The sequence below is a fragment of the Argiope bruennichi genome, chromosome 4, assembly GCF_947563725.1.
Source record: "Argiope bruennichi chromosome 4, qqArgBrue1.1, whole genome shotgun sequence".
NCBI lineage: Eukaryota > Metazoa > Arthropoda > Arachnida > Araneae > Araneidae > Argiope > Argiope bruennichi.
In genome coordinates, this window is record NC_079154.1 from 37375513 (window position 1) to 37663870 (window position 288358).

Below are 288358 nucleotides of genomic sequence, written 5' to 3' on the forward strand. Positions count from 1 at the left end.
CTTACTGAATTAATAAATGATATGTGAATATTTACTCAGTGTTTGCAATATAATAAATGAGTATTTACTGAGTGTTTGCATAATAATAAATGGATATTTATCGAGGGCTTACACAATAATAAATGAGAATTTATTGAGTGTTTACACAATAATAAATGAGAATTTGTTCAATATTTATGCAATAATAAATGAGAATTTGTTCAATATTTTTGCAATAATAAATGAGAATTTGTTCAATATTTATGCAATAATAAATGAGAATTTGTTCAATATTTTTGCAATAATAAATGAGAATTTGTTCAATATTTATGCAATAATAAATGAGAATTTGTTCAATATTTTTGCAATAATAAATGAGAATTTGTTCAATATTTATGCAATAATAAATGAGAATTTGTTCCATATTTTTGCAATAATAAATGAGAATTTGTTCAATATTTATGCAATAATAAATGAGTATTTTTTTAGTGTTTGCACAATAATAAATGAGTATTTTTTTAGTGTTTGCACAATAATAAATGAGTATTTATTGATGGCTTACACAATAATAAATGAGAATTTATTAGGTGTTTACACAATAATAAATGATAATTTGTTTATATTTATGCAATAATAAATGATAATTTTCTGAGTGTTTACACAATAATAAATGTGTATTTACTGAGCGTTTAATTTTTACATAATAAAAATGTTTACACAATTAACTCATCATACGCATTTTTAAAGTGCATGTTAAAAAAAATTTGGAAGTATTTTCTTAAGAAATCATATGATTAAATTGATGAAATTTTTAGATTTTTCTTTCAAATTCCCTGCTGAATTAATAGAAACGTTTTACAAAAATGTGTTTTAAATTTGGAAATTTCTGAAAAAATGTGAATATGTTTAAAACGTTTCTAGAAAGCTTATCTTAAAATAAAATATGGATCATCAGCTGAAGAACTTTATATATTTTCAACTTCAACATTGAAAGAAAAGAACAGTCCATTAGTTATCGATTCTGAAGAGGTCAATGGCTCTGAAACTACTTTCATCGTTTGAACATCTGTTTTCGAATAAGCGTGCACGTATAAAAATAAGTAATGAAACTACTTAGTTTAATAGCTTAAAGACGGACAATTTGCTTTTTCGATTCTATATACATTTCTTAAGAAAAAAAAACAATTGAATTATGAATGTTATATGATATTTTTTGAAAATGAAGATTATATGATTTTACTATTATAATGATGAGAGTATTGGTTTAAAATTTGTTCAATGAATGATTTTTTTTTTGATAAATTGAAAGAGAGCAAGACATTTCCGCTTTTCTACAACCTTGTACCCAATTAAAATTTGATAATGCGTACAACGTTTTAAATTTGATAGTGTTTTAAAAATAAAATCTTTTAACATTTCCGCGTTTCTACTACATTGTATACATTTGTCTATTTTTTTTCCTATTAGTTATTACATACTTGACTTGATAAAATCCAGTTTTGAAAAAATATAGAAAACAGACTTTTTTCATGTTGAAGTAAGTTTTATTAAGAGAAATTTTTCTCTTAGATAATTTTAAGGCATTTAAAAATATATATAAAATACGTGAAGGTAGATGTGGCTACATAAAATTTTTTTATGGAGGCAATTAATATTTGGAATTAAAAATAACAAATATGATGTTAAAAATCAAACTTTAAATGCTGAATTTTTCCATCCTATTAAACATTAAACTTATTTTATCATTTATATTTATTTTAAAATGATCCAATTATTTGTCATTTATTTTAACAAGCTTCTAATTTTTCCTGAAAAAATGCATATCCTTATTTTCAAAATATTAAATGGAATATTAATTTAGGTATCATTTATTAAGAAATAAAATAAATCTTTTTAGATATTTTATTTACTGATAAATATATTCCAGCCGGTCTTTGCCATGTGTGTAAGAACATTTGTTTGCCGGTTTTTTTTCTGGAGAATGCATTGATTGTAACAGGAAATAAGATATCCATTTATTCGTGAAGACGCTCTAGTAATACATATATTTTCTTTTAGATAAGCCGGATGTTCTTGGAATTCTCCAAAATTATCTTTAAATTCTATGTTTCTGTTTTACCATCATAATAGAATTCCTGTTTTGTATACCAGTTCACAGATAAAGTGAGAGGTACTCCATTTTCGAATAAATTAAGGACAGAATAAATTATTAAAAAAATGTCTCCACAACATTTTTCTTAGGACACAAGGTGTTGATATCGTACCTATTCGTTGATTTTCTGATCTTATGTTATAGTCAGAAAAATGACAAAAATATTTTAAGCAAATTTTGAGCTCTTCTAACAAAACGCCACTGATAATGTTTTAATCTTGAAAAGTGCGTATTTAAATTATGTTAAAAGATTTACTGTTAATCAAAAATATCGGTAACGTGCTTATGAAAAATATATTTAAAAAAATTACAGCTTCGTGCATAAATTCAGTAACTAAGACAATGAGAAATTTTGTTGTTAGATATATTAACAAGATAATTTAAATATGGAATCACCGAATAGTTATATTTAAAAATAAATTAATAGCATACAACTGACTTTTAAGGGAACTAACATCCGAAATTATTGAGGAAAAAAAGTTTAATTATCAATTGATATTTAATTAATTAAAAAAAAACTAATAAAAGTGCAAAAAATTGTTTTTTAATCAACTTCTATTATCCAAGAAATAACTCTTTATTAAATATTTCAACTCATAACCTAATGGTTAATTGCAAAGAGCATTTTGAACGGTGAAAGTTTAAAAGGTGGAAAGTGGCTGCTTGATTGATGATTGGTTTGATATGCATTTAACATTATCGGCTATAGGCATTATCATTTTAAAATTCAAAAAGTAAACATTCCCAGATTTTAATGAATTATCAATAATCATATAGTCAACCAGCATGAAGACAATTTATAATATTAGAAATATTTTGAAAAAAGGGAGTCAGTAAGAAATTAAAAAAAATATTTACAAGTAGCATGATTTTTTTTTATTATTATTATGAACAATTTTTTACTTTAAAACTTGTAAAAAAGATTAAGGGAACTGAAAAAAACTAATCTTGCTTTCTTTTAATTCGGATCATTTTTTCGAACAGAGATAAGTAGCGTCTAATTGCTAACAGAGAGTAGTCTCATTAACAGAACTGCATCTTAAATGAGCCTATTTTGCTGTGTAGGCGCAGCTTTTATGATAATCAATGTATTGCAAAAATATCTTTAAAGTTTAAAAAAACCCGACTATTTTTTTTTTCTAATCTATTTTTAAAATCTATTTTTCTTTGTTTTGCATATGACTGAAGATGGCAAAAATATCATTAAAATCTTCTGTAGTTCAAAAAAATTATTTTTTTAAATATAAGTCAATGTATCGTTTTAATTAAATAAGTAGGGATTACGACCCTTGAACCACTAGCAGTTTTATATATATTATTGAAAGAGCTTAAATAAGTATGAGATTTTTATGCAAGGTTGACATATACAAGGAAAATATGTATAAATATTTTTTTTTTATTTTTACAACTTCACTATTAAGAAAGAAAAGACTGATCCATAAAACAATATAAAATATTTCTTCTAGAATTAGGCATCAATAGACCTTTTACTTTTAGAGATTCATACATAATTTCTCATACGATTTTTAACTTCAAATATTTATCAATTTTTGGAACAAAATTTGAAACTAAAAATAAATTAAGAGGTTTTATTTTAAGTAATAAAAATTTCTTTACTTTTTTTGCTCATTATAAATATCAATCAGCTTAAAAAAAACACTTGTATTTTAATATTGATTTAATAATTTTGTTCTTTTAATGCAATTTTAATAATCTGATTGTTGTGGGCATTTGTGTTTGCATATTTTTTTTTCAAAAAAAATTATATTATGCCAAGAAAACATCTTTCTATTTTGCGATTTTCTAATGAAAATCTCCATAACTGGAACAGCAATTTTTTCGCACCAATTATATTTGGGTAAAATAATTGTATGATTGCAATATTTATTATTATTTATAACATTATTTCATGGGGGTTTTTTTAAGAAAAAAATGATCGACAGGGACATGAGGAAATTTACGACAGGTATTTTTTTAATATAAGGGAAGCTCGGAATTGTTTTATGAATGCTATATAAATTGATTCATTTATATGTATTTAATTATATCAAATTAAAATTTTCTGGTTTAAATTAGAATTTGAAAGATTGAAAGTATTATTATTGTTAAAATAATTATATATTTGTCATTAACTATGTGCAATAAAAAATTATTTCAATTTGTTTAACTACCAAATTTTAAAATAAATTGGATATATGATTATAAATATTTTAATCAACGAAAAAATGCTTTTAAAACTGATCTTTTCAGTTCCGTAGATTTTTTGGTCAAAAGCTGAAAACAGGTAATTCTTTGGATTTTTCCAAATAGTCTTCACATCTCTTGTAAGCTATGACTCATGCGAGACAGAGGAACTTGAGATTCATAGTTATTCCATTCATTCCTCTTTGTACTATCAATTTTAGTAACATTAAAATAACTTTTCACTTACATTTGATTTAATTTTTTTGAGATGTATATTGTTTTCGACTTTTAGTGAAAACAATTGTATTTAACATTTTTAAAACTTTCAAAGAATTTATGATAAATTCAAATAAATTATTTTTGAAGTATTGCATTTTATTTTCTGTTCGAAATACTATCAGAATTTATATACTTATTAGGAATTAGAGATAGCATGCCATTCCTCATTCTTAAATACATTTTTAAATCCCAATCATTGACAGTTTTTCTTTGAAGGAAAATAGTCGATTTCTGAGAAGAAGGCTTAATATATATATATATATTATATATAATATATATATATATATATATATATATATATATATATATATATATATAGAAGGCTTAATATATATATATATAAATATTAAATTTTTCATTTCATTTGGTTTTTTCCCTCATTCGAAAATATATAAATGCTTTCCGAAGGAAAAAGTAAGTCTAACTTTCCTAAGAATTATAAAGAATATAAATATTCTGAACTTGACATATAAAGTGGATTTATTTATTTATTAATAAAATACAAAAAATGAAAATATGCATTAAAAACAAATTACTTAAATATAAATAAATGAATAAAATAAAGTTTAAAATAACAGAGATGAAACCGAATCAAAAGTTGTAAAATTAAATTTGGCACCTTTCCAAAAGTTTTATTTCACAAAAGCAAAAAATGAATGGAAATAATCAACATATGGCGTTGTCAGGTTAATGAATGCTTCAGTAGTTGCAGAGAGTTCCTTAGAAGAATGATGCCTAAGAACAATAAAAAATTCTCAAGATCATGAAAGAACAAAATAGCGTGAAAGCAAGATCATTTGCTGGAAGTCATCACTTTTCCTTTCTTGTAATAGAAAACAAACGTGGAATAACTAATGAGAAACATGACTCGAAGTCATATATTTTTTGAATAATTTTTGTTGACTTCATGTTTGATGCATTTTTCTGAAATAAATTTAAATACATATTGTAATACATGCTCTGAATTCGAATTTTACAGAAGAAATGGGTATTTTTAGAATATTGTCTTGCAACATGCGCCGATATTGCTTATATAAAATAGCCTATATTTTTTATAATATTATATTTAAAAAAAATGCTGAAATAATTAAAAATAGCTCCTTTACTTTTACATTATTTTTCAAGAGGTACATTTCCAAGAAAGCTATTAAGAATAATTTTTTTTCCAATACTAATATTCTCCTAGTAATAAAACTATCAATGACTGTTATATTTTCAAAAGTGCATTATGAAAACATTTTTCTTGAAATACAGAAAAAAAGATGAAGTCTATAAAAGTTGTTGCAGCTGTGAAATATTTATTAAAAAGTTTTAGCCAAATTGAAAAATATCTAATTTTCTTGAAGTGGGATTAAAGTTTCAAAAACATAGATTTTAAATTCTTTCAAAAAATAAACATAATGGGAATTTTTTTTCAAGTGCTGAAAAGTTTAGACAGTTAATTAACATTTAAAAATTATATATATTCATGGAAATTTCGATATTCCTGATTAGTAGTAAAATTATAATTTTTTCGAAGAGTAATATTAATAATTCTATTTGTTTATAACCCAGATTTTATAAAGAGATTTCTAACAACCACACATATAAACATTATTTCAATATTAAAGTGTATTTACTAGATCCGTCTTCTTTTTTATTTCTTATTTTATGAAATTGAATCAATTTCCGAGATTAAAATAAATTAAATAAAGTAAAATTTTAAAATAATTTTATTAAAAATTATTAAATGTTATTAATAATATTTTTATAACAAATTATTAATAAAATTTTCATTAAAAATTACAAAAGTCAACTTGTATGTGAGATGTTTGTGAGGTCTTTGGTCACGACTCTTCATATTCTAGTCTTGCTAATTCACTTGCTATTAAAGTCTGACAGGTCTTTCTGTTCTGTGCTTAACTCATAAAAGTAAGTAACTGAAAAATTGCTATCTATTTTATCGTAATTAACCGGAAATTCTTGAGAACTTAAAAAATGTGCTACTAAAATAAATAGGTAGAGTCGTCGAAGACAACCATAATTTATTTTAATAAACAATTTTGTTCAATGCTAATTATTTTAGGCCTTATAATTTATTATTTTAGTAAAAATTCTTTTTCTTTTTCAAAAATATTTTATTAAAATATTCCTTCTTTAAGAGCACTTTTAAACAAAGAAATTATTTGAATTAAAATAATGTTGAAGTGTATGTTAGGGATAATAAATTATTTTTTTGAAAATGGGAATGGTTTTAATACTTAATATTACCTTTACTTTTTTAAATTTTATTATTTTTGAAAAATATTATAGCTATAATATTATTTTTCATACAAAATATTTGTTCAGGAACAATTTCAAATATCTAAGACATAATCACTTCTGTCAAACTTAAAATGAATATCATTTTTCAAACGTCATTCCAATAAGATATGAAATATCGTCCAGAAAAATCGAACTTTTACACATGTTATATTTTTTATTTGTCTGAACGTTAAAAATTTATTTCGTAATTGCATTTAAATTTACTATGATTATACCAATAAATTACTCAAAAGAATTTTAATGAGCCAAACAAATTCCTAAAATTATTGACTCACAAAATATTCTTGCAGTAGTAAATAAAATATCTTATTATTTTAATTTAAAAAGAACAAACTTTTTTCATATGGTTAAGGCATGTAGTAAGATAAGGATAAATATATATAATTTATTAGAATATAAAATTGGAAATTACAGTTTGTTGAACAAAAAATATTATGGGATCTAGTATGTGTATGTACTTTATATGAGGCTTATAATTGTAGCAACTAAAAGCTAAGAGTTTTTTTTTTTTTTTTTTTTAATGTACGTTGATGCTTCGTTATAAAGCATAAATAGTTTTAAATTATATGTTTTATATTTTGAATTAGTTTTTATATTGCATTAATATAATTATAAAAAAACCTTTTTAATCTGATCAATTGTAAAATTTCAGATAAGGTTCTTTTAATTCAATACGTTCTTAATTTTAATGCATTTAGAGCATTAAAATTAATTTTAATGCATTTAGAGCATTTAATTGTAATAAATTTCTGCAAAATAATTTATGCTTTTTTTTAACATATTAATCCCTTAATTACATTTTTGGTAACCAAACCTCAGTTACAAATTATTATCAATGATTTGTTTTTTTTATGAAATTAATTAACTTATTTTAAACGAGAGTTTTTGTTTCATTCATATTTATTTTGTTCATTTCTAAATAATTGTTTTAAATTTAATTTTCTATTTCTTTTCAAAAAAAAATAAGAATACGTATCTTCTTTTTTATATATATATTTTTATATTTTATACTTCTTTTTATATTTTTTTCTTTTATATATATTTTTTAGTCAAAACAACACAAAAAATCATTATCAACCAAGTGCGCTATCTTACTTGCAAACTATGATTAAAGCAAAAAAAAAAAAAAAAAAAAATCTTTAAATTTAATTACAAAATTTGTTTAAATATTTACTTTTAAAAAATATTAAAAAGCAAAAAAGTGCATTTTATTAGTATTTAAGTATATAAAAAATAATATTTCGCATTAATGACAGTTATTTTAATAAAGGATTTTTAAAGAAGTTTTCAAAAATTAATTGTCTGTAATTAATTGAGATATTTATATTCTGAATAACATACATTATTATATATCAAAAATGTTTTTTTTTTCAATTTGTTATGTTTACTATAAATTTATTCTTAATCTTATCTTATATATATAAAGCTTGCTTTTCTAATAAAGGGCTTAACTGTTGCTTAAGTAATTAATTTTGCATAATGGGTCTTAAAATGTATAATTTTATTAATCTTAAATATATTTGCAAGATAATTATTGATAATAAGGAAAATTTATTTTTATATTTGTACAGAATAATATTTTTATGTTTGCACAGAATAATTAATCAATAATCTATATGCTCTCATATAAAAGTTCCTAAAAATAAGCAGATACTTAAAAATTTCTGCAACTATTTTCCTTCCAGAATAACTTCATATATATTAAATACTCTTCTAATTTTATTAAAATAATAATGAAAAGTTTAATAACAATTTATTAAAACACATTAATTTATTAAATAATTTTTAATTAAACATTTAATAGATTAATTTTGAGCTTGCGAGCTAATTTTATGAAATAATCATTTTTTAAGCGGACTGTGATGTTAATCATACATTTAAAACCCCATAAAACAACAAGTCTTGGATAGATCTTGCAAATTTGAACCATGTCTGGATAACGAGAGCAATATGTGAGTCTTCATGTAGCGCTTTAATCACCAATTTCACTACGAAAGCAAGAACTTGACATATAACAGAAGAATTAGTAGAGCAGAACTAACTATCATTCACGACATACTTTCAATAAAATGGCGTTGAACTTCTAACCTATATTTCCGATGACGAGTCTATTCCATCTTGGCACATCATATTATTCATTTTATCATCTTTGATTTATATTTTTTGATGCCGTGTGAACTAAATACTCGACACTATGAAATATTTTTATTAAAATATGTTTTATTGAATATAATATATTTTTTAATTAATCAGTAAATTAGAAAATATAAGTCATTCTAAATATTGTAAATAATTTATTGAAAATTATTAAATGAATTTAAATACATATAACTTTCGATTGATTCTTATGTACTTAAATTATTTGCTTTTATTAATGTATCTGCGGAATAACATTAACACTTGATATGCATTCATTGTTTGCATAATATACCATCTTTAACAATTTTATTTAGCAATGAACTTTTTATTACTTTTTTAAAATATTGCAAACAATTTCTTAAAATTGATATAATGGCTTTGAAAAGGAATCTGCATGTGCTTAACTTCTTTTTAAATTGATATTTATGTAGTCAATTTAATTTTATTTAATAGTTTTTTTTTAATATAATATCATTTCTTATTGTTCTCTCGTTCATTCTTTGTTTAATACATAGTCCCCAAAAGAGTTTCACTAAAAATGTCGTAGTTTATGGTTGAATTATCTCTCTGAAAAATTACTGAATTTTATCATGGATAGAATATTAATTTATTTTTTATTATTCCTCTGAATAAAGAAAGCTTGAAGCAATTTTGATAAAATTTTCAAATGAATGGATTTCAAAAGACATATCTATTTATTTTTTCTTCTCAAAACAAATATTTATGAACTAAAATTATTATGAATTATTTTTTCCTACATGGTTACTTTGTTATGAATAAAAGTAACCTGTACTTGAAAATATTTAATCTATTTAAATATCTATCGAGAAAATATTATGATATAGAGCTTATAAACTTTATATTTATTGAAAATGAATGATTATATTTATTTTCCAAATCATTAAGAATTTAATTTTTGCTGTAATATTTTGCAGAAGAAATTATTTGATATGCAACATTTTAATAATAAAAGAGGTTACAAAATACTTTCTTTTCTGTTTTGAAAACTCTGGTGTCAAAACTTAGTAATAGAACCAAATCAAATTTAATATGCAGGTCGTAAACGGTACGGGAGAATGAATTTCGCAAGATAAAGAAATAAAATTTGTCAATACTATATTTCATCCTCAAAAATAAGATAAGCAAACTGAACGCGTAATCCGAATGTTGATTAACAGGAGAATACTTTTTAGAAGTTGTATACTGCATATCCTTCTTCTCTGCACGTTTACTTTTATGATTAGAGCATTGATGAATTTTTGCATAATTCATTTTCCTTATGTTTGAAATAATTATTGATTTTATTTTTTCATTCTAACAGAGAGCGAACTTCCCTATAACAGGTCTTTGTTATATATTCTTTTGTTTCGATTCATATTATTGTGTTTGCCAATTTTTTTAGGTGTTCTTTTTGTTTTCAAAAGCCATTCTCTTACATTTTCCACAATCAATATATATAGATTAGTTTTTTTAATTTTAAGTCCGTTTATTAGTTTTAACTAAAAAAAGGACTTTGAACAGGCAAATTATTTAACAGTCATCCCGTATTTATTATTCATATAAGCTTCATTTTTAGGTCCTTTATTGTGAAATTAATATTTTTAATAAGGATAACTTAGGAATATATTATAACCTTTAATAATGCCTTGCTTTACATTGAGAATTTTTGTATTATTGTCAATGCAATTATCTTTCCCTTAAAGAGATCGCATATATAGAGATATGCGGATACTAAATTCAATGCCTTAGTGGTAAGGCATTGAATTTAGTTTCACTGTCTTCTAATTATGTAATGGATAATTATATTCTCGTGTTCTGTTGCTGAATACAGTATGCAATAAATTTCTGTGGCGAACGAAAGGGGAAAAAATGTGTATTACAGCGAGGCCACAAGACCTTCAATTGTGTTAAAAAATACCTGACTAAAAATTATATAAATTTTTGTTTTCTGAATAAAAAAAAACAACATCCGATTTTAAAGGAAATTTTCATCGCAAGTGTATTAAAAATTTCATTAAATTTATAATAAAAATACATAATTTTGTTTGTTTGCTTAAGGTTACCATATACAAACACTACAACGAAGTTGTTAAAACTATCTGTCCGCTCTAATTATTAATCTACTTTACTTCATGTATATTTCTATACATATTCATACTATCTATTGATGCCTAAAATTATTTAGAGACTTATATCAATGCTTAGAGAATTTGAATTTAAATAATTCTGTATAAATTCTGTATCGGTATGAATTCCACTTTATGAATCTATATGTATCAGTATGAATTATGTATTGGTAATCAGTCTTTTAGAATTAATATTATCATGTGAGAACATGATGTTGTCTTGGTAGGGTGTTGAAGCTCTAAATCGCGTAAGCAATGAATATTGAAGCTCGAAATCGCCTAAGTAATAAATAAACCATAAATGGCAATTTTCATCATCATCTTTTAATCGCATATATTTTTTTACCTGCTTTTACCAGAAGTGCATTATTATTATGTATGCTTATTTGGAAGTAGATGCGTTTTTAAAAGGTTGACCTGCTTTTGTCAGTATTGCTATATTATTACGCATGCTTCTTTGACAGCAGATGCATTTTTAAAAGTTTAACGGGGAGCTATGATATCATAGCTGTTATTTCATCTAAAATCGGTCAAGTTCCAAAGCTTTGTTTGCCAGCTATAAAAATGGAAAATGAAAGTTTTAAAAAAATTATATATATATATATATATATATATATATATATATATATATATATATATATATATATATATATATATATATATATATATAATATACCAATAGAGAAGTCTCGCGATTGTTTCAAACCGGTTTAAACTGGTTAACTTTAACTTTACTTTAAGACAAATAATGACTTAAAAAATTATAATCTTATCACATCATAACTTGAAATTTGAGATCGTAGATGATTACATTTTACTTTTTTTGTTTATAATTGATTTCTTTCTGAGGAATTTTTCTTTATTTAGAATTCTTTATGGGGAATCAGTTTGATATATTAGTATCAGTCTTTTAGAATTCGTGACTTCTTTAGACTTGTATTCAAAATTTTAAGCCATGATATTTAAAGAAATGATGTATTTGCGTTCAAATGATGGAAGAGAGAAGAATTAAGAATGAAAAGTCAAAAGTCAACTTGAAAAGTACACATACACTTCTCCGATTTAATGAATCGAAATCTGTCAGAACGGACAGATAGTAATTGCTGCTTCGATCTGATGTTAGAATAATTTGGTATTTCGCATTCTCCTAATTTCAAAATTTGTTGACTTTTATAAATTCTAAAAAGTTCCTTTAATTGCATAAAGTAAGAACAGCGTTTTTATCGAATAAAATCTTTTTATTTTTAAAATGAATAGCACACTTTTTTTTTCTAGCCAATTAAGAATTATATTTGGATATCAGGAGAGCAAAATTTGGACGATTTGCCATTTTATGTATATTTAAGATATTTGATGGCAAACAGGCTAGAGTAAATCTCATTTCAGAAATTCCCAACCATTTGCCAATTTATTTAATCATATCTCTATCAATCATATCAACAAAGCTCTTCCAGAAAGATGTATCTCCGAAATATCGTTTCAGCCAATCGTTGAAGTATTTATTTTTATGCAGAATCACTTTGCTGCTAGCTATGTTTTTCACCTGTTGTAATACATTCGTATAAAAACGTATTTCAAAGAATATCTATTTTTAGAACATATTTCTCTGTAGCAGATAGAAAAATTCTGTTGTCTGTTGAATACACAATGAGATACAAATCACTTCACAGGGAAAAATATTTCTGTGCATCATTGTGTGCCTTTCTGGAGGAATAAGACTGCGGTTATTGCTCTGAATACGGTTATTTTAATGATATTAATAGACTTCGATGATAAGTGAAATGTTATTTAGATATTAAGTAGTAAGTTTTTTGAACAAAATATTTTCTCACTTTATCAAATTCTTCTCGAAGACGAGTCGTCAATTCTACTCTACATTTACTACAGTTTCGGAGTTCTAAGCTATTTGACCCAGAGATATCAAACGATTTGCATACATATTTTGAAGTGTGAGAATATAATCCCCGTAAATAATTTTTTAAAAGTTTTAATTATGGTTTTAATAAATTATAAGTTATTCAAAATGTTGAGTTTTCGCCATAATTTCGGAGGATAGCGCAGCAGAAAACTAATTTTTACATCATCTTAAAATTCAAAAAATAATAATAATAATAATAATAAATTTTCAATAATACCATTTCTTCGCTATATATATATATATATATATATATATATATATATATTCTATTTTAATTCATTTTGAAAAGAATATTTAAGCATATTTTACAACAATAAAACTTATTGCTGAAGAAAAATTCAAATAAATTTTAGTATTAATCTTCCATTCTGGAATTTTCTCATTGCCTATGATCAATACATTAATTTATATTCTATATTCAGTAGTATTCAGTATAAGAAAAATTTTAATGCATTTAAAAAAAACCTCGATTTTATTCATAATGAAGATTGAATTTCAAAATCAAGCAGTTGTAAAAATTATTTAAAAGTATGTATCTTTTTAAACACTGATCCCTTGTGGTAAAATTAGAAGATGATATAGACAATTAGAGAAATGTATATCATTGTGGAAAGAATGGAAAACTTTTAAAATAGTATGAATTATAAGTCTATCATTAATTTGAAATTTAATAATATGTTGGTGGTGAATTAAGATGTTCAGAATATTAAATTAAAATTTTTGCTAACCATTATTCCTGGCGATTCAAATGGTGAACAAAGACAGTTAGTAATTTAGTAATCTAACCTTTTATGCGATTGATTACCTTGCTTTTAAACTTTATATTAGGGATGATGCCTGCGCATTTAATGGCGGTGTTTCTTTTTTACAACTAATTTTCAAAACTTAAAAGTAATGCATCATGTTAGTTTCCAAATCGTCTGGTATGCAGACTTGAAGGTGGGATATCAAGAAGCTTGAAAGATTTGATGCCGTTTACACAGTAGGCATGTGGTTTTTTTTTCAAATACCTTGGAATATGTAAATTGTGCAATTTTTTCAGGATGATCTCATCAGAAATCATATTCCAAAATGCAAATTCAGAGCAGGTAAGCAGAGCATCGGTCAGCTCTGTTTTTATGACAAGGAAACGAATATTTTTGGTCTGCAAAAATATTAATATTCAATGCACTTTTATGAGTTTTTGATGAGTAAGCTTCCAACTTTAGTTGTTATAACGTTTCTGATATTGTAAAATTTATTAGATGATCTAAAATTATAATAATCTTACAATTTTGATTTGAATCTTATATTTTATTTTAAATTAGAACATTATCAATAGATTTTCATTCTCGGTAACCAAATTCGAAAGAGTGCAACAGTTATTGAAGTAAGAACTAATGATTCAATGTGTTCGAGAGAGCTATTTGAATAATACCTTATATATAATTAGAATGAGAGTAATTCGTTTACAAAACCTGGAAGTAGATGATTCTTTTTTTCTTTTTTTTATGGGTGATGACTACTGTGCATATTTTCAGTGTTTTTTGCAAGACTTTTATAAGAAGGAATTATTTCCAAAAGAAGTTAATAATTGTTGAGGACTAATATAGTTACATGCTTATAAATTCCCATTTAAATAGCTATTTTTTATCCATTTACTAGCAGTGGTTAAAATAGAAACATCAAATTTATACATTTAAAAATAAAACAACTTTATTATTTATTTGGATATTTCATTTATATTTTAAATGCAATTTTGCTTTATCAATTATTATTCAAGCATGAAGTATATGACGCAGAGAGATTAAAATAAACTTTATTTTTAATTTTATATTATGGGCAACTTAAAATTCATTTAAGGTAAAAAAAAAAAAAAATGAACTTTTTCTAAAAATATACAGGCACAATTAGAACTGTTTTTTCTCCCAACAAATACCACAAATTTTGTAACTTTGAATTCGATTGCAGTTTCGTAGAATTCTGGATTTACTATAAAATAATAAATATTTTGAAGCGAGTTTACAAGGAATTATCGTTTATGTACGTAAATCTGATGCAATCTAAAATTTTCATTTGTTATCTTTTCCACTTCAATATAGCATTATCATTTGATTGCAGAATAGTGGATAAAATATCTATATTAAGTCTCTATTAAAAAGGCAGTTCCTTTCCAACAAAACAATTGTCTATCTCAAAACTTCGATATTGATCTGACAGTTCAATTCCAAAACCTAAATAAAAATATTCCGTAGAAATTTTGAAACGCTAACTGGATTATTGCCAACTGGAAGTTCTATACGTATATCTGATAAATATAACTTCATATATTAAATTCAAATTATAAACTTCTGAAATATTTCCTTTTTTATAATTTTCACTACCATTCGTGTATTGCATTTCTGCATCTCATGTAACTCTACAACACTCTACAACATATTAAAGATAGTTATTATTTTCATACAGTCTAACCGAAAACTTTATTATCAATTAAACTTAATTATTAACTAAACTTAATTAACAATCTAAACGAATTTAAAAACAATTAAATTAATTATTTCTTTAATTTTCGATAATTATATAAAGAACTAAGAATTGGAAATAAGGAATGATATAGTAGAAAAAAATACCAAAACTTTATCAACTTCTATTGAAGTTCAATATTTAAATTTATTCAGGATTTGGAAATGTATTTCTTACCACATTATATTCGTACTTTAAATGAAATCCTAAAGAATCAAGGAGCTATATTGAGGAGATAGGAGATAAGGAATGTTAATTAAATTTTCTCGAGAAACTCATTGAGAGTATTGAAGGGTTCTTTGCCCCTTATATTAAATGATCATTTTGGGAGAATCTGACAACAATGAAGAAAAACTGCGTTATCCATTTCAAAAAAGCTTAGTTTTATTAATTTTTTTCATAATGCCATTGATATACGTAGATTATTTCTAAAATGAAATATAATACCTTATTTTCTTCATATATATGATTATGATAAATTTTCTAAATATTATTGTATTATAGAAATATTATAAAATAAGAATGCATTTTTTTTTTTTTGGATTCAGATGTGCGATCACGGTGATTTGATTTCTAATTATTTCTAATGCATCAAAATATTATTAATCTAAAATAAACATTTCAATATAATATTAACACTTCTTTTACTACGTCTATTTCTTCCTTTAAACTTTTTCTCAAGGTAATTTTGAATTAAGATTAAATTCGGTGTATCAAAAAAAGGTTTACTCTTTTCGCAATTAATAAAGGGAATGAAATGTAATACATACTGCATAATTAATTTTAATTAAAACAATTCCTTTTAATTTATTATAATAGTAGCTGCCTTTGGCGACCAGGTGGTTAGCCGAGATAAATGGTTGCTAAAAGATTTAATTAAATATTTTGTATAACTTGTACTTAATAATTCTTGAGAAAGATGCTTTTAAGATTCAAATTTTTATAGTTATATGATTCTTACTTATAAGATTTGTGCCTTTCTGTACATTCTACTAGGTATTTCCTTTATTTTTTGTTAGCTCCTCTAAAATTAAAAAAAAGAATGCAATTTAACAATGTAAACTAATTTCTAATCTAAAACAATGTAAAATTAGGCACATTTTTCTTTATGTTAATAATATTTTAAATATAAACATGTGTTTTACAGATTTTTCTGTTATTCCAGTAAATGCATTTCTTTATTTGCTTTGCCAATAATTATTTGTTAAAAAAACAGTTCATTAATTCTGAATTTCGAATTGTAAAGCAAAAACGAAAAACTATCCGCAAGTTTAATTATTTATCAACAACTTCTGTATTTTTCCATAAATCTAAATTTTTCATATTATCATTCATGAAATATTTTATATTCATTCATTCGTTTCATCACGTGAGCGAAAATATGCTCAAATGATTTTTAAAAAGATTTTTATATGTAGAAGAAGCATTTATACAGAAAAAGCATAGGAAAAATTGAAAAAGAATAACTTTTATGAATTTTAGGTTGGTTTAAAATGGTTTCAGCTGAAAAACGTCAAATTTGCATTTACTTTTTAATTCAAATTGAAATTTCAACAAATAGCTCAAACATTTACATTCACATCTGTCAAAATATATGTTTGCCAACATCGGTAGCTCAAGGTCAAACGGTCTGGCCTCCACACACAAATGCATATTCATTCATCCTTATTGTAAATAAAAAATGTTAAGAAATGATTTGTGCTGCATTTTCATTTTATTTTTTCTTCATGTTTAAGCCTTTCTTATATGATACAAAATTAGGTGAGTAAAGGAGACATATTTGATGATCACTAAAATTTAAAGTTTAGAAAACTTCGAATTTACATTCGCACAAAAGATATGAACACTGAAATTAATACTATTTACAAAGCTTCAAAATAAGTACAAGAGTTACATTTAAAAATCACTAAAATTTATAGTATTGAAATAACTTCACACTATTGAAAAACAAGCCAAAAGCCCAGTGCATTTTCAGAGCGTCTCTTCAGAACTATTAAAATTTATTAATTTAGTTTTCCAAAATTTTAATTTTGAATTGAAATTTTTAAATCGAATGCTTGATTTTTATATTATAATAATAAAATGTATAGATAGATTAATTTTCTAGACCAAATAAGATATCTATTCATTTTTTATTGAGTTTTACATCTACACTGTCTGGTAATATTTTTTGATTGTAACTTATACATCTTATACTTCTGAATAATATGTCTGATTATTCAGAAGTTTTAAAAAAAAATGTATTTTTGATAATGAATCATTTGACATTTTAAAATTTTCACTATGTTAAGTCGGTTTATATAGAAGATATATAAACCGAAAGTTATATATCTTATATATAACTATCGGTTTTTTCGAAAGTTATATATAAATCGAAAGTTCTCATAAACATTTTCTCGATTTTATCTTTCAGAATATTAAAAGTATGTATTTATGAAATCACGCATTCTATAGAATTTTCTAATGTCATAAATTTCTTCTCTACATAGACATCTTTAAAAATGAATAAAATTCATAGGTCTTCAAGATTACTTCATTGTGTAGCTCTATAGAAACCTTTTGGAATAAAATGGAAAATCTGTGTGAGTATTTCAGAGAATATCATTTATAAAGATCATAAAATTCAAAATACGTTTTATTTATTTATTTTATTTTATATTTCTTTTACAATATTTTGGTTTGTATATTGAATGAGTGCCTTTTGATGTCAAATTTGTGTGCAGTAGTCAAAAGTCCATTAAGGAATTCAACTTTTTATTTTATTTCTTCGTATTTATGTGAAATTTATTTGCTGACATAAAATACAATGTGAGTTACGATGCCTTATTTGAAGATATGCCTTTAAAAATAAATAATCAATATTTTATTCAATTAGATATATGGTTTATGAAAATTATAGATATTCATTAGATCAAATGTGTCAATTTCTTCAACGATGTTAATAGTAACATATTTAAATATGATAAAGTATCTAAATTATGTAAGGTGAAATTTCGCATTGTACTGATTGTAAATGAAAGAGCCATTGTGTTTGCGAAATTCTGAAACAAATAACTTACACATGGATTAATTTTTCTTTGATTCAGAAACTCAAATTGAAACAAAATTAAAAAAGAAAACTATGTACCATTGGTTAAAAATATGATCTTATACTATTAAATATTTTAAATAAAAAATAAATTTTCGATAAAATGAACAAGATAACATATATCTTGCTAGCAAATAAAAAGTTGACTTTCTCCTTTATCACATTATGCCTGGGTATTATAGTTTTATGACACTAAGTGTTTTTTTTTTTATTTATTATGGCTAGTATATTTTTTGAATCTTACCAAACATCTTTTATACGGTTTACACTATTTGTTTTGGTAGGTGATGCAAATGGTAACAGGTAAAACCAATTAAATATTCGTAATTTGAATTCTAACAGTTTTATAGAAAAAGGATAATGTTGAGCATTTCAAACTAATTAATGAAAGATCTTTGACATTGCATTCATCAAGAAAATTTTCCATTCTAATGCATTTTATGATATAGTTAATTCATTGTAACCTAATTACGAAATAAAGAAATAATATTCTTCTTCCAAATTGATTTACCTCGGAAATCCAACCTGCAAACATATTTCAATTTACTTCATCTATTTTTTGGTATTATTTAGATATGTTTTCATAAACTTTCACGCAGCTATTGGCAGTAATTTATATGAATACTGTAAATTAATACAGGCATTTTAATATACATTACTCTATAATCAGAAGAAATACTGAATTCAGTACAAAATTTGAAATACTTTCGATTATTTTATTTAAAAATAAAATTTGAAAAAAGGAAAAGTCAGTAACATGTTTTTAAAAGCACATGCTAATTCTGCCTATAAATTTAAAAATTAAATATCTTTATCCTTGAGTGAAATTTGATTTCACATTTTGATCATCTATACTTATAATAAAGCTCAATGTGTGTGTGTGTGTGTGTGTGTTGGCGCTCTACAGGTCAGGTCATTTGACATACAGCTATCAAATTTGGTACATGTATACCTTAGAGGTCGGGAATGTGCACCTGGGGTCCCTTTTTTTGAAATTTTAATTAGAATTTTAATTATTAGTTAAAAACTAACTTTCCCGCCAAAAAAATCTTCCATTTTCCCCACCGCCAACTTTTCCGCCAAAAAAATCTTCCATTTTCCTCACCGCCAACTTTCAGTTATTTTTTTCTCCCAACAGAATTGAGGCTAGGGTTAACATTTTTCGGCGGATTATTTCAAACGATTCTGGTTATTTTCTTAATGTTTTATGCATTTAAAATTAAACATTGTTAATTAATCCATGTTTCACATTCATTCTGAAGTACTTTTGAATTAAAATAACACAGAATAAAGGAAATTAAAAATGTATAATCTGCATAGCGTTACCCCAACTGACGTAGAAAAATTCACGCACTTGCGTTAACGTAACTGGCGAAGAAAATTCACGCATGCGCATTGTTTTCTGACTGTTGACATGGCAACCAATGGATGATTTAAATTATTTTTAGGTTAGTTGCATGCTTTTTTAAGTAAATTGTATTTATGTTAGTTATATATTTTTTGTATATGCTTATAGTTTTAAGTGCATCGTTTTTTAAGTAGTTTTTTTTAACCTATTTTCAATGATTTAAATTATTTTTAGGTTAATTGGATGCTTTTGTAATTAAATTGTATTTATGTCAGTTATATATTTTTTTGTATATGCTTATAGTTTTAAGTACATCGTTTTTTAAGTAGTTTTTTAAACCTGTTTTCGACCGATTATTTTAAACGATTCATTTTATTTTTTTAGTGTTTGATGCATTTAAAATTAAACATTGTTAATGAATCGATCTGTTCATGATGAATCTGAGAAATTTTTGTTGACAAATTCTTGAGATATTACATAAATTAAGAAAGATATTCTTTAGTGCCCATAAAGTCTAAACGCTCAGTGACTCTATTATCAGTAATCATAGTATTAAAAAAATGCTTTGTTTCAGTAAAAAATATTATTATATTAATTGCAGATTAATCATTTACACTTTAATTTAAAGCATAATTTCTACGAGGGGTAACAGAAAATTAGAGAGATACATATCAGGCTATGACTGAAGGCCCTTATAACATTATGAGTGAATTATATGACTATCAAAATTTGAAGTTTCAAAATATTTTGCCGAAGAATCTATTAAAGTTGGAATTGCGTAAAATATTTAATGGTACGACCGGAGTTTAACCTCCTGCTTGGAGCAATTTTTAAAAATCGCCAACAACGACCTTGCGAAATGTTCAAAAGCAAAGGAGCAGATGTTCAATTATAGGGCATAATAAAGATTGCCAGCTTTGGAGCGTTATCGCAACTTGGCGAAGAAGGGGGTTAAACTCCGGTTCAACCTATTTAATTATTAAAATTTAAACGAACATTAAGATTGGCGAACCGGCTGGTCGCCAAAGGCGGCTAGTGTTAAATAAAAATGAATAATAATGCAACATTTTGAATACTTTGTAACATTAAATTTTACATCAACAATGCGTGCTGCTAAGGAATGTTCTGAATGTTTTTTTTTCATGCTTCTTTCGATTTGATCAAATGTCATTGATGTAATGCTTCCAAATTTGTCAGATTTTTAATGGTTTACCATGCTTTATTGTCATGAGTTTTAAAATTATTGTTTTAAATCGCTGAAACTATTCTTTACAAGATATATTCAATTGGGTACGAGCATCAACAATTTTCAGGAGCAACCGATGTGTATTTTCTACAGTTTTCTTCACAATAAAATAATGTAACATAACTTCCTAAAAATAGAAGAAATTTTTTAAAATTAAAACTTGCCATGTTTTTAATCTTTCAAAAATTTAAATATTCGTCAGAGATCACACACTAATTTTTAAATGTCCTTTCAAAAATGTCAAGATATATTTTCAAATAAAAATTGCAAGGTATATTTACAGGTAAAATATATTACTAATGCTCTCTGTTGAAACTGAACAGAGTAATATTCATACACCCAGTCAAAGATAATATATTAAAAATGTCCTAATTTTTGCAAAAAAAAAAAAAAAAAATCAGGTTGATATCTCTATTAAATTATAATCTGAAAAGTGATTAAATGGCGCATGAATATTTCAAACAACACACTCAAAGTTTAATTTTAAATGTAGAATTTATTTCGTGGACTTTATTATCACTGTTAGTCACCTTGTTTGTTATCTGAAGACAGTATGTAAATGAAAATTAAAAATTGCTTCCACCTATTATATGAAAATACACAGAAACCCACAAAACTATTCAATATCTTATACTTCAAGTTTTCTCTTTGGGAAGAACATAGTACTTGTGAAGAAATAGCTTGTCTGTTGTACTAGCATTTTCCCTATGACTCATTGTCATAGCATTCTCCCTATGACAATGTCAACAAATTTCACAATGAGTTACACTACTGACTGCTAAAACGAGAAATATTGCTACATAAAATATTTTAAGGTGAATTGGAGACTGTCTAGACTTTGCATTCGTAATCGCACTGACAGTTTCCTTACCCCTCGTCTGAGAAAAATTTTGAAGGTCAAAAATAAGGTGAAGGCAATTAAAATAAAATCATTTAAGTATAAATAATTTAAATAAAAAATATGTTTAATAAATAGGAAAATCGGCGCTTATGAAATTGCATGTAAATCCTTTTCAAAAGACTCTCGAGTCGGATTAGTTCTGTTACTTTTCATACGTCTAATTAAAAATCTCTTTATTTTAATGAAATGTAATTTAATATGTTATAATGCGTAGAATACTTCCATGAGGTTTCTTGAAGAAATTAATTGGTAAAATGCTATTTTTTATAGATTAACATGCTATGTATAAATAATAATATGCATAATAGAAAAATCGTTTGACTAGAACTATTGAATTTCGATCGAAAATTATTCGTTTTTCAGCTTTTTGATTATCAAAATTTATTCTTGTTACAACTAGCTGAAAAAAAAAAATATTTTTTTCAAATTTTCATTAGATTTCCGAGGGAAAGGTTTATCAAATTTTTCATGTTTCTTCTCAATATCTTCGGAGCACATTATTCTGATAATAACATCTGTATACAGCAATATTTTTTTTTAAGTTAAATTTTACATGACGTTATTTTTTGTGATAGTTTCAATAGTTTTAATAAATATTGAAAAATATTTTAATTATCTATTACAATATTATATTTTATTATTTTATCAACTGACATTTTACACAACCGTTTATTAAAGACATCCAGAGACATTTTTGTGTATAAGCTGTCCTGCCTAAAATTTCAAATACGTTTTTAAAACAATTTGGAGACATACATTTCAAAACTAAAACTTTACCATGCTGTTTTATTCTTCTCTCCATCTTTTACTTCATTCTTAATTAATTTTAAATTGCAATCGCAGGTGTTTGCATAATCAGAGATATCAGTGTGAAATGCAATCATGCAGTTGTAGTCAGAAAATTGAAAAGGCAATCATCTGCTGTCAAATGTATGATTCTTATAAATTATTATTGTTAGAAAACGGGCGGAATTTTATTAAAGTAATTTTTTAATAAAATTAATTTCTCTTTTTCACTTACTGCTAAGATGTACAGAAATAGAATAAATTTCAGTGTGCTGAAATAAAAAAAAGAAATTAATTGGAAAATGTAACTTTTAAATGGAATGCTAAAATTATTCGTCAAAATTTCAGTTATTTTTGTTTTTTGTTTTTATGAAATAACTTCTAAATATGATCTTTATTTTTGGTTTTAGAGAGTTTATGATTTATTTTTCTGTATAGTTACTTCATTTTAATGAGAAAAATTTGAAAATCATTGAAATATGTTATTTTTTTAAATCTACATTTTTCATCTTAATTTTCATAACAATCATCCTAAAATTCAATTTTTTACTAGGTATTATTTCTAGGTATTTAGAAATAATGCCTGGGTATTTACGAATCTTTTAAACATTTGTTAAAATACTATAACGTTTCCTTCTTTTCGTAGCAGCCAGATTAAAGCTGAAGAGTAATTTTTTGTAGAGAATATTAAGCTGTGTAAGAGAAAAACTACAATCATTATGAATTGCATTATAATTGAAATATTTAAATTAGTTCAAAGAAATGGGCGTTATAACTTAGATAAATGAATGTCTGCAGAAATGCATTAAAATTCCTTTATCTTGTTTTTTTCAGATTTCTATGGCTTTAAAATGCATTTATTACATAAGAGGGAAAGTCAGTTTCACAAATCTAGTAAAAAAATTTTTAAAAATTAATCAAATATTTTGGAAAATATAATTTGCAAAATTTACAATGTTCTCATATTTACATTTTATATTGCTTGTAATATTATTAGAATTATGTATACTATTTATAATACACTTATCTTATATTTGTATTTGAATATTAATTTATGATATACTTATAATTTATAATATATTATGTAATTTACTTATACTTGAAAAATATTATTTTTAACACATTTTTCAATAATAAAAAAAACAAATAAAATTTTACAAAATTATGGACGATTTGATTAAGATTGATTCTAAAAATAATTTCCAAAAAGATTTAGCGGACAGTAATAAAATTGAAAAAGTAAAATGGTAAGTATTTCTCATGCAGATTGACTGCGCTTTTTATAAAATAAATTAACGGTCGGAACTTTTCAATTTCTTGTTATTCTTATTTCATTTTAATATTGGAAAAATACAGAGATGGGGAAGAAAGAAAAATCCGCATACATTTTTGATATGAGATAAATTGAAAGACCTTCAAAGCAACAGCATGATATTAAATTTCAGCAAAACTTATTTTTTTAAAAGGTGATTTTTTTTTTCATTTGATCCATTGTGTATTAATGGAATAAAAATATTTTGAAGGCAGAATACTGCATTATAAACTGCTAATCTTTTTTTTTTTGAATCTACCAAAAATTAAAAATCAAACTGATCTTTTGAAAAGAATATTATCGGACCAAAATATAATTTCGAAAACAAAATTAATGATATAGTCTGTGAGAAACGTCCGACAGCATTATTAACTAAGAGGAATTTCATAATTTATTTTATTCAAAATTTGATTTTAATATTAAGTAGTTACATATCGATATTTATTAGTCGATCTCATACAATCGGTAAATTCTGATTAATTCAACTTCATTTTGTCAATTATGTGTTTTATATACATGTTTAAATTATGATAAAAATAGATTTAAAATTATTTAAAGAAGGAATTATCCTTTCTTCAGCGTAGCGATATTCCTATGGTGGTCGAGAATATGTGCTCCAAGCGTATGTGTCTAAAAATTGCTGAATAAATAATCAAATTGTATCTTCCTTTACAAATATAAAACTATTAGGGGATCAAGTTATACGCACTCCAATGACGGGACGTACTTTAAGAGGAAGGGATTGGATTGATCCAGTATGTTCAGTTCACTCATTGCATTCTAGTTCAATTCAGCCTAATTATACATTCAACATCATTATACTGCCTATTCGATTTTCTACTGGAATTTTTAGGCGAATATGATCTGGATTCCAACATTCGTTACCACATTTCATTTTCAAAACGACATTCATTCAAATATATCCGGATTCGTAGATAGATATGGGATAATATGTCCTTACTAGTGAAGCAATAATCAGTACTGAAGATACTTGTTTCCTAAAAGTATATACTCAGCAGATAAAATCGCTGCAGAACCATAAGTCAAAGCCATGATGGCTGTTTCTATATTAGTGTGGTATATGATGATTGCACATTGATGTGGAAATAGATGATTGCACATTGATGTGGAAATAGATGATTGCACATTTGCGTTGAACTACAGCCGTGATTAATCAACATTTGACCTAAATTATTGCTCAATAAATAGTGGGAAAGGAAATTTAAGCCTTCTTAGTTATATAATTTCTGTTTTTGAAATGTTTCGCGAAATTGTTCTCTGCCATTTTTTTTTTTTTAATTCTTATGTAACTCAATGAAGAAAAAAAAGTTATTACTCTCATTTTAAACCATGTTTCTACCTATATTTAATTTGGAAGGAATAAAATAATACATGGTTATTAAAAGCTTATTTATAAATCATTAAAAAAATTAATTTATGGAAAATTACTTTAAATAAATAAATGACTTTTTTTTTATCAATGCTTAGTATTTTTATCCATGTTTAATTTGGAAATAATAAAACGAGAAAATAATAATTATTAATAAGATAATAATAATAATAAAGATAATAATAATTATTAATAAGATAATAATAATAATAAAGATAATAATAATAATAAAGATAATAATAATTATTAATACGATAATAATAATTATTAATAAGATAATAATAATAAAGATAATAATAATAAAGATAATAATAATTATTAATAAGATAAAAATAATAAAGATAATAAAAATTGTTAAAATTTCATGTCTATATCCTTTGAAATATGTGTATAGTTCCAGTTGGGAAATTACTTTAAATAAAGAAATGGTTATCTTGTGCATTATTTTAGAAAAAAACCTAATTGTTGTCGAAGCAGCGAAATGTATACTTTTATAAACTGATTTTATTAGTCCCATTTAGTGAAATATTTTTGACATATTATTATCATTTCAAATAAAAATAATTTCAGTGTCCTGTATTCAAAACTGATAGAGACATGAAATTTTAAACTTCATTAATTAAATCAAACAATTTTGCAGCTGTGAGGAAATTCAATTTATACAATTGCCATTTTTCTTTGTTATATTCATTAAAAAGGTGGACAATTCGAAAATAGTGACGTTCAATGCTTCATAACTCGATCCAATTTCTGATCATAAATTTTCTCCTGAAAATTTAAATAGCTATGAATCCGTATTTATTTTCACTATTGCAGGCCATTTTTGACTTAAGAAATATATAAATTTTTGAATGCTATATTTCGTCATGAAAATAAATGAAATATAGCTCTTCTTGTGTGTGTGTGTCTCTCTCTCTTTCATATATATATATATATATATATATATATATATCAGGTTACTGAACAATAATATATATCTTATTTTTTTAGTGTCCTTAAAGTTTTGCCTTTTCTAGTTTTCTAGTAAACAAAAATTATAACGATTAAACAGAACGCATAAAACGATGGGACTACAAAAATCTAAGGAATGATTAGGTTTCTGAAATTTTTAGTTTCATAGAGACAGGAATACCTATTGTGCTACTAGTATGACACTTCTTATAATAGTACAGGAAAGCTGTCACAACATTTCATAACAGGAAAGATTTATATATGCGGCCGTACATCATTTTAAACTTTTTTATTCATTAGTTTAACTGCAACTGTCTTCTAATAAGAAAAAAGTATTTGACATCTATTGTTATTCATTTTGTTATTGTTATTTGCATTTTATTGTTATTCATTTTGTATATTTCTCAAGGTTCCAAGTTTTTATTTTGTTTTTAATTGCTGAGTGTCGGTTTTTTTAAAGTTTATTAATATTTTCTTGCTTTTGAAAATTACTCTTATTTAATAGAACAAACATGCATCTATTAATATTCATTGAGAAATGGAAATATTAAAAAGTCTGAGACTGGTTACAATGAAATAAAATATACAGAAAATTAGAAAATGATCTTCCATTTTTTTAATTTTTTTTTTTTTTTGATTATTTAAGAATATTTCCATTATTCAGTTACATGACGAAAATATTTTTTAAGAATATTTTTCTACATCTGAAAATATCTTTCTTGATTTTGAAATTGAAGTGAAAGACAAAAACAGTACAACACAATAATTGTAGTTACAACTTTTACAAACAGTGACCTTGAATCTAGTTAATTTATTGAATGTCATATCCACAAAGAAGATTTTACTGTTTGTCTTCCTTTTATTCGAAATCTAAATCACCCACTTACTAAATTGAATTCTTTCACAGGACATATACTAAAGCAATTTAAACGGTCAATTAGTTTTTATATTATCATTTTACATAATCCTGAATTATAACATTGCTTCAAAATTAGTTTTTGCTATTTTAACCCTCTGAGCGTTTTCATTCTACGTCTGAAACCTCTAAAAAGGGTACTAAACTTGACCAGTATTCTCTCTCACAATCGTTTCGGTTTTCCTAAAGAAATGTACAGCAAGCGCGAGCACTTTTTTCTTTCCCCTCTTCTTCTTCACGGGTGGTCTACAAACCCTGGGGTATGCGCAAATTACCGCTCATTCATGTCAGATCTTATAGCTTTCGTTTATGGCTAGAAAAGTCAGATGGTTTCTAGGAATAGTGTATGGGGATCCAGTTTTGTTGCTTTTTAACCCCGATAGTAGATAATATCGCTCTGTAAAAAGTTGTACAGAGCAAATATAAACAGAAGGGTTTTCTCTTAATTTTTGCTAGGTATTTTAAGCACAGAAACTCTCATCGGTCTCACTATATATATATATATATATATATATATATATATATATATATATATATATATATATATATATATATATATATATATATATATATATATATATATATATATATATATATATATATATATATATATATATATATATATATATAAAATAAGTAATTAATGAGGATTCAAATTCCATTCATATTCCTTTATTATTCTTTCAAATAAATCATTGTAATATTTTTTACTGAGTAATCAATATTTGAATAGCATTTGTCTAAAATTAGGACTAATCACAAATAGTTATGTCAATCAGATGTGTATAAATAACAATATAAAACCGATTTATCATTAAAATAGCATTATCTTCTCTTATAATAAAATATGCAAATCAGCAAATTGATTGAGTAGCTTAAAAAATATACAAATCTAGAGCCATATGATTTGCTATTTATGTATTAATGACCCAGGCTCTAAAATATATCACATCAATTTTTTTAAAGTTCAATACTTTTTTTAAACATTTTTTTATTGAAAAATAATGGCATATTCGCTTTTAAATGTTTTAAAATAATGAAAATTTCAATTAAAACCTCATCAAATATATCAGGGTAAATGCAGATTAAATGACCTTATTTAAAATTTATTTTTGAAATTATAGACTGCTCTATTGATTTTAAAATGTTTTAGAAATTTATTAAAATTATCGACTTTTTTTTGCTATTTTTTTCCCACCTTTTTTCACTATTTTGTGTGCATATTCAAAGAAATTGCTATCTTCAAAAATATTCAAAGGAACAAACAAATGATTCTTTTAAAATATTATACAGGAGTATTGCATTCCTCGTAAATTTCGATACATTTATGATGTTCTTTAAAAAAATACAATGGACGTAATAATTTTCTAATTTTCGTACATTCTAAAAAAGAAAACACTATTTATTCATTGCTATTTCTGCTAGTTTTATCAAAAAAAAAATTAAATGACAAAAGTTTCAATTGTGCTTACATATTTTTATAAAATTTACTGTGGAAAAGTAATTGATGATTTAAATATGTAAAATTAAACTTGTAAAGCATATGTTGCATTAACGTATCTTTGCAACATTCCATTTTCTTTCTCTTTCTAATGATCGCTAGGAGTGAAGATAACAATCACCGAAAACATTTTTTTTAACAATAATTCATGACGATGGATTCAATAAAGGAATAAGCGTCTTGCTTTGGTAGGAACCGCAACAATTCCACAATTGAATTAAGAAATTTTATGTCTTAGAACTGTATTTGAAACAAAGTTTGGAAGTTTTAATTGCTTACTAGAAAAGTTTTTACTTTTGTTGATTACCTCCATAGACATTGAAAAAATATCAAACTATATAAGTAAATGGATTTAATGAAGAAATAGTGATATTCGTATTTCAGTGAAATTGGGATGTATAAATTTTACAAATATTTGACAGCATAGTGTGAAAACTCTCGAAAACCAGCGTAAGAGGTAACTGGTTCCTTATTTAGAAGTAATTACCGGTGTAAGCAATTACTTTCATTTATGAAAGTAGCCTTGTATCCAGAATCATTGACATTAGCCTTGAATCGGTTTTGAAATACACAAAAATAAAGTTTTTTTCTTTTCTTTCTTTTTTTTTTAATTAGTAAAAAAAGGTTTAGTAGTTACGCGTAGGACGTAAACACTTCTTATTTTGATTATAACTTAATAAACCGTATTCTAAATTATATTACAACAATTAACATACCTGGAAATCATAAATAACATTTACATCTCCTGTTATTTCCTCTAAATAAATCAATATTATGATGTTTGTTTTGAAATCTGTTTTATGATGATTTATGTCATGAGTGCTATGGTGATTTATTATATGATTATTCAGAGCAATTCAAAATAAATCTGAAGATCGCATTTAGTAAATAAACACATTCAATATTAGAAGGAATATATTAATCGCATACCTTAGTTCATTAAGTATGAAGCTATCTTTTACCATAACTAAATAATCACTCTTTGTATTTCGTTATTGAAAAGAATAATTCACAGATTCTCGAAATTTGATACTTACAAAATATGCCCAGTCTTAGAACATCACGTCATATTATTATCAAAAGTTGATTTTAGTTTTTAATCATATTTTTTGTCGAAAATTAATAATAGTGTTTAAACGATTACATCTACTGACTTAATTTCACAAACTTATCAAATTAAATCTTGATAAAAAAAAGCCTTTATAAAGCAGTTACTTTCTAATTTGTAAGCTATTCCATTGATTTATGGATCCCCCCCCTTTAAATCAGAAAGACCATCTCGCGATTAACCATCCGTGTGGCCCTAAGGCTCGTCTCACACTATACGGATTCAAATGCCACCCGTGTCGCTATGAGTTTGGGCCGCCGTTTTTCTACAGACCGAACATTTTACTCAACTCAACATTTTACTCAACAGAACATTTTACTTACTGTACTTCTTGATAACTTCCAAAAGAACTAACCAAAAATTGAAATCTTTTTCACAGTTGTGTAGGATGTTGGATTTAATACAGGAAAATGCATTTTACTTTATAAAAACTTTATATAATTAAATAACAGCCATTTCAATAAAAAAAAGTTGATATACTTTTTAAATATTTTCAATGTGTTGCTTATTCTTGCGTTGTTTCTATATCCTCACAATAAGGACAATTATGAACAGAATTCAACAGCAAAATCCATTAAAAAAAGTAATAGAATGAAAATATTTTAAAAGAAATACTTCACGTGACAACAAGAATAATAAACGCATTACTAAAATACACAAATTCAGTAATTTTAATTTTTTAAAGAGGAAATACATATATAGAAACCAATACTAAAAAGGAGCCAAGCAAAAGGAACAAAAGTATAAATTCATGGCCGTAGTATAAGCTCATAGAGGAATCATGAAGAGAAATCCATTTCAACCTCAAAACTCAACCTCAAATTCCTGTCGCTTTCTTTTGTCACTTTATAATATATATTATATAAAGAACAGAAAATTTTTAATATATAAATTATTAGAATAATTAAAATATTATGCAGTATAGTTATACCGAATTATAATATTCATTTAACTAGTTTTAAGCATTACAATACATATCTGCTTCAGTAAAATATTTATAAACTTCAAGTATCACAGAACTGATTTTCGTAAAATTTATTATAAAAGTTATTCGCATGTTTCGCAGAAATTCTGTATTCACGTTCCCCAGCGCGCAGAGAAACATGGTTACAAAAAAAAAAAAAAAAAAAAAAAAAAATGTTTGAATCAAATTGTACCCATCCACAACGCTTGATACTTTATAATTTATCAAATATATCTCCAAGCGGTAGAAAAAATTAATAAACTTGATTGAATTGTTGATGAATCATGCAGAAATCAAAAAGAAAGAATTTATTTATTTCAAAATAAAAATACATTAAAAAAAGGCGTTTTTTTCTTCTTTCGAAATTGAAAAATTATATAGAGCAGACGATCATTGATGATATATCTAATGGCCAATGGTTTTATTATGAAATATAAATTGACAGATTTGGTCGAATGACTGGGGCAAGTAGAATACCAAAAGGTTTTGGAAGTAATTCCGCCATAGACGTATCAACTGAATATACTGAGAAGATTATATATATATATATATATATATATATATATATATATATATATATATATATATGATAGGCGATCATTGATGATATATCAATAGTCATTAGCCCTCATATAAAAGGAAAATTAATATATGATTGACAATATTATTTATATAATTGGTTTAAAAAATAAACAATTGTTTCTCAAATTTCAGTTTAATATAGCATACTGGATATGGCTTAATCCCTTTTTTCAACCCTTTAAAACCCTTTATTAACTTTTTTTTAACCTCCCCATTCAATAGCTTAGGTTAAAAAGGCTGAGCATTCACTAGGAATCATTCCAGTCAAAGAATTTGAGAAACGATTTCTTTCTTTATCGTAAATCAACATATAGCAACCTTTCTATAATTAATTGTAATTAATTTATATGTAATCTTATCTTCAAATATTAGATAAACTGACTGATGAGAAATCTGTATGTAAAAGTCATGTATGCATGCATGTACATGATATCCCAAAACGGAAGCATCGAGATAAATTAAATGTATCATGCAATTTTATCAAAATGTAGATTTGTATTAATTTTTTTAAATGTATTCTGACAAAGGATTTATTACACATGAGTGTTTAAATAATTATTTGAAATTACACGCACACATACAATATAGATAAATGAAGTTTGGTGAGTTGGTTTGATATCGTTATTGCGAATGTGTCGAATTTTTGCTCCAGTCTGAAAGGATAGGAAGACGCACCAAATTCATACTTGATTCTATTCAAAATGTGCTAAGAAATATGGATAGCGCTACACTGCATAAGCAGATGAATAGGAAAAAGTAAGAATGCTGATGCTACCATTGATCTTTACCTTGATTGTAAACCTTGGATTGCTTTTAATAATAATAATTGTTTTCCTGTTTGGGCTCAACAACCTTTAAGGTCAATCCTGCATTAGTGTGCAGTTTATGAAGTTTTCTTCCATAAGTAACACAAGCATCAGTAACAAAATCTGGATAAAGTAATGCAAAGTCATTTATTTGATAGGAGAAAATAGCAGGTTGTGATTTCAAGGCATAACTATGAATGCTAAGCTTTTGATTATTCAAAAATAATTTATTATCCATGCACCATTCAGGAATTTATCTGCACCATTTTGTATTAGAACATCCTTAAAAACGTATAGTTAAAACTCATTCTGTACTTAGCACAAGATTCACCAAAAGTTATCTCATTTATCCACTCAGATTTTATTCTATATTGAAGAATGCTCATTAACTTATCTACAAAAAAAAAAAAAAAAAAAAAAAAAAAATACTGCTTCAAAGACTTGTAAAATAAGAACAGAATTTTTGAACTACCTACTTATTTTTTTAGAAGTGTTTTAGAGATATTTCTTAGATAAAATTATAGATATCTTCTTTGATAAACTGTTGAAAAAATATCTTCAGATAGTTTACAATGTTAAGACTTTTACAATGCGATTCGTTTCTTAATATTCCTAACAAAATAAATCAAACCCTGAATTAAATTTATTTTACTATTTGCTTTCATCTACATCAAGGTATATTAAGACTAAATATTAATAATTTTCTGAATAGACATAATTCTTAAAAAAATGTTTTTGTTTCTTTTATGAATTTGAATGAAATTATTCTATTCAGTTCTTTAAAAAAAACTTTGAAAAGGAGTCGCATTATAAAAAATGACACATTATTCCAAATTTTTACAAGATAAGAGAAACAATATAATAATATATTTTATTATATTCTGTGAAATTTAGACTGCTTAAAAACGCAAAATTCATTTGCATCTGTTTACTTCGTGAAAAATAATTGGAGGTATAGATTAGCATAAAAATATAAATTTGAATCATAATAACAGTTGAACTAAGAATGAAAAATATATTTAATATTTTAACTATATATTGATGGCAATTTTTCAAATATATCCCTTTCGAGTTGCTAGTACTTCAATGTGATGTTTAATCACAAGTAAGCATAAAACTGCATTAAGAAAAAAATAACTCAATGGAACTTTGAGGCACGCTTAGATCAAAGAAATCCTATCCCTATCGATATCAAACAAAAACTATTGAGACAAAATGCAATTTAAATTTAAGTTCACATAGAGCCATTATGGGAGACACAATTGGGGAAAAATTCCTGTTCCTCTTTTCTTGGGCGAGCCCTTTCCTTTTTCACCCCTCATTCCTCCATAACGCCGGCACCATCACAATGCCCCATGCCTAAAGGAATCTTCGGGCTCTCAGATCCTGTGACTTCCTTAAATGGCCGTAAAACTTCATTGTGTTGTCTCCCCTCCAATTCATCAAGATGTCGAAACTGGTAGGGGGAAAGAAATACGTTAAAATACGTCGACACCATCTGCGGTGCAGTAACACCCCTACGTGATTTTCAGTGCAAAACGAATCTGCATCGTTCGTTACCCTACGTTAAAATCCGTGCGGTGCACTTTAAAGACATCTATGGGGCTACGTCGAAATACGTGTGGAACCCTTAGAGGGTTTTAAAGGCTGCAGAATTTATATGAACTGCTTCACTTCTTTGATTTAGAAAATATTTAAGCGAAAACAGATATAAATATTGAGCATTAATCAATTTCTCAATAATGTATTAATTCGAAATATATAATTTAAAGTATGATTAAAATTTCAAGAGAGAATGAAATAATGCTTAAAAAATGAGTTTTTCTTTCCTATAATCATTATAATAAATGAAATTTGTAAATATAAACATTTGTTAAATTATATGGAGGCTGTTAATTTAGCCTATTTTAAAATGAAATTCTGCCTTTGACAATAAAAAAATTCTGAAAGTAATATCGTTCATTATGTATATATTCACCGAATAAATGGCAATACGAAAAAGAAATATTAGGATGAAAAAAGAAATTATTATTCTAGAAAGAGGGTTTGAAATTCAAAGATGAGTCATTTCATAGGATTGTTTATAGTGCATAATATAAAGAAATTATTTTGTATATTTCTATTCTTCTCAAAGTCGTTTAAGAGAAAAATCTTGTTTAATCTTATAATACTTCGTCGCATCAAAATACTGAGAGAAAATAAGAGAGTAATTGAGATAGATAATAAGTGATTAAATAAAATGTTATCGTTTATTTTAAATAAAAGAGCGCGCATGCAGTAGTAATAAAGATTTAAATAGAAAAACATATATATTAAATCCTTGATTACTTTATTTTGTGTATTAAATAATTTTAAATACACAGACATTATTATTGCTATTGCCCAACCAGAATTTTAAGAGCTTTTTAAAATATACTTTATCACTTACATAAATAACAGCAATGATTTTTACTATCATATTACACTATCGAGCATTAAGTATTTGGACACCCATGTAAATGATGATATCTGCTATTCTGATCACGCCTTCTGTACTTTTTGTGTAGTAAACAGCATTGGCATTAGTCTAGTCTCATGTAGTATGCCACAAAAATCATAACCGTCTGACATCCAGAAAGGCGTATTGGCCGGATATCATAGAAATGAAAGATCATCAAGGGACATATGTAATGAGTTAAGCATTCCAAGGTCGACTTTTAGCTTTTGGGCTTAAGAAATGGAAAGTGAGTGGTAATTCTCGGAATGTGCTTGAACTCGGCAGGGCCATTAAGCTAAGAAATAGAGACCGATGAGTGATTTCCAATGAAATTTGGGAAAACTGCACCACACTGATGGTACATACACTCCAGGAGTTCCAACACCCATCTGGAATTGTTGTTTCAATAAATACCAACCGCAAGGTAACACACTCTCTTGGTTCCCATGGTTGTGATGCCAACCATAAACCTTTGGTTACAAAATCCAACCACCTTGCTCGATTGAGGAGGTATAAGGCACGTCGAAATTGGACCGTATAATGAGCGGAAACATGTTCTCTGCAGTGATGAATCGAGGTCCTATCTCTTCCAGTCGGATGGCAGAGCCAGGATTTGGAGTATGCATGGAGAACGTCTTTTGCCAGACTACAATGTGCCTACAGTAAAGTTTGACAGATGTAGAATTATGGTCTGGGAATGTTTCTCGTGCAACGAACTAGGAACCTTGATCCCAATTCATGGTACGTTCAGCATCGAATCCTACTCCACTATTCTAAACAACGCTTCCTACGCTGTGGCAATTTTATGGGTTGGACCATTGTTATTTCCAGAATGACAGACCCACTTGCCATGTTGAGAGGTCCATCATGGATTGGTATGATGAGAATGGGATGGACTAACTGGGCTGGCCTGGTCCAAACTTGAATCCTATAGAAAACCTCTGGGACAAGTTGGATCGCCGAATGAAAACATGTAGCAACCGTCCCAAATCGGTGAAAGAATGTCTTTTCCAAGCCGAACGGAAGAAAATACCACTGTCGATCATCGAAACACTTGTGAAAAGCATGCCTCGTAGGGTAATGACTGTAATTGCCTCAAGTGGGGATATTTCTATTGATAATTAATATGAATAAATTGAGTTTATCTCTTTTATCTCAGCTATCCAATTACATATTGGTAGATAGTTCATTTAGAAGACAGTCCTAAAACTAGATATATTGTCACATCTTCGTAGAACCACTTAATATACGAATTTATTTAATTTTCCAATTAGGTAACAAGGGCATTTATTGTTGCTTTTATTCCTATAATAATGTAAGGAGTATTTGATTTATTGAAGCTATTTCAAAGTAATTTTTGCTCTTAATTTTAAAAAAAACTCAGTAATTCACTATTTGAGTCAGTTTTCTCATTGTATGCGAAGATGGTAAATTAATAAAGAAATAAGTCCTAAGCATTAATAAAAGAAAAAGTTACCTGCTTCTCACATAATATCAATACTTTATTCATTGGATCATTTCCTAGATGCAAAAAAATTGCATTTTTAATTGTCTGGTGCTGTTCAAAATACTAGCAGCAAGTTATATATCCATAATATTATGCTAATAAAAAAGGCTCAAAAATGTGAATTAAAATGAAAAAAAATTAAACGGCACAAAAGCAACACCAATAATATGCATCATTCTATTTTCACCTAAATATTAAAAATCATTCCTGGTAACTTTTCCTGTTTATAAAATGCCTTTAAAAAATTATTCTGAAATTTTATAATGATAATAAAATCCATAACTATTGTTAGTTGTTTCTTACAAGCTTCCATTTATATATTAATAATCATTTCTGGTAGCTGAGATTTTTTTTTTTTCATTTTAAGAGTAGCGCTATATTAAAGTTGGGAAAAAAATAATAGATTTAAATTTCAAAAATAAACAGAAAAATCTGATAATACAGCAAATGTACAAATTTATGAAATCCTGTAACTTTTATTACTTAAATAAGTATGTTTATTAATGTTATTAGATTAGAAGTTTTTTTTTTCTAGGTAGAATAAACAAACTTTAAGTTGAAATATCTTTAGAGAATAATTAAAACTATACTAAGTAAAATTAATATTATTGTTGTTTGATAAGCATATTATTTGACATATAAGTATGTTTAGTGATAGGGCTCCTTCTATGTTAAGAGTAACAATACAGATGGCTTGAAAGGAAAAATATTGTTACAAAAATATCTTAAATTTGCCTGGTAGTTATACAGAAAACGAGTCAAAAAGGCCCAATAAAAGATAACAACACTTTATTCTACAAAGAAAAAAACATAAACAAAACATTACTTCCCGTGAATAGCAGCCCCTAATCAGCGAAACATGCATCGTAATTTTAATTTACTCGCAAATTTATCCTACTTGCTGTCTGGGTGTAGATATATTTAATTTAAAGTAGCTGCATATAGAAAGCAATGGAAGATCTCTTACATCTCTAATATTTTAATTGGATTATTCATAAACTGAAAGAAAATTACTGATGACAATAAAAAAGGCACAAACAAAAGATCTTGATTTCTAGAACAGGAAGAAATTTTCAGTCAGAGATTTTAAGAGAAATTAATTTCGCTAGATTTTTACTAAATATACATTTTTTTCTATTTTTAACGAAAATATTAAACGGAGAATAAAAGTATTTGTGTTCGAAATAAAATTGGGAAAATAATCAAAATTCTTCGAATTTTCAATGCTTTAAATTTTGTGTAATTACTTGAAATAATTCTCCCATTCTATATATCAAAACTAGATTTGGTAAAACATTTTCATATTTAATAAAAAAGATAAAGACTTTATAAACTGTAAAGTGAAACTTCAAATTCAAAGAATATTAGTGTATTTTTTAAATAAATTTTAAATTTTGACATTTATATCAAACTATAGATAAAAGGAAAATTCAACTTATAATGAAATTATAAATTATATTTAAATTATTAATACCATTCTTAAATACAATCAAATTTTATAAAATGAAAAAAATTAACCGATTCTCAGTATGTATTCTCCATTAGTGAACATACTATATTTGACTGCTTTAGTAAAACTAATGTTTGGAGCTTACACAGAAGGATACTTTTTTTTTCTTTTACCTTAGTTCTTATTCTGATTTTCAGTCTATCCTTCTTTAACTTACCTTGTTTATTTTGTATATGTATTTTAATAATATATTATAATTTTTAAAAACTGTAAAAATTTAAATTAATAGAAAAATTTGACTTTAAAATTTGATTAAATTTCAATTTTTAGATATCTCTGTCTCAAATTAAAACACTTGTTCAATTATTTCTACGAGTCTGCCTGTAGTATGAGCACAATATCTCAAATTCGCTATTAGATTAAAGAATACAATTTGATGTTGTCTTTTAATCCCTAAATAGTCTTTGATGTTTGCTATACGGGCAAATACTAACAATTTTTTTCACACCAATTTCTTGCAGATACTTGATTTCCGGCAACGAGTAATACAAATTCTAATTTTATCGTACCCTTATAATCTTTTTATGACGTTGCATCATTCACCAAGACCCAATGATTTAATTGATTATTTGATTTTAAGCAAATAATATGTTGATTTAGAGCAGTTTTAAAGTTAGCAATCTCTGTTAAGTACATTCTGGGCTTCAATATCTGGGTTTTTGGAATTTTTGTTTTCAATTTTTGTATTTTAAATCAATAAGAAGTTATAAATTTTGATTAATCATCAAGTGATTCAATGAAAACTTATTCAGATGCTTTTGATTTTAATGTTTCAGAATTTGAGGATAATGACGGTTACAGTCATTATCTTCCTATATTATTCAAAATGCATCTTATATGTGAGTTTCACGTATACCAAGTTTTCAATACAAATAATTTATATTATGCAAACTAGGAACAACTTGCATATCATATATCAAAATTGTCAAGCGTAAAAAATTATTATTCTTTCGAATAACAGTATTATTGTTATTAATCAAATTCAGTTAACAGTATTATTTTAGTAATCATTTTTAATATAATAATGTTAATCATTTGTGGCATGCAAATTTTTTCATCTAAAATATTCTATACATGTATTAAGTATCTACATTGAAGTTTTTCTGTCCAGCCTGGGTGTTTACAAAAACAATTTTTTATAAGAAATGTCATTAAATAAATAAATATATTTATTAAACCATTAAATTCAATAAGAGATACTTATGCTAATAGGATAAGGACATTAAAATTATAAAAATTTCAAAAAAAAAAAAACTGATATTGTTTATACATATTTTTCAAATTCGTGCGACCATTAAAGGGTTAATTCAAAATCCATATATGTATTATATTTGGACCGTATCCCTTAAAGAGACAAGATTTTAAAAAAAAATTAGTATTCAGTCACTTTCACAAGATTGAAAACAAGCATTTATTATATTTTGCGAATATATGAGATTGTAGAATTGAAAACATTACTGAGGCATTTTTTCAAGAATCATTTTTTTTATTTCAGTTGCTTTGCATTTATTATAAATTTCAGCTCAAATAAATGTCATTCATAATTTTTCAAATACATAAATTAAACATTTATTGATTTCCATATTCAGATCCTAAGAAAGGAAAAAAAAAATCCCAAGGTTCTATCCTTTCCAAAGTTTGAAGTTAACCCTAATGGCAGACATTTTTGGTGTCAATACTATCATATTTCCTATTCAGGTCTTATTGATGCCTTGTATTTCAACAGTAAACTTAAATCAATCATCAAAAACAATTTTTTGGTCATAAAATTCTAGCAGTAGAGTATATTTTTTATAAAACACATTCAATGAATTCTCAGAACTTACAATTAAATCCAATTATCCAATCACTGGAATTTCTGTTTAATGGGTATTTCGATATAAACCACCATGATTTTGTTTAGAAATGAATTGATATTACATTATTAGAAATGAATCTAATCATCTCTAATAATCAGCATTCAGTGTATAAATCAGGACAATTTGAAAAAAATTCTTAAATAAATTATATTATCTGCGTTTTATTTTTCAATTTTATTTAACTGAAATATGTATTAAGATAAAGTAGTTTTTTACCCACGTTTTTTACCTATTGAAAAATGTATTTTTTCAAACAAATTTGACGGTTTTTATGTAAACAATCATACACTCTTTAAAAACAATTTTAGTTATATCTTTTCTGGTGATATATGTATATTGCTGCGGAAAAATTCATCATACAAAATTTCGTAAAATTAATAGGTTCGATATAATGAGTATATGGTAAAATAGTCCAACAGAACTCAATATAAAAAAAAAGATGTTTATTCATCATGAAGACACATACAACAAACACACAGCTGAGCAACTGTACACAAGAGCACAGCTGTACACAAGAGCAACAGCATACTAGTAGTTCTTTTGTAGTAAACAACCAAAACTGCGCACAAAACGGCCAGATAGAGCATAACAGAAGGATAGACACCAAGATAGAAGATAGACGCCCCTCCAAACGTCTTCTGTTCTAGCTTTAACTGTACTCAATTGCTGACTCACTACTGAACGAGGGGATACTGAGCACATGACTCAACACTTGCGTTTCGTTCAACTTGTCCGATTGATTCTGCACAAACTTGGTATGCCACCTTTCTTATAGCTTAGGTGACAGGGTGGAGAATATTCTAGAAGAATCGCTATAGTTCGCCTCCTATTGGTGCTATCTACAACACGACTGAAGATTCTAGAATTATTCATTTATCACCAAATGGTCGCCAAGTTTGACACCAAGTTCTGGCGTCATTGGTCCGTCATTCATTTAGCATTCGCCAAAAATGCCAGTAAAATGTCTTTCTTAAGATGGAACTAACTGCTTTGAGATGCAACATTACATATTAGTAACAAGATCATAGAGCAGTAACATTGCCTATGCTGCATTGAATATATTCAAATTAGTTTAAGGAAGAAAATGATAAAATAATATAAAAGCACTATGAAGTTTGTATTATTTTGTTCGCTGAAGAGGAACAGCTTTTCAGTATAAATTTTATTTTCTTTAAATGGAAGGGCTGAAAATTACTGAATATTCAAATAAAGTATCGTCGATAAAATTAAAATGATAATTATATTTTGAATGAAATATATTTTATAGACTACTACAATATTTGCAACGAATGATACAACATGCTTGATGAGAAATTATTTAAAAGCGTTCAACAAGATAAACAGTTAAACATCATGCTACCATATTTCAAGCTTAGATACTCCTAGAATACTAGAAAATCAATTAACTGAGAATTTTTTGAAAATTTTAATAAGAATCTCAGATTAATATTTTGAATTTCTGAATATCTTCGGAACATATGATTTCTGAAAACTTATTGTTACCAATTTAATTAAAAAAATAAGCTTTTCATTACTGTTCGCTTCATTGCAATACAGTTTTAGTCTAAATAAGTAAATGCCCATTGATATTTAGCAATAATAATTTTCAATGTTTTAGTCATCTGACTTGTACTTAGATATATTCCGAGAGTATTAAGCATTAGGTTGTCCCATGATTTTTTTTTAATGTTTTCAGCACCAATTATATTAGAATTCACGGTTATATATTTGACTTCCATAGCACTGGTTTCAGTCATCCCACTGGTCAATAGAACTGGTTTCATTGGTGACATGGTCTTTTAAATATTCTTTTCATTTTCAATCTCTTTTTATTTTATTTTACTCCAAAGTCAACATTTACAGCATGGTATGTTTCATTTCTTTAAAAAAAAGGGGGGAAATAAAAAAGACGAAAGTGACATATCTACTACTAAGACTTACACATTTCGTTTAAGATATTTAAAGTTGACAATTTTGTCTTGAAAAATTAAGGTTGCAAATTCCATCTAGGAATGACAGATACATATCTTATCAATATTATGCTTAACTGATATTCGTGATAAATAGCGCGAATAGCAGTATCAAAGAACCTTTTGTTGCACAACTATTCAATTATCACCTGATCAGTACGTGATATGCTAGTCGATGTAATATTTGGATTCAAAAGCCTAAAGATGGCCTTATGAACCAAGATCTGAAGTGCTATTTGCTACTGCAACGATATGAAAAGGTGTTTCTCAAAGATACCTGTGACAGAAATTGAGATATGTACAATGTATGTTTGATTAGGACAGGAAACGTATAATATATTATGGGATGCATCCTCAAGACGAAAATATCAGTACTACCGAATACCGCTATCAGCCTGAAAAATTGAAACAACCCAAAACTAGTGAAAGGTAGAGGCATTATTTTTGAGAACAATAGTGCAAAGCCGCATGTTGATTTGGATATATGCGACAATCAGTTATACTTTGATAAGGACTCATAGCCGTATACTCCGAAAACCCCAGAGTTTACTTTAATCGGCAATTAGTTATTAAAAATTATCGAATCATTCCCATATGTAAGTGAAATAATAAAAAAAAAAAAACTTGCAGAAATATTTTGTAAATAATCCTTAACAATCTAAAAAAAAAAAAAAAAAAAAAAAAAGAGAGAGAGAGAGAATAATGAGACTTTCTGAGGGATGGAAGAAGGTGGTAGAGCAGAATAGTTCATGTGCAAAGCCAAATCAATCTTCAACAACAAATAATGAGTGTTCATTTTGAATCAAATTTACAAAATAAAGAAACTAATGAGACACCTTAATATTATGTCTGTGTGCAAGTTATCGTTGCTAAATAATTAAGACCAAATTTTAATTATGAAATAAAAATAGAGGAATCTTAGTCCAGTGGTTTAGTCTAAAATTTCGAATTTCCTTAATTTTTTTTTATTATTTTAAGACATCACTAATTGATCAGTCTACAGTGTTTCATTTTTTATTGTCGTTTGAATTTCAATAATTAAATTATTTATTGTTTTAGATTTCTTGCTAGTAAAATGAAATGACACTTAATATATTTTTAAATACTTACCAATAATGTGTTAATACACATTATTGATAGATTTACAATAATTGAATAAAGAAATATTTTAAAAATATAATAATTAATGTAAGTAAAACGTCGATAATTATTTTTTTCTAAATGGCGAATTTACATATTTATTAAATACAAACTCCGAGATTTTAAATTTACACTAAATGTAATGAATATAATATTCTCTTTGAAACATCTATCACAATCCTACAACAGCTACTTCGTATGTTTGAGTTCGTATTCAAGTTACAAATTGCATGATACTTCTTTCTTGTTCATTCTAAGCAATTGCATATGTTAAATGTTTTTAAACTTTCGGTTTAAATTGGTTTTTAAAATATTTGGGGTTTTCTAATTAAAAGAGAAATTTAATGCAGAATCCCAAAATAGCCCACTTATATATATTTATGAGAAACTGAATATTTATATATCCTTTATGGTGAGTTTTTTTATTGTTATTTAAAACTTCCGATTTTATACTTAATTTAATTACTTCGAGAATATTTGTATAAATGTAAATTAAATTCAAATGCTGCTTATTCTATTATAGGATATGTTTAATTAAAATTAGTTCTAGAGTTGCACGAGTATCACATGTTGTATGAATGTTTTCAAAAGATCATCAGTTCAAGATGCAATATAAATGATAATTCGTGATGTATCGTAAATATTCAAAAGCGTCATTCTTCTTTGCACAGACAGGAAATATTTTATAATTAATACATGCATTATATTTGTAAATTCAAACGAATTTAAATACTGATTCAAACAAGTATTGGCGAAGTACTTGTAATGAGTATTTTTATAGTAATTTATTTCTACAACAAACATCCAGCAATGCTTGTAACAAAAATAAAATTTAAAAAATCCGTACCACACACAATAATGCTATATTTCATTATTTTTATTTATTAAAGTTATCCTTAATAGAGATAATTCATCATGAAATAGGCATTATAAAGGGAAATAATAAATTAATATCACGAAACCAAAAACAAGGTTTTCAGAAAAAAATATCTATGATATTTGGATATGAAATTAATTGAAGCATTCTGTTCTTTCATTGAAAGTATTTTGACAATTTTAAATTTTAGAATATATGACGAAAACCATTTAATTCTTGATATAACAATTAAGGCGAACATATGAACGAATATCTGCTCAATATTAGTCTTATTTTTTACATTTTGAAATTTTCAATGTAAACAGGTTTTTCTCAGCTCTCACTTCAGAATTTTCAAATATTATTTTAATAAAATACAGAATAAAGAATAATTGACTAGGAAACTTTTCAGACTTTTTACGTGAAAGAAATAGACTAATTAAATTTAATGTTTTGAGAGTAAAAAAAGTATAATAAAAATTCAAATAATTATTCTTAATCATTATAAAATAGATGGAAAAAAAATGTACAACGAAGTAAAAAATTCATTTTGCTCCATATTTTCCCAAATTTTGAATGAATCGTAGAAATATTAAAATAAAAAGAGTCTGAAAATATTTTAATATATTTTTTGAGGACTTTTTAAATATCTTTTTAAGATTTTTATGATGTTGAAATTAAAGATTACTAAATCACTTGTCGCCCGTATTGTTGATTTCAATAAATTAACTGAAATCAAATTTATATTTTCTTTGGTGGCCTTTTGATGGAAAATATTTAGCGAAACATGATTAAAAAGTATTTCCATTTAAATGTTATTTCCATTTTAAGGCTTGTTAAATTGATATTAAACACATATTAGCTTTTTAAAAAATGTTGAAAATTTTATATATAAAAACTTGATTAAGATGTCCTTATAGGAATCATGAATTTTTTATTTCTAAAATATATGTCTTAAGACCAATGCTAATTCTTTGTCTTTCATAGTAAATACCATGTAATCATCATTATTCTATTTAATCATCCGTGTTAAGATTTTAAATTTTCTGTAGAAGTGCTTCTATTTCAAATAATAAAAGTATATAATAATAAATATATAGTAATATAATATATAATATTAAATAGAGAAACTTGATGGATGAAGTATTCACAATTTTCCTAGTATACCCAGTCCATCTTCCTTTTCTTATCCTGAATCAACGTTTGGAAATCACTTACTTCTGCTCTTAAATTCTCCCTTGTGACTATTTCTATCCCTAAAGCAATAATTTAAAACCTTCTATGACGTAATTTGAAAAGTTTCATATGTCACATTCTTTTGTGACAAATTGAAGACATTTATTGACAAAACTTGTCACAAGAATAGCAGAACCTCTTGATTCGTATGTTTTACAGTGAACTTTGAAAGTATTTCATCATATGTAATAGGAATAGTGAAAAGTGATTGCTCGAAGCGTTGACTTCTTTTGTTTGGTTAACTCTTGTGAAAGGTTATGAAAAATGTGAAAGGTTAAATTAGTATTCAAATCAAAGATTGAAAAATAAAGAAGCACTATATATTAAAAATCAAACCCCATGTTTCCAAAAATATATATTACAGAAACATAAAAATATGTTTTTATTTTAATATTTTAAATATAACATTAATGTACGTGTTTGAACGAGAAGAAGGAAACATGAACAAAATAATTAAATTTTGAATTTGATCTTAAAAAAATGTGAGTTACCATTAAATGAATATCAAAATAGAAAATAATTTTATTAAGAAATTAATTAATTTTTTTTTCTAATTTTACTTTCAATTTATTTTACATTTTATGCATTCAATTATGATTTCGAAAATGCTAATTCTTTCTCTACGAATTTGATATTCCTTATACAATCCATAATAAAAATAGTATATAGTAAAAGGCATTAGTTTGAAAGTTATTATGTAAAGACTTTTCGCAATATTTCTAAACTAAAATTACTTTTTTGTAATAACAAATTTAATATTTTATTAAATTTACTCTACATTCTTATAAAATTTGATTCGTTTAAAGAAATTAAAGTATGCTTATTAAATATGTTATAGAATTTCTTTACATGTACAGTAATTTATCTGCTCGAATAAGAAACAAAAATTTGAAATTATTACGTATGATTGAAACTATGTTGACATACCAAAATAATAAAATTTGATTAATTGAAAAATGCTAATTCTTCCTTAAACTATAAATGTATAAAAAATGATATTTTTTAGAAAATATTTTTAAATTTCAGGGAAACAAATACAAGCACAAATGTGAGTGCTAGTATATTTTGCCATAGGGATATAGAAAAGAAGAAAAAAAACTCAGAAAATTTAATTAATTTAGCATATAAGATAATAGGAATTAATTTAACTGATTAGTTTTTCTTTTTTAAATTTAATGTATAAATTGTTAGTCATGTTTTTATATTTAAGAGAGACGATGAAATAAAAATTTCAAACATCGAGATTATTTCTTAATTCATTGACATATAATGTGATAAATATTTGAAGAAAATAATTCAAAAAAGATCATTCTCTATTAAAAAGAGATTATATATAATTCAAAGAAAACACACACCACACACACACACACACACACACACACACACACACACACACACACACACACACACACACACACACACATATATATATATATATATATATATATATAATACTATGAAGTTCTTTTTTGGTTTTAGTTTGAATAGGTAATAAATTTTAGATGCGATTTCGAAACTGTTTTGTTTCGTTTTCATTTTAGTACTATATAAAATATTAATATATATTTAAATTTATATATATTTATATATATAAAAGTAACCAATCTAAAGTAAGAAATAGTTTGAAAAAGAAACTAAAATGAAAACGAAACAAAACAGTTTCGAAATCGCAACTAAAATTTATTACCTATTCAAACTAAAACTAAAAAAGAACTTCAAAGTATTTAGAGAGTGCAGCTGCAGCTACTTCTAAAACACAGATGAATTGATACAAACTTATTAAAATCAAGTTAATAGTTAAACCAAAAAATATAAAAAGAGATATAAAAAAGAATCCGGCCTGAAGACTTTTTCAAGGGTCACCTTCAGGCAGGGATTCAAAGAAAGGGTTTTTTTCTGTGAAGGAAATGCAGACATTTGTCTAATAATGATTCCTCGTGACCCGAAAATCCCCTGAAATTAGGCCCAAGAGATATACCCTTTTAACAGAAATGAAAATACAAAACAACAAATTAGAAGAAAATAATCCCTACTAAGTAAAAATACAATAACAAAAATAACAATAAAAACAAAAAATACCATAAAATAGCACTAAAGGAAAAACGAAAAGGCAAGGACATACCATCTGCAGTCAAGGAAATTTTAAGCTATCGATTGTGATTCCCGCTTTTTAAAAACACTTAAGGTAAAAAAACTAACTGTAAATTAGGTAAAAAATTGTAGGCTCCCAGCGCCATCTATTGAGTGATCTAATATGCAAGGAAAGTTCTATTTTGATTTAAGCCAAAGGATTAATCCCAAACTATACCCTGTTTAATTAAAAAAATGACATTACAGTAATTTCTAGGAAATTCATTTTTAATTAATTTTTTTATGAGGTTGTTTGATGCTTCAATATAGGAATTTTTATTATTGCAAACCCTTTTGATCCTGTTAACTTGTGAGAAAATTAGATTTTTGAAAATTTTAGAGTTTAGATTGGAATGGTAGTTACATAGTTTTGTTATTTTAAAGTTAAATTCATCCCTTTTATCGTATATACCATTGTTTTATCATTAGCAATTTCGATTTTTAAATCCAGAAAGGTAGCCTCAAGTTGATTTTTATTTGTTTCTGTTAGAATTAAATTTTTTGGATAGCAATTAGTATCAATATTAGTATTGTAGAAGTTAATCAAAAGTAGGTCATCCACCCGTTTATTAAATTATATTTAATTATTTTTTTCTCATAGTAATGTAGGAAAATATTAGCTAAAGCACTTGAGAAAGCTATTCCCATTGGAATGCCCTTGACTTGTTTATAAAAATTAATACCATTAAAAACGCAATTTTCAGTAATATTAAAATGACATAACCCAAGCCAGTTATTTTTAGTAATAATATTTTCATTTAAATATTCGTCATATATAAAAGTGCAGACCTTCATTAATTTTTGACGAGGTAGATTAGTGTATAAATTTTCGAAATCAAATGTATTAAGTTTATTAATGTTATTATCTTTAAGAAAATCAAGTACTTCTTTGTTACTAGAAATAATAAAGTTGTCTTCATTTTTTCAACATTAGTTCTATTAAGAAGCTACCACCTAAGTCCAAACTAAAAAAATCAATAAAATTAATTGTTTAAAACGGTTATTCGAAGCACAATTAGACTTGTAAACATGGCTTTAATGAAGATTTGTGAAAAATTGGGATTTTCTTATCAGTGCTTCTCGATTATAGATAAATGATTGTTCAGATTCCATCTTTTAATGTAAAATTGTACAAATTATATCTCTCTTCTTGTTGAAGCTATTTCAAATTCTTTATAAATATGAATGAACCATAAAACCAATGCCGTTCTATCCTAAAATCATTTTTAATCAATCTAGATTAAAATACAAAATATATCAATAGTATACGTCTAAAATTACCAAGTAAAGGCGCTGGGTATTACATTAAAGTTCGTAGAAATGCTCTATTTTAAGATCAAACATAAAACCTTCTTCTTCGTCTTTTTTTCTGTAAATGAAATATGTCAGTGAAAAGAGCTTATTATATTCTTATATACGATTTTAAGTGTTCCTTCTTATTGATTATAGACTAGTTGACAAAAAAAAAATCTTTTGAGCTTAGATCTTCGATACCTAAGAAATTATTATTTTTTTTTTGTACTTTTAAAGGTATTTCTGTGTCTCTTCTGTGATATTTCTGTCTATATGTCGTGATTTTAAACAAGAACATAAATGCCTTGAATTTTCTGTTTATTATTTTTACAATTGAGTACCACTGCATAGCACATTAAGCTATCCTAAGTTCATCTTATTTCTGTGTTTAATTTTAAGAATTTTATTAAGAAACTTATTTTAAGAAAAAAAATCAATCAAGAATTTAATTTAATTTACCCAAATTTCTCTCTTAATTACAAACCTAATGTTAAAACACAGAAATTTATTAAAAATTCTTCTGTTAGTATTTTACGTATTTTTTAAAGAAATATTAAGTCATTTTGATTTTAAAATAAATTTATAATTCTATGATTAATCATTCTAAATATTTTTGTGATTCTTTATATTTGAAAATATTTATGTTCCTGAAACGTAATTAGCATTTATATTCTTGTAATTATAATTTATAATTTTGATTAAAATTCTAATACAAGTTTACAATCTTTTAAAACTGTTTTTGACTTTACAATTGTTAAATTATCTTTCTTGTTAGGTGGTAAATTAAAACTCTAAATCCATTTGAACAGTAAAACGTATTGCCTGAAGTTTTTTAATGAACTTTATGGATTTTAATTTTTTCTTAATGGATTTGAATGACTAACTTTTTTCGCTTGAAATAGTTTAAAAACCCCATTTTATATTTTAATCAATAATAAATCAGCTTGCTAGAGTATTAGTTCATAAATTCTAGTATAATTTATTTTCAACTAAATCTGGAATTTGAAATTTATTTTCCATTTCAAGAAGAATGAAAAGTTCTAGTCAATAAATTTTATTTAGTCCCTTATAATATCTGTCAAGTGCACCCTCTAATCTCCAAAAGGAAATCATTTAATTGGAAAGTGAAATAAATGCCTCTCTTAGAATTTGAAATAGAAATCTTCGAAGGGTTTCAAAATTAAGTAGTTAGCCTTCCAATTACATTTTAAACATTTCTGACAGTATATGAAAGCTTAAAAAAAGTGAATAAAAGATTTACGATTTTTATAACTCATATATTTCTCCACTTTTTTAAAATTTGGATTCTTATATTCAAGTTTAAAAATGGAACTTACATCGAATAAAACTGTCACTTTGGTTTTCACAGATAAACTCATGATATTAATCGAAATTTCAGTCAAATAATTAGATTTAAAAAATGAAGCTTATAATATAATGGAACCTAGTAAATTACGCTTAATTAAATTTCCAGTGCTTCATCCACAAATGATATTTTATCATATGATATCTGAATCGAAATCTAAAATATTATGTTATTTCTCACGAAGAAAATAATCTCTACATAAAATCATGAAAATGATTCAAGATGTATATAAGGATACTCCAAATTTATATTAGTGTCATGATTTTCTTGGTTGTTTTCCAAGCTGTCAAAATAACACTTTTCTTGAAAATTCGAATTATATATAAGCGATAATGGAAATTGCTGAGAATTCCAATAATGCCGAATTGAGCATTAATCAAGTCGTTTGAAACCATCATATATTTCATAACACTCATTTATAAACTCATAAAATGGAATAAAGGATCTTTTGAATTGTGAAGAAAATGTTACATTATTGCCTCATTTAATAAAAGGCCATAAAATTTTGATCATTCCTTGTTGGAAATAATCGGAAAACAATCATCAGGAAAATGTTAGAAGCATTTTGAAATCAAATACTCTTCAGCGTAAGACCATTTTCCAATATCGGAAATATATCAAATATATGCTTTGCAAGACTATTAAGGGTTAAGTTCATTTTGGAATTGTAATTTCGTTACTAGGAAAAATTTAACAATGTTATAAAAGAAGGCTAAATCACCATGCATTCTACCTGATAACGATATTAGCACAAGTAAGTAATACTTATAAAATAATCTTGGAACATCTTAGTAAATAGTTATGATCCCATTGCTTTTCATGCTTTATCACCAAGCAACGTTGATTGTTTAGATGAAGGAAGAATATTTCAAAGAATATAATATCTTTTAACAGTGAAGTAATAAATTGTTTTGCCAATGGTAATAAGAAGGTTTATAAACTAATTAATAAAAGGCACAATATTATTTTTTATTTCTACTGAAAATCATTTCCTATTTTCACGAAAAATTGAAATTGTTTAGTTTCAAAATATTTTACTTTCAATATCATTTATTTTCCAGATAAACAAAAAAAGAAAGTTTTTTTTAAAATTATTATTCCGTACTTGTTACACGGACTTGTTCCGTTCGTGTTGATTTTTTTGTGTCTTTATTAAAGTGACTGTCTTTAACTCTTTTAAAAGAAGAAATAGATTATGAGGTAATGACATAGGAAAGAAATGTTCCGTGATTTAATTTCAATTTTATGATCTGAAATAGAAAAACATATTTCGTAACAAATCCAAGGAAAAGTTCAAAACCTCTTCACTAGAATGTATTTCATCAAGATAGGCAAACATAGTATCACTAAATTTGAAATTTTAATTATTTTTAAAAAATGGTAAACAGCTTATGCCTGGAACAATTTAGAGCAACTCCAAATGTTCGTATTGTTCACCAATAATCTTCTAAGAGAAAGATGACTCATTTTGAAGGAATGTTTAATGTATTTTGGAATACAAAAAATTTTATTTGCGATCGTATAACAATAATTTTTATTAAATTAAAATATCAATTGCCTGCTTATTATTATAAATATTTTTTTTTACCCTTGAGAATATCATTTGTATATTTTGAAATAAATAACTTTGATTTAGAAACAAATAACAGCGATTGCATAAGCTGTAATATCTCCTGACTGCAATTTTTTAGTGAAATTGACTGAAATGCATTAATGAAAAGAAATATGTGAAAAAGAAAAAATAAAATCTGTGTTGAAAGATTTAATTTAGAGGGATTCAGATTCCTTTTATATATTTGTCAACTTCATGAAATCTCGAAGCACTTGCGAAAGAACAATTTAAAAAAAAAAATATCAGTATGGGTTTCTTTATTTAAATTTTTCCAACTAATATTAAATATCTGTGAGTAGAATAATTGAAACAAATATAAACCAACACAAAGTTGCACATTTTTAACATACATTTTACATTTAAGAGTTAAATAAAAGTATTTATTTCCATTTTAGAAATTAATAAAACAGAGTATAATGATTTCCAGACAAAAAATTTCTAGTAATTATGAATATTATTTTTTTTGATAAATTTTAATATGTGGTAGTACAAAAGACTTGTGAAATGTATTAGAAAGAAAAAAAGCAAGAATGAATATTTTTCTTTTCCTGTCTGACTTGAGTTATCTTAATAAAACCTTGAAGGGAGAAAGAGGAGTTACGCTTATGATAACGCATCATCATTTGTGAAAAAAAAGCTAATTGATATAGTTATGGAAAGTGATATTACCATCGCTGTATTATTTCTTAACCTAGATAGAAGTTGCTATTTTCATTGCTAATATAGAAGACTATTATTATTGTATTTTTCTATAGCAGTGCTCTTATTGTGTGATGATACTTTTGGGATTTGTAAATTAATTAAGTTTTAAATTGTAGATTTAACACATCTTAAATTATAAATTTTACTTTATATTTATTGAGCTGTCATCATTCTTCAAGTTACTCAGATATGTAGAGTATTTTAATCTTTAGTTTATCAGAAATAAAATGTTTATTTAGCGCTTAGTAAAATATATAAGTACAGCAGAAAAATTAAAAATTTTTTTATATAAAATTATTATTATCTTAATTCTATATAAACATTTTATAATTACCAATAAATTGAAATTAAATATTTAAAAAAAAGAATAACGTATCTAATATTATTTCTGATTAATAATTGATGCTCCAAATCTGATTGTCTATGGCGACTTAATGCTTTAATGCTTTTGGTTATATATTATTTACAATCCTGATTTAATATACGTATTTCAAATCTATATAGAATTGCAAGCATTTATTAATAAATGTTTATTTTTAGTTCCATTTAAATATGATTGCTCATCTCCATAAAACGAGTTTTCAATCTTTATATTCAATGATTCAATAAACTCCTTCACCTGTTCTACCAATATGAAAAGTTAAATAGTGAATGTAAACAAGCATGTGCATTAACAAACAAAAATTAGAATATTCCAGCATATATGGAAAATGTTTTAGAATCAATAGGTGGTTTGGAATATAAAGAGAAGGGAGTATTGATTAGAGTAGAATTTCAGACATCTGGCATCGGACTGTTTTTATATCCGTCAGTGTTCATAAGCTGTAAAATTGGCATGCATTTTAGAAAAGAGATGCTCAATTCAGTTAGAGTGAGTAACTAAATGTCCTCTATTCAACCTCAAATGAAAACTAGAAATATAATAACGCTTTGTACTTGACCTATAATCATAAATCCTTGGCATGAATAAGGGAAGATAATTTGGACCAAGATTCTAATTCCGTTTTCTTTCATAACTCTTTTGGGACAAAATATTCGAGAAATCAAAAGCACATTATTTCTATATCTATTTTGTCGATAATTCAATTCAAAACAATTTACGAAATTTACTCTTCAAAATCAAGATAACTTTGAAACATTTGTTTCATGCGACGAGGCGTTTTATAAAATGTTTAATATTGTCACTTAGATTCTTTAGTGTTGAACTCAATGACACACACTAGAAGTAGAGCTAAATCAATTTATTAACTCAACTCTAAACTGAGAACACAGTAACTGACAGATCTTCTGCTTTTATACTAGCAGGGAAAGTTCCAGAATACTTTTCTGGAGACAGACAGTAAGAACAGTCCAGAACACTTGTCTGGTAAACTAAAGAAAAGTCCAGAATATTTTGGAACATGAAATAAAGGAAAACATAAAATCAAGGAATTAAATATTTATATAGACTTTGAATCGCATTGTCTCTAGCGGGATTCGAACTTACGATTGATTAAGAGACCAGTGCTATGACCATTCAGCCATGGAGAGTCGACTGCCTCTTTTCAATGCGGCATTATATCAAAGTGAGGTACTAAGGATTTGTTTTAATTTCGGTTAGGATATTTTGTAATGATTCAGTTTGTTTGATTCGTTGGAAGAATTTATGGTGAAAGTTTATAAGCCAGTTAACAGCTACGCTACCCGAGCTATTGCTTTTGTATCGTGGTCATGTTACTGGGATGCGAACCACAAGGTGCCAAGTTCTACCCTCATTCATTACGAACCGCCGCATTGGTGACCTCGGACGATGAACCTTCAACCTTCGTACAGCTGTTATGGCGCCATCTACCCTCAACCAAAGTCGTCAGACTCACTTGACGCAGCAACAGCATCAGCAACCACATACACTTAGCGCTACTGAAATGCTCAAATGGGTACAGGCGCATTAGAATCAGCAGCTAATACATCACCACTCACCAGCCATATCGTTTGTCTCACCTCCGATTCACTGGAGGGAGAGTCTGTGGTGAAAGGTTATAAGCCAGTTAACATCTACACTACCCGAGCAATTGCTTTTGTATCGTGGTCATGTTCCTGGACTTCGAACTACAAGGTCCCATGTTCTATTCTCGCTCATCTCAATCCTCCAAAAATTATTCTTGACTACTTTTGATCAAAGAAACCTGAACAAACTACGTGATCAGTAAAAATTTTCGAAAATAAAATATTTTTACAAACACACATACAATAAAAATTATGCAGGGTGAATTCTTTTCTATAGTTTAATAAAGTTAACATAAATTATACTACATCCATTTAGAGCTTTCCCGCTTAAATTATAAGTTTTAATATTTGACGATATATTCTTTAGAAAAATAATGTTCGAAAACGCTCCCTAAAATAAACAGACACTTTTAATTTCATTTGGTTAAAGCATTTTCGTCCCATCTGCCTCCCTCCCCCAAAAGAAACTATATAATCTTCAAAATGTCTTGTTTCTATTACTTCTTAATGACATCAAATGTAATTCTCTCTTATTTTTTTGTAGAAAATAGTGTAAATTATATTTATTGTTTCGTTTTCATTGGAATAAAAATTTAAACATAAATGGACTTAGTAATATTTTGTTCAGCTCAACATCCTTGTTTAATAAATTTTTAATTTTGGGTAAAGTAATTGCAGTCCAGATATGAAATGAAATTTATATTCACTTTTATATTATTTTTTATTATCACTACATTTTACATAATTTTTTTTTTCTTTTATTTATATGTCTTACATTAAAAGTACACACATAAACAGATTTCTATAAATATCTAATGATATATAATAAACTTGCTTTTATATGCCTCGTTTTGTAAATCAAAAATTTTATAAAAATTATATGCCAAAACTTGCAGTGCATCTTTGGTAGGACGAACAAAGCACAAACAAAACGTAAACCTATGAAAATATAATAAATCAAGAAATAAATATTTTGATTTTCTGAAAAAAAAATATTTCCAAATCTAATAACTCAATCAAGAGACACTCAAGAATTCCACTTCTTTGAATGGGAATAATCACTACATCCAAATAATTTGGTTTTTAATTATCTTTAAGGCAGAACAAATGTTTTTCAGTTCTTTAAGATCCGAAATTCTCCGAGAAAATTTATTACAAACGTTATTATTTTAGCGATTTTTTTTAAATGTCTTATTCTCGATTATCATAAAGTAAATTCAATAGTAGTTAATTATTGTTTTTATCATCTTAATTACTGAGTTCTTCATAATTACCTCCTTTCGATAAGATTCATCTTAAAATAGATTATTCATGTTCTAATAGTTAGAAAAAAGTGCAAGCTTTAAGGCAAATAAAGGTAAGCTTTAAGGCAACATTTTATGACTAATTCATATATTTTTTATGTCAATATAATTAATGTAAAATCATTTTTGCAAATAAAATTTAGATTTACGCTGTCTTTATATAAAAAGTTTATGAGTTAACGTATTGCATTTTTTCATTCAAATGTTAAAAGTCAAGATTTTAAAAACATAAGTGTACATTTTAATATAAATTTGAGATTTTTTACTATCAATTTTGAGCAATCGTTATTTAAATATATATCTAAAAAATTTAAATTTGTATTATAGATGGATACATTTTAAATTTTAAGCTTCAGGATTTAAAAAAAATCATATTTTAAAGCTAAAATGAAAACAATATAACAGTTTTATTTAATAAATGAAGGTTCGTTTTAAGCTTCGGTTTTGCACACAGATCCATTTCAAATACATATCTTTAAAAATTTCAATGAAAAATATTTTTGAGGGATTTCTATGCAGAACATATTGCTAGAAAAAATTCGTTTGGTGAGTAAATGATGAGGTCAAACAAGCTCAAGAGCTGTTAACAATGCTTTTATTCGTAAAGAAAACACGTGACACATGCAGCGAAACATACACAAATGCTCCATTTCCATAAATCAACAAAACACACAAAGACAGCAAACTGTTCATTAGATAAAGCACTGCTCTCTAGCTCTCCTTTTGTAACTAAGGAATTCATTCCTCTTTAAGCACCAACATTTAATTGGAATTTACTGACTCTCGTGTATGACTCTCCTTTAAATATCTTTTTATGAGAGAATGTAGAAGTTTCTGGAAGGATTTGGATCTTTATTCCGTGTATGGATATGCTTAACTCTATCGATAAACAAAGGCAGAAAAAGTGCTGCGTACTTTATTCGTTAAAGACGCTCATACCGATAGACTTGGGAGACAAAGATTTTCCGAGATTTCTAAAAGCCCCCCTCATCACTCCTTTATGATACAAGCTGTCATTGTATTCTTTTAGGGAGGTTAAGGTATTTTCCTTTTCTTTTATAGAACAAGTTGGATGTTCCAGTAATCTGAGGTACCTGAAGTTGACTGATTTTAGGAATAAGAGTATTAAATTCTAGCATTTTCGCAAATCCTTATTTTTGACGCAAATATCTCCAAATTAACTGCCAAACGCTACACAAGGTGTACATACACACTTGAAGATTTTTTCAAAATTTTAACTTTACAAATCCAGTTTTTTCAAAGTAGGTCATTAATATATGTTTAAACTCATTTCAGTGAGAAAAAACCAAATTAGACTAATTATTAATTAATTAAATAATATTTAATGAGCTAATTATCCTATTTTTTGAAACATGATATCTTAAATTCTAATTTGCACAGACACACAATTCAAGTTGGAAGTTATACCTAATATTAATATTCATGTTGTCTGTCCCAATCAAGTTATAAAAATATATAGTTTTTTGTTAACAATTTTTAAATCAACAATGAATAGAAAAAGCGAGATTTTTTCTGTAATTTTAGCTTTTAAATAGCTATAAAAATTTATTTCTATATATTTAACTTTGATTGAGGCACAAAACATCCGCTATTTCATACAGATTATTTTGATATATAAATAATTGTATTTGGTTCATTTCTTGCTGAGTTATGATTGTTTGAATGAAGCAACATAGTGGAAAAATATCATTTTTCATAAAATGAGTTTTAAAAACACCGTAACTAGAGTTTTTAATGAAAGTACCTCAAGAAAAATTATTATAACTCGAGAAATATTTTGAATATTGTCAATATCTTGGTATCGTTTGAAAGCTAAAGGATCAGACAACATTATTAAGCAATTAAAAAATATTCGATATTTTGAACGATTTTCGAAGTTTCAAGTGTGTACATACACCTTTGTAAATGACCTAGCATCCAATCAGCTTCATTTGAAATATCTGTAAAATACCCTTCCATACACTGGGACTTATTGCGAAAAAAAAGTAATGTTAGAGATTCGTAACATTTGAATTAAAAAAACAACGTTTGGATTATCATCCTTAAAAAAAACGAAAGTTGGAGATAATATTCAACTATAAATTCAACTATTTTTCATTTGAATTCTAAATATGACTATTACTTTACATAATGAAAATTTTATACTATTTTAGTTTTGAATACTCATCATAAATTTATAGCAAAATATCTCTTCAATATGCGCTTGGATCGTATGAAAACAAAATAAAATCCTTCCTTCACAAATGAATTGTAATCAATCTAAAGAGAATATAAGGCAAAAAAACTTTCATTTCTTTACATTTCTCTTGTGCCCAGAAAATTTTTGTTTTTAAGACATATAATTGTATGCTAATGCATTACATAAGTATATTTATTCAGATATTTTGCCTGATCATTCTTTTATCTGTATATTTTCTTTATATTACTTATGTATATTAAATGTAAGAAAAATAAGGTTATATTATCTATAAGCGACGAAAGTGGAATTTTTGTTTAAATAGTGAGTAAAATAGGAGAAAGGTAAAATAGGAAGAGAAGAAATAATAATGCCGAAGATAAAAGACATTTTAAAATGCAATGAATATCAGTTTTTAAAATTACTCTCATTTCAGACCATGGCCTTTCTTTTAATGCTTAATGGAAAGTATCAATTATGGATAAAATGTTCACACAAATTTAAATTTAATGAATTTTAATTGAGAGCTTCTCCTAAAGGAAAATAAAAATCTGTATGTCTAAAAATATAAGAAAATTACAATTTATTTTGAGACCTTTTGGAAGTTATGTGTATAATTACGTGTGTTTCGAATTACATGTGCGAGACGTTAATTGTATGTTTCAAAAAATAATTGCAAATATTTTGGAGAATAAATTTTGAGTAATTATTTTATGATTAATCATTGCTTAATGAAACTATGAAAATCGGAACTCCGAGATACTAAGAAGAAAAATTTCGAACTCATTGAAGGAGTTATTATTAATCTATCGACATTTATTCGATTTTCAATAAGTTAACATATGTGCGCGTTTCAGTTATTTGTTTTTTAAAAAAAATTGATTACAAATCTTTTACATTTTTTTTAAATATATATCACTGATAGCATATTTCTTGACAAATCAATTGAAATGAATATTTCGATATTTTGATAAGATACATTTCTTTATAATTGCCTATGATTCATGGGAATGATATTAATTTTTCTCAATTTCCAAATATGAAAAAAAAAGTTGTTTTCTTCCAAATCATTAAAACATTCGCGATCTTTATGCATTGTAAACAAATTAGCTGAAACTGCTCTTTTGCTTTTTAAATAGCGCACGTATTCTTTATCATCTTCTTCTCTTCCCTTGATCTTAAAATATAAATTTTTGAATATTTATATCCGCACGAGTATTTCTTACAAACATGAGAAGAATTCGCAAACAAGTTTTCTTACATTTCTTATGTATCTCATATTTTAAAAATGTTTGAGTGGATTGTGAAGATAGATTTTTAAATCGTTTATTTCGTAGAATTTGGGATTTGGTTCATGAATAAAAGCAGAAACCAAAATTAAGTAAATCTAGCAAAAGATTAATAACCTAAAAATGCATACTTCGAAAATGCAAGACGAAGAAAACAATAAAATTCATTCTAAACTTGTTTTTAAAGTTGAGAAATGTGCCATTTGAAAATGTAGAATTTTAAATATTTTATACCTTTAAACTGTTTCTTAGAATGAAATTTTTCCGATTTCTTCCTTGTTCTAAAAAAATTGCAAGATAGTAAAAAAAAAAAAAAAATCTTTTTGGAAATTTAGTGAAATAGAAACATCATTAAGAATCAATATTAAAATGTTCGACAAAAATGCAACAAATTATATTAGGAAATATACAATTACTATTTTAAGGAATATTGAAATATTTTTACTGTTAAGTAAAAACATAGGTATGTGCAAAATAAAATACATAAAATATGAGTTTATGTAGATGGGAAAAGTAGAGATTAAACTAGAATTTTCCAACAATTTTAGTGTAAAGAAAATCTCAATAAATTTTTTAGTAAATATTAATTTTACAAATATTATTTCCAATTTCAAATATTTTATTTATTTTGATATGATTTATGAAATTCGAGTAATTTTCTTTGCCAAGAACTAGTTCCCTGGAACCGATTAATGTTATACTGAGTACTATCTAAGTGGTAATATATCGTTTAGATGCTATTAGTTTAAGTAAAACGATATCGTATTTATCCTTAGATAGTTTGGATCAAATAATAAGAAAAGCTTTGTTTAGGAATACATTTTCATAAAACAAATGATTGCAGCAAACATTCCTTAGTCTTTGAAGCAAGCCTTCGACAAATGAAACGTGTTCTTCAAATTTATATCGCTTCATAAAATATAAGAAGGAGATGGGTTTGATTTGAAACTAAAATGCAGATATACTTTTTCCATTCTTTTCGGTTGATGAGTTCCTAACCATGATTCATTTACTTTATATCAATAATTTAAATTATAATGCGTTTCTTTATTTAATATGTCCATCGTAAATTGAATATTTTATAGCTATTTTCAATTTTATTTTCTATCTCTTGTTCAATAATCAAATATTTTAAGAAAAATTTAATTTTTAAAATTGTACAGACATTTAGACAAATGGAGGTGCTTTAACTCGGAACAATCAAAATTTTATATAATGTTTTTTTTTTTTTCAAATATTTCTGCAGAAAAAGGAGATGGACTGTAGGGAAACGGTAAAACATCATTCAAAAAATTTTCAATTCATAATTTGCGAATTATTTTTGTTGGAAAGCAATAAAATTTCTTTGCATTTTATTGCATTTATTCAATAAATATTTTGTTTTTGAGATGTCAACTGAGAGATGCATTTCTAACTTCCGAATCACAACAAGGTGACATTTGCTTGATTGAGAAGGCAATATTTGTAAATTCTTATTCTCGTAATCTTTGTAATAACGTTTAATGCAATAGGAACCATTTTATTACTCAAAATTTATGCTTTAAAACTTATTAAACTATATTTTCAAAAACTTCAGTTGTATAAATATTCTGCACACACCTCATAACTTAATCAGCGTCTGAAGGTTGAATTGCAAGTACTTAGCAGTATTTTTGATACCAAATGAATAAAATTCATGAACAGAAAACTTTGAAAGGAATATTTTACTTTTAAAGAAACCTGTGGAATTTGTAATATTTTTAACATTCAAAGTCTTATCCATTCGTCTTTGAAAAATGAAGAAGTTGTAAAGAAAATCAGTTGATAGCAAATTCTTCAATTACATAAAAAATAAAGCAATCACTTTATTAAATGAAGAATGAAAATTAAAAACTTTGTAAATACTTAGTTGCGAAATTTATAGTATGCTACAAACTGAGTTAAAGATCTGTTTTGGCACTTATTGTATTTTCTAATACTTAAATACGGCATCTTGTACCAGATTTGAAGGCGCAAAATACATTCTACTGTCATTTCTTAATCTATTATTATCATATATCAAAGGAATTTTCAAATACTGCTTATGTATTTTACGTTTGCATCGTTTCCCAAATTAAAACGTTGGTACGCATTATTATAAAAAAATTATTTTATTCATTTTTTTATTTCTGCATTTATTGCATTTCTAATATAAATCATTGAAATATGAAATAAAATTAAACTGAAACAAAAAAAAAACCAACTATATATTAAGAGTATCCAGGAACTAATATGTTACATTAAGAAATGAAAGAAAAAAAGTTAATAATTATTAGGAAAAAACTTTTATTGCGTTATGAAATACAGTGCATAAGCTATTTTTCATCATATTTTCTAGCATTGTTGAAGCATTTATCTTAGTAGGACGCGAACTTTGGTACGCCCTTGCCGTAGGAAAATGCCACAATTCTTTTCTCTTTTTGCATTTTATTATAATTCCCGATACAAATTTTATTTTTTTAGAAAGTGGAATTTTCTTTTTTTTTTCATTTAGCATTATTATATATTCAACATATTGAATTTTACATTGAAAGAAAAATTGAAATGTACAGATGTTAAAACTGAATTCATTTCAGAACCAATTATGGCTTAACTGCTAGGACCTTAAAGGCTTAATGGGACAAATTATCAGTCTAAAAATGACTCTTTTGAGCAGTAAATTATGAATGGAAAATAACAAAATTGTTTAAAACAAGTCTCGGGGGAAAGTTCTCATTTGTTAGGTAACGCGAATTCACGGTAAAGACTACTTTTAGTATAAAACTGTCGGTTAGTTAGTTAGCTATATTAACGTCCCTTTTAAAGCAACATTAGGGCTATTTTGGGAATAAAACTGTCGGGATAGTAACTAATCAAATTACTTAATGCTAAATTATCATTTGATGTTAACGTAAAGCTCAAGACATAATTAAATTACATTTGTTGATATGAATATGTTGAACCTGAAAATAATTACTTCAAAAGTCCATCATACTTTTATTTTCATGTATCACATAAAGTAATTAATAATGGATGGCAAAATTTCTTGTTCTGCATTATGAATCTAAATATATAATTGTTTAGAATTTTTCTTTTTCAATTTATAATTTATTCTCACTCGGCAGGCTTCTAAAAACATAGCACAGCAGATTAAATAAAAAATAATAAAATTACACTATTTATTTACACTTGATTCTTGCTATATCTAGAGAAAAAAAAAGAAGAAAACTCAAAATATTTTCTAGTCAGGGCAAAACAACTAATTAAATTTTGTCTTGTCATCTTGCCTCGAATGCTTCATGCTGTTTGTTGTTTTGCACCTTTTACATTTAATACTTAATTTATATAATTGTTTTATCAAAATTATCCACAAAATATTTAAAACACAATGTAAGTCAAAAATACTATAGATACTAATTTAATCATTTGGAAGATAATTCATAATTTGAAAGATATGGTTATTTAAAAGTTACCATAAATTACAGAAAAATATAATTTAGAGTAATAAAAGCGAATTGGAGATTCATAAAGCTTGGAGTTCTTCCAAAGAAATTGTATTTTATTCCCATGAAAACTCGTGATTTGAACTGAGCTTGGCTAAGAAAATGTAGTTCAGTTTCCGCATCATTTAAGATCTATTTTTATCTCGAATCAAGAAACTAGGTAAGAATATTGCAATACTGTGCATGATGGCACAAGAAATATCGGACTTAGGAGGGAGATTTACATTCAGTCATTGATAATAAATGAACAAGGATAGTAAAGAAACAAATAAACTATAGTTGGAGTTATATTAATTTATTATGAGCTAAAGTTTTAAACTCAAAATCCCTTCAGTAATATGCTATTCCTTTCTAATGCGGTTAATAATGTTTAATTAATTAGTGCACAATCTTTTATCTCCTGGAAAAAATATGTTCAAATTTTATCTGGATTGTCATCTAGTCACAATACCATGATGACAATTTGTATTAAATTTTTAATTATCAGTTATTTTAATTTATTTTTAAATAGAAAAATTTATTATTTAATTTTAAATAGAAAAATTGTATTGATCATATCAGAATTTTAAAAAAAAAATTGCAATTCGATATTATGCAAGAAAATATAATTCTAACAATATATGTAAAAATAGAATTTACCTAAAAAATGTAATTTATTAAAAATAGCCAATTGTTAACATCGATATCTTTCCCCGTTACCCTAATGCTTACAAACTTTTATTTTTATTTTATAGAAAACAGACAAAATATTGTGATTTTAATAAAACAGTAAGTAGCGAATTATTTTTAATTTTTGAAATTAGTTGCTATAATTTTATCCACGAACAATCTTGAAAATATTAATAATTTATTTTCATGTAGTTGAAATATTTCAGAGATTTCTAGAAAAAAGTTTACATATTTAGAATGTCCTTTAAATTTGTGTATACTCAAGTTATTAGTAAAAATATATTAATTTCATCGATACTTAAATTTCATTGAATCTATTGAAGTCAGTGTTCATCATACTTTTTTTTAATAGAAAATCAAAATACCTTAAAAGGTATTCAGTTTTTGAAAATGTTTTTAAATCTAGATTATTTCTAATTATCTCTCAATCTATATGGCGAAATTCAAATTCGTATTCATATATTTTGTTTTAATCATTTACTTTAAAATAATTAACGTTACAAAATATTTCCTTATTCTAATTTTTATATAATTATAAGACAACCACAATAACGATTTCACTAAAAATTAGATTAACTGCTTCAGATCATTTAAAAAATATTTTATAAAAATACTCAAAATAATGTGTTTGCGTTTAAACAAAAACTGTTGTAAATATATCAAAATTAAACACTATTTAAGATTTATTTAGAGATTCATTCTTTATCATAATTTTATTTATTTTCTTGATCGAATATTTTCTTAACATTTCAGTGCTGAAAAATTTATTTCAAACATAATCCCCAGAGTTAGTTTTCAGGGTGCAACGATGCCACCAAACAGTCCTATTCTAAGAAAGTCTAATACATGCCAAATCCGTCTGGACCAAATGGTGTAGGTTGATGTGGAGTGGAAAAAGAATAAAAGAGATCGGGCCAGGTGTCCTTCTAGTTTTTTGACCACTATTTAAAATTATGATGTCCGTCAACAACATAGACCTACTGTAAATAAATTAATCATTAATTGTCGTAAATGCTTCAAAGCTATTTATATTTACGTACTACTTCCTGATACTTAATTTTGTGAAAATTAGCGTTACTATTAAAGCATATTTTGTGTTTCATTTTAAGTACTATGATACTGATAACAATATTTGTTTTAATATTTCCTCGCCATTTCATTGCTGAAGAATGATTAATTTTCTTAGTCATTAAATCTAAAAGTATAACACTTTTTACAGGTGGATGGGTGTATTTCATGAGCATTAAATGTTTGCTTCAATTTTAAGGAAAAAGAATAATTTTCTCAAAAATATATGCAAGCTAAATACCAATTTCAATTTTAAATTCACTTCCGAAGTAACGAGTGATTCATGTATTAATACTTTATATTGCATCAACTTGAAAGAAGTAGATATATAATACTATTCCTAGGTTTCAAAAAGCAGTTTAATAAATAAAACCTTAAATATATACGCAGAATTTCAAAGATATTTGATTAAATATTTTACTAAAATGGCAACTCTTTCTTAAAGCATATACACAGGAAGGAGGGAGCGTCTGCAACTCTTTAGCAAATATTTTTCCTGCAGTTTTAAAAGTCTTCAAATATGTTCGAAAATTAAACCACATCAGGATAAACATATGAATTAACCTATATTTGAGACGGTTATATCAGACTCTCCAATAATTCAGCTATATATATTTTTTGCATTGATATTTCACGAAACAGTGAATAATTCTTTTTTTTTTTAAAGTTTCATTTTCAACATACTCTACAAGTCAAAATGCTATAATAAGAACAAAACTATTAAAAATGCACTTTTAATCCCGATTTAAGTGCTTCAATTAAATAAAATGAACAGTATGCTAATAAAGAACGGAAACATAGAATATTTTAATAAATAAACATTTATACTGAGTTACAGTTCATTAGATTCATTTCAAAAACCTGAGACAATATTAAAAAAATAATTGTTAAATTAATATTTTTAATCTAGATATAAGTGCTCTCGTTAAAATAGTTGAGAAATGAATATAATAATAAATAAGTATTTATTTTAATTGATAATTCATGAGTTTTATCACAAAATAATTCAATGAATAGGCAATTTGAAAGAGAGAAAAAATGCCAAAGAAGCTGAAACAAGCATAAATTCCAAAACTCATGAGAGTCTGTTCGCATACAGACTCTCATCCGTAACAAAGATGAGACAGGTTATCATTCAGTAAGAATAAAAAAGAAATAAAAAACTGTAAGGAAAACACTTATGGAAAAACTTATGGAAAGATTCTCGTGTAAAACTTTTGTCACAAAAGAATAAACAAGAATTTAGGTCCTTTATTTTATTTCTTTCAAGAGAATTATTTGGCTTTGCTCCATCCTTTAAACTGGTATCTGATTTTTTTTACAATATTTTTATTTAGTAGAGCAATTAATAAATAACATTACTTTATAAATATACTAAAAACTATATATATTTCATTGATTATTCTATTAAGAATTGATATAAATTACATATTATTATTTTTTAGTCAAATATTGATTGAAATCACATATTATTATTTTTTAAGAATATATATTAATTTTAAAGGTTTTGAAGGAAGATAATAAATGAGATATTAAAATGAAATTAATTGGCCTTTTTTATTAAAAATTAAAAATTTCAAAATAAAAGTGTTTCTTCCATTTTATTTCATCAAAATTAATAAAGACCTCAAGTAAAAGATATATTTGTAATTAATAAATAGATCCTTGTACCGAATATGACAATTTTATTATTTTAAAAATAGTCAAACATTATTTTTTTAAAAATTCATTTGATTGAATATACAATTTTTTTCAAATATCAGTTTTAAAAAGTTTTGCAGATCGATTCATTTTTTTTTTTTACTTAAAATTTCAAAGAAAACGAATTATCATTATACTGAAAAATATAAAAATTGGAAAAGTGTTATTATTTCTAAGAAACTTTATAGATAAAAAAATGGATTAAATCACATTTTTAATATTTTGACTTAGAAGTTCATAATACTTCTGAAATTGAAATCATCTCGCATCGGTGTTATCGGCGTTACTGGATTTCTTTTTTTTTTTTTTTAATTTTCAGATATAGGCATATTAAGCATTTATATATTTATAAGAATCAAAATGACTTTTTAAAACTAATTTTAATTAAAATTACTTTTGAATGAATTTCAAATGACTTTTTTCATATAAAGTTAAAAAATACTAGATGTTTAAATTTCTGAGTATTGTGCTCATAGAAAACCTTAAATTGTGGATAGATGAGATTTCAGAATCTTTATGAAAACAAAAAACAGGGCGAGGAATTATCAGGGATGTTCTCTTCTGTTCAAGACGTTGGAAGGTAAAAATCTGTTCTTCTCGCTGTTTGCTATTCTTCACATACAAAATTTTACAAATTTTTCTACGAGCGAAACTTTCTACTTTGCGATAGAAGGAAATAATTTTTAGCTCCGAAGGACTGGAAAGAGCTTTTAATGATTTTCTGAAAAAAACATAAATTAAAAATTTCTAATTTAAAAAAGTGCAGATACACGTTTAAAATTCCTTTTTATTGTTGTATAATTAAAAATATAAGAAGATTTTATTTTATTTTTAATTTTTTTTTTAATTTCTTATTCAATACTACAAATAGTATGTATACTTAAAACCAATTTTTTCTAAAATTTGCTCAAGTTAGATCCCTTTTTGTGTGGAATCAAAAATTAAACACATAAATATATTTGTAGAGTATTACTTACTGAAATTATCAAAACACTGCATTACCACCATGAATACACAAATGTGCACAATTTTTAAAACTTCAGAACATCCAAAGCTGAGAAAATATATGGTTACAGAACTTCATTAACCAAATATGAAGCTAGTGAAATTGTATTAATATATTTAAAAGAATGCCATCTATAATACTAAAATATTACCTGCTAATCGTAAAAGAATATAAATGTAATATTACTTCTGAAATGTAATAACTTACATACACATAAATGTAATAACTTACATACACATAAATGTAATAACTTGCATACACATAGACATTTCTACTTAAGTATATCGTTATTATACACTATCTTTATTAACAGCTAAGCATACAAGAATATAAATGATGTGCATGAAAACATACTCTGTCGATATTTAATTAAATATATGTTTATCTCTGTGTAGTATAAAATTTCGAAAACATTTTATTGGGAAAGGAAAGAAGGTATTCGAACTTCTAGAGCAAATAATTGTTACGAATTTCTAATATTGCTTCCCTAGATATTTAATTTTCTAATAAATAGTTTTAGTAAAGTAAATAAATAGTTTTAGAAATAGTTTTAAGGGATCTAAATGGCTGTGGGGTCAATAACCTCTGATATTGAAAAATTTAGCTACCATTTGGCGATAAATTTTGCAGCATTAGCGACAGAAATGATGAATTCCGAGTATTGAGTGTCTTGGCGGAAGCTTCAACATTTATTCTAAAATATTCAATGCATTGTCATGGGAGCTGTAAGCGCAATGACGCACATGCGGGAATAGGAGTAGTGTCGAGTGGTGACAGAGTAGCTCAGCGCAGCCTCTCTTTTGAGAATTGATCTCCAGAGAATTCTCTCTGTGCGCTTTTACTGTTGAAGTTGCTTAATAGCAATTTGTTACTTGAGTGGGCCTATTGACTTCAATGGATGTTCTTGCGTTTGTATCGGCTGTGATTTTATCTTGTGTAAAATAAAAAGTAGTTAACCTTTTCTTAGAATATTTAATTTTCTTATCAATGAACCATCAGAAGGATTGTGATTTTTTCGCAACAGTATCGGAGCAAGATCATATTTATGATTTGACACATTCGTCTTGTCTATGTCTGATTTGATTTTGTTTGATTTTGTCTATGTATAATTATTTTTAAATCATGTGTCCAACAGAAAAACTTCCCGTCAATTAAAATTTTTTTCAAAAAAATATAAAATGTTTTGAAAGTATATGTTAATAAGATAAGATAATGATAATAAGGTTAAGATATGTGATAAAGTATATGATATCCTAAATTTAATCTTCACTTTTGCTTCATCTGATTATATTTTTTTATCATATCCAAATTGAAAAGTCACATATTTTTGTTTGCTTGCGATTATTTAACCCTTAAAAGGGCCAATTTTTCTAGTCATATTATGTTAAAATATTTTTAGGCTTGAAATTAGAAGAAGAAAAGGGATTCATTTAGCTTATTAGATAAATTTAATTTGATTAATTAATTAATTTGGTTAATTAATAATTAAGTAACAAATCAAGACACATCATTTTGTCTGAGATAAAGAACTGAAGCAACTAAGTTTCTGACTTACTAAAAAAATTTGTCAGAACTGATGCCAACCTACATAATTTCATACAAAGATTGATAAATTTGGTGAGAAGCATACTTCCCCCTGCCCTAAAAAGAGTTAAAAGGGAAAACATCACTTCAAAATTGAGTTTAAAACAGATTTTGTTAAATCTATTAACAAATGCAACGGAATAAAAAATAAGACACAAAAATGTTAATTGTTTTTTGTATTTAAATATTTTATAATGTACTGAAGTTACTAAGAATCATTATTGAAATATTATTTTATTTTAAATAATTTTATTAAATATTATTTTAAATTATTCTTAATTGAACTTTATAAAAACTCATATTGTGCATAGCGTCCCAAATATGGTAACTCTGTTTCTTTTGCTGCAAATTTTTGTATTTTAATTTTGCAGAATAGATCAAGCAACTTATCGAAAATCTCTAATCGATACGCAATGTTAAAAAATTAAATATTAAAATTAAATTCAATACTTAGCTTATTATTCAGTAAATTTTCTTTAGGGACTCTAACACAAAATCAAATGATTGATTTCTTTCAAATTAAATCAGCTGGGATAAGATTAAACAATTATTAATGTGTTTCTTCCCTAAAGTGATAAATCATGATGACGTTTTAGAATTCTAAAATGCTTCCCGTTTTAATAGGATGGTATGAAATTGATAGTCTATACATTTTATTCTCAATTTAAAAACATTTTAACAAAGTAAATTGCACAGGAAGTAACTTTTAACAATAAATTAAGCTTCGAGTAATAGGAAACTTGAATAATGACTATAAAATTCAGTGAACGGCGAAGGGAGTTTCTATTTGCTTATTAAATAAATGTAACAATGGGAATCTATATTAGTTGGGTTCATTTAAGATATGCATTTGTATATTTATGTTTTAAAGCTAACAGTTCATAAGGCAAGCCTTTTAAACAATACATAAGACAAATTTTTTAAAGATAACAGTTCATAAGACATTGAATACTAATAATTCTAATAATATGTTATTGAAGGGATTTTTTAAATTCAAAGTTTAATTTAATATACCTTCAGTCTTCAAGATTTCGATAAGTTATCATATGGAAAGATTTATTAATATTCACTAACTCGACATTCATGCAAATATTCTTGCTCTTGGCTTTAAGTAATTATTAACCCTTATTAATCATTAATTTTATAAAGTTTTATCATCGCTTAAAATGATTTTTATTTAGTGATTAATCTAAAATAGCCTCCAATTTTTGAGATTAAATATAGGTTTACTTATATATGGTTATTTCTTGGCAATTTCTAATATTTTAAAAGTTATATATTTTTATAATAAATGTGATATATTTCAGTATAAATTAATAACGAAGAACGATATCATTTTATAATACTTTATTAAATTCATTATAATCGTTGGCCAACGGCTAATTACTAAATCGTTATCACAAACACAGAGAAATAATTAAAATGATGTAAAGATACTTTCAGTTGCTTAAGTCAATGAATAGATTGCTGAAAATCTTATGAGGTATAATTTTTTATATATTGTCACTATCATATTATTCATACTCAGTGAAATATATTTGATATTTAATATTTTACATTTAAACAATCCTACACTTTTGTAATAAATACTGACCAAATTATAAACTTTTTTTAAGTTCATACTTTTGAGCTAAAAATCATTGTTGCGCAGAAATTAGTTAGATTATTAAATTAGCTATTTTGAGACTGCCACTGGATCTAAACACTCTGAAGAACACACGTTTAGAATTTCATAACTTGATTAATTATGATCCAAAAATTACGGAATTTTTTTTATTTAAAACTAACGAATTCTTTACTAAATCGGATTTGCGAGATGAGATTCATAATATAAAATTTAGATTTTGCATTTTTGATAGTATATTTATCGATTGAAATTAGGTAAAATATAATTGTTTATGCCATTAAACTCATTTTATTCCATCCCTAATAGCATGACTATTACTAACAATTTATAAATTAGTTTTAGAGCCATGATTAAAACGCTTCATAAAAAAATTGGATTTTCATCTGAATTTTATTTGAATCCAAGATTAAAAAGTTTATAAAAAATAGGATTTTATATGAATTTTTTTTAAATCTTTATTCTACACTTTTTATATATTTAAATATTTCTTGAATAAAACATAGAAGCATTTATAGATATTAATTGGAATAAAGTTACACAAGTATTGTTTGACTAACATTTTTTTTTTAAATTTAAATTATTAAAATACTTTTAAGTATTATAAATTATTATAAAGCAATATTTTTTTTAACCATTAACAATCTTAATTCCTTAACAATTGTTAAAGGAATAAAGCGATCTATTGAAAATAATTTTTATTTTATATTATTACATTATTTATATTCATTATATATGTATTTCCAATTTTTAGTCTTAAAATATTAAGCTTTCTAAAATTAATTCTAATGCACAATTCTGATATTTTATTGCAAAACATAAGCCTCTTCCTTTATTTTTGTGAAAGAACATTCATAACTTATAGACAAAACCGTGCATCTCATTATTTTTATCATTTAAATAAATTTTCAGTTTAATGGAAGAGTGATTCAGGAACCAAACTATACAGCATTCACGATCCCAAACGTTTTCTTCTACAAAATATCATTAAAATCATGTAGCAAAGTTTGTTTTCTTTATTTTTCTTCTTTGAAGGATGAGATTTTACTGGAAAACACGGAATAAGACAAACTGACATGTTTATAGCGAAAACATGTGCAGAAATAGAGCGGACATAAAATATTACTTTAAAAACTGTTTCTTATTTTTCGTAGTTTATTCACCGAATAAAATAATACATGCTTGAGTAATGCACATTGAAATGTTTCAAATCGCCTAGAAATATTAACACGATGAAAACAAAGAGTAAACTATTTAGCAAAAGTTATGGTATTTTGAAAAGGCAAGGACAATAGTGGGATTCTTCTACAAAGTTGATTTATTTTATGAAAAAAAATGATGAAAAAGTATCTTTCTTTCGATGTTGAATATATTATTTTCTTGTATAGATAATTGATTATTAATATTATCGCGTTGTGTTCACATTTGTCATTACGTTTTAGTTTTTCAAATTAAAATGTAATTGTTGCATTTTTAGTTTTGCTTCATTCTAATTTAATTTTACATATTGATTGATAACAGAAGAAGTTGTCTCTCAAACTTGGTAATGATACGTTTGAAACTATATAAGGTATATATTATTATTGAAATTGAAAGAAGTTTAATATATTATAGAAACAAGACGAACATTATTATTTATCCCTTATAATGATAAATACAGAAAAAAGCCTTTTGTTTCTCTCATTTCTGTACTGCAAAGATATATTATATTTTGTTCAGAAAATGTGATGTTCAAAATGATTGATATAAATTTATTTTTACAGAACAGCAAATAATTATAACGCAACAAATAATTATAAGTTTCAAAAATTTTATCAATTTCCCATTATACAGAAAACTGTAAATGTTGAGCAAATCAAATATTTCCTATCTCGATTGTCTCTTTATATAACAAACAGAAATATCAAACAACTATGTTATCATAATGTTTGCTTTAAATTTCATTCAGGATAATGTCTCTAATTTTATAAAAATTCACTTTGTAATACACAAGAAAATATTTAAAATTTTGATAACAAAACTGATGAAATTGGAATGCAATATGGAACGCCTACTATATTTCCCCCTGTTAATGTATTTATTTTCTTGACGAATTTTTTTACCGAAATTTTAATGAAACATTTGAATTCTGCTTCTCAATTGCAAAATAACTGAAATTACATCCATTTTTGAGCGATTTACAATTAAAGAATACCTGAACTTTTAAATGAAATTTCTCGTTAACACAATGTTTACTTATTCCTTTATAATTAATCGAATTTTCTATGCAGTAGGACAAATGTTACCAACCTGTTTTCAACGAATTTCCAATTCAGAAGGATTCGAAATCTATATATTAGATTTGTGCATCTAGAGCACTTCGGAATTTTTCATTTAAATCTACTTTAAAATCCCTTGGCAGATTTAAATAATGTATTATTCGAAGAATTCGTTTCGAACTTGTTTACGGAGAAATTCAACTATTGATTATTGTTTTGAAGCATTTGAATATTTATCTAAATTACATTTGACTATCAGAAAAAGCATGTGCAATTAAATTATTTTCCGTTCAAACCTGTCATTTTTATAATGAATATAAACATTATATATTCATGAATTTTCAGCGCCATTATAAAATAAAAATATTTTAATGGAGTATTGTAAGCAGAGCTTGAAATGGCTATTTTTCTTTTCCTACTTGGTTCATTTAAATGGATTTAGGATTCTATGGATTTCAAAATATAAGTTTATCCTTTACTTAGTGCCCCTATTTTCATTATTTATATAAATATATGTTTATATGTTTTCTGTATTTATATAAATATATGTTTATATGTTTTCTGTATTTATATAAATATATGTTTATATGTTTTCTGTATTTATATAAATATATGTTTATATGTTTTCTGTATTTATATAAACATATGTTTCGTCCAATATATGTCAATAAAATAGAAAATTCAAACAAAAATATCTTTAGATTTAAATAACATTTAATCAAAGAATAAAATATCTAACTGAAATAAAATTTTGAATATAATTTATTAAAATCATGAGTTGTTTCAGCAAAATCAGAGAACATATGAATAATATAATTTGTAAGTTTTGATTCTTCAATAGCAGAAATTATTATTTCTTCGACATATATAAACATAGATTTCGCTTCTTGTAAAATAAATATATAATTAAAAATTTCCACGCGGAAATAAATGAACAGTATGGTCCCAGTTCCATGTTTTTGATGATCTCAATTTAGGAAAAATCGCTTCTTGTATTCAACAATCAGTATATTAAAATTGTTATTTAAATTTATATATTTGTTGAGGATAATTTAATTTAATGATTGCTTATATTTTTTTTTCTTTTTTCAATAACTGGAAATCAGAAAAATGATCTTCTCGAAATTTTCTCCTATAGATAAATTTAAATATCTTTCTTTTCTAAAGATCATCTTTCAAGATTACGGATTTTAGGCAAGGCCGTTAGCGCCACAATTGCTACATTTTATTTTCAGAGTCCCACAAATAACAGTCTATCTTTCATTATATAATGGAGGAAACCGAATATGCGTTTTCAAAGTTTTTGCTTCGATGAACTGTAACCAAAATTCGATATCAAAATAAATTTTAGTGACAAAAACCCATATAAATTCCATACATGTAAGTCATTCTTTCGAATAATTGCATTCCCATGCTTGCGAATACGCAAAATGGCAGACAGTCTACTTGTTTACGGATTGAGTTTAAAAATTTGTTATTAATTTACAATTTAGAAAATATGAGCATACAAATTTTATCCGTCTAACTCTTTAATTTTGGTAGTTATATTGTTCTCTTATACTCCAGCAATCAAGCAGAAAGAAATCCTGTAAATGCATTTTCCATTGAAAATATATTAGAAATTTAGAAATGTCTAAATTTACTGTGAGATACCAAATTCATCCATGTAGCTCAAGTCGCTTTAGAATCTGTGCTTAAAGACACACTGACAGACAAAAGGAAATTTCAAAAATGTTTTTATTTGTACTTAGGGTATTTTAAAATGTAGAGAGACCCGAGAATTTCGAGTTATCGGATTTACTTTTGAATTCGAATTTACGAATTAGACTTGTATACTTCAAATAAGTGAAAGTAAATACGGATAGTTCCATTTCAAAAAATATATGAAGAAAACTGTGGCTATTTGGTGAAATGAAAAAAGAAATGAATGTATGAAATGTAATTGTTTATAATAAGCTAATGTTTGATCCAATAAATAATATTTATTTCATAAAATATACCTTAAAATAATGAAATTAATAAGGAAACTTTATATTTACAATGATTAAAGCCCTTAATCATGCATATATTATTAATATACACAGATAATTTAATTTTTAGAACATTTGATTTGAACTAATTCATAGAAGGCTAAAAACTAATTTTTGTTAATATATAATTTTTTTTTTTCTTTTTTTGCTATTAAAAAGATAATTTTAATATGATGGTAATATTTTATCACGCTTTATAAGTCAAATAACATAAACATAATTCATTATGATGACTATTTTTCAGGACATTTCGCAAAACTACGTGCGTCAAAATTGCAGAAAATAGTCTGATATAATCATTATTTATTCTTTCTCTTCCTTTAATTTTAACTTGTTAATCCAATTAATTTAATCTTCCTTCTTTTTTTTTATCAGTAAATAGTTTTGTTTAAATTGCATCTCTTGAAAAATAAAAAAATATGTATAAAATTTGTATTAATAAATTAAATAGCATTATATGATGATTAACTATTAAATCCATAATTACTAATTTTTAGCTAAGATTTCTTAAAATTTAACAAAATTATCATTATTCAACCTTTTATTGGATCATGGACTTTTACATGCATTTGTTAAATATCTACATGAGTTTACAGGCCTATATTATATTGAAGATGATAGACAAATGTCGGAATTAAAGTGAAACATTTCTAACATAAATTCTTACTGAAAATCTTTTTACCTCAAATCTTTACAAAATATTTTAAATATATGCATCTTACACAATACATTCCTTTCAGAAAATATTTGAAGAGTTGGATACCTCATTCTTCTTGGAAGAAATGACCCAAAGCTAATATCATCAAATATCCCAAATAACCGGTTCAGCACTACTCCCTACATTATGATGATATAAGATGATAAATTTAGTGGTGCATTTCTCATTCTTAGAGATGTGCATAATAATATATTAGAATACAGTACAGAATGGCTACTCGTTATTCAAACTTCATCTTCAATGGAGGGGAAACTTTGGTAATCTGTAAGGTTTTTATTTTTTTCCTTCCCTAGAGTTTCTTCATTGACGGGTCAATGTGAGATATCATCTATTTTATATTACAAAAGATAAAATATTTTTTTATCGAAGTTTTTCAACATTTTCTTGAAATTTATGTTCTCCAAGAATGACAGATAATGGGATAATAATTAATCAAAGAACTATTTAATCATAAAAGAGACTATTTTGACAATGTTAAACTTTATAAAGTGTCTGATATGGTAAAATAAGGTTTCATTTTTTTTTTTTTTTATCTAGGAATAATTCTAAGCATTTAGATATTTTATGATCTCCAAAAAGTTTTTAAAAGAACTCTATATATTAATAAAAGGTCAACAACAATTATTTTTTCTTAAGAAATTTCATCAGGTCAATATACTTTGGAAACTTTCTTATTTTTCACAAATTTTACTAAAAAAAACATATTTTTAGAAACTGAAGAAACTTTATAAGTAGCTAGATGATATAATTGATTTGTATTATTATTTATAATTATTCGTATTATTGTATTTCAGAATAAACATTAAAGTATGAATTTTTAATCAGTAATATATATCATAATATATATCAAGAAATTCTAGATAATTATAGACAAAGAAGCAGACATTAGATATTTCTAAACTGAACTAATGTCAGAATTGATGTAAGTTCAGTTATCAGTGTTAAGAAAACCTTAATGTTACTATATAAAATGCAGTTTGAGACAATTTAAAACCATATATTTTTCATGAAATCGGTTGGAAATGTACATTATAATTATCTTTTCACCATAATGTGTAGGCGTTCACATTTAAAGTCAATTTTTGTGTAAATTCTAAACGATTCGCTTTTAATCAGGGAAGTGCCTGAGTATATGTTAAGAAAAGATAATTTTCAGGGAATTTTATGATAGAAATATTGAAACTTCAGTTCTTTAATTTAATCCTGAACAAAGGGATCCTTAGTAAATTAAATTATATAAAGTTTTCCTTTGTCATTATAATTGGAATATACAAATGTCTTCTCTTATTTTTCTCAAATACTCTAAATTAAAGAAGTATTCAAATACAAAAGTGGGGTGGTTTCAGATTTATTCAACTAGAAGATTGAAATTGCATGATAATTATTTTACTGAAGCATTGAAAAGACATGAAAAATGTTGAACTTTAGGATTAAAAGGGTATGCGAACTACTCAACGAAAGCATTGAGATGGCTTGAGAAACTAGAACATTGATATTATGTTAGAAGTACTCTATTAAAAAGAGATTTGTCTTGAGAAATATTTTACAAGGTGACTGAAAAGATTTGAAAAGATTCACAAAACAATAATGTCAATATACAGTTCTCAGAATTTTCCACTCATATATAATAGCTAAGGCTTATATGGACTAAAAAGATATCTTCAGAATAAATTATTAAAAGAAAATATAAATTAATAAGTTTTAAATATTGTTATATGAGATTTTTTTATAAATTATTCCTGATAGATTTTACTAAAAAGATTTTAAAATATTATTCAAGAAAAGTTATGAAATTCTTCCATTACCTGCTCTACCGTAGTAAATTATTTTCATTTTTTATATCCTAAAATGAATTAATGCAAACAAATTACAAGAAAATGTATAAAAATTGAAAAAAAATGATTTACATTGTTTTACCGAATTCTGCCTACAACAATAATGAAAAAATGAAGGACAAATTATATATTATATTTATTATTTCCAAGAAATTGCAGCAGTTTAATTGTTAATCAGAAACGAATAGATCTTTTACCACTATTAATGTTATTCTTTGATTTGGGGTTATAGGAAGGTTTTAACTATTTAACAACTTTTTAAACATATAATTAAGGATATGATTTTTTAAAATTTAGCTTAATTAAGCAGATATATCACATTAGTCATAAAGCATTATAGTAAATATTGGTAAAATGGTATTATTAAACATTGTAGTATTTTTTTTAAACTTAGAATTGCATTCTTATACAAAAATTAATGAATTAAACTAAATTCATTATGAAAAAATAAAATATAAGGACATATTTGTCACGAATTTTTTATTTATTTTCGATTTAAAAACGTATTAAAAAAATGAAGCGACTGCCGATAACTAGTAAACTTCAAGAAAATATGCGCAACATGCTAATGAAAGCAGTCTTCAGGCGCAATAATTTTTTATTGGAATAAACAGTCTTTTCATATTGTTATCATATCCAAGTAATTTGCAGATATTAAAGCACCCAATAAACCCACTTGCTTTCAAATGTTTCTTTAGGCAAACAATTTGTAGCATTAAATATGTTTACTTTGTAGTGAAGTAGATGAAATCTAGTAAATTAAATTGCGTTTACTGTTTTTTATGTCTTAAGAAAGAACCTAATTTCGTTCTTTTAGATATTTTCTGTAGAAAATCCATTTCGGATTTCTCATTTATTATCATTTGTATTATCTTAGCCAATTAGTTTACACAGAGTTAGAATTAGCTGCTAAGGCCATATTCAAAGTAATATTAAATCATTACTAAATTTCAGTAAAATAACAAAAAAGATTAAAATTTAGAGATTATTCTTGAAAGAAATTAATCTTTTATTGAGAAATTTCAATACACTTGATTAATAAAAGACTTTCTGTGTCAATTAACAATTGTTTTCAAAACCGAGAATAAAAATGCAAGGATTTAAAATATTTCAGATCTACATGCTTATGAAACCATGAATCTTATTGAACAGCATGCAGAGGTAATTGTTGAATATTGAATATTGAATCATACTGACAGCGAAAAGGAGGACCTTGAACAACCTAGAGAGATCAGGGGCGTTAAAATGACGCATAAGAACGAGCCATCAGTCTTGTAACATTTTGGAGTAGATAAATTATATTCATATTATTTTTTTTATTAAAACTGTGCAACATTCTTAGATGATAGGATATTAGAATGTGCCCTCCGTTGACAGAAAATGCTTAAGATCATAAATGAAATAATTGTAAATATGCAGTATAGAATTAGGCGATAAACAGCTTTGATAGAAGAGAGTGATTGATACAAAGAAAAACAGATTGTCCTTCAGGCATTACCAGATTCTTTATTTGTCTGTCCCCTCTGTTGATGCTGAACAGTAGATTACTGTTCAGATTTTGAGATAGAGGCACGATTTTGACAATGAGGAATTGTTTCATTTGGTAAATGGCTTCGGAGATATCACCTTTCTAAATGCTTATTTCAAAAGTGTTAAGTTAGGACAAAATCTTGTATTAAGTATTAAGTTAGGACAAAATCTTGTATTAAGTATTAAGTTAGGACAACATCTTGATTAAAATATTTAAATCACATCAGCACTTTTGCGACTGCAGAAATGTCATACTGAGTGCGATCATTTTCTAACATTAGCATTCATAGGTTGCCTTAAATGCATTGAATGTGCGGAGACCCAGCTCCACGGTAAGGCCTTACCAAATGAGCACACTAACAATGCTTATTATTTACGCATTATTATTAGGCTTTATCATTATATAATGATTCTTTCTGAGTGTTAAATACTAATATAAGAATTTAATTCTCTTTATGTTTTCATATTCATTTTACTTAAAAGATTATTGTTTTATTATAACCGTTCTACATGATTAGGATTTGTTGGAAATAAAGAAGATTCTCCAATTAATTTATGATTTAATTTATTGTTTTGTGCAAAAATATATTTTTTTCTTCCTCTAATTTGAATTCGCAATGAATATTTATCTAGTACCTTGTTTTCAATAGCAAAATTTCAATTTTTTTTTCTTTAACTTTTAATAGCCCTAGTTTTGTTTTAAAAAACGGAACGTTAATATAACCGAATTAAACAAACATTTTACCCATTATTTACCGACGGTATATTAAAGTACCCTTTGAATCCGGCTGATATCTTCACAATATTACAATTTTTTTCTATTAGAATAGGAAGAATGTATTTCCAACAGAAATCGGTAGGTATCAACTAAAAATAACGTTAAAAATATTATATTATTAATTTAATAAATTATTTTAATTAGTTAAAAAAATTCTTCCAGATTTACTTTGTACCAAAACGTAACTAATGATTCAAAAGTAAATTTGATAAATTGAAAATCGGTAAATAAAGGGTTAAAGTCCATTTTTTTTTTAATTTATGAAACTGCACTTTTTAATTAATACACAAGTTTGTTTCATTATTTTAAAAAAATTACTTCATTGTAAACTTTGAAAATAAAGTAAATATTTTTTCTCAACGACAAGTTATCTAATGGATGAAAAATCCAGCTTCTACAGAAAAATTGTGTTAGAAAAGAATTAGGTTATATATAAAAGTATAACAAAAGAGGAAATGATGAAATTTATCTTCTTCGCTATCATTTATTAAGTAATCATTTACGTTAACTTATGGTGTTTCGAGTTCGTTGTTCAACCAAACTTTCCATCATTTATCTTATGCAAATACATCTTTCAAATGAGAAAATCAGTCATTCGTTGACTTGCGGTTTTACAGCATTCATTCAATTATCATCAACTTTGTTCGAAATGGATCACAAAAGGAATATGACTTTTCTGAAGAAAAGCGGTTCCTTTCAATCTGCTTTAAAAATTGTTTAATAAAAAATAAAATAATAAGATAATTTATCAACAAGAGATAAAAGTAATAAGAAATTAGCCTCCCAGTTGTCAAAAATAACAAAAATAATTTGTATTTAGTCCTATTCTGATGTAATTCTAATCAGTGAGCAGTATTATTTCTGATATATGGAAATGTGCATATTTGATGTAAGTATGAGGTACTAAATATTTCACGAATGGTCTCAAGTTGCCTATTTAAAACGGAGTCAATGGTTCTAAATAATATTTCTGCTCTTTGATTTTGGATGAATGTTTATGAAAATATATATTCCAATTGTTTACTCATATTGATATTTTTGCACCCGATTTTACTTACTGTATTATATTGACAGATTTTCATTTCAGGAAATGAGTCATTTTATAAATCATAAATCTGCAAGTTTTAATGAAAAAAAAACTCTGCAATTAAGGAGATATTTTTCATTAAAATGCGCACCACATTGTTCACATAATGGTCATATATATATATATATATATATATATAATACGGAAAATCATTGAACTGGTCCAAAAGCCATAAATTATAATCCAGTTATGATAATCAAGGTCTCATATGAAAATTAATGACTTGAGGATACATAATAAATTAGTGGCTACCCTTAATTACCTTCATTTTCGCGAGAAATCAAAAAATAAAACATTACTTCTTTGTAAAGTCTTTACAGAAACAGAGCCTCCTAATTACAACTACTTAACCATATTATATGAATTTTATTTCATATGAAAATTTATTATACAATGAATTATTAGTTAGAATATGACTAAATGAGGCTCATATGAATTCCAGATACATCAGATATGGTTGTACCTTCTCCAGCAAACTTCACTCAGAAATATATCGGAACAAAACATTAATTATCTATGAAAAATAAAGCATCGCCGATGTTCTATAGTTACAATTACGATGTCGATTTTGATTACTATGAAGTTTTCATATAAATCCTTAAGAAATGTTTCAATGGTCCTAGATTATCAGTGATAATATCTTCTTTGTGTCTCCATTTCTGAAATACTTGAAAATAAATTTTTCAATCTCAAAAACTGAATAAATATTACCAATTTTCATCATCAAGTTGACAATTTTGACATTTTGAAATACAGCTAATTAATCAATGTCTATTATTGCATGGATAATTTAAATAATACTTCTGTACTTTAGCTTATATTAGTGAATAACATTTTATTATACTTTTGAGAAAAGCTGTAACTCATTAATATTGTTTACATGACCAAATTACTTTTATGAATATTAGTTGCTGTCGGAGTTATTTGAATATTAATAGAATAATGTACAAAGACAACATGATAGCCATCATTTTCATTTACCATCTGAAATCATAAGATAGCAGGTTTCACAGTTGACTTCAAGGTGTTTAAGAAGCGTTTTGAACATGCCGTGAAATGCTGTCTTTAAATGTCATGTAAATGCTTGGATTACCATGATTTACCAGAGTTTAAAATTCCTTCAAAATCAAATATCACATGGATCACATTCTGAGAATCACGAAAGTTCTAGATAACGAATAATAGCACTCGAATTTATGTTCTGCATTGAAACGATGTGTGAAGAACTAATGAGCGGAGTAGTTCTATCTTGCATAAAATTATACGTGAAAGGCAAGGACATACTTGCCGATCCAGAACAATTTTATTCTGCGTCAACGATGCTATCGTTACTCGATGATCAAGCACATTACTGGCATTCTAGTACTTAATTCCTTGAAAAAAAATGCAGACCGAGGATAAATGATGCATTAAGCTCACACCACATAGTTACTTTTGGTGACTGCAACTCAACCAGTAAGATTGAACAGGGATTTTCTGATTCCCAAATGCGGTAGTTGTAGGTGTTCACCCAACCTCCCAAATGAAAATGTGTTTTGCCCATCTAGAAATATTCCAAGTCCAATCAGAATCATCCTCACAGAGAGCAAGAAATTGAGGAGAGAACTGTTTTTGTATCTCGAATTTATGTAGAAGCAAACTCTACACAAGTTGGAACTTCAAAGATAATACTGGATGATATTCCGCGTGATCTTCTAGAAAAATAAAAGTTATGCCACACGTCGGACACTAGCTCCAATTTGTACGCTAGAAGATTTGCTCTCTTCCACTTGCAATGCAACCTTCTACAATGCTTCAACATAAACAAGTTTTTTCCTCTTCTAGAATGAATATTAAACTAATCTGTTGATTCAAATCGAATCAATTGCCATTAATCGAAGAATTTTAATAATCGACTGACCTATTCGCATCCCTTTCAACGTTTGATATCCCAGTAGAGCAAATACTGCTGGATTACCATCTTGATTTGGTAAAAATAACGATATTATCTTTGACAATAATGAGTGCAATGAAAACAGAATCTTCGCGAAAGTGTTCAAGTTTTATAGCAGCTTCATCACACTTTGGGAAAAACGTTTCATTTTTACTTCTTCTTCGTCAATTGTTTAAATTATTTTTCCCAAATTTAGTTACTGAATAAGTTTTCGATAAAGTGCAAATGCCGGATGACACTTCGTTAAGAGACTTTGGGCTTCGTAGTTGCTACAGCATCGTAAATAAGCTTTGTAATGGAAATATCCCTATATCAAAAGATATGTCTTTGCTCCAATGCTTTATCTTTCTCGTGTTAATTGCCAAAGTAATTGTCTTTTGTAAGTTTCAGTTCAGAGCAATGAAATTCAGTGCATTGATGAAAGTGTTTTAATTGTTTTAATTAACATTTAGAATTTAGTTTAAAGTTTGTGTAATTTAATGCGTATGATGACATCATAAAAAAAGGCAATGAATCTAAATAAAGAATCAGTCGTAAAAATGTAATTCATTAAGATAATGTAAAATTTGAACCAATTTTTTTAATTTGTTCAAACAAATTTCACTCGTTTTTATTACGTCCTTCCTAAAATTTCATAAATTAATGAACAATAGTTTCATTTGTATACATATTTTAAAATAGGGGTATTGTTATGGACAACTTGTACAATGAGTTGAGGTTTTGAAAAATTTCGGGAAAATAGACAGTAGGACAAGACTACAGAAAACAAGACAGAGAGCAATTGGGCATTGTTGATTATTTAGTTGTCCTTATCTGTCACATTGCCTCCAGTTGTAGAAATGTCTCTTTGATTTTTGCTAATTATTTTTAATATGAAGTTTTGTGTGAATAGGTGAAAGTCAAAGGTGGCTGTTCTTAAAATACCGTTATTAACTTTCTGTTATTTTTTTTTTTATTATTTTCACTATAGGATAATCAAATAAAAAATTATTGAAGCGTCTAATAAAATAAAAATTAAATATCGTCATTAAATGAAAACTCTATTTGGATTTAAAAATGCCCTATGTCTAAAATGATTTTTTTATTGTTTATGTCTGCGAACTGTATTGAGATAATTTTAGGAAAAGGCAACATTCGAAATTCTGACATAGTACGGATAATTTATTAAATTTAATTCAGTTGCCCACTATGCTCTGCCCTAGAATTATTCCCTTTCACAATACATTTCGTGTTTATGGTCTATAGCGAGCAATCAAGGACATGTTGAGTGTTGAAATAATGAGTAATCAACAAGTGATTAATTCCACTGGTTCAGCAGACTTTTATAAAAAGAAAATGTGGTTATTATCAACAAAATTCATTGCTTATTAATTAATCTTCTTACGCTTAAAGAAAACGTTTAATATCATTAATATTCTCTTTATAAAAACTTGTCTTGAGCAGAATGAAACTGATATCTTTTTACAATAGCTAGTATATCTTTTTTTTTATTTCTCCCCTTTCCGAATGAATGGAATTATTCATTTCTTTTACAAAGACTTCTCATTTTCTTATTCATCTTTGATAAAAAAAAATCAAGTGCAGTTAAGAAACAAAGACGATGAATGCATTATATTGTTAGCGTCTATATATAGTAACAAGAAAAAACATTGAATTAATTATTATTTTAGCAAACACATTTCTTTTATCTAAAACCTTAATTAATGTTTGGTACTGATAAATTTTTTAAGTAATTCAAGGAATGAAAATAAAATAAATTATGTTTATTCATTTCAAAAAAGCATGTTAAAAGCTAACATTTAATCAATTTAATATATAGTTTACTCTGTTCAAAATTTATTCATGATTCTTTTAAATTTACTTTATCACACTTTTAGAATTATGCATACTTCCAAATTAAAGAGAAAAATTTCCGTTAGAAATTATGGGGTAATCATCATCTAAAAATAATAATGGTAGTTGTCATTCTTGTAGTACTTTTAGATATCAAGTAAAAATTGAATATTTAATTAGCTAATAACACCAATATCTGAATCCTTAATACAATTCTAATATTTGTAATTCTACATTAGAGTTTATATAAAAACGAGGATTAAAAATTTGTATCAATAAATTTTACTTATAATTTTTTACATTTATACTGGTGCGTTATAGCTTCATTCATATATATATATATATATATGTGTGTGTGTGTGTGTGTGTGTGTGTGTGTGTGTGTGTGTGTGTGTGTGTGTGTGTGTGTGTGTGTGTGTGTGTGACATCTAACTTAATCATGGAGATATCATATAATATCTTCTGCCAAATTGGGTAAAACCAATTCAAGATTCCAAATTAATTATCTTTCTGACAATGTCCTCCAAATTTAGTCCAGAGGAAATAAAGAAAAAATCTTCTTTATTTAATATTAGGCAGATAATACTTCTTTTATGTCTAATACACTTTTTAAGACGTTTATTTCCATGCCTTTGATCTTTTTTTATGTTTATTTCCTTTATCTACATAGTTACAATAAATCTCAAAATGATAGAGAGTGTTAATTTGTAGTTACATTCTACATGTGTGTATGTATGTTGGAGAAGGATGCTTAGATTTTAAATCCAAATTTAATGTTTGTCATATTTTCTGCAATTCAAAGGATTGTTGAAATATTCAATAATGCATTTTTATGCGAGACTGCATTTTCATTTAAAAATTTGCTTCAAACACAATGGCGCGATTTCAAAGCAATGTATTTCAGGAATTTGTCCAGTTAATGAAGTTCCCGAGTTGTAACTGAATTTCTATTTCATTTATTCTAAATAACTTTTTTCATTTTTATCTTACAATTATTAAATTAATAAAACCTAATGAATTTCATTATTGGAAGACCGATATTTTTTTGTACATATAAGACAAATACAACTATAATGTAAAAAAATGGATTTGCACTTTACTCATTGTTTAAAACAAATAATTTTAACTACTATAGTCGCATTTCATGTTTTTAAGTTTGTTAAGTGAATTTTCTGCTTTTAATTCTTGGGATTTTTTTCTTTGATTTTTATTAAGACAGTAGTATTCGACTGAGAAATTGTTTCCTGTTGAAATTAAATATATTTCACCAGTTTTGAGAAGCTTATTAAAATGCATACATCATTTATTTATTGAATTTATTTATTTTTTTGACGTCAAATTAATCTTTATTATTTTAATAATATCAAGATAGTACTCAGAATGAATCATACAGGACATCAAATGTAAAATGTACCAGAAATGAGAAAATTATATGATTTCGAATTATGATATTTAAAATTAAATATTTGACTGGGAATAATGGTTATAGCCAAACATTTAAAAAGACAAGATTTTAATCAAAGTCTTTTAAAGTTCGTAAAGTATAATGCATTTTAACATGCAATTTAAATTATATTTAAATTTCTATATTTCTAATAATTAGCGAAAGGGTATCTAAATATATTATTAGAAATAATTCTAATATAATAAAAAAGAAATGTAATATAATGTCTAATATAATAAAAAAATGTGTTCTGCTCTGCAATATTAGCATTTTCTGTCATATTTCACTTTTATTAATTAAAATTCAATAAATTGAGAAAAAAATTGAGATTCATTCAAATTTTGTAATTTCTTTAAAATATTAAATAAAATAACACAATAAATTAAATTTTTTAAAAGCTTTCAACAAAATACATGTAAAATTCCCTAGCAACTTAACACCAAAAAAGTAGTTAAAGGAATACGATATCAAAGATCAAACCTTTTTCTGTTTTCTAATGTTTTATGATCCACAAATCTTAAACTTTGAAAGCCTCTTGTTGACTTTCCATTTTATATCTAGAATTTTCTACAGAAATCAATACTATGGTTATCCTTTAGACTTCCTATTTTATTCCAACCACTTTGAAATCTACAAAAGTATAAAATATTTTATGATATTATAAAGAAGTGTAGAAGAGTAGAATTTCAAAGACACAGTCTTACGAACTGATGTGTGGGAACGCATGAAAAAGAGAACTTATCAAAAGATATCAAATACCATGAGAAAGAACACTTTTTCAAGTGTTTCAAAATTTTGAATTTAAAAACAATTCCACCTACATAAATAACGTTTGTAAACTAAATTATTAAATAGAAAAATTAGCTCTTATATAAAATAAATAAAAAATTATATATAACATCATTCAGATTATGAAGTAAGTCAACCTTCTAACTCTCCGACCCGCCCTAAGGCACACGGATTTAAACCATAAAACTGAATGACCGGACCGCCGCTACAGCAATTGGCGGGAACTGTGGTTGAGTCCTAAGGGCCACCACCGACTACGGTACAACCCTCCCCGAAGGAAGTACGTCCCGTCATCGATGAGAGGAGCCAGATCCCCCACCTATTAGTGTACCCTCCAGGGTGGCGAGATCCAACCACCATGCCGGAAGCATCTCATCCTCATTTCGAGGTGCCCCCCCCCGAGGGTCCAGATTATGATGTAAAGCAAAAACGTAAAAAGAAACAGATGTAATAAAAAAAAAAACTGTCAAAGAAATTTTCTGATTATTCTGTAAATAAAAGAATAATCTGCAATTTAAAAGGATGGTGGATCTGAATTCCAAACTAGAATTAATCTTAAAACTTACATTGTTTTTAAAGAAACTTTTTCAAAAATTTTGTTGTTTATATTTTTTTCAAATACGAATAAAATATTTATCATCTGGCATTTTGATTCATGGATAAATCTTATTATTGTTCATTTTTAAGCAGTAAGATTAGTGTAAAATAATTTTTTTTCTATATTTGAGTAACTGTATTACATGACAATAGATAATTAAGCCAAGCTCTTTTAAGTAATTAACACATTAAACACATTGTTTAATGTGGAACTATTAAAAAATAATTTGCTTGGAAAAAAAATAATTTGCGACATTCAAACATCTACTCCTTGGTTTCATTATTAGATGGGCATATACCATATCATAAATTTCGTTAATAAAATTCCATAAAATAAACTTAAAGTATCTGTTTATGTCATTAAAAAAAGTGTGAATGAGTGCTAGATTATAACCAATACACTAGAACGAATTTATTGAAGCAAAAATTGGAAGACATTTAAAAAGGTTTTCTTAATTCTCGTTTTCGAATGTATATATGGAGTTTAATAAAATTTTACTCCGTATTTTTCTTTCATGAAAATTCAATAATAATTGCTGCATTAATTTTTAATAAATTGGGATTTATTTATTTAGGGTAAAATGAATCTGACATCGTGATTATAGGTTCTTCATGTAATTGCCAAATGAAGTATTTCTCTTTTTGAGTCATGTAAGAAAAAGCCCAAAATATTACAGTGAAATTTTACGAAATTTTAATGTAGATTCGTCTATTCTTGTTTTGCGTTTAAAATTTATTCACAATAATATAAGAATGATATTGCGCACAGTCTTTTAATAGTATCACAGCGTACTTTATGCAAATCTAGTTACCTAATCAGTCGAAGCTATTGCTGGAAAATAAACTTAAAAATGCAATTTTAATGAATCACTTTTAATATGCTGCTAATAATTTTGGTTTTAGAATTATTGGATGCATAGAAATCACGCTCTTATTTTAATACAATTTAAAAGACATTCTATAGAATTTACTTCGAATGTCAAAATTTCCTTTTGTATTTTAGAAGTAAAATTATTTGCAACATTTTGAAGTATTATCACCTATTTATGGTTATTGAAATAATTATAATAAAAACTAAAAACAATTACGTAACTCAAATTAATGGCCTAATTTAAACCATGGGCGTTTGGGAACACCGTTTGATATAATTGTGTTGTTCGGGAATTTTTGAAAGATCGAAAAAAATCACTTTCCATCAAATAAAATCTATTATATTATTGAAATAAAGATGTAGAAAGAAATATTACTTTAAATGGGAAGTATTCAGTATTAAATAAGACAAAATAAATAATTTTAAAATTCCAATTCTTACATGATGATATATTATATTTTTATGTAGTCCTGATTCTAGAATCAATTCACTTTATTCTTTTCTAGAAACTTCTGAAAGAATTTGCTACTTTCACTGTAAATATCTCCCTCGGGACCCCAGGGGAAATATTTAAAGAGAAGGAACTATTGCTTGTCTGCTGGGATAACAGAACTTCATTTCCTGTTATCACAGCTCTCCCATATTTGAGTTATTCTGAAAGCTTACAATCTTCAAAGAATAAAAAAAATGAATATAATATAAACCATTTATTTTTGGCGCAATTCAATGTCAGTTCTGCATTGTTCATCTTCGATCGCAAATATAAATATCAATTGTTGGAAAATGTCTCCAATTTCAGTAATTTCATGTTTATATATCATGGCGCAATTTAGCAGCAAAATTAAAAGAAATTTTCTTGGATCAATCGCATAGTTTTAATAATATTAGTCCAGAACCAACAGTTTTATAAAGACTTGATTAGATCGATGCATTATTCTGCTATAAAACTTATTGCTCCTCCATTAGAATACTTAAAACTTTGAAATGCACTTCATATCAAATAAATGCAGTCATTTAATAAACCAACGGGGATTTTAATAAATTCTTCAAAAAACTGCTTTTGTCTGCTCGTAATTTCTATTTTAAAACCCTTGGCACTTCCAGGCATCACGATAATTCAAATTTCATATATTTTCTTAAGAAAGCAACTTGCAGCCAAATGTTGTTCTAAACGATGAATTGTCAATTTTAAATACTGTATTTTCATTTAGTCATTAAAAGAGATTTACATCAATTTTCGTCTTCGGAATAGATGTACTGTAAATGTTTTCTACCTCTCATTTAAATATTCTTTTGAGTGAATTCTTTATTTGAGTATAAAATGGTTTATATTAAATTTAAAATTGTCCTTTTATCTGAAAATTCCATTGTTAGGACTGCTTCTAGCATATATTCATCTTGAAATGTTTATAACAACAATTGTGGTTTAATGATTTCTATAGACCTTTTATTTGCAAGTTAAAAGTACGGTTAGTACTCTAATCGTGCAAACGCGCATATCTATTCTTTTTAAAAGTTAAATAGATTTATTTAATTTTGGAATCTTTATAGAAGAAATAAATGGTAAGAAAATTGCCACAAGAATCACAATGCCATATTTATTGTAGCCTCTTAAGTCAATAACAGTTCTAAGATTGATTATTTCAAATTTTTTAAGGGTGACTTTAGAATATTTTTCACACATCAAAATAATGCTATTGCGCAATTGATTTATTTTCGTAATTGCTGTTAGATATTTTTTTTTATTATTATTAGTTTCCATTTATTTAAAGAGATGATGGGAAATGAGTTTTAATTTTTTATTAACATGTGTACTTTTTAATGCATATCTTTTGAATTAAATTTATCTGTAAATTTAAATATTATTCTGCTGTACTTTAGTACTTTATTTATCACGTAAACTATGTATACAAACGTATTTTAAAATCTTATTCACACAAAATATTTACTTGTTTAATCATATAAACTATAGCAATAATTAGATATTAGTATACCGTTTTTAAAAGTTTGCTTTTCTTTACCTAACTGAACATTTTGCTTAAAAGAATACCATTTAATGTGATGTAAATTGCCGCAACTTTGAATATGACCAAGTTACAAGAATACTCTCTGAGCACCTTTCGATTCTTGATAATGTAATTTAATGGCAATAAATTATATAGCACTTCAATATGTCAAATAATTCTATTAATGCAATAATTATATTTTTATTATTGCATTAATTTACATCAGTTCATCCTACGAAAATCATTAATAACATAATTTCTAAATATTTTCAAGAACTAACTCCAGATTACAGTTTTAAATTACTCATAAAACTTCTTGTTTTGTGGTCAGTATTTCATAAATTCTTGCAGAATATTATGACTTAAATCTAAAAATGATCTAACTGAAAGATCTTAAGAAAAATTACTCTGCTTACAATAGCAATATAATATAATCTTACCTTATATATATTCTTTATAAAGTTATAGAAATTTTCATTTTTGAAAAAAAATGGAACTTCCTGACAATATATGTGGCGTATTTGAATGATCTGACTGCCACAGGCAATAATATAGGAACTATGGACCATGTAGTATAGAATATTGCATATTGTATCCCTAGGTGTAGTTAGCGTTCGTCAGTGGTGACGGTTAGTTAATACATCACACCACATGTTTTCGCTACCAAACGAAACAGAAGTATATGCTGAATTGTAACTAAATGGTAAATTTTCTGTATAAAAATGGAACTAATACAGCACTGATTTATTAGTTTGCTGTGGTACTATGCTTTACAGGAAAAGTGCAATGTCTTCCCCATATTATAGAAATTTATTACACAGTATCTATTATTCTTACAAATATTTTATTAAAAATTGTAATGTTCCTTAATTAAATTTGTGATGAGACAGTTTAAATTATCAGATTTCTATAAGTGACCCCTTTGTTGTTCAAATAATATCAAAGTGCGATTCCAGTTCTCGCCATAGATAATCCAGCCTTTGTTCTTTGACACTGCAAGTATTAATTATTTTTCTTGTATCCAATACTTGATTATCCTGAAAGGATCTGAAAAGCAAACGAACTTTAAATATCCATGAATAGAGATAACTTATACTATTGCCTGGAATTACAAAGCAAAATTAGCTTTTCATTTTATCTGTCGTTAAAAATTAAATTTTTATTCACTCTTTCATGCATAGATTGACTACACTACTTTTTTAATGATAAAAAAGATATATATAAATATATATGCCCGACCAAAATTTGTGTATTATAGTTTCAATGTAGCTTTCACGCTAATGTTTTATAATCAGATAATACTTTGACATTAGCTTGTATATTTTCAACAAGTATCTTTTGTTATGAATAAGTACATTAATAAAAAGTTATCAAGTCAATTATTAAATTCTTATCAGCATTTCTTTCATATAAATTGCTCTGGAAAATGTGCCTGAAATTTTTATTTATATTTTTTATAATTATTACTTTATAAAGTTATAACTTCCTCCTGGATAAAAGCATCTAAGCCATTTTTAAAGCATATATTTTGACATACGTATTTATTTATTATAATATTAAACTCTTGGGGCAAGTAAAGTTATCTTATTGAAGCTTCTAAGTTTTTGATTAAATTTAGACAACACATTAATGAGTATTTATAAAATTAAATGAGCATGAAGAGAAAAATTCGTTTCTTTTCAAAAATATTTTACAGATGAAAGGTTATCGAAATTAAATCCAGAATTTTATAAATGATAAAATAATATTTTAAAAAGATGGGAATCAATAGCTTATTCAGCATAACATAAAGATTTTTTCACTTAATTAATCCTAATAAAATAAAAGACATTCTTAGCGATAAATTATCTCTGAAATAATTATCTAAATAAATATAAATAAATCCAGAAAAAATAATAAAAAGCGAGGATAATTCCAGTATACATAATCTAAATCTTAAAATCGTGCATACAATTTATTTATCGTTTGAATATTAATTTATCAGTGTAGATTAAATCAGTATATAATTAAAAAATTATCTTTTATATAACATATTTCAATAGATTAACTACCTTCTTGGCTTATTATTTATTTTATGCGATAGGCATACATTTCATGAAGATATTTTTTAGAGAAGTTTATGGAACTCCTCCAGTTCCTCCAGTTCTTGTAAAACAACCGAATATCCGTTTAACGAAGAATTTAAAAAAAAAATGATTTAGAGTAGAAAGTGTTGGAAATGAAGGAAATATCGAATGTTCTACCTGGTGATATGAATCTTGATTTTAAAACTGGAAAACCAATTTGATTGCAGATCAAGCACATGCTGAGTCTACAATAATGTTCATGCTGTGTGTTTAAAAGCACATGTGACATATTTCAACATATGTTGCATGTCCAAAACTCGTCATCCAATGGCTTTAAAACAATAAATTATTCTTATAAAATTAAAATTATCTCATCAAAAAGGACTGGACAATATTTTCTCTTTAAAAATTAACTATTTTTACTTATCTCTGAATTGCTGTTGCTTTTTCCCTCATTTAGAAAAAAAAATGAAAAAAAAAATGCGAAACTGAATTGTAGTAATCGAAACTTATTAATTGCATTACATTTCTTATAAACAAATTAACCATCAGAAAACAAATAATTGACATTCTAAATAATAGAAATAGTTTATGTGTAAATAATTTCAAAGTTCAAAGTATTTATAACCGTTACTGTTTCTACAAAATGTAATTCGTTCTAATTATAAGTTTGGCTGCAAAATTAAATTGAATGTTTCTGAATAATTTATACAAAAGAGGCAATCAAATGAAAACGAGACAGATAGAAAAAATGTAAGTAAACTGCTCATTATTTTCAATGTAATCGACATAACTAATAATACATTTATGAAACAGGATGGTGAATGTCTTCAAGGGAAAAATGTTTGCAATTGTCCACGGAACCATGACAAAACTTTAGAGCACACCTCTTAGCTCGAAACAAACCTGCGGACAAAAATGCCTTTCGTCATTGCTTCAAAAAATATAGAAATTTCATAGGAAGACATCTGGACTGTACAGAGGATGGATTAATTTTTCCCAGCGAAACTTCTGCAGCGTAGTTTGACATCTTTTGAAAATTACCCTGCTACAGAATATTGCTGTCTTACATCGTCCGTCTTTTCCGACGGTAACATCCGCAACAGCAATGACAGATGGGGTAATGACGAGATTCGACTGTCCTGGCCGATTGCTATTTTTCAATGATACCCGATAGATCTCGATATCGTTTATTCCATTCAAACATACACTACACACTATATGCTCTATACAGTCATACACACCAGTCATTTGGTCACGAATTTCACTTCCTGACATTCCATTTGCAATAGAAAAAAAACTGTCTACTACAATACGCTGTTCCTCTTTCCCGATTTCCATAGCAATTTCTGAATCACACTAGAATCACCGAACTCAATTCGACCATGTCTAATAGACAAATGGCTCAGCGGTGAATGTCCGCTTTGTTATTTTCTAATTCGCAAAAGAGTACGCTTTTATGCACGAAGGTAACTACGCTACCAACTTCCGAATGCCATGCTCATTATATAGTTTTGACTCGCTTTCATTTGACTGCCTCGTATATTTATCCAATCATTTTTTAACAGATTTTTTTTAAAAATAATCTTATAACAATCTTGTGGTAATTATTATAATATGTTAATAACTATTATATATTTAGATTTGATATACTTAGTAAAATGTATATTATAAAACAATCCGATTTCTCAACGGAGCAAATAAAATTAATTAAAATAAAATATTTTCTACAGCCTGTAATAGATTGCAAATATTTACTTCTTAAAAAAAAGGGGGAGGGATTATAAATTGTGCATTGAAATCTTTTTTTTAATTTATATTAAAACGAGTAAAATAAATATCTTTGTAATCTTCATCTTAATAAATAATTGTTTTTATTTAATGTTACTTTTTAAATTTACATCCATGAAATGAGGATTCATTTTTATGATTTAATTATTTAATTTATTTTACCTTAATATTATCCTATTTCCATTTGTTTCAACTTTCAAACAATTTTTTTTATTCTTAAACATTTTGATTAAATTATTTCGTCTTCATAAAAACAATCATTTTATTGATAACATAAATGGCTGTAGTTACAGAAACAAAAATGTGAAATTTTTAAACAAATATTTTTTAAAGTTGGATGATGAAATATGAGCAAATAAAAACTATTAATTTACTCAGATTGAGTAACGAACTATAAAGACATAAAGATGAGTAAACAACATTCTGAGCTTTTTTACGTAATTTAATTTCGAAACTAAGAACTTTATTTTAATGTTCGCATCCAAATTTTCTTCCCAAGAAAAAGCCCAGCAATTTAGTAAATTTTTTGAAATACCACATAATTTTTAATAAAGAACTTAAAATACGAAAACTTAAATTGTGCGTATTTTATTTGCTCTTAAGTAAACATCTAAGATTTGAATTACTGTAATTTCATAAAAAAATGAAGCAAAAGATAAAATAAAAATCGACGAAATAAATTACTGACACTATTGTTTTACTTTTTTGAGTTTAATTTTTCTGCTCATGAAAGAAAGTAATGGAAAGAAAAATTATTATTTTTATATTCTGCAAAGCATTTAATTTATAAAAGTTTTCACTAAGAAAACATAAACCCACGTTTTTTGAAAAACAATTCTTTCTGTTAAATAGAAAAATAGTTTTTCATTTTTTAAATTTCATTCTATAATGCATATTCATAAAATTATTTTAGTATTTATAAAAATACAAATATATCCTCTTTTTGTAGTACTTCAAAATTATTCCATTTTTTAGATATAATATAAACTAATGTTTAAATAAAGTATTTAAGTTCTATTGTCATACTCATTTTCAATCTTCAAAAAAATATATATATATAGTGTTTCCTCAAGTAGCCAGTTAGCAAAGAAAAGAGTTTTACAGAACATTTTCTTTAGAGTGTTGATCTCCAAGAACATCTAATTCTGATTGCAACACAATTATCTCCTCTAAGCTGTTGCAATTGTTAATCGTTTAATAGCAGTACGCTATTTGTGCGATGTCGTTTACTTCAACCACACTTCAATTGTCTTTTCCACTGTACACCAATTGGAGGGGTTAATTTTTCTATCACTATCTACCTTAATATAAAACATATACGGAAATTTCATGAATACATAATTAGAGGTCATTCTGTTATAAGCCTAAATTCTATTTTATATTAGCCTAAACGCTATCTAATAAGTGCCAAGGCAATAAAAATTGATATAACTGGCATTAAAATACTTTGCATCCTTTTTCAAAAGTGGATAAATAAAAAGCTTTTTAAAGACAGATATATAACTAAAAGAAATGCCACTATAATAAATAACTCTTTTTTTAATGAATTTATTGCTCTATTCAACTTTAAAGTTCTGACTAACACTTAAATTATATAATTATTTCCTTTCATAAATCATCATCGCATGAAATAGTTCACATTGAATGGCTTAAAGAATCAAATAGCATGTTTGCATGTAATTTTGGAAAAAATATATTGATTACTAATTTAAAGAGTAGTCATATCAATTAGACATAATAAGAATTAAATAATAATGTCTCATTAAGGATTCATCAAGATTTTAAAATGGCAACTGTTTCATTAAATATTAAGGATTCATTCAACTTCTGCCACAGTGAGTATATATGTTGTTAACAATTTTTATTTCAAATTTATGAATTTAAAAAATCACTAAACTGACTTCAAAACTTCAAAGTTATAATTTAAAACTTCAAAATTATCAGTAAAAAGATTATCTGAGAAAAAACATCAGTAATAGGAAGATATCTTTCTACGAATCTTATATTTTGAAAATGTTCTCTTCTTTTGATACTGACATAATAGTAATAGAATTTTTTCTTCTGTATACGACGTTTCAAAGCTTAAAAAGTTTTTTAATTAGCTTTGATATGACATCTTTCCTCATAAAATCCTAAATATATATAAATTTAAAGGAATTATATATTTGAAATTACAAACCTAAAAACTATATTTCAAAACTTATAACATTCAAAGACTACAAATCTAAAAAGATAAAAAGATCAGTCCTCAAATTTAAATATGAATAATGAAAAAAAATTCTAATTGCAACACAGTTTTACAACAAAATTTTAAATCTATATCAAAGTGCGCCCTAAAAAAATTGCATATAGTTTTGGGATCATGTTATCAAGATTGTGAAAAAATATTCTGAACTAATCTACTATTCTCGAGAGGTCTTGATAATGCCTAAATGTAACAGCGTAAATAAAGGAAAGGTTTGGTGAAAGATAAAACAAATTTATATATTTTTTTCAAAATTGGGGGAATGTTTAGAAATTATGCAATGTTTAGAAACTATGAGTGGAATTTTTTGTCTTAATTTCTGTATCGATATCAAACAGTGAAGTATTGAAGATTTATGCAAAAGATAAGAAAATTATGCAAAACTTTTGATTTGTCTTTTAGCCAATTGGTAAATATTTGATATTTTACCTCCGCGTTACTTTCCAATGGCAATTGGTGTCAAATTATCTGTTCGAAATACTACTTGAATCCAACACAACTCTTATCATTTGATTCATATAGTTTCTGACTCTTTACAATTCAAGAAATTATTGTTAGGTCAGATACCAGCTGTCAAACAAGTCAGTTTTATCTGCTTTAACTGAATCTTCACCATAATTTTTCATCTTCTCTTTTATACGCTGCTTCCAGAATATGGCATCATTAACTGAATCTGACATTTCTTCATTCGCGATGGTTCTAAAACCAATCTCTTGATATTCTCAGAATTTGATAAGCCCACCATAGTGGTTTTAAAATTGTAGAACAATTATATAAGTCATATCATATCATATAAGTCGTATCATAAAAAAATCACATATCATATAGGTCATATCATAAAAAATCACATATCATGTAAGCCATATGAAAAAGTTTTTAAAACTGTGTATTATTAATAAAAAAATTTACTTCATTTTCATGTTTACTCATTTCATCTATACTTATAATAAAGCTCAATGTGTGTGTGTGTGTTGGCGCTCTACAGGCCAGGTCATTTGACATACAGCTATCACATTCGGTACATGTATACCTTAGAGGTCGGGAATGTGCAAATGGGGTCCCTTTTTTTGAAATTTTAATTATTAATTAAAAACTAACTTTCAAGCCAAAAAAATCTTCCATTTTCGCCACCGCCAAATGAGTAAGGCTTCCGTTTTTTTTTTTTTTTTTTTTTTTTTCTCCCAACAGTAATGAGGCTAGGGTTAGTATTTTTCGCCGGATTATTTCAAACGATTCTGTTTATTTTCTTAATGTTTGTTGCATTTAAAATTAAACATTGTTAATGAATCGATCCTTCAGATTCATTCTGAAATACTTTTGAATTAAAATAAAACGGAATAAAGGAAATTAAAAATTTCTAATCCGCATAGCGTTACCCCAACTGGCGTAGAAAAAAAATCACGTATTTGCGTTACTTACCTGGCGTTGAAAATTCACGCATGCGCTTTGTGTTCTGAATTCCGCATTGTGTTGACGAATTATTATCAACGGATGCGGACTGGATTTAATTTTTTTTAGGTTCGTTGCATGCTTTTGTAATTAAAATGTATTTATGTTAGTTATATATTTTTTTGTATAAGCTTATAGTTTTAAGTGCATCGTTTTTTAAGAAGTTTTTTTAAAACCTGTTTTAAACCGTCTATTTTAAACGATTCGTTTCATTTTCTTAGTGTTTGATGCATTTAAAAGTAAACATTGTTAATTAATCGATCTGCTCATGAAGAATCTGAGAAAATTTTGTTGACAAATTCTTGAGATATTACATAAATTGAAAAAGATATTCTTTAGTGACCATAAAGTTTAAACGCTGAGTGACTCTATTTTCATTAATCAGATTATAAAAAAAAATCTTTGCTTCAGTAAAAAATATTATTATATTAATTGCAGATTAATTCTTTCCACTTTAATTTAAAGCATAAATTCTACGGGTGCTAACGGAAAATTAGAGAGATACATATTACGTTATGACTGAAGGTCTTTATAATATTATGAGTGAATTATATGCCTATCAAAATTTGAAGTTTTAAAATATTTTGATGAGAAGCTATTAAAGTAGGAATTGCATAAAATATTTAATTATGAAAATTTTAACGAACATTAAGATTGGCGAACCGGCTGGTAGCCAAAGGCGGCTAGTATTTTTATAAATAAGCAAAAAAAATCGTCAACAGATTTTTATTGAAGATTCATTAATAACACTCCGACTGAAATAAATAATGTTTCCATGTTTTCCTAGGTCTTACTTGCATTCATGGATAATAAGTATTAAAGGCAAAAATATCTTAAATTAATAATGACTCCAAAAGAAAAATGCTCAAATTTATCCAAATTTTTCCTTGCAAATATAGAAATGATACATTGGATTATGGTTAGATATTATGTCAAAAAAGAAAGCAATATTTTGATTATCTTCTCATTAATCGACTAAAAGGCCTATGTTAAAATTTTAAATTAAAGAATTTGTAATAGCATTGTTATTGAAAAGATATCGTTTTTTTCTCAAATATATCATTAGTCTAATTTGTCAAACAATTCATTATGGTATGCCTAAGCAACAACTATGTAATAAATAAAAATTATATTGAGCAAGCTTCAAATTAATGGCTTTCATCATTATTCGATTTAAAAAACAATGTTTTTTTTCGGAAATAAAGATATAAGGTATAAAAAATAAGATATAAAGTTTAAATAAAAAAAAAGAAAACGAAAGGAAACTGGAAGTTTACTAAGTACTAATTTATATCTGATGTTTCATTCCACTTTATTTCAATCGCCATTACTCCCGTTCATACCTTAATAGATCTATAAGCAAATATTTTACGACATTCGTCTTCCAAGAAGTATTAGTGTAATAATATTGTTTTTCGATATAATGTTTTTCCTCTATGTCTAAAGTTAAGAGATCACGAATGTTTTGCATTATTTGGATTATCACTTTAATGATTCACTTGTAGAAAATCTTGTAGAAAATTCCAAAAATCTCTCCAATTTGTTTCTTCCTTTCTCAAACATCATTCAAATATTGAAATAAGTGTTGTTCAGCACTTAGAATCAAATACTAAAGAGGAGATTCTGAGATATAGCATTATATCTATGAAAGAAAAATACAAATGCTGAAATTTTCCATGATAAACTATTGCAGTATAAGAGCTGCTGAGCAACAAATCAAATTTGCTCCATTTTACAAAGAAAATTCTACTCCAATTATATAAAGAATACTATGTCCCACTCATTTAAAATTACTTCAGGGATAAAAAATATCATGTTTCGAAATTATTTGTAATGTGTTCTGAATGTAGAAAATAGTTCATATATTCTACGAAAAATAAACATTAATTCTATAATATTTATTTGTCATATGCAATATCATATTGTCATATACTTTATCCTTGTTATATGCAGTCGTTTATGTAAGAGTTTTCTGTAGGTAATATATGTTTAGCTATAAATAGCCTATTGACAGCATTGAAAGTTTTTGCATTAAATATTATAAAGACAAACTTTTCTATAATTTTATCAATAATTTTTATTTATTATTGGAAATCTTATATCCCAGCAACTAGTTTAAAAGTCACAGATAGAATACCTCCATACAAATAAGTTTATCTTAGGTATAAACTATTGTCTTCATTTAATTAAAAATAAGTTAGTGAAAAATAGAAGAAAACTTTTAACCGAAGATTGATCAGTGAACACTGAATCGGAAAACTATACGAAAATAGTGAAAACTAAAACGAATGATAGTTGGTTCTTAATTATGTAAATGCATTCTGATAAACTTATAATTAATGCTTTATATAGTATTATTTCAGAGGACTTTTTTTTGCAATATTGCAACAATTTAATTTCACTGCATGCAAAAAAATTATAAACCTTACAAAATGAAAATAAAGGTGTACAACAATATCATGAATTACCACAACTGCTTTGTAAAATCATACTCTATAACCCCAAACAATATTTTCTTTAATATGATCATACTATTTCACTCCATTCAAGGAATTGATTCATTTATCATGAATTTTATAAATCTCTCGTTCTATCAAATAATAACTATATCTGAATAATAATCAAATTAACGAAATTGATTGTTATTCAAAAATTTCTTGTTTTTCCGAAAATCATTTCTGTTTGTGATTACATACAATCAGAATATTCACAGACAATGAAAATGATTGTGATAACACAATTAAAATATTTGCTAGTTCATCTTAAATTATGATTTGAAAGCATTTAAAAAAACTATGATTAAATAATTTTACATTATGCATCATATTAATCTTTAGAGTATCATTTTTAAATTAAGCCAATATTAAAGCACTAGCTTGGAATTTTTTAAAATTCGTAATTTTTCATTATGAAAGTTAATGATTACCTCATTCTATATTATTCTAGAAAATGTCATTTCAGTATCCATAACTTCAATTTGCATTATTTTATAAATATAAATTATTTAATATTTTCTTGTTCCTTTGAAAAATTCCAACTACTCCATGTTTGCTTAAAGTATTTATTTGCTGTTATTTGCTTTGAATTTGTAATAAATATGTTTGCATGTCAATTTATTTGTCATTTTACTTCGAATAGATCGTAAAAATATTTATCTGTTACAGCCATAAAAGGAAATCAGTTGAAGTAAAAAAAAAAAAATGTATATGCAATAGTAATGACCTTTGATTTGGAATCTTAATAAGCTTATTTTCCAATACTTTTGAAACGAGCGTCAAATTCTGTCACATTTTACTTTTATTAACTTTGTAATAGAAACATTTTCATTGCCACAAATTTTATTCTTACAAAAGAAAGAAAAAATTAAATATTTCACAGTTGAGAATAAAACTTTGTGTCAAACAAACATAATGAAAATGTCATTCTTAAACAATAAAACAGAAATGGCATTTTCTTTGAACCATGAATTATAAGGTGACTTTAAATATATTTAACGCATATAAAAACGTTACATAGAAACAGAAAAGTTATTTCATTGTAAATGGCATTCATTGGGAAAATTCAACCGTAGTTCTAATGGAAGAATAAATAAAATTATCCAATATTTTTGTAACTGTTTGAATGCATATGAAAGGTGAAATTTTATTTCAGTCTTGCATTAAGTTAGCTAATATATGTTATTCGTTTTTTACTTTTAAGTATGCTTGTGATTATTAAATCTTTTAAACATGCGATATAGTATAAATCTGTAATATTGTTTCTCTATGAATTTTAGTTCTTATTAATGAAAAGGGATTTACAGATATTTTAATGTATTCTGATGAAAAGATGAATTAGTGAGCCCCGGTCTTAACGACGAATTTAGTTATTCTCGGGGAAAGGAAGGTTCTCGAAATTACAAGAAATATGGTGATGTGTCTATTAGAATTCGAAATTCAGAGTTCATTCTGGAAAACTATTTGCCCTATCTCGGAATACATAAACAGATGCATTATTTTAGAAATATTGTTCTCCCCTTTCACTCTATGTAAAGCTGTATTATTTATGTTATTTTATAAAAGATTTTCTGTCTGTTTGTTACATAGATTTTTGGAAGTGTTTTTATGAACTGTCTGCTGTATTTTGTTATATGCGTTTTCGTGTTCTTTTTGTAGATTAAAGCGTTGTTAACCGATATCGAGTTTTTTTAGACTTTTTACCGAACGTATATCATTGCAGGGCAATGCAGAAAAAATACTTACAAGAATCAAATCACAGGCATCATCTTCTCCATCCTTAACATGGTTTTAAAATCATGATTATTTATTGCATATATATAAAGATCTGGAACTAAAGAAAATCTGTAGGCTTAATTTTAATCGTATTTATAAACAGTGCAACGGATACATTTGATTTTTTCAGGGGCATATAAAATTTATTCATATCATAAATATGTCCAATCATGAAATTTCAAAACGTTTTCTTTTTTTTCAAAAATAGCAAAATTATACAATTAAAAATTTTAAATCTTTATACATTGAAATTTATTCATCATTATAAATTAGATATTTCGGATACGAATATTAAGGATTTTACAAACTAGAATTATGAACTATTTTCTACAAGCAAATTCATCATATTTCTTTCCGTAGAAAATATAAGATTAAAATAAAAACCTTTTTAAATCTGAATGAAAATGAATTAGGGACTTTTTTAATTCCATCAAATCAATGATTTCTGATTTGAAGTTTTATGAGAAAAAGGTTATAGAGAATCCGAAATTAAGTTACATCGGCTTACGAAACAAACAAAAAAAATGTGAATTTTAACGATGAAGAAATTAGGATGATCATTAAAATTTTATTTAAAAACTTGCTACCTTAGAAAAATTAAAATCAGTTTTCTGTTGTTTCAAAATAAAGGAAACTACAAAGAGGAAAATAAAGGAGAAAAACATCGTCTTTATTTTATTTCAACTATACTTTCTGTACTGGGTTTTAAAAAACATATTCACTTTCAATGTGTATTTTAAAAGGATAAGAATCAAATGAAAGGAATTAAATGAGCCTTATGATATTATATTAAAATATAAATTAATTCTATTCATTAATTAAAATATAAATCAATTGAATTCTTCTATTGTCATAATGCGATAATTTGAAATTTTTACTTAAAAACGAAATATACAACATATGAACATGTTTAAAATAAGTGTTTTGTAATAGATTTAAATACATTCCAATTTTTTTATATTATTAATTTTCATCTGAATGCAAATATGCATTGAAACACGTTAAAAATGCATTGAAAGTTTGAAACTTAAATGAATTATAATTAATATCATTCATAAATAGCAATTAATTATTATATTATTTAATTAAAACAGTTAAATTTACATTTACTGGGTATTATTATCAAACTTACAGTTATTTTATAAAAATATTTTTATGCTTAAGAAGTAAAAAAACAGTTTAATAGAAAACGATAATTTATTTTGATCAATTCGAAATCATAAAGCCTATTTTAGCTATTGTAGAAACAAATGCGTTCTCAAAAATGTGCATGGTTTTAGTGTAATCAATGGCAAGACCTGTTTTATGATGATAGGTATTATTGCCTTTTTTTTGCAATTGATATATATATATAAATTGGAATCTAATTGCTATTAACTGCATAAATATTCCTTTCCATGCATAGGAATATATTTTTTTCCAATATTGCAAGCTAAATTAAAGCTATACTCTAAATTGAGGATGAATTACAGAACAAATATTATTTTTCGTTTAAAAGTTATAAAATTAATCAATAAATTTAAAATTAGAAAATATTCAATACCGAAAGCATAAGCTTATGATTTAGCAAAATTATGAACTTTACTATAATTAAATATGCAAATTTTTGAAGAAAAACTGAGATAAATTATAATACTATGTTTCAACTTTTCTGGGCCATTGATAAATTAAAATTTGTCGACAGTTAAATATTTTGCCATGTCTATTTATAAACTCTTTGGTAATTATTTTAATGAGCTCTTTTGAGACTTTGAGTCACATTAAGCTAGTTTGTATTTTATTGCATACCTTTTAAAAAGCAACTATTCAAATATATATATATATATATATATATATATATATATATATATATATATATATATATATATATATATATATATATATATATATATATATATATATATATATATATATATATATATATTTTTATTTTATACAAATTACTAGAATACTGAAACTGCACGAAAGTTGAATATGTGAATTTATAAAAATAAAAACAAAAAATATGTTACTTGGATGTTAAATCGGTTTATCTATTAAAAATATTCGCTTTAAAAACATTTTTTTAACAGGTGATAATTTCTTAAAATAACATTTATGAAGCTATTATTCTAAAACTGTTTCATTTTAATCTGTCCTTACATCTTTCTCTCAAATGGAGATATGAAAAATATTGGAAACTTAATTAATCACCTCTTAAAATAAAATGAATTAAAATCAATATTTACTTAGATAGATACAACTTCTATGTAATTTCTAGGAAAAAGTATTATTCATGAAAAAACTTATTGAATTCAGAAGCATATTTGGTGAAAGGAAAACCTTGATTGATTTATAAATACGCGTAAATTACTTTTTGTTGAGAGGCAATTTTTACCAAGTGAAAAAAAAAAATGTTGTGCTATATTATTTGACGTGCTCTTTTTTTTTTTTTTAACATATTTAAAATATTTTCCAGAATGAAATTTTATTCTGTACATTAAATTGAATAGAATCAATCAACAGAATACAATGATGATTTCTAAAAGTATTTATATATTGCTTAAAAAAACAAATATTTGATTTTGAAGGACAACTGACGCTATTTATGTAAAACATTATTGAACAACTACAGAAACTTGCTAATTGAGCAAAGTCTTTTAAAAAATGCTTTGAAATTTTTGATGAAACATATAATTTTTTTTTCATGACATTACTTCATTCTTTTATTTTAATCTTAATCAAAATAGTATTTGATGTAAACATATTTTCTCATCTTTTAATAGCATTTAATAATTTAATGGAAATGTATTTTTATATTTTTATGAAAAATTTTCAAATGAAAACTTTTTACGGAAAAAAAGATGAATGAATAAAATTGTGATAAATAATTTTTACCAAATGATTTACAATGGTCAGAAATAAAGATGCATTGCATTAAAAGACACATGGTAATTTCTTGAAATAGAAATGAAATGCATTTCAAAGACAATAATTTACAGTCTTTAGGCTATTTTAATTCATAAATAGCATAGAATTTATTTTCTATTTTTACCACAGTATTTAATAACACAGAGAGAATAACGATTCCTTTGTTTTTCACGAAAATTCTTAGCAGAGTTTTGCTATATTCAATAGGATGGCGTCAAACAGAAATACAGTTTTTTTCTATGGTTTATATGGTTTTATATTTCCGGTTTTTTTTAACTATTTTTTCCTATTTATTTTTCTATGGAAATAAATTATGAAACATTTAAATTTTTAAAGAAGTTATTTGCTGAACAAATACGTTTATATAACAAAAAAGGTAAAATGTTAGAATCTGTTCTTGTAAGCAGGAAGTCATGGAATGATAGAAAAAAGAATAATGTCATATTTTGGATGCTGGAGGAGAATAGATTTCACGAACACACTTGGGTAATTTGTGCAGCCATAAAAATGGTTTACTTTCTCAATAATCAGCAGAGCAGTAACAGACAAATCTTTACTTCTTCTTGCTATAGAGCAACACAGACAAACATAACAATAGGTTAACATAAGAGTTGACTACACGTGAAAGAACATAGTACTATAAGAAAGAAATATCACATCCGGAAATCTAATTAAACGAAGCAAAAATCATCTTGCTTCTGCTGCATATAAGGTAAAGGAAATTAAGTAGTCCGTAAAAATTTTCCTCAAGATCATCCTTACTTTGCTCGCTTAGGGCAAACAATGCTTCAATAAACATAAAAATCTGTGGGAGTGGTCCCACCAAAACTTTCTACCAGAGAGTGAATAACTTGCACGATAACGGCGAACAATAAATACAAAATATTGAGCTTTGACGTAAATCTAACATCTTAATCCTTTAAAAGGCCATTTTTTTCTAGTCATATTATGTTAAAATATTTTTAGACTTGAAATTAGGATAAAAAAAGAGGATTCATTTTGCTTATTAGATAAATTTAATTTGATTAATTAAATAATTTGGTTAATTAATAATTAAGTAACAAATCAAGACACATCATTTCGTCTGAGACACAGAACTGAAGCCTCTAAGTTTCTGCCTTTCTAAAAAAATTGTCAGAACATATGCCAACCTACATAATTTTATACAAATTTTGATAAATTTGGTGGGAAGCATATTTCCCCCAGGCCCTAGAGAGAGTTAAAAGAATTAGGCCTGCAATCTTGGTGATTAATTTTTGGCATGGGATTAATACACAAATATCTGAAAATTTTCTTTTTTAAATTTGATATGAATCTACACGTTAAATGCTAAATCTGTATACCAAATTTTATCATTCTAGCTTTTTTCATATTCATTGTGCTGAATTCTACTCTGAAAGCTGGATAAGCCAACTTCTTATGAAATGGTTTTCTTCAAAATGTTATTGAAATCTATACATTAGGTGCGAGGTGCATAATATCTAATTATATACGAGAATTTTAATTATCATGTTCACAGACAGATAAATATGACACCAAGAATCTACTCTGATAGCTTTTTCGGATTTAGGGAGTTAGAAGAGTGAAGATATTTCAAAATCTCGAGATCAAAGATTTTAACATGTGCAAAGTCTCTTTTTATATACATAAAAAGAATTTTGAAAATATGAAATTTTGGAAGGTTCAGACAGTAAACCGTCTACATTTCATAGAATCCATGAATAAAGTAGGGCGAAGAGCATTTTGCTCTTTTTTTTTTTCATTGCTGCCAAGAAATTTCTAGACAACCATAGGGAGGAAACCTATGAGTATTTACTACGCAGCATATACAGCGTAATAAGAGAACTTGATTTAAAATAAGAATACGAGTTCATTTTTCCTCTATCAATTTAGACCTGAAAATTTACCGATTTTCGTAATGATCAAGGGAAATGTTTTTACCATGATTTAAATACAAAGGTGGGCAGACGTTATAATGATGTCAAATTATTCTTCTAATATGCTAAAAGTTGCATTATTTTTTCAGGAATGTCAGATAATAAAACTTTAAAGTAAAGCAAAATATCTCGTTTTCTTGATCTTAATACGTTTCAAATTTATTTTTAACTTATCTAGATTACTGGAAGTCGCTGTGTCTTTTTCTACGATGAATTTAATTGTTTCTCGAGAATTATTAAGCCGATTTAATAAAAAATTAAACGTTCTTTAATCTGTTAATGTAAATTATTCTTCAATTAATTTTGTTTTATAAATAGAGTTGGTGGAACAAAACTAAGTATTTTTTTTTTCATTCATGAAATATATATAAAATTTTTTAAAAAATCTTAGGCGCCTTAACCCATTAACCGCTGGTGTTGCGTTAACGCAACGTTCAATATAAATAAATATAGAGCAAATAACAATTAAACAAATTTTTGAACAAATTACAGTTTCAGGTTAAAGGATGGCACTACTAACAAATAAGTGAAAAAAATTGACTTAAATAAATTATTTTACATCTAATAATCGAAGGATTACTTTAAGCAATTTTTTTGTTCAAATTTCCAAACTCATTTTTTCTTAGAAATAATAAAAATTTAAAACCAATTGGGGTTTGGTTGTGAAATACATTAGCCAAGGTCACTCTTTGTCGGTACATTCCACAAAAGAGGTATTTCTGTGGGGGAGGAGGGGAAAGTAAAAATAGGTGTTGCGTTCGCGCAACGTCAGCGGAAAAAGGGCAGACTGTTATCTTTCTTGAAAAATTTCATTTCAGTACTCTTCGTCTTGTTGGTAGCAACCGTTTTACTCTCTGTGGTTTAAAATGCGTAGAACAAGATATCTTACGTTAGAAGAAGCTTTGGAAAAATATTTCGAACAAAATTCCGATGACGAAGATGCAGATGAGACCGATATTGTTGTCGCACCTACAGAAACAGCAGATGCTAGTGATGAAGAAGAAGGCAATGAAAATATTTTAAATAACGATAATGAAGTTTTATCTAGAGATACTGCAGGGGAATTTCAAGTTCATGTAAAGAAAAATTTAGATCCTACCAAAAGTTCTGCTAAAAAAAAAAAAAAAAAAAAAAACGGAAAAAGGTAGAATTACGATGGACAAGAAAGGAACCAATTGATCGGTCTCAACTAAAAAAATGAAGAAAAGCTTCAATTGATTGTATCAAACAAATCATAGAAGATAAAACTAGTGCAGATATTTTCAATCTTTTTTTTTTTTTTTTCAATATGAAGAAAACAAAAAGATACTTGTTCGGTGGAACGACAACTCTGTTTTGACAATAGGGTCGACGTTTGGAAAAATTGAAACACTAAAAAATGTTTCTCGATACTCTAAAAATCAGAAGAAGAAAATATTAGTAGCCCAACCTCACTGCATTGAGCAATATAATCAGAAAATAGGTGGTGGAGATGTGTGTGACAATTTTGTTTCCAATTACAGATTTAGGGTCCGTCGCTAAAGATGGTGGTGGCCGATATTTTCAAATTCCATCGATGTTGCACTACCAAATGCTTTAAGAATATCAAGATTTTCTGAAGAAGGAAGTAAAAAGTCACTGTTTGATTTTAGACGAGGTTGTGCTTCATCTGTTACAGACGCCTTTAGATAGTGAGAAAAATAAGAAAAGATCAGCTACAGGACATCCGAGCAAATTCACCTTTACAAAACCAATATCCGAAGGACATTTTATTGTTAAGTCTACAGACAGTAGAAGACTACGTTGCAAGTATTGCCACAGACAAACTATTTATCGCTGCAATGTTTGTGAAGTTGCTTTACACCACAATTGTAGTTTAACAAATCATACTTGAAATTTATATCACCTTATTCTTACATAATAAGTTGGTCAACTATATTTATTTGTTAGTTTTTAATAAATTAAAATTTTCAAAGAAGTGTTTTGACTATTTTACACCCTTTAATAAGCTCACAAAAATTTCTAGTTTTTAAAACGCGAAGAAAATGCGGCGTAATGCACGGTGATAACGATCAACATTCGTACTTCTTTTCCGCTGACGTTGCGCCAACGCAACACCCTATATTTTTAAAGGCAAGTGCAATTTCCCTATTTTTACATTAAATTATTGTTATAAGTGGTCAAAATAATAACTTGCATTGTTTGCATCGAAAACAAATAATGATTTTGAGTTTTGGCGTTTAATGGGATAAACATGAGTTAACCTTATACAGAATGTGGAATCACATTCAGTGATATTCACTTATATTAAATGACCCGAAAATTTGAAACAAGCACTAATTTAGTAAATATTAAAATTAGAGCTATACTTCTAGTTGTTTAAAAAATGTGAAAAATTGTATAAGAAGCACATCGGCTTCTGTAGAGCTTAATATTCATATTTAAAACAATTATTATTTCTTTTTTTTGACTTTCATATTGTCAAGGTGCAAATTAAAAATTTTCTATGGAAATAAATTATGAAACATTTAAATTTTTAAAGAAGTTATTTGCTGAACAAATACGTTTATATAACAAAAAAGATAAAATGTTAAAATCTGTTCTTGTAAGCAGGAAGTCATGGAATGATAGAAAAAAAGAATAATGTCATATCTTGGATGCTGGGAGAGAATAGCTTTCACGAACACCCTTGGATAATTTGTGCAGCCATAAAAATGGTTTACTTTCTCAATAGTCAGCAGAGCAGTAACAGACAAATCTTTACTTCTTCTTGCTATAGAACAGCACAAACATAACAATAGGTTAACATAACAGTTGACTACACGTGAAAGAACATAGTAGTATAAGAAAGAAATATCATATCCGGAAATCTAATTAAACGAAGCAAAAATCATCTTGCTTCTGCTGCATATAAGGTAAAGGAAATTAAGTAGTCCGTAAAACCTTTCTTCAAGATCATCCTCACTTTGCTCGCTTAGGGCAAACAATGCTTCAATAAACATAAAAATCTGTGGGAGTGGTCCCACCAAAACTTTCTACCAGAGAGTGAATAACTTGCACGATAACGGCGAACAATAAATACAAAATATTGAGCTATGACGTATATCTAACATCTTAATCCTTTAAAAGGCCATTTTTTCTAGTCATATTATGTTAAAATATTTTTAGGCTTGAAATTAGAATAAGAAAAGGGATTCATTTAGCTTATTAGATATATTTAATTTGATTAATTAAATAATTTGGTTAATTAATAATTAAGTAACAAATCAAGACACATCATTTCGTTTGAGACACAGAACTGAAGTCTCTAAGTTTCTGCCTTTCTAAAAAAATTGTCAGAACTTATGCCAACCTCATAATTTTATACAAATTTTGATAAATTTGGTGGGAAGCATATTTCCTCCAGGCCCTAGAAAGAGTTAAAAGAATTAGGCCTGCAATCTTGGTGATTAATTTTTGTCATGGGGTTAATACACAAATATCTGGAAATTTTCTTTTTTAAATTTGATATTCATCTACACGTTAGATGCTAAATCTGTGTACCAAATTTTATCGTTCTAGCTTTTTTCATATTCATTGTGCTGAATTCTACTCTGATAGCTGGATAAGCCAACTTCTTATGAAATGGTTTTCTTCAAAATGTTATTGAAATCTATACATTCGGTGTGAGGTGCATAATATCTAATTATATACGAGATTTTTAATTATCATGTTCACAGACAGATAAATATGACACCAAGAATCTCGAGACATCAAAATCTCGAGATCAAACATTTTGACTAGTGCAAAGTCTCTTTTTATATACATAAAAAGAATTTTGAAAATATGAAATTTTGGAATGATCAGACAGTAAACCATCTACATTTCATAGAATCCATGAATAAAGCAGGGCGAAGAGCATGGAGCTCTTCTTTTTTTCATTGTTGCCAAGAAATTTCTAGACAAACATTGGTACGAAACCCATGAGTATTTACTACACAACATATATAACGTAATACGAGAACTTAATTTAAAATAAGAATACAGGTTCATTTTTCCTGCACCAATTTAGACCTGAAAGTTTTCGGATTTTCGTAATGATCAAAGGAAATGTTTTTACCATGATTTAAATACAAAAGTGGGCAGACGTGATAATGATGGAAAATTATTCTTCGAATATTCTAAAAGTTGTAAACATTATTCATTCAGGAATCTCAGATAATAAAACTTTAGGAGTGAAGTAAATTATCTTGTTTTCTTGATCTTAATACATTTCAAGTTTTATTTTTAACTTATCAAGTTATAGGAAGTTGTTGTGTCTTTATTCTTCAATGAATTAAATTGTTTCTCAAGAATTATTAAGCTCGTTTAATTAAAATTAAACTTTCTTTAATCTGTTAACTTAAATTACTCTTCAATTAATTTTGTTTTATAAATGTAGGTGGTGGAACAAAATTAACAATTTTTTTTTTCATTTATGAAACATATATAAAATTTGTTAAATCTCTTGGACATGTGTTGACCTTATACAGAATGTGGATTCTCATTCAGAGATATTGACTTATATTGAGTGACTCAAAAATTTGAAACAAGCACTAATTTAGTAAATATTGAAATTGGAGCTATACTTCTAGTTCTTTAAAAAATGTGTACAATTGTATAAGAAGCACATCGGCTTCTGTAGAGCTTAATATTCATACTTTAAGGTGTCAAGGCGTCAACATATTGTCAAGGTGCTAACTAAAAAAATGTTTCTCTTGAAAGTATCTACAAACGCACACACACGCAGAATTCCACGCTCCTATCTACTAAATTTAAAAAAAATATGATCACTTCTATATCTTTACATTATCACAATTTAGATGAACACATTTGTTTTAGAAATTTATTAGTTCAGAATATAATTTATAATCGAAATTATTCAATACAAAAAATATATGTCTTGTAATAGGTCATCTAATAGACATGACAAGAAAATCAACAAGAGTGGTAACACCATAAATAATGTGCATTCTCTTGAACAAAGGTCTTGACAACCCCCCCCCCTCCTTTCTTCGCATAAAATTATGGTCCTTTCCTGAGGCCGAAAAATCTTTGCATAGCATTAGTGAACAATAGTTAAAAATTCGTATGAAAATATGTATACCCGATACCTTTTTGCTGTCTGATTGAGATTGAAATTTAAACTATAGTGGTATTCGCAAGGTAAAAATTTCAATGATTTTAACGAATTTTAATGATTTAAGTCATTACGTTTGTGAGTTATTGTATTTTCATGCAATCTGATTAACATATGGTCAGTTTTTTGACGAATTTGATTAAAAATTTCATATGCATCTATATTTATGGTGCAAAATCTTTGTACAAAAATATTATCTGCCTGTCTATTTGAAACATCAAGGTCAATAGAGATATACAAGTTCGGTCTCGATTCCTTATGCCCAAATTCAAGCGTCTAGCTAAAGCCGTTTTAGATCTGTCTATCGCGATCACAGATAGACAGACAAATGCCAATTTTCTTTTCGGACTTAAGGAGATCTTATTTCTGGAGATACGACAAAATGTGGAGTTCAAATTTTTTGATGATTAAAATACTTTATATATGATTCGTACGTGATGAAATAAGAATTTTTATTCGCACATACTATATTTAACTTTGATTGATCAAAAAACGGAATTAAAAAAAATGCATAAATAATCAGATTTGTTATAGAATATTTTGAGGAAACAATATTTTTGTTTTAAACAAAAAACTAAGTTTATTTATTTTTCCTTTCTTTTTTACATACCTGGCATTTTGTTAAATGGGCATCCATTTTCAAAAAACTTAAGAATGGCATAAAAATTTCATATTATTTTAAATAAATTTTTCTGCTTTATTGAATTACCTTTAGATTTCATCATAAATCAGCCCTTTAAAATATTACATAATTACATTAATATTTTACATTCAACTCTAAAAGCAATGAACTTTTATAGAATAATTAATTAAATACATGAATTACGGTCTCGGCAATTTGCATAACCAACCTTGCCTATCACAAAAAGGTAGTGATACGAATCAATTTTCAGTCATTATTCTGAAATATCATACATAAAACTGCGGTCGAGTAAATAATACGTGCTGCGCTAAGATGATTGCTGCGATATAAAGAGTGATTGATACTTCATTGGGATCGTAACTGTAACTCGGTAATTGCAGTAATTCAGTCTGTCTGAGCAAAATAAAAATGGTAATGTGTCAGAGCTTTTGTTTCAATGTTACGAATTCCAGTGGACACTGAACGGCTCTGCTGTGGTACTTATAACAATTGCGGATAATGTAATCAAATAGGAGTACTGTTTCTAATAAGGTTAACTAAACAGAAAACGTCAGTAAGAATTGAGTAATGAAATTTCATTATTGAGATACAATGCTATTAATTGATAAATTAGAGATATTAGGGTTGCATTATTTTATCTTTTTTTTTGGTAAAAAAAAAAAAAAAAATGGAAGTAGTATATATAAGATAAGAATGAACAATATTTTGTGAGTGAAAATTAGAATTTCAAATATATATACTTAAGTTGGCATAAATTAAAAATATTAAAAAAAATGAAATCGACACTCTTTAAATACTGTTGAATTCTAAATTGAGAGAATTTTTATTCACTCATTTAAATGGCACAATCTTGTTAGTTTTTAAACTGAAGTGGATCACTGAAATTGGCTTAATTGGCTTAAAGTATAAAATAAATTGAAGATGTATTCTTTAGGATATTTGCGATATGAAGGTGTTGTAGTATTTAAATTTGGTTTGATAAATCAAGCAAGGTTACGTGGTTGTTTCATAAAAATTATTTCATCTCCGCTTCGTCTTCACTTTCTACTTAACAATAAACATCAGATTTCGTCTAGATCGTTTTTAATATTTCGATATCGACTGCTTTTTAAAATGCATTAAATTTAAGCTCCACTATTTTGATACCATGAGGCAATGATATATTAGCTTTTCCAACTTTTCGTCTATCCTTATCTACTTAGAAAGAAAGATTTCACAATTATATTCTTGAAACTTTTTTCCAATATATTAATATTGTGCAGGGTTATGCTTTAAATCTGCATGATTTGATATATATTTGATGCATTGATCTAAAATTGAAGGAAAGCTAAATATTTTTACATTTTCTTATGCTCTGAAAATCATGTACTTTCTCGATATAGAAAATAAGCATAACAGACTTTTCTTCTGAAATTTAATTACTATTTATTTATTTAATTAATTGCTGTGATAAATAAAGTGAATAGCAATGTATATACCTATAAATTAATGGGTACACATACTTCAAATAGACTGGAGTTTCTACTACTCTTACGAATTTCCAGGCTCTTGACAACTATCAGCATCTATTTTACATCGTCTAATCATATAATTCACTTCATCATGCTGAGATACAGCAGTTTCGTTGTAACTGTTGAATTAGTTTTTCTTTAAATTTAATTTAAGCTGTAGACAGGATACCTTTCAATTCAACTTAATAAGCTTATACTTTCAAATGAACTGTTTCTTTTCAATTAACAAGTATGCAGTCTCACTTCCCTTTTTATTATTCAAAATACAAATTTTCTAAAAAAAATTGCAATTTCAACATGATGAAATTTGAATGCAAATAAAATATTTTAAAATTTTCTTATGTTCTGAATTTTATGCACATTTGATGTAAAAAATTTACATAAAAATTGTTACTAATGAAATTGAATTGTTATAATTATTCCATATTTTAACAATTTTAGTTTCAAATTTTTTTATATTTGGTTATTATAGATAATAATAAAGTTAAATATGTTTTACTAATTTTAGATTTAACTTTTATAGAAAGGATTGATGTACATTTAAACGACATTAATCATATCAATATTCATAAAAATTAATCACGTGCGTAGGAAGATTGCATAGTAATTTAAATGCATTACTCAATGAATAATGATAGACATTTCTAATTATTTTCGAATAAAGAAAAACGCAACTTCTCTAAATGCACATTTAGCTGCCTTAATTATTAGAAATGCTGTTTTCAACAGAATTTCTTAATCTCAAACTCAGTTAGATGCAAACGATTATTTCGCACGATTGAACTAAAAGGTATATGATTTACTGCTAAGTTCCAAATCGCACAGCTCATTACATCTTCGCGCTAAATTGCTAGATAAGCGAGGGATGAAAATCAATATACAACTGGGACAAATTCAAAACTTTAATTTATATTAACGATTAAAAAGATAAAATACACGGGTTCTGTCGCAAGGTCCTGATTTTTACAATACTGCACAATCCAAGTTAAAGTTCAGAAAATCTTTATTATGTGAATTTTATTTCCATAAACTTAGAAACCTGAACTGAATCGGAATAACTTTTAAACACTGAAACAAAATTTATAAACGGAGTCATCATACATAAAGTTTTACTATATACTTAAAAATATCTTGAAATTTTTCTAATTATTTACTATTGCTTATGTCGGCCTAAGCAGTTGATTGGAAGAAGCGGTCATCAGCCAATACTTCGCTTTTTTTTAAGTGAAGCACAAGCAGTCGATTGTAATCAACTGGCTTGTGACAATCTTCCAGCTTTTTATTGGAGAGATTCGGTCAGCTGTGTTTTGAAATATATATTATAACCCATTAGTATTTTAGTCCGTACTAAAATACCAATGGTCCGTACTTTTCTTAATTGGTAAATGCTTCTATTTACTTAAAATTGTCTGACTGACTCAGAAAATCCTTCAGGGTCAGTTGATGGTCTATCCAAGCTTTATGTTAAATGTTTTAGTGGAAATCAGAATGAAGATGAACTGCAAGGACTTGGTAATTTAATCTTCCATAACGACTCCATTAGGATTTACAAAAAAATCAACTTTTTGAAAAACCAGTTTTCCAATTCAATATTTCCAAAAAGACAAGTTTTCGAATATTGTCAAAAAAAATAGGAAAAATATTTTATTTAATTTATATAAAATAACGGAAACTCAAACAAAGATTTCAATAATGTTTATATTATTTTCACTAATTTTAATTTCCTCTAATAAAATAGGATTTAAAAAAAAACTTAAAATACCTAATGGATGGTGGATAAGTCTTGTTCTCATGTTGAACACAATATTACCTGAAATTGAAAATACTCGTTCACTAGCTTAGTTTTATAGTTTTCATGACATCAAATAACAGATCTAAGTTTTTTGTTCTTTCATTCGTTGCCTCAAATAATGAAAATTTAGCTTTCAGTGTCCTTGGATTTGTAAGTTTTTTTCTTCAGGGTCATCAAGAAATTTATTAATTGATTTTTCCATGGCTTATTTTAAAAAAGCATTACTCTGATAAGCAGTTTCTTCGATTTTCCCTTCATCAGAATTGGTTTCCACATATGAATTTGGAAATATTCTAGACAATATCTTTACAGATAACAATAATTTTGATATTTGAAATTAAAGAAAGTACACTAGATTTCTTCGCTGAACTAGAAATGTTTTGTGGATTTTGCAAATACAGCAAAAGTGTTGCTGATTCTATTTGTCTTTTTTCTTGAACTCGTTCTTCTAAAGTATATAATAATTTCAAGCATTTCAGTGTTTAAAATTTTTATTTCATTTAACAGAAATTAAAATATACCTTTACTAGTTAATAAATTGGCATCTCATCGCCCTAAGCCTTCAGCTGCTAGTCGAACCGGTCCCAAGACTTTATGAAGTAAATTTAATGAATAAGTTTAAAATTATTTTTTACATAATAATATGAGTTTTTTAAACCGGTCTTCAAATGTGACTAATTTACTTTAAAAAACCAGTTTTTAAAACCGGGTTTGAAAAACCGTCAAACCCTAGACTCCATCATGACTGATGATAAAGAAATTTCATCGCACCCAAACATCACAATGTTACATTCTTTGGTTCATGAAGAAATCCAGTGTTTCTGTTTTGTTGTTATGCATTCATCCAGACAGAGACAAAACATTCCTAAGATATAAGATGAATAACTAAAATATATTCTTCCTCTTTCGATGTCCATCTACCTATTTTTTAACTATCCAAACTTTTTCTTACCAATCATGGACGTTATTTTCGGATTACACCTTCCCTCAATAGCTGTTTCTGAAGGTCATGTATGTACCCCTTTTCTTCAAATATTACTTCTACAAATAATTTGAATAATCAATAATTGATGAATGGTTGGAAATTTGAATCAATTATTTTTCGCAGCTGAGGTAATGAATTAATGTTGAAACAATGACGAAGACTACATGATTCACTCCATATATATCACATGTTCCTATAATCAATGTAGAATTTAGCCCCTTTTAAAGAATGAAACACGTTGGAGTGTTCTTGTCAATGCCGACGTTCATGTTGTTACAGACTTTCGCATTTCCATTTCTAACTTCTGTCAAAGTTGTAAAGTGGATAAATAGTCAGATGATTCTATCACTTCTATTAGAACGGTAATGCAATTTCTAAAATTTTTATTTTGACTTGACTGCAGCAACTTTTTTGAAGCTGTTCAGGTTTGTAGCCAATAATATTAATAATAATTGCAATTCAGGTTTTGGGATGGCTATGTTTTTTTTTTTTTTTTTTTTTTGCAATGCTATTTTCCATGTTTTTTCTCACTGCAGAATTTTACGTAAATTGTACATTACTATTACACGATTTTTTTCCTTCACTGAAATCTTTGAATTTATTTTGGAAAATAGTTGAATTTTTTTAATTGTAAAAAAATTTAAAAAAGCTCCAAACATATTTTCCTGTTTTTTAATTCGAAAATTTAATTTTATATGATTAAGGAACAGAGCTCATCTTTTATTCCAAACTCCTTTGTTCTTAATAATGATCATGAATTTTAATCACTTCAAATTGTAAATATCTCTGCTCTGCTTTCATATTCTGATCCAATTGTAGTAGCTGGAAGCAATGTCAAATGTTAGTAGAATTAATTCTAACTACCTGTTTTAGAGCATTTAATCTAGTTCCTGGTCTAAACAACAACTCTTGTGTCTAAATAAATTTGGATATTTAATAAAAAAAAATAAAAAAATACAAATTTCACGATCTAAAATCTCCCAAAATTAAACAATTTAAAATTCTAAACCTAAATTGTAATGACAAGGTGGTAGGGGATATCAAGTTGACTATATTGCTCATTAAAAAAAAAAGAATTCGTATTGCTCTATATTACGCTGAAAATTTCCAATTGCATGCTTTTACCGCCATATCTGGAGGAATTTCACACTTAAAAGAATTTAACAAAATGAATGTGAAAAGATATTATCTTCGCCAAAACTGTAATGATTAGACATGACATTTTATTAGATGTAAAAATGTGATAGTAAATATAAAAAATAGCAACGAATTACAAATCAAAGACTAAGAGCTTGGAAATAATTAAAATTATTGGTAAATTAAATAACATATAATAAATGCGTATTCTTAAGAACTGCTATTTTATTTTCACTCATGGAATATGGATAATTATTTATCATTTATTTTTTGCTTGTCTTAAATAGGGATAAAAGCATCGTACAAAATATTTTGATGAATGGTTCAGTATTCCATTTAACATTCCTATGAACACCAAGGAAACAAAACAAAAACTTTAAGATAAAGATTAAACGAATCCAAAATTTTGTTTTGAAATTAATTACGTAATCAAATCATTTGCTTCCAACTTCAGGGTTGTAATTTGATTGAATATGGAGAAAATTACTTGTGCTGAAACATTAATGTTAAAGTATTAACGAAGGTTTTTTCAGAAAAATAATGAATGAATGATTTCAGTGGTACGGCAGAAACAGTAACAATAATTATACAGATATTTGCTTAACAAGGTTTTTTTTTTCTTAATCACTAGCATGTTCCATGTAATCGAAATGTATTTTATATTTACCGTAAGTGATAAAAAAGACTGCGTTTATTAAATTGATTAACCATTTAATTGTAATTTCCACTTCAATGTTGCAATTGCTGATTAGCGTATTTACAAATTACGTCAGGGAATGGGAATGCGAAGAAACATTTACAGATGAATCTTTCATTTAAAAAGCACCAATGTTAGCTTGGGAAAAATATAAATGATAATTCCAATGAAAGAAAGACCAGAAAAATACATAGTTATTCATTCAAGTGCTAAGAGTAATTAAATAGGAAAATTCTGATAAAAGAAGATTTATGTTTAATTTTTTAAGAATTATGTTTAGGAAAACAGAATATTTAAACTATTAAAAATAAAAGAAATATTAATAAACTATAGAAAAGGAAAGATGAAACTGACGAAATAAAATTCTTAAATGGAGGAACATTTAAATTTAACAGTTATTCTTGGTTAAAATCAGTTTTTTTTTCTATTAATATTATATTTTTATAGCTAAGAGATAATATTTTAAATGAAATTTTAAAAAAATGAAATCAATAATTTCTAAAACTTATGATAAAAAAGGGATATAGTTTCAAAGGTAATTCTATTTAAATAAAAGTAACTTTCTCTTAGTATTTATAAAAAAAATGTTTGATAACTTGTTTTAAAAGGTAAATAAATAAAAATAAACATTGAACAGAAAAAGTTAAATTCTATTAAAATTAATTTATCTATTCATTAAAAAGAGACTTCGCTTGAGGATCAAAATTATGTTTTCAAATTTAATGGCAAACGATGTTGTGATGTTTAATTGCTAACTTAAAATTACTAAAGATGATGATTCCCTAAATTGTTTTGTCCGATGCTTAATGGCAACACAAAGGAAAAAATAGATCATAACGCTCAATAAAATTTATTCATTGTTACGTTTAATTTTTAGACAGTAATTGATAATAATGGAAATTATAAAAGAAAGAATAAAATATCTTAATGAATATTAAAATCTAAGTATAGTAAGATTTGTTCTTAAAGAAATCTTAGTCACAGAATAATTTCGTTTTATTTATGTTTCAAATTTATGTAAGTATTTTATATTTTCTTCTATGAATTAATTTTCTGAAAGCCATTCATAATATTTCTTGATTATCAATACTATGCTTGTCGATTAATGCTTATTTCTTATTCTTGATCAATCGAAAAATTCTTACTTCCAGTCACCTTAAGAAATGAACTAAACTACAATGATATTCAAATTTTAATTCTGATGTTATGTTGCTGAAATTCTAAATAGGAAATTATAAGTAAGTTGATAAAACAATTATATAATAACCAATGACTTAATTTCAAATGAATGAAAAATGCATATTCTATTTCAGGAAAATAAATTTAATCATTTATATTTTAGGTAATAAAGAGAAATACAATGAAGCAGTAATAGTTTGGATGAAACTAAAAATATTTCAATTGTATTTCTATATAATGAATATATGAATCAATTCTTCATTAAATTAATATTTTCATGACTATTACACTAACTTTATCAGATTGAGAACTTCCTTTCAAACATTTTTATCTGAAAAGTTACAATGATTCTGCCGAACTCAATGCATGTTGGCTGGTAAAAAGTTAGTGCCAAGGACCATTCATTACTACATGCCTTCAAAGAATTGTTTCGTTCCTTCAAAAGATTGTAACTTTTGCAACAAAATTAGAAGTGACTACAATGAAAAGAACTTTAGAAATTCCAACTGCATTTTTTAAATAAGCAATAACATTTACGCTTATATTAGTTCAGTTGTTTCAATATATAATTTTACATCAGTTTCATAGTTTCACATCATTTTTTTCTAAGAAATATTGTTCCAGTTATATTTTTAAAATAAGTTACTGCAACTGTAATATAAGTTACTGTTGTTCAAATAAGTTAAAACAACTTATTTGAATAGCAGTGTTGTGCAATCCCTATCTGTCAAAAATGAACTAGTTTTTTATTCCGAAATTAAAACGGTACACTCAGGAGAGAATGTGTACATGTAACGTGAACTTGTACGTGTACGTGTACGTGTAATTTGGTTGTGATGCACATAATAGTTTTTGCACGGAATGTGCTTAAATACTTCCAGCTTAATTTAGATCGTTTTGTAGCTGAAGCCATCCATTTTAAATAAATACCACCCATTTTGTATTATTTAAGAAAATGACAGTGAAAGAGAGTTCGTCTAGTAAATTAGTTCTAGAAAATCATTAATGGAATAAATCACATTTTTTTAACTGATGCATTTTTCGACTTTAAAATGCGTGTAAGTTAATCTTTTATATCTAAGTATTAATAGATATAAATTAGAATATTTATATATTCTTAATGGATAGTCGTCAAATATTTCTTAATTAATTGATAAAATGTAAGAACTATTTATAATTTTTCATGTGAAGTAACTTTATCACTTATAAATGTTAACTTTATTGGTTTAGTTAAAAATATTTTTAAAAATTAGATTTAATTTCATCGTCAGTTAAAAAAAGATTCTTCTGAATTTTTTGTTACATTTTAAACACTTTTTCTTCATTCTATAAATGGCATGGGTTAGTTTATTGTTTTTAATTAACAACCTTCTATAAAGTGATTTTCAAATAATTTTCATACCGTTTTATTAACCATTTTAATAGTTTTGTTTTAATGAATGAATTAATCATCTATATAATTATTCGTCAGGATGTAATGCTCCGTATGTTTGATAACGTATGTCCTATTGCTATACATTGTAGAAATATATAGAAACCACATTCATGAATACTTAAAAAAAAATCTAAATATAAGAAAAGAAATGTGCACTATTTTTTTCATCAAATATAAAAATAGTATATGTGTTTTTTGACTGGCTTAAATATTTTTATAAATACGAACTGCACAAGGAGCTTTCTTATTAAACTTAAATGAAAAAAAAAGAAACTTCAAAAGTTATTCGCAATGTAATAAAATGGAACAGCGATTTAAGAAAAAAAAAATAATGCACTGTAGCTTGAAAGTATTATATTTCTCTTATAAAATGATACAAAAAGTATGAAAAGAACAAAATAAAAACTAATCATGAAAAACACAAAAGAAAACTAACCCAAAATTCGAAAGAATAAAAAGAAAATAAATATAAATTTAATTTTTTTTTTTTATAGTTACAATTTTTAAACCAATCTCTTATAAAAAAATAAGATAAATCAATATTAGCCAAATTTAAATTCATAATATTGTTTTATTCTCCAATTTTACGACTAAGAAATAATTATACAGTATTTTTTATCAGATTTTATCACAATGTGATTTTTACAGAAGCTTAAAAAAACAACACTTACGCTATGAATATCTAATTTTTAAATGCATAAGTATTTTTGTTAAAAGTTACTGAAAAATTCTAATGAAGCATTATTCCAAGTTTAATTACTGAATTAAATATATGTTCTATGCAATCTAATTTGCACAGTAAACTACATTGTTTTGCAAAAATTAAGAATAAAATCACAGAAATTTTTCGAAAAAATTACATCTAGAAATTAATGAAACTCACCCATACTATACAATACCAAAGTATAAAAACTAGAATAAAATTTAAAATAACAGGAAAAGAAATTACTGCAAAATTAAGGTCTTATAGAAATTAGCATATGCATAGAGTGAACAAATCGGGCTTTATCAGTTTACTACATATTTAAAGTATTTTTATTATGAAGTGTGGTCTCTTCTAGAAATAATACAGCAGCTGCAGAGATGCGTGATACTATCAATTATGCAATAAATCGATTCTGCAGTTAAATATAGCCATTGCACTTGCAAAGCAGCTACCAGTATAGCAAGGATCTGAGGAGAAAAATTGAGAATAGATATATGTACTCCTAAAGCATTCCAAACATGTTCAATAGGATTCAGGTCCGATGACAGAGTTCCACTCCAAACATGCTCAATAGGATTCATGGCCACTCCATGCGTTGAATTGTTTCCTGCTGAAGATAATCATTCTCGATGTGAGCCCTGTACCGTCTCGCCCTGTGGAAGCAATCGGCATAAGGAATGAAGGAATGTATGTTATAATCATCGAGGATATTATCTGTATAGACGTGAGCATTCACGGTTCCACGTCGGAAGTTCCACGTTCCATGACGATCTGTGCGTCCACCCAAAGAAATACCATCTCAAACACAGACATTACTTCATCTGTACGCATGTCTTTCATGGATATTTAATGGATGATAATGGTATCCAGCATCCTTCCAAATGAATTAACGCCTTCTATGGCGTTACCCTGTACACAGACGTTTGGAGAACATCCCTTCACTGATTAGCTATTGAGCATGTTGATGTGCCCGCCTCAAGTGTTCCCTCCTATTACATCACGTAAGTGATAGACAAATACCTGGTCATCTGCCTGGTACACTGTCTTCACGAAGCCTCCTACACAAGGTTGATTTTGACACCAACTTCCTATGGTTGCATAAAAGGAGGATCTGAGTTGAGTCGGAGATGCGGTTTTACTCCTTCGCGAATATAATATCAAATATCCGTCATCGGCATTAGTCAAAGAGATTGGCCGCCTTTGGCTGAGTCTCCTGGATGTCGAATCTATGGTTGGAAATTGTTGCCAAAGTTTATGAGTCACTTAAAGTCTAGCATTTAACCATTTGGTCACTTTTACCTGGCTTCACTTTGCTTCTAGTCTCCAATATTTTGTTTAATTGCTAATACTTACTATATTGCCTTAACTTATTGCCCGATAACTAATTATAACCTGTTTCTAGTCTCCATATTTTTATAATGATAGTTCTTTGGATTAATGATACGTGGAGTCATTCTTACGGATTGATTATCTCAAATTTTATTTAAATCTCAGTATTTTAAATTTGCAGGATTGCTCTCAAACAGGCAATTTTATGCTACTCCCTAAGGACACATTCTGATTGCAACTCCACAAATTTCCATATTGCATTTTACTCAGTAGCTCTTATTTTGCAGTATTTTCTAATTTTATGCATTTTGGCTTTTTCGTAAGTATTTTTTGTGATTTATATGATATTTTTGTAACTTTTCATTAATTTTTAATCAGCGTATATATATTAGTATAATTCCAAACAGTTAACATTAAATTATTCAGTAGTTTCCTATCAAATAACACTGTACAGACGCTATGAATGAAACAAGATTACATATTTTATTCGTAAAGTAAGTTTCAATGCACTTCAAATTTCAATAAATTATATGAATATACAATTTTAAGAGAATAGTTTATGCTTACCTTAAATTTCCAATCTAAAGTAAATCTAATTATGATCTACCGAAAGACAAAAAAAAAAATATTCGTAACAGTATAAAGCAGCATGCAAAGGAGCACAATTTGATGCTACACCCCATGTGGTTCTTTATGATATTGATGTTACGTGAATTGATTGCTTTGGGAAATGAGGTTCAATATAAACTTGAATACTGATTTATTTCTACAGTTTTAAATTCAAAAGCAATATAAACTTGAATACTGATTCATTTCTATAGTTTTAAATTCAAAATCAAAAACAAGCAAATTCTAAATTGAAGCATTTTCAGAAAGCGTCAGACAGAAAAATTACATCTTATTGCCAAATGGTCTAATTGCAGCCAAAATTCACGGTAAAATAATTTGAAAATGTTACTAAAAAAGCCAAATCCTTAATCTATCTCCCATTAAAAATACCCTGCAATGCTATCCTCAGGCTTCATAGCGCAGAATTTTAAAAAGGCAACTATATAAAAGGAAATAACCTATTTATCATTGCATATAATTTGTGATTTGCGTCAAACTGACAAGTTGAAAGAAATACTACTTGATTTTTTTGAAAATAAATAGAAATAATATATGTTTTTCGTTACTGATCTTTAGATTTTCCAAAACATTCTATGATGTTCTTTCCTAAAATTTGAGAAATATAGTGGTATATAGAAGACATTAGAGTTTCTAACAATTATACATCATATTACTACCTGTTTAATTCTTTGTTTTCTTCAAAATCCCAAAGAATTAGTCTTTTGAGTATTTTGCAAACTGTTCACGAATTTTTCACAACTGGTGCATGCGTCCATAAAAAGATCTCGTTTCTTTATTTTTAATTGCCAATGCACTCGCATCCATTTAAACAGTTAATTTCGTTTTTAATAGTTCAAGTGATCGTCATTAACAATTTCAGAGTCATGCTACATATCTGAGCAATGTCATGTGTACTCATTAGAATTTAGTCGCTTCCATTGTTTTCCATATCATCAGTTACTAGATAGAACAACTTTTATGCAAATATAACTTCTCTGCTCAGACCATTTATGTTTGTAAGAAGCTCTTAGAATTAATCGCAAAATCACTATTTCGGATATGCATGATTTTTCCATTTCACACATGTGACATAGTTTTTTTTTAAAACCTAAGCTTTTAAGGAGCACAGTGATAATTAAACTCTTCGCCAGAAAAAAAAAGACAATTTTTTTCACAAATGCGTCGAAATTCCAACGATTCAGTTTCGCTTGACTTTCGAATGTCCTTTTTTCAGCTTCAAAAGAACATATGACTTTCGTGTCTAGAATATTCATTAAAAATTAATCTGTTTAATTAATTGAAAAACGATTTTTTTTCATGTTTCTAATTGAAATAATTCCTCGGAAAACAAAATCTGAAACAATTTTTTTCTAGGTGAAAAGATTTTTTAAATCCAGTCATTAAATTTAATTCCAGATTTTAATGCTTTCAGTAAAGTTTCTGATAAATAATTTTTGCATAATTACAGGAGATATCAATTCTAGCTTGAGAATCTTAACAGCGTTTTCTCGATAAATTTATTATTATTACATTATCACAAAGAATCTACAAAATAAAAAAAATACTATATATATATAGAAAATTTCTATTATGTTAACTATACTTGAGAATACATTTAAATACACCATAGTAAATGCCAAAAATTTAAAAAATATGATAAATAAAAATAAAGATACTTTTAACTACCACTTCACTAAAAATATCTTACACATTATAGCTACAGGAAGAAGTATTATCTCGTATGAAGATTAAAAATTTGTCATTATTCATTCATTAAAACTAATTTATTCTGCATTCTTCGAGTAGATATGAAATAAAGTGACGTATAGCATAAATGGTAAATATTTTTATTGACTAAAAACAAGAAAATAAAATACCGTTTGAAAAATTGCATACAATAATAATAGTGTGACAATAATTGCATAGCGATAATGTAGATCTCAGAAATTCCAAACATATCACAACAGATAAAGCGATGTCAAATGGTTCTGACACCACTGAGCTGAACTAGAAAATTAAAAGCACTTGCATAGCTATATAATCTAGTACATTTGTAATTCAGGCGGCTCATATTGCTTGGTTAAAAGCCTGCACTATGTTCTTTAGTTAATACGAAATGTACCAATAACTATTCAAAATTAATTAAATGAAAAAAGAATGTACTTAAATAAAAGGGAATTTGAAAGAGCTCATTTTTAGTAATTAGTTTGTTTATGCATTTGAATTAAGTTGTTATGCGATTTGAAATATTCAGCCAGTATATATATATGCGTAAAGTTTGGATATTTAATTCAGGTACATTCTGTATATATATATATATATATATATATATATATAGAATGTGCCTGAATTAAATATCCAAACTTTACGGATAGATAAAACAGAAGAAGAAATCCTAAGGGAATTTTTTAAATAATATTTATTTAGATAATATTTTTAAAGCAAATGATAACCAAATTTAATGAAGTATCTTAAGTAAAGATACATTTTGTGGAAGAAACTATTGAATAGTTATCGAATCTTATTTACTATTATCCAATCGACTGTAAAACAATTTTATTTAGTTTGAATAGCATTATGCCAGCTTCAAACATTTTTTTTTCTTTTAGAGAACATTTTTTCATGACTGAAAGATTTATGCTCTCTGTGATAGCTGACATATATCTTATGCGCGGAGCTACGAATGTAACGGAAGGCAGGTGATAAAGTTGTACTAGGAACGATTCCCACATGGGGCAAAACCGGATTACAAAACTTTCCTGAATTTCTCCACCATCCCTGCAAGAACAGTTGATTTCATATCAAAACTCTAGATGCGGGCAGCTTGGCCCTCGAATACATTTAAACTTTTCAGTTTAGGTCCCGTAATGCAAAGCAAAAACTATCTTTTATGTGTACTTTACCTACCTTTAAAATTGGTTCATGAATTCAAAGACACCACGTATATGTACACAGTAGACGTGCTTCACGTTATTCATCAGAAATATAGCGAGAAAATATAGCGATCAGTTATATTGGTCAAAATTTGCGAAGGAACGGATTTCTTTATCCAATTTCATTGAAATTCTTCCTGTTGTTGTGATTTCTTGAGATGTCCAGGCAGTTCGACATGGGCTAATCAAGATGATCATTGCGATTCATTGATTAGTCATCAGAACATTCCAAAGAAAATTATGAAGCTTGGTTGAATATTAACGAACATTGAAAGACACCTAAAAATATACAAAGAAACATTTTTTCATGCGCAAAGGTATCAAAGCGATAACGGTAGACATGAAAAAGGCAAAAGCAAAGAAAGGGAATCAAAAGAGGAATAACAAGCAGTTATGAAATGCTGCAAAATCTTCGACTCTTAAGATGATTAGTTTCCTAATGTCGTGGATTTTTCGCTGAAAATTATTCATATGAAATGTTTAGACAATGAAGGTTTGATTATTCAATAATCTTGATAACTTCTTAAAAAAGGCAAAAATAAATATGTTATCGTAAAAGTTCCAAAGCCGTTATTATGCAGATTGCCTAGCATGCAGTTAATTTGCAGATTACCTATCTGCAAATTAACTGATTTGCTCCTATCAAGTTGGTAGATTTGTTCCAAATTTTCCACATTTTAACTAGGCCATGTGCACATTATCGGCTTTCGTATCGTTCAAGTTCAAAAGATTGTTTCCCTCATTTCTTTTTTCTACTTTTTCCCCCTCACCGTCTACATTTTGTTTGGTTTCGCCAGCGTCTGGTCGTTGTCGGTTGTCTTTTTTGTTATGTCAAGCGTTGTTAAAATTTTTTTGAGTTAAACAAAATAAAACAACTCCTTAGTACCGAGCAGTATTTCATAAAAATGTGACTAAAAATCTAAATGTACCACAAATAGGTCTGACTGTCGCAAAACCCAATTTCTATTCTATTAAAAGTTTTACCAATAATGAGATTGCAATAATAATTTGATCATATGTTTCTCAAATTCATATAAATATAAATGTACCACAAATGGGTCTGATTGTCACAAAATCCAATTTATATTCTATTGAAAGTGTCACCAATAATGAGATTACAATAATAAGTAAGTATAATTTTATCATATGTTTCTCAAATCCATTTTCTTAATTATACTAATATGTCAAAACCTTTGATTATTTATATTATAGTTTATCAATTGATTGATGATTGATTCTATCGACTAATGTGTTGATTAAACGATTGTGTGATTTTATCACTAATTTTTTTTTCAAATGTGTTGATTTTACTAAAAGATAATTAAACAACATTTAATTTATGTGTACAGAAACGTTGCTGTTGTTTCAATAAAGATCTTATTTTTACTTTAGTGAATGCTAAAATCTAGTAGGTAATTTAAGTAATTCGCAGATTATATAGATAATTTGATTACCTAAATTTAGGTAATTTGAGAAATGAAAGAATTTTTCGACTTTTATTGGATTTTCCTATTTAATGTGCAGATTAGCTAGTTAATCTGCAGATTAACTGATTTCTGCACTTCAACGGTAGCATGTATATGAATATTTATAACATATCTATGTACATTGTATAGACTTATATTCTTTTAATAAATTGATACAATGTTATTTTTCTACATCACAACTATAGTATCCCCACTATGTGGAATGAATAATACATTGATACAATACAGTGAATGATACAGTTAATATTATTAATATTACATATTGATAAAACTATGTGATATGAATAATACAATCTGAAAACAACTAAAAGTCCGTTTTTTCTCCCGCACTTGAATGTTTTTATAATTGAAACAATAATTTATGTCAGTGATATCAGCATTGGAGTCATTTCCTGCAATGTGTTGTGTTTACAAATATATCGATGAATGTGCATTAAGAATATGATTTCATATTCCAGAAGTGCTTCTGATATATTATTGGCTAAATCTGATGTTTAATATTTCAAAAATAAATTAATTCGATTGAATTAAAAATGTTATGAAAACTCAAATTTATATGGACTATCTAAATCTTAATTTTATATTTCATAAAAAATGTGAAAACTTCCTTAAGAGAAGAATAAACTTTTTTATAAGATCCTTCCTTCCTTAAGAGAAATAAGTTGTTTTCTCTTTCACACTCTTCAAATAAAAAGAGAAGAAAAAAAAATGAAATCTAAAAATATTCTTTTTAATAAACTGTCGTAAAACTAAAAGAAAATTTCAATTCGATAGAAAAGAGATTTTAAAATGACAGACTGTCGGCGAATGACTGGTTAAGATAAAAAAAAAACTGACGTGTTTCATCGAAATTTGACATGAATGGAAGAGACATAGATCTACTTGTTATATGGAATAGAAGAGAAGAAAAGGAATGGTTACACTAGATACTTGTTCGGATTTTACATGTAGGACTTACTTTGATCTGTGAATTCCAAGTTTCTTTCTCTTTTGATGGAATGGGTTCGTTGCCATTTTTGACGTCAGATAAACAACTAGATGTATGTGTCGGAAGAGAATGTTTCGCTTTGCCGTTCTAAAACTGTTTTTTTAGATGAATGTGAATTTCATCCCCTTCTGAATTCGAATGACAATCTGAAAAACAGAAGACACTGGAATTTCATTTCCTGTCAGAATTCCACAAGAAAAAAAATAAATAATGCAAGAAAAAAAAGACTTCCCACTAAATATTAAAAATTGAATCTGATTTTTAAAATATTGCAGTTAAATATGCTTTTATAAACTTTTAATTTCATTAAGTGATTTAATTTCATAATTGGCTTAATTTCATTAATGCATTGTATAATTACCAGCTATACAATCTAAGAAATAATTGCAGTTGATCATAAGTCTCGAAAATTTAATTGATTCTAATTTGGAACATTTTATTGTATGATAATAGAAAGCTAATTCAGATAATAAATATACGACTTTCTCTAAAAAGACATTTTAACACCGTTCGCTGCATGAAGAGACATATACTATTAATATTTTTCTTTATACTCTCTAATTGTAGCCAAATAATTAATTTTTAAGCCATTAGAGGTAGACATGTAAATCTATTTGGGAAAAAAGTGATAAAGAAATCATATTTTTTTTTCATTTAAAAAATATAGTTCATAATAATCTGCAAAACTAAATGTTTATGAAATATTACAATATAATTATCTAATTAATCATGCCACAATATAATTGATCATTAATAAAATTTGCCACTTCAAAATTTTATTGAAAAGTGCTTCACTCTTCTTGGACTACAACTAACAGAGTTAGGAAACATTGAAAATCATTATATAGGATTTATTTCAAGGCTGCAATGTTTTTCGTCTAAATTATTAAAAATAGTTCATAAAATAGCTTCATAAATCGATAAGTATTAATCGAAAAAGTTTTGAAAATATTTTGTTCATAATATTTGATATTAATTATATTTTATTCGCTATGATTGGTAAGGGATGGGTAAAGAATAAAAATTAAGAAATCGGAATTTTGAGTAAATTTAATGATTCAAAGAGCATTAAGTGAAATTCTTCACATCATTTTAAAGTTTTCTCCAAGGAAGAAATATAGGCCTGCCTTGTATTAAGTCCTATATTACATGACGATTAAATTGGGAAGTTTGCTTTAAAGAGTTTAGACAATGATAATAATTTTATATAGAAAATATAAAGAATATGTTTGCTTAAAATAAGAACCAGTCCCTATTTTTCTCAGATTCTCGAAGATAAAATAGTAACATTTTTACAAGTGATTTAAAAACTAGATGCAAAACATAAAGTGAAATGAATTAAGAATGTAATCAAAAGATAAGAATTGAGTTAAGATAAGAATAAGTTATTAATTACTTTTATTTTATGTGCACACATGAATATCATTAAACTAACGAATGTTATTTAAGAAAAATATTTACTCTAACACCACATTATTACAGTGAGTCTCAAAACTACAATACGTATGTCAAGTTTCTGAAATAACAATAAAGAAATTGATCAACAGCCTTGAAATTTTTTTTAATTATCTGGAATCAGAGCATAAGTATGAAACTTTTACTTAATGTCTGTAATAATATAATTCATTTAATGTTTGTAGATTTCCACTTAATTATTCGATAACATTCAATTTCTCGACTTAAAATTTTAATTTGCACTTTGAATAATATACAATATAAATAAAGATTTTATTTGAAAAAATAGCTGTATTTTATCAAAGTACAGATTGAATCAAACATTAAAATAGAAAATAATTAACAAAACCAAAACATAATCGCATTGCATTATTTTTAGATATATTCAAATATATTTCCAATGATATGAATAAATTATGTTACCGACCTTAAACTTTAGCGAGTGTTTATTTTTATCTCAACCACACGAATGCACCAAAATATATATTACTTTCAAAAAAAAGTAAGTCTAATTGTATGCTTAAGTGGATAGAAGTTCGATTTAAGCAACATTTATCCTGTCATAAGCACTCACGTGTGCCACGAAGCACCATTATCATAGTAATCGGTTTCTTGGTGACAACGTTTCTGACGTACATTTAAGCGCTCTGAGCAGACTCTTTGAAATATGCATGAAAATAACTGTCACGGAAAAGTGACCATGTAGACTCTTTCCAAAAATGGATGGAGCTCTTATATTGTAATTTTGCTTTCCTGCCTTTTCTACTTTAATTAAGAATAGAGCTTCCAGAAAAATGTGAAATAATTTCCATTCTATTAGATAGTTAAGAAATTAAATAAAACGAAGTTGATGTATTTTAAATAACAAAAATGAGATATATTTACACAATGAATTGTATTTCAAATATTTTGAATATTTCTGAAGAGATAAAAGATTTATGATTTGTTACTGAAGATGTTAATATATTATTTATTCTATTCCTCGGTAATAAGGCAGAAGCATGATATAGAAGAAGTGTGATATTGAAAAATCATAAATTAACTTTAATACTATAAATTGAAAGTATTTATGACATGAAACTTTCCTTTCATATAAATGCGGGATTTGGTATGTCACTCTCATTTTAGTGTTCCAGGAACATTATCAGAAAGCTGTATGAATCAGCTGTGATTTCCTGGACTAATACTTGCTGTACTGCAGAATTTCTGTTTGTAGGTTCTGAAAACTGGACAGATTTGACACTCAAGGCAGAAATGAAAGAATCATTGACGAGAAAAAGCTTTGTATTGTGAAAGGTTTGAAGTAACAACAGATAGTTAATGATGATAAATGTCCAGTATATAACTATATATGTCTCTTTCTCTGTATATATGTGTGTGTTTGTGTATGTGTGTGTCGGAAAAAATATATTAGGTAGCGTCTAAGTAAGAAAAGATTTTTCTTATACTAAATAGTCTTTAAAACTTCAATTCAAAAATCCCTACGTATATATATATATATATATATATATATATATATATATTGTTGCGAAATTTCCCGGGGTTCGTTTGGATAGTGGGAGTTATATGGTGTGGAGAACACTCAATCAGCAGGCGGCAGTAGAAGATGAAACAACGGCGTTTATTGACACGAAGACACACAGGACAACACAAAGACGACAACTATATACAGCACACAACAGACTCTAATGCAGACCGTAGCGCACAACTTAATTCAGCACTCACTTGACTCCGTCGCTGCTCCGCTAATCTCTGGAAGGCCAGTTCTTACTGTCGATTCGGACTAATCTTCGACTCCACTGGTCCACGGCTCAATTCACCATCGGTTCACCACTACTCGGCAGTGACAGGATTGCCTCCTTTTATAGGCATCAGGAGGCGGGGCTAGAAGCCTCTCAACCAATCAGGAACGTTCGAGGCGTATCTCCGTTCCTACTGCACTGATCGGGAAAATTCTCGATGTTTCGGGTATAATCCATTTTGGCGCCAAAGTCGCCAAATTCGTCGCCAAATCGCCAAATGGTCGCCAAGTTCTGGGACCTCCTATGGAACCCAATATGCTGGGAAGCCGCATCGCAGATTCGTAACAATATATATATATATATATATATATATATATATATATATATATATATATATATATATATCCAGAGCAAGAAAATGAAATCCTTTGCTTGCACTTGTGCCTATTAAAAAAATGCCTGATTTCAGTAATAGAGAACATTCGATGTGCAAACGATTTTTCCTGTACATAATGGTAATGCTGCACTAATCATAGGCAAATGCAAGCGTTACTTTCCGAATTTTCGGCATGCTTCTAGCAAATGTGTTTATAGAATTTTCTTGCGATGACAAACTACTTTATTTTCAAGAGAGAAAAGAATAAAATATGGCGTTATAAATGTGATAAATAAATTGGTATTTTGGCTTATTTTTCAAATTGCCCTCAATCAAGTATAAGAACAATAATTCCATATGTCAACATTTAAAAAAATACAACTTATAAAAAATTTTAATGTGGGAACTGGCACTCATACAGCATTCGAGGTGTTCTATCAACCATTCGAGGCAAACTATCTTTTTTAAAACGGTAAAAATCCATTCGGTATATATCCAAAAATAATTTCATCGTCTATACTGACAATTCTTTTAAATGAATGATGTGTTCTTTTTGAAAAACTTTGGTTGGTTCTATTTGAAGTCCACTGATTTTTGTCTTTATGTTTAATCAGATTTGGTTTGGTTATATTAACGTCCCGTTTGAAGCAACACTAGGGCTATTTTGGGACGGACCTGAACCGTCCCAAAATATTTTCAAAACTTTTCGAACCGCGGTCAGATGGCGAGGACGACACCTGAGCTAGAAGCCACCTCTCCACACCAAACCACACCAGCGGAAGGACGTTTCGTCATGACGGATTTAACGTGCAACAGACCCCCTTACACGACGGTTCTTCTATGGAATCGGGTCACGAACCTGAAAATCTCCGGTTCCGAAGCCGAGACCTTTCCACCAGGCCACCGCGGCCCCTCATATTTAATCGTATATGATTATCATTATCTCAGAATTAAGGAATAAATTTGCTTTGGCAATACATGCTTCATAAAAATACCAGTATTTTATGCCATAAATGATAAGATGATCGTATATGCTCAAGTATTGTTTAAAGAGAACAGCTTTGTTTAAGTGCCTTGCATTTCTTGAAAAAAATTTTAAGCACCTTATTATATTATGTGACTATTTTTAGAAAATTTATTGAAAGTTAAAAGATGCGTTATTATTTTCTGCATTTCTTCTTTTTTATTGCCTTTCATGATATATATTCTATCCCTAAAACATTCGTTACTCCTGCAAATGATTTTTTCTGACAGTTGAAAAAACCATTTTATAATGATAAATAGGGTAGTCATATGCTCAAATTTCAATTGATCTACCTTGAAAGCTCTGAAATACATTGTCTGTAGTTAAATATAATTTAAATTAAGAAGTGGTAAATATGCTTAAAAATGCCTATTCTCTATGTAAGGGTTGACATTTAATCCATATAGTGACATTTAATCCCAGCATGAGTCATTAAATTTTAATTCCGGAAAAAGTTTTCAGACATGTATGACCACTCTGTTGTGTTCCTTAAGTCTAATGTATTCTTATATTTAATTATCATTATTTGTTACTGAATTAATTTAATTTAAATTCAACACTAATTTTTAAAAATAAACAAATACTGTTGATACAATTGGATTTTTTTTAAATTTCTAACTGCAACTTTTTAAAATTTCAATTTCATGAATTTTGTAATTTTTCCAAGACATTAAGTTAATAAATAAGATCTGAAACAGAGATTTCTGTGTGATAATACAGAAAACAATAAATAATGAACATCTCATAATAAAACACAAGATTCAGCGAGATATTCAATTTTAGAAGAATTTGCAATCGATGAAGAAAAATTTTAATAAATATTAAACATAATTTTAAACATGATTAATACAGGATTTTAGATCAGATTTCGGTTCTATTTTGATGTTGAACTTAAACCTCCCCCAAATATCTGAAAAATGTAAAAGTAGTATTGTAAAAAATGTCTTCATGATATTACTGCATTTAACATCCAGATTATCACTTCGTTTACCAATTAAAATTGAAATTTCCCGCCAGTGCTTCAATTTCTTCAAGAAAAAAAAAACTCGTTTCGTTTTAGTTTGAGTCATCCAAAAGATCAAGATATTATTGTTAACTAAGACAGCACGTTGAAGCTTTCTCATTGGACTGTGAAGATATTTAAGAAAATCGATGCAGCTGCAATGTCACGATATGTTACAGACCATTGCCTGCAAAACATTTTTCAGTTTCATTTGACAGTTTAGATATCATCTATTTTTATATCCGTATTTTATTGGAAAGTTACATTTCCTTTCTGTAAAGATATATCAGACAAACCAATTTCTGACGGAAGCTGTTGCCATTTGTTTATTAATAAAAATCACATCATTCCCCGATATGGGATAGTAAAAATATGATGCCTAATTAATTTTTGACACAAACTTTATTTAACATTTAAAGGCATATTTAACTTAATAAACGTGTTAATGTGTTATTATGAATAGAATGTTTATTCCATTAACTCTGAAAAAATATATATGTTTTTATTTATTAATCTTTTAAAAAAATATTTAAAAATGAAGAAATTCTTGCAAAATCTATACCGTTATTTCCTTAATACATATAAAAGCATTTAATTATTATGAAAGATAATAAAAAAAAATTTCAAAGAAACAAATAATTTAAAAAATTGTATGAGACTTGTCAAGTTAAATAAAATAACGAATTAATAAATATTCTAATATATTTTTAAAGATGAATCATTATAATTTAATTTATTTAAAAATGATTTAAACAATCAAATTTAAACACAAGTTATAGTCCTCATATTTTATAACTCATAGAATTTGTAAATTTTTATAAATTTATTTATGTGCTAATTAGACTAAAAAGCTTTTTTAATTAAACTGTCTCTGGCTATTTCATCCATTCAACATAATAGATTGTTCCCTCTTTTTCGGAAATCCTCCACTATACATAATTTGCTTCAAAGAAGATATCTTGATTGAGATAATAGAAATAAATATTATTAATTTTGAATAAACACAAGCTAAAATCCAAAAATTTATTTTCCTAGTATATATTTTTATAGCTAAATAATCTAACTATATATATATATATATATATATATATATATATATATATATATATATATATATATATATATATATATATATATATATATATATATATATATATATATATATTACCGTTAAAGTATGAAATCCGTTATTTTATAGAATACCTAGTTATTCCATGAAGTAACTGATCGTGTTCGTTAAAGTGTAAAACTCGCTCGTATTTCATGGTTTAACTAGTTATTTCATAGAATAACGATCTGCAGCTCGTTAAAGTGTAAAATAATCTATATCATATATCTCGCACGACAAATACATTTACCTTCCACCCCTACTGCATTTATGTTTTTGTTTGTTTGTTTTAGAAATAAAAAAATGTTTTTGTTTTAGAAATAATGTTCTTTGTAATTCCAAGTGTCATTTTAGTAATCCCTGTTGTAACAAATGATTTTATGGTACGTTTCCATAAATACCATTTATACGCTGCATAAATTAGATAAATTGCTTCTTTTTCAATTGAATTGTCTCTATCATTAGTTTAATTTCATTTTAGATAAATTGTTTATTTTACACTTTAACTGTCTCTCATTAGTTAATTTATAGAAAACCTAGTTATTTCATAGAATAACTAGTTAAAGTGTCAAATTAATAACATATTACACACTTTAACGGACACGATCAGTTATTTCATGGAATGACTAGGTATTCTATGAAATAACTGCATTATATACTTTAACGGTAACATATATATAATTTTGATCCCAGACATGTGAGAATTTCAGAAATATTTGAATAGCAGTAAAATAATTATACTTAAAGTGTTGGGCTTAATCAAAGTAATATTTTACTATTTTATGTCACTTTAAAAAAGTATATTTATAAAATCTAATTTCAATTTCGTTCTTCTCTCATTTAACCTTCTTACTTTCGTTACGATTTGAAGTTCAGTCGTTTTAAAAATCAGAGGTTAGTACTGTTTGCTCCTTTGACACACATTTTGGAAGTAGTATTCTTTTTCTATTCATTTCTCTCGGGATTCTTGTTTGTGTTTTGTGAATCAAGATTTATATTGAATAAGAAATAATAGAGGCTCACTTTGTACAGAATCTTATATTTCCATATAACTCCAACTATTTCTGATAGAATAAGTATTGAATAAAAAAGAAAAAAAAAGATCTGAATGTGTTGCTTAAGTGAAATGAAATGAAACTGCAGTCAGTGTACGTGATTCAATCAATAGAGACAATGTGTTCTATTCTATAGCTGTACAACTTCATTCACTTTGGGACTTGCTTGCTTCTATTGTCAAAGTAATGAATGAAAAGCAATGTGTTTTCTGTTCTCTGCGCAGAGTGTATGGAAAAATTGGACAGAAACAAAGAAAGATGCCTTTTCTCTATACGTAGAAGATGAAAATAAAGAAATAATGATAAAATTGTGATAATTAGATTTTAAAAATTCTTTTATTAGTGCATTGAAACGTAAATATTATTTTCATTTTAATAATTTTCTATTTTTTTAATTTATATTTCATAACTCCTTATTAAAAATATTATCGAATAATAAAATCAAAATTAGCGCATATTTACTACAATATACATTCCACTGGTAAGAAAAAAATTTATCAGCTGCCAATTAAATTCTTAAAGTATTTAAATAGTATTTCGTTTACATCAATAACAAAATATTTATTTATGACATTTTTAATAATGTTTAAAAATTCCATACATTTTCTGAAATTTTGAATATTTTTGAAAATTTACTTTTATATTACTATATCATTAAACATGCGTAATTAAAATTAACTTATAAATTAAAGAATGATTAAATTATGAAAATATAAATTTTTATTGTCATAGAGATTATGTAAATATACAAAATTTCATGATTTTAACAGGGCATGTAATGACAATGCAATTATCCGTTCTTATAAATATGAGACAAGTTAAATTAAATAAAAGCAGTGCACTAATCCCAATTCTAAATTTATAGTAAAACTAAGGCAGAATTAATTTGCTAAAATACCAAATAGTGCTAAAATCCAAAATAAAGACAATGAAAACAAACACATTAATTTAAAAAGGTTTTTAACCCTTTAAAGGGTCATTTTTTTCTAGTCATATTATGTTAAAATATTTTTAGGCTTGAAATTAGAATAAAAAAAGGGATTCATTTAGCTAATTAGATAAATTTAATTTGGTTAATTAATAATTAAGTAAAACATCAAGACACATCATTTTGATTGAGATAAAGAACTGAAGCATATAAATTTCTGTCTTTCTAAAAAAAATTGCCAGAACTTATGCCAACCTACAAAATTCCATACAAAGATCGATAAATTTGATGGGAAGCATACTTACCACGGCCCTAGTAAGGGTTAAAATAAATTCATACTCTCATTATTTTAATTAATCAATTTAAATAATTTTTCTATTATTTAAGATGGGTGATGAAAAAAATTATTTTTTCTACCGAGGATTATTATAATTATCAATGTCATCTCTGATAATATTTTTAATGATTATTTTTCAAATATCTGATTTTACATTTGACAATGTAAAATAAAATAAAAATTAATATAAAATGATTTTTAAAATGCCAGAATTTCTTAGATAATTTTGCCTAAGAAAAATAAATTTAATATTTTTCTTCCATTATTATTTTTAAATCAAAATAATAGCGCTAATTTCAATGGCTCTTTTTTAAAAACTAACTTGTACATTTAAGAATGAATCAGCTAACAGAGAAATTCCTAATCTTGATCGTGCAAAAAATAATGTTTAAGGAATAAGTAAGGATATAATGAAATAATTCTTTCATAATACTGTATATTTTTCTATTTTTGTACACATCTGATCACTCTTTCGGATTCGATAGAGGAGCTACATTTATGACTATACTGTATCATTAATCACATAAGACAAAATGATATAGTTATGGAAACTGATATTGCCACAATTGTTTTATTTCCCCCATCTGGTTTGGAAGATATACTTTCCATGAACAATACAGAAGTCCATTATCGTAATTATTTTCCTCTAAATATAAGTAATTATGTATATGATTCTTTAAGAATGATATTTTTTAAAGAATATCGGTATTGTAATATTATTATTTTTTATATAAACAGGAGCTTTCCAATAATTTTCAAAAGGTATTTTTCCCCTTGATTTAATTAGAATCATAAAACATTACAAACGAATTACCATTATCGAATGAACTTTCTTTAGCACTATCATTAATCGTCACTCGTTTTACGCTCTTGACCAGGTATATGTCTAATGAATTTGTCATTCAATATCTACTATGCTAAAATGACGCTCCCTCTATATGTTCACTTCAATATTTTCAAAAAATAATTATCTATTCATCGATTAATTTCATCAAATATTTTCTATACCTTTAGTGCTATTTTTATTATTTATAAGAAAAAAAGTTTTCAAGGTTCTATCTATCTATCTAACTATGTGTATCGGTCAATACTTGCTGCCATTCAGCGACAAGTAATAACAATTACTTCTGCGCCACGTACGTTAGCTTAATATATATATATATATATATATATATATATATATATATATATATATATATATATATATATATATATAAACTAACATATGTGCCACAGAAGTCACTGTTACTATTTGCTGCTGAATGGCAATAGACAAACGCAAACAAACAAAAGATTTGCGAATATTTTACTCAGTTTCATTGAAAGTTCTTACAATAGCTTTGAATTCGGCACTTCACTAATAAAGAAACTGAAAAATTATTTTAGAAATGCTCAGAAGAGATCTCGTCGAACCACCAAAATATATCAAAATTAGTACTTTTGGATAAAATTGCCTGTCCTGTACATGGGATGCTTGAAATGTGTGGGATGTTTGAAAACATGAACTTAATATGATCAGTATCTGCTAATTTTTTTTATAATTTTTTATTTTATTTTCCATTGCAAATACTGAGGGATTTCTTCTTTCTTTTTTATTTGGATAGCAATAATGAAGAAGAACATTTTTCTTATAATTACACAAATGTAATAAAATCTCGCAAATGTGATCTCGAAACAGAATTCTGACATGGTCTGTAATTAAGAATAATTAATACATAATATAATCTATAGCATTTTTCTTTGGATTTTTTTTTTTTTGTTTTATTACTTGTAAAATGTTTCTTTAGAAATTTTTATTTATTTTTTCTAAATTTCTTTAGTATATTTTTTTTACAAATTGTGTTATTTTAAAAAAAATTTAATGCGCCCAAATCACATATAAAAATATTTTATTGCCTGTTTATTATTCTGGGTTTGTGCTGGGATGACGCATATTCAGCATTATATACATATATTTTATTTGTTGTTGCTAATGGCGCCATAGACAAGCCCACTGACGTTAGAAGTCAGTTATTTTAAGCCAAGAGTGCATCTCTTATTTTTTCAGTTGCGCCATCTAGGGTCAAGAGTTTGACTTAGCTACCCACATGCCACAACTCTTTTAACGAGGCGGCCTTCACTCATGTTCTTTCATTCATTCACAGATCGTAAATTAGACCTGAATCAGAGAGCGATCATCCATGATTGAGTACCCCCAGTGGTATTAATCTCGACATGTAGGACTTCGTGACCACGACATATTTATAAGTACGCCTGCCGCCATACACGAGGGGAGTCTTCGACCGGCGGGGTTCAAACTCGCAACCCAAGGGACGCGAATCCAACGCCCTACCAATCAGGCTATGCTGACCGCAATAATTTATTTAATTTTACTATTTATTCATATATTTAATTTGAATGGCAGTGTCGTTGTCAAATGTTTATGGAATATATGTCATGCTATTTATGGGAATATTATTTTTTGATTACATGTTGGAAATAAAATAAGATTTGAAATAACTTTAAAGATTTTATTAAATTTACTGAAAGGCCTTCATTGCTTGCCAAACGGAACAATAACCCTGCAACAATTTATTTAATTGGATTATGTTTCACTTCATAAATTTGTCAGTAATTATATTATATTTTACTCCACACGCATTAAAGTTATATTTTTGAATGCATCAAATGATTTTCACAATTTTGCATTTTCTAAGTAAAACTCTTAAGTCTTAGCATTTTAATATTCATAATTCAAGCATATTTATTTTCTCCTTATTTTCTACCCCCTACTTTGAGAATCTGTTAAATATTAGAAACAGCGGATGCCAAAATGCCTCAAATGGAAAAGATGTGTATGTCAGTCATAAAATCTTAATGAAACCAATAATATGTTTTTAAAAAATATGATCACAATCAAAATATTTGATTTGAATGATAATTCCATACCTAGGAGCTTCCCTAACTATCAATATTCGGAACTGATATTTGGATATGTAGTTTAGGAAGAAAATACTCATTACTATGAGACTGACTACAGAAGCGTCTTCCAAACAAAGGGGACTAAGGGGAGGAGACCTGAAAAATATAAGTAGTCAGTCTTCCTTAGTCTTCCATGAAAATAGAATGTCCAAGCATTCTAAGTCAGGCTTCTATCTCCAGTAGCATCTACATGCTCAAAAATCTTACATTTCTTAATTGTGATGAGCGTCTGATATATGCACTTGTTTGATAAATTTAGAATAATCAGGAACCTTGTTACACTCATCTTAACTAAAAATCTATGGCAATCCGGATTATTGTTGTTTCGACTGACACTCTATGGGCCAATTACAGTGAACCAATTTCATTTTTAGGAAGAATATTGTCTATGGAATGACCCTGGACAATGTCATAGCAAATGAGGAAGTAAAATACTACTTAATTATCGGATGTATTCAAGGTGTAACAACCTTCACAGTGAGATTTACATCACATTGCGTTTGATTAAGCCCAATAATAGCGGATTTGAAATCGAAGTACTTACTTTTTTATAAACTTAATATTCATCCAAATTTTTATTAATGTGTATTTTTGTTTCATTAAAAATATAATATAAAAATATTAAGCTAAAATCTGAAAACAAAAGTGAAATATGAGGATAATTTTAACAATCAATTTTCAATTAGGAATTTTTCTAAATTTGAATAATTCATTCGAGAGTAAGCAGTAATTTTTCTATAATGGAAATTACAGATTGTTTACAATTATCGGCCAGTGCAAACTCTAATTAACTGATTTTTTTAAAAAAAGCAGTAATTTTCATTATTGCTTATCGGCATTCATTAATTTTTGACCACTAATTAGAAAAGAAGAATTTAAAAGATATGTTTCGATTCAAAGTGGTTGTAGCTAATTAAGACAATTTTGCCGTATTAAATATTTAGAGGGGGAAACTCACATATTTTAACTATTTTCCAACGCTATTATCACCAATATTCATATTTTCTGTTTTTTATTATTTATGAAAGTAATTTTAAAGTCGTAGGGGAATTGAAAACACGCATTATGTAAAACATTCACAATACCACCACTGAGCTTTTCGATGTATTGTTGAAAATTTTTTGTTGGCAACTGATTTTTCAATTCAACGTTATAAATAACAAATTACATAGTAATAATGTTCGGTAAACTGCTCGATCTATATATTTACAGTTATTTTCAAAATCAAAGGACATGCCCGACAAAAAAAATGATTTTGACAATTTTTATTCTATATGAAAGTTAATGACACTTAAACACCATTAATGCTCTCTTGCTCTCATCCATCTTCTATTTTCGAGAAAATTCTCAAAACAATAAAATACTGCATATTTCCTATTTCTCTGTGGGGAAAATCTTAAAAGAATTCGGGAGTTATTGCTATAAACAAGATGCCAGATGTACTAATTTTGCTATGTTTTTCGTACAAAAATGCATAACTCATAGCTAGGTCAATAAGGATATTATCGCCTTTCTCTCCATTATCCAAAAAGTGACTCGAAATTCGTTGACATTATTATATTAATAGCCATAATGTGGTGTTAATGCAACTAGTATTAATTAAATTCAATGAATCATATCATTCAACTTTGATGCACTGCATCTTATCAAAACCAAATTAATTATTAATTAAAATTACACTTTCTCAATAATGATAGAGCATTCTAATTTGCTTGTTATACTTCAAAGTACTTTATGGATTTGGTGAAGAAAGAATTAAGAAATTGCTGGAATACTTGAGGTTAAACTATCTGTCAAAAATTTCTCGAAATGGATAAGAAGAGGATATTCAATCAGTGATGATATATCATAGGGGACATGAAATAAAAGCTTTCGAAGTGGGTGATTAATTTTTCTTAAGAACTCTGCCGTGTTTATCTTCATTAGAAAATATATAGTGAAGCAGCATTTGCTCATTTATTTCGAAAAAGGTGAGAGATAAAGGGCTTTTGACCATTAATGATGCATGAAGTCATGAGCATTGACCATTGATGCATTGGCCATTTATGATAAATGAAGTCATGAGCTTTCTTGTAAAACAAAACAAACCGAATTAAATTTAGAGATTGTGATAAATTAAATCTTTTAATGAACTTTCTCCCTAGAAAATATAAACTAAAGTAAGGTTTTATAGAGTACAAGATGAAGACGACCCTTGTTAATCTATCTAAATGTGATTGCAAAGGAAGAAAAATTGCTGAGATGAACCGTTACTGATGAACCATTAATAAAAATTTGTTTTCTTTGGTCAATGAAATAAGATTTCTTCTGGAAGTGCTCTAAATAAAATTTATTTATTCTAATTTAAATTGTAAAATTATTTAAGAATAATTATCTTTGTTTAGAGATACTCCCTTATATGTTATCTTCTGATCGTAAAATAGTAATAGAAGAAGGAAGAAAATTACTATTCAATCAATACCAAAAATATTCCTTCTGCATTGCTTACCATGTTTAATCCATACTTTAATATCTCTTGTTTGAATAATACTTTCTAACTATGAATAATATTCCTTGCCATACGAAAATACATTTGAAGTAAAACTACCATAAAAACAATATAAAAAATGAAAATGATGAGTAATAAATACTGGTAGCATGCCATAACATGAAGTATTAGTTAATTAACTTTGAGGATTGTTGCGGAAAGAAGTTAAAACTAATATTACATTGAAGGTATAAAAATTTGTTCTTGTATAATAAATGCATTATCTTCTGTCGTTTAAAAATATTTCTTATATCTTAAACAAAACCCAAGGATTTTTTTCCACTGAGGGTACATTAAAAAGATTTTTATGGGTTAATATAAAACTCCCAGTTAACTATTGTACACAATTTATGTTTTAGATTATATCTGGCAACTGGTAAGAAATAGGTTGTGCTTCTTTCTTCAAAGCAAATACATAATATAACGTGTAAATAAATTGGAAAAAGTCGATTCATATCCGTCTTATAACATGATATTTTTTTTAAAATTCAGATTTTTCTATCTTGCATCCATCTAATTTAATTGCATCCGGTCTTGCCATTTATGAACGACAATTTTGACATCACTGAACTTACCGAAGGAAAGTTTGCTATAAAATATATTAAAACATAAGATATTTACTGGTAATAAACTTAAATATGTAATTTCTATCTTAGCTTGATACATGGGAACTATTAAAATATTCAAATTATAATATTTTGATGCTTGCAGATATAAAAAAATACCGTCACAAAACTATGCTTATAACTGATTTTGAAAATATAGATAAGACTGCAATTATATTGAAAAATTAGTGCGTCTGAAAAAAATAATTTTAGATTTTTAAGTGATTTAAAATACTTTGTGAGGTAATCACTTAACAGAAGATCTTAATCGTTGTAATTAATTAAAATTTAATAAAAACTTTGAAAACGCTTATTTAGTCAACATTCTTTTCTTAAGAATTTATTGTACGACAAGTATTTTAATTTTAGGTTCAAAAGGCTGTCCTGTAGAGCAATTTGAAAAAAAATATTAGCCGTACAATAAATTGCAATCTATGTTATCCTTTTAAAATATTAATTCGAGGCTATTATATCATAAAATTAATTTAATAACCTAAAATTATTGTCATAATATATGAAGTTAATCTATGAAATTCAAGGGAAGGAAAAATATTTATTATTTTCATATTGTGATGTTTCATCTTCTAAAGATACATAATACTTATTTTTACTTCCCTAGAAAAATCTTTTTGTTGACATTACGTGTGTTCATTTGGCAAGTAACTCGTTTACTATCACTGCCGAATTTTGCGTGTCAGATGTTATTTACTACAGAAGCGAAAAAGGAGTATTGATTAGGATGGACACACAATACTAACAATGCAGGCATGGTGAAGGTTTTCTCGTATAATTGATAACACAATTATTATTTCATTAGTGTTTTCTTTGTGATCGAAAATAGAATTATAAGAGCGAAAATATCTTTCGTAATTGGTTTCATATCTTTGTACAAAAAAAAAACTCATTAAGTAAATAAACTAATAATCGATTACTTCGTGCATAAAGAAATCAATCTGTTCAAGAACAAACAATCTTATAGGATGATGAAATAATTTTAGATAAAATAATGTTCTGTAAGCTTAATATTAAAACGTGTAAAAAACATATAATAAGCAGATATGTAAAATTTACTAAAATACTCATGAAATGTATCGAAAAATCTATTGAAGTATTTCTATTTACATGTAATACTATATGTTTATATCTATACGTAAATAGATAATTCTACCTAATTTCAATATTTCTCTACGTTTGAATTACATTTTTGTAAAATTCTGTAAAAATGTGTCAAATTCCGTGTGGAATGTTAAAAACAAAAATATAAATTGAAGAATCCGAATTACAAATTCAATATCAAAACAAGAAGCAAAAAAAAGTAGATCATGATGCGGTATAAATTTATCGTCTGATTGTTGTGCCAAGAAATGCTTACTTTAAGAAACAGCTTTGAAAGCGCCACATGTCATTTCAATTCTCCACAGTAGTCGTCACAATTGATTGGCATAAATAATATTTCACAGCAAACTTCTTTTCGCTTTTCAAGTGTGAAACTAAGAAAATGCCATATACATTTCATAAAAAAGTCTTTCCATTAGCAACCTCATGAGAATAGTACTTACTAATTTACATAGAATAGTATTTACTTACATATAATTTTAAATTTTCAACCATCTTTTATTCAAAAGTTTCATTTTCTTTCTATGTAATTTTATTTTATGATTTTTATTTGTGCTGGTCCATTTTGTTTAAAAAGAATATAAACAGTTTTTTAAAACAATCTATATACACCAGATTTAAAATTTATCCAGAAATAAATGTCTAAATTTATCATGTAATACTAAAAATTTTCGTGAACATTCATCCATTTTTTTCTACATTGTTTATTAAAGGAAAACAAGTTAACACATTACTACATTTATTACATTCATTGTTTATTACAGGATAAAGCAACTTTGTGATTAGATTTCAACATTGTAAATGAACAATGTCGAAGGAAAATTAATGAAAAATTTCTGAATCGTTTAGTTTGAAAAGCGAAGTTAATTGGAGCAGTTTTTTAATTTAAATTTTGAATTCTTTCTAAAATCTTCACCTCCTCGATATAATGTCTATACTTAGAATATGAACCACAATTTAAAATGTAGATAGTATTTTTTTAGAATTAAAAGAGAAGAACTAAACTCCTTGCAACAGTTTCATGTCTTGAAACTGTAGCTGTGAAGCAGTGAAAATATACTAGCAAAATTTTCAGCTTTGAAGCATATTTCTTTGTTTTACAAGTGACTGGTAAAATAAAAATTTATAAAGAGAATTACAAATCGTTTAGAATAATGTTGTTGCTTCTAATGGCACTTATCATAGAAAAACCCAATGACTTTAAAAGTCAATCATTTTAAGCCATGGTTGCGTCTCTTTGTTTTTTCAGTGGCGCTATCTACGGCCAAGAGTACGACTTGGCCGTAGAGTATGTAACTCTTGGCCAAGAGTTACCTTTGACCCCTTTGTACAGGGTGGACTTCATTCATACATTTCATTCACTCATCCACAGATCGTAATTTACAACAGAATCAGAGAACGATCCCCCCTGATCCAGTACCCCCAATGGTATTACTCTTGACATGGAGAAATTTGTGACCACCACAAAGTTATAGGTGCGCCAGCCACCCTCACACACACACGGGGAGTCTTCGGCCGGCGGGGTTCGAACTCGAGTATTTATAAAAGTATACAAGAAAGCTTAAATCAGAAACACCCAGCTTATATTATTCTTTCTTCCTGAAAATGTTTAAAAATATGGATTAGAGTTTATACACCTTTTACGCGTGTTAAGAAAGTAAAACATGTTGCAAACTGCAAAAATGATGAATATAATTAGCCCGTTAATAAATTTTATTATTATATATGTGTGAGAGTCCGTGTATTTATATATATATATGTATATAAATACACGGATGTATAAATACACGTATACACGTATAAATACACGTATGTATACATATGTAAGTACATATAACAATTTTAAGTAATATTTTGCCAACCACTTTCTATTTAAAAAATATTTTTTTTTCATTTTAAATTTTTTTATTTCAAATATAATTTTTCTACTGATATCTCCATTGCTCACATACATAAGTTCTTATCAGTCATTTGAGAACTTTTCCAAATAACCATCAAAGTCTCGTTACACGATGCCATCTACTGGTTGCATTCGCCAGCGGGAAATTTTGGTACATTTTTGCAAATCTCATTTTTTTCTTCATCTTTTACTTTTCTTCATCTTTTATCCTCATTTTTAAATTACATTGACATACTTTGCACTATTCTTATATTATCTGTTTATTCATTTTACGTATTTGATTCGCATCTTTTTTTTAATCCATCCACATTCATGTATTATAACATTTCGGTTGGAGACAGTATCTTTTCTATTAATATGCAGCTAAAACAACTAAACAAGGGAAAACGGCAGACGTTTAGAGAAACCATAGTGAACAACCACCTGAATTCTGTCTCTTTGCTGAATTCTATCTGACTACTTTGTGTGATATTATGGTTGTTGACTACCGATTACTACTTGCGGGTTGCTATTGATTCTAAGTGCTGCTGTGTGTCGTTTGCGTACATCTCGGTTGTGTACTTATCTCCTGTGTCTTCGTATTAATAAACGCTCTGATTATCTGAGATTAAAATAATGAGGCGAATCCTTGAAATACCTGTACTGAGTTACCACTGTTGTGAAATGGAAGTTTTCACACGTAAAAAAACGATTTGTTTTGATATATTTCCAAAGCATTTGAGTCTTGAAGTATTAAGTGTTATTAGCTCATAAAATGAATCTAATTCCTTCCTCCAAACTTTCTTATTGTGTAATAATAGTTTATGGAATTCTTTCTATAAGCCATATTATTATAAGTATAACTCTTTTCTAAAAAAAGAAACTTCAATTTTAGACTTAAATTAATCTCTTTATGAACGAACTTTGTTATAGCTCTCAGTCTACATTTGACAAGAATGTCACATAACCCGGTACACATTTCTTCTAATTTTCACAATATTTGGAGGTGATTCAATTCCAACGGATTTATTGAGGATAATGTCCTTTAGTTACATTTAGTTGTTTGATTTGGTTGATTCTAGGGGAAGGAAGTTTTATTGATTCTAGGGGAAGGAAGTTTTATTGATTCTAGGACAAGGAAGTTTGATTGATTCTAGGACAAGGAAGTTTGATTGATTCTAGGCAAGGAAGTTTGATTGATTCTAAGCAAAGAAGCTTGATTAATTCTATCCAAAGGAGTTGGATTTATTTTAAGCAATGAAGCTTGATTGATTCTAGACCAGGAAATTTAATTGATTCTAGGCAAGTAAATGATCTTCTTTCTTGCTCACCTGAGTTCGTGTTTCAATAAAGGATCGCAAAATCCTGTAAAAACTCTAAGAAAAGAAAGCAGACAAAATTGATCTATTACCTATATGGTGTATATTTATGTTTTAAAAATAGTGTGTTATGACGAACGTAATTTTCTGTCAAAAGGTTGTGTCCGAATAAAAATGTCTATCATCGAATTCAGACACCTCTAATGCTTAGTTATTTTAACATGCATGACAGATCTGTAAATCTGATTTCATTTTAATTAAAGTTGTTTCATTTCCCTTATTTTTGACAAATTTATGTAATGCAAGGTTGAATTAATTACAATAATACTAAAATATATATATTTTTAGAATTTAATTGTAAATATTAAAGATTTAATACTTGGTAAAATAGAGTATGGGATCTGTAAAGTCTACATATCTAATTTATGGTATGTAATAATAGATATATCCTTAAATATATCTCGCTACGAGATTCGTAATAAATCATAATATCAAGATATCGAATGAAATATGATGTATATATGAAAGTAACAGAAACAGCTCTTAACATTAAGAAAAGAAAACAACTAGTATAAAATTAGTTTCTTATATATTAAAGAATAACCATAAGAAATATTTTTATTCAAATTAATGCTATCCCTGCATATGAAGAGGCCGCGGTGGCCTGGTTGTAAGGTCTCGGCTTGTGAGTAGTACGGTTTCAGGTTCTGAGACCCGATTCCACCGAAGAACCGTCGTGTGAAGGGGTCTGTTGCTCGTTAAATCCGTAATGCCAAATGTCCTTGTGCTGATGTGAAGAGGGGGTGCCAGCTCAGGTGTCGTACTCGTCATCTGACAGCGGTTCAAAATGACGAGGTCCGTCCCAAAATAGCCCTAGTTTTGCTTTATAACGGGACGTTAATATAATTAAACTAAACTAAACCCTGCATATGAATAAAAATTTCTTGTTCAATATTTAATCTCCATCAATGAATGCATTGCAATACCGCTGATTATAACGAAGTTTTACTTTCATTGCTTTTAATTATTCTTTTATTGAAGAACGAAGAATGGAAAGACGAAAGAGTAAAGGATTTTTTTAAAATCACAATTATATTTTAGTAAAAAGGCATTTGGGTATAATGTATTAAAAACATTTTGTTTCTCCTAAAATTTGCATTTTTCCCTACCTTTCAAATACATTTGCAAAAGAAAAAAAAAGCAATCAGACATTTACCTGCAAGTTTTTGAGACAATTTAAAAATTACAGTTTATCGAAGACAAACACTTTAACCTTTATTTACCTTCAACATAATACAATATATTAGTTAAAAATGCATTATTACTCCTCAGAATTCCAAATCTTACTTGAGTTCCTAGTAAACGAATTAGGATGGAATCTGCGAATAATATATTATTTATAAAGATTATTCCAAAGCCAAGTCAACAACTGAAGTCCTATTTCAAAATTATCTGATTCCAGAAATCTAGTTTAAGGCACGCGCTTCCTTCTAAATGGAGTATTCGCGAAAGTGCTATTGCTAAATCTCACTTTCTGCTTACTTGTGGAATTCTGAGAATTCCGTTTCACAGTAGATCTCAAAGAGACTTCGTTTATTTAATTCTTTAAACAATTAGATATTTAAATTATTAAATATTTAAAACAAGTACAAAGTAAACATATTAAACTAATTAAAATAATTATATAGTAAAACTGTTCAGATATCTTAAAAGTTTTGTAGGGGTCTCCTATTTGTTATCTGCATGAACAATTAACATTTTGTTAACATTGTATCGGTTTGTTTGATTTAGACAAAGAGCTACTTCTATTAATAATTTCTGCCATTAGTTCAGAGTGCACATCAGAATTAATTAGTTTAAGCGATTTGAAAGATAAAATATATCATTACTGAAGGCAGCAAAGTGGATTATTAACAGTAGGTCGTACTAATGATTTTGGAAATCGATATACTGTTCGTTACAGTATCCCGAGACAATCACTTTTCTAAGATTCTACCTTGTTAAAGGGTGAAATTCGGAAGGGTGAGATATTTCTGGAATTCTTACTTATTCTTTCATCTTGATTTAAGCTCCATTAAATACTTTTTCTTTCATTTTTCCCTACAAAACTGGGAGAGTCATGTCTTTTATGACCGCCCTATTTTATTCTAGATCAAAACTGTGTATTGATTGCTTATATAGTAAGTCTAAGGGGCAATAAACGTTTTCAGGTGTGGTACGAAGAATGTAACATTAAATGTAATTGATATCATCTACAGTTGTGAATCTCAAAATGTTATCAAAAAATTCAATAACAGATAAAAAAGTCTTTTAACATAAAAGTTATTATTATTTTCTAAAAAAGTTTAAGAGCAGTAATCGTGCATTCATTCATTATAATTTAATGTTTAGCTCCTCACAGTAAATAAAAATTGCTCTAAAGTATTTCATTACGACTTATTATCGTTTTCCGATAATTTTACACGTTATCTTCAAATTTCACGTCTCTGATAGTCCCGATTCACCTTATCGTTAAATGTAAGTATTTCGTCCTTTCATAGTACGTCTCAAAACTATTTTGACTAAATAAACGCATCCTGGCGCATGCGTAAAAGTACGGAGGGTTTTTTTTAAAATTCGAGATAAAATAATATTCTACTATTATATTGGTGGCAAGAAAGAAATGATTTCTACAGCAACAATCCTTACTGTGGTTTCTGTCAACATTTATATAATTTTAGGGCATTAAAAGCAAACGTTTCCAGACAATGATACTTTCAACTCAGGAATCATTTTAGGATGTAGGTAATCATATATGATAGCTCATTGTAATCAGTATCTAAATAAGTGCGACTATTATGTCTAAATATAATCCAAAGCAAGTTCACCAGATAATGTTAGAGGATTTAACTTTCTCAGATTTTTTTCTACAGAAATAACTCATCTTCGGGATGCTCTAAATACTTCCCAATGTGATTTAAATAGTTTTTGTGGTGACACAAAGTATTCATAGTCATAAAAAATGCATTGGCATTTTATGAAATACCGCGCAAAAATTCAGTGCTGAAAAAAGTAAAATAAAAATGCAAATTGAAACGAAAAAAGATAATAATTTTTGCAGTACTTACAAATGAAAATATCCAAATATTTATAAACGCTTAAAATAAGGAACATATTAAACAATTTAGGATTGTAAGAAAATCAAAAACCTGATGATTAATGCAAGTTTCCAAAAGCATTTGAAACTAAGTAGTTGTAATTATTTGATAAAGCTATTTCAGTCATGCAATCTTTTGCATCAAAAGTAGAGTAACAAATTCCTTGTTCTGGTTTTTTTATTATGAAACATTTATTTAACTCGACTTGTTTCACTTTTGAAAATATGCTTTTGTCGATTTTTTATTTATGTTCTAGTTAAATTATTCTGATAAAAGCAACTTTTATCCTTTGTAATCCATTAATTGTAATCCATTTTTTAAAAAACGAATTTGGAAATTCTCTAAAGGTTAAAAATATATAGGAGTAGGTTAGAATGGAAATTAAAAGAAATGTGAAAATAACACTTATTAGAGTACCAATGAAATATATCCAAAATTCACTAAACAAAGGATCCGTTCGAACAAAATGTGATGCCCTGTGATATTAGATCGTAGACCACAAAGGATGGACAATTTTATTTGCTCTATTTAATTTTCCTTGCCTCTCTTCATATGCGATAACTATATTAATTAACACAAAAACTATGCAGGGTGATCATAAACGAAAATTACAACTTTACAGTGCTATTAAAAGAAAAGAAAATTAGCGCAACATTGTTATTCATTAAAAATAAAAAAAATACATACGACAGTTAAAAGTTTAATTTCAATTGCCAAATGTGCGCCAAGTTTGTGGCGAAGACTGAGAGAACATTGCAACCTGGCATCCATTCAACAGCCATTGAAAAAATATGTGAAAAATTCTTCCTTACCATAAAACAAACTGCGCAGGGAAGCAGTATTACATATTCTTAACAGCAAAAAAATGTATCACATTGCAACCTTCAATCTAATGGACATAATACACGCATATCTAAAATATTTTAAATCTTTGCACCAGATATGGAAAAAAAAAACTATGTAGCCTAGTTGCTTTTTTGTTTCTGGGGGGGGGGGAGCTCACATAAAGCAATTACAATTGTGTTGAATTGAACTTTGGATGAACTTTTTTTGATAAATATAAAAAGGTTTCGACGTTTTATTTCTTTTTAAAAGTCTTTATTCCTTATCCTCATAAAAATGTACGCACTTAACTAAAACGCTGCAAGGAACTTAGATTCCTTTAGATCATTTGTTTATATCTAGTTGCATATTATTATTTTCTGCCCATGACACATTTTCTTGTTCTAATTTTGAAAACTAGCTAAATTGTAGAGGGTCCATATTGTTAATTCTACTTTTCGAAAATTGTAGAAATTGTACTTTTCGAAACTAAGAAATGTGTATATTTTCCAATAATGTCAATTGCTGTCAGTAATACAACATAGGCATGGGTTTCAGTCTCAGCTCTATTTAAATTTAATTCCTAAGAAACTTCAAAAATTCATTTTGTAAAAATAATGAAAATTATCAGTTAAGGAAATATAATCATTCTCTTTAATCTAAAACTTTTTTTATACGCACAATTATATATTACCAAACTTTTATATATGATAGTGAAAATGAATCAAGTCTTATACAGTTTTCACGCTTGTTTGGGAATACACTGGCTCCTGTAAGTTCTTGGCATCCTCGTCTAAAGCTCTTATCTGAATTGTTTTCGTCGTATAATTTTAAAATTATCGTGAAATGCACCTCATTATTTTAGACTTTGGCTTCCGAAATTTGTTTTACACTTGTTACAATATATGCCAGACTGAATATATGACTGTTGAAGTTAAGAGTTTGTTTTGTGAATATACCACTTTTTGGCGCAGGGTAATCATATTCTTGATTTAAATTATTTTTAGATTAGTCGCATGCTTTTGTAATTAAATTGTATTTATGTTAGTTATATATTTTTTGTATATGATTATAGTTTTAAGTACAACGTTTTTTAAGTAGTTTTTTTAAACCTGTTTCCGACCGATTATTTTAAACGATTCATTTTGTTTTCTTAGTGTTTGATGCATTTAAAATTAAACATTGTTAATGAATCGATCTGTTCATGATGAATCTGATAAATTTTTGTTGACAAATTCTTGAGATATTACATAAATTAAGAAAGATATTATTTAGGGACCATAAAGTTTAAACGCTCAGTGACTCTATTATCAGTAATCATATTATTAAAAAAAAATGCTTTGTTTCAGTAAAAAATATTATTATATTAATTGCAGATTAATCATTTACACTTTAATTTAAAGCATAAATTCTACGAGGGGCAACAGAAAATGAGAGAGATACATATCACGTTATGACTGAAGGCCTTTATAATATTATGAGTGAATTATATGACTATCAAAATTTGAAGTTTTAAAATATTTTGCTGAAGAATCTATTAAAGTAGCTTAAAATATTTGCGTAAAATATTTAATAATTAAAATTTAAACGAACATTAAGATTGGTGAACCGGCTGGTCGCCAAAGGCGGCTAGTATAATAATAAAACGAAAAAAATTACTGCCAACTTTTAGAAAAAAATAATTTAAATCATTTTTTTTTAAATTATTTTACCTGCAAGTCTTTAGATAATTATAATTTACCCTTTTCATGAGATAAATATATTTAATTTTCATCTCTTCTGTATCATATGTTTTCCAACAAATATTTTCCTTCTTTTCGTAATAATACTTAAATCTGTGTTGGTGCAAAATTCAGAATATATTTGTTGGTATGCAGATTCAATATCGAGAGAAATATTCGAAAAAAGGGATAAGAAAAAAACTAAATGTGCAGAATGGAAGATGTGTAAATAATATTCTTTAAAATTTAATATGCGTAGGAGAATGCCTGTTTTTCGCAATAAAAGTGTAAGGTTTGTTTTTCCGTCTTTTCCAGCGGGATTTTATCTCTAAGCGATATATGAGCAAAGCTAAAGAAATATAAACAAACAATATCGTCACGCAGAATATTTTAAATGAAAATAAACTACTCGTAAGAACGAAATGAAAATATATCCCTCGTAAACTATGCTTCTTATCAGATTTGCGAATATTTTTATTATTTCTTATTTGAGTTTAGAATGTGGCTAAAATATATGAACAAAATCTTATCTGCTTATATGTTGGTGGTAAATTCTGCAAACCTACAGATAAAGATTTATCAGTTGAATTTATGATAAAATGATACTTGATTATAAAACTAATGAAAAATAAATAAAATATCAAAAATAAAATTAATTAAATAATGCGCATTTTACAAAAATGCGTGATAGTGGGTAAGTTTTCTTTTATAATTATTTAACAAGCTGAATGTTTTTTGAATTTTCAGATGTTACAATTTTAAAAATCGAATATTTTAAAATAATGTATTTAAATGGGTTTTTAAGCAAAATGTAAGGCAATTTTGAATTACCTTTACGTTTATGAATTCCAATGCTGCTTTACGAATTCCAATGTTGTTTATGAAAGGCAAAAACGATAATTAGCAATTGAGTTTTTTTTTACTCTAATGTCTCTGGTAGCGTCATGTCTCCGGCTACGGGCTAATTATATTCATCATTTCTGCAGTTTGCAACATGTTTTACTTTCTTAACACGCGTAAAAGGTGTATAAACACTAATCCATATTTCTAAACATCGGATCCATATTTCTAAACATTCTTCGGCAGTAAGAATAGTATAAGCTGGTTGTTTGTGATTTAAGTTTTCTTGTATACTTTTACAAATATTTGCAGGGGTCTGGATAACCTGGTTGGTAGGGCATTGGATTCACGTCCCTTGGGTTGAGAGCTCGAATTCCGCCGGCTGAAGACTCTGCGTGTGTGTGGTGGCTAGCGTCCGCATAAATCTGTCGTGGTCAAAAAGTCCTCCATGTTGAGAGAAATACCATTGGGGGTAACGGATCAGGAGTGATCGTTCTCTGATTCAGGTGTAAATTACGATCTGTGGATGAGTGAATGAAATGCATGAATGAAGTCCGCCCTGTAAATAGGGTTTTGACGTGTGTGTAATTAAGTCGTACTCTTGGCCCTAGATGGCGCTACTGAAAAAAACTAGAGACGCACCCTTGACTTAAAATCACTGACTTCTAAATTCAGTGGTCTTGTCTATGACGTCCCATTAGAAATAACAACAAGACAAATGTTTGCTATACTTTATTCAGCTTATCTGCCAATTATAACTAAACTAAATTCTACTCTAAAATCATTTTGCCTTTTTACTCAAATATGTGTTTTTATTTTACCATTTACATTACCACTTAACAATTTGGTGTATTTAAATATTTTCCCATTGTAAAATTCAAAATTGAATATTAATATAATGCTATCAATTTAAATACAGCGTTATGAAAATATATTAAAATAGTTATTACAAATATTTAAGAACTTCAGAATTTTAAATAGCCGTTTTTAGAGGACGAAGGAAAAATTATGGAATAAACTTAAAAGAGGTATGTTATCCTTTGAGATTCACACTTTTAAATAAATAGAATAAAGATAAGTTGACTTTATCCCAAAGCAACTGACTTTACATTCCCAAACATTTATTCCTTTGTTCTCTACTTTTCTGAATCAGGTGTCGGATTAACGAACCGTGAAATCAATGAAAGGCTGTCCAAAATCTCTTTTCCTACTACCTACATTAGCATAGAAAACAAATCAGTAATATTCTTCTAGAAGGAACCTATCAGATTATTGAAAGCCTAGTTGTACTTTGTGTACATGTTCTGTTTGCAGATGAAACAGGAAACTACGCTTTTGGGAGAAAAGATATTTAACGGGTTAGAATACTCTTTAAAGAGAACTTTTTGAATTTTCGTCTTAAGAATTTAAAATTTAAATTTATTTATTAAAAACTACTCATCAAAAGTCTTTTGTCCGAAATCGGAATAAATTTCAGTTTCCTTTAATACTTCTTTCGATAATTCATGAATCGCTTTTTATACACTGCACAGATTCTTGATATAAAAAAATAATACAAATTGGGATTAGTGTGTTATGATTTGGGCTGTTTTGGAAGAGCAATAACTTTTCATTCTAAATTGAAATTACTGAGCTGATTAGCTAGAAAGTAAGCCTAAAATCAATGAATTTTACTCTTCGATTGTATCGATTGCAATGAAAATAAATTTTAGATGAATTTATGAATTATATTAGAGGAGAATAAAGGATATGATTTCATGTGCTGTGATCGATTAATATTTTGAATTTATAAAGAAAGTTCGCTTCGATTGTAATATGTTATTCGATTGCAATAAAAATCGATTTTAGATGAATTTATGAATTATATTAGAGGAGAATAAAGGATATGATTCCATGTGTTCTGCTCTATTAATATTTTGAATTTATAAAGAAGTTAAAAATATTTGATAATTAAAGGTGCTGTAAGTCTCATTATGTTGTGTCAATAAAATGTTTGCTTTTGACTAGTAGAAGTTACCTAGAAAAGCAAATTTTGGTACAAAGATATCAATGCAATATCAATATCCTAGAATTATCTAGAATTTACTAGAAATTTTAATAAAGAAATATTTTTCACAATTCTATATACTTTTGACAGATGTTGGGTTTGTTGTCTTAACAAAATTTTTTGACATTTTAAATTTGCATTATTCATTTTTAATTTTCAAAATATTTTCTTTACGTTTGAAAAATTATTGTAGCACTACAAATTAGTAAAAATGAAACAAAAATATTTAAATTTGAATGGAAATTTCTATCCGAATGTGATTTTCATTTAAAAAAAAGTATGCTATTTCGATTAAACTGAAGGATTTTTTTAATTTTTATTTTTAAATAGTTTAACTTGAAATTCTCTTTTATTTCATAGCTTCAACCTATGCATTAGTGATTGAAAATCGCCTTCATTAGAGTAGCTTGCAATATAAAATAGGCTTGCAATTATATCCAAAAATAGAATTATACTAAGTGTTTTTGGAAAGAAAAGAAATTCTATAGATCATATATACCCTTATTGTCCAACTTATTTATAAAAAACTACAAACCAACAACGTATTTGATATAATAAATTTAAAATCTTTTATATAAAAAAAGAAATCATATTTTTTAAATCTCACAATCCCCTGAAATTATTGGTTACTAGCGAATTCCAAAACAAAACCTTTAATTTTATAGTAATATCAGACATTTGATACATGGGAATTTTTTATAATAAATAAAATCTTCTTATTCCTTTAATAATTTTTATTCAAATGTAAAATAGTTTTATCAGTTTTATTTTGCCAACTTTCTTCCATAATAGATCGATTAATAGATAGATTAATTTAAAATGTAAAATTCTTCTTGATTTTGTACATACTTATAGTTAAACTTTAAATAAAATAATATAAAAGCTGAGATTAAATTTCATTTAATCTCAGTTTAAATTTTCTTTAAAAAAATTATGTTATATTTATAATGCCAGACTGTTCTGATTATAATTCTAAATATTATTTTAAGTAAAGCGATTTCCAAATTCATTCAAATTATTTAAATATTCTATTCAAAGGATTGGGCAAATTTATTAAAAACTTCTATAGAAGTATTAAAGCAAAGTTCTTGCTTTAATCCTTCTTTTCTTCATTATTAATCCCCAATATTTTAAGCTGTAGGCCATTGAATTTTTCCAGTGAAAGATGGATTTTTCCTGGGAAAGAATTTCGTTTGGAAATCTTGAATAATTATGTAAATTTGCTGTCATTTTTTTATCTAATATTTGAATGATTAGCAAAAAATATATACATTATTATGCGTAGAAACTTTTAGAAATATATACTTTTGGAAAGAAAAAGAAATGCATACTTTTGGAATTGTATAAAAATAAAAAATGTATATAAAATATATGTATATTTGTCACATAAGTATAAAAGAAAAGATTGCTTATTACGAGAAAAGAATATCGTTTAATATGAGAAATCGACGTGACTGATAGGATGCATATAATGAATCAATGAAGAATTAAATGCTTTGCATTCATATTTTGAAGTGAAATCAAATAATGGAACGATTTTAAATACTTGATATGAGGCATAAAGTAGAAATGCCAATTCGTAATCAGTTGTCATACATTTTATTAAAAAAATATCAAATAAAACTAAATTACGTTATTTTTAAGCAAAGTAGATACTTCAAGTAAATTAAACTAATTGGTTTTACTCTTTGTTGCTTAAAAAAACCTAATTTTTTTTAAAATAAAAATAATTAAAAATATTAAATAAAAAATGGAACGAAAATCAAACCGCTAATTTTCACCCTTTTATTAAGCCTTTATTAAGGCAAAAGAAAATCATTTATTTTAAATAAATCTGTCAATAAGAAATGGATTATTTTATGATTATTGCAATAAGGAATGCAATAAGAATGTCAGAATAAATTCAGTAATAATCTAGCTTTTAACAGTAAAAATTTAGATTTTAACAGTTTTTCTCTATTACTTTTATAATTTACAAATTTTATTATTTTTATTTTTTAATAATTCTGATGATGTACTGTTCCTCCAAAATCTGGAATTAAAATAACGCAATCATTTTCCACATAATTAATCATTAACAGGCAGATAAATCCTGAAATCATAAAATAATGTATTGTGAATGAGAATGCAGAGTTTACATGATTCAGAAATCTAGAAATCATGAAATGGATCAAAAAAATGATTGCAAAATTTTATATTCACAAACTTGATTAGAAATTATTTATTAACTATAGTTTATCATTTATTTTTAGCTACAGCTTATTTTTGATTCTGTTCCTCTTTCTCTCTCTCACTCTTAAACCATCTAATCGAAGCCAATGCTTTATACATTGCATTTTGTTCTTTGCTTTACTTGTTTGCCTTATATTGTTATCTACAAAATGCTCCTAAAAATGAATAATATATTACAGAAGGACCTTAATCAAGGTAAGATTATTTAAATTCCCTGCTGCTTACGTCATACGAAACGTCTACACGACAATTCTTCCTATGTTGTTTGCTTGTTGAGTTCTAAATTTTAATTTTCTCTAACTGTCTCCGGTTTGCTTTGCACTCAGTAAATGTTTGTCTAGGCATCTCTCTAAGGTTAGTTTTATATAATCTTAGAAAAAAAAGTTATATAAAATGTGTTACATACAACAAAAATTATGTAATAAAAATTCTAAATTATTTATTAATGAGATTTTTGCCGACACATCATAACTATTGGACGCATCTTATCCTCATTAATCATGCAAGCATGAAACACGCTAAGCAAAATATAAGAATAAAGCATTTTGTTTGAATTTAACACAAATTTAATATTATATATATATAAATTGATTTACTTTCTTTAATACCGAAGTAATATGTCACGCTTTTTGAATTAGCCATAATTTGAAATAGATAATAATTTATAATAGATGGATTTAAAAATTTTTTGCAACTATTTAAGAAATTCAGTCAAATATCTTTCAGGCAAAAATTTGCATATTTGCATGTTCTGTCCCTTTTTACTAAAAACAATAGATGCAGATAGATAGAAATTATCATCAATTTTTATCTTGCATATTTATATTTTTGTGTTTCGTAAATGACAAATTTCAAATGATTTGGAAAGAACTAAGTGGAAGTCATAGAAAAACATTTGTAAAAAGCTGAAATTTCCTGACAAAGTATTTTGAAGTGAGATGAATCGCATTAGCGATGGATAAATCAAAATTATTTTACTGAAAATACTTTCTCAATTCATTATCTTCTGTACTTTCTCAATTCAGTATATATATATATATATATATATATATATATATATATATATATATATATATATATATATATATATATATATATATATATATATATATATATATATATGTATATATATGTATATATATATATATATATATATATATATATATATATATATATATATATATATATATATACTGAATTGAGAAAGTACAGAAGATAATGAATTGAGAAAGTATTTTCAGTAAAATAATTTTGATTTATCCATCGCTAATGCGATTCATCTCACTTCAAAATACTTTGTCAGGAAATTTCAGCTTTTTATATATATATATATATATATATATATATATATATATATATATATATATATATATATATATATATATATATATATATATATATATAAATTATTATTATTAATTATACATTAGGAAATAAAGAAAGAGAAAATTAAGTGATTTTCTAACATATAATTTTAGAAAAATACATTCATTAGAGTGGAAATTCGTCTTTTAATAGAAATACATTGACTATCGTATCAAGTATATTATAATTTTTTTTATAATTAAATTCTATATTCTACGAAAGAATAAGAAACATTCAAATGTAATTTTTGAAAGGCTTGGATCTTTCAAAAATGAGAACATTTATTTTTCACATGGGTATAAATAAAGCTAAAAGAACAACAACAACAAAAAAAAAATCATAGACATTTTTAACATAGAATTTTTTCTTGATCAATAATATTACATTTTACACTCCTTTGAAATGTTTTTATGATAAATACACAATCCTTATCATATGAAAAATGAAAAACGACATTAAATACTTAATGGGCAGTCATAATCATTTTCATTTTTTCTATACATTTATCTTTATTGCTTCGGAGGTACTAGATTATCACCACTTATGACACCATCATCCTTTCTCTCAAACGAACAGTCAATGTTGTTATAGAAACCATTAGTATTAATAGTTAGAACTATCCTTTTTACGAAGACCAGCATTATTACTACACCACGCTTTATCAGAATAAATATTTAGCTAGCAGATACACATACTAATTTCCTTTCCAAGATAAAGGTATCTAAATCATAAAATCTAAATTTAGTTATGGACTTATTATCTTCTATACATTGACAATTTTGCAATGTTGTTTGTTGCTAACAATGAACCATGCAATACAAGTATTTAAAATATTTTGATGATGGGATAAATTATTTATCCATCTTTATTATAGTAATGGCAGATATTTTGTAAAAACTTTCCCTTAAAATTCATTTTTTTGAAAAAAATAATGTTACAGAATGTTTTAGATTTTTGAATAAACTACAAAGTTTAAAAGCTGAAATAAGAATGTTTCATTCAGAAAGAAAAATCAATAGACAGATTATTAAAACACTACTGCGGCATTCAAAATAGCAATACTTTAAAAATCAACAAATGACAGGTAGATACTTTAATTATGCTCATATTAACATTGCAGATAATAATCAGAATGTTTTCATAGGGTCTGGAAATTGAAGAAATTTATGCAATGAGATATTCGTTAAAAGGATGAAAACATTTACATTTAATCACTGCAATGTAACATATTGTTAAAAATCTTTTATACTAATTTCTTGAATATCACGAAAAAGATAAATACTTGAATTTTACTGTGTGCAAATTATTATATTTTTGCAATCAAAAGAATTAAAAACAATAACCATGATGCAAATATTCACATCATCCAAATTATATTTAGGCCAAATTTCGTAGAACTAGGTGAAGAAATTTGGCTTGCAAACACATTTATACTCTTCTTTATTATTAGTTAAAATTATTGCTGTCTCATTAAATTTAAATTACTTTAATTGTTATATTAAAAATTGCACATTATATTCTTCGGACTTCCCAAACAAAATTTTCACAGTAAAATCATCATAACATAAAAATAAAGAAATCATAATCAGTTTACATGTTTCATAATTTTATGATCTATTTAAAGCAGCTTATCAACGATTCAAGAAAAATACTAAAACCTAAAACCAAAATTATTATGGAATACAGTTAACATATTTTTCATTAAAAACTTTCACTAGCATATTAGCTTTTCTATTTATAACTTCAACTCCTCAAGAATTTTAGCTTAAAGTAATTTTAAAAAACCGAGTAAGAAGAAATAAGCAGACTTGACATGTTTATTGCTAAAACTTGTACTCACACATTGCATAAATCAAAAATATAGTTTAAAAACTCTAGCGAAGTTTTAAGTTTTCTTATTTCTCCAAATTCTTAACAGAATAATATAGCTAATATTTTTGACCTTTACACATAGACGTAAGTTAAGGGCATAAATACATAAGGAAAAGGAAATTTTCATCTTTGAAGTCACTATATACATTAGTATTAAAGCTTTATATTAAAGAAATATACGAAACAATATTCAAAATATAAAAATTTGAATACCTGAAATTCATAAATCTCATAAAATTATGTTAACTATCTCATTAGAAAAAAAAAAAAAAACTCATATTTTTTTTTACTATTATATCGAGTGTAAATTTTCTAATCCCTATCTAATACCTCCACTTATATAGCTACCGTAACAGCACTTCAGAATTTTCTAGAATTATATCTGATCTCATTTCCTAGTATAAATATTGTCATAATTCTTCGATCTTTTAAATCTTCATTTAATTTAATCTTCGATTTTGTTGTCAATGTTGACAAATTCATCGTCAAGGCCAAATTCAAGGATCATTGATTAGGTTTCCATTAAAAATATGCAAATCTCGCTCACTTAAAATGGACTAACCTGCGATGCGAAACACTGTAAGAGATTTATAATAATGTTGTTTCTTAATTTGATATTTCTTACGATTTATTCATGATTATGAAACAGCTTTAAAGATCTATCCTTTAGAGTTATAACTCTCTTATTCTTTTTTAATTGTAATAAGTTTCAGTAAGTTATTTAGCTTTTAGAATACTTTATCTGAGATTTAACATTAAATATATTTGGAATTCTTTTTGTTCAGCTGTTTCCATTTCGTTTTTTATGTTCAAAGAAAGGTATATTTTCTTTTCTAGAGCTTATCCTGTCGTGCTGTTTACAAGCTGTCTATTGCAAATGTTCCTACATTTGGTTTATCAATAATGTGATCCACAGAAACGTTTTAAGCATTTTTGTCCTCGAATAAATAAGGAAAAGTTTTCATGCTTTGCAAATGGAAAATATAGAGCAGAATGATTTTTTTAGAATTTAATATTAATATATAAGTAAAAGCATTTCTTATTTTAGTCTCAACCGTTTTCTTTAATCAAAAATCCACTGGAGATCAACTCACAAGCGTGAGACTCAGATAAAAGATATTTAAGCAAACTGTACAATAAGTCAAAATGAAGGCTTGAAATGTTTTTTGTTTCTTATTGTATTCAGTATTATTTATAGATTCCTCCTTGCATTTGCTGTGTTGTATGCCTTTTGATTTTTATTTTGTATTCCTTATTTTTAATTTTAAACATAATGTTTTACCTTTTTAATAAAAATATTTTTAAAAAATGTTTTTTTTTCAATTATTTATTGTTTTCTATATCTAGTCTCTATATCTTTAGATGTTTAAAATGGCCTTAAAACCGAAAAAAATCAAGAAAAATTCGGGAGTCAAACGTGATTACGCTGGTTTTCCTAATGTCGGAAATAACTACTTTCGGACATCCATTTCTCCTTCCTTTTCGTATCTTTATATTAAAGCAAATTCCTTCAAAATGAGAGACAATTTAAGGATTCATATGCTTGATGTCTCCCCATTCCCATTACTCTATATTAGGACAATACAATCTAAGATGTTTTAGTACCATCGCGAAAGCTGGCAGATGATTTTAGCGACAGAAAAAAAAAACACTTTTATGAATAACACAGAATTAGGAAGTTATTTTCTATTCAGATACGACACTATGAAAATAGGAAATACTTTTTAATACAAATTACGATAGGAGAATGTAAAACCTATTAGCAAAAAATACTCAACAATACTTTAAGATACTTTCCTAATATGTTGCAGAGCCATCGTTGTAATATTGAGAAAAAGTTTGAGATCATAAGTAAGAGAAAACGCAGAATGAAATACTAAAATAATAAATAAATGCTAGAACAATAAGTTTCTAAGTGATTTGATGAAGTGCTTCATACATCTTTGATTCCATATGGCTCGAGAAGAAGCGTTGAAGGTATTGCAGTCTCGATGATCTAGCTGACCTATAAATAAGCCTATCACGTCCAGTCCATTGCTATCTGAATATAGCATTTAAGAGCTGCTGAACTTAGTTAAAGGAGTAAGCATGGCACCAACATACTACAATCACTCTGATCAGCAAAGCGGCGCAAGGATATATTCATCTTTAGAAAATATTGGGAAGACTTTTATAAAAATATAAAATGTTTCCTTATCGTCCAAATTACGACTGTATCAAATCTTCTAAAGTAGTTTAGCAATGACAAATCAAATACTTACAGCCAAATAATTAAGAGATGTAAACTGCGATTCAATTCTCTTTAACTCCACTACATTAATCCTTAATAGGCATTGGAATTTAGGTATGACTAATAAAACACCGCTATCATATGAGAGTTGTCCTATGGTCTTTAGGCATTAATGAAACATTTCAAACCCTTAACTACAATATTATTACCAATAATATTTAAAACCTATACTATTCCAGCATTTTTGGCGTGTCCTCGAGTCTTCCCGATATAATTCGTCTTATACCAGCATTCGATGGTAAAAACATTAGTCAGTAAAACGTTAGATCGACATATCAATATGACAATCGCCATATGGCAATGTATATTTCAATTTCAAATACATTTTTACACAAAAGTATGCAAAAGGATTTCACGTTTTGTTGATTTCAAGTTACAATTTTTTTCAAACGGATTTGTTTCCAAATTTGATATATCTATATATTTGATGTTAAATTTCTGGACTAAATTTTATCCATCTAATTATTTATGTTCTGAAATTATCGAGTTCATGTATATTCAATTAGCCGGATAGGCAGATGTCAGGCTATTAGATTTGGTTCAAAATTAGAAATAAATTCACAAATTTGGTGTAAAAGTCACACACTAAATTTCATTCGTCTGTTTCAAAGATTTTTAGTGTTGTTATTCACAAGTGGATAGATAGAATATATTGCCAAGAGTGTGTTTTTGAATCGCAGAGTGGTCTGAAACAATACTTTCTCTTCGTGTTGCATGTGAATAAAAACATGGGGAAAGTGTAAATTTTTATTTACTTCCATTCAAGATTCCTTTATTTTTTATTTTTGATGAATGAAGCTTTAAGAGAAATTTACAAGCATGAAAACGTATTATATACTTATTTAAAAAGTTTCAAAAAAAGATCAAATAATTTAGCATTTAAAATACATAAATAACTTACGATACAATTTAAAAAATGTATCACTGTTTGATTTCTTCACAGAAGAAACATTGTGGTGACAAAAACAGTTCAGAAAACTTGAATTTTTTTTTTTTTTTCGTTTGAAAATTTGAAATTTATTTTCCGTATTTATTTCACTTCTTTCTTTCTTCAAAAATATCTTTACATTGGGAAACAACTTGTTAATATTAAATAATGACTGCATCTTTCCGCTTCTATCAGAAATCTTTCGGCATTTCTTTTACTTAAATTCTACAGCTCTTTTTTATTTTTATTCGAAAATTCTACTTTAAAGATTAAAAAGTATTTTTTAGTCTTTCAAGTTTTTTTTTTTTTTTTCATTCTGATTTATTTTAGTTAGAAGTTTAAAAAAGGCACTTTAAATACAAAAATCAGAGTTTGATAAAGTACTATTTTCTTAAATCGTTCGATTAAACAGACTCTATAAATAAGGATTTCATTTTAGGAAGAAAAGCTCATTTATGCTTTATTTAGATTTAAAACTTCCTATTCATTCCAGTTTTGTAGAAAAAAGCATCTATCTAAAAAAACGAAACAAGTACTTTATTATTTCGCAAGGAAAGTATGCATTTTTTTTAGTCTAGATAACGTCTGTCAAAAGAATTTCTTGAGTAGGTGCCCCATTAAAAATTATTGTCTATGAGTGGGATTTAAATTACATTAATATTCATTGCATGCTGACTAATATTAACGATAGTTTACACTTTATAAAAAAATATGTCGTTCTGTAACGCCAATAAAAAATACAAGTTAATTATAAAAAAATAGGAAAAAGAAAATCTTAGAAAATCATTGTAAAAATTGCAATTACACATATTTTTTTAATCTAGTTTCTATCACGCTAATGAAGAAAAAACTTTCATTTTAGGGAATTCATTTCTATTTCTTTAAAAAAGGGGATTAGTGCGCAATAATTCAGCAATTATAATTTATATTTATTTTTATATTTTATTACTTCAAAGGAAAGCATCCTTAACTGATTGATAATTTTTATTTCTTAATTTATTTTATATTATTGATATTTCCCAAATACTATAGAATTAATTATAAAAAATTTACATCGAAATATTTCTTGATAATCTAGACATTTTTTACTTTAACTTATCAAAGTAAAATAATTGTCTGATACTAAAATTGAATTCCAAAAGTTTTATACAAAGACATTCTTAAAACACATTTTCTTATCTTTTCTAGTTTCCACATGAAAAATAAAAAAATAAAACTATTATAGTTTGCATGCAATTTATTCGTCAGTATTTACAACTGCTACTTCTCCAATTGGGAAGAAATAGCATCAATATTTTTTAATCCTGGAATCCTTCTTTAAATTAAACTTTCCTAGCGTCCAATCACCAATATACATTTCATAGCAAACTTTCCTTTTTTTTCATCAATGGTCTCAAAACTGTAGCCGTGGAGGTATAATTTCAATGTTAGAAATAATAAATGGCCACATGGTGCTATATCTGGCTAATACATGTTTTGGGATCTCATAACTGGTGAAACCTCTTCCAAAAAATGTCGAACAGTAATGATAATTTTAGAAAGATCATAATCACAGTACAAAATTCATGCCTTATGCGCCTCAATTCAAACCTTTTTTCGCTATAATATTTTTTTCATATTTTAACTAAGTATTAATAGACCGTCATTAAGCGTTAAATCTTTGATTTTAATGTTTTGAAAATGACAGGAAACGTATGGTTTACTGAAACATGGTTCATCTAAGACGAATTTTCTACATTTTACATCACTAAATTTATGAAGTTATTATAAACGGCTGTTTTTTGATGGCATTTATTAAAATTTTAAGATATTTTTGAAACACCAATTACTTAACGGATGCAAAATCTATGCCTCATTATATACTCAATTGCATTGCTATTTTCCAAAGCCGATAATGTTAAACTTCTAATCTCATCAAAAACGAACCAATCTTCAATTTATAAAATAAAATGAAACACTTAGTCTTAACAGATGAGTATTTATGTCGTGAAAATCTTTCATAAATTCATACAAATGACTTCTAAATTATACGTATTTTTAATGATGCTTTCTGTTGTTTTTGGATCAGTACAAATTATACCTCAATGAATGGATATATCTCTTTTCTGTTTTTCAAATTGTAAGAAATTGTGTTTCTAATTTATGAGTTATAATCACCCAAAATGAAATGATATTCTTTATGCCGAAAAGTGGGATAACTTTGCCGCATGTAAAAACTTTGCTTGTTTTCGAAAAAAAGATGATGTTTGATTACCTATTAAGATATTGAATGAAGTCATAAATATGCTAATGATTTCAAAGCAGATAAAAAGCACTTAACAACACTTAACAGAGGCTTTTTAGCTCATTCAACTTATTATAAGTTGTCGCCACGTTTTATTCAGCACTTTTATTTTCAACTTGTTGATCAGACGTTTTTAATAGACAGGAAACACGAACAGATTATTCATTATAACGTAAGTAAAAACTACTTGTTTTAGCTTAAATCCACATGTAAATTTATTTTTAATAACTTTTAGATTTAAATGTCATGGTACTTTTCGGTAACATAATGTGGCAAATTACACCAGAAATCGGTGTGAAAACGAGAAAAAATTTGAGAACTAAACGTTTTGCCTTTTTCTTACGACCTTGAACATTTTTTTTTCAAATCTTCTGGTTTCTGTGTTTGCTATATAAGCCTTTCAGATTCCAAAATAACGCCGAAATAATAACAAAGTGGGAAACCACATGTATGAAATACAGTTACTAATATATTGAAATGTGCTATCTCTACAGTGGTTATAAAGGGACTAACAAGTGAAAAAACATTTTAAATATCTACTGAATAATCATAAGAAATAAAATTCAAGTATTCCCATTCAAAAAACATTTTGTCAGACAGTGATGAGTATCTTCCAATAAGTCTTTATTTGTGAAAACTGGAAAATGATCTTTTGAAGCTCTTCGAGAGAATTTTCTTGGATTTCAGGAGGTAGATTCCACAATTTTATATTTGATGGGAAGAGAATATCCCTTACACAAATCAAATTGGTATGTTGGATTTGTAAATGAAATAATAATCAGAGTAATGACCATTGCAGCAAAAATGAATCCTGTTGTGAAATTTCTTTTCACAACACATTTGACGAACATGATGAAATGTGGAATGGCAAAATGATTCAGAAAGTTCATTGCACGATTCTTCAAAAAAAAAAAAATATATCTTTGGTCTGTCACAGTGTTTTTTTTTCCATGAGTAAATTCATTTTATTGATGATCTCATTCCAATATACGGAGATGGAGATTTGGAGATATCGTTTTTCTGTACGAATGACGAATAGAAAGCCTTTTACTTCCAAAACGTTCCTAACGAGCTTTACTGAAAGTACAAAATATAGTATATATAATTAATTCTCGGTATAATAGTAAAAAAAATTATGAGATTTGTTTATTCTACTGAGACAGTTAAGATCATTTTATGAGATTTGTGAATTTCAAGCATTCATTTTTTTTTTTTTTGTATTTCGAATATTGCTTCATATATTTCTTTAATATAAAGCATTAATACTTTTGTATATAGTAACTACAAAGCTTAAAATAAATTTCTTTTCCTTTATGTATGTATGCCCTTAACTTACATCCACGTGTAAAGGTCAAAAATATTAGCTGTATTATTGTTAAGAATTTGAAGAAATAAGAAAACTTAACACTTCTCTAGAGTTTTTAAACTATATTTTTGATTTATGCAATGTGTGAGTACAAGTTTTAGCAATAAACATGTCAAGTCTGCTTATTTCTTCTTACTCGGTTTTATAAAATTCCTTTAAGCAAAAGTTCTTGAGGAGTTGAGGATATAAATAGAAAAGTTAATATGCTATTGAAAGTTTTTAATCAAAAATATGTTAACTTTATTCCATAATAATTTTGGTTTTAGGTTTAAGTATTTTTCTTGAATCGTTGATAAGCTGCTTTAAATAGATCATAAAATTATGAAACATGTAAACTGATTATGATTTCTTTATTTTTATGTTATGATGCTTTTACTGCGAAAATTTTGTTTGGAAAGTCCGAAGAATATAGTGTGCAATTTTTAATATAACAATTAAAGTAATTTAAATTTAATGATATAGCAATAATTTCAACTAATAGTAAAGAAGAGTATAAATGCGTTTGCATGTTGGATTCTGCAAGCCAAATGGCTTCACCTAGTTCTACAAAATTTAGCACAGATATAATTTGGATGATGGGAATATGTGCATCATGGTGATTGTTTTTAATTCTTTTGATTGCCAAAAAATAATTTTTATACAATAAAATTCAAGTAATTATCTTTTTCTTGATATTCATTAATAATGATTTTTAACAATATGTTGCATTGCAGTGATGTAATGCAAATGTTTTCAGCCTTTCAACAAATATATTGCATAATTTTCTTCAATTTCCAAACGCTATGAAAGAGATTCTGATTATTAACTGCACTGTTAATATGAGCATAATTAAAGTATTATGAAATTCAATGAGAATTAGATTAACCAGAAAGTTATGTTTTTAATGTCATTATACTTTCCATTAGGGAGCCACATGTGCATATTAAATAGAACAAAAGAGATGTGTTATCTTCGAAAGCCTTTTTAAGTGGCAAAATTTGATGTTCAAAAATATATTATTGATAGAGACATGGTATATCTTAGACATTAATATATGCCTAAAAGATTTTATTGAAATTAAACTCAACCAGTAGTGCAGAAGTACCAACTGGTCGATAAAACAAGTCATTGAATGATACATTGAATGAAATAATGTTAAATATGAGTAAAACACCATTAAATTTTGCATCTATTTATTGACATTCTAATATTAGAAGTAATCCTGTTTACGGTGTGAGATAGAAAAAGGAAAAAAATGCATTTAATTAATAATGGGAACAATTTTTAAATAAAATTCTAGAGAATAAAATAAGAGGATATTAAATATTTTCAATGCACACCAAAAAGATTAATGAGACACTCATAATTTTATTAATTCTCTTAAATAACTTATTATGAAATACTTTTCATGGCGATCATTTTATTTAACCTTTGTAACAATTGAATATTAAATGTCAATAGAACTATTTTTAAAATATCAGTAAATTTCTTCAGTTTATCAAACCCCATTATATTATAGGCATAAATTAAATATATCAATATTTTAAAATAACATAATATTTTATAATACTTTGTTTATTCTGACAAACCTTATTCATTTTTGTCATAAGTATCGTTTTTGTCATATAAGTTCTTGTAAATTGAAAATCCTTTTTTTAAGTTTGTACTAGATTTTTCATGTATTGCAAATTTAAACATTGGTTCACTATGAAGCGTAATAAAAAGCATTTTAGATGCTTGCAACTTTTATAGTGGATTTATTGTTGACTACAGAAATGGTTTGTATCATTCAATGATTATTGAGATTTTTCGTAGGATACGATATTTAATTGGAAGTTTATTTATTTATTTATTATATTGTTGACTCTGTTTCTTTCACATGCCAAAATGTGAAGTTTACTTTGAATAGGTAGTAATTATTGTGATTTTTTTATTGATATTCCCAATTTATTTTATTTATATGAATACAAGTTATGCATTAGCAATACTAGTACAGGAAAATAGATTATCAATTATTGTTTATATTTCAATACTGTATTCAAATGTATTGTATTACTTTAAAGTTGCTTTTGATAATCTCCATCAAATCTGTTTACCATATCGTTGTTACAAACAACGTTTTCAGCATTTATTTTATTGACACGTTTATCACTTATCTAAGTGAAATCAGCTTCATTTCTTTTAAACATGAATCTGAATTTAGATTCTTAATGTTGTTATAATTTTACAGGGATTTCTATCAAAACTTTTTCTCAAAGGAGATACATTTTCCCCTACACAGTATCCAAAGTTGTATTCTGCATAGTATCCGAGAAAGATGTGAGATATATTCTAATTTCTGCACACAATATGGGAGAATATTCTACCCCCATCCTAGCGGAACCGGTCCCTTATTGGTGCTCATCCAGCTTTGCATTCAGTCCAGATTCCTGAAAAGTTTCCTCAATAATCTGGATATGAGTTGTTTGAATCAAGTGCATAAATAACGATTCTATATTTTCTTTCGATTTTGATCGCAACATTTGTCAAAAAAATTGACAATTCCATAATAATTTCTGGATATTTGACCAGAAAATGGAAGAAGTACGTGCCAATTTTTAAGTTCTTTCTAGAAGATTGTTCCTAAGTGTGACGTTCATATCATTAGACTTTCTTGCTCAAAATGAGTTTGATTAATCAAAGCACAGTCAGAAATTATACAACAAAAATATCTAGAACATATTTAAATTTCACACTAAGACATTTTCACTATATTGTCAAGTCCGCCACTATTCACCTTCGAAATCGTCATCATACTATTTCAGAATAAGAAGCAATCACTAACAAATCTACATTTCCTTTAGGGTTCAAAGCACATTTAATATGAATCTTAAAAAGTCATTAAGTGGTATAAGTATCTATAGGCTTCAGTAAAATATAGACACCTCTGTGACTTATCGACGAGAAGTAAAAAGAATAAGAAATTAAAGGAATTAGTGGATTGATTTTTATCTGAATGATTAAATTTCTTTATTTTGTCCCTTCGTAAAAATATACAATCTTTATTAATGATAGAGTCTATTTGAGAAATATTTTAAAGTTCGTATAAAAACTGTATTTATGAAATGAGAGGCATTAATAGATAAAATGGCAGAACTTGAATTCTTCGATCTTTTTCCTTTTGTGAATACTAAAATCTGTTATCTAATAATGGTATTATCTTAAACATGAAGGCTGAAAAATTTTTAAATATAGAGTACTCTTATGAATGGATAATAAATTCCAAATTTAGTTTTACGAAGGCTTTATTCCTTATCGAAATGTATGATAAATGAATTTAAGATATATAGTAAAATTCTTTATGAGAAGGAACTTATCCAGATAAAGGAATAACAAAAATTTAGAAGTTGCAACTTGGTGAGATAATACGAAGCACCTGCGGTGGAGATAAAAATTAACGACTGACATATTAAAAGCACGAACAACAGAATTTAAAATAGCTTCAGAAGATGAAATTATGCTCAACATTAGAAGAAAATTGAATGCCATTTATTAGAAAGTTACTGTTTTAACTCGATGAATACTGAAACGTCCCAAATGACTTTTCAACAAAAAGACACCTCAATATCACTGACAAAATCCTCCTCCTTTCAGTAAGAGGAGTTGATTGAATACCTGAGGCGACTGTTTATTCATTATTTACGCTCGCATAGACAAGTTTCGGGACAGAAATCTCAAAAGATTCTATTTCAAAAGATCCTCGGATCTCCATTTGCTTAATTGCTATTAGCTTTACTTAGTCGTCAGTAGTTGATCTTTTTATATCAACCCCTTTCAAAGATGTACTGTCATTGCGGTTTTGGAGTGTGAATGGGGGATTATTCTAATATTTCAAAGGGACTCAAGCATATTTATATTGGGCGTTTCAGTATTCTTTGCATCCAAGACATTACAAAGTAAGTGTGGAAATTAAGCCAAAAATGGACTTCAGCTAGAGAAAGGCTATTTTACATAGATATGAAATAGAAGTACATTCCACTAATGATGTTCTTATATTTTAAAAACGAAATATCTTCATTTAAAAAAATAAAACAAACGGGAGTGGAAAATACATTAAATTACTTATATTAATCTATATTTTCATGTACATTAATTCATTTTTGGCATATTGTAGTAATATTATTCATGTACAATAATTTTACTAGACCTGAAAACTTAAGCATGAAATCCACACAAATCTTAGCAATAACTTAAACCAATAACAGTGCCAAAGAACATACACGACTTTACGAAACGATGTCATAACTTCCGACTGATAAATTATTTATTTTTTATTATTATTGAAATGACAATAAGGGTGATTGGAAGTGTGAATGAAAGTAGAATGAATGTAAAAATAAGAAATAACATATGATTAACCAAAATTTGCAGAATTACCAATTTTCCTAAGCTGCAGAAAACAGAATTGAAGTTATATAGTACATGCGCTAACGTGAAAGTAACATTAAAGTTATATCTTGCCTAATCAATGGCTAAAATAAATATCCAGTTTCAGAGATTGAGGACATTTAAGACCGTCTGTTACAACGGAACACCCAACACTGGTGTTGCCAAAGCAGTGTATGTTCTTCATATTTATCTCATTTTCATAGTTATATGTTATTTCTATATCCCGTAAGTTCGATTGATGTGCCATGAAATATTAGATGATGCCAATTTGTAAATAATTTTAACAATTTAATTAAGTAAGTAAGTTATTTTCAGAAAAATCCTTGGTAAATTCCTCTTACAAGATTGTTATGAATACAAATTAATGATTCCATGAGGAATAAGTCACCTGGAAATGAAGTAGTTTTACAAGTATAAGATTTGCTGCCGAGTCAGAGACCTCACACCATGACGATTATTTAGCTACTTGGCGATGAATTTGGCGACTGAAATGAAAAATTCAAAATATTCTATTTTTCAACGATATCTCCATTGGAACGAAATCCATGCCCGCCAAGGGAATAACGAAATGGTCATAGACGAGCTGAGAGTGGTAAATAGTTCATTTAGCTCAAGTCTCTCTTAGAGGTGCTGATCTCCAGTGAATTCAGCACCTCTAAGTTGTTTAATATGGCAATTTTCAGCTTCTGTGTTGCTGACTTCGGCAAGTGGGGCCTTTTGTGGCATTGTCTGTGTTTTGTTATCTATTTTCACATTTCATGTAACATTATTATCTTTTGCTGAGCCTGATGGACTTTTCACCATACGCCTATCGAGTTGATTGGATTTTTTTTCGCACCAATATGGATGTAAATGATTCCTATTTTTTGAAGTGAATAATTTTATTAAAGACTTTGGATAAAATTAAACAACATTTAACTTATGTAATAACGCTTGTATAATAAACTTCACCTGTATAATAAATGTTATAAAATTTATACCCATAAAACTTCAAAGCTGTAAGTAAAAAATGTCTTAAATAAAATTGTGCCAATTACGTTATATTTCATTTTTCTTATTCTTTAGAATCCAAAGTCTAATCACATGCTTGAATTTTTCTATTTCAGTTCAAGTTTCCATCTGACTGAGCCCCATGCAATAATAAAAAATAGCTGAAAGAATAAATAGAAAAAATAAGGTGAGATAGTTCGAAACTAAAGCAATATTTCAAAGTTTTTCGGGAACTCGAAGAAAAATAAAGTACCAGTTTTCTTTACATTCAGCTAGATGGGGAAAATATATGGAATGAAAGAGAAAAAACAGGACAAATATATGCTGCAAACAAGAAAAATGGCTACCTTGCTACGGCAGTAAGTACTTGTACTCTCAGATCTAAAGTAATTACTTTCGCCAAGCCATCATTTTAAATGCATCCAAGTGTTATTTTACGCTCTTTTATTTTCTGAATTCTATTCGCTAGAATATGAAATAAACGTTAATGCTAAATATAAAGAATTTAAGTATTTAAATATTTTCTGATTGTAGAGAGACAGAGAAAGGATCATATAAAACTACCACTAAAATGAAAATATTATAATAGCAATATTTCATATGGCTATAAAAATATGTAAAAAAATCACTTAGTTAAGGGATTAAGTTTCAAAATAATACTAAATATGTTGTGGAAACTGGTTTCACTATATGAATTTTTAGTAAATTAAGTGCTCTAATTACATGCGTCAATAAATTTTACTGTGAAATTATCTATATAAACTGTTATATTTTTAATCGAGTCAAATGTTAAAATAGAAAAAAAAATCTTTATAATCTTAAAATATGATATTAATAATACGCCGCATATGTTTAGAGAGAGCTCTATATATAATTTATATGTCATCATGTATTATTCATTTAATTTTAGTAATTAAGTTTTAATAATACTCTTCACAAAATCAAAATATTAAGTCAATTTTATTTTTGATTTTAATGACATAAGGGAAAACGATATATTTAAAATGTATGACTTTGTGATGTTGATTTCATTTTCACCGAATAGGATGTTGTTCTAATAAGATATGATAATGCTCTCATATAATTAGACTGTTGTATTTCCAGTCCAGTATAATGTAAAAATGCAAAATTTTCTAAACATACAAAGCTTTATACAAAGCTCCCTCTTTATACAGATGAAGTTAATATAAGAGTAAAATTTTAAAAAAGTTAAAAAATGTTTAAATCATTAATTATACACGGATCAAATCAGCGGGCTTCTTGCTCCATTTTTTTATTTTTAAATTCTTTAGTGGATCCCTCGTTAGTTTTCAGCTTTCTCAACCCACAGACATACTAACGAACTGCAAAATCAATAAATCACATTCAAAGACTGGTTTACCTGCCTCTTGGATTGTATGCAAAACGGATCGTCGATATGCTTCAGAAGATCAGTGAACTCCGTGGAAATTATTTTGCTTGCTGAAAACTTTGTTTGAGGGATGCGATCGAACAAGAGTCTTCCCTTCGACAGCAAACATCATTCTGCGGAATGAATAATTCACCAAGCAGAGCATTTCGTATTCGCGTATCATGCATTTAAAAATCCTTCATTGATAAAAGACTTATTCAAATCTCCGATCGTAAATCGTTTTATGCATGTTCTAGTTAAATCGTTTGATATAGGAACTTAATTTTTTTTCTCCGGAGAGGTTTTTAAACGAAAGCTCACTAAATTAGTTTTCCTGCATCTATATGCGAATTGAATATTGAATAAAAATGATATTGCTTAAAAATTATTATTTCTTTTTTTTTTCGATATATATATATATATATATATATATATATATATATATATATATATATAAATTTTTAAACATCTTCTACAGAAGCTACTTACAAAACTGATGAGCTTCATCATTTTTTACTTGTCATAATTTTTAAGACTGACTACGATTTAAATTATTAAAAAATCATGTTTTATGAATCATTTCGGATCTATATGATGAGACTATTCAATAGTCAAGTAAATTTAATTGGTTTAATGCATATGAGAATCTAATTTCTCTTGTCATACATTTTGTCTTTATATCCGTTTAGGAAATAAGAACATTATCGAATGATTTTCTGATTTTCTAGAAATTATATTTGTGAATATTTCTCAATCATTTGAAAGGTTTAAACAAAAATATAATATTCGCTCTTGTGAATTTCAAAATTTTTAGATTACTCGAATGTTTTGATATCATAAAAATATTTAAAAAAATTATAGAATATTCTGATTACTATCATCATTTTGTGCTACTTCCTATTTCTTGCTTTGCATTAAAAATGTTTAAAAGCAACATAAAGCAGATATTCAGAGTTGAATTCAATTTTGAACATCTCTATGATGTTGCATTTATCAAGTGCGGAACTTTATTGCTGTGAGGTATGCTAATTCTTATTAAATTTTATTCCTATATGTACTTTCAAATCATTTTTACAAAATGAATATCGTGATCGTACAATACTGAGTTAAATTTATTTTAAATCTCTTCGATGATATATTTATCTAAACCCCAAAAATCAGAAATCACCAGAAATCGTTATATTGACTTAATTGTTAAACTCTGTTAATACTGAAAGACATCAGACGTCCGTTCAAAGAAATTACTTGAGCGTCCCTGATGCCTGAATATATCTATAAAACTCCCCTCTTTTTGTGAGATGTTATTCATCTAATATCTGAGGCGTGTGCTTTCTTTGTTAGACCCGCTCGTCTTGAAGGCTTTGGAGAGCAGAAAGATCATAGAATTCTTAAAATTCTCAAAAGCATACATTTGCTTAAAAACTACCTACTAAAAGCTTGCTCTCTGCTTAAAACTATTTCTTTTGCATACGGGTCCCTTATGAACCTATTGGTTGTCATTATGAATTTTGTGTAGTAGGGGATTTTTCTTAGTTGTGAAAGAGACATTTGATTATTCCAGTATTCTTGGTATGTTCAACAGTTTGGGCATTCCAGTAAAGCTGGTATGTTCAGTAATAAAAAGTTTGAATTTCAAAACCCATAATTTCAAGACGTAAAAAATGCGTGCCTTTTATTTAATCCTGAATTAAATATTTATTTCAAATCTTTATATAGAAAGCAGTTTTAATCAATATAAAACACTCGTTTTATTCTACACTAGCGGCCTTTGGCGACCACCCGGTTCGCCAATCTTAATGTTCGTTTAAATTTTAATAATTAAATATTTTACGCAATTCCTACTTTAATAGATTCTTCATCAAAGTATTTTAAAACTTCAAATTTTGTTAGTCATATAATTCACTCATAATATTATAAAGGCCTTCAGTCATAACGTAATATATATCTCTCTAATTTTCTGTTAACTCTCGTAGAATTTATGCTTTAATTTAAAATGGAAAGAATTAATCTGCAGTTAATATAATAATATTTTTTACTGAAACAAAGCATTTTTTTATAATATGATTACTAATAGTAGAGTCACTGAGCGTTTAAACTTTATGGGCAGTAAAGAATATTTTTCTTAATTTATGTAATATCTCAAGAATGTATCAACAAAATTTTCTCAGATTGATCATGAGCAGATCGATTAATTAACAATGTTTAATTTTAAACGCATCAAACACTAAGAAAATAAAATTAATAGTTTAAAATAATCGGTCGAAAAAAAGTTTTAAAAAACTACTTAAAAAACGATGTACTTAAAACTATAAGCATATACAAAAAATATATAGCCAACATAAATACAATTTAATTACAAAAGCATGCAACTAACCTAAAAATAATTTAAATCAAGAATCATCCGTTGATATTATTGTCAACAATCAGAACACAATGCGCATGTGTGAATTTTCAACGCCAGTTACGGTAACGCAAATGCGTGAATTTTTCTACGCCAGTTGGGGTAACGCTATGCAGATTAAAAATTTTTAATTTCCTTTATTCGGTATTATTTTAATTCAAAAGTACTTCAGAATAAATCTGAATGATCGATTAATTAACAATCTTTAATTTTAAATGCATCAAACATTAAGAAAATAAACAGAATCGTTCGAAATAATCGGCCGAAAAATGTTAACCCTAGCCTCATTACTGTGGGGGGAAAAAACTGAAGCCTTACTCATTTGGCGTTGGGGAAAATGAAAAGATTTTTTGGCGGGAAAGTTAGTTTTTAATTAATAATTAAAATTCTAATTAAAATGCAAAAAAGGGACCCCAGATGCACATTCCCGACCCCTAAGGTATACATGTACCAAATTTGGTAGCTGTAGGTCAAATGGTCTTTTCTGTAGAGCGCCAACACACAAACACACACACACACACACACACATTGAACTTTATATATAAGTATAGATGAGGAATTACATAAGTCATCCTATTTCCAAACTCTTCACGAATTTCTACTGGAATAATTACTTCTTCGAAAGTACTTTATTTAAATAATTGCGAGACTTAAATGACAGAAAGTTCTATATTCATTCAAAAGGGTGAATTCAAACTAAGTTACATGAAATATAGGGATAACTATCACTAAAACTTACTAAGCATTATTTATTAGTTATTTTTGCCGAAAATAATGTCATTTTAGAAAGACGGCATGAATATTTTTATTTTTATTTTGTAAAATTGCTTTAGATTAACGATTTGGAATCCACCGTCTAGATAAAAAGATACTGCATAAATTCATGTTTAGAAAAGAGGATTACAGTTCATAATCTATAGTTGAAAATATTCTTCGCTTAGTACTGGAATTATAATCGAGGAAAAGTTTTAAAGATGCTATGTAATATATTTGTATCTAATAATTCTTAAAATATAAATTAAAAATTTCATTTTATTACTTTTATCCTGACTTTTAACTCATTCCTTTGAGAATTTCGTTGTACTTAATCCATGACATCTATAGTTTAATCTTCTTATAATGCAAATTCCTGCTGCTAATTCTTAAGAGTTGACATTACTGCACATTTCGTAGTTTCTATCTGAACTTAATCTTCCAGTTTTTGAAGTGATAAAGACGTTACCTTTCAAATGAAAATATCATTTATTTCAATACAGCTTATTATTTTGCTTCACTCTTATTCTTTAATTCCTCAATTTTCCTAATAGTCCCAACTTCATATTAGTTAAAATGTTCACTCATCTGGAGTAATTCCAAAAAGAATTTGCATTGAAACTGCAAAATTCCTAATATTATTCTATTAACTTTATATTATTGCATATTAGTCGTATAAAAATAATTCTGGAGCAAATTTGAAATTATCTAAAGTGGAAATTATGATTTAAAATAAAAGAAAGTATTTGGAATAAATTTACAAATATATTTTAACACTATCGTATTTGTATTTCAAATGAAGTTATTGCTAACAATGGTGTTTATATATAGAAATCTCATCAATAGATTCGGTAGTAATAGTCGATTTTTTTCTTATATTGCCCAACTTAAAACTAGTACTTAATTTTTAATATTTAAGTATTTTCCTCAAATTCTGCTTTCCCACTTAAATTGTGTATGTTAACATTTTCATCGATAAAGGCATGACATGTAACAATGCTATCTATGATTAAAAAAAATCCTCTATATGTCGTAAAATACTCTGTTTATTTAGTTATTATTCTGTTAGTTATTATTCTAGTTTCTTCTAATAATGAAATAGAATGCAAGAAAAAAAATCAAACTTTAAAATATATCTCCAATATTTTTAAATCAAGTTCGGTTGAAGGTTTTTTTTTTCTTTTTTTTAGTACCTTTGTTGGTACGAATTTATCATAAGTTTAAGCTAATTCATTTCAATTTTTTAGTCACTGGACTGTATTCTTATTTAAAATCAAACGACAATTCTAAAGCCAACTTTTTATTTCATCGAGGTGCAACGACCCCGCAACGAACTCAGTACGAAACTGTTTTTGAAAGCTCATCCTATGTCAGCAGGGTTACAATAATTTTATCGCTGAAGCCAAGCCAGCGTATGTTTGCTACATTCTTTACAAAAAGCGCCAACAAGGCGGTAATATTTGTAGTTGGAAAACTAGAGAGGTCAAGAAAATTTGCACATTGTCTAATAACTTGATTTCATTACAACAAGTGAGAGCAATACTAGTCTTATCTAAATCACATTTAAACATCTTTATAATGAAATATTACCTTATGTTAATTGTATATTCTTTATCTGATACGTACTAATATTTTAATGCAATATGTAGCCCTAATGTAATAATTGATAATAAATTACTTGCTTAAAGAATGTTAAAGAAAAGAGGCACGAAATAATTTTTTAAAAATATACTCAAAGCAAACGAGATCTTAAAAGCTCATATAAGATTATAAAGTGTTTCAAAACTCCTACTAGTTAGGTAGTGAAATAACAGAATACAGCTAGATAGCACCATGTGTATACAAAGAACTGAACCTGTGAAGTGTTAAATGATGATTTATCGCAATCTACCCCATGTATTATAGTGAACAAAATTACTAGATTAATTTTGATTCCGTTTTGAATTATCAAATAATATGTTGTAGAGAGTATAAAAAAACCATCAAGAGTTCGTTGTTGAGCCAACCAACTCAAGAGGAATGAAAATCGTTGCTTAAAAATTTTCATTTTTCTCTTCACTTACTTACTATTGAAGGTTGAATAACAGTTCAATTTGCTTGCATAAATGATATATTGCACAAAACTCTCTCACATTGTAATTTTTCAGAAAATTGTAATCTGCTTAGAAGAAAGAGTGGAATAATTTTCAACCTCATCAAAAATCAACCTCATTCGTAAACTAGCTTCTGTGAGTGGCATTCTGTCCCATTGTCTTTTATATTCCTGATTCATATCCGGCTCTTTAAAACTTATCTCAATAGAGGGCACCATAGGTATGATAATGAGAAGCGTCTGATATGGTGGTGGCTTCTCGCTATCCTGGTGAGTATATTAAAGTTATGAAGTCACTTTTAAACTTGCTAATTACGGGATAATTCTTTCCAAGAAGGGAGTTATAGTGTAACACGTGGTGTTCTTAGAATTCAACATAGTTATCGCCTATTGCTGCCACTGCAATATTAGACTGATTATTCAATTTAACTGTATTCCTTCAGATGGCTCGGGGTACTCAATTATGCTTTCCTTATAACTTCAAACAGAGGAAATTTACCTTTATATTCTGAATTTTCAACAGGCTTTTTATAGTACATTTTAAATTTAAAAACTTATAAAATTTATTAATAGAGGCTATGTGTTTAAGATTTTTAATAAATAAAAATGGATTATGTAGCTAAGCTACAACTGGAAAATTAACCAGGTTATTAACATCAATTTTAATTTTTTCAAGATCATAAATTAAATCATTCATTTTGACAATGAAAAGGTAATTGTGTAGCAGCTTAAATGTCTGTTTACTAATAAACTTATTTTTAAAACAAGTACTTTTACAATGCAATACAGCAGTATTGTAAAGCACATAATATGTTTCATTTTTATTTTTCCTATGTCTTTCGCACTCAATATCATTCAAAAATAATACTGAAATTAATCTAAAAAATCCAGAACTACTAAAAGGAATCTCCTAAAATTAATGCATATTCAATTATAGTGTTAATATTTTATCAAGACATTAGCTCTTTGAGCTTCTTAAACAACGATTATTTTAATAAGCATTCACGGGAACTTTAAATCGTTTAAAAACTATTATAGACAAATGAATATAAAATGTCTAGATCTGGTGGAAGTTTTCTTTCTGAAATCCCTGCATCAACATTTATATTGGTAATATATTACAAAAAATATTTCTGTCTAGACTGTTTAAAAAAAATAAATTGAAATAAAATAATTTTAAGAAATTGAAAACGTTTTTAATCAACTAAATGCGTTTTACGTATACTAATTCGATATTATGCATTATAATGTTGAGAAAATTGGTTTAATTTGTAGTTTTTTTTTTATGACGCAAGGACCATATGTGCATAAAATGCGCTAATGTTTCTTTAATTTTGAATAGCAATGATAAATTTATGAAAAAATTAATATAATTAGTAAATTAAATCATGTTAATCAACTGAAAATCTTTTTAAAATGCAAATAAGTTTAAGTGATGCAAAAAGAGAAATAGCATAATTATATTTTTGAGATATTTCACCAAAAACTTATTTACCTTAATTGTAATGCTAATTAAGGTTAAGACAAATTTTCTGAAAGACAATACTAGGCTGCAGAAAATTTACAATTTCCATTTTAGATATTTTCCATTTAAAAATGAAACATGAAATATCTATAGAAAACAAAATTACACATAATATGATAAATATTAATAATTACTATTAAATGAAAAGTGAAATAAATTATCCACATTTAGTAAATAAAAGGTAAAATAACATTTCAGTAAAAGATATAGGAAACATTAAGATATATTTTTTTTAAATAAAGGAAAGTGTCACAAAGTAAAATTCATTGAGGGGAACTCGGACATCAGCTGCGGCAAATATTTTTGTAACTTGATATTGAATTAAGGAACATTTTTTTCTTGTAAACATTTGCTGTAAAATCAACTGCATATTAAAATAGTAAGCTTATTTAATTAAAAAACAACATAAAAATATTTTTCTTTATTTGTTTTAATAACAAATTGAAAGTCAAGGTCATTATCTTTTCATTCATAATCAATACTAACAGATACTCTATCCAATAATCCATTCTAACATATACTCTAACCAATTAATAATAAATTGCAGATTTATAACCAATAGCGGAAATCCCAGTAACTTCACTGTAAATTTACAAAAATATATGAGAATAGGTTCAATAATAACAGTGAATTTAGTTTTCATTTCAATATACAGGGTTAACAAGAATAAGCTGGCGTCCTGGCATAGGAGTAGCGCATCTTCCCCATGATCTGGGCGTCTCGGATTCTAATCCCGGTTCGGGAATGGTTGTTCATCACCATCTGTGTTCTATCTGTGAGGTGTGTGAATGCCCCTTGTAAAAAGGGGTTGTGCAAGCGAAAATGTGTGAGTTTCATACGAGCTAGAAGTCAGACTTCTGCCTTCGAGTGCTCAGGGGTCTTTACTCTCAGAAGCTACTGCACCCCCTTTCCGTGGTAACGCGGACACGACATCATCATCATCAACAAGAATAAAGTTACCAACTTCAGAGGGCTATAAAATGCGTTCTATTGATCCAAATGAGATAAAATTTGAAATACAGATTATTGAGATGATGAGCTTTACATTTATTAAATAAAAAAAAATAGTGAAAATATTCACCGTTAGGTGGCGTTGAAATATGCATGAAATCATTTAATCTGGTTTATAATTGTAAAAAAAGTAACATTTAAATTGTTCAATATGTCTTCCTTCATTTCCAACAATATGCTCTGATCGGAGAACCATATATTCTATAGATGACCGGAGTGAGTCTGCCGGAATATTAAGAATATGGCGTCGAATGTTGTCCTTCAGATCTGGTAGAGATTATGTCCTTTGGCGGTACGTATTGTCCTTCAAATAACCCCACAACCAAAAGTTGTCTGGCGAGTGAGGAGGCCATGCTATTGGGAAATGACGGCTGATAATTCGTGCTTCTGTGAAATGCTGTATTAACAATCGATTTACACGATGATCAATATAAGCTGTGCACTATTCTGATGTCTTCAAAGCATCCGCGCTGTAAAAGAATTGGAATTACAAAAGCCCTCAGCATATCATGGTACCGTTTTCCTGTGAAGTAACAGGCGTGGATTCCATTGGAAGTCATCTCTTCAAAGAAATACAAACCACATTAAACTGTAACTTTTTTCAGGATGCAAGGGTTGTTCCCGGTAAACGTGAGGGTTTACCTCTGTCTAAATTCGACAGTTGTGGGTGGGGACTTGCCCATTGAGACAAAATTGGGCCCCATCACTCCACGGAATGTTCCATGGCCAAGTTGTGTCAACCACCATTCGAGCAAGGAACTGGAGGGCAACATTTTTATGGACTCTATGTCCCCATCCTGCAACAGGTGTACTGACTTGTTTTTGTGAGGATAAAAATGTAAAATTTGCCGTACGAGTTTTCGTACAGTTGAATACGGCATATCCAGAACACGGGGAACAACTGGCAAACTCACACTATTATGCAGCTACAGACTGCTGGCTTCAACGAGGGGTGGTCGCAACATTTTCGAGTTGGAAGAAGGCATTTTCTTTCGCCGTCTACCTGGAAAAATTCCAAGTTGCCCAGATTTTACAAATTTCATTAGACCTCTTCTTATCTGCTTCATACGACAAATTTTCTTTAGAGCCGCAACGGAATTTTGTTGGTTCTGGTAGAACAATTTCACTAGTGGCGCTTTTTCTTGCAACGTAGGCATGACGAACATAAAAGAAACTAATGTTCGTACAGAATCCAAATTCTTTTTATCCAAAGAAAAATATTAATAGACTTGCGCTGTAACGCAAATTATGTTTCACATTTTGAATACATGCAAATAAATGCCATTTTTACAATGTCATCTATTGGTGAATTTTTGTGCTATTTTTAACTAATAAATGATATGCGCATAATCTGAATAATCTGTAGTTCAAATTTTATCTTATTTGAACCAAAAGAAACCCCTTTTAGATCCCTCTGAAGTAGGTAACTTATTTCTTGCTAACCCTATATTTAAAATAAAAAATATCGAGTTCATGCAAATAAAGAAATTAAAAAGCATATTTTTGTTATAAGTAATCACTAAAAATATATATTATTAATGATAATAAATAAATAAAAATATTTTTACATTTACAAAATGTTTATAAATATTTATGAATTCAAAAAAATTGTTTTATCTAGGCTTACCAAAATTTGAAACAAAAATCATACGTTAGAAAACATTAATTATTACATTCTAGTGTCTACTCACAATTAAGAATTACAATTTTCAAATATATTGACATTATATCTTTCCATAATCAATGCAAAATCCCTTATTTTATAAGCTGAAAATTGTAGAATCATTTCCCATTATTATCTTCCGGGAACATATATAGTCTTTTTACTAATAACTACTTATAAGTATTTTCCAACGGAAAGTTACAAAGTTGTAAGTACGGCTCATTTACAAATGTTTCTAAGGATGAATGTTCTAAGCTCATTTAAAAATTTAATTTATGCAACATTCATGTTATGAAATAATCTAGAATATTCATGACAAAAATCTATGCAGCATGGATTATACCAGAACATAAGATTAGTAAAGTTAGGTTTAGAAATATGATTTGCATGAAAAAAAATTATTCAAATTATTTTAAGCACTATACAATTTAGAAACTATTTTCTAAATTAATTCTACAAAGAAAAAAAACTAAAGTTTCGTTGATTAAAAGTGTCTGATTTACAATAAATATTGAAGATTTCTTTTCCTTTCACCATGTAGAATGTTATTCCTTTTCGTATTTATTCTCATTTGGTGAGAAAACTGCTTACCTTCATCTGTCGAACATTGTTTGTCGGATAATGTTTACTGAAGCAGAGAAGGGGAGTATTGATCTGATTGGACATGCAGCGCTAACTGAACACTCATCGTGGATATCCTCTGATGCGTTTGGTTGGACACTTATCTTCTTCATGAGAGGTTTCTCTGCGTTCGAGAACAGAATAGAAAAGTTATCATTCACTAGGAATTGCATCAGAATTCAAATATTGGCACGTGTATTGAAATGGGAGCAAAAAATTATTAAACGAAGTGGATGTTTTTTTATAAAATAAATTTTCTTGTGGGTGTATTCGCATTAATATTTGAATTCTGAGAAGGTGATTTTTTTAAATATTCGATTATAATTCGAAGGGAAAGGAAATGAGAGATTTGAGTTCGATTACAGAATAGATTAAAGAAAAATACATTTCACTAGGAATGATATTAGATATCAAGTGTTCGCACGAGTATTGAAATTGGCATGTGTTTTAAACATTTTCTATGAAGAAAATGCTTTAAAAAGATATTTTCTATAAAGTAAATGCTTCACTTGTGAATATATTCGCTTTGATATATAAATGCCGAGATATTCATTTTTTAAATATTTGTTTAAAATTATAGGAAATAAAAAGAATGATTTGCTTTCGAGTACAGAATAGAATAAAGAAATATATATTTCACTAGGATTTATATAAGAATTGAAGTGTTAGTATTTGTATTGAAATGAGCACACAAAAAAATCCATAAGCAAAATGGAATTTTCTATGAAGTAAAGGTTTTATATTTTCTACTTTGTTTGCTACCAAATTAAGCTTATAACGAATATACCAAAAGAAAGAGAATAAAAATAATATTCAACAATAAATTCATTTATTTCTGAAGAAATTAAAATGGGAAAAGTTTCAAGCACAAATAATTATTTCAGAGTTTGATTACTGATGGAATCTTTTCCATTTCTGGTTAATAAAATTTATCAGAAAATACATAAGCTCCTTGCACTAAATAAAAGGAAGTGATATTTAATTTGAAGTTGCTCTCAAGATATCATATTAGTGGAACAAATCGTACTATTAAAAGAGAATCTGAAAGTTCTCAGAATATTAAATAAAAAATATATGCTTGATAAGATCAGTTTTGAATGAGGCTAAGTGGAGTAGGAATTCCATGATTATAAGTCAAAGGCGATACGAAAATCGACAATTGCCTTTTGAACCTTCCATACTCAGTAGAGAAGAGACATCAACGGAATTAACATTCAAAAATGGTAAGCTCGTTAGTGGTATAATTTGAAAGAGACCGCTGAGAAATTCTATTTAAAGGCCAATGTTGTAAAAGGATGATTTTTCAATGTTTAAAATGTCATTTCAAAACGAAGCCCCCTCTTTAATGGCAGAGAGTTCCATTGCTAATAGAATAACCGTTTCAGCAGCATAACATTTCTGCCTCTGTTACATTTAATAACCAAATCCATTTGAATATACGTGACTGTAATAGAGTTCTAAGCTGTAAAGCAGAGCAAATATTATCCCAAAATTACAATGAAACCTCATCCTCTTATAAAACTAATACATTTGCATTTAAAATGCAACTAGTTCACACAAGCATTAATGTCTATGTTCTTTCATGCTCTTAGGCGGTGAGAAAATCCATTATTATTATAAAATAATATTTACGTAGGGTTAAAACTCACGCCATTGCACTATTTGAGTTTGTGAATTTCTTCTCCACTGTTTACTACTTTTCACTCAAAGAGTAATTCAGAGCAAAAACTTTTGAGAGGATTCTTAAATACGGTTAGATATAACATTCTGTTTGAAAATGTTCTTCCCATTAAAGATGAAAGATTATGAAAAAAATTGTATTTAAATTTTCAGTAGTGTAAAGTAAGTTATTGCAATCAGTTTCGCATTATTATTACTTTTAATTCTTAATTCACAAGTTTTTCCTTCCTATATATACAGGATGATTCAAAATCCATCGTTCAAATTCCGTAGGGAGGTAGGAAGTACTTCAGGAAACCGATTTCACATAGAAACGTATGTCAACAAATGTCATCTGCATGGACAAAATAGGAATATGAAATGAAAGCTAGGTAGCAGTGAAGATAAGTAGTAACGAATGGGATTTTTATTTCAGTACGGTAAAGTACAAGTTCACAGTAAGTGCTCATAATTACAACCATTTACACGAAAACAGGATACGCAACGTCCGTCGAACATTTTCAAAAGCGTCTGACTCACGGACAATGCTTGCGGTGGCACTATTCGTGCAACAAGGTGTATTTCACTATCGATTGGGGTTTCGTACTCATGGTTTTACACGGCCCCACTCAAAAGGGGGGGGATTTCACCATATTTAGGGGTGATAAATCAGGTGACCTGGGTGGCCAAGCGATCGGTATACCTTTGTCCACCCATCGAGCTCCGAATGTTTGATCTGCTAATTCCCACAACTAATGTGCTATGGGGTGGAATCTCGTCATGTTGATAACATATCTCGGCGTATATGCACAGGAACTGAGCCCAGAAAGGTCCGTGACACTGTCTCACAAAAGATTAGGTATTTCTGACCATCCAATTAGGAAGGTAGTAATTTAAGCAAGTAACTTATCGTACCATGCGGGTTGTCGTAAGCCCACACATGTGAATTGTGTGTCTTAAACACACGTTCATGGCTAAATGTAGCGTCATCAGTAAAAAAGACATTTTCTGGGAAACTGAGGTCCACGGTACTTTTCTATATGGATCACTGTGCAAATTCTGCACGTTTCGGATCATCGTCAGGATGCAGCTGATAAGGATGCGCAATTTCCTCGTGCACTATCCACCACTAATCCGATTGAGAGACCCCAAGCTGTTGAGTTGTATCTCGTGGTATTCATATTATCTACGATGGACGGTGGGATTTATTTTGAAATGTTGACAGTCGGCGTCAATCGCCTTCTCCCTGTATACTGAATATAGGATACACCCGTGCAAACATTTGATGGTGCGGTATTCTTCTGCTGGAGTAAAAGTCTTCGTAAACCTGCGTAGCTCAGCGGTCACATTCGCCACCTGCCACATATAAGAGACGCATATCCGCTAGCTCTTGATACATAAAACGATTCATCTTATCACTAGTAAGTCAGCTCGTACACTGATGACAGCGGTAGTGGTCGGGAGAGCTTTACACTTGTTGGGTACACACAGCGCCCTTTACCTACACATGCGTACATTTGCGGACGCACTTTCCTATTTGAAATCAATTTCCTGATTTATTCCCTACCACTCCACAGAATTTGAGCGATAAGTTTTGAATCACCCGGTATATATATATATATATATATATATGTGTGTGTGTGTGTGTGTGTGTGTGTGTGTGTGTGTGTGTGTGTGTGTGTGTGTGTGTGTGTAATGATATTTTAAACTCTTAATTTCAATCTAATTGATGTCCAAGATTTTATCTTAATTTATCCCATAGTAAGTTCATTCTCTTATTTCTTGATCCAATTCCACTTTCTCTACTTAATTAATTTAAGAGAAGCTTTATAAAATTGATGAATCGGCTAAACGTCGACACATTCTTACGGTCCGCTTGAAGTGATAGGAAAATGTTCAGTAAGCACATTCTTTTTTAAAAGATCCCTGTGTTTCCCTTACATGTGATTGACATGCGTCAGAAATCCCTATCAGAATTTTAATAATATATTAGCACTGTAAAAAAATTTTTTTCCTATCAAAATCACAGGTTATATAAGACGAGGGATAATTTATTTCTCTCCTCTTCCCTTTTTCTACTCGTGCTTTGTGCCGCGCTGTGGCGGACATGCCATGTCCGCGCCTTCTTGTAAATAATTATGCTTTCCCGGAATGGATATTAAAATTAATTTAAAAATGTCAAAAGTCTTTTCAATGTCTTCAAACTTGTCTTCTGCTTCAAACAAAATAATAGTACATATGTGTGTGTGTGTGTGTGTGTGTGAGCGCGTGCGTACGTTCGCGCGCGTGTGTGAGTATTAGTCTAAATATAACAAACTTGGGATTCTGCGTATTTACCGGTAGTTATTCGCAATTACAAATAATTGTGTTGGTGATTAGAATAATTACCCACCGTTATACTTAATCATTTGATTAATCAGTTTTTCAGTAACATATTATCTATCTCTCTCTCTCTCTCTCTCTCTCTCTATATATATATATATATATATATATATGAAATGTAATATTGACGTATGTTTTTATATATTATATATGCTCTTTTTTATTTTTATATTATTATGAATTGTCTCTAATTAATCAATAAATAATACTAATTCGCAATCATATATTTTTCTTACTTAGCTAAAAAAGACAAAAGGCAAAGACAGACTTTAAAAAAAAGACATAAAAATTTATTTGACATCATTATTGGTTAATCATGAAGTTTTTAGCATATTTTTGTTATTTATCCATTAATCTTCCATTATTAGTTAAAAATAGAATTTTCTACAGTTGTGGATTTTTTTAAACACAGAATTTATAAAAATAAATAAATTTTTAAATTTAATGAATGAAATTCCAGATAAAAAGGAATAAAATGCGTTTTCAAGACTAAACATATTAGTTAATAATTCATATAAAATGGAATAATAATAAAATGCAATCCTTTTGCAAGAGCATCAATAGTTTTACATGTTCTTAAGCAGCTAATTATAAATTACTTAGGTATTTGTTTTAAAAAAATACTGATTCCTAAAATACTAAACAGAAGTAATAATCCTCATTTATTTTAGAACTTTGTTTTTTATTACTATTATCAGAAAAGATTCAATGTCTCTTAACACCAAAATAACTTACGGTATTCTTGCGTGTCTATTCAATTTTTTGTTAAGAATAATATTCCGAGGTTATCGTTGCAATATTCTAGAACATCTTTTATTGTTTAAAATACTTAAGTAACCTCTCTAAATTTGTTGATTGGATTTTTTTTTAACTGATCCGTTAATTATTTAAATATCCATCAATTTGTAAAAGAACTGCATTACATGAAAGTTTTTAAATTTGGCAACTAACTTTTACAAATATAATTTCTTTTTAGTTCTTTTTTTCTAATTTTGAATATTGTATTATTTTTTAAAAGAAAATATAAATAAAAAATAATGTACATCTTTTGTGCAGCTTAACAAGATTTATATTTCATTTTATGTTAATTCTGGCACATAATCAGATATATAATCTAAAGGATATTGAAACAAAGATTTGTTTTATATGTAATTCTAAGTCATAATATTTTGGTAATATTTGTCAAAATTCTGTGACTTGTTTCTTTAAAATACAGAATGAAATTTGATTGTGATATACAGGGTGACTATAATAAGTACTTGGATGACATATATTCATAAGAGAAATATTGTTCATAAGAGAGAAAAAAAAGTAAATCCAAGGATTATGCAGTTGGTGCTAAAAAGTGATTCGAAAAAATATGCTTTATTATTGCGATGAAAATATTCTAAATTTACAAATTCAAGCAACTATTTTTTAAACGAATTATGAACTTAAATTTGGAAGATCTCATTTAAAATGGAGTTAAAAGAATATATTTAGCATAAAAAATTATGGTCCTACACAAAGATGGAAAAAGCTAAATCATTCAGTAAAACCTCCCTAAATGTTAGAAAGCAGTCATTTTTACGCATCACAAACTGTCGATGTATCCGATCTCCATTATAACATCACTTTTCATGTGGGTAATGACGCATAGTTCTGTAGCATGTACCACACGGAGAGAAATGTGTTGAATCTCTTGTTAGATTCATTTTTTTAAATCAGATACATCCCGTGATTTCTTACACGCACTTTAAATTTCAGTTTTAACTACAGCCTGGAATCTATTGGATAAAGATCAGGTACCTTTGCGGCCATGGAAATAAAAAATGTAAATAATAAAAGCCGTCAAAATAGTATAACATTATTAAACTTATAACACAAATTCTATATTATATGTAGCAATGTAATAACTCTGTACATTGTGCAATGTAATAACTCTTCTGTACATTGTGTCAGAAATAATATTTTACTCTTTCATGTACAAAATGACTAAGTTAATCAAGAATGTTTAATCATGAACTCTCCTTGAACTGCATATTAGCATGAAAGAACAACAGACTCTTAAAAATTTAATTGCCAAATTTGAAGTTGCGTTTCATTTCGCACCACACAGTCTCTTTTATTTCATATAACAAAAATCTAAAAATACGATGATATTTCAGTCTTTCTAATGCATGCATTTCCTTAAATTAACACCACTAATTAGCGAAAAATATGCTTCATCTTTCCATAGGATACGCAAAGGCCTGCTGTTAATTAACGGCATACCAGATAAGGAAGTTATAAACAAATTCGTCCAAAAGTTGGTGACCAATTACTTCAGGGCCTTTACAGTCTGAAATTGGTACAAAACATGCGTGAAATAGAAAGCAGTTATTTTGCTGATTTTAGAATTCAGAATACCCATAACATCTGAAACTCCACAGGTATTTGAAACACGAATTTCATTTACCACTTGGTACAATTGTGCAATATCATCAACAGGAACGGAACTTAGTCCGGAAAGAAATTAAATCATCTTCTTCGTATTCTTCAAAAATAAATATTAACATCGCATAAATTTGAGGAAGTGCAAGTCTAATCGGCGACTTTGGTTTCTTACAGAAGTTAAACTTTATCTTCCTACAGAGTGCGTAAATAATTCCTGTAGACCGTATCATACCAGATTAGGAAATTATTGGAAGTCTCTACCTACAAACTGGTTATGAACTATTTGCAGATCTTAGCACTCTACAATCGGTACGATGAACGCTAAAACACAGTGGAGTATTTTGCAGAATATATAATTCAGCTAACTCGGGCTTTCTAAAATTTGACATGCATTTGTAACAAGATTCGTGTCTACCGCCTGGTGCATTTTTGCAACAACTGCAATAGAAGCGGAAGTTCATCCAGAACGAGATCGATCCGCTATATATGATATCCTACAAATTTGCTTATTAATCCGAAAGAGTTTAGAAGAAATGAAAACCACATCAGTGTTTTCTACGGGAAAGAGTCAAGGCTCTTTCTCCGCCCTTTAACCCTTTAAAGGGCCATTTTTTTCTAGTCATATTATGTTAAAATATTTTTAGGCTTGAAATTAGAATAATAAAAGAGATTCATTTAGCGTATTAGATAAATTTAATTTGATTAATTAATTAATTTGGTTCATTAATAATTAAGTGACAAATCAAGACACATGATTTTGTCTGAGATAAAGAACTGAAGCCTTTAAGTTTCTGACTTACTAAAAAAATTTGTCAGAACTTATGCCAACTTACATAATTTCATACAAAGATTGATAAATTTGGTGGGAAGCATACTTACCACGGTCTTAGAAAGGGTAAAAGTAATCCAGCTTTTTCATAGCCATTAGAGTTTTAATGTAAGAGATATTTCTATAGCCAAATCAAAAAGCAAGAAAGCAAAACACAGAATTCAAATCACAGTCATCGCTTGCATAAGCCAATTCTATAAACTATGACAATCACCTTCATCAGAGATGGTAGGTTATATACTTTCATGTCTTCTGGTTTCGAGAGAGATTAATTAATATAGGGTTCAGAGCAAAAGACTCAATGTGCTGTCAATATAAAGAAAATTCGTTTTCTATTGTGTGCCACGGTTAGTTTGCAATTGTTAGATTGTTATTAATTTGACACTTTGCCCCATGAAGTCATTTTTCGCAAAAAAAAAATCTTTTCTAACCAAATTTAAAAATTTTATGGGGCTTATAACGTTTTTGTAGAAAAATTATTTGTTAATCATTTGTAACTCTTAAATCATACTGTTTATCATTATAACCATGACTTTGACTGCTAAACTATTACTCTCCATAACATTCTTGAGCACAAATCGCATAATAGTAGTTAAAAATTTATTCCTTTCCCTCCTATGATACGTCCGTTTGGGGAGGGGGGGGGGAATTATATATCACCGTTTTATCTTAATCACTCAGAACAGAAAATAATATAATGCTCTATAAATAGTAATCTTCAGAAGCGAGCATCTTTATTGCTACTATTATCCGAAAGAAAGTCAAAACTATGTTCATTTATATTAACAATTCATTTTATTGCTTCCCATTGATTTTCCTTTACAATTGTTTTCTTTAAAAATCGATACGCTAATTATAATTTTCCCTAATTGCCTATGGAAGGCAACGAAACAATTTTTTCCCAAGTTCATAAGTTAAATACAAGCATCATGACCTTGCTGATGTCCCACGATAGTAAATGTTCTTACGATTAAGTAACATTAGAGTTTTTTATTAATCATTAAATTATGCTGATAGATGAATGTCTGTCTGGCTTTGTAATCTCCAGACATGATGCCATTTGACTTTTTTGCTTAGGATTTCATTAAAATAACTGTGTAGAGGTGGAAATTCGACAGCGTAAATGATTATAAGCAACATTATATGTTAACACTTTTTTTCACATTTAATGACAAGAAATCAACTATAATTTGCATATAAGCAAAGCCATTAACGTTACTTACATAGAACATAGTAAACTTTCAAAGAAATGTCAATGTTTTTTCTTTCCATAACATTACAGAAAAATTATAGCTATTATATTGAGGTTCCTTCTCAGTGTAATAGTTATAATTTTTTAGTCTGCTTGAATATGCATTTGTTTTCTTTCAGATATTTCACTTCACATCCATTTTATTATCCTTACTGCCATGAAAAGTAATTTTTTACCAAAATCGAAAATTGCAATCGAAATTTTTTATTTCATGCACAAACCTGAAAACGATATTTTTCGCATAAGTGGAAAAAAAATATTTATTTATTATTTTTTCTCATAGTGAGGTTTTTTTTTATTATTTTTTTTTTTTTTTTTAAGAAGAAACATTAATTCCAAATATGAATCTCTTGTGATACTTTTGAAGATATGCATGGCTATAAGCTATTCGATTATGTTTTAAATATTTTTTGGATTATAACAATATTGCTATCAAATATTTCTCCAGACGGTAAGAAAGGAAAAACCAAAGTCTGGTTTTTCATCAAACCATTGAGATAAAAAAAGTAATTTAGTTTTTGAACAGTAATAAAGGTACGAATCTCAAAGTCAAATTTACCCAACTGACTTGGAAACAAAATTAATCCTAATGGAATAGAAACAGCTGAAAGCATTTCTTATTTTTCATGAAATGATCCCATTCACTAGATAAACAATCCACTTCAGATTCCATAGATACAAAGTTGGAAAACAAAAATGTCTGCAAATTTCTGAAAGCGATTATTTTTAGTTTTCAGATTGCTTTAATGACAAAAAAAAATGTTCTGTGTAATATATAATAAACAAAAATGTGATGAATAGATTTAATGAAATATATTTCAGCATTTACTCATTTATAACAACAGTAGAAATTATATTTATTTTAATTACTTCCAACATTTTCGGTTAATTTTATAATTCATTAGAGAAAATATTATTAAATCTCTATGTCTAGTTTTTTTTTTTGAAAAAAAGCAACCAGATGGCGCTACTGGCATTGAATAAAAAATTAATTAAATGTTTTGATTAATTGATAATTGTGCTCTAAAGATACTGAAGCAGTGAATTCTTTCTAAGATAAATGTGTTCACAAGTTTTTTACTCTACGGCGTAAGGAACTGAGAGAAATATTAATTGCAAAATTATACATTTACAAAGTTGAAAAAAAGCAAATTCAATAAAAGTGGTTGATACAACTGAAAAAAAAATGTATCAACAAAATCTTTTGCTAAACTTCTTGCTCATGATTTTATATTTATAAACAAGGTATATTTCACTTTATTTACCATATTTAAATTGATTGAAATTCCAGATTACTGATCGTAAAACTCATAATAACAATTAATTAGAAATATTATAATTAAATGATAAAATTATTACCATCAGGTTCAAAAAAGACAGACTTAGTAATGAAACCATAATATTAATGACTGTATTGTCAGCATAAAAAAGGATAACCCATCGGTAGGAGATAGATAAATAAATTAAAATTATTTTGAACATATACGAAAGTGAGAAGTTTCCAAAACGCTCAATTTTTTAAGAACATCATTTTTAAAATGTAAATTATATGTCATATTTTTACAATTACTGCATATAAAATCACAATTTTTCTGTAGTTTCCAGCAAGGATTAAATAATAATTTGATTTGGAAACGACTTTTATTAGCGCATTTTCTAAGAATAGGATTTGAAAAGTTGTAACTTTTTTATTGAGCATTATTCAAATCATATGAAAATTAAAAAAAAAAACAAAAAAAAAACATTTTAAACTTTTATAAAAAATATTCATAGCGTTATCATTGTACGTTCAAAAGCATTAAAGTTGGTTACACTATTAAAAAAACATTCCACATTGTTAACAATGATCATTTTACTTTTCCAACAATACATAAGAAATCTGACATCAAAAGGACCGCGGTGGCCTGGGGGTAAGGTCTCGGGTCTTGAGCCGTTGGGCTTCAGGTTCGTGACTCGATTCCACCGAGGAACCGTCGTATAAGGGGGCCTGTTGCACGCCAAATCCGCCAGGGACAAACGTCCTCTCGCTGGTGTGGTGTGGAGAGGGGTATGTGAGCCCAAATGTCGTCCCTTGTTATTTGACTACGGCTTAAAATTACGAGATCCGTCCCAACGTAGCCCTAGTGTTGCTTTACAAAGAGACGTTAATATAACTGCACTAAACTAAATTGACATCAAGGGGCAATTGATAAAAATATACCTGTATAATATAATATTATACGTATACATATATATTAGCTATAATTTAATGTAGTAATAATGAATTATAAAATGCTTTTAAAAAATTATCTGCCTAGAAAAACATTGATTATTATTTGAGTTGAACGCGATTGATTGTTGAATTATTATGATTGAATGATTGATTTTAATATTTTTCTAATTGTTTTAATTTGTGTAATCAATTTTTAGTACCGCAATTGCATTGAGAAAGAAAAAATTATTTGATTTTACTTGTGTATTTTAAAAGAATTAGTATATTCTCGTTATTTTTTTCTTGGAAAAATATAAAATAATTGACAAGAATTCTGATTATGATGTATAATAACGTTAAATATCTAATATCAATATGTAATAATATAAAGTTAAAATAAGAGCTCTTACATTTTTGGTACGTCACTTTAGTCTGTGAGTAAAACTTCGTTACAGTCAAATATAGCACCGCACTTTGAGAAACTTTTAACTTTCTGATATATTTAAAACTTTGACAATTTTAATATTATTTAATCCAAACTACTTCAAATAATTTCTTTAGAAGTCTCGATATTTAATTAAATTTATTCACCAAAATACTTTCAATTACAGTCTTCTAGAATATGTAAACATGTTATGAAATAAATATATAGTTATTTAAAACATACCTATACAGTAATTTCTGTCTGGTGTATAATAAAAAGTTTAGTGGTTGCTTCCATAAGAAAAATTCTTAAAAGCAAAACAACTTTTGATTTTATTCAGAATTCTTACATTAATTAGGTTAATTCAGAGAAAGATGTAAACAAGTCATCTAATTTAATTCATGCATCACGTTTGTTTTGAATTTTTCTGGAAAGGAAATCAACATATTTCTTAATTAAAACATATTTTAATTACTTTTAACAAATATATTCTTTTAAACGATATTTCCTCCTTTCTTTTAAATCATCTATTGACTTCATCTTTACAATTTTTAGCTGATTAATACATATCATTTAATATAATTACTACCTCAAACAGAAAAGAAGAAAGTAAATTTTCTATATATGTCTTAATTAATATCCATTTCAAATTATTTTTAACAAATAAACTCTTTTAAACAATATTTCATTCATTTCTTAAGCCTTCAATTGATTTGATCTTCCAATTTTTAGCAGATTAATAGATATCATTTAAGCTAATTACTACCTCAAACAGAGACCACGAAAATAACTTCAATTTTTTATTAAGATAAACTTTCTGGAATATTGTGAAATAGAGCATGCATTTATAATATTAAGACTAAATTTTTGTCTTATGTGAAAAACTCTTTAACATATTCGCTGCCATGGCTGATGCCTGTGATTCGGATCACCATCTAATGAGATGTTTACTCATTCGCTCTCTTTTAATAATATTGGTTAAGTAAATATCTAATTAGATAGCATGTATGAATAACAGGCGATTCACGCGTGGAATAACGTTTTAAAACAAGGAGATATAAACTAAATATAAGCGAGTTCTATTCGGACTTGATTCTATTGACTGATGATATTTGCTGTCATACAAATGTGAGTGAAAGGCATAAAAATAATCTTTTTGATACGATTTTTTTCTTTTAAAGTCTAATAAAAATTACTTAGAATTCTAATAAATTATTGCACAGTGTTATAGTGTATTCTAAAAAAAATATTTTTACTATGCTAACTAACAAGATATAAATTTTACGTTTGAAATAAAAATAAGCCCCAAAAGATAAATTAAATAAAATTTTGGCAATATATTACAAGCAATTCTCTGGAAAAAAATTAGCTGGAGTTTTAGGTTACCACTTCTTTTAACACATAGCCCTGCGATATTCCCAATTCTATTTAAGCACTTGCAAAGTTCCAAGCCAAGTTTAGAAAGTTTAACCACAAAAAGAAATCAACGAATACACGTAAGAAGGGTAAAAAGTACAGAACTAGATATTGGTCACGCACAGAGAAAAGTAGGAGATTTTCTTTCCTGTTTAACACCAAAAGAGAAATAAAAACCTAACACACAAAAAAAGATTTAACGTAAAATAGTTTAAATTGATGTTACATTTTCAAACAAAATCATTTCTGTTAGGTTTGATAAAAAAAATTAATATAATGCAATTATTTCAAATTAAGAGAAAAATTCAATTAACAGCCCGCTACAAAATATGAGTTTGATTAAATTTTGTATTTACCTTCACATCTGATGAAATTCTAAAGAAGTAAATTAGATCGTAAAGATGTAATTTTCTCTTAAATGAAGTATATTCTTAATTATATTTCAGAAATAATTATTTTGTCTTTCCACCATTGTAGCAGAAATAAAGAAGAAAATTAAAAATATTTTTAGACGTTTAAGAATCACTGAAATGAATGTGATTATTAAAATTTTAAGCTTACTACAATAATTTTTTTAATTTTAAATTTAATGTGATGAAACTTATTGAATAATTTTGCAAAATTTATTGAGATTAGAATATATTTCAATGCCGCTTATAATAGAATGTTGAAGTTTTAAAGATCTGCAACGAATGGAGCTGAACAGCTAAATGGGTTGCTAAAAACATAAATTTAAGGTGTGCTATGAAGCTGATAACTTTGAGTTATTAATTACTATTTTTGGACACCCTCAATATGTGAAAATTGAATTCTAAAAGCGAGATTATATGTACATACAAGAATAAATTATTATTCTAAGTTTTTCCAAAGGAATCTATGAGGGTATCTCTAGTTATTATGTTTTGTAATTAAATATGTATGTGTCGCAAGTTGCAAATTAATATTGGATGCAGTTTATACCCAGTTGTATTTTTAATATCATCCTTATTTATATTTATAATGATCTTGAACATCTTAATATTGTAACGAAAATGTTTAACCCTAGTTTGGCGTAACATAGTCATAACCCATGGCTATTGGGCCAGAAAAATCCAAACAAATGAAAATGTTCTAACTTGATGCGGACGGAATGGTTCAGTGTTAGAATGCTATGAAATGAAAGCGACGTATCCAAATGCAGGCAAGTTGCCTAAAAATTGTTTTGTTATTGATTTACTTTCTGTTATTTCTCGTTTGTTCTAGAACATAGGTTCCCAAAGTGGTCCAGGTGGACCCCCAGGGGTCCATAGGAGACCTCATGGGGGTCCACGTAGACGTGAAAAGAAAACAGGGGCTCACAAGTTGTAAGTGGGGGTCCACGAAAAATTTTCTGGTTTTCATAATAAAGAACAAAAATTTTGGCTTGGATTTACCTATCAACGTAGGCAGGTAGCATCATTCACTAAGTAGGTACTCAAAAATATTCGAGACTCAGTTCAAACACAGAATTGAATAGAACAATAGATAATAGTACAAGTGAACACCACATATCGAGACTTGCAAAGTGCCGCCCGTGCGCCCGCTCGTCCGGGATGCTTGTTTAGACCTGCAAAGGGATGAAATGCGACTTGCGCTGTGCTTGCAGTCTACATTAGTATAAATACGAATGCCAACAACAAAACGTTACACATTTGTTTCCGGGATTTTGAACATAAAAGTGTGACTGTGACTGAATCGTTGTCAGTGTTTCCAGTGCCGGATAAAGTAATGGACGAAGAAATCCATGAAGAACTGCTATTCGCAAAAACTTTGAAGTCGGACACTAAAGGCGAATCGATATTGGATGTCCTGAGTGTTTTTTTACAGAAAAATCTATTCCATTTACAAGCATTTTTTTCGGTGGCAGCAGATGGAGCTCCTGCCATGTTCGTGCGATATCGTGGGTTTATAAGCCATCTTAAAAGAATAATACCAGGACGAATTGCAATCCCCTGTGTCATCCACCGACAACACCTTGAGTGATAGATTGCACCAATCGCTTCAATTTGTGATTAACTCAGTTAATAAAATAAGAAGCAATACTTTGAATACCCGTTTATTTGCACTATTGTGCGATGAAAATGATGCAGATTTCCAATGATTGCTCTTACATACTGAAGTACTCTGGTTCTCGAAAGGCGCATGCTTATCGAGATTTTACTCACTTTTCGAATCGGTGATAGAGTGTCTGGGAAACGAAAGCACCAGATTTAAAAGAAAATCTGATCAAATATAAAGCGGACATTGCGCACTTAACAGATGTGTTCATAAAATCCAATGACGTTAACTTGCAGTTACAAGGGGACAGCCTTAATTTAATAAAAACAAAGGGTGTAATTTCGGCTTTTCTTGGTAAATTGAAATTAATGAAGCAAAATATTAGTCGGCGCGAATTCTCCCAGTTTCCGCACTTGTCACAGATAGAATGTCTTGATGAGGATATTCAGACATACGTTCATCATTTAAATACCCTGCGTGATGACTTCAAAAATAGTTTTGAAGATATTCTGACGATAGAAATGCCACCATGGATCTAAACCCCATTTGATGAAACGGAAGAAGCGAATGTGGTATTACAAGAGGAGCTACTTGAGCTCAGCACCAACGAGGAACTGAAGGTGAAATTTAAAAAAGGCTATCAAACATTTTGGCTGCAGGCAGAAATCCCCGAAAAATATCCTGGGCTGTGGGAAATTGCGAGAAAATTTTTGATAGCGTTTCCCTCGTCATATCTTGTCGAAAGAAGTTTTAGTGCCGTTACCAACCTGTTAACAAAAAAAAGGGGAGCAAATTGAATATTACATAACGGGGAGATTTGAGATTACTTCTTACAAAACTGAAGCCAAATATTGATAATCTGCTGTCAATTCATCAAGTGCTACATCCGTCTCATTAAAAGTATGACTATTTTTTATTGTTGATTTACATTTCAGAGTTCATTGTTGATTTTTTGTCAATTGTTGATTGTTTGTAATAATAAATGTTTATAATTTTGTATAACCACAAGTATTATTTTAATAATTAAGACACAAGAAAATGTGCTACTTTTTTTTCTTCTTAGTACCTCCAATTTAGGGTGATATTTTTTAGGGATTTTGGGAATAGAGTAGAAATGTAGGAGCAAGGGGTCTACCGAAAATAGTAAAACTTTGAAAGTGGTCCACGAGAAAAAAAATTTTGGGAACCTCTGTTCTAGAATTTTCTTATAATTTCTGTATATTTCTAAATTTGGAAGATTCCAGTCATTTTGATTTGTGTATAAAAACAGACGTAAGGTTTAGTTCCTTCAATAAAGTCTAGAGTTGAGATAAGTGAGTGTTATCTTTGACTTTAGTTAACGCATGGTTTATCTACGCTAACTTCATCTACAGACAATATTTATATGTTTAAACGTGCATTATTTTGTTATTTCTTCATAAATTTACACCTAATAATAAGACATTCTGTTAATGAAAATATTTTAATTAAATAAGTCTTATCTTATTAAAAAATCAATTTTGTGACTTACAATAATAAAAAATTTCAAATTTACAAAAACAAATTTTGTTGAATAGAATTTTAAAAATAGTGTTTACTTAGAATTTTCTGTCAATAGTATTACAGAATTCATTCAGAAATTCTTTTGCGTAACTATTTTTTTTTCTATTTTGAAGAAGCTGAATCCTAATATAAGGCTTTAAATATTAAAAAAAAAAAGTTTTATTGCTAAAATAATAATATTGAATGATTGAAATTTTGACTAAGTGCTTGTCATAAATTGTAAAATATATGTTTCATGAAGATGAAAATAAAATATTCTGTTTCGTCATTAATCGGACGTGCATATTAATTCCATATTGCTTCTAAAACAAAAATAATTTTAATAAAAATAATAAAATTTACGAAATTATATAAATTTTCGTTTTGAAGTCACGTATAAATCTGAACACACATTTTTATATACGACCAATCTTACAATTTAACTATATATAATAGAAAGAATACAAAGTAAATCATAAATAAGAAAATAAGAAACAAATCATTCTTCGAACAAACTTTCAATCGAAAAGTGTGTCACAAGGTAAGTTTTCAGTAATTGATAATAATTTTTGGAACTTTTCGTTCAGTTTTATTTGGTGGTGGAATGTCTTTGGAAATGGGTCTTGGAAATTTATAATGGAAAATACGGAAACACCAAAATTTGTGCATTCAAAGTCCAAAATAGATTATACCTAAATTTGATTTTCTTTGTGTAGGCATTTTCCAGAAATTGTATGTAATCACAAACCAGCTTTTTCGACCAGCCGGAAGGCACACGGAAAAATCTGAATACCCGGACCGCCGTAACAGTAACACTGACGGGAACTGTGGTTGAGTCCTAAGGGCCAACACTGACCACGATACAACCCGTCCCTAAGGACTTACATCCCGTCATCGATGGGAGGTATTAGACCCTCCCCCCATTTCGTGTACCCACAAGAGTGGCGAGAACCAACCACCATACAGGAAGTTTCTCATCCTCAATTACGAGGTGCCTCCGGTGGGACATAAATTGTATGTAAATGTATCTATCAATATTAAATATATTATGGATACTAATATACAAATACTATTAATACTAATATGCAAATTTAAATAATACTAATATACACATTTAAATAAAAACAAAAATTAACTGAATTGTGAAATGATAAATATTATTCAGTATTACAGTACTTGTAAAACTTAGTATGAAAATGTTTCAGTATTTGAGAAGAATAGCATGGAAATGTTTCAGTATTTGAGAAGAATAGCATGGAAATGTTTCAGTACTTGAGGAAAATAGCCTGGAAGTGTTTCAGTACTTGTGAAAAATGGCATGATCTTTTGATTTTTCTAAGTAACAAATAGAATATCAGGAGAAAATTGTGTTATTCTCATTTAAAACTGTGTAATTGCGAAACTAAATTGTTCCGATTTGAATAAAACTAAATTTTAAGTTTTATAGAGTTAATTTTCTACTACATAATTGAAGAGCTGATTTTCAATACTGTTGATTACAATTGAAATGCCATTTTTCTTTTAGCCTAAACAACATTTATATTGAAATTATAATTTTATGTTATAGACCCCTGATTAGTGAGGAAATGAATCTACTGAAAATGAAACGTACTTTACAAATTACCCTCACAAATTTCACAATAATTACTAATACGGAATTAAACAGAACACATCTTACTAATCCTTTAAAAAAGAAATAACATATTATCTGAAATAAAAAATATACATTCTAACAATTATTTTAATGAAGTAGCCATTCTATAATTTAGAATGAGAAAAGATTTTAAGAATATAATTTTCGGTTAATCACGCTAGAAATGCTAACTTTGGCTTCATCCAGACAGAAAACTAATATTTAACCAGGATAATGACATTAGCTGTGAACAGGAAACTCCAATAGTCCAATTACCACTTTAACTAGTTTCGATAATACTCTTGATTAGTATAACTTTGCATTCTTATCCAGGAAATCAATAGTCTCTTCAGGATTGTTCGATACTGAATTATAAATTTCTGTTGATTAGAATCTAATTTTCTTTGTACCCGATCCATTTCAGTTGTTGAAATAATAAATGGATCATATGGATAATTTCCATTTCTAACGAATAATTCTAAACAGCTTTGAATAATCTGATAAAATTGTAATAAGTCAAAATATTTCTTCGGTCTTTAGTTAATAATTTCATCACATCGATAAATTTAAATTTATGCACTGCAACATAACGTATAAATTTACGCATAAATCTTAACTATTTAATAGTTTTGTAAGTGAAGTTTTAATAGATATTAGTTTAGATTCCTTTTGGTACGAAAGTAATCATCTAATGAATAACAATGAAGACCAAAAATAATTTTAAAGTAAAATTTGACTCCAAATTAGAGGGTTTAAGAAAAATATATATATATATATATATATATATACATCATAATAATTTAATTATTTTAGGAAATAATAAAAATGTTAGATTATCATAATTAAGTTCTATTTTGAGATAAGCTCAAGTTCTTCTCGGTAACATATACTGAACAAAAGTTCTAATATAAACCTTTTTTCATATGAAGTTAATTATGATCATTTATTCATTTATGCTATATTTTTTCGTTTCGGAATTCTTAATGCAAGTTAACTTCTTAAATTCATCAGTATAATAATTTTAGATGGTAATTTCTCAAAACGGGTGAAGGAATAGAATGAATGAATTAAAGGACCAACAGAGGAATTATGAATTAGAGAATCATCAAACACTCTTACTTGTTGAAATTTATTAGTCAAACAGAACAGAACGCCGTCTCATACCCCCGTATCCGTGACCATTCTGGTCACTAAATGGTTTGGTGGGCATGTTACGGGAATTTTATTTCATTATCAAAATATTTACAGTAGGAAAACGAAACAAAAATAACCATATACAGAATTTACAATTATATAAGAAATTATATTATGATGAGACCGTTTACATAATTTTTCAACTTAGAAATATAATTTGTAGTAATAAACTTAGAAATATAGTGCTGAGAGATAAAATGTGTAAAAATATACATATAACCTGTGTTTACTTATTTTTTATGATATAGTAGATCAGGATGCAGTTAATAAAATCAGACGGAAAATAATTTGAGAAATGGAAATGAAGACAATCTCTGATTGATTGAAATGTGTGACAGGAGACTGCGGTGCTTGTTTTTTTCCTTAGTTTTTTTGGTATGAGACATGATGGTGAGAGCTATGGAGGCAAGAATAGGTCTCTATTTTCACTTATAAATTTGATTATACTGTGGATTTTTTGCCTGGAAAGGAAGTTGCTGGCGACTCTTTTCAGTCATTCCTGTTCATGGCTTGGTGATGGTTTTTTCCTATGCCAGGAGATTGTAAGGATGCATTCCGTAGCATAATGAAGTGCGGTGCCTATCCCACCACAACTGCACTGGTCACTCTCAGACAGATTGGACCTTTTGAGGTAGGCAGGAAAAGGGCCGTGTTCTAAGAAGAAAATAATATCCCCTTTATTAGTCATACAAGGGAAATTTTAATAATGAAAGTAATCTCTGCCTTTATTAATTGTTCAAACGAATTGATCCTTTATAGGAATTTTTATAAAAAGTGGTAAGTGAATTGTTTTATTTTTATCAACCAATGACTCTCTGACAATATTCGCTGAGCGCAAAGTTAACATTTTTCTTAAAAGCCACTTACCTATTTTTCAGCGGTCTCCGTATGCCCACAATCTAAATTTCTCTTTTTCTCTGTTGTCTCAGTAAAAAATTGTGGATCAATAATTTAAGTGAATGATCCCAGAGTTTCTGCCGAACTATTTTGAAATTCTGGTATTTTTAAATGTATTTCTGTTGTATTTGACTTAGACAATTTCAACTGTCAGATTGAATATACAAATAAAGTAATAAAACTAATAAAATAGGCAAATGAAATAATTAAAAACATACATCAATTATTGCATGCACCGTCGAAAGACCTAAAATGTACATTATTTAAAAAAATAAAAATAATTCATTAAAAGTAATAGTTTTTAAATCAACACCCTAAAGAAGCTTAACAGACTAGAAACCTCTTTAATAAATGAATTCCTAGTAACAGTGTTGATTTATTTCCTACTTTTTGAACATTGAAACAAAATTACCAAAACGAGCACATTTTTCGTTAATTAAGCAACAGAATTAAATTCTTGAAATTTTAAAGGGAAAAGCGAAATCAATTCTCTTTTTATCTTTAAAAAAATGAGAAATCAGTAAATAAACAATTATCCACTTTTCAAAAATTTGATTTATAATGGCAATATCTCCCCACTACAACATATAAGACCTTGCGATGATGTTCAAATCCTTTAATTACCTCAATCGTTCAATGCATCCAAAGTAATGCACGGAATTACATCATTTCAGATTCTTCGCAATTAATTATTTTGAATAATAGATGGAAATGTACCTTATCGTTATTATTTTTGTGTTAATGTCTTCAGGTATATTAATTTAAAATTCTACACACAAAAAAAAAGTGTTTTTTTTTTTTTTTTTTCATTTAAGGAGTGGAATTGAATTTATTATTTCATCCTTTTCTTTCAATGAGCATGTTAATTTAATATTTTTTTCACTTGAAAGAAATTTGAAAAGGAATCAGATAAAAATATTTAAAAATCTATCGATGTTTTATGGTTATAATCTATGATGCAGTTCAAAGAATAAGTGTGAGTCAGATGGCAATTTTGAAATTCGAAAAAATGGCTTATCTAGCATTTGCTCTTGTTACATAAAGTGATGTTCTCCTCCTAGATTTTGCACCGATGTAATATTTTAAGAAGAAAAAGCATTTTTTATTAACTAAATATTTGCATATATATTTCAGAACAAAAATATCTAATTAATAAAGCTTTCAGATAAATTGAAATAGAATACGTCTTTCAAGCTTGCTTATTCGATGCTTTTAATTCCTAAATTTATCTCTGGTGATTTTGAAACAAAGCAAAAATGTATATGGAAGGTCTTTGCAATTTGAAGAAACAACCCTATATCGAAAATAAAATCCCTGCCTTCCTTTTTTTCAAATTTCCGCGACACCCCATTATCAGGATTCGACCATATATAGAAAGTTTTATTTGATCTAAGTTCTACAAACAAGTGCAATCCTGGATGGAATTAGGTCATACTGCCATTTTCTTCGCCTTTCGAAACTAATAACAAATAAACCTACTTGGATTTTATTACAACTTGATGCACTTTTCAGTTTATTAAGATTTTCATGCCTCGAAGCACATGGTTGGAAATTTCATATGTTGCATATCAAAAATAATTTTTATAATTTATATCATGCTTTACATAGTAATAACTACATTGACATTCAGTTTTTAAAAAAAAATGCCACTTAAAAAGCGTTCAAAAATGTATATGAAATAAAAGCATTACTGCTCTATTTGAAGATACCCATAGTAAGTATGGATGAAATGAAAATATAAGTAACAAATTCAGGGCTGAAAGTGATTCATCTTTGGGGGAATGAAATTGTCATTTAAAGTTAGAATAAATCTTTAGACTAGTCTCCGGCTACCGGTCAAGCGTGATATAATCGTACAAATCGTCAAAATATTCGCCGTTTGGGATAAAAACGCAAAAAAATACTAGCAAACAGTTCTTAAGGATGGAGTAAGGATTACCAGGATTACTATATTTGGGTAAGAAGTGGACCAAAAAAATTCAACTTTGGCAATTCTTAAGTTGATGCATAATGAGTTTCAAATATTATTTGCATTTGGCGTGTTAATAAATTAGCGGTAATATTAGATTATAATTATTTTATAGTGAAACAACTAGTAGAAGTAATCTTCCGAAACTTTTCTTACTATCTAATGAATTTAATTTTATGAAATTGGCGAACAATAGTTACGAAAAAGTATAGCATGCGATTTTTGGCTATTAATTGCTAGAATGCATAAGAAATGTGTATTTGGCCATCTTATTAGGCGGTCTCTTATCGATTAAAGACGAAATATAAAACAATTCTATAATTGTAGTCACAATATCACAAGCCAAATTTCATTTAAGTCATTGCAATTTTGAGTTATCTCATTTATAAGCTTTTGAAATTACAAACTGGCAAATGGTTACTCCTGACATATTTGGCGTCAGAGTTGACATATACATACACTTTAAATATGAGGTATGCATACCAAATTTTATCCATATAGCTCACTTAATTTTTTAGTTTACTTGATGACTTGCATTTGGACAACCTGACAAACAGACCTTCTCTGAATGGATTTTGTTCAAATTTTAATAGAAATTAAATTTTTATACCAGGTTTCATTCTTTTAGTTCAAAGCGATTTTGAGTTGTCTTGTTCACAACAGACATATATTTTTCTAAAAGTGTTGATTAAACACAATGAAGACTGAGATATGGTAATTTGTCAGAATTTCGATTTTTTTTTTTTTTTTTTTTTTTTTTTTTTTTTTGACATTTGCAATAATTTTTCTTCGTATACTGCATATACGAGAAACTGAAAATGAGTTGATTACTGTTTTTATGTTAGCAGTAAATTTTGTATATTACAATTTTCATAATATATAAAATTATCCTCTTGTATTTTTTTATTGCAAATCTAATTTTGTGGGTAAAAAAGTCTTTGGTTATTATTCTATCTTTCAAAACCAATTTCATCTTTTTAGCTTAAGAAAAAACATTTTCTCCATCGTTGCAGAAATTGCTTTTAATTATGCAATGCAGATTATTTTAATTGCTAATCTATAATATTCTTTGTTACAGATGTTGCAATACATTTGTAGCGTTGAAGCATTCATTACATTTGGGAGATGAATTATTTCCTGGTAAATTAGGAATTTAATATACTGTGTGGGCAAAAAGTCTGTAAAAACTTTAAAAATTCATAAAGCCCGTAAAATTGAGCAAAATAAAAAACTGTTTGCAAATTCAGCATCGATAATTCACGCGAATTTTTTAGGTAAGAAAAAAATTATTCAAAAAACAACCAATAGATGGCGTTTCGTAGATAAGTGAAAGAATAAACACGCAAATAACAAAAATAATGTAATCACATCATTTATTATTGCAACATGTCCGTCACCACTGCAGGTGTGTCACAAATCCAACAACGGCAGAGTGCCCGGCTGTATATCTGACATCTCTCAGCGGATTGATTCTTTCAATTTCGACAGATTCGATGGACGGGTTTAAAATTTCCCCATAGCCAAAAGACTGCTGGTGTCGTATCTAGTGACCGAAAAAACCATGGAAACTTGCAACGTTTACTAATTATTCTTGCTTCCCCGATTGTCTGTATTAGGAATTCCTTTATTGGAATAACAGTGTGACTTGCTGCTCCATTTTGCATAAACGTAACAGCAGAAAGCGTATCTTTTCCCGCAAACATGAAACAACCTTTTTATCGCAGAAGCATAAAATAACGCTGAGCATTTACTGTCACCGTCTTCCACTCTTTTACCAAACACTGTGTTTCAAAGAAGAAAGGACCTATGATGAAGGAACCTATGAACCCATACTTCACTGTGGTTTTCGGAGAATGCAGTAGTTTCTCAGCTTACACTCGTGGATTTGACGTCCCCAGATGCGACAGGTATGTGTACTGACGTCGCCGTGAAGCGAAAAATGAGCTTCATCTGTCCACAAGATGTTAAAGATCCAGGAGGAATCTTGTTCAATTTTGGAGACAACCCACTTCGCAAATGCTTCTCTCTTTACAGTATCCGATGCTAAAAGTTCATGGCAAAACTGTAATTTGTATGGATACTGATTCAGAACTCCATGAAGAATATTGTGTATCGAAGATGGTGGTAATCCCAAGCGTATATCAGCTTCTCGTGCACTGCTAGTCCCTGCCGCTGTTTCGGAAATTAATTTGTCCATTTCGGCTGCAACGCGCTTCGAACGAGACGGCATTAGACTTGGTCTACTTTACACAATCTTCCAGGAATTCAATTTCCTCAAATAGATGAACAAGCTTTATAAGACCTGCCACTGTTAAAGATCCTTTCCCATTCTTCCCATTTTTCTGAAGTCAGAATTTATGCGTTGCAGTAGTCGCTAATTCATGGTTCAGGTAAAACAGCTTCACCAACAATGCTTTGTCTTTTCCACATAGCATCAATGTTTACTTAAATAGCGTGCTGCGGTGAACTGATTCTGGATGAAGAGCATAAGTACTTATAATCACCTGTCTCATTTGCATATTTCCAAATAAGGCATGCTACCCTTATCGGCGGTTTTTTTCCCCTTGTTTTACCTTAAGAAAAACGTGACTTATCACTGCTAAATCTGTAAACCATTTCTTATTTTGCATAATTTTATGTTTTTATTAATTTTTTCATGGTATTGTCAAGGTATTGCACCAAAATTAGTTTTCATGGTATTTTTTGCTCACTCGGTACTATGTATATTGAGGCAGATAGTTCACTATTTTATATTCTCATTAGTTTACTCATTAAATTGTTTTCAGTTATAATTGTTTTCATCTTTTATTGATATCACTTAGCATGAAACTAATAACTTATTTTCCATAAATGATATCAAAAACATTCTAATAATTTAAAATCATGACTTCTTTCAAATTATTTATATTCAAAGCCTTTCTAATGTTTGTTGCATTTCGTAATTAATTCTGAATTTAAAAGGGAGCAAAGTTACTTTATAAATTCTGAATTAATTGCAGAAAAAATTATTAATGGAAATGATATTCATCTGTTTTCAATCCATGATCAGAACTTTAAAGAATCGGAAAATAATGGCTTCATTATAAAAATAATTTTTATCAGGATAGCATAATTGTCAAGAAATTCATTAGCAATACTCAATTTTATTAGAATCTTTTTTTTCTATCACAACATATTTGAAAGCAGAGAGGGAGGGGGGCAAGTGATTAAAAAAATATTTTAGTACGTTAAAGTTACGATAAGCTACAGAAAAAAAAATTGATAAAAATGATGTGATTCCAGCTTCTTTTTATTGCAATATTAATGTAACTACCTCTTTAAGGATCCCTTGGGAAAAAATAATTTAGGATTAATAATTTTTTCAATAGATTTTTTCTTATAAAATTATCTTCTTTTTTTTTATTCAATTCCTGAAATACGTATTAAAGTATACTGAAAGCTAGATATATCATGTATCTGTTTTAATTTATTCAATATTTGAAAACCTCAAATGTATTGATCAGATAAATGGTTAAATAAATTATTTCTATAATGGGAATCCCACTTTAACTGAGGTAACGCTTGTTTTAATAAAGCAACTTTATGGAATGTTTTTTTTTCTAATTAATAATTTTTGTTTTCACAATCTAAAACATAAGCTTTTTTCTTAAATATATTTTATAAAAAATTATAAACAAAACAATTGAGGGAAATATGTAAATTAACACTTTAAACATTTTTTTGTATTGTGGAAATACGATAAACGTTAAAAAAATCACGTTTTTTTTAGATATATATTTTTTGCTCTTTTAAGGAAATATTTTCAATGATAAGATCTTAATTAAATTGCTCCTCATGGTGAATAATGTCTATGTAACATTTTCGAAAGAATATGTTAAATTATTTTTGCTTTTGTCTGTAAAAAGTCAATGAGCGTTATAATTTAAAATAAGTGGAACAATCTATTAGCGTAAATATTTAGATGAAATGCTACTAACTAAAATGTAACAAGACATCTTGTCATTTACTTTCAACTTTTATAATTTATTTTCTATCCTTGAATATTTTTAAATAGTGGATTATAATCCAATACCTCAACTGATAATATATCGAATTTTCAAAAATATTAGCTGCGTTGTGTATTTAATTCTAGTTTCTAAGTTCTCATTATTAAGATCTAAAGCATATATTCCATATATTCTAAGTTCTGTTTATCAGTATTTGACTTTACGTATGTTTATTTTAGAATCATTGAACAGGATCGATAAACATTTCGAATGATTCCATACTAATTTAACTAGAAAAAGGGACAAATAATAAATCAGTCTATTTTAAACTATTCAAATATATATGTATGTATTATTTATGTATTGCATGTGCATGTGTTATTATTGTGGATATTTATGTAATATCACTTGTATCGTTTTCTTAACCTGTATTTACATAAAGGGTTTATTACCCAAGTGAAAACATTTATAACCATGATATACTCAGCAAAATTCAGAATAATTATCAATTAATAATGAGAGATTCTTCATTTGATTTGTTTATTAAAATAGAATTATTTTCAGATAATTAGCTAATTTAATTACATAAATTAATTATCAGATAATTATTTTAGGCCTATTAATTAAGTTGAAATTGCTAAGTGATATAGAAGAATTAAAAATGAATAATAAATCTTAGTTGAGTGACAGTAAGATTTTGTATTCACAACTGTTGATTGTCTGCATTCTGTTATATAATATAATCTTCATAATGTAATCGCCTTCTTCTTTCTGTAATTCTTGAAGGAAATAAAAATTTCACTTCGTTTTTTGATCTAAACCATTATCGAAACCGAAATCTGAACTTCCGTTCTGGTGATAAGCAAAGGACAGAGATTTATAATATATATATATATATATATATATATATATATATATATATATATATATATATATATATATATATATATATATATATATATATATATATATATATATATATATATATATATATATATATATATATATATATATATATATGGCTTGACTTATCGGTTTGTGAATAAAAGTAAGCTGGATAAAAATAAGAGATCGTAAACTTCATACTTTATTTACATTTTTTGATATTGGATTACAACAAAGATTAATTAGCTGAGGTCTGCAATTTTTATTATTTTATATTCATAACACTCTCATTTTAGTTAGAGATTTTTGCTAGTATTTTAGTATTACATTATAATTTGTATTTCACATTGTATTTTTTGTTATTACTATTCGTTTCAAACAGATTTTATAGTTAATTTCAAAATATACTTTAAATTTCCTTTTTGTCCTTCTACTTACTATTTCATGCTTCTAAAAAACTATATTAGACTACTCCAATTTAAATTATTATTGGTTAGCAAAAAATTAAATATCTAAGAAATTTCAATTTTATACTTATTCATCGCTTTGATAATAATTAATTATCTTATTAATTTCACAGTATTTAATTATTTATTGCATTTAGAATAATTCATTCCACGCATGCCAACTGAATGACTTAATTATTTATGCATCCAAATTAATTTATTACACATTATTCACTTATATTCAAATCAATTTTCAATATGGCAATATGCATATGTAATCATTCTGAGCAGATATTGCTATTTAGCATCGTCTCGACAGATCAATATTTTACATTGATTTGCAATATATGCGATATTTCTATTTATAAAAAATATATATTGCATATGAAAATTATTTATGACCTTTAAATCAAAGTTTATTATCCTACATACGTATTCGTTAAATATAGAAACTATTGAAATAAGGTTTCTTTATTTTTATCCGTTTTTTCGTATTATCGGTGCTCAGAACTTTATGGTTGTATAAAATACTAATATCCATTGATAACTCTGAATTGTACCATATAATATATATATATATATATATATATATATATATATGAATAACTATGTAAATACTTTAATGTTTAAATAGTCAATATTAAAAAAAAATTCTGAATTCATAATTTATTGAAGGCTCCACATGGCTGCATATACCATCTAACATTTAAAATAAAATCTAAAGCTGACATTTTATTCTGATGCATAAAAAAGTATCGAAAATCTATCATATTCCTTCGCTTTAGGCATTGTTCTTAACAGATTGTCAAAGGAGAATTGACATTTCTATCAGAAAGAAGAATGCTGAGTTGAGACCTATGAATTATTTTATCATTTTCTAAGATTTTAAATTAAAGATAGCTTTAAGGAATTCACCTTACTATCATTTTTATTCATTTAAATCAATTTCATTTTTTGCAAAAAGCTCATTTAGAGCAACTTCATGCAAAATTCATGCTGGTATTTGATGCATTCTGATAATTCTTCTTGCGTTTATGCTTATGGCTTAAAGCACCAAATTCTGGTCTTTTTGCATTTCTATCTTTGAAAAATTGTTTCCTGAAATAATTTTTTTTTAAATGTTCACCATATTTAAATGTAATATTTCTTTAAACCAGAACATAAATGGTGTGATGCTTCGTTATCATAGCTTATTTGAAATGTTTTTTCTTTAACAAGTATTTAATAAATTTTGTTAGGAAAGCTTAATAATATATCTAATATTTTATTATACACATTGTTATAGTTACCTCATAGCGAAGATATTCTTAGAATTCAACATGCTCCATTTATATTCTTAGTACAGTCTTAATATTTACTGCATCAGCAATCATCAAAAATAACATCCCATTTACAGTAGTAAATGAAGTTGCTTTGTGAAATGAATCCCCGTAAGCTGATTTAGTTATTCAGCAAATTAATTGCCCACTTAACTTTCAAATCCTTCATTAAAGATCCTTAAAAACACTTTATATTTTGAAAGGCGAAAGTTCTATTTGAACTTCTCTTTTTGATAATTACTTCTTTTGTGCTAATAAGTCCTCGCATGTACTTCAGAATAGCGTTCATGTGATAATAAATGATAAATAATTTTGTAGCTTCTGAATTTGACATTTCAATGTTATGTGTTCAGTGTTATATAACTTTAAGGAAAATATAGATCCGCAATAAGTCCTGCTAATGAATAATTAAAAGATAAATGAATAAAATTATTCTTAGTAGTCTGTTGACCCAGAAAGATAATCATATTCACAAAATTCAAAAGAGCTTATGCACGAAAGTTAAAAATAAATCTTTGGACAATTTTAGAATTTAACAACGCAGTTTTATGAATAAATATATCTATAGGGAGTGAAATTTCTCTGAAAGGAAAATAATACGAGGTTATGAAAATACATGTATAAATACGATATCGAATATTCCTTTTCATTATTTTGAAAACAACAAATGATTATATATTTATTTCATCAACAAATACTTTTAAGATTACCATTCGGAATGTTATAATTTGTAGAAAAATAATGAAATTAATTATAAATATCATAAATAATCATAAAAAATGCACTAAATATTCTAGAATATAAGAAACATATGACTAAACTAATTCTTATTATACTTATATATTCATTCATTTATTTTTCAGAATAATTAAAAAAAAATCTTTTTTAATAATATTTTGCTATGAAAGTTTTTAAATGACTGATATGCATAATTAACCCCAATTAGGTTCTTCTGTTTTCTGTCCTGCTTTGTATTTTGGTTTTTTTTAAAGACGCATTAAATGTTTAGATTCATTTGAAAAATATTTTGACTCTGGAATTTGAAATACTTAGAAACATCGTTCATAACATGAAGACTTACAATAATTATAATTTTTAAGTTTTAAAAATTGTGTGAATGACGATTTTGGAAAGGATTCATTATCACTAGCTAAATTAAAATTACAACTATTATTAGCTTCGAAGCTGCAGAATTAAGCCCTTTTTTTTATAAGGAAAGTTAATTCTAATTAAGTCATTCGTAGCTCATTAGAGTACGAAAGTATTTAATTTGGAGATTTATTTTTATAACGTTTCGGATGCGAAAAGATCTTATTATTTTAATTAAGTCTCTTAAAGGTGTTTTTAATCATCTTAACGCTTAAGATGCCGTTAAAATGATTTTCTTTATGTTCTGAGAACATCAAATAGATTAACTTGAGAATTGTATGTTATAAATCAAATTACTAATATAAACTTACCCGAGGTGATACTCATTTTAGTAACACTTATTCAGAATTCTTTTTATTAAAAAAGTTATTTTTATTTATTATAGAGAAGATGAAAACTTTTGAACTTTCTAATGATGAATAACGATGTTTGAACCGAGTTATGTATGTAAGTAATTATATTAAAATAACTTTTTAATGGATGTCAGATAATAATTAGTAAAGGTAATATTGATTACGGCAATTTACTGAAGTAGTCTTTTTATTTTATTTCCCTGAATGTAGTCTTTCATCTGTATTATGTTTATTACAAAAGCAATCTTCATCACTCAGCTGTTTCCTGTAAGCGACGTTTTGTGGTTCAGAATAATTTTTTCCAAGCCCTATTTTCATCTTTGTATATATGTAAAGTGATTTTTGATATTTGAATATCATTTAGTATTAATTATAAGGCGAATATGACAAACCCCATACATTTTAGAAAATGAAATTATAGAATTAATGTTACTTTAAGAATGATATATCTTAAGCGCAATAGAAAATATGATGGTTTGATTGTTTGAATCTATTTATTAATTTAATGTTAATTTTAATATTTACAATTTGCAATAAACAATTTCAGAAATGTTTTATTTTTAACCTGATAAATGTAACAAATAATATATTTTAACATATTTTCTGACGAAAAATATGGCTATTTGTTATTCAAACTCCTTCTAAGAAGAATTTCTGCGTAGTAAATTTGGTTTTAACAATTTATGTAATAAAAATAGTTGTTATATCTTTATTTTGATGTTAATCATATGAAAGTAATTATATATATATCATGTTCGGAAATTAAATAAATTTTGAGACAAAATTAAGCGTAAAAAAAAAATACAGTTTGGAAGCGTTTTTTGCGTAGATTGCGGTAAAAATACTTTTTGTGTTACTTTAAGAATGTACTAAACAGTTCATTTCTTGAACCCCAATTGAAGAAAAAAAAAATAGAATTTTCATAGTTTTTAATTAAATTTCTTACTCAAATTGTGTTTAGCTTTATATCCATTGGCTCATCATCAGTAACGGTTTGAATAATTCTTTTCCAAGTGCATTCTCTTTACACATTTTGCACACAATATGGAAAACTATATTTTGAAATATTGTAAATCATATAAAAAGCAATCATACCCAAAATGACTCTTGTAGGAAACAATTGAACTATCCGAATGATTATGCCCTAATATTCGGTAGAGACATGTATTAGTGTATTAATAGGTTACACTAATACTTGAAAATTGGTTAAGTTATGTTTGCAGCATTATTTACCATACATTTTTTTTTTAATTGAAGAACACTTTTTACAAATTTAATTAGAAACTTCAAAGCTAATTTGCGGATTTTATCTGTGTTCGAGAATTTGAATATATTTGGTATGTAATTCTACATGCTGTTTATAAATTCGAACACAAACTATAAAAAAGTGGTTTGAATTATAATTATAAACTATCATATAACTATATCAATGGATTATAAAGGATAGATCACGATGTCAAGTACATAAGGTTGATTATATTGTCGTGCTTTGAGATTCCAAGATACTAAGCAACGGAAATGCAGTAAAAGTAATAGAATACGGATATCGAAATAAATCTAACGGAAGTGGTATACCGGAACCTTTCGCTCAAATATGTAATTAAAAATTATACGCATAGAATTGTTGACTTTTGGCAAGGAATTGATTCCATGAGTCATCAGGTATCTCAAACAATTTTAAAAGTCCCACATTAAGAATTTGGCGATTGGTAGTATCGCAAAGGAAAACTGATATATGAGTGTATTATTTTTGTATAAATGACCAATAGTTGTTACGACAGAGCCTATTAATGTCTGATCCTCTGAAAAGCGGTTAATACACTAATACTATAAAATTGAATATGTATTTTGATGTTTTTTTCCGATTGCGAGAAGACAATATTTGATACAGATCGTTTAGCTATAATTATTGTTTAAAGATCACATGCCAATTCTTTTTTTATTTAAGTCGTTGACTTCATGCAAAAGTAGATGCCTGCAGACAATCAATATCTTGATGAATCTAATTTAAACTTCGGAACTTGATCTATAATTTAAATGACAAATAAAATTAGTCTAGCTCTCTTTGTTTGGTAATTATCGTGCTTCCTTATATTTGGACGTATATAATTTCACTCAAACGAATTCGTCCAAAATTTAAAAAAATATATCTGAATATCTGCAAATTTAGCATTAAAGTCATATACCAAATCTTATCCCTATAAATCAAAGCAGTTTTGGATTATCGCATTCATAGACACACAGGCATAATTCCAAAAATGTGTTTCTCGAATTAAAGGAGATCTGAAACCTGCAGAACCATCAAAGTCTCCAGCTCAATTTTTTGGACAATTGCAGCCATTTATCGTTATATTTTAGGTGAGTGCAAAAGTTCTACCCTTTTTTAGATATGCAAAATTACAATGGAATTGCCGTCACACATGGTATTGTAATGACGTAAATCGTCGACCAATCAAACATGTGGATGCCGCACATATAAATGCATCATCTCACAAAGTTAATCATCTCAACAAAAAAAAATCTCTGAATGTGTAATAAGGAAAGCAAGAAGGAGCATATAAGACTTGTTTGTTATACGAGTTCTATTAAAAGAGTGCGGCAGCCGCAGCTTGTCGTAATGTTTGTCACGTTTATGGGGAGGATGCAATAGACAAAAGCACAAGTAGTCGATGTTTCATAAATTTAGAGAAGAACACAGAAGTTGCCAAGTTCAGGCTAGGAATGGACGACCATCACAAGTTGACGAAGACGATATTGAACAAGCCATAAGGAACAACCCGAACCCAACCGTGCAAGTATTACGAAGACCTTCGATCGTTAAGTTCCACATATTTTGACAGCTAATCAACGAGATGACCGAATCGCCATCCGTGTTCCTTTGCTTTCCCAATACAAAAACGATCTATTCTTGACACTAATTATGACAGAAGATGAGAAGTGGATAATGCATTGTAACGTAAAACATCATATGACTGTGTGTCCCCCTTCTGATCCGCCTACATGGACTTCGAAAGTTGATCTTCATCCCAAGAAGGTGTCATTGCGTACTTCGCGTACTTAAAAGTAAAAATAAGCCGTTGAATCTCCATTGGTGTGAAATATAAAAGAAAATTGTAATTAAAATCTAATTTAAATTGTTGTACATTTAATTGACAATATTAATTCGGTACTTTCTTTACTTGAATTAATAACAATTTACAAAATTCCAAATAGGATGTTCTGTACCACACTAAAAAACAATCTCTGAAAACAAAAGGTTTATAAACTAAAAATAAAAGCGTATAAATAAACTGGTCAAAATAAATTATAATTTAATGTGGAGTGGATCGAGGTATCTGGTTTATAAGTTTCCAGAGGCAAATAATGAAATTCAATAGGGTACTTAAAAAGAGAAAGTACAGTCGAAGAAAAAAACAGCTGAGAACATTCATGACAAGACACGTAATAAAATTGTTAAAAGAAAAACCGCAAATGATAAATATTTAATTCAATCAATTTTGAAATATTTTATAAAATTCATAAGATTCATAAATTCAGTCATAAGATTAAGAATGAATTCTATTCTTTCTTATCACCTGTGGAATAAATGCGAAATAATATTAAAAATTTAGTGGAAAACAATATGGTGCAAGCAAATTTGATTAAAAAGAAAACTTCATCTTGAACCATGGAACACTCCTAGTTATACTTTTTCTTATTTGTAATTATCATTCAGTATCATATTATTTATAAATAGTGAAAACAGAAGTTCAATAAATGTTACGTAAAGTAGAGCAAACCAGCACGAGTGGCCTCTCGAAATCTTTCAAAAATCCTCCAATAAAAGGAATTTTCTCTTTCCCTCCCTCATACAATTTGACATTTCTCGGCATTGACGAACAGTTGTAACGAAATACAAAACGTTGGCTTGATTTTAACGAATATACTGCCAAATAAGGTATTTTAGACACCTTCTTTCAGGCCAATGAAGACCCAAATTTGAAACATTGTACTTTAGATCACATTCCAAATTCTATTCGCTAAAGTCAGTACGTTTATGACTCATTGCATTTACATGCAGAAAGAATACAGAGAAACAGACGATTAACCTTTTAACCTCTTACCTGTTTTGCCCGCATGCATATTTGCATCGATTTATCGAATTTTGGCAGTTGTAAGCGAAAACAAACCATTCATAATGATTATAATTCAATATTAAAATTACTTCGAATACATAAATAAGTGAAGTATTCAATGGATTTTCATTTGAATCGAAATAAGAACATATTCTCAAAATTGAAAGTGTCATCTTATTAGATAGTAAAGAAAATAAAACAGTTAAGTGGTTAAGGGAATTGGTTCAAAATTTGATAAGTATCTATATTTTAGATAATAAATAATTGTACCAAAATTAGTTTATTAAACTTTTTTGCATTTTTTAATTATCTAGTTCATTTGTACTTTAACAGCTAGATGAATTCAGGAGAATGGATTTTATTCAAAATTTGATGGAAATCTGTAAATATACTAAATTTCAACCAATTAGCTCAAAGCTTTTTTGAGTTATCCTGTTCGCCGACAGTCGAGATATAATACCAAGAAGGCATTTTTGAGACTCAGAAAGGGATATCCTGAATGTATATGTGGGATATAAATATGATATAAGGGATATATATATGTGAGATATTCTGAAAGCTTCGAGTTTAAATTTTTTGACGATTATAATATTTTCTCTATACTTCGTACATGAGAAAGTAAAAATTAATATTTTTAATTTTTAATAGTACAATAGAAAAAGTTGTTCAAGTTATAACTGTAACCTATAAACTTCCAACTTAAAAACTTTATCATATTAATAAAATATAATGACAATCACATTGAATCGACTGGATTTTGTATAAGGAATTCACCTAATGATTTATTTTCAGTTATATGGAAGAATCTATAAATCATTGGCGATCGATTAGTAAGGGAATCTGACCTTCTTAATCATCTTAGAAACTTTATTGTTGATGACTCGGCGGAAGTGAGAATTGAGAAAATAGGATTGATGCATGGAATGCTGAAATTTACTAAAAGAGACAAAAAAAAAAAAAGAAAAAAGAGAAAGTCACATAGGAGAAAGTTACTATAAATCAAATACATTTTTTTCTTATCTAATTTTTATTCGATTTTTATTTTACCCAGAAATGGAATAAATAGGACAAATATAGAAACTATTTTAAAAGCTGCTGATGGAATTATCGTAATATCCAACATCTCATAGGTTAGTTAACTCAAAACTAAAAGCAGGAAAGGAATGAAGTGGGCTCTCGTGTAACACAATGCTTATGTACCGAATAAAAGAAAATGCCGTTAAGTGGCACAAGCATTATCAAACAATTTAATATAACTTGAAACATTTTCGTTAATTTTTAACTATTATATCATTCATGAGATTTTCATTTTACCTAAAAAAAAGCGCTTTCAGCTTCAGCGCGCAAATAAAGTTTATTCAAATGAATTCTTTTTTAAACAAAAACAAAAAAAAATGAATTTATCCCTTAGATTGTTTATTGCATCATACATTAATTAGTCGCAAATTTCCTGATTAGTTTACAAATTCATGTTTTAAATAGTTTCATTATAAATGAGGCCGTTGTATTTAATTTTTCTAAATATGAATAAGATAATAATTCAGGAAAAATCCCTTTTCATAATATAATGACACAACTATGACTTATTTGTTATAAGTGAATTATCTATTACAATATTGACACATTTATTGCAATATTGATTAATTACCTATATTTATATAAAGCTCAATGTGTGTGTGTGTGTGTGTGTGTTGGCGCTCTACACGCCACACCGTTTGACCTACAGCTACCAAATTTGGCACATGCATGCCTGGGAGGTCGGGAATGTGCACCTGGTGTCCCTTTTTTGAATTTTTAATTAGAATTTTGATTATTAATTAAAAACTAACTTTCCCGCCAAAAAAATCTTCATTTCCCCACCGCCAAATGAGGTTTTTTCACCCAAGCTAATAAGGTTAGGCTTAAGATTTTTCGACCGATTATTTCAAAAGATTCTGTTTATTTTCTTAATGTTTGAAGGATATAAAATTAAACATTGTTACTTAATAGATCTTTCAGATTCATTCTGAAGTACTTTTGAATTAAAATAAAAGAGAATAAAGAAAGTTAAAAATTTCTAATCTGCATAGCGTTTCCCCAACTGGCGTAGAAAAATTCACGCATTTGCGTTACCAACTGGCGTTGAAAATTCACGCATGCGCATTGTGTTCTGATTGTTGACAACTATTTTAAACGGATGCAAACTTGATTGTATGCTTTGTATTATATTAATTTCAGATTAATCATTTCCACTTGAATTTAAAGCAAAATTTCTACGGGAGCTAACAAAAAAATTGGAGACATACATATTACGTTATGACTGAAGAACTTTATAATATGAGTGAATTATATGACTAGCAAAATTTGAAGTTTTAAAATATTTTGATGAAGAAGCTATTAAAGTAGGAATTACTTAAAATATTTAATTATTAAAAATTTTAACTAGCATTAAGATGGGCGAACCGGCTGGTCACCAAAAGCGACTAGTACTAAAAATATTTGAAATATAATTACAAGTTCAATTTAAATTAATTTAATATTATAGACACTTGAGTGGCATCTGCACATTTTACAACTACATTTCTCCTTTTTTCCATTTGAAATTTAAGACTATTGAATTAATTTGTGAATGTAGAAGCATAAGTTTGTCCAGAATATCTCAACAATAGTCACAAATTAATTAGAAAACCGTGGTTTGAAAAAACCACATTATTTTTTTAATTTAGGATTTAGACGATAATCTTCTAAAATTGTGTACTAAATTGATTTTTAAATTTATAAGTTAATAAATATAGTTTCAATAATTGGATAAATGACATAAAATGACTTGATATAAACGTATTCTGAAGGCCACTAATCAAAATTTTTCCAAACTCGAATTGCTTATAAAACAAAAAAGAATCGTTTCAAAAACCTCTTAAAAAATATTCAGGAATTTAAAAATACAGGAGGATCATAAAAGTGGATGCAAGATATCTGAATCTCTTAACCTTTATTCGATCATCTAACAAAAGGGAATTTTAGATTATGTTATTTGATGGTAGAAAATCGAGTGTGTGATGAATGAAACTAATAGATTTCATTATGTTTGCAGTGAGATATTTCAAATGGCAACAAACTTTTTTTTTTCTGCTGCGTAAATTGATCAATACGAACAAACACCATAAAAGACGTTAGAACATTTAAAACATGACGAAAATCACCATCTCAAAACATTCTGGGGTGGTAAGATTTCTGCTGGAACTGGACGATATCGAGTCTCAATTATTCTGAAGATACGCCGTGCATGCTGGTTTCGTGCGCGTTGAATAAGCCGAAGCCAGTTATCCGTCCGCAAGCTTATTGAGGAAGTTTGAAGTGGAAGAGTTAGATAGTCTTGGCAGCGCCAGTTATGACTTTTTTCTATGTGTTACTCAAATTGTGTTGTGAAAAAAATGAATGCCGCCATTTGTAAATTTTGAAATTTTTCATAATATCCGTAATAGCGGAAGATATATCGTTTTAAATAATCTCAATTTTGAGCAGACAGCTTTAAATAATAATATCTGCAAATTCCTTTCGACAGATGCAAAGGATAAGATTCAATTATGAGAGAATATTTTCTGCGACCTCTCTTACACTAATCCTGAGCGATATATAAACGCTACTCTCAATAATTCGACATTGAATCAAACTCAAACTGTTCTATGCAATTAATTGCGATTGTCACCAAGTTGAACTTATAGATAAACATGGGAGCACTTATTAATCTGTACAGGCAACACGGAAAGGATAATTAGCGGCAGTAGAATAATACAATTTTTCGTTCCTAATTCCCACCATTGTTATCAAGTGCAAATATCGTTTGGGGATGGACGTTGCTTCTTTGTATTCCTTATTTCCTAAGCATGAGCTATGCTTAAAAGAGGTACTCGATAATTTGACACTGGACCGAACTCAAATTGTGCTAAGGAATTAATTGTCACTGAGTTGAACTTTGCGATAAACAAGATAACATTTACGAATATGATTTGAAATGTAACACAAACGTACACACAATTTGTCTTCATAGAGTTTCTACAATTGACACTAAGTGCATCATCAGCGGCTCTGTAAGTGCAAATGGTGTCTGGAGCATGACTTTACTTTTTTCTCCTGTCTTTTTTTTTGGCTTTTAGAACTGACACAAATGTCCAAATATTTTATACTCATGGGTCTTCTAAATTTGGTAATCATGTCACAAGAGATTTAGCAATTATTAATGATATATAGAGTATAGTATTACTTTTTCATCATCTAATCATTTCCATCTTAAAAAGTGATAAAACTTAAGCTTTTGTCACTATAACCTCTCTAAGATTAACATCAACAACGTTTGTCTTCCCACTTTATTTAAATATCAAAATAACCAATAAGAATTCCTTCCGTAAAAGCAATAATTTTTGCTAAGATACTGAAACTCATATATGTTGCCACAATTGTTGGCAGGCCTACTTATTGTCATGTAAATAAATCTACTAATCTCTCATAACTGATTCAATATCAGCAAATTTTATTCCAAACATGCAAAGAAATGTTAAGCAGTTTTATCTTTTTAATTTTAGTATATTCATTGGAGCATAAGATTTTCTGGAATGACATAAATAACTTGAATCTATATTTAAAAACAAATAATTCCGTTACAGAAATCCTTAAAGATATGGTTTTCCAAAAATGTTAAATAAAAATTCAGAATACTGCATTTAAAATAGATAGTTAAATAAAGCTTTTAGGCTTTCCTAAGTTGATACAGACTTTCTGTATTATTCATCAAATTTTGTTTATTATTCGCTGTCAATGCATAAAAAACTGAAATCCAAAACTCAGTGTTGTTAAATTATTCATTATTTGTATTGACAAATGAGTTTCTGGAAATTTTTATCATTGTACTTCGAAGGTTTTAAAGTATTCAAAGTTTTATAATACATAATATGCAAATTAATTAAAAACTTAGTGACACTTTTTACATTAAATGAGGTTGATGTCGACAATTTCAAAAAACAAATAAACAAATAAAGTACTTTGACTTTTCAAAATATTGCAAAGTATATATTGACTTGCGGCAGCTTCTAATTCAGAATTTCTTTTTAAAAAAAATCATGTTAAACTGATTTCACCTATAAAGGTTTGAAACATTGAACTGAACATACAAAAATTTTGTAACTTCAATCACAAAATGAATTTTGTTTCGCGTCACAACAACAAAGAAAAATTTATCTGCACTTTTCCTTTTCTTCCCATCATGCTCAATAAACCTTTTCAGTTTAAAATTGAAAATAATGTCCTGCTTTTGACGTTTAACTTAAGAACTTTATCTCCCGGAATAAAACTGCAAAGAGGTTAGTAATGAAAACTTTTTACAAGAAATTCGAAAAAAAAAATTGCTTCAATCTGAATGGTAAGAATTTATTTTGCACAACGATTGTTTTTAAAACAACAAACAAATATGGTTTTTGTGTCAAAAACTAGTTTTTCAAATAAAACCACAATGGAAAAATCTTTTTCTTTTCTTTTCTTTTTTTTGCAATAAATATAAATATTTTGTTGAAAAGAATGTTATTTTGTTCTAACTAAATACTTGTTTATCATGCTACTACTTTCAGAAAATACTTTGAGTTGGAGAATGTTTTTACTATTTATTTACTTCGTTGAGTTAAATTATGAATATTTCCTTAAGGTAAATGATTTATTTACCGAATTTTTCTTTAATATTTTTTTTCATTATATTTTTTTAAATAATAACCTACTTAAAGCAAAAGAATTTCTAATTATAAGAAAAATATTATTTTTAAATTATTACAATATAACACAGAATTTGTAACAAGAAAATGGATTTTTTTAATATTATTTTTCCCTTTTTCATAAATGTCATCATAGCTTTACCTTCTAAGTATGTAAAATATTAAAAGACCTTCTTCGTCTTGGATTTTTCAATTATTAGACTCCTTGAATCCAGCCACTTGATACAGATAATGTTTCTTAAAAAAGTCTTTTAAAGATCAAATTAGCAAACACTTTACGATCGTGTTATTCTAATGATGCAACACGTTTTTTTTATTTATTCAGTACATGAACCATCTTAATGAAGTCGAATTCGATGTCATCAGAGTGCTTTTAGAAAACAATTTTTCAAATAGACCATTCTTTTCGACGTAATATGACCCCAAAAAACTGGTTAAGATAATTAGCAAAAGATATATATATATATATATATATATATATATATATATATATATATATAGAGAGAGAGAGAGAGAGAGAGAGAGAGAGAGAGAGAGAGAGAGAGAGAGAGAGAGAGAGAGAGAGAGAGAGTTTATATTATAGATAATTTTGTAACATTAAACGATAGTTTTCTGTATTTTATGACGGTGAAACACTCTCTTTTTGTTCTCTATTTTTTTTAAAAAAGGTACACAATCTTTTGTTCAGTTTTAATTATATTTAATTCTTAATAAAAATTTTTAAGACCTTACAGAGGATACTATTTTTACTTTTCGAAAAATAATACCTAAAATATTCATTCTTACTTCCCAAAGGATATTTGTAGTGTTTATAGGCCCAATACTCTATCGTGTGAAACTTCAACACATGTATGAATATTCGGTTTTTATTAGTAGAAGGAATTATTGTTTTGCTTACGTACATATTATGTTTTATTATTAGAAGTTATTGTTGTTTTGATGATATTTTTGTTATTTTTATTTCAATTTAATATAATTATTATTAATATAATTTTTCAGACATTTGAAATTTATTTACGTTATTGCCCTCTCATTTTAAGTGCTGTACTATATCACATTTGTGTAAATTAAAACATCGATCATCTTAAAAAATAAAATATAAGTAGAAATATCAATATTTCATATGAATAAAATATTTTTTCATTTCGAAAATTACAGAAACGAAATTATCAAAGTCCTTCGAAATGTGTCTCATTTACCGAAACCTGTCCAAATTTAGCTTATTTCACTATGCTTAACCTTCTTTTTGACATGTCAAAATTTTATAGCTGATCTTTGATATTTCAAAAGTTATTCAGAGTTCTAGTTGAACTAGAAAATGAAAATATTCTCGATTAAGAGCTTTATAGAACCCTTTGTTTATACTAGGTTTTATAATTCAGCTGTTTATTTTTTATATACAAACGTCGACTTTAGGTTCCCTAAAGAAATAATTCTGCACTGCTCGTGAGCACATAGCCTGTGCTACTGTTTGCAAAAAATAGAAGATACTGAGCAAGAAAACCTGGAAACAATTTTCTTGACTAGTCATCCATTTATTCACATCGCGCCACTCCGTATTTTTATAAAATTTCGGATAAGCGATTTCAAATCATGATTGCGAATATTTCTTCAAGATAATAAAAATTATTTTCTTCATAAACTACTCATTTCATAAGAAACTAGCTATATTTCCACGTCATCATTAAAATAAATTTGATCTGCTATTCCTCGAGAACTATTCATCGCTCACACTTCTGGTGAACGTCTCCCTTTCTTGACTGACAAGCAAACAAGAGTTTTTTTTTTTTTTTTTTTTTTTTACATAACGTTCAAGACAACGGGAATTCTCTGCTATCTGTGGCTAGGAAGGTGAACTAATCTCGACATAAAATCTATTTACTGTTTTTCATTTATACTGGTTTTAACTGGACTAATAGCATCCATGTTATTGCGAGAATATAATTGCTTTTCTAATTCTAGCCATCCAGACATATACTTTGTTTTGGCTATTTTACTATATAAAGAAAATAATTGCGTTTTGAATAAATAAAATCTTGAGTAATATTACTAATTTCTGCATTTGCCTATTGGCTCAAAAATTAATGAATTCATTCCTTATTTCTTCTTTAGCCAGTACTAAAGTCTTTATATTAGTTTCAATGTCATTATTAATAGGAGTTTCATCACAATATTTAAATTAGATTTCTACTATCTTTAATAAAAATGAGGTTATTTGTATAACTCATGTATTTAATGTCGCATTTGGTGTCGGAAATGGCGGAAAGGACAAGTTTGTTTAGAAGGACAGACTTATGAATTAAACTATTTAGCATAGTTGATTAATTAATATGACAAAAATCGTCGCATTAAGTCAACCAATTTTTTTTCCTTGAGTCCATTGTTCATCATCAAATAAGCTTTCAAAAATGTTTTAAGTATTTGATGAAAATTTCGTGACTTAAAATGTTTTTATAAAGGACACAACCAAAGCTAAATGTATCAGAAAAACTCTTGCTGAAAATTTAAAAACCATTATTTTATTTTCAGATTTTTGGCTCATTAAAAGAACATAATTTTATTACACAAAATAATGAAATAAATATTTTTTTTTTTTTACAAATATTCGAATTCGACTACGAAAAAAATATAAAAGTGACGAGGTAAATTTTTCGTATGAGAATAAATATCAGATATTAAAACATAGGAACTTGTGGGCATATTTACAAAAAAATTCCTGAAAAATTCTTACTGTTATCTTGTCACACCTACTCGTTTTGATATCGTATATTATTTCTAAATGTTTCTACTGATCACCTAGTTGTAAGACATGAATCAAAAATACATTATAACAACACACTCTGCATAATTACTAGATAAGAAGATTTTAATTATTTTCACATTTTTGGCTCATTAAAAGAACATAATTTTATTTTCCTTTCCTTATTATTTCCTTAGAATTTCCTTTCTTATCAAAAAATAACTATAATTAATAAACTGATAAAAAAAATTTTTGGAATATGAAGAATGATTTCTTATTAGAAGAAAGAATGTTTACGTTGTTGAAATGAGATTTTAAAAATATATTTATATTTTACTGCTTTCAATCTTTATAATGATTTAAATATCTGTGTCTTATGCAGGTAATACATATTTATGAACTGTTAAATAAAATGTAAACATCAATTATATTGTTTAAAGTTTTTAGATTTCATTTGATATAAACATTAGAAATAAACACTATAAATGTTCCCCATTCATAAATGAAAAAAAGAAATAATAGTTTTTTTCCGCTGCATATAAAAAAATATTTTTAATCAATATACTAAAAAGATGTTAATTATATTTATTTAAGATGTTTCGTTGTTTGTAATTAATTTTTTTTTATCTATTCTTCAAGTATGAGCTTATGTTTTTCCTAAAATATGCAAATTCAGATGTTCTAATCCAAAGGATTTTTTTTTAATTCATTGAATCTAGGTTGCGTAATGACTTGGCCTACCAGTTACATCAAGGACAGAAGTGGGTGTAATATATTTGCACTTTTTTAGCAGTAATATGCATCCATATTTTTAGCTGAACATAGAAATAGAATACATATATCAAATGTGAGGCTATGGATTCATGATTTTATAAAAAAAAATTCTGTCCAAACTCCCGATAAAACTTCATGTCGAATTTCCTTTCTTCCAGATCAAACCCAAACCCAAAAACATACATTTTATATAAATATTTTACATTAATAATTAGTACTATTTTTCGGTATATCATAAAAATATACTTTTAAAATAAATTTTAACGATTGTCCTCAAATTTCGGTCAATTATGAAACCATTTTCGCAGAAAAATAAATGGTGAAATATTTTATATTTAATTTCTGTACATAATTTATAATATCTATCTATATAAATACTTGGATGTTTTTTTCACTAGTTATTAGCAAAAGGAACAGATGAATAAATTCTTTTTCATCATTCAGATGAGGGATAAGAAGTAAATACGATCCACTCCTTGGTAAAGTAAAAGAAATGGTAGACTTTGTTCCAAGGATTCTAATTCCGATAAATTATTGATACTATGGCCGGTATCTCTAGACCATATAAGTATTATGGCTTATCGGGATTTTGTCCTCGTATTGATTCTAGTTTGTGCAGATAACTATCTAACTAAAATAAATTACTTTCGATTATCTCTTCTAAACTTGGTTAATTTATCCAACGTTGAGGTCTCACAAATCAAATAGGAATAAACCAGACTTATCCGCTTCATTCATTCATTGATATAATATTCGGACTCCGTTTAAGCCTGCTGTACATGGAATCAATAGAAACGAATGAAGAAATATAAATGTTCCTAATGTAAGATGAAAATTAAAAAGTAAATATCAGAACCCTATATTAATGAATTTATTGTTCTATCGGGGAAAAAATGTTTCTAGAATCATGTATATCATTTTTGTTTTAAAATACTGTCTCAATTGATTTATTTAAATTTCTCAATAATCAATTAAGAAATTTAATTCAGTTGTCTTGTATTATTTGTTTAGGTGCCTATTTTCTCAAATACAGCTTCTCACTTGATTTTTAATGAAAGGATATATGTTGTTAGCAAACTTTGGTAAAAGGCTTTAAATTATTAAATAATTATATTTATTTGAGTCTATAAATGTACTTTTGTAAGGTTTACACAACCTAAATTTATTTAACGACTAACAGCTTCCATAGTCCTATTCTGTAAAATATTCTTGATAGTCAAACATTTGAAATTAAACCAGTGGTAGTAGCCTATTCGAATCTTTCTCATATATTTTCATTTATTTGCCACAAACCGCTTGCCATTGGCGAAACAGAATATTGATATTTAGAGTAATTTATTTTTACTTCATGTACGAGACAGCAGAATAGTTTCTTCTTCTGTGACTGAAATTGAACAAACTATTAAATTATTTTACTCGGAAGGAAACCAAAATATCTTAAAACAATGAATATCAGTGACGTATTACTTTTTAACTATTATAAATAGAAGAATGAAACATTATTTAAAATGATGGATTGTCAATTAAGTTTTACTAAATAAATAATATGTTATATGTGGACGTTAGAGGCTGAAGAAATATTTAGACTTTTTTTTTTCATTATTTTCCATATGGAAAACCATAGTATATGTGTAAGTTATAAAAAATATTTTTGTACTTGAAATATATGCCTAGTTCCAACATTGTAAAATACATGTTTAAAACACAGTTATTGAGTGAGACTTTCTATAACAGCTTTCTAACTCTTGACAATTCTACAATTGCATTTCAATGTAATGATAATAAAATAATTCCAAATTTAAAAATCCAATTGATTAAAGATGGAATTTTAAGCAAGACAATAGAAGAACTGATGAAAAAAAATCAAAGAAATGAGTACAATTTTATGGTATAAAACTTTTAAAAGCTGCTCATCTCAAATTTGTTCATCCGGTGTTTCTATGTAGATCCTTCTTCATAACAATGAGGTATGATTTATCTGGCGCATATAGAAGATGCTATGTTTTGTTTAAAGATGGTATACTTATATTCATTCTTGTGACAATCCAATAAAAAATACGGATACTCTTGATTTAATGCAAAAGAGGAAAAATATGAAAAATGTATATAAGTGCAAACAGCATTTTATTCAACACGTCGGAAATTTTTTTTCATGTAAGTACATTTGATCTTTCCTATGAAAAATATTCCTACTGTTTTTCGAAAGAAATGTATCTTTATGAACGACTGGGAAAATGCTCAGTTCAGTATATCAAAAGAAGAAAGCTTGCGAAAGAAATATCACTTTTTAAAATATTTATAGACTGTAAATGTTCTTTCGATAAGTTTTCAAGACAGGTCTCACCTCTCAAAGTCTTTGAAAAAAAAACATTTTACTGTCATCAACACATTCTAATACAGCAACCAAGTCTTACTGAACACACTATTTATGATAGATCAGTGAGTATCAAAAATATATGTGGGCATAAACACATTGTTTCGAATAAATTGAGATGTTAACATAAGTGTAGATTTTAAAAGCACTTTAAGAGGATGCTTTCATTTCTGTGAATTTTAGCGTAAAAAATATATTTACTATCGAATGACATTCAAAAAAATCATTGGATAGCAACGATCACTTCAAAAATCCGTATTTAATGCAATTTCGAATTATGTAAAGGTTGATAGATTGTAGATAAAGATTTTAAAGTCTCCGACTGGTTTAAAATCGTGATTTGCGATGAAATTATTGAAATATTTTTATGATTTAATTGTGTTGCCAATTTTAGAAGTTCTTCAAAATTATCTTACTTTTTACTCTATGTAGATTAAAAATGAAGCTACAATTTATTTATTATCGAAAACAAGAATTACTTTGTGCTTTATTAAAACTCAGATCTTGCCTTTTCTGAAAAAAAAAATATTTTTTTAAAGAAATCAGTCAACCATAACAATGATTTCTCAAAACGTTTTTCACGTACAGATATGAAGTCCTCTTAGGTTCTTCTCTGAAGTTTGTTTTATGTTTTCCTCTAAAATCTAAGGCCAATATTGAACATAAGTAATCATTTTAGATGTTTAAATATTGATAAAAATGCATTTTTTTTCAAATCACTAGTTTAGTAACTTTGTTCAGATATATTTCATAATTATTTTCAATTGTAATAAATGATTTAGGGTTAGCACAGATAACTGTCATTAAAATGCGGACTTAAAAGAATTTATGTATATATGGAATATAAATTTGTCAAAGCCTGTTGGCGAAAGGATTTTCTTTATTTTTTTTATTTTTCATCAAATTTTTGAAAAAGGAATTTTTCAATATTTTCATAGTTTTGAAGCATATATAGTTAAAAAATAGCATAAAAGAAAATATGTAGCATATTTCTCAAAAAGGAAGTATCTGAATACTTTCCTATACCTATATAACATATATTTTTATTATACAAATTCTTAATATATATTTTTGTAAGATATTATAGAGATTCCTAATATATATTTTGGTTGTTGTCAGTGACTAAATTTGTAAAAGAAATTCACTATGGATTTATTTATTAGAAATAACTTTTTTCTAGATATGAAGTAATTAGAAATAGATTTCCCCTAACATTGCTGTGTATAGTTAACAATTTTACGCAATAAAAATTTTTTAAATAACATATGCTAATATTATTTAAATCCTCACTTTGTATAAGAATCATTCAAATATTTCTGTAACGCTGCTTTGTTTATTTTTTGTAGTGTGCGAGTGATAAATTAATACATGAATAACATATTAACAATAATTTTTATTATTTAATGTGACTTTAGAGCCCAAAAGGGATTATAAATGTGGCTCAATTCGCTTTTAGTGACAATCTTAATTTGAGTGTTCTTGAACATTATGTAAGGAATCGTAAACTTCGAGTTTAATGTAAGCATTTTTATGCTGGATTCTAGCAAAGGTTAATAAGCAGGACTCTGAATAATTGTTAGTGAATAAATTAATGCAAAAAGATCTTAACAAATGTTAATGATATTAGTTTGTATTTATCATTGCATTCCCACTGAAAAAGGAATTTCAGCGGTTTTGAAATCGAACTTCAACATTCTCGAGATCGATTTGTTTCTAATTAATCAACAACATTTTCAATATCTCAACTGCATTTTGTACAAATTTTCAATTTATTGTTCATTTAATTATATTTCTTTTATTTCGCTGCATTTATATTTGGCACACTTCGTAACTTTATGGAGTTCAGGATGTTCATTTTTTTAGCCCTGTACCTCGTCTGTTTACTTTGTTTCAATGGATTACTATTTATTTTAAAACTTCTTAAGTAATTTGTTTAGATTCGAGTGTTCGGTTAACATTATAGATATATAAGATAGCAATATAAGGAAATAACAGTTTTAATACTACTTTTTAGTTACATTTAAAATGTAGAGTTTAAAAACTGTACAGATAATACATTTTAATTAGTTCCCTGACCAGTCTTCCAACGCGCATGGAATTTTCTACTACATCAGTCAATCTTTCACAATCATCTCTAAGGTATTGTTAACAAAATAATATCGTGTCTAGACGGTCACAATTTTTTTATAATAGTTTTTCATCACAAAGGGTTTGAAGACTTTTTCACAATTTCATCTCGAAGGTTTTGAAGGAAATAAATATCAAATGTCTACTTTATTTTAGAAAAAAAAAGTTATTTTGAAAGCAAATAATATAAGTTCTAATACTATAACTAATTGTAAGTTCCATTATTAGATCATCAGCAGATATACTAATTTTAGACTGTAACTTTTTTTTTTCATAACAAAGCAAAAAAAAAAAAAAAAAATGAATCAACTAGTAGGGACAATGCTTTCACCACAGCAAAACATATTGCAGAAAATTAAAAGAATGAAAGAAAGTATTCAGAGCTTATATATTTTCAAAAGGGAATTTCTTCGAAATCCTGATAAAAAAGCATTTATTTTAGCTTTGTGACATTCATTTAATATTGTAGTTTCACTCTGGACAATTAAAGTTACAGAAATCGGACTCTACGAAAAGCCAGATGTTCGTACAACTCCGAAATCAAAATAGCATTCTTTAAAACGAAACCGAACAATTCCGTTACCGAAATTATATTTTTAAAATATACGATAAGCGTATGTCATTATTTAATGCAAAAATATTAAAAATTATTTAAAAGCGATAATATTTTCAAAATATTATTTGAAAAATCTCTCATTTAATTAAATACTATTGTAAGTGCCTAAAATAATTTAAGGAAATAATTATTACAATTTTGAAAACATATAAGAATATAATTTCTTGGATTGTATTAAAAGCACTGTTCTCATAATACTAAATGAGAAATTGATACGACCATATACGTAATTAAATTTATAATTAAAGTTAGCATTAAGATAATATGTCCTCGTATTATCCTAATGCTGACATTATTCCCAATTTTATTCGAAAAATATTATAGAAGAAATGTTTAACAGAATAATTGGAGTGTAATATGAAAGTTTCATGTTACTGACACCTGTTACATTCATTTAATAAATTTCTTCCTACTTTCGCGCAATGTTAATCATCGAGTCTTTCACTTTATGACTTTGAAGAGAAACTCTCGCCCAAATTCTGGATAATCTTTATTCGAGGCTGTCAGCTTTTATTAAAATTTTAATGAATGAAATTTACTATTTTCAGAAAGTAGTAAATAAGCAGTATATATAGTTGCATCATAAATATTAATTTTTTGAACTATTAAAGGCAAATTAATTTTAATAAATGATAATACGAACACGAATTATCGAAAAATAACTTTAAAATTATTTCTAAAAGTCAAAAAACTCTTGACACAAAAAATAGAATAAATCTTTCATTAAATTACAAGGTGGACAGTATTGAGTATAGGAGATACATATCTGAGGGAATTTTGTTTCATAGTAGAAGAAAAACATTGACATAAATAAATTCTGTTAAAATCTTTGATGTTATTACATTTTCAGAGATTAAATGGGTTTTTGTGTAAGGGATACAGGTTATTTCATGTCCGGAGTATCTTTGTTTCACAGTCAATAATAAAGTTTAATGTGTTATGATGGCATCCTTGCTGGATATATCACATCTACGGATATGAATGCTTTCCGTAGCTGCTGAATTGAATACTCTTTGATTGATCATTTCATGCTTAAGAAAATTTTGTTTCTTGATTTGTAATAGAAATTCTTGCAAATGATGCAAGAATAGAAATTCTTGCAATGTAAAAACATCTACATCTACAGATTTCGTCTTCGTTACATCTACAGAGATTAGAGGGGGTAAGGGAGTCAGATAATTTCATTCTTGACTAAAAATTATTTTATAATCTAAAATAAAGTTAAATGGGTAATGTGTTGATAATTTTCTATGAAAGCGTATATGTTATACGTCATACTTAGTAAGATGTAAGTAATTTCCACCATATGCCCAATAGACTGACTGGATATTTTAGCACCATTATGGATGTAAATGACTTTTACTTTTTGATGTGAGTAATTTTTGAAGTTATGTAATAATGCTTGTATATTTAATTCTATATTTAATATACAAGCCTAGAATTCACCTATTCAATATACGTAAATGCACTAAACATAAATGAATCATAAATAAATTAATACACTAAACATCATTAATTTATATTCATAAAACTTTCAAAGATGTAAATAAAAAATTGTATCAATTAAGTTAAATTTCATTTTTATATTCTTTAAAAGTCAATGTTTAACCATATGCTTTAATGTTTCTATCCCAGTTCAGATCTTCTTCTGACTTACTTCCATAAGGTAATAAAAAAATAGACTATAGAATAAGCAGAAACAATACTGTAAAGTTCGAAACTAAGGAGGTATTTCAAAGTTTTCCAAATGCTCGAAGAAAGTAATGCAACAGTTTTCTTTACATTCAACTGGATGGGGAAAATATACGGAATGAAGGAGAAAAAAATGCAGAAAACATTTGTTGCAAACAAAAAAAAATGGCTACGACTTTGCGGTAGTGAAATCTTGCACACTTCAATCTAAAGTAATTACTTTTGCCAAACCACCATTTTAAACGCATCCAAGTATTATTTTACGCTCTTTTATCATATGAATTCAGTTCACTAGAGTGTGAAATAAATGTCTAAGTTGAATATAAAGAAGCTTCAGAACTTAAATCTTTTCTGATTCTAAAAGTATAGAGAAAGAATCATATTAAAGAACCACTAAAATTGAATTAATATAATAACAATATTGTCCTTTTAAATCACGCATAGTTAGAAAGATATTTGAAAAATAGCTTAGTTAAATGATTAGGCTTCAAAAATAATATAAAATATGTTGCGAAAACTTGTTTCACTATATGTATGTAAAAATTATACACTCTAAATACCCGTGTCAATAAAAATTGCAATGAAATAATGTATAAAGAATGTTATACTTTGAATCGAGTCAAATGTTAAAATAGAAAAGAAATTCTTTATAATCTTAAATTTTGGTACTAATTATCCCTTACATATGTTGAGGGAGAAGTCGATAAATTAATTATAAATACTGATGCATTATTCATTAAAATTAAGTTTTAATAAAATTCTCCGAAAAAATCACATTACACCAATTTTATTTTTTGATGACTTAGGTAAAAATGAAATATTTAAAATTTATGACTTTGTGATTTTAATTTTATTTTTTTATAGAGTAAGATATTGTTCTTATAAAATATGAATGTTATCAAATTATTGGACTAATTTAAATCCAGTCCAGTATAATGTAAAAGAGCAAAATTATCATCTTTATACAGATTGAAGTTAATATAAGAGTGAAATTTTAAATTAAAAAAAAAATGTGTATAAAATCAATTCTACACGGATAAGATGAGCAGACCAATTTTTCCAAAAATTTTATTTTAAATTCTTTAACAATAACTTCGTTAGATTTCAGATTTTCCTACCCAGAGTCATACTAACGAACTGCAAAATCAATAAATCACATTCAAGGACTGGTTTGCCTGACTTTTGGATTGCTTGCAAAACGGATAGTCGAAATGCTTCAGAAGATCAGTGAACTCCGTGGAAATCATTTTGCTTACTGAAAAGTTTGTTTGAGGGATGGGAGCGAACAAGAATCTTCCCTTCGACTGCAAACACCATTCTGCGGGATAAATAATTCACTAAGCAGAGCATTTCGCTTTCGTCTGTCATGCGTTTAAAAATTCTTCATTGATAAAAGGTTTATTCGAATCTCCGATCTTAAATTATTTTACGCCTTTCCTAGATTAATTTATTAATATAAGAACATAGATTATTTTTCTGAGTACAGGCTTTGAAACTAAGCTATAGTGATTTAGTTTTCCTGAATCTATATATGGAATTCAGGTTGAATATAAATGACTTTGCTTAAAAGTTATTATTTCTTTATATATATATTAATTTTTATATATATCGTAAATAACAGACGCTGCTTATAAAACTGAGGATCTTCATTTTTTTAAGTGTTTATTTTTTAAAACTGGCTATGATTTAAATTATTAAAATAATCATTTTTCATAAAGCCTCTTTTCGTTAAATGTGATTCACTTAATGCCTGAAGTATGTGCTTGGTTCATCAGACATGCTCACTTTGAAGATTTTGGAAGATAAAAAGATTTTCTGAACCATAAACTATTAACTAAACGGTTTCTTTTATATATGAATCAATTAAGACCCTGAGTTGTTATTAAGGATTTTGAGAAGAACGGAATTCTTCTTGAATTTGAAAGAGACACTTGGATGTTCCAACTGTCTGAAGTGCTTTAATTCGAATGTTTTAAGAAATTAGAGGGTAAATATCCTCAGCAGTAATAAGTTTGGAACTGAAGACCCGTAATTTAAAGACATAAAGAAAACATCTCCATAATTAATTCATTTCAAATCTATATAAAAAATAATTTAAATCAATATAAAATACTCTACATATTTTACAAGAGAAATTACATTAATCATACTATTTCCGAATTCTTTCCAAATTTCTATATGAATAATTACATCTCGGAAAGTACTTTATTTAAGTAATTAAGAGACTTAAATGACAAAAAGTTCTTTGTTCATTTAGAAGAGCGAATTCAAAATAATTTACCTCAAATATTCGGATAAGTATCTCTAAAACTTACTAAGGATTATTTATTCGTTATTGTTGCGGGGAATTAAGCCATTTTAGAAAAGATGCCATGAATATTTTTATTTTTTTAAGAAAAATTGCTTCAGATCTACTATTTGGAATCCACTATCTAAATGAATAATGAAAGCATAATGTTAAGAGAAGAGGATCACAGTTCATAATCCATATTTAAAAATAGTTTTCGCATAGTATAAGAATTATAGTTTAGGAAAAGTTTTAAAGATGCTATTTAATATATTTATATCTAATAATTCTTAAGATGTTAATAATAAAAAATTATTTTATTGCTTTAATCCTGACTGTTTAATTCTTTCCTTTGAGAATTTCGTTGTACTTAATCCATGACATCTATAGTTTAATCTTCTTATATTGCAAATTCCTGCTGCTAATTCTTAAAAGTTGACATTACTGCACATTTCGTAGTTTCTTTCTTAACTTAATCTTCCAGTTTCTGAAGTGATAGATACATTACCTTTCAAATGAAAATATCATTTATTTCAATTTCATTTATTATTTTGCTTAGTTCTTATCTATTAATTACTCAAATTTTCTAATAGTCCCAACTTTATATTATTTTAAATATTCATTCATATGGAATCATTCCGAAGAAAATAACCCCTGAAACTGCAAAATTTCTAATATTATCGCATAAACGTTATATCATTGCATATTATATATGTAAAAATAATTCTAAAGCTAATTAGCAGGAAGCTAAACTGGAAATTATGCTCAAAAATAATTACAAAATCGCCTCTGCAATGAATTTTTTTAAATAATTTAGCACTATGAGCACCAATCAATCAATCAATCTTTCTAACAAAATAATGAATAGTAGTGATGTCTGTATATACATTAGATGTCAACATTAGATCCAATAATAATATTAGACTTTTCTCTTATATTGCACAACATAAAAATGTTATCTTTTTGTATGTTTTTCTTCTCAAATTATGCTTTTTCACATTAATTATATCCCTATCTAGGTATGTAAATATGAAAACATCTGAAATGAATGATCGTATATTTATTTCTCAACAGATGCTGCTCTGGTGATTGAAGATATTTATCTTTATTTCCAAAAGAATTAAACAAAATCAGAACATAAGTATTTGAAATCCTTTTGGTTTATTATTTAGCATATGTGTGTCTCACACTGCAGTCTGAAATTCAGCCCAGATCTCACAGCCAGAGATATAAAATAGTTTTTGGAGCATTTATTGCACTCCCTGTAATTGAGCCTATAAATTTCCCCTACTGATATATCTGTAAATATTGTGAAAAAATTAATCGCATGGAAAAAGAAAACTGTTATTTTTAAAATTAATTGCTACAGGTGCACTACATTATGATTCTAATAAAGGAATCTCTCTCATTTATGCAGGATGAGGAGTTTTACAAATGAAAAACTTTTAATCATACTATTTATCACAAAAATTTGCTTGTTTTTGTTTACTAGTAGATGTACTAATTTATTAAACATTTAAATTCTTTTTTAAAAGAAAATTATCCTTATTTTTAAAAAATGAATTAAAAGCAAATAAATCTTCAGAAAAAAATATACATTAAAAGAATAGTACTTTGCATAATATTTAATAATTAATCATAAAGTTTACCATCAAAAGCAATATAATCATATCTAATCCTAATTTTTGCCAACATTTTTTATGAATGAAAAAAGATTTTTAAAACTATTACAAAAAAGACTAATTTATAAATTCATAATCTGTAAAATTTTAAAAATTCTAAAATTCTAAGAAATATTTGAGATGCATTTACTGAAGCTTTATGTGTTTCTGGTCTCCAAAGTCTCAAGCAGTGTATTATAATTCCTCTCATACATAAGTAACGCATGAAAAGATTGACGATTTTTTGCTTTGGTTTAATTATTTTTTTCTCTGCAAGATAATAAACTGCATAATGTTTCTGAAAAAGTTTTTTTTTTCAAATATAAGGGAAATTATTATTTTAAAAACAATATTAAAAATTTCTTTTATAATTCATTGATTATTGAGTCTTTCAAACATTTTTATTTATTAAAATTATTTTTTCGAAATTTGAATTTTACGGTTGCCATTTAAAAACAATTGGATTTAATATATATTTTAATGCGTCTATCATTTTGTATAACATTAAGTATTTTTAATATGTAAATTTGAATAATTCCGTCCAACACAAGCAGTTTAATTATTGAACTTCATAACTCATTTATGTATTCGAATATTATCATCAAGGACAAATACATTAATGTTTCTCATTTTTTTTCTTGAAATATTAAGCATAAATTAAAATCCTTTAGGAATGAAAAGGTAAATGTATAACAATTTAAAAGTTTTCATACTTTTAAAGCATATGCAAAATACAGTACTTTTATAATTTAGTACAGAAGTATTGTAAATTACACCACATGCTTTTTTCCAACTTCTAGTGCATATCACAGTCATAATCATTCACCAATGTCAATACCGAAATTAATCTAAAAGGTCCAGAACCACTGAAAAAAAAATCTCCTAGAATTTTTAAATTCCTTGTAATATTCTGATAATACTTTTGTCTTTGACCTGCTTAAACAGATATCATTTTAATAAAACATTCTGAGGAATGTTGAGTCTTAAAACTATTATAGTTAAATGAATATACAATGTCCAGGTTTGCTGGAAGATTTCTTTTTTTTTAATTAGGGTATCATCATTTATATCGGCAATATATTACAATAATAATTTCTGTCTAGACTGTCTGAACAAAAGCATTTTTAATGACTTACTGTTTAAAAAATTTAAAACTTTTCTAATCAAGTGCTTATTATATATGTTAGACGATATCAAACATTATAATTTTGAGAAATTTTGCTTAATTTGTAGTTTCTACAGCGCAAGAACTATATGTATGTAAACTGATCCAGACGTTCTTTAATTAAAAATCACATAGCGAAATTAAGGAATAACTTGATATAATTGCAAGTTAAACCTTGCCCATCTACTGAAAATCTTTTAAAATGCAAGCTAGGTTAACTGAAGAAAAATTATAAAATTGTTTCATAATTATATATTTGAGATATTTCATCAAGCACTTGCTTACCTTAATTGTAATACTAATTAAAGTTCAGACATATTGTCTGAAAGACAATGCTGGGATACAGAAAAATCTTTCAATTCCATTTAGATTTTTTCATTTAAAAACGAAATATTAAATATCCAGAAGCAACCAAAATTAAAATAATTTGAGAAATATTAATGATTACTATTAAATGAAAGGTGAAACAAAAGAGGAACATTTCATAAATAATAATGCAGAATAATATATCAATTAAAAATATATAAAATATTATGAAAATTATTTAATCAAAAATAGTTTCTTACGGCAAAACGCATTGAAGAAAATTGGAACGTTACTGGCAAGAAAAATTGTTGTAACTTGGAATGAAAGGATATTTTTTTCTAGTAAATATTACATTTGATGTGAAGTTAACTAGATATTAAAATGATGAGCTGATATCAATAAAAAAAATCACATAACAATATTTTTCCTTAAATTAAAATAAATTATTCTTAATAGCAAATCGAAATTCTAAGCGATTTTCTTACCATTCATAACTAATAACAGATACCCTAACCAATACTTTTTTAATTACAGTTATAGCCAGTCACCCCGTTACCAGAGACCAAAGCGATATATATATATATATATATATATATATATATATATATATATATATATATATATATATATATATATATATATATATATATATATATATATATATATATATATATATATATATATATATATATATATATATATATATATATATATATATATATATCGCTTTGTAATGTATTAAAAAATTCCAATTATTATTTTCTGCTCTCAATTTAGACTTGAAATTTTCAAATATACTAACAATATACACTCATGTCCAAAATTAAGGTCACAAAAATGTTTTTCAAAGTAATTTTAAATAGCTACCAGTAAAATTTAAACAAATTATATTTTGTATATTGTGAAGGACCGGTAATACTATATTAACCTTTGTTGTGGGAAAAAAATGCTGTTTAGCATTAGTTTTTCAGGAACTACTGAAATTAGACCGTTTAGGCATCTGGGATTTTTGGCTGCAATTTTATGAATATTGCATTAATACAAAAAATGTAACCTGTTCCCAGTGAGAATCAGTTCTCGTAATCGTTTAGACGATTCCCTGTGATGGAGAGCCGTTAATAGGCTTGAAGCAGGGCAGTCTCAGGCGGAGGTGGCTCGATGGTTACAAGTGGCACCAAAAGTGGTATTCAGGTTATGGAATCAATTCCAAACAAATGGCACTGTATCCAGGAAGGCCGGCCAAGGCTGTCACAGAACAATTATGCCTGCACAGGATCGCTATTTGGCATTAAGTGAACGACGGCATAGACTGGCAACGGCTCCTCAACTTGCTGGTGACCTTGCTGCTGCATCTGGAATAAGAATTTCCAGCAGTTTGCTTCTAGCATTATTAAAACCTGCAATGAGGGTCCTTGTTCTTTAGAAGTTCATATAGAAAAGATGATCCAGCTTAACTAATGGATAAAAAGCAAACGCATGCTCGGATAGCTTGAGAGTTTCTTAAAAAAAATATCCATACCCCCACCCCCAACCCTCTAAAAACGTGCTTTGGTGAACATCTTCATTGAACAAAAAATGTATCTCGAATATTCAATCGATCAGGCTTAGCTAAAGAAATGACAATTAGGATCTTCCAGTATTGATTGAATACAAATGAAAATCAAATGAAGCAATGCTATCCATTGAACTGACAATTACAATATTTAAACTGCTTTAAATAAAACCTCTTTTCTATATAATCGCTATATTTCGAAACAAAGTGCTGGGGAAGTTTCGAAGTACTTGCATTTAAATGCTATCTTTGAAGTTTAACTGAAAGCAATTTCATGGTTAAATTATATTTCGTACTTTGTTTGCTCAAAAACTATACATATAGCGAATTTTCTCAAAGAAAGAAAACGAAAATAATATTCAACAACAAATTCATATATTTCTAAAGAAATTAAATTAGGGAAAAGTTTCAAGCAGAAATAATTATTTAAGAGTTTGATTACTAATGGAAGATTTTCCATTTCTGGTTAAAAAAAATTATCTGAAAATACATAAGCTTCTTGCACTAAATAAAACGAAGTATTACTTAATTTGGAGTTGCTCTCAAGATATCATATTAGTTTTACAAATCGTACTATTAAAAGATAGTTCTCAGAATATTAAATAAAAATATGTGCTTGATACTATCAACGTTCAATGAGGGTAAGTGGAGGAGTAATTCTTGGATTATAAATGAAAAACGAAAGGAGAATCAACAATACACTTTTGAACCTTATAGACTCAGTAGAGAGGCTACATCAAAAAATTAACATTTAAAAAGTACAAGCTGATTTTTGAAATAATTTGGAATAGACCACAATGCAGATCTATTTATAGGGCAATGTTGTACCAGGAAGATTTTCTGATGTTTAAAATGTCGTTTCATAACTGAAATATTTCTTTAATTGCAGAGAATCCCCTTGCTAATTAGAATAACAGTATTAACAGCTTACAATTACTGCTGCGATTTCACTTAAAAAACAAGTTCATTTCAATATACGTGACTGCTATAAAGTTTTAAACTGTAAGGCAAAGTAAACATTAGTCTAAAATGACGATGGAAACTCACCCACTTATAGAATAAACACATTTGCTTCTAAAATGCAACTAGTTAACACATGAGTTATCCCTAAGGCGGTTTGAAAATCCCTTATTATTATACAATAATATTTACGTAGGGATAAAATTCAAGCAGAGGCTCTATTTGAATTTGCGAATTTCTTCTCCATTGTTCATTACTTTTCACTCAAAGAGTAATTCAGAAGAAAGTCTGTTGAAGGGATTCTTAAACTACGGCTAGATGTAACATTTCGTTTGAAAATGTACTTTCCATTAAAGATGAATGATTGTTAGAAAAGAAATAACAAAATATTTCTCTTTAATATTAATTTTTAATAATATAAATTAAATTATTGCAATCTGTTTTGCGTTATTATTGCTATTAATTTTTAATTCATAAGTATTTCTTTCCTACATATACAGTATGATTCAACCACTTATAGAATCCTGTATATGTAGGATCCATGGAGAAGGATGGAATACGGTCACATAGGACCAGGAAATTGGGTCACATAGGAAAGTTGTCCGCAAACCTCATCTGCATGGACAAATGAACACGTGAAGTGAAAGCAAAGAGGCAGTAAAGTTGAATGGTAAGAATGTGAATTTTACCCCAACAAGATAGTCAGTCACTATTCGCACAACAAGATCTATTTCACTATCTACAGGAGTTTTGTAAAAGGCCATCCACAAAAATTGAAGGGGTTATGGTATTTCACCTGATTTATGAATGATAACTCAAGCGACCTGGTTGGTCAAGAGATCAGTTCACCTCTGTCGATCCATCGAACTCCGAATATTTGGTTCAGGTAATACGCGCAACAATTCTTCTATGGGTTGGGGTCAGGTCATGTTGATAGCACATATCAAGGCGGATATGCACAGGAACAGCGCTGAGAAAGGTTGGTAACACTGTCTCGAAAAAGATTAGGTATTTCCGACCTCCCAATTAGTGCCAAAGAAAGTAAGGTAAGCAAGTAACTTCTTGTACCATGCGAGTTATCTTAAGCTTACTCATGTGAATTGTGTGTATTGAACACACATTCACGACTGAATGAAGCTTCTTTAAAATACAGAATAAAAATGCATATGAAAAATTCGAGTATGAAATACAGGGTGATTATAAAAAGTATTTGGTCGATATATGACTTACTGAGAATATTGTTCGGGAGAAAAAATAAAACAATGAAATCAAGGATCATACTGTTGGCGCTAAAGAATGATGTGAAAAAATCTACCTTATGATTGCAGTGAAAAGATTCTGAATTACCAATTTTCTGAAACTATTTTTTTCCATGGAATTATGAATTTAAAAATCCCATTTAAACGGAGCTAGAAGAATACATTTAGCATATAAAATCACGATTCTAAACAAAGATAAAAAAAAAGCCAAAGCAGTCAATAAAATATCCATAAACTTAGTAAGCAGCCTTTTTTATGCGTCACAAACTGTCGACGTATGCGCCCCCGCCCCCGGTTATAACATCACTTTTCATCCGGGTAATGACACATACTGCTGCAGCATGTACCATATGAAGAGAAATTTGTTAAATATCGCATTGGATTCATTTTTTAAAATCAAATACATTCTGCAATTTCTAGCACGCTCTTTTAATTTCCGATTTAACCACTGATTATAATCCATTGGAGAGAGATCGAGAATTTTTGCTACCATGGAAACATGAAATGGTAGATAATAAATCCAGTCATAATAGTATAACATTACTAAGCTTAAAAAGAAATCCTACATGCATCAAATAGCATTGTCTTCCGTCTGTACATGTCATAAAGAGCATTTTGATCTTGAAACCCAAAGTGAGTGAATTAATCAAGAATGTTTCATAATGAACCATCCTTGAATTTTACATTTACATGAAGAACAATAGTATCTAACAAGTTAATTGCCAAATTTGAAAGTATTTTTTGTCTCTTCCAACACAGTAAGTTTTGCTTCGTGTAACAGAAATAATACTATAACCATAGTATTTCCAATGAATGCTATTCTTTAAATTAATGCCATTAGTTAGTAAAAAATTAATGCTTTAATTAACCTCTTCTATCCACAGAATGCGTAAAGACCCATTGTTAATCAACGGCATACTAAAAGTTATAAGCAAAATCATCCCAAAGTTGGTGATCAACTAATTGCAGGGTTTTAAAATTCTGAAATTTGGTAAAAAAATGCGGCTTACAACAGAAAACAGAACTTTGCAGATTTTAGAATTCTAGACTCATGAAATATCTGGAATTCCACTGGCATTTGAAACACAAATTTTATCTGCAATTTTGCAACAGCCTCAACAGGAATGGAACTTCGTTCAGAACGAAATCAATCATCTACGCAATCATAGTCTTCAAACCTGCGTATAAACTCCTCATAAATATGAGGAAGTGCAAGCTTCATCAGCGGCTTTGGTTCCTCGTTTATTTCTGTCATAAAATAAAAAAAATTTAAATTTCTAGTTTCATAAAATTAAAATGTTTACTATATTTTAATTTTTTTTAAAATAAATAATCAACTTTTGATTTTTAATTTGTAATAGCACGGATAAATTGTTTTTGTTGTAGATAAAATAAATTAAAAATATAAAAAATATTGGAGTAAATCTTGAGACGCTGCAAGGTCGAGATTTTTCGTTCGTCTTGATTATGAAATAACATTTTTAAATACGCGTTATAATATGAATAGAAATATAAAAAGAGTTTTACTATTGAATTGGCATGCCATCTAGGATGCTAAGACATTTCTGGGGCTGATGCTATTGAGAAAAGATTTGTCTGCATGTGGTGACAAGCTCAGAACTGGTGTTAAATCAGCAGCTTTGACAAGTTCAACCGAGTTGGCATTCTCTGTCTATTATGTAACTGATTTGTTAGTTTATGGGATTTGTTGTGAGTAAAAACTGCTCAGATTAAATTGGTAAAGACAATTTATATTTCCAAACTTCCTACTTTTGGGAAATTTAATGATTTCTTTGAAGCTAAACTGCCTACTTATCAATCTGTTATGAAATGCTATTGTAAATGAAATTATCCTTCTGTAAGTAAAATTCGAAACATTATAGTTCACAAAATAGAACAAATATGGTCAAGAGCTTCTCTTTTCATTGTCTCTAGTAAAAAAAAATTTAGAAGTGGTAAAAACTTATCATGCTAAATGCGGAAATTTGTTAAAGTCTAAAAGCAGAAAAGGGTCAGATCAATTTTATTCCAACCTAACAAAATTTAGAGAAGAGGCTAAACGTTTATTTGATATTGCTACCTCTAAATGTGAACTTTAATACTTTTATAAATGAAAAAAGTACCAGTATTGGAACAAGAGTTTCTAAACGATCGACAATCTAATAGTAAAATGGATATAGGTAGTTTTGGTATAGCTATCACATGCGCTTTCAGGAAGAAACAAGAAAAAAGTAAAGAACTATAGAGAATAGTTAAGCAAGAACGACAAAAAAAATAATAGTATGTTAGAAACGGTTAATGGCGACAGTGACAGGGCTGTGTTCAGTACAAGTTCGGCAGTGACAAATTGACAGTGGCGACAGTGACAACAGTTTTCTATACCAGAAGAAGCAAATCAACCAGATCCTTCAAATATTTCTTAAGACTCTGGTTTATTTCATTGTTAATGTGCATGTGTTTTTATGATTTAATATTAAGATAACACCTTCATGTTCTTATGGTTTCAAGCATCCTTTTAACCTCATCACATATTCATGCTATCTCGTTGATGATCTCAAGAACGTTATATACATGATTATTTAAAAAAACGGGTACATTGCTGCTTTAGAAAATATCCTTTTGTCCATATTAAGTGATTGAAATTCAAAGAAAACTTAGTTTATGAAGTGTTTTAAAAGCAAGAACAGGAAGTATAGGTGAAGTCAGGAAGTTTAAATTTCCAAAGATAAACTTCAATGAAAAGGATCATATAGGCACTCCTGTTGAAAGACATTTCCAGTGAATTTCTCAAACACTTTATATGGAAAGCATCTGACGTTGAGCCAAATAGTATAATGGATCCGGTTATCACCTTTCACTGGCTCCCTTGTCACACGCAAGCTGTGTAAATATGCGAAACTGGAGATCGAATCGGTTCAAAATGTCTGTGGTTCAGTCAGAAGAAAAGGATACATAAGAGCAAAAATTGACTAATGTTTGAATATGCCAAAAATCAGTTTAATGTGGCATTGAAGTAGGAACTAACATTTTGTAGCTGCAACAGTTGTAATCATTAAGGATACAGAAGTAAGAAACACAAAATATGACATAAAAAGTGTTTTATTACTATTATTGTTTTATTGCAATTAATAATTTTTCCATTAGTAATACTTTCACATGCATTTAAAACTGTCTGTTGTAACATTATAGTACGAAAGGTTTATAAAGAATATTTTATCAAAGTTTATAATTTTCAATTTTTTTACAAACTTTAATATTTTTGTTGTACTTTAAGAAGATTGTAGTATTGTAACCATTTTTTAAAAGTCTTTTTAAATCTAATAGCAACTTTTCCCCGCTACTTGTCTGTACCTCTAAAATGGTAATTAATTATTTGCAGATTTTAGTATTCTGCATGTAGTACAAAACATATGGAAAACAAAGTGAAGGACTTCTATTTTCGCAAGAGATTAAGTATTCTGTGTTCAGAGGAGGAGATGCAATGTGCTCTCAATATAAAAGAAATTTATTTTCTACAATACTCCGTGACACAGGTTGCAATTTTGTTTCTTTGCCCTATGTGATCATGCCATTTTTCCCATTAAAAATACTGTTATGACTAAACTTAAAATTTTTATAGGGCTTATCACGTTTTTGTTGAAAACTTAGGTGTTAATCATTGTTAAATCAGGAATCGTACTATTTATCACTATAACAATAACAGTAAATCCTTGACTATTGTTCTCCATATCATTCTTTTGCCAAACCACATAATATCTGCTATCAAAATGTATTACTCCTTTCCCTTCTACGATACGTCAGCTTTGGAGAATTCATATATCGCCTTTATAATATAATCACCTTGAAAATAGAAAATAATATAATGTTCCATAAATAAGAATTTTGATACGGAATCGTCTTTATTGCTGCTATTATCTGAAAAAAAAGACAAAACTCTTTCCAGTTATATTAGCCATTCATTTTATTGCTTCACATGGATTTTCCTTTACAATTGTTTCCGTTAAAATCGATAAACTAATTATAATTTCCCCTTATTACCGATGGGAGGCAAAGAAACAATTTTCCCCAAGCTTATAAGTTAAATATAACAATCATGACCTTGCTGATGTCCTGCGATAGTAAAACGATTTAGAAGCATTAGAGTTGTTTTTTTTTCTTCTTATCATTCTTTAAATTATGCTGATAGATGAATGAATGTCTAGCTTTATAATCTCCAGACATATCACCATTTGACTTTTTTGCTTGGGAATTCATTAAAATAATTGTGCAGAAGTTGAAATTCGACAATTTGAATGATTTTATACAATATTATATGTTAATTTTTTATTCCATTTTAACGACAAGAAATAAATTATAACTTGCATATAAGCAAAGCCATTAACGTTACTTACATGGAACGTAGTGAACGTTCAAAAGAATTTCGATATTTCTTTCTTCCATAACATTACAGAAAAATTATAACTATTATATTGAGGTTCCGGCTCAGTATAATAGTTATAATTTTTTTAGCCTGCTTGAATATCCATTTATTTTCTTTCAGTTATTTCACTACACATCCATTTTACTATCATTACTATCAAGAAAAGTAATTTCTCACTGAAATCACAAATTGCAATCGAAAATTTTTATTTCATGCATAAATATGAAAACGATATTTTTCGTATAAGTGGAAAAAACTAAATCATAATTTTTTCCCACAATGATGTTTAAAAAAAACATTAATTCCAAATATGAATATTTGAGATACTTTTGAAGATATGCATACCCATAAGCATTTCGAGCATTTTTCATATATTTTTTGGAATATAATATTACTGCTATCAAATATTTCTCCAGACAGTAGGAAAAGAAGAAAATTCAGCCTGGTTATATGAAATCATTAAGATAAAAGAACAAATTTAGTTTTTGAACAGCAATAAAGGTATGCATTTCAAAGTCAAATTTACCCAACTGACTTGGAAACAAAAATTATCCTAATGGGATACAAACAGCTGAAATCAATTCTTTTTAATCATAAAATGATTCCTCTCCCAAGAAAAAAATGCACTTCAGATCCCATAGATACAAAGCTGGAAAACAGAAACGTCTTCAGATTTCTGGCAGCAATTATTTTAGTTTTCAGATCGCTTTAACGAGAATAAATGTTTAGTGTAATATAGAATGAACAGAAATTTGATGAGTAAATTTAATAACCTATTTTTCAGATTTTACTTATTTATAATAAAAGTAATAAATTATATTTATTTTAATTACTTCCTACATTTGGGATTAATTTTATAATTCATTATAGAAAACATTACGAAATCCCTATGTTTAGTTATTTAAAAACTTACAACCTGATGGTGCTACTGGTATGCGTTTAAGAATCACTGAAATGAATGTGATTATTAAAATTTTAAGCTTAATATAACTATTTTTTATTTTAAACTTAATGTGAAGGAAATTAATTGCATTAATTTTTCAAAAGTCATCGGCGATTAGAATACATATAACTTATAATAGAAGATTGAAGTTTCAAAGATCTGCAACAAATGGAGCATAACAGTTAAATCGGCTGCCAAAAACATAAATTTTAGGTTCCTATGAAGCCAATAATTTTGAATAATTTATATTTATAATTACTATTTTTGGACACTTATAATTTGTGAAAATTGAATCCTAAAGATGTCAAGATAATATGTATATGCAAAAAAATTAGTTTTTCAAACTGGAATCTATGAGCGTATCTATAGTATTTCGGTTTTATAACTAAATATTTACAAGTACTAAGTTGAAGATATAAATATTGGATGCAGTTTTAAACAAAGTTTTAACCTCTTTATTTATATTTATTCTTAAACATATTGATATTTATATAAGGAAACGTGCATTTTTTGTTATTTCTTCATGAATTTAGACCTAATAGCAAGATATTTTGTTGCATTTCGTTAATGAAAATGATTTATTTAAATAAATCTTACCTTATTAAAAAGCAAGTTTCCTCGTTTACATTAAATCTTCGAAATTCGAAAATTTAATGACTTACAATAACAAAGGTTTTCAGATTTACAAAACAGAAGAGATTGTGTTGAATAGATTTTAAAATTAGTGTTTATTTCGAATATGACAGAATTCATTCGTAAATTACAATTTTTTGCTTAGAACATTAATATTTTCATTTTGAAGTAGCTTAATAATAATTTAAGCCTTTAAATTTCAGAAAAAGATTTCTTTCTAGTAATAAAATTTTAACTAATTGAAATTTCAATTAAATTGCAAAATATATTTTATGAAGATGAAAAGAAATTAATATGTTCCATCCCTGATCAGGCATACTTATTAATTCCATATTGCTTCTAAGACAGAAATAATTTTAATAAAATAGAAATAAAAAGACATACATTAAAATAAATACATTAAATTTATTAAATCAGATTTTTTTAAAAGGCAAATATAATTTAAACGCACATTCACATGTACGAGGAATTTTACAATTTGGCTATATGTGAAATCAGAAATAAAAATATATCATTAATAAGAAAGTAAGAAAGAAATCATAACTTCGAGCACACTTTTAAATCAAAAGTATGTCACAATTATAAATACGTTTTCAGCAGTTCATAATATTTTTTTTATTCATTTCACTTTATTTTCTTTGAAGATTGAATTCTGGGTCTTGGAAATTTATAATGAAAAATATGGAAGAAGAAAAATTTGGCCAAAAAACATCCATACAATATCCAAAATCGATTATGTATAATTTTGCTTTACTTTGTGTAGATATTTTCCAGAAATTATATGTAAATAGATCCATCAATATCAAATACTTTACGGGGAATACTTGTATACAAGTTAGAATGGTAACAAAAAAATACTGAATAGTGAAATTACAAATATTATTCAGTCTTACAGTACTTGTGAAAAATAAAATGGAAGTGTTTCACTACCTGTGAAACAATGCACGGACATCTGAGTTGCAAAGTACTTAATAGAATATCAAACAAAAATTATGTTATTCTCATTTAAAGCTGCATAATTACGAAAGCAAAATTGTTCTGATTTATATAAAGCTAAACTTTAAGTTTTGTAAAGAATTATATTGATAAAGAGCTGATTTTTAATATTGATGACTGTAATGGAAATGTAATTTTAATATTTTTATAATTTTTCTTTTAGCTTAAATAACACATTAAAATTTCAATTTTATATTATAGAACCCCCCTCCCCTTGATTAGAGAGGAAGTGAATCTGCTGAAAACGAAACGTACTTTACAAATTATGCTCACAAACCTCAAAATAGTCACCGAAGTGGAATTAACAGAACACATTTTACTAATCCTTTAAAAAAAGAAATAACATATTATCTTAAATAAAAAATAAATTCTAAAATGTATTATAATAAAGTCACAACTCTATAATTTAGAAGAAGAAACGATCTAAAGAATTTAATTTTCGGTTAATAACACTAGAAATGTTAGCTATGGCTTTAACTAGACAGAAAACTAATATTTAACCAGGATAACGATATTAGCAGTGAACAGGGAATTCCAATAGCCCAATTATCATTTTAACTTGTTTCGAAAATACACTTCATTAGTATAACTTTGCATTCCTATCCAAGAAATCAATAGTCTCTTCAAGATTGTTCGGTACTGAATTACAAATTTCTGTTGATTAGAATCTAATTTTTTTTGTCCTCGATTCATTTCAGTTGTTAAAATAAATTATATGGATCATATGGATAATTCCCATTTCGAACGAATAATTCTAAACGGTTTTGAATAATATGATAAAATTGTATTAAGTCAAAATATTTCTTCGGCCTTTAGTTAATAATTTCATTACATCGATAGAGTCAAATTTATGCAACCAAACTGCATCAGGTGACATAGAAATTATGACTCAATTATTTAAGAGTTCTTTGAGTGAAGTTTTAATAGCAAATGAAATAGATTATTTTTGGTACGAAAGAAATCCTCTAATAAATAATAATGAAGCTCAAAAATAATTTTAAAGAAAAATTTGACTCAAACTTGGAATGTAAGGGAAAAATATATATGTATTTATCATAATAATTTAATTATCCCTGAAAAATAAAAAAAAACTGTTAGAAAATTATAATTATGTTCTATCTAGAGATAACATTGATTATAAGCTGAAGATCCGGTCTGTAGCATATACTGAGCAAAAGTTATAGAACAAACTTTTTTCATATGAAGTTAATTTTCATTATTTCAGTTATGCTATCGTTGCGGAATTCTTAATACAAGATAACTTCTTGAATCCATTGTTATAATGATTTTAGATGATAATTTATCAAAAAAGGTGAACGAATAAGGTGAATGAATTAGAGGATCACCAAACACTCTTATTTGTTGCTCTTTATTGGTCAGCGAAGAATAGTTTTAATAATAAAAGTAATCTCTATCTTCATTAATTGTTCAAACAAATTGATCCATTATATAAAGTTTTAAATGAAGTTTGTGAATTATTTTGATTATATGAACCAATGACCTTCTGACAAAATTCGCTGAGCATGTATCAGCATTTTTTGACATTACCATTAATTGACATATATTTATTTTTACCAAGGGGTAATTTTGAGCCCTTCGGTATTTAATTAAAAAAATAGAAATTGACATATATATTATGAAATTAAAGTAGAAAAAAAACTTTTATGTTTTTAATATATTTGTTAAGATGTGGTGTGATGAAAAGGCAGTTCCTCCATATTTATTTACTAAAAAATTTATTTTCTTATCTAGATCTTCAAGACCCTCTTTTCGTCTACAATCATCTTCAACCAAAACATTAACTCTCACGTCTTCTTACTTACAACCTATAATAGCTTCTATTTGACTGACTTTCGGCTTCATCTTCTTGCTTCTTTTGTACACATATTTTATTAAAACATACTTATTTATATGTTTATATCGATATCAATGTGCACCCCTGTCCAGCCATTACTTATTTAAATATAAATATGTGTATTCTCAACAATATTTATTCGAATGGTTAAAAGGAACCCCTTGGTAAAAGTATGTTTACTATACAAACTGTTATCAAGAAATAAGTTACACAATTCAGAGTCTAACTCTAATTCCGAGAGTTAGAGTCTGAAATGCGTTTTGGTCCAAATGAGATAAAATTTGAACTACAGTTTATTCAGATGATACGCTTTAAATATATTAATTTAAAAAATTGGTACAGAAATTCACCAATAGATGGCGCTGTAATACTAGCATTTGTAGAACAATATCTACCGTCAAAGGCTATCATATCTACCAGATCTGAAGGACAACATTCGGTGTCATACTTTTCATATTCCGGCAGACTCACTCCGGTCATCTATAGAAAATATGGTTCTCCGATTAGAGCATGTTGTTAAAAATGAAGGAGGACATATTGAGAAATTTTAATTTTGCTTTATTTAATAATTATAAACCATATTAAATGGTTTTATGTGTATTAGAACGCCATCTAACGGTGAATTTTCTTCTAATTCTTTTATTTAATAAATGTACAGCGCATCATCTGAATAATCTGTAGTTGAAAATTTATCTCATTTGTATCAATAGAACGCATTTTAGAGCCCTCTGAAGTGGTTAACTTATTTATTTCTAACCCTGTTCTTTCCTCCGAAACTTAAAAAAAAGAAAAAGATAAGATTTGGAATTAAATGTCTGATAAATGTAAGTAAAAATCAATCAAAATATTCTAATAAAATACGCCAATAAACTTCTTTAAGAAAATTAACAAAAACTTTTCTCTGAGGGGTCATTTTGACCCCTAAGAGGCAAATCTAGTGTTAACGTCCACTTATCTTATTTTCAGCGGTCTTCGTATGCCCTCAGTCTAAGTTCTCTTTTTCCTCTTTTGTCTCAGGAATAAGTTGTGTATCAATAAAAGTTTTTTTTTTAAATTAATTCTCTTTATATTTGGTTTAGGCAGTCTGAATTTTCAGATTAAATGCATAAATAAAATAATAAAATTGATAAAATAGGCAAGTAAAAAATAAAGTAATAAAAATAAAAAATATACACAATTATTTTATGCTCCAATGAAATGCCTAAAATACGCTTTATTTCAAAAATTAAAATGATTCCGTAAAAGTAATAGTTTTTAAATCAACACCCTAAAGAAGCTTAACAGAATAAAAACTTCTTTAGCAAATGAATTCCTTGTAATAGCGTTGATTTATTTCCTATGTTTCGGACATTTAAACAAAATTGCAAAAAAGAGCACATTCATCGTTAATTAAGTAACAGAATTCAATTCTTAAAACTTTAATGGAAAAAGCGCAATCAATTCTCTTTCTATCTTTAATAGAATGAGAAATCAGCAAATGAATGACTGGCGTGGTTTCAACTTAAATTTGATTTATGATGGCAGTCCCTCCCCACCACAGCAAATATAACCTTCGATAATGTTCAAATCATTTAATTAAATTAATCTTTCAATATATACAAAGTAATTCGCGGAATTAAATCACTGCGAATTCTGCACAAATTTTGTATAATGGACGAAAAAGTGCAGCGTATTTATTATTTCTTAGTTTCTAGGTAAATGTCTTCAGGTGTATTAATTTTAAATTCTAGAAACGAAATAAGCTTATTTCTTCATTCAAGGAATGAAATTGAATTAATTATTTCGTCCATTTCAATTTAATATGAATTTTATCTGAAAAAAAAATCCGAAAATAAATTAGATAAAAATATTTAAAAATCTATCAACATTTTCTGTATCTAATTCAAGGTGTGTTTTTTTAACTGACGGTACTGAGAGACATCTTTAGCTCGACTTTTTCCTTGGACTAAGCATTGCATTCTGTACACCGTACTCTCTACAGCTGAATGCAACATTTCAGGAGGCATTTCACAACAGTAAGTTTTATGTTTTCCTCTAAAGACTCCACCAAGAGAAACCTTCGATTTTAAATAACCTCACAGAAAAAAAGTCACATTTGGTTAGATCCGGGAAGCGAAGTGGTCATGCAACACGAAAACAGTGACTAATGACTCTTTCTTCTATAAAGTGGTGGCGCAACAGTTGCTGTAAAGTATGTGCCAATATGTGGTGGTGCCCCATCCTGCATAAAGACAATTTTATCTAAGCATTGCCATTGCTGAAATTGTGGGATAACAAAACTACTCAGCATATCTTTCATCTCATGATATCTTTGAGCGTTTGCGGAACAGGTTTGCGGTCCTGCTTGGGTAATAATCTCAAAAAAGCATGGTCCGATGATAAAAAGTCTGCTGTAAAACAGCACCAAGCAATTACTTTTTGAGAATGGAGTGAGATTTCTTGAAATGCATGAAGTTGTTCAGATGCCCGAATTTTAGAATTCTGAGTTAACAGTCCCATTCAAATAAAAATGGGTCTCATCGGTCTCATCACTCCAGAGAATTGTCCAAGGCCAAGTTTTGTCGACCTCCTTCCTCGCAAGAAATGTCAAAGCAAAAGGTAATCGAAGATCCTAATCTGTAGGTTTTAATTCAAGCAAAAGACTAATTTTATATGGATAAAAATTGAAGAATTTTTCTTAAAACTTTCCATACTGTTGAAGCACAAACATCCAGTTGTCGGTCAACTCCACGTGTGCTGCAATTACCAGCAGTACTGATTTCTTTCAACAATTGCAGTCGCAAAATCTGTGATCGATCCTCCGATACAGGTTTCCGTCCTCTACTAAGCCGAGTTGCGAGAGAACCTGTTTTTCAAATTTTTTAATCATTACTTTCAATGCATTAATTTATACAGGTGCTTTACGTAAATTGTTTCGACTTCTAAATTCGCGAAAAGCGGCCGCTGCATTGGATTGATTAAGATAAAAGATCTTCACATGCTGTGCTAAAGTAAGACGCATTTTACAAATCAACTGATACTTGAAATGATTTTCTATGCAACGCTTTTTTTTTACAACTCAAAATATTGGCGCTAGTGTCAACTACGTAATCGTAATTTTGTATTTTGCAACTTTCAATCGTGTTTTATGCAAACTTTTAGATGTCTAAAAGTGTAAAGCGCCACATTTTCTCCTATCGGCAACTTTTGGAACTAATTTTTTTTCGCAGATTCCTTTTTCCCATGTTGTCAATAGTCTCCGTACCAAATTTGGTGTCTTTGTGGCTGATAGTTCAAGTTATAGAGGTCTCTGAGTACCATCAGTTAAAAAATGAGTCCTTCGTATACTGCATATGCGAGAAACGGAAAATGAGTTAATTACTCTTCTTATGTTAGCTGTAAATTTTGTATTTAAATTTTTTTATAATTCATAAAAATTATTCGCTTGTAATTTTTTTGTTGTTGTTTTTCTAAAAATCTGTTTCTGTGGGAAAAAAATATTCGGTTATTATTCTATCTTTCAAAATAAGTTCAACTTCTAAGTTTAAGCATAAACATTTTCTTCAGGGATTCAGAAATTGCTTTTAATTATTCAATGTAGATTATTTTAATTGTCAATATATAATATTCTGTGTTACAGATAGAGCAATAAAATTGTCGTGTTTAAGCATTCATTACATTTGTAGGATGGATTACTTTCTGGTAAAAGAAGGAAGTTAATATGCTATATATATTGAGGCAGGTAATTCACTATTTTCTTTTCGCATCAATTTGCTTATAAAATTGTTTTCAACTAGAATTGTTTTCATTTTTTTAATATCATTTAGCATGAAATTAATACACGAGAGTAGATTAGTAAATATTTCATTTCAATAAATAATATCAAAAACATTCTAATAAATTAAAATCATTCCTGTTTTCAAACCATTTTTATTCAAAGCCTTTCTAGTTTTTGCTGCATTTCGTAATAAATTCTGAATTTATAAGGGAACTCTGCTGCAAATATTTTTAAACAACAGAAAAAAAATATTATTCGAAACGATATTCATCTGTTTGCAATCCTTGTTTAGCACTTTAAAAAAATCGGAAAATAGCGGCTTCTTTATAAAAATCATTTTAAATTTTTATCACGGAGCCATAATTGCAAAAAAAAAAAAAAAAAAAAAAAAACCATTAGCAGTTCTCTATTTTATTGGAATCTTTTTTTCCTGCCACAATTTATTTCAAAGCAGAAGGTGGTGCGAGGATTTAAAAAAAAATGCCATTTGGAAGTTAATGTTACGATAAGCTACAGATAAATTTGATGAAAAAAATGAAGAGATTCTCAACTTTTTTTATTGCAATATTAGCGTAATTAACTCTTTAAGGACTCCTAAGAATAAAAACAACTTAACATTAACATTTTTTAGCATAACTTTTTTTTTATAAAATTATCTCGGTATTTTAATTCAATTACAGGAATAAATTTTAAATTATATTGATTACCAGATTTATCAGGTGTCTGCTTGATTTTATTTAATACTTGAGAACATCAGATTTCTTTTCAGATATATGATCAAATACATTATTTTAATGTTTGGAGTTTAAATCCCAAATTTAGCTGAGGAAATGCTTATTTTAACAAAGCCATTTAGCGAAATGTTTCGCATTAAGAATATCTATCTTCTCAATCAAAAAGATATTTTTTTTAATATATATATTTTATAAAATTATAAAAAGGGAAATAGAGGGAAACAACCTACTCCAAATACATTTTTTGTATTGTGAAAATGCTAAAATCATTAAAAACAAACAAAAAAATCGCGGTTTTTTTTTTCAGATATTTTTTTTTTAATCTTTTATAAAAATACCTTCAATTATAAGACTTTCATTACTTTGTTTCTCAGTGAATAATGTTTATGTAATACTTTCGAAAGAGTATGTTAAATTATTTTTTTTGTTGTTTATCTATAAAAATGCAAGAAGTGTTATTATTTAAATTAAACAGAGCAATCTATTATTTACATAAAACGGTACAAAAATTTAATAAAAGTTATTAAAATGTAACTAGAAATATTTTCATTTAATGTCAATTTTTATAATTTATTTTCTATTCTTGAATATTTTTCAATATTGGCTTATATTCCAATAACTCAACTGATAATATATCGAATTTTCGGAAATATTAGCTCTATTGTATATTTAATTTTATTTTGTAAGTTCTCATTATCAAGATCTAAAGCCTATATCCCATATATTGTAAGTTCTATTTATCAATTTCCGACTTTACATATGTTTCTTACGTTTATTTTATAATCATTGAACATGATGTGAAAATTTTTGAATGATTCCATACTAGTTTAGCTAGAAAAATGAACAAATAATAAATCAGTCCATTTTAAACAATCCAATATATATATATATATATATGTATTGTTTTTTATGTATTGCATATACATGCATGTATTATTCTTGTGGATATTTATGTAATATCACTTCCGTCGTTTTAGAATAATTATCAATTAATAATATGAGTTTCTTCATTTGATTTGTATATAAAATTCGAATTAGTTTCAGTTAATAAGCTAGTTTAATTAAAGATACTAATTATCAAGTAATTAATGTACGCCTATTAATTCAGTTAAAATTGCTAAGTGATGTAGAACAATTAAAAATTAACAATAAATCAAATTTCAACGACATTAACACTTTTATTTACTGTTAACTGTTTTGATTATGTACATCATGTTATATAATATAATTTTCGTAATATAATCATATAATACAATTGTCTTGCTCTTTCTGTAATTCTTGATGGAAGCAACAATTTCTCTTCATTTTATGATTTGAGCCATTTTTGAAACCAAAATCTGAACTTCTGTTTTACTGATAAGTAACCTAGAAAGATTTATTGATTTAAATGTGTTTGTGAATAAAATTAAGCATAGATAAAAATAAGTTATGGGATCGTAAATTTTATATTTTATTTCCATTTTTTGACACTGGATTACACCAAAGATTAATGATCTGAGGTCTGAAATTTTTATTATTTTATATTCATGCACTCTCATTTTAGTTAGAGATTTTTGCTAGTATTTTAGTATTACTTTATAATTTATATTTCACATTGTATTTTCAGTTAATACTATTCGTTTCAAATTGACTTTATAGTTCATTTGAAAAAAAAATCCACCTTTAAATTTCCTTTTTGTATTTCTTACTTTCTTTTTCCTGCTTCTAAAAAAACTATATTAAACCTCTACAACTTAAATTATTAGTGGTTAGGAAAAAAATTAAATATTGAAAAAATATCATTTTTTATACTTATTTATAACTTTGATAATAATTAATTATCTTGTTGATTTATATTTCTCATTGAATAAATATTTAACTAAATTTAGTTATTTATTGTATTTAGAATATTGTATATTAAAATTATTAAAGATCCTTAAATCAAAATTTATGATCCAACATCTATCATAATGAAATATAGAAACTATTTAAATGAGATTTCTTAATTTTTTCCCCTGTTTTTCATATTAACTAAGGTTGCTCAGAACTTTATGGCAGTATAAAATACTGATATCTATTGATAATTCTAAATTGAACCATATAAATATAGTATACATAATTGAACCATATAATATTTATATATGAATAACTATGAAAATACTATAATGTTTAAATAGTCAATATTAAAAAAAAATGCCTTAATTCATAACTTATCGAAGTCTCTGCATACTGCATGCACCATCTAAAATTCAAAATAAAATCTGGAGCTTACATTTTATGCTGCTGCATAAAAAGTATCAAAAATGTATTATATTCCTTCGCTTTAGACATTATTCTTAACAGATTGTCAAAAACGACTTGACATCTCTATCAAAAAAAGAATAATGCTGAGTAGAGAACTATGAAATATTTTATCATTCTAAGATTTTAAATTTAAGGCATTTACTTGACTATCAATTTTATCCATTCAGAACACAACTTTATATTTTGATTTTTGTCCTTTCACATTTAAATGAAATCAAATAAATTTTCATGAGTTTTAGGATGATTTTAAAACTAAATCTAATGATCTAGCCTGAGAATGATTTTCGCATGTAAAAGGTGTTTCATATTTTCTGGATGCTATTTCAATATCTTTACATGTTGTTTTATTTCTGAAAATTGATTCTACCAATTAATATATAGTATACGGTTAATTAAAATCTCATAATGTAAATTCTAAACAATGGTTTTGTCTGCGAAAATAAATACATTTCTTAAATATTAAATTCAAATGATTCATGGTTTAAGTCAATAATTTCATCCAGAAACTGTCGTTTTCAATCATAAGTCGAATTCGAACCTCAATAAAACTTGATAAACAAACAACACTTTTGAATATTACTAAATTCATTATTGGTGAGATTATTATCAGTTTACCATTGTTCTTTAGATGATGCAAAATTGAATTATGTTGATATTTGATACATTCTGATAATTTTTCTTACGTTGCTACTCATTGCTAAAAACGTTTAATTATTAACGTGTACAATTTCTTATTGTTTTTTTCCTCGAATAATTGTTCGTCATGTTATTTTTTTTTAATTCTCACCATATTTGAAATTTAATGTTTTGTTAAACCAGAATATAAATATAGTAATGCCTCCTTAATAAAGCGTGTTTTAAATTTTTCTTTAACAGATATTAGCTTTGATAAGTAAACCAAACACCATATCTAATATTTTATTATACAAATTGTTAGTTTCCATATTACAAAGATTTTCTTAGTATCCAACTATCTCCTTTAATATTTTAGTACAATCTTAATATTTACTGAAAATATTCCTTGAAATTAGATTTCCATTCACAATGACAAATAAAGTTGCTTTAATGAATGAATCTACTTAAACTGATTTAGTTAGTTATTCAGCAAATTAATTTCCCTAATAACTTTCAAATAATTGATTAAAGATCCTTAAAAATTCTACATATTATATAATTCAAAAGTCCTAATTTATTTTTTCATTTTGATAATTACTTCCTTTCTATTAATAAGTTTCGCATGTACTTCAGAATAACGTTCATGTAATAATAAATAAAAAAGAATTTGGTAGCTACTAAAATTCGACATTTCAATGTTATGAAGTATATAACAATTTTGAATTCCATTAATAGGTTTCAGTATCATAAAGAAAGGTACGCCCTGCTAATGAGTTATTGAAATCTAGACAAAGAAATTAATTCTTATAAATCTGTTACACCAGAAAGATATTCATATTCACAAAATTCAAAAGAAATTATTCACGATATTTGAAATTAAATCTTTACACAATTTAAGAATTTGATAATGTAGTTTAATAGATAAAAATAGGTATAGAGATTAAAGTTTGTCTCAAAATATTTGGAGAAAGAAGGAAAAGATACGAAATTATTATATATATGGCTTGTCATATATAAATATGGCTTGTAGGGATTAGAGAAATCGAATAATCGTTTTCATTATTTTGAAAACAACAAGTGATTAGATTTTTTAAAATCAGGATTCATTTTAATTCTGTTAATTTCAGCAATAAATAATTTTAAGATTTTCGATCCGGTGTGCTACAATTAGTAAAAAAAAATGATTAAGTAATAATAAAAAAAATCTATTAATAATCATAAAAATTACACCAAATATCCTGGAATATAAAAAAATATATAGCTGAATTAATTCATTCGTATAATAATTATATATCCATTTATACTTTATTCATAATAATTATAAAATTTTTAATTAAACAATACTTACATTTTTAATTACTTTTTTTTACTATGGACGTTTTTAAATGACTACTATACAAGGCTGTTATAATTAAACTTCCCCTATAAACAACATTTTAGAAAGAAATTTGGTATATAGACTAAACATGAGATGCTGTCAGGGAATTTCGAAAAAAAAATAAGAATTTGAAAATGTCCACTAGAAGGCGTTTTTTCCAAAAAAAACTTTAAATTTTACACAATAATTTACCAAAACGGAATTTAAAAAACAATATTAAAATTTATTGACTAGTTTCTGATCGTCTTGTCACCGAACAGCATTTAGTAAAGGTAAGGAAAAAGTAAGCAAAGTAAGTTTAGTTTGCAGAAACAAGAATAGATTAAGATGAAATTGCACAATAGAAGCAGTTCTTAATCGTGTCCAAGTCAATGTAGAAAAGGGTTCTGACCATCAAGTGACCAAGTGACAATCCTCATTCACCTGCAAAATTTCAAGTTGATAGACAATATGTTCAACAGGAGATCGTAACTGATCAGTTGTGATGCTTCGCACATTCGCATTGAGTTTTCAGCGTTTCTCGGTTGTTTTTTTTAAATTTTATTACTCATAATTCTTGTTCTGGATTGTTAACATTGTTTTCTATATTCCAATTTGGTCGTTTATTGTATTAAATTTAATGATTTTCAGTAAAAGGCGGCGTCTAATCGAAATTTTAGAGCTATTTTTCTTTCTTTTCGAAATTCCGTGAGCGCCATCTCGTGTATAGACTTTATACCAAATGTCGTTACCATCCGTTCACCCGTTTAAAATGTAGCACATGCTGTTTGCAGAAGTTTAATATTAACTATTTTGTACACAATTAACCTCAATGGGGTAAATCTGTTTGCTGTCTCGCATTTGTATTTTGGTTCTTTTAAAAAGAAACATTTAATGTTCAAATGCATCTGAAAAACATTTTGACTTTATAATTTGAAATAGTTAGAAACATCATTAATAACTTGAAGTCTTACAATAATTCAGATTTTTAAGTTTTAAAATTAGTGCTAATAACAGTTTTAAAAAGTATAAATTATCTCAAGCTAAATTAAAACTACAGCTATTATTAGCTTCGAAACTGCAGAATTAAGCGCATTTTTTGTGAGAAAAATTAATTCTAATTATCTCGTCCGTAACTCATTAGAGTACGAAAGTCTTTAATTTGGAGCTTTGTTTTTATAACTTTTCGAATGCGAAATAATCTTAATATTTTAATTAAGTCTTTTTAATCATCTTAACGCTTAAGAGTTCGTTAAAATTATTTTACTTATGTTCTAAGGACATCAAGTCGATTAACTGGAAAAATGTATATATTATAAATCAAATTGCTTATAAACTTATCCGAGGTGATACTCATTTTAGTAACACTTATTCACAATTTCTTTTATTTTAGAAATTCTTTTTATTTATCATAGAGAGAGGATGAAAACTTCTGATCTTTCTAATAATAAAGAACGATGTTTGAAAAGAAAATTTGAAAAATTTAATCGATTTATGTATGTAAATGAATACATTAAAATAACTTTTTAATGGATGTAAAATATTAATTAGTAAAGTTAATATTGATTATGGCAATTTCCTGAAGTAGTGTTTTTTATAATTGTTCTGAAAGTAGTCATTCGTCTGTATTATTTATATTGTAAAAGCAATTTTGGTCACACAACTCATTCCTGTAAGCGACGTTTTGTGGCTCAGAATAATCTTGTTTAAACCCTATTTTCATCTTTGTATATATGTAAAGTGATTTTTTGATATTTGAATATCGTTTTAGAATTAATTATATTGCGAATATGAAAAAACACCATACATTTTAGAAAATGAAATTATAGAATTAATGTTACATTAAGAATGATATATCTTAAGCGCAATAGAAAATATCATGCTTTGATTATTTGAATATATTTATTAATTTAATGCTAATATTAGTATTAATTTTTACAATTCGAAATAAACAACTTTAGAAATGTTTCATTTTTAACCTCATAAAACGAACAAATATTTTTTTTTACATATTTGCAGATGATAAATATGGAAATTTGCTATTCAAACTCCTTCTAAAAAGAATTTCTGCGTAGTAAATTTGGTTTTAACAATTTATGTAATAAAAAATAGTTGTTATTATTTTATTTTGAGGTTATTTCATATCAAAGTAATAATATTTATATCATGTTCAAAAATTAAAGAGATTTTGAGACAAGATTACACGTAAATAATTTTTTTACAATTAGAAAGCGCATTTTTTGCGTGAATAGGTGTAAAAATAAATTTTGTGAAATATCATGCTCTAAATAATTCATTTCTTGAATCCCAATTGAAAAAAAAATTCGAATTTTCATAGTTTGTAATTAATTTTCTAACTTAATTTGTGAAAACTCTTTATTCCAATGGGCCATTATTATCCAAAAATTAACTATATATGATATATTTTATCTTTATATACATTGGCCCATCATGAATAACGATTTGAATAATTATTTTCCAAGGGCATTCGCTTTATACATTTTACAGACAATATGGAAAACTTTATTTGGAACATATTGTAAATCTTATCAAAAGCAATCATCTCCAAAAGGGCTCTTATCTTCTAAAAAACTGTTGATCATTCCCAATGATCAACCTCTAATTTTCGGTAGAGACATGTATTAGTGTATTAACCTCTTACACTAATACATGAAAATGGGTTAAGTTGGGATTGAGCATTATTTACCACGTAAAAATTAAAAAAAAAAAAACGATAAACACTTTTTACAAATTTAATTGGAAACTTCAAGGCAAATTTGCAGATTTTATTTGTGATCGAGTTTTTGAATATAGTTGGTAAGTAATTCTAAAAGCTGTATTTTAACAGTTAATGACGGAAATACTTCACAATTTAATGTCAGATGGCTTAATTAATTTAAATCTGTAAGCAGGAAATAGCTAAAATGAGTTCTCAAGTAATTCGAGGTTTTATGTTAAGTATAAAATAAAATCACGTTAGCGGCACTAGCATTATTAAACAAATTAAAGCAATTTGAAACATGTGTCTTAGTTTTTAACTGATGTATTATTCATAAGATAATTTTTTCTTTATTTTAATGTTTTAGTTTTAATGCGCTTATATAAACCACAGATAAATTTTTCAAACGAATGCTTTTCAAAACAAAAATAAATCGAATTTGTCATATGCGACTTATATTGCGTCACATATTAATTAGTAACAAATTTTCTGATTTGTTACAAATTCATGAATTACATGATTACATTATAAATGAGATCGTTATTTTAGGTTTCAAAAAATGAACGCAGCAATAATTCAGAAAAAATTACTTATAATATAAAAACGCAACAACAACAGAATTATTACAAGCGATTTATTTATAGCAATAATGACACATCTATTACAGTTTTGATTTAATTATATGAATTAATATTTAAATTATTATTTCAACTTTAATTGATTAAAATTAATTTAGCTATTATAAATTCTAGAGTGACATCTGCATATTTTAGAATTATATTCCTCTTGCTTCCTATTTGAAATTTAAAACTATAGAATTAATTTGTAAATGTAGAAGAATAAGTTTGTCGAATATATTTCAACAGTAATTATAAATTAATTGGAAAATTATGATTTGTAAAAAAATATTTTTTATTTATAGTAAATTTTCTAAGCTAAGAATTTTTAATCTATAACCTGCTAAAATTATACATTAAATTAATCAGTTTTGAAGATATTTGAAAAAATAATTGAACTGATTGCCCAAAATGATATTGCTTGAATATAATTTAAAGTTTTAAAGTTTTTAGACATCATATTCCAATGATAGAGGACATAAAGAAAATATTTGACCTCATTTTAGCTTATTACTTTGAATGCTAATAATCGGAATTTCCAAAATTTGAAATGCTCGTTAGACGAAAACTGCTGCATTCTTAATGAATGAAATTGTTCGAAGATTTCCTTATGAAAATTATTCATATGTTTGGAAATAGAAGGGTGGTCAGAAAAACACTTCCACTCATTCAAAAGGAAATTTTAGATAACGTTATTTGAAGGAACGTGCTAGAGATTGTGATGATTTGAAACGGTAGAGCTCTTACATTTATAGTTACAGTGGGCATTTCGAATGGAAAAAAGGAACTATTTAGTACAAAGGAAAACGACTACCATAAACGCCTTTGAACAATGAATATATGATAAAAACTTCATCCCTAAACTGATCGCTCTATTCAGTTGATAAAATTTCAACTGGGCTCAGGTTCCAATTCCACAGGAGAACCGCCATATAAATGGGTTTGTTGCTTGTTGAATCCGTCGAAAATTAAATATCCACTCAATAGTTTGCTGCGAAAGATTGCGATTGCCAGCACTATTTATGATATTTTAAATATGTTACACAAATTGTGTAGTACAAAAAGGGCGTTGCCATTCACGAGAGTGAGTGATTAAAGGTGTGTGGGTGTTCATCTACAAAAAAGTAGGTGATTTTTTTTTTTTGAAAATTTTCACTCTATCTATAACAGTGTGAGATCTATCGTTTTTAATAATCACAAAATTAAGAATATATCTTTAAAGGATAATATATAAAGTTTCTTTTCAACTAGTGTAGTAGATAGGATTCAAATATAAGGGATTTTTTTATAATCCCTCTGTATGTCTTGTGAAAATTAAAACTAAGCTTGAACGATATATATATGTGGTGCTCAATAATTTGATACAGGGTCAAACCAAAATTGTGTTAAATAGTTAATTACAAATGTCGAGTTGAATTTTGCGATACTGGTAGAAGTACACCTGCTAACCTGAACGAGTAACATGGCTAGAGTAAGCAGAGCCGGGAGAATGATGCAATTTTTAATAACCATTATTCATCAGCGATAATCAAGTGCAAATGACTTTTGATGCTAGGCATTGCATCATGGCATTCCTTCTTTCCTGATGATATGTAAACACGATGTTAAATAATTTGATCCGGACTGGAAATAAAACTCTGCTAAGCAATTAATTGAGATTGTCATTGCGCTGAATTTCGCAATAAATGGGAAAATACTAATTAATATGAATAAGTAAGTCTGGATTTGAAATGTGACACTCGTGCGCACTTTTTTTAGTCTTTATTGACACTAGGAGGCAAAGAAGAAGAATGAATTTGTGTGACAATGAATTTCTCGCTTGGCTTTAGGTGCGTCATCAACATCTGAACAAATGTAAATGGTGACTGGAGCATGGATTTACTTTTTCTCTTATTTCATTGCATTTTAAAAATGACACAAATATGTGCAAACATTTTATACTCATTTATATTCTAAAATTGGCAATCTTGGCGTCACCAGAGTTTCAGAAAGTGTAGATGATGTATAGAGTATATATTACTTTTTCATCCTCTCTTCATTTCCGTCTTTAAAAGCAAATCAAACTTAATCTTTACAACGTCTCGGAGATTGGCATCAAGAAGGTTTTTTTTAAACCATTTCTTTAAGTAGGAACATAACTGATAAAAATTGCCTTTTTAAAAGTAATCATTCTTGTTAAGCTACTGAAATTGATATACAATGTCTTAATTGTTGACAGGAATATCTTTTGGTATGCAAAGAAATCTGCTAATCTATCACAACTGATTCAATATCAGCACATTTTATTCCAAATATGCAAAGAAATGTTAAGCAGTCTTATCTTTTTAATAGCATATTCAGTGGGTCATAAGGTTTTCTAGAATAACATAAATAATTTAAATCTAAATGAAAAAAATTAATTCAATTACAGGAACTCTTAATAATATTGCTTTACAAAACTGTTAAATGAAAATTCATAAAATTGCATTCAAAATAGGAAGTCAAATAAAGAATTTAGACTTTCATAAAGCGTTATAGATTTTCAAATTTTGTTTATAATTCCTTGTCCATGCAATATGAATTGAAATCCAAAACTCAGTATGGTTAAATTATTTAGTATTTGTATTGACAAATGGGTTTCTGGAGATTTTTATCATTTAACTTCCAACGTTTAAAAGTGTTCAAAGTTTTATAATACATAATATGCAAATTAATTAAAAACTTAGCGACATTATTTTTTTTACATTAAAATGAGGATGATGTAGACGATTTGAAACAACAATTAAACAAATATTCAAGTTCTTTGGCTTTTCTAAATATTGCAATGTATATTATGACTTGAGGCAGTTTCTAATTCAATACTTCTTTTCAAAAAAATATTGTTAAACAGATGTAACTTATAAACGTTTGAAAAATTGAAATTCACATGCAAAGACTTTTTAACTTCAATAACAAAATGAATTTTGTTTTGAGTCACAACAAAAAAGAAAAATGTCTATTCACTTTTCCTTTTCTTCTCTTCATGCTCAATAAACCTTTTCAGTTTAAAATTGAAAATAATGCCCTGCTTTTGAAGTTTAACTTAAGAATTTTATCTACCAGAATAAAACTGCAAAGAGGTTAGTAATGAAAACTTCTTACAAGAAATTCAAGAAAAAAAAATGCTTCAATATAAATGGTAAGAATTTATTTTGCACAACAATAGATTTTAAAACAACAGACAAATATGACTTTTGTGTCGAAAACTAGTTTTGAAAATAAAAACACAATGGAAAAATCAATTTTTTTTTTGCAATATATATAAATATTTTTGTTGAAAATAATGTTATTTTGCTTAAACCAAATACTTGTTTATTACATTAATACTTTCAGAAAATACTTTGATTTGGAGAAGGTTTTTATTGTTTATTTACATCGTTGAGCTATGTTATGAATATTTCCTTAAGGTAAAATATTTATTTACCAAATTTTCCTTTATTTTTTTTTATTATTTTGTTTAAAAATAATAAGCAAATTAAACAAAAAAAATTGCAATTATACGAACAAATTATTTTAGAAATATTACAATATAACATAGAATTTGTAACAAGAAAATGAGAATTATCTTTGATATTATTGTTTATTCGAAAAGATTTCGAATAAAAGAGGTATTTTCCCTTTCTCAAAAATGTCATCATAACTTTACCTTCTAAGTGTATGAAATATAAAAAGATGCTCTTCACCTTAAATTTTTCAATTATTAAATGTCATTGAATCCAACCACTTGATGCAGATAATGTTTCGTAAAAACCCGTGTAAAAATCAAAAAAGTAAACAATTTATTATCGTGTTATTCTGATGATATAACATGTGTTCTATTTATTAAGAACATGAACCATCTTAATAAAGTCGAATTCGATGTCATCAGAGTGCTGTAAAAAAAAAATGTTTCAAATAAACCCTCTTCTAATTGCACAAAGTTTGCATACTCTATTTCGACGTAATATGACTTCATTTTCTACCCCAAGAAACTGGTTCATATAATTAGCAAATGCTTTGTCTTAACTTTCAACAATGTAAGAAAATTATTAAATTAAATGTAGGATGATACATATATATTTATATATATGTATATGGAGAGAGAGAATGAGAGTTCTGTAAAATATATTCCTGAAAATTATATAAATATCCTTTTGAAAATTATCAAATTTCAAAGGCAAATTATATCATTAAAAGATATTTTTCTGAATTTTAAGATGGTGTAACAATCACTTTTGCTCGGTATTTTCACAAAAAAGGCACACAAACTGCAACAATTTGCTTGATTTGAATTATTTTTAGTTCTAAATAAAAAATATTAATATTTCAGACGATACCATTCCTACTTTTCAAAAAAAAATCCTTGTTGTAGCAGTTGCATTACTCTATCTTCTCTTTTAAATAATAGATGGCGATATCTGATTAGGTACTCATCCTATAGTGCATTGCGAATGTTATTATAATGACATGAAATGCTGTTCGGTAAGGTGTGCTAGTTAATGTCTTGTTTTTCGTGTTTGTGTTTGTTTTGTGTGAAATGTGGTCATTAAAGAAATGTTCCCGAAAACATACGTCCTCTTGCTTTCACTGAACGGATAATAATGATCTTCATTCCACTACATTCTTAAAATAATCAAATTACTTTCCAAAGGATATCTGTGGTGCTCATAGGCCTAATACTCTAACGTGTAGAACTTCAACAGGTGTGTGAACATTCTGTTTTATTATTAAAATAAATTATTGTTTTGCTTATATTTTTGCTATTTTTATTTCAATTTCTTCTGTCATGCGTTTCCTGTATATATGAGGTGTTTCACTTATAAGGGGTAATTTTCCTTCATTTTTTTCGATGCTTTTATTAATATAATTTCTCAGATTTTTGAAGTTTGTTTACGTCACTCCCCTCTCATTTTAAGTATTGTACTATATCACGTTTATATAAATCAAAATATCGATCATCATAAAAAATAAAATATGAACAGAAATATTAATATTTCATATGAATAAAATAATTTTTCAGTTCCAAAAATACAGAAACCAAATTTTCAAAGTCCTATTTATTCGAAATTTGTCTTTTTACATACTTTATAAAGTTGGATAAAGATTTAAAGTGACTCATTACGCAAAACCTGTCCAAATTTAGCTTATTTCACTATGCTTAATCTTCTATTTGATGTGAGAAACTTTTATAGCTTATCTTTGATATTTCAAAAGTTATTAAAATGTTTATTTGCTCTAGCAAATAAAAGTATGTTCCTGATTAAGAGCTTCATAGAAACATTTCTTTATGTTAGGATTTTCCATTGCCATCATGTTTAAATTTTCGAATGCTGTATCTAATGTAAGACAGAGTTTTTAATTTATTCGTGCATGCTTATTATCATGCATGTTAATGTAACAAACTTTCAGCAGTTTATTTTTGTATACAACTGCTGAATATAAAAAACATTTCCCTCACTAAATATTTCTGCACTGGTCGTGAACACATACAATGTGCTCCTGTTTGCAAAAAATAGAAGATTCTACCCAAAAAATATCAGAACACAGTTTTCTCGACAAGTCATCCATTTATTCACACCGAGCCACCTTCTTATTTTTATACAATTTCCGATAAGCAATTCCATATCACGTTTACGAATATTTCTTCAAGACAATAAAAATTATTTTTTTCTTAAACTACTAATTTCGCGAGAAACTAGCTGGGTTTCTGCGTGATCATTAAAATAAATTTGCTCTGTTTCTCCTCGAGAGCTACCCATCGCTCACACTCCTAGTGAACGTCTTCCCTTCTTGACTGACAAGCAAACAAGAAATTATTTTTTGCATAACTCTTGAGACAACGGGAATGCGCTGCCATCTAGTAAGGAAAACTAACCCCGACCTATACATATAATACATTTACTGTTTTTCATTTATGCTGGTTTTGATTGGACTAATAGCATCTATGTTATTGCGAAAATATAATTGCTTTTCTAATTCTAGTCATTCAGACATATACTTTGTTTTGGCTATTTTACTATATAAAGAAAATAATTGCGTTTTGATTAAATAAAATTTTAAGTTGAGTAATATTGCTAATTTCTGCATTTGCCTATTAGCTCAAACATTTATGAATTCATTCTGTATTTCTTCTTTGGTCAGTACTAAAGACTTTATATTAGTTTCAATGTCATTATTAACAGGTGTTTCGTCACAATATTTAAATTAGATTTCTACTATCTTCAATAAAAAATGAGGTTATTTCTATAACTCATGTATTAAATATCACATCTGGTGTCGTCGGAAATGGTTCAAAAGGACAAGTTTGTTTACAATGACAGACTGATTAATTAAACTAATTAGCATATTTGATTAATTAATATGACAAAATCGTCTCATTAAGCCAACCATTTTTTTTTAATTTTTTTTTCCGTTGAGTCCATCATTTATAATTAAATGAGTTTTCTAAAATGTTTGAAGTATTTTTATAAAAATTTCGAGAGATATAAGGTTTTGAAAAATGACACAACCAAAGCTAAATATATTAGAAAACTCTTCTCGATAATTTAGAAACCATTATATTTTTCTCAAATTTTTGGCTTATTAAAAGAATATAATTTTACTATACAAAGTGATGAAATAAATTCCTAAATATAAAAATATCGGGGTTTTTTTTACAAATATTTAAATTCGACAACTTTAAAAGCATAAATTGCGACGTTGTAAAAAATGTTTGCAAAAAAAGTCTGAGAAATTAAAACATTAGAACTTATGTGCATAATCATAGTAAATGTTAAAATATTTCAAAAAAATCCTGCAAAATTCCCACTGTTTGTAAGCAATAACTTGGCATACTTACTTGCTGGAATATCGTATCTTATTTCTAAATGTTTATGTCGGAATTCTTAAATGTCTGTTGGACTGTGAAACATGAGCTAAAAATACATTACAAGAGCACGCTCCGAATAATTTGCGGATTATATATATATATATATATATATATATGTTATGGAATATCAAGTAGGATTTCTTATCAGACGAAAGAACAATTATATTGTTGAAATGAGATTTTTAAAATATATTTATATTTTACTGTTTCTGCTTTTGTGAAGAATTAATTATCTTTGTCTTGTGGAAATAATACACATTAACTGTTAAATAAAATGTAAATTGCAATTATATTGTTTAAATGTTTTAGATTTCGTTTGATATAAGTATTAAAAATATGGACTCCGAATCTAGCCCTATTTAAAGTCAAACACAATTAATTTTTAGTTCCATAATAAAAAGTAATTTTAATCAAGTTTTATCAAATGCTAATTTATATTTATTTAAGATGATTTGCTTCTTGTAATTATTTTTAATATATTATTTAAATATGGTTTTATATTTTTTCCTAAAGTTCTCAAATTCAGATGGTGTATCCTGAAGGATTTTTTTAATCATTGAATCTATGTTACGTAATAATTCTCCAGTTACAGCAGGGCCGAAATGAATAAAATTTATCTGCAGTTTTTTTGTAGCAAAAGTATGCATCCATATTTTAAATTGAGGAAGCTTATAGATAGCTTTATTTTGAAGAAAAAAATGGAATATGGGTATCGATATGGTGTTGATCAAAGCCGCTATGGATTAAAGGTTTCATGAAAATTTTCTATTCTTGTGAGAAGAATGTGTGCTTCTTTTATTTGAAATTTATTCCATTTTATATCTTTCATGAATGTGATTGACCCATTTATACTTATAGTATTTTTTATTTACTGCTATATTAAAAACTGCTCTTTATACATATTTTAAATCTGATTAATTGCGAATAGCAATAGCAATATAGTAATACAATGATCAATCTCATTTAAAATAGGAAATGCATTATTTGGTTCTCCTCAAGTATTATTGTATGAAGATAATCAAAATAAAATAAAAAAAGGCAACTTGTATAGCTTTAACACAAAAATATATTTTTAAAAGCCGATGATGCACACAGTCAGATTCAGATCTTAGACCTTCAGTTTTTAGTGTAAAGATTGATCTTTTTCTGATTCTCTGAGGTATAAGGAACAGTGGAATCAATTGTCACCATCTCGGCTTGGGAAATCGTGTTATTATTATACATTTTATGTCCAGGCATGTTGAAAATTTTAATTTTTTGATGCACATAGACAATCTAATATTGTCATTAATGCCTTATACCCACATGGTGAGATGACTTGAGAGGAAAAAATCGATTTGAAAGAGTAAATTTAAATTACAATAATTTTTCGTGATTTTATATTAACTGTTCAGCAGTCATCTTCTGACTGATAATCTGTAGATATCTCTACTCAGGTTCCGGCCTTTTCATTTGATCATAATGCAAATTAATGATGTGTGTAAAAAAATAGAACATGAACAGATTGGAAACGTTTATCGTTAAACGTTATCGAAATGTGATCTAACATTTATCTAATTTATTTTGGACGTCAAAATTCTGAACAACTTCAAAATTTGATTAATTAAAATTCTGGTAGAATCAAAATTTTGTTTAGCTGTCTTGTAGAACTAATATCCTGATAAAACCAAAATTAAAAACAATTTTTCTATATACATTTCACTTTATTAATTTATAATATTTATTGGTATATCATAAAAATACGTTATCACGATAAGTCTAAAAGCTTTTTCTTAAATTTCAACAATTTTGAAACAAATTTAGGAGCAAAAATGAGACGGAAAAATATTTTATACTTAACTGCTACCTTCAATCTATAAATCTGTTTTTCTCCATCTATTGAAACATTGCTTCTTTCAGTAGTCAATAGCAAAAAGGGACGGATGATTTTTTATCATTCAGATGAGGGATAAGAGGTAAAGGAAATCCACACCCTGGAAAAGTAAAAGAAATGGTAGACTTTGTTCCAAAGATTCTAATTCCGTTAAACTATTGATACTAGGACTGTATCTCTAGACCATATAAGGATTATGGCTTATCGGGATTTCGTCCTTGTATTGATTCTAGTTTGTTCGGATAACTATCTAACTATAATAAATTACTTTCGATTATCTCTTCTAAGCCTGGTTAATTTATCCAACGTTAAGGTCTCACAAATCAAATAGGAATAAACCAGATTTATTCGTTTCCATTGATATAATTATCGGACTCTGGTTAAGCCTGCTGTACATGAAATCAATAGAAACGGAAGAAGAATGGAATAAGAAAGGAAGATATTTCTAATATAAGCTGATGAATAACAAGTAAATCAGAGAATTAAATGTTTATTAATTAATTGTTCTGACGAATAAATAATTTTTTCTACAATCATTTATATCATTTTGCAGTACCATCTCAATTGATTGATTAATTAAATTATTCAATTCATCAATTCAGAAATTCAAGGCAGGTGCCTTGATGTGTTTCTTCTTTATGTGTCGATATTCTAAAATATAATTACTCACATTAGATAGGATATATGATGTTTGCAAGCATTGCTAAATTCTTGAAATGATGTATATATTTATATATTATGTAGTTTAGTCTATAAATGTACTTTTGAAAAGTTTACAAATCTTAAATTTATATAGAGACTAACAGTCCTATATAAATTTAATTCCTCTTTTAGTCCTATTCAGTAAAATATTCTTGGTGCTGAAATGTTTGAAATTAAACAATAGGGAGTGGCTTATTTGAAACTTTCTCATATGCTTGCATTTATTTACCACTAACTGCATGCCATTGTCGAAATACATATATATAAACAATTAGAGTTATTTATTTCATGTACGAGACAGCAGATTGTTTCCTTCTTAGGTGATTGAAATCGAACAAACTATTAAATGGTTATACTCAGACGAAAAATTGAATGGCTAAAAATAATGAATTTCAGCTTTGTATTATTTTTTTAAATATTAGAAACAGAAGAGTGGAAATTTCTTTATTTAAAATGATGGATTGGCAATTAAATTTTACTAAATGCAACTAATAGGTTATATGTGGTGGTAGGGGCTAATGAAATATTTAGACTTTGACTTTTTTTTTTCATTAGTTCTCATATAGAATCAAACCATTAAAAAAATTTTAAGATATTAAAAATAATTTTTGTACTGAAATATATGCCTATTTCTAACATTGTAAAATACAGAGTTTAGAACACAGTTATTGTGTGAACTTTGTGGTGGTAGGGGCTAATGAAATATTTAGACTTTGACTCTTTTTTTTCATTAGTTCTCATATAGGATCAAACAATTAAAAAAATTTTAAGATATTAAAAATAATTTTTGTACTGAAATATATGCCTATTTCTAACATTGTAAAATACAGAGTTTAGAACACAGTTATTGTGTGAACTTTACGGTGGAAGGGGCTAATGAAATATTTAGACTTTGACTTTTTTTTTTCATTAGTTCTCATATAGGCTCAAACCATTAAAAAAATTTTAAGATATTAAAAATAATTTTTGTACTTGAAATATATGCCTATTTCTAACATTGTAAAATACAGAGTTTAGAACACAGTTATTGTGTGAACCTTTCGATAATGTTTTCTAATTCTTGACAATTCTGTAATTGCATTTTAATGTACTGATAATAAAATAACTCTTAATTTAAAAATCCAATAAAATAAATTCCTCATTTTATACATATTTGATTAATGATGGAATTTTAAGTAAGACAATAGAAGAAGCGATGAAAAAAATCAAAGAAATAAATACAATTCCATAGTATAAAACTTTTAAAAACTGCCCATGTCAAATTTGTTCATCGGGTATTTCTATGTAGCTCCTTCTTCATAACAATGATGTATGATTTATCTGGAGAATATAGAAGATGTTATTCTTTGTTTAAAGATGGTATATGCATTCTTCTGACAACCCAATCAAAAAATACAGATATTCTTGGTCTAATGCAAAAGAGGAAAAATATGAGAAATGTATATAAATGTTAACAGCTTTTTATTCAAAACGTCGGCATTTTTTTATTCATGTAAGTACATTTGATCTTTCCTATGAAAAATGTGAAGACTGTTTTTTGAAAGAAATGTATCTTTATGAACAACTGGGAAAATGTTAAGTTCAATATATCAAAAGAAGGAAGCTTGCGAATGCAATATCACTTTTTTAAATATTTACAGGCTCCTGAATGTTCTTTCGATAAGTTTTCATGACCTGTCTCACCTCTCAAAGTCTTTAAAAAAAAAGAAACACTTTACTTATATCTATCTATTCTAATAGAGCAACCACGTTTTCTGCACAGAATATATTTTTTATATATCGGTGAGTATCAAAAATATGTTACAGACCATGTAACGAAGTGTTTTATATAAATTGGGAAATTAACCAATTTGTAAATTTTAAATGCATTTTAAGAGGATGCTTTCAGTTCTATGAATTTTAGGGTAAAAATTTAGTTATAATCCAACGGCACGCAAATTTCAAAAATCGGTATCTAATGCGATTTCTAATTATGTAAAAATGATAGACATATGCTAAAGTTTGTAATATATCCAATTGGTTTTAAATCTTGTTTTGGATAAAATTATCATAATTTATAAATATTTAATTTTTCAGCCTATTTTATAAGCTTTTTAAAGCCATCTGACGTTTTACTCAATGTGAATTATAAATGAAGTTACAGCTTATTTATTACAGAATCGCAAGCATTACTTTGTACTTTAGTAACTCTTATATGCAGAGTGACGTAGATATGTATCGTATGATTAAAACCGTATATCTCCTGATATAGCCACATTTGATTACAGTTTTTTTTTGTATATATATATATAAAATTCTTTTTGTGATAAAAAATACATTAATATGCAAAATTGTTTCTACATCAGTTCTTTAAACCTAGAAATTCATCTCATCCTTTGTCGTTCATGTATGCACGAAAAGATGGCGTTGGTCACTAGCCTACATTTTTTCAAACAGATAGAGGTGTAAAACTCCACTATGTGAGGGTATCATATAGTGGACAGGTAGCATATGCAATCTCCCTTTATGTTTAAATGCTAAAAGTAATTGTTTCATGAATTCTATTGTTTTGAAATGTAATGGGAGATATTATTTATGTTTGAAATATATTATAATTTTACACCTAGTAGATTTTTAGAACTGAAGGAGTATAGATGACATTGTAGAAATACATCAAAGCTTTTCTTTTAAATGAAAAAAAAAATTCTTATGGGATTTATATATATATATATATATATATATATATATATATATATATATATATATATATATATATATATATATATATATATATATATATATATATATATATATATATATATATATATACATATTTGTATTTTTCCCATTTACTACATCTATTTCTCAGGTGATTTAAAATTTTATTCATTAAAAATAAAAAATCATACATTTAAGGGTTAAAACTCAGAAACTGCTTTTTATGAAAAAGTTTTTTTTTTTTTTTTTTTTTTTTTAAAGAAATCAGTCAACCATAATAATGATTTCTCAAACGTTATTCAAATTCAGATAGGAAATCTTCTGAACTTGGTCACTGTGATGTTTATTTTATGCATTCCTCTAAAAACTATGGCCAATACTGAACATAAGTAACATTTTTAGATGTTTAAATATTGATAAAAAGGAATTTTTTAAATCACTAGTTTAGTAACTTTGTTCAGCTATATCTCAAAATTACCTTGAATTACAATAAATGGTTTAGTGCTTATCACAGATGGCTGTCATAAAAATGTGCTCTTGAAAGAATTTACGCATATTTAGAGTATAATTTTGCCAATGGCTGTTGGCATTAGGCATTTTTTTTATTTATTTTTCGTCAAATTTTCAATTTTTCTTTTAAATATAATATTTTGAAAACTTTTTTTTCAATATTTTTATAGTTTTAAAATATATATAATTAAAAAAAATAGCATAAAAGAAAATATGTAGGTTATTTCTCAAAAAGGAAGTATTTGAATACATTCCTGTACCTATATAACATCTATTTTTATTATATAGATTCCTAACATATATTTTTGTAAATATATTATATAGATTCCTTATATATATTTTTGTTGTTGTCAATTACTAAATTAGTAAAAGAAATTCACTATAGATTTATTTATTAGAATGAATGTTTTTCTACATGTGAAGTAATTAAAAATAGATGTATCTTGGACATTGATGTGTAAAGGTAGCAATTTTACACAACAAAGCATATCTTTTTTGTATATTGTTTAAAATAGCATATGATAATATTATTTAAAATATCACTTTGTATAACATTATCCAAATATTTCGATAACTCTGTTTCGGTAACTGATTTTTATTTGTGTGCATGTGTGTGCGCGCGGGCGAGTAATGAATTAATGCATGAATAACAATTAATTTTTATTACGTAAGATAAATTGTAGAATCCAAAAGTGATTATGAACGTTCTTCAATCCTATTTTAATGACTAGATGAATTTGAGTGTTCTTGAACATTATGTATGTGTACACAAACTCCGAATTTTGTGTACTCTTCTTTATTCTGGATTCTAGCATAGGTTAATGAACAGGTGTCTGAATAAATCTTAATGAATCAAGATTAATAAAAAGATATCTTAATAACTGGTGATAAGTATGTTCATAAGCATTCTCCTCCAGAATCTGTTTTGCTGGCTATTAAGAAGGTTTTCAGGGAGTTAACTGACAAAAATCTTCTGTCTAAATATCTCCATGGGCAAACTCAAAATCCCAATGAGAGTTTCAACAATTGTATATGGGAAAGAATTCCCAAAAACACATTTGTAGGGATTAATACTTTGAAGATAGGAGTTATGTATGCTGTGCTGTATTTTAATGATGGTATTTCCAGTCGAATTGAAGTCCTTAAACACTTGGGTATTGCACCTGGAAGAAATACATGTGAGGCCTTGAAAAAAATCGACATTTTATGCATTAAAGAAGCTGAAATTATGCAAAATTTAGTAAAGAAGCTAGAACACTTAAAAGACATAAAAAAAGGGTATCTGAAGCTCAAGAAATGCTACTGCAAGATGAGTATGGGCCAAGAAAGTTTTAAAAATGAAAATATTTCAATTTACATGTAAATATAAGGTTTTTTGCTGATTTCTCAAAACATCTTTTTTCCAAATAGAGGTACGCTTAGAAAAGATTTCTTACATTACACATACATCAAATTTTCTAATATGATATATATAACCATTAGGCATATGTCAAATATTGTTTTATAAATTTTTGAGCAGTAATATTAATTTTAGGTGATATTTCTATAAAAAATTATCACGTATTTTTGAGATTTTCCTGATATGTGATAGTAAATATTTTTTTAAAAATAATTTTTTGAATATATTAAAATGAGAATGAGTTCACTGCAATCATAGAACTTTTGTTTACATATTATAACAATTTTGGAATGATTTTAGACAGAAATGTGTTATACGAGCGTAGCAATGTGTATATATGTATGTAAACATTTCCGTATCACAACTCATTTTCGATATGTTATGAAAATAAAAATACTTTAAGAAATAATTATTTTTGAGTTATTTTATAATTACATCATTATACTCTTTCAATTTGTACAATATATTAATTTAGTTTAAATTCTTACTTGGAAAAAATCTCCTTTGTTTAATACTGAAATATTGCCAGTTTTCGTTGTCGAGAACGTCCCAGTTCCCTTAACAAATGTTAAGGAGCTAGTTTATATTTGTCATTGCATTACCACGAATAAATGAATTTCAAGAGCTTTCGGAATCTCATTTTATCGTTCTCCTAAGACTTCGCCATGACTCTTTACTTTCTATCAGAGAATCACTATTTATTTCACATCTCTTTTAGTAGTTAGTTTTGATTCGATTGTTGAGTGAATATTATGGATAAAGAAGATCCCATTATAAGAAAATAACTTTTTAATATTACTTTATAGTTACATTTAAAGTGTAGCGTTTAAAGAATGTACAAATAATACATTTTTTTTTTTTTTTCAATTTCCTAACCACTCTATCAATGCGCATAGAATTTCTTACTGCAACCTTCATCAGTTAATCAAAAATTCTGTTAACACGATGATATCGTGTCTAGACAGGTACATTTTCTAATATCTTTTATAACAATTTACTACTCACAATTCTATCTAAAAGGGTTTGAAGGAAATAAATATCAAGTGTCAACTTTATTTCAAAAATAAATTTACTTTCTAATCAAGATAAATCCAAAGCTTTTCAACAATGTCCATGTTAGCCGCTGTATATGAAAATATAGAAAACACTAAAATAACATTAAATTTTTGTATTTTTCGTCTATACCCAAAGTCATATAATATACGGTCTGATATTAGAACTAAATATAGGTTCTAACATTAGTGCCCTAGTGGAACAGCTATCTTTAAACTATAACTTTTTCTTTTTCATAAAAAAAGCAGAAAATTTATTTCTTAGCAGTTTTTAATCCACTACCAGGGAGCAACGCTTTCACCACAGCAAAAGAGAAAGTGGAAAAAAGAATGAAAGAAAGTATTCAGAACTTATATATTTCCGAAAAGGAATTTTCCAGAAATCTTGATAATCAAACATTTATTTTAGCTTTGTGAGATTCACTTTATATTGTAGTTTCACGCTGGATAATTAAAGTTGAAGAAATTGAACTCTGCAGAAAGTCAGTTCGTGCAACCATGAAATCAAAAAAATTATTAAAATTTAAATAATCAGAGAAGTTTATGTCTTAATTTATTGCACACATATAAAAATTATTTTAAAGCGATAGAATTTTCAAAAGATAATTTGAGAAATTCCTCAAAAAATCAAATAATATTATATGTGCCTAAAATTAATTAAGGAAATAATTATTACTTTTTCGGAAACACAGAAGAATATATTTTCTTGAATTGTATTCAAAATATTGTTACCAGAATACTACATGAGAATTTCTATCCACACATTATCTTAGTACTAATATGAATCTCAGTTTCATTCGAGAAATATTAAAGCATTTTTATAGAATAAATGCTTACCAGAATAATTGGAGTGTAATCTGAAGGTTGCATGGCAATGACATCTGTTACACACATTTAATAAATTTCTTCGTACTTTTACGCAATACTAATCACCGAATCTTTCGCTTTATGACTTTGAAGAGAACCTCCAAGCGTCTCTCCTGGCTAATCTTTATTTCTACCAGACAGCTTTTATTAAAATTTAAATGAATGAAATATTACTACTTCCAGAAAGTGGTAAATGTGCAGCTTATTTATTCGCATTAAAAATATTAATTATTTGGGTATTAAAGGTAAATTAATTTTAATAAATGATAAGAAGCACTCGAATTATCGAAAAAAAAATATTATTTTTATAAGATGAAAATATTTTAACTTAAAACATTCAAAAAATATTCAATAAATAGCCTGAAGAACCAATTTCAGTTTAGGTGCATTGTATTTCAGGAAATTTTGTTTCGTAGTATGGGGAAAAACATTGGCATAAATAAAATTACTTAAAATCTTTAATTAATATTATTATATTTTCAGAAATTATAAAAGGGGGTAAGGGAGTTGTGGTTATTTTATTGTCGAAGAAGGTTAACACTATTTTAGATTGTTAAACAATCTAAAATAGAGTTTAAATGTGTTATGGAAATGTATGTATGCCGTATGTGACATGTAGAATATGAATGCTTTTCGTAGATGCTGAATTGAATGCGGATTGATTGGTCATTTTATTTTCCTCGAACTTTGTTTCATGATATATAATTGAGTTCGTGTAAATGAGGGGCTATACAAGCATTGATGTTGCGCATTACATTTAGAAAGATTAAAGGAATTAAAGGAGTCAAGTCATGACATATATAATGGGAAATGTGTAGATAATGCGTTATGAACACATGCATAATGTACGTCATATATATGGATAGTAAAATTTTCGAATGCTGATTGGCCATTGCACATTCTTTGAGATTTTGCTTCGTGATCTATAGCAAATGAAGCGTTGAAAAAGCATTTAAAGTTGATTCCAAATTAATGTTATAAACTTGGAGGTGAGGTAAAAAACAAGAGTACAAATAATATTCCAATATGAAATTTAGGTAACAATTCATATCTTTAATCATGAAAACAGGGTGTCTCAAGTCAACTGAAATAGGATGTTTTGTTTCTAACTTTTATATTAGGGAAGATATTTTAAGTAAGTATTTAAGCAATGGTACATTTATTTAAAGCAATAATTTATTATACAGGAACATGTGAAGGAAATAAGAAATGAAAAGAAAGGCAAAGCGTTTAATGACGGCGTCTTTAATAAGTATAGTGGTTTCAAGAATTATTCAAAATTGCATCCATCTGACAGAATCGGAGGAGTGACAGGCATACAATGTCAAAGGTGTCAGGTATTTCCTATACTCGTGAAGAAGCTTCGTATACTTGAGCAACAAGATTCTCAATTGAATCAGATGAATTCGGATACAAAATTACTCTTTGGAATTGCCTATAAAACTATAAAGATAATCTAGAATGTATAAATTGGGAGTTTGGTTGTCTTTACTAGTGTAGGTATCTAATCTTGTTTCAGTTAAAATTAGATACCCTGCATTTATGACTAAAGGAATAGATTGCCATACGCTTATCCTTGTTCTGCACCTTCCCTCCAAGTTTGTATTATGAATTTGGAATCATCCCATTAGCTGAAAGAGATATCAATGGAAACTAAAATGATCTTTTGCTAATGCATAAAAATAATCCGAAAGTTATTATATTCTTAGTTGCTGTTGGCTTAAAATCCAATCCTCTGTTAAACAAAAACGTCCCTGCTTCATTAGTCCATTTGAGGCAACATCTCTAACGAACAAAGTACGCTCTTCGAGTATTTAATCAAGCACACTTAACGAAAGAGGATATTTCACAGTAATGCCCAGGCATATCGGGTGCTCCCCTTACATTCGTTGAGGTGGGGCCTTTCAGTATCGATTGTTTGTTTCTTATGGCACTTGCCACTGACAAGTCCGCTGTTACGAAGACAGCGATTTACGCCTGAGGGGAACGTCTCTTATTTTTTATAGCAGCGCCAACTAGGGCCAAAAGTACGACTTTGCCACTCACGCATCATTCATTCGCTTGCACAACCCCTTTTTACAGGAGGGCACATTCACACATAGAACAACAGAAGAACAACCATGCCCAAACCGGGACTCGAACCCGGGACGCCCAGATCACGGGGAAGACGCGCTACCCCTATGCCATGACGCCGGCTTTCAGTATCGATATATTTAATAAAAGAATCAATTTTTTTTTTTTTAACTTGATAATAATTTTATGCTGACTTACTAGCTGTAAATTATATTATGCTATATTCACATTTGACATTATTTCACATATAAAAGGGAAAAAGAAAGCTGTTAGATGTGTTGTACATGGCAGAATATTAGATTTAGGACTGCCAAATTAAGGACGTGGATACTTCAAAAAAATAGACAATGACTTTAAAAATTTTGCTTGACAACTTTGAAGCATTTACTAGCAAAGATAGTCACTTTATATAATTTAAACACTCTTAAAATTAAACTTTTATGGATATCAATTATTTTTTTATTATACAATTCACTTTAATTATCTTTAATTCTTTAAAATATTAAAAAAAATTGCACTATTACTTTTCATTGATTAAGTGCCTGTTGTTAAGCGCGAATACGTGAAAACTGTCAACAACATTTATGAGTACATGAAATCCTTGATAATATAAGGATTGTTTTTAAAAATAAAATCAGGATACACAAATCTGGTATCATGTTCCATAAGTTTTGTTTATTTGTTTTTCACAAAATTGTCGATTTGAGCTAGAGGTTCATATTTCAATCTTTCATTCTTTAACTACTTTCAAGATAAATTTTATTTATTTTCAGTTCGATAAATCAGTTACCAGCTAGTAAAGAAAAGTTAGATTGTAGGAATGGGAAGACAAATGGTCAGCAATTTCAAAAGTAATTTATTCTTTTTTCTCTTCTTTCTGTAACTATTCACAGGAGGCTGATTTTTATGAGAGAACACATATACATACATAGCTTATTATATATTGGAAATATTTTTATCCTGAAAAATAGAGGCATACATCATTTTGAAATATATTATTTTTAACTTTTTTCCCTTCTCAATTATGTAGATGATTGCTAAAGAGATAATAAATATTGTTTATCGAAAAGCATATATAATTTGTACTGAATTTATGAAAACCAATTATAACAAATAAATATGAATAAGGCATGTTTGAGAGGAAATAAATATTTATAATATGTCATTTTATTCTTTCTTTTTTGAATTCTGAGCTTATTTTTCATTTGAAATCATATATAAATATAGTGTAAATGGAAGCTGAAATCACATTATCTGAAATAATTTTCACATTATACAATAGGGATATTATTAACTTATAAAATTAACATTTTAACACATTGATCATTAAAAAATGTGACATATCCAATTATTCTTTAATTTAAATCATCCCCAAGATAAATACTATGTTCCAACTTCATCATTATTGAATATGCAATGGATCTCTAACTGTTGTCCATAAACACAAAGTGTTCATCAAACATAGAGATAAAAGTTATTTGATTGCAGGGTTTATTTTGATAAAGTTTAAAATTTAAAAGAGAGTTTATAAGAACCATTCAGTTAAAAGATACAAAATACTAGTCTCCTCAAATGACCAACTGGTTGATATAATTGGTTATGTATAATTTCAGACAAATCATTTGGATATAACTTCATACCCTTGATTCTTCTAAATTATTTGATATTAAAACGCGTTATGTAAGACTGTTAATCTTATGTCAGACCGTTAAAATGACATGTTTCCATGTTATATTAACGGTCTTACATAAGATTATTCATTGAGTACACGAACCAGTTTTACGAAAACAGTCCAATAACAGCATGATACTATTGAAAACATAAATACATTGTTAATCTATCTTCTAAATTTTACGATACTGTAATTTCATTTTTTAGATGTTTCGTAAATTGCTCAAATAAACAATGGAAAAATAATCACGTGATTAAATATTTGATGAAACGCAATGGAAAAAACGGTTTAAATTTTGGGACAACAACTTAGTCCCTTTTTCGAAATTAGAGGAAAACATTTTTAGAAAATTCCAAAATTCAGAAAAAAAAATCATGTCTATTAAATTGATAACATTAAAATATTTTTTTTTCAATTTTGCAGTAGTGTGAAATTTTATTTCGTGCAGTAATATTCTTGGAAGTAATCGCTTAGAAACACTAGCATTTCGATTAATTTCCAACTCATAAAAATTTTAATTTAAATTTCAAAAATGCGTCTTGGACTTGTACACTCCCATCCTCTAAATTATACACCAGCCAAAGGTGTATGCCTGTAAATACATACATGTGTTTACAAGCTCTAAACCGAACGATCTGGCATGTAAAGCGCCGACTTTTTCATCTTTGTCATTAACAGAGATGTATCGGAAAAACAATGAAAGGAATAAAAAAAATATTGTGTAAAAATAGATTGTGATGAGCAGCAATATTTTGAAAAAACTCTCTCAACTGAGAAAGCACTAGCATTTAAAGTGAAATTGCTATTTCAATTTTTATTCTCATGATCTTCGATGACGTCGGGGGTAATTGTAACGATGTTAATTAATTTTATACTTTTTTTTAAATTTGTAGTTTCTTGTTACATGACCTTTTCTATAGAAATACCGTTTAGAGATTTTTTTTACTTAATTCATACACATGAATGGGTTTTTTTTTCTGTCCATGCAAGAACATTGTTCACGTCTTTGAATATCGTCGACGTGATTTTCTTATTGATCAGCTTGATTTGCTTGTTTCGTGCTTAGAGTTCAACTGTTTAAAAATCTTATTTATTTTAACTTAACTTTAATTTTAATAAATTGTATTTCACTATTTTGCGCCTTATCCTCCTGTGTTTTCTTTTAACTTTCTTGTTTGGTGTTATAGGGTTTCTTTTATTTGATACTTTGGTTGTTGTTGTTTTTCTGTGAATATTATTTTCTACTCTTTTGAATTGTTAGTCTATATATATTTCCTTCTTCTTATTGGGTTCTTAAATTTTAAAAATATTGATGTATCTGAGTCTTATAAAGTAAATGTTTAATTGTAGGTGCTTTTTATTAAGTAAATTTTATCTGATTGGCATTTGACATTTATTCTTGCCTTTATGATTCCGATTTTTACCAATATATTTAGTTTCAATCAGTGTTGAATGTAAAATCTTGAAAGAGAAAACCTTTGTCTCCACTGGTGTTACAGAGCAGCTTTTTTTTACATATTAATTTACTTCCTCTGTTCTGGCAACGATTGTTAATAGCTTTATTTTGACACAATGGACACAATGTCGTAAGAATCCAGGATAGACTACATTTCATTTTTATCTCTTTACAACTTTCCTGAAAATACGCCATTTCTGGTAAGTCTGAACGAGTGAATATAAAAAGAAAGGATATTTTCGAAGCCCCAAGCTACTTTCAAAATTTAAAAGTATGGAACAGAGAAAAGCTTTAATGCCTTCAAAAACGGCGAGGTTTCACTTTTCTGATATATATATTAACATGAGAAGTCTCCATCATCGCGATAAGAATGCTGAAAAGAACTAGCCATGTTATATAAAGAGGAGGCTTAAACTTCTCACACAAGTACTACTTCCCGAGTTCTTCGTCCACCAACGCCTTCTTGTACAGAATATTTAAAGTTACTATTTTTACCCAAGAAAATCTTTCAAGAATTTTTGTAAAGGTATGATAGCAATTTATTTATTTGTTTACAGGGAGTCTACAACAAAATGCTTCTTAAATAAGTTAGACATTCTTGAATAAATTGGAGAATACTTTAATAAACAGTTCTTAACATTGCTGTAAGTACAGTAATATATATATATATATATATATATATATATATATATATATATATATATATATATATATATATATATATATATATATATATATATAATACATGCCTCAGAT